This window comes from Mchenga conophoros, linkage group LG19 (assembly GCF_057382185.1).
Source record: "Mchenga conophoros isolate Kocher_MC1m ecotype Shallow Benthic linkage group LG19, M_conophoros_male_GT1.1, whole genome shotgun sequence".
Classification (NCBI taxonomy): domain Eukaryota; kingdom Metazoa; phylum Chordata; class Actinopteri; order Cichliformes; family Cichlidae; genus Mchenga; species Mchenga conophoros.
The window spans coordinates 28,130,845-28,417,269 of NC_140544.1; the positions used below are offsets into that span (position 1 = coordinate 28,130,845).

Sequence of the window (286,425 nt, forward strand, 5' to 3'; positions counted from 1 at the left end):
CTCTTCATCGTGGCACCTGTTAGTGAGTGGGATGTGTTTGGGAAAAAGTGAACATTTTGTCCTCAAAGTTAGAAGCAGGAGAAGTGTTTTGGGCTTTGAGCAAGTTTGAAAAGGCCAAAGTGTGATGGCTAGACTGGGTCAGTGGTAGTGGTAAACAAGTGAAAGGGTGCTGGGCGGCCATGGCTCACTGATCGCTTATGTGGGGAGCAAAGGCTGATCCATGTGGTCTGATCCAGCAGACGAGCTACAGTAGCTCAAAAGTTAATGGTGGTTCAGTTAGGTGTCAAAATACAAAGTTCATTTCGGTTTGTTGCATATGGGGACCAGCTGCTGACTCCTGTCCATTGCTGAAGGCACCAACAAGGGGGATCAGAACTGGACCATGGAGCAGAAGAAGCCGGCCTGGTCTGATGTATCACTTGGACGGCCCTGTGCGGCACTTACTTGGGTAACACCTGACACCGGGATAGAAAGAGGGCAAGCTGACCGAGGCAGTGTGGTGCTTTGGACTATATTCTGCAGAGATCCTGGGTCCTGCCATCCCTGTACATGATTCTTTAACACGTACCAACTACCTAAACATTGCTGCAGGCTGTGTACAGCCTTTCATTGAAACTCTATTCCCTGATGGCTCTAAGTCAACAACGACTTTGAGGTGTTGACATGGTCTCCAAATTTCCCAGATCTCAGTCCAAGCAAGCATCTGTAGGATGTGCTGGACAAACAAGTTCATAGAAGCCCCACTTTTGCAGCTTACAGGACTTAAAGTATATGTGGGTACGGGGGCGACCGTGGCTCAGGGGGTTGGGTCACCGGTTCGATCCCTGGGCTCTCTGTCCTGGTCGTTGTGTCCTTGGGCGAGACACTTACCCTACATCTACTGGTGTTGGCCAGAGGGGCCGATGGCGCGATATGGCAGCCTCGCTTCTGTCAGTCTGCCCCAGGGCAGCTGTGGCTACAACTGTAGCTGCCTCCACCAGTGTGTGAATGTGAGAGTGAATGAATAGTGGCATTGTAAAGCGCTTTTTGTAGCAGATGTGGAGCGTAAAGTCCAAACTGGTCCCAGTGGTAATAGGAGCTGTAACCCCAAAACTGGAAGAGTCTCTCCAGCAGATTCCAGGCAGAACCTCAGAGGCGCAATCCTAGTTAAAAATACAAATGCTAACCTTTCCTACATTTAGCCACTAGGAGCAGTAATGATTATAAGTTAAAACTTTTGCTTATGCAGCAATTATGGTCTAATTTTTCTTTAAATTGGTTCATGACAAAAAATAAGCAGTGTCTTACAATTTGAAGAAAAAAAAATACAATTTGAAGAAAGGCTTCTGATTGGCCAAAAACTTGGCCTACGTCTGTACCTTAATATACTCTCTCTCTCTGATCCAGCTCATGTGGTTCAGTTATGTTTTCTACATAGAAATTGTGATGTTACTGTGATCATAACATCTAGTATTTTTTGACTGTTATGTGTTGTAGGCTGAGTCTTTAGTTTATAAATAGTCCTGTCATTCTTTTGTTAATTTTCATGTTGTAGAGCTGTATTAATGCTGTTGTATTCCCTGTGCTCCCTGGTCACCTGTTCCCAGTGTTTTCTGGAACTTTTGTATTAGATGACTCCTGGTGACTTATGTTTTTGTGGGGACTCTCATCAAATCACTTTGTGTTGATAACATTTCCTGCTCAGCTAAGCATGACAGTGCCAATGACTCCAGTTCCTATTTTACCTCTACTTTAAAATAACAAATAATTTTGATGGGGTTTGACCAGCTTGGATGCTTTTGGATGTGCCTAACTCATGCCCTGAGCACCTCTGTTTGCTTTCTTAAGCTCTAAAATCTGAAACTTATACATTTTTTCCTGTGAGTGCACAGAGTATCCTGCAGCAAAACTGACTTTCAGCCCTTATGCAGATTCATATTGTTGCTGGTTGTAAAAGTTCTATTTTAATAATAATAATAATAATAATGGATTGCATTTATATAGCGCTTTTCGGGACCCCTCAAAGCGCTTATCTGACAAGAGCTTGTGATTACCCTTCAATTTAACATGAAGGCACCCAGAAGCTGCTCTTGTAGTAGTTTAAACATCTAAATCGTACAAATTCTTCACAGGTTGCCTGTTAAAACTTGCGATATAAAGAAAATATTAATTGCATGTATGGTGTTACAAATATTATCTCTTTTAAAGATTCCTTTCAATTAACAAGACTGCTTCCATTTTTACTTTTGGACACTATGTGTCACAATATGTTTTTGATGCCACCACAGACAACTAACCTGTGTTTACAGCTTAATTACCGTGTTAAAAACACATTAACTTCCTCCTAAATGGAAAAGGCTGAACGTTAAATTAAGCTTTTCCATTAACTCCCAATAAGGATAGCATTTCTGTGGCACAACAGGAGGTCAAAGTGAATGAGTCAGTACAGACTAATTAATTAGATCTATAAGTGTGTGTGTGTGTGTCTGTGAGAGTGACATAGAAAGAGGCGGTGTATGGATGTACTTATAAACCCATTAAAACCATCAATACAGAAGTGATCACTTGGAAAAACAGCTTTGCATTAATCATTATCTATTAAACACCATTAGTGTGATGTGACACACACACACACACAACTTCGGCAGCGACAGTGATCAAGTGAGTAGTTGAAGATGTGCAGAATGATCCTGCTTTAGACTGGCATCCAGGTAATGATCAATAACAGGCCCTGTTGTGCGTGTGTGTGCTTGTGTGTGCGTGTGTGTGTTGTTACTGAGTTAGAAGATGTCGAAAGGCACAATCGACTGAGAGAAAACCACTTATGATCAGTTTAAACATTGTGTTAATCTATCCTCTACTTCATGAATTGGGACTTCAGGATTTTGTTTTGTCCCTATTAAAGCTGTCACAGTTCTTTATTAACTGTTGACATCTTTACCTCTGTGTTAGCCCTGTGATGGATTGGCAACCTTTATATAACCTTTATATAACCTACAATAACGAGAAAACCCCAACAATCATACGACCCCCTGTGTGCAAGCACTTGGCAACTGTGGCAGGGAAAAACTTTCTTTTAACAGGAAAAAAACCTCAGGCAGAACCAGGCTCAGGGACAGGAAAGAAAAGAGAGGAGAAGGAGGCAGAACAAAAGAAACACAAGAGCAAGAGTTTAAAATGAATTACCAATCATTAAATGCAATGATGGCGTGGAAAGTGAACTATAAGCTTTATGAAAAAGTAATGTTTTAAGCCCAATCTTAAAAGTAGAGAGGGTGTCTGTCTCCCAACTCCAAACTAGGAGCCGGAAAGCTGAAGGCTCTGCCTCTCTATCTGCTTATGGAAATCACACGTGTCTGTCAGCAACAGACAGTCTGACAGTCTGGCAGCAACATGCCCTATTCGGACAGTACAGAACTGTGAGGTCCTTAAGATAAGATGAGGCCTGATTATTCAAGACCTTGTATGTGAAGAGAAGCATATAAATTAAATTCTGGATTTAAAAGGGAGCCAATGAAGAGAAGTCTCTCTTTCTTGTCCCTCTCCCTAAGCTTGCTGCAGCATTTTAGATCAACTGAAGGCTTTTCAATGAGTTTTTAGGTCATTGTGATAATAATGAATTACAATAAACCAGCCTACAACTATTAGAGTAAATGCATGAAGTACTATTTCAGCATCACTCTGGGACAGGATGTTTCTAAGTTTAGAGATACTGTGCAGAATCAGAATCAGAAAGGGTTTTATTGCCAAATGTTGAGCAGGTTTACAACATTAGGAAATTGCTGCAGTACTTAGTGCAAACATACTGTCAGGCAACGCTTAAATAAACATAAAAATAAAAATTAAAAGTGCTAAGTAGATAGATATATACATGAATGCAGGTGGTGATCAGTGCAAAAATGGAATGATGCAGTGAACACAGCGTAGGGTCATGTGTTAGTGGTGCGAACAGTCATACGGTTATTGTTCATGTGTCCAAAAGCAGAGGGGAAGAAAATGCAACAAGGCAGTCCTACATATTTGTTTAATATGTGCGTCCTGTTCATAAATAACTGACCACACAGTGTAACCGGGAGCCACAGCAATGCCATCTATCTTGTACAAACACTGGTTAGCTGGCTTATGTTTGCATTTAGCTCTAAGGCAGTGAAGAGACACAGCTTATCAATGTTTCAGTGCTTCAGACACCTTAAAGAAATTTCTGGTCACCTCGATTGACATGATGAAAGAAATGATATGTCACACATACACAAACACAACCTTTCTGTATCCACATGCAGCTGTGCAATGCTGCTGCAGCAAAAGGAAAATCTGGTTTTAAAATTCCCTTCTCCATGATCCAGCTATTTAACACTCATGTGGTTTGATGCAGTTTGTTATATGAATTTGCTTTTTGTTTTGGAAGATCTCAAAAAACACAAGCTGAGATTGATATGCTGTACTCCAAACTCATAAATATTTTTGGACAGGAGACACAGAAATAGGTGGTCTCTTCCCCTGCTTCTTCCTCCCCTTTACTCACATCCAGCTGGCAGATCCAGAGCCATATTATTTCTGCTGACCTGAGTGTGTGTGTGTGTGTGTGTGTGTGTGTGTGTGTGTGTGTGTGTGTGTGTGTGTGTGTGTGTGTGTGTGTGTGTGTAGTGCTGTGCTTAAATTCCATATGTGCAGATATCCATGACATTGCTCAGTCACATCATTTTAAACCGTAATGTGGATCTTCTGTTTTTTATTTTTGTTCTTTCGAGGCTGTTTACATGTTGTGGACGGAAACAGAGAACACAGCGGGTGAACAAAAACACTTCTATAAAATGAAAGTGTAAACAGACATGAGGCAGGGAAAGATCACCGGGGATGTCTCCCATAGGCCTGCTTCTTCTCAGAAGCACTGAGCTGAGACTGATCTTGTTGTTGGATTGTAATCCTGTTGTTGTATATTGAATTATTTATCGACTACCACAGCATAAATACTGCTTTGTATGGACTGTATTCCTACGCTTGTTCATGCACTTCCAATTGTGAGTAAAGAGAGAATTTCCTTCTTTTCTCTCTACCACTGTAGTGACACCACTATTTGGTCTGTGTTTTTGCCCATTTGTAGATGGTTACCAGGCAACATGACATCATAATCAATCATGAATCATTCAAGTTTTTGTGGATACAAACAAGATGCTTCTGTTGTGAAATGAAAATAATGCTATGATTTTATAAGGTGATTAAAGCATAGGATAGTGTAGGTCAGAACTTTCAGAACTTAAGATGTGAGATCGAGCTTTCCTCTTACTGTCAGGGTGCTCAAACTGAGGTGTGTGGGCCTCGCTGGTGTCCTATGGGTGCAAAGTGCAACAAGAATGCACTGCTGTACATTTTGTTCATCCACAGGGAAAAGACTACAGTGGCATTTCTCCTCAGTTTCATCTCTTCCATTTCAGCTATCAAAGGACACTAAACCTTTCTAACACAAATGCAGCTGGTTTTATAAAATACACCAACCAACTCAGCAATGGTTACAAAAATATGCATATAAACTTTGATCGAAAAACTATTGCCAACACAAACCACACTAACTAGCATTTTTTTTCCTGTGCGGTGCTCAATCATTGCTTGGCCCCTAAAAATGTCTAACCTGAGAACGCCTCTCAACTAAGACAATCAGGCCAGAAATATTATTTTTCTAGTTCTCTGGTTTATTATTACAAATCTTTTTCATGCCTTGCTTCATATTCCTCAGAATAGTTTAGATAATTTTTCCATATTTTGCAAGTGTTTGTATTTTTCTTTATTCCCTTCTGACCTCAGATTTGCCCTATTATTTCTATAGAAATGTATTGATTTGACTTAAAGCTGACTAAAGATAAAGCCATCTCAGCACAGTACGACATCTTGACAGGGCGACAAATTAATAGCTGTGATCCAAAGATTTGCTGGCTGGAGTTCTCTTCAACAAGAATGCCTAAGACTCACGTTCAGAGATATAAAGATATTATCAATTCTCTCTGAAGACGTGACCCCGAAGTTTGTGCTTTGAGTGCAGGGATGAACCTGAAGGAGAAATACCCTGCGTTTGTTTATCATTCTTATCATCATGTAATTAATAACAATATCTGTCAAGCCCTTACATAAAATACAGCCAAAGGTATTCTCTTAATAAATCCCACTGAGCACCTTTTCCAGAGGAGGGGTGAGATTCTCCCATGTGGGAAAGAAATAGTAAAAACAGGTGGTAAATGTTTATTTGATATATGACTTGGATATATGATATAGCAAAAATAATACCATTCACATTTTTCTCATCCAACATCTTTTCTTGAGCTTCAGGCTGTCTCAGCTATTACTGGTGACTTATTTTGGACATGTTAGCAGTTCATACAGGGCAGACAGAGAGAGAGTAGACCTTCACATCTACAGCCACTTTTGAATCACCAATTGAACCCAACAGACATGTCTTTCTAGTTAGTGAGAACGGTGACAGCCTTCTTACGGTGAGAGGACAGAATTTAAATAGTTAACACTTTTTTTCCCCATATGGATTTGTTTCTTCTTGGCCCAAATTTTTCTTTTTAGCTTCACCAATTTTTTATTCTACTGTGGAGACAATATATACATTTCTCTGGATTTAATTCCTATCTGTGCAAGCAGATGCTGTAAATGTGGTTGGAGAAATCTGTAGAAAACTGACTACAGGCCAGTGTGCGCCTGTTGTTCTTCCTGAAATCTGCTGCATGTGTTCAGCACATATGGAAAGCCCACTGGGAATAGCACAGCTTCTAGTCGCCTCGGCTCAAAGCATCAATTTGCTGTGGAATTTCCACCATTTCCTCTTGAATCAGGAACATGTCCTCATGTGTTGTAGATGTAGCCGTGAAAGCTGCCATTGTGGTTCTGACCTAAGATCTGAGTACATTGTGCATATGTATCAGAGGTGGGACCAAGTCATTGTTTTGCAAGTCTCAAGTAAGTCTCAAGTAATGTCAGGCAAGTCAGAGTCGAGTCTCAAGTCACTGGTGTAAAAGTCCGAGTCAAGTCACAAGTCTGAAACTTTGAATTTCAAGTCCTTTCGAGTCTTTAAAAAAAAAAAACAAACGAAAAAATAATGTTGCAGTTATATGCTAAATGTAAATATTAGACCATGTAATTTTAAAATCTGTGTTTTTCTCAACACATGACAAAATAGTGAACTTAGAAAATATACACAAATTGTGAAATTGCACCTCTTTAAAATGCAGCTCAATTAAACTTAGCTCCAAGAATAATTTTCACCGACAGTTCTGAGATAAGCTGCATGTTATTCTTGGATGCGGTTGTAGGACCAGCTTTAAAATCGCATGACAAAAATATCATACACATTAAAAAAAAACTGTATCACCAACGTAGCCTGGACAACATTTGCTAGTTAGATGAAGTCAGCTATCTCATCTTAGCATATTTATATGCATATTTATAATCATACGGTTCTTGGAGTGAGCGCATACGATCATGAAGTTTAGTAACTTCAGGTCACTGCAACAAGTCCAGGTACAGTTTACCGACGGATGGGTAGTAGTAGTAGTGGGTAGTAGTGGGATGGGTAGTAGTGGAAATAATTTCTGGTACGCGTTACAGAAATGTAGCAGTGACAACAATATTGTATGCTGTAATCGCACTGGGCAATTAGTGATACAAAAAACCTGTTTTATCCTGTGAATAAAAGTATATGTTTTTGTCAGTGTACCATAATAACAGAAGCGAAACACAATATTCTGTCAGGACAATTCACTATTTATGCACAATAAACAAAGGAGCATAGCGCGACAATTTCTGTTCAGCGCCAGACTTGCTTGTAACCTATATCACCAATTATGTTAAGAAAAATGACGCATTAACTACTACAGCAGACTGACCTTTGTGGAAATGCTTGGAGCAGACTAACCTGTGAGCTGGAGGGTTCTGGGACGTTATATTTGGTCTTTGAATGGCTGCAATCCAGTCGCGTCTTTGTTACTTCGGAAACATGGCTCGAACAATTTCTCTTCAACGACGTAATCCGATAACAACCGATCTCTTTACCCGTCGGCTTCCCGTGGCTGTCATTCGACCGGCTATTGCAGTTAATAATACAACAGCTTCTTGACATTTTTGTGTTTCTTTTTATCGCTGTATAACTGATTTTAATTGAAAGCCTGCATGCGCTAGTACCGCTTGCCACGAGTTCCCAGAATCCTTTGCGGTTCTACCCGTGAATGACGTCACATTTTCAATCTCTATATAATATGCATGTTAAATTTTATATTTGGGGTAAAATATCAAGTCTTTTCAAGTAAACCGGTTCAAGTCCAATTCAAGTCCCAAGTCATTGGTGTAAAAGTCCAAGTCAAGTCACAAGTCTTAGAACATTTTTTCAAGTCAAGTCTAAAGTCATAAAATTAATGACTCGAGTCTGACTCGAGTCCAAGTCATGTGACTCGAGTCCACACCTCTGATATGTATTACCAATTAAGTGCATTTCTTTTCCTCTAGTACAGTTTTAAGCAACCCACATCTGAATCGGCAACCTGAACTTCTCTGTAAAGTCAGAAATTAATCAAGCATGCATTCAACCACTAAAGCTAATTTTTCTGCTCAGGAATGCAAGTAAATAACTTTAATTTAGCATCTTAGTCAAAATAATCACAATACTGATTTATGCTTTTTTGTACATCAGGAAATTAAAAAAATCCATGGATAACAGCAATAATTATATTTTAATTAAGAATATCATTTTGATTGAACAGCTTGTGTACTTTGAACCATTACAGTATCCATCTATTTATCGATCGGACGATTTAAGATCATAGCATACAGTGGCTTGCAAAAGTATTCGGCCCCCTTGAACTTTCCCACATTTTGTCACATTACAGCCACAAACATGAATCAATTTTATTGGAATTCCACGTGAAAGACCAACACAAAGTGGTGCACACGTGAGAAGTGGAACGAAAATCATACATGATTCCAAACATTTTTTACAAATAAATAACTGCAAAGTGAGGTGTGCGTAATTATTCAGCCCCCTTTGGTCTGAGTGCAGTCAGTTGCCCATAGACGTTGCCTGATGAGTGCTAATGACTAAATAGAGTGCACCTGTGTGTAATCTAATGTCAGTACAAATACAGCTGCTCTGTGACGACCTCGGAGGTTGTCTAAGAGAATATTGGGAGCAACAACACCATGAAGTCCAAAGAACACACCACACCACACCAGACAGGTCAGGGATAAAGTTCTTGAGAAATTTAAAGCAGGCTTAGGCTACAAAAAGATTTCCCAAGCCTTGAACATCCCACAGAGCACTGTTCAAGCGATCATTCAGAAATGGAAGGAGTATGGCACAACTGTAAACCTACCAAGACAAGGCCGTCCACCTCAACTCACAGGCTGAACAAAATGTTTGGAATCGTGTATGATTTTCGTTCCACTTCTCACGTGTGTGCCACTTTGTGTTGGTCTTTCACGTGGAATTCCAATAAGATTGATTCATGTTTGTGGCTGTAATGTGACAAAATGTGGAAAAGTTCAAGGGGGCCGAATACTTTTGCAAGCCACTGTACGTGCATCACCACCTCACCAGTGCCATGCACCGCTTTTTCTTACAGGAATTGCTGTAATTCTTCGTGGCACAGACTCATCACGATGCTGGAAAACTTCCTCAGAGAATTTGGTTCATATTGACATAACTGCATCACACACTTGAATCAGATTTGTCAGCTGCACATCCATGACGTGAGTCTCTCGTTCCACCACATCCCAGAGGTGCTCTATTGGAGATCCGGTTACTATAGCAGCCACTTGAGTAAGCAAACTAATTGCCGTGTTCAGGAAACCAATTTGAAAAGATTTGAGTTTTGTGACATGGGGAGTTATCCTGCCGGAAGCAACCATCAGAAGATGGGTACACTGTGGTCTGTGGTATTGAAATAATGCTCAGTTGGTCTTAAGGGGCCCAAAGGGTGTCACGAAAATATCCCCCCCACCACCAGCAGCAATGTGAACTCATACAAGGCAGCAAGGAGATCATCCTGGCACCAACAAACCTGCGTAAAATATGTGAACAGAATCAACTGCTGTAAAAAAAGAGAGGTGAAATAAAATAAATCTAGACTATTGAACAGTTTTATAGGCTCTTCATTTCTGCCTCCTCCACTCAGCCAAACATCACACTATCACTGATTCCTTCTTATATAACTCATGGTTATAAGATTATTAATACCTCCTGCCAGCAGCTGATTTTGAGTAAATATTTATTTGGGATTCAAGATTGCTCAAACTTTTGGGGATTAAAATGAACGCTGCACGTACCCAGAATACCTTCAAGTGTTTTGTAGCTGTCAGATTAAAGTGATGGAAAACAAGTAAATGGGTAACCAAAAAGGCAGCAATGGATGAGCAGGCTTCAGAAAAAATGCCCTCATATCTGTTCAGTTAAGAGTATCACTTGACCTCAAATAAATAGATAATTAATTTTTTTAAAAGCGGATGCTTTCTCAAATCAGCCGTGTAAGTTTTAACATATGCGTGTTATACACAAAACATCACGAATGAGAACAAAATCTAAAAAACAGTATTTATACCATTATGCTTTATATTCCCAACATCTTTGGTGAAAGCATCAAAGACCACATCAACTGCAAAAGTTTAGCTGATCACTCAAAACAAAAGAAATTAAAAAGCTAACACACATCTGTCCTGCGTGACATGGTTCATCGGTCAGTTTTTGTGAGGGATTAATTATTCCAGTATCAATGGAGGGAAACAAATCCCATATGACCAAATAAAAACCCTTTTTGTGATGTGTTATTATTTACATACTAAAGGAAAGAAATATTCTCTTTTCCTTTTTAAACCAGCCCACTCGACCTCCAGCATCTGCTGTGGCAACAAATCGCCAGGGTGCCAAAAATTGCAGTTCCTTTAATGGCCACTTGAGGCCTTTTAATACTTGGAAGCTAAGGTGTTAATGAAGTTAAAGAAGAAATGGGTATGTTTGTAGTCTAGTACAAAAATTGTTTGTTTCTTATTGCTATTTTCCACTTTGATATAATTGTAAGATGGCAGTGTATTTTGCTAGAAAAAGGTAGAAAAAAAGGTTCTGTAAGTAAATGAAGTGTGCAAAGGAAGTATGCGAGGAAATACAATAAAGACAAAGACAAACAGATTTTGTACAGTTCTAAAGTCAGTATTTGGTATGATCATTATTTTTGAAACCCAGCCTGATCTCTCTTTGGCAAGTTAATTTCTTTAAGCCTTCAGGAATAGTTCTGTATGTTCTTGAAGGAGAAGAAAGTGTTCTTTGGATGCTGCCTTTTGTACTGTTCTCCGTAAGGATGTTCCCAAAAAGCTTAATCTTGAGATCAGGGCTCCGGGGAGGCCATCGTGTGCTTTTCTGTCCAGGTATGCTTTTACTGTATTGCAAGTGTTTGGGATTGTTGTCATGCTGAAAAATGAAGCTCTTGCCAATCAGATGTTTTCCAGATCCGATCTCTCCTGACCTCCCCTGTACACGCTGACAATGATTTGAACTAACACTTTTGGATTCATCTCTCCACGAGATTGACTGATTTTCAGTCCAGTTCTTGTGTAATTTTATCTCAGCCTTTCTCCCCGTTTCCCTTCATTAAGAATTATTCCTTGAGAGCCACCCTTCCTCTGAGACCTTCTGTGATGAGGGTTTGGCAAACAGTAGATGGAATAACTGTAGCCCCAGATGCATCTCTCAGTCCTCTTTCAGGACTTTTCAGTATTTTCCCCCCAATTTCTCAAGTACACAACTTTTATTTTCTGGTCATCTGCTGTTGATATTTTTGCCACTTTTTCTCCTCTACTTGTCCAGTTTCCTGACCTTTCCTTAAACAGATACTCCACACAACGGCACAATATATCATGGTGTGCCACCGCTTTTGGCTAATAGTTATTTAGGAATCACCTTGTTGGTGCAAAAACACTATTTTATGCTGGACAAACTACTTTATCTTTGGCATTTTATCAAAGATTCCACTATAGACGTGGGAACAAATAATGCATTTTTGTGACAGGCTGCCAAAAACAAATTGCCAAAAGATGCCATTTAAAATCGGTTCTTTGCTAAGTTGTCTGTCGTATGTAGACACTAGCCCATCCCTTGCCTTTTTATGCTCTAATCATTCATAGACCAGTGTGTGGCTTAAGAAGTGGATTAAGTATCAAAACAAAAAAACAAAGAAAAACAAAAAGCATTCCTCTGAAAATGGTCAGGTACAAGGAGTGGACTGAAAATGAGAGAAAAAGCAGCAAATATTCAAAGACTTTGAGACACCTTCTGAGAATTTTTTTTTAACAACAGCTTTGAAACTCTGACTCCTTGCAAGTAAAATATAAAGAAAGGAGGCATCACTCAGGATAATTAAAGTCTAAGAATTGAACCTCTTTTTTAATCTGTGCTTGTGCTCTGAGCATTTGTATTTGACAAAAATGTTACTCTTTGATAAATTGCACATAGATTGCACAGGAAGCTTGTACGCCATACTTTCTGCACTTATTTCCATTTTCATTCTACCCTCTGACTACACTTTACCCTCATAAAAAGGAAACATGCCAAACTTTCCAGACTTCAAAGACAATAAAACAAAAGATAACTTCATAAGAATGCATTTTATATAAGTATCTTCCTTAATCCCCAAACAAGATAAGCCACTATAGCATGAGAAAAAAATACAATACCAAATACGAATGGCTACTCTGTTGATGTCAAAATCTACATAATAGAGAATATGATCACATTTTGGGCCAAACTCAGGTTTGCATTGAATGCTGGAGTATGCACACACACACACACACACACACACACACACACACACACACACACACACACACACACACACACACACAGTAGGGATAGTGTTGACTCAGGAGAATTAGCAGTAGCAGCATCAGCAACGCCTTTGATCACTTAAATGAGATTTTTTGCTGCTTCTCTGTCCAAAAGCCAAATCGTGACGAGTGAGAAGTTTGTGAAGTGCTCACTCATTCATGATTTCATTTCCACCATTATCATCCACATCCCACCTCATGTCTCTGTTCATTGGCTAGAAAAAAATCAGATTCAACACAAATGGTTAAAAGTAGGATATATGACAGCGATAAGAAGATGTGGATGACTTTGGATAGCTGTTTCTCGCTGGTTACAGTTTTTCCTCAAACACTCATTCACTGTCCTCAAGAGAATTTATAAAAACAAAAAAACTATTCCAAGAAAGACAAACAGCTGTGTAGGAAGACTAAAAAGAGGCAAGAATAAAAAATGAGTTAATTATAGATTCATTTCAGATTTCCAGTAATCAGCAGTCTATCACAGCCGGCTCTGTTGTTGATGTTGCGCGCATATAAATTCCCTGTTAATTTTAACAACAGTGGCCTAATTGTAAGCAGATTTTTTTCCCTTTCACTTTGTTTTCAGTCATTAAGTCACATTTTTTGTCTCCACTAATAAATCCTATTTGTTCCCTTCCTTGAGACATTAGGATCACATAGCCCCCGAATTATTATTACTATGATAATTTTTTTTTTGTTTCTTTTCTAGTGATTTTTAATTATCTTTTGGTTGGCATATTAATGCGGCACTACGGAGCCTCGCAGGGGACATGGGAGAAAAAAAAATTAAGTCGGACTTTTGCGTCTTAATTTTTTTTCTCCCATGTCCCCTGCGGGGCTCCGTACGGCACACATTTTATGTTGAAAATGTTAGTGGCCGTTTTGTGACGCATTACGACACTGATGATAAACACACAGCTCTTCTCTAAACATATGGATATTATTGCTTTTTATCACCTCCACATTTTGTCATCGTGGACATATTCCCTTCCGGTGGCTATCCTCCCCCGGCCAGTCAAGTTTTATGTTTATCCATTACGCCCGTTTATAGAAGTCATTGCTCATCCGAGTCAAGGATCGGAGGATAGTAAAGCCGCATGTAGAGATTTTTTATTATTATTATTATTTGTGGTATGGGGATACATTCAATTACAGGAATAGGTTTTAGAGTTTTTTGCAATAACTGATTACTCATGAATTGTGGTCTCATCTTCATCTAAGTCAGGACACAAGTAGTTGTGTTCATATCTATCTAACACTCTGAGTAATGACACACACTGCAGGGAGGGGAAACTTCATTTATCCTGCACACTGCAAGGCGTTCAGGCCCTGGGGTAGCAAAGCAGTTTGATCCCCCCCCCTCCATCAATCTTTATTGTTTCAAAGACAATTCAGTGTTTGCTAATATGTCTGTGAAGGTCTGTGAAGGTATTAGTGTTTGCTAATAGTTTCTTGTTTTCCTACAAACACAATATTTTGTCACAGACCTAAAAAAGTCTGCAAAGAAGGGGAAGTGGGGGAAGCAAGAGGTTCGGAGTGGAGAGCCAGAGGGCAGCGAGGTAATTTCCTGAATTACCTATCAGAGTGTTACAGATTTGATACTGGCACATGAGCAGAGTCTGCACAGAGGAGGAGAGCATAGGTCCACAGGTAAGTATGAGGAACAGGGCACAGGGAGTTAACTGTGAGTCAAAACACTAGGGAGCCTGAATAGTAATATCACGTAAATGGTGGAACGATTTGGCAATGAATGAGCGGAAGGACCGGCTTCTTATTGCAGTGGGTGAGTAATCAGTGCGTGTGTGCGGAAACCAGGAATAGCCTCGCCTCTGGAAATACGGAGCACAAAGCGCACATGCTCACCGAGGAAGAGAAGTAGAGAAAGATGGAGCAAGAAGAGCAGGGAATAAATAGAAAAGGTGAGCTGTCACCGAGGAACCGGAACACCAGGGGCCATGACAATTGTCCCACTAGTACTGTGGAAGGTCCAGCTGGTACTTTGCAAACTGTGTTTTTATCTTAGGATTTCTTTCACCTTTGTTTGTGTTTCACACGGTCCTCTTGAAGGGAGACAAATTTATCTTATCATGGAGTAATAAACACTTGGGTCTTTAGAAATGTTTTTGGAGCCTGCGCATCATTATAATTCTTCTTCTAAGGTTTTATGAAAGTTATTGTAATTGAGGCATGGCTCAGTCCAACCAGTCTTTCTCATGACAAGTAGACATTGTCAGTAACCAGATTTTTTATGTTTTTACACTAGCCTTTGCTCCCAGTCGGAGAGAGAATTATTCAGTGTGTTCAATAGGCAGCACGCTCATACAGTATACCCGCTCCTCTGCTGCTTCTTCATTAACGAATTACCTAAATGAATGAATTACCCTCAATACAAAAAAAATCTGAATAATCTGTAATGTAATAATGTGTTTCAAATTCATCATATGTACTCTCGTGTCTGCCAGAAGATGACACTGATAAAAGAAGAAATTGGAGACAAGAAGCATGTGGTTACCTTGCGTACATTATGTAAGTGGCACCGCTGTTTGAAAATTCACTAACCAAGATCACTGTCTGTAGTTCAGTACTCAGTGAAATGTGAAATAAGGTCACAGTCACCTTTTCTGTACCTTTTTGTTAAAGCTGTGGATAATCAAGATTACGTTGTAACACTGATGGTGATGGCTGATTTATGAATTCTTATGTTCTTTTGCGTCTTGAGTCTTTTGATTTGCACCAAATCATAACAAGTCATTACATGGAAAACAAATGTTTAAACTGAGACATTTACAATTTAATAAAAAATATCAGCTCATTTTGAATTTTACGAACGCAACAAGTCTCAAAAATGTTGGGAGGGGGCATAAAAAGGCTGGCAAAGTAAATGTTACTAAAAAGAAACACTTGGAAGAACCCTTTGCAACAATTTACGTTAAATGGCAACAGAAACGTGAGTGGGTATGAAAAGAGCATCATAGAGAGTTTCAGAATGATGTTTCTCAACAAAAACTTGAAGACTTTAAATATCACGTCATCTGCAGTGAATAACATCAACAGAGAAAATTTCTGAAGAAGCAATGCATTAAACAGTCATGCAGATCTTCAGACTTTTGCTATCTATGAAAACAACCATAACTGTAAAGCACGTTAAAGCTCTATGAAGCAAAGAAGAAACCACATGTCAATGTGAGAAAAGTGGGAAACTATTCTGTGGTCATCCATCCATCCATTCGCTTCCGCTTATCCTTTTCAGGGTCGCGGGGGGCGCTGGAGCCTATCCCACACTGTAAACCCGAACAAGTTGACTGAACTTAAAACTTTTGTGGAAACTGATTACCTCAAAAGATTTAAGTACAAAAACTCATATCTTCTAAGTATGGGGTACTCAAAATTTGTATTTATTGTTAACCTAAAAATTTTAAATTATATTTTATATTTTATTAATTGAGCTTTACTCAAAGACTGTATACTTTAATTTCAATATTTTTGTTTCTTGTAGTTTATTATTTTGATGCAACACAATGCAATTATATTACAACCTAAACTCAAATTATCTGATTATTAATTAAAAGATATTTATGTTGTGAGTGTAGACTACTAAAAAAAAAAAAAAAGTACGGAAATTCAGTTACTTTACATTTTGTTTATTTAACATTTTTTCATGAAAATTTAAAAACATCACAAATGTTTTTATAAAACAACTAACATGGACATCGGCACCATAAAGTGAGCATTATAAATTCTGTGTAGAACATTTATCTTTTTATAAACTCACAAAGGACGACATCAGTCCTAATTGCATCTTTCTCAAAATACACAAAAATGCAAAACAAAAAGTCAAATACTAATCACTTTTTTTTAAATAGAAATGAAAAACAATTTTTTAAAATGGGTACAAAGATGATCAGCTTCCAAATAACCAGATAAGGCAGTCAAGTATAGGAAAATTAGGTAAACTGATGGAGTTAAATCCACCCAAAGCCTGTAGTAAACTTAAAGTGCTTAAAGTGCTTCAAACAAAGTGCTCAGTAACAGAGTGCGTGTCCTAACAAACATTGCCTTATATTCCTTAAGAGCATGTAGGCAGGGGTTTCAGGGGTTTGCCGTCATCAAGCCCCATGAAGATATTTTGGACTAAGGCAAATGTGTGAACCAGCTTCCTGGGGTAGTCTAAATGCAGAGCATAGATCAAGCCAAACAATAAAGCAAATGCATTTGCAAATCTGGGAATATCACCTAGTCGCCTTTCACCAAAACAGCCATGCTTGAGGAAGTAAAATGGACTGGACTGGGAAGCGCCGTCGGTAACCACTGTGAGAAGGGCAACTGGAGTGTCAATGAGGGTCGACTCATCCAATGCGTCCGCCTGGAATAGACACAGTATCAATGGTAAATGGCCTGTATTTGTATAGCGCTTTACACATTCAGTCATTCACACCCATTCACACACTGGTGATGGCAGCTACATTGTAGCCACAGCCACCCTGGGGCGCACTGACAGAGGCGAGGCTGCCGGACACTGGCACCAGCGGGCCCTCTGACCACCACCAGTAGGCAACGGGTGAAGTGTCTTGCCCAAGGACACAACGACCGAGACTGTCGAAGCCAGGGCTCGAACCGGCAACCTTCTGATTACAAGGCGAACTCCCAACTCTTGAGCCACGATCGCCCCAATTAAATAAGTAAGGTTGGTTTGAGAGAATGTGACAAGCATGACCTGTAATCTAGCAAAACATTCAGCAGTGTAGTGGGTTACTTTGTAACGAGTTAGGGTACTCTACTTTTTTTGAAAAATGTACATTAACGTGTTAGCTTCTTGCATTACATAATTTGTATTTTTATTATTTTTCTAAAAAAAAAAGTAATTTTTTATTTCATGACTTTATCTCAAAAAGAAACTAAATCTTGACTTCAGCCTGGTTTTTGGGCCACCTGCAGCATAGCCATAGTGCTGTGATACGCCTGTGCCCTGCTCCTGACCTGTGTGTGTGTGGGTTTTCTACAGAGAGGGTATTTTGTTTGTACAATTTGGTAGCTGCTAGGGTATTAAATTGTATTTAAAAAAATCCATAGCATTTTATCTTACTGGCAGAATTTAAGTAATGCAAAAATACACTTACATTACATGTCTAAAAGAATTCTGGGTCCTCCTCCCGCAGGTATACAGGAAGGGCACGAAGTACTGCAGTGCGTTTCACGTTGATATCAGGCGCCTCCTAAAAAGGGAAAAGAAAAGTTCATTTAACGCAAAGTTTTCAGGTGTCATTCTTTGGGGAGAATACATGTTTATGAAACTGCATGACATCAGACTCTACTAAATTTTGGAGACTTTTCTTTTAAGATACAACCTTTCTGTCTCTTGTGACAGAGAGTATGTTTCTTAATCATTTGACAAAAACCCTACACAGTATTTTAAAATAGTGTTCTCCAGATCAGAGCTGTGATCTATATAGAACATGGGGTTCAAAGCAAGGAAAAATTGTGTGTTTATCAGTGAAACCTTTAATTTGTGTTAATTTTATCATTATCAATATATGAAATCTTCACCTTAAGGGACTTAATGAATGGTTTCTTCAATAGATCTTTCAACTCACCTGTGTTTACTGTCTCCACCTGAAATTAATTGCAGTCTGAATTTTTTTTCCTTCTGTCTTTTTGTCTTTGGCCTTCAGCCTTGGAAGAAAAAATAAAAATATTGAAAACCTTATCAGCACACTAAATATACAACACCTTGCTATATTTCAATTGTTTTAGATAGAAGTTGCCACTGCTAGCTAAGTCACTTTTGAATGATGCTAATGAGAAGAAAAAAAACCAAAAACCTGCCGAACAATGAGGCTGCTGTTGTAAAAACGCCAACTTTCTTGCGTTGGCAAGGGGTCGTTAAAATATCACTAAGACCCTTTCTTTATGTGTGATTCTTCGTAAAACTGTGTTTTAATCGGTTAAAACTGTAAAACTGACGACATAATCTATGTTTGAAAAAGAGCGCGAACAACCGCGAACAACTATTCACCACCTGGGTCTGTGCTTTTTAACACAACAGCGCATTCGAAAACAAGTTATTGGCTGCAACATATTAATATACTTGCTTTTTTACGGAAAAAATAAACATAACGAAGGTTCCGTTTTACTTACAAGTTTCTCCAAATGTGTTCTCCAGTCGCTCGAGAAGGGCAGCCATATTGAACAGAATTTTCTGTCAACGTCGTTCAGGTTAGAGAGAAGACGTCATGACGTCATGATGTCCACATGCGGAGCTCGGAAAAAAACATTTACTCAAAAATCATAATTAAGAAAGCAGTATTTACTCTTAACTTCTAAGCCATGTACAATTATAACTGTTTGAATCGTTAACCGAACAGAAAAGTTTTAAGTTGTTTCAACTTTGTGAGGAATTTTAATTGTTATATCCACAAACTTTATAAGTCAGGTAGACTGTTGGGGTTTACAGTGCAGCTGTCATAGGGCGAGAGGCAGGGTACACCCTGGACAGGTCGCCAGTCTGTCGCAGGGCTAACACATAGGGACAGACAACTATTCGCACTCACATTCACACCCAGTGACAATTTGGATTTTCCAATTAACCTATCCCCACAAGCTGCATGTCTTTGGACGGTGGGAGGAAGCCAGAGTACCCGGAGGGAACCCACGCAAACACGGGGAGAACATGCAAACTCCACACAGAAAGACCCCGGCCTGGTGTTGGAATTGAACTCAGGACCTTCTTGCTGTGCGGCAACAATGCTATCCACCGTGCCACCGTGCTGCCTATTCTGTGGTCAATGATCTGAAATTTGTAACTGTTTTTCAAAAATATGGACCCTGCATTAAAGATCAGTTAAAAAGCCAGCATGTCTCATGGTATGGGGGTGCATTAGTGCCTATGAAACTGGCACTAATGCACCCCCATACCATCAGTGCTGAAGAGGTATATACAGATTTTAGACCAACATATGCTTCCAGCCAGACTATGCAGGGAAGGCCTTCCACATTTCAGCAAGACAATACGAAACCACATGCTGGACCCATTACAACAGCAGAAGAGACTGTGTACTGACCTGGCCATGTCTGCATTCCAAACCTTTCACCAAATGAAAATGTTTGATAGATCATGAAATGAAAATTCTTTTTTTTATATTTTAAACATTTTATGCAAATTTTACACAGCATCCCAGCTTTTTTTGGAATTTGGGTTTTAGTACAAACTGTATCTGACAAATGTAAGGTTGCAGTTACACTATGACTTATCTTTATTTACAACCATCCTACATGCCACATAGCTTGTTTTACACTAATCTTTCATAACACAGATCCTTTATTCTTTTGATAAGTTTGTATGCATTAAAGTTTCCCCTCTCCGAAGTAGAAAAGATTTTTGCCTCGTGTTGCACAGCCAGAGCCCCGCTGGTGTGGTTAAAAGGAACCCCAGAGAAGCTGTGACGCTCCTGCATGGCTTCCAATCGATCCTATAATGGAGTTGTTTGTTGCAAATTGCAGTGGCACTAACAAGTCAGCAGGCTTATTTGACCTGTTTTTAATTATGGCAATTACACCAGATGCTAGCTCTGAATAGCAATGGGGGTCCTCCTGACCATGAAATGCACCATCCATTTTTGAGTCTGGTAAACAGGAGGTGTCTCGGGAGGAACTAAGAGAAAGAAAAAATACCCAATGGGTAAATTTCTATATTTTATTTTAATGACAAAAAAAAAAAGTTTGCAAGTAAAGCAAAGCAGTGATGCACTCTGTCCCACATCCCACGTTTTAAAAATGACTTTTGATGTATTTTACTGAAAACAACAACAACAACAACAACAACAACAATAAAAAGAATCTCTTGTGGTCATGGTTTGGAAAGATTTGATAAGAATGTGATGAAAACCAAACGTTAATCGCAGTAGAAAAGTCTAAAAGTCTTAACCTTTCTTACCTGCTTTATTTGTAAAAGTGTGACCCACAATCCCACCTTTTACAGATGATACTGAAACAAATTTAAAATAATTAAAAGTGTCCTATAAAGAGATTAAACTTGCTGTTTTTCTGCTGCTTTAGCCATGACCATCATTACAATTGGGATTGAATATCCATTGGTTTATGCTGAGAAATTTCTAAGGTAAATGACAGAAACTGCTCGTCCATTACAGAGGAGACTCTCATACTTAGTATTAACAACACACTCAAGTTACACTGCACTCGTCAGTGTGTCTGCGTCACCTCTATCTCTCATTATTTCTTAGCTCCTTCATTATCTCACTGTCGTCTGTCTGCTATATGCGAAGCATGCTGTGTTAAATTGGGCCACAGCTTGAAGTAAAGCTTGGCCTGAGATCAGTGAAGCTGCTGGTTTGGACTCTAGCTGAAGTCAGCATGGCCCTGCCCGGGCCCCTCAGATCAGTTAGACACAGAAACTCTGCTTAATCAACTGGATGACAACTGTGAAGCTCGAGTTTCTCTCCCAGCTGTATCCCCTGCCATTAGCGAGCACTGGAAATGGAAAGAACATCATTTTATGTCTTTTATGGTACCTGAAAGTTGAAGCCTTTACTTACAAACTGTTAGGGATTTAATGGGGATGAAGTTGTTGTTGTAATCATGTGTTTCAGATAACTCAAGAGACTCTTGACATTATCACAGAGAAAAAGAAAATTTTCCTGTTTTGCATGATCTGTAATAAATCATTTATGCAGCTTTTCAGTTAAGCTACTCAGTTTTTGGGCTTCTAGATCACATGTGGTTGAAAAAGTGTCCTTAATGCAAGGAATGTCTTGGACTGTCACCTAAGACTTGAAAATAAAAGTGATTAAAGACAGCCCTGTCATCATGCAATAAAATATGAAGCCATAGTCGAACTTTTTTCCCCGCACACCAGATGTGTCAGGATTTTTCTTCTTGTCATTCGATCTAACAAGATTACAAATTACAGCGTATCTTTGAGCTCAGATGCATCAGAGGCCTGAATTTGCGTCACTTTCACGAGTCAAAACTGCCGGTAACAATTATTTTCATTGTTTATTCATTTGTTGTTTATTTTCTTGATTAATCAAGAGATTGTTTGGTAACAGGACATGTTGTCTATTAAAATAATCCTTTTGTCCTAGAAGATTTTGACATATCAACTGCAAAAGCACATGTGAAAATGATGACATTAGGTATCGCTGCCAAGTATAGTTCGTGCTGGCTCACATTCACATTGTCATGCCTGTGTGACATGTTTGAATAGCACAAAGGTTCGAAAGCTCCACTCATCCGTTCACTAAGCAAATCAGTCATTTGTTGGTACATTTGATTCAATATACACTTTAATACAAAATAATTATGAAGCACAGCAATCTCTAGTACAGGAAATTGTACCCCACTTCAGCTAACTTCATGAATGTCGGCTTTTATGTAATCATCTCATTTAACACAACAAGTTAGGCGCTAATGCTGCCAGATAATGTGACTAGATTACTTTCTGAAAGTGATGCTCAGCAGATGTGTCTTTCAGTGGCTCATGTTCTCTTTTGCCTGAGCCAGAGGTTTTCAGAAAATAATATTAATCCTACTTGAATCACATTTTAGACTTTAGCACTTCAGTCTAAACTGTAAATTCTTTCTTCCTTATCTTCTTCTGCTTTTTCTTTTTCTGCTCTTCGTTCCTTGGTAGCTATCGGTAAATAAACTGCTCCAAACAATGAAGTGAATATCTGATCATTGGTGCTGGGCTGTGAGCAAATGTCCCACTAAAGGATAAAGGACCTCATGCCACCATCATGAACATACACGTCAGTAGCTTGGTGGAGGTTATTTGCAGTCCTCCTCTTGTTCCTCCTTGCACAAAACAGCAGGAGCCTCCTATGGCTCCTTGTATAACTGTCCATCTAATGGCATTTCCTAGTCCTGAGACTACACTAGGAGAAACAGCAAACCTTGTGACGGCATCCTGCAGGATCTGGACTTCCCCGGCTCCCTGAGTGGGCTGCAGATACTGTCTCATTTTACTAGTAGTAACTTGATTTTCTTATGCTAAGTTTGTGATAATATTAATTTCTTGTGTTATTATGTAGTTAGGGTTTAGTTGAGTTTTATTCTAGTTTTTGTTCCGTCAATGTCTCCTGTTTATGAGTCTTTCCTGTTTTATTTTGAAGAGTCCAGTGTTTCCATGTTCAGTGTGTTTTGTTTTACTTCCCCCTGTGGCGTCATGTTCATTTGTGTCAGCTGTGTTTCCACTTCCCTCATTACCCTCCTGTGTATTTAAGTCCTCTGTCTTCCTTTGTTCAGTGTTGGGTTGTCTCGCTTTATGTTGACTCAGATTATGTAAAGGCGTTTCTGCTTCCTACTGTCAGGCTCAGGCTCTTGTTTGGATTATTTCACAGTTACACTTTCGCATGTTCCCATTCAGTTTCATGTTTTCGCCGTAATCATCGCTTTCATAGTCAGTAATAGTTTCCCCTGTTTTAGATCCACTTTTTCGTCTTGCCTTGTTTGTCTGTTTTTGTATCAGCCGTATTAAGGGCTCATTTTTTGTTTGACATCAGTTAGTTTCTCCCGTTTAGACGGATAACTCTGGTGGCTGATTTTTGTTTTCCAACATAGTTTGATGGCAATTCAAAGCGACCTTGTGTACTGCTGCCAGCTGCTGGTGCCAGCAGCCTGGGCAGTTGAGACGAGTGGATTTGGCCATCATTCCCACTGTTTGTGATTGTTGGGTTGCTCTACTTGGAGTAACTGATCTTATATTTTACAATAAGACCAGTTAGTTAATTGATTGACTTAATTTATTCAGTTTGACCACCAAATGCACTGAACAGCATCTTCCACTTACATTAGCTACTTAGGTAGTGTTACTTAGTTAACATTACTGTTAAATTATAAAGGTGGGCATGCTTGTCACTGGGAGATTAATTGCATGCTGGTGTTATTGGGAACAAAATACATTTTCTTCTGCTTATCCAGTTCAGGGTTGCTGGGGGTTCTGAAGCCTATCCCAGCTGCCAAAGAAAGAGGCGGGGTACACCTTTGAGAGGCTGCCAGTCCATCACTGGGCTATAAAAATATTTTCTCTTAATATTTTAATCTGCTTCTAGTAAACATCTTGGTCCTCTGCATACACAGGGAGGCTAGATAAAGTGTGAGCTTGATCTCAGACTGGGGCCTTTGTAAACACTTTGTATTTTCCTTTCAGCTGTTTTCCAGGTTGCAACTGAAAACTCTCCTGGTTGTCTTCCTGATTGTTGAGACATTGTTGTCGGAAAGAGCATTACATCAAATGTAAAGGGACAGCTTACACTCCAATTCACACATTGTGTAGAGAAGTAATGGCAACTTGTTGACTTGCTGCAAATTCTGTTGGTTTAAATTCTGTTGTGTTTAATGAATTTGGCTGCTTTAAATTTAAAAAGTTAACACTGATTCACACTGTCAACAGACAAAGTATGATTATATATTGTAAATGTTGTAATATCCTCCCAGGTTTACACATTTGCTGAACAAGCAAAAGTAGGAGACTCAAATCCATTTGGAATTGCATCGGAAAGGGCATCCAGCATAAAAAGCATCAGCCAAATAAAACAGAACAGAACTACTCACTGTGGTGACCCCTTGTGAATAAGGGAGCAGCTGAAAGTAGCTTTCAATATCCTCCAATAACACCCTCGGGCCTGAAATTTGAATTGCCTTATAAAAAGTTAATGCCACAGAGATAATTTTGAATATCCGGCACATTATTATGTAGCAGGTACAAGCAATAAAATATGTGTTTATTTTCTTTCTGGGTATTCACAGTTATATCCGATCTATGAGTGTCAGAGCAGACTAATCCAAACAGAGCCATATCATTCACTGATTAACAGCTGTGCTTTGATAAGTAAAAGTGTCTCATAGGAAAGGAAAAAAGACCAAAACCGATCTGAAACTGGAGTTTTCTGGTAATGTTTATCACATTTGCTTGCAAAACTGTCAAACAAAGAAGATCGCAGTCCTGGAGTTGATCATCTACCTTCTTCCACTCGGACATATTTTTCGTAAATATAATATTCAGTTCCACTGCTACGCCGATGACACCCAGCTCTATCTCTCTACCAAACCTGACTCTACTCTTCCTCCACCCTCCCTCATCCTCTGTCTAGCTGAACTTAATTCTTGGTTCTCCTCCAACTTTCTTAAACTCAACAGCAATAAATCGGAACTTCTTCTGGTTGGCACTAAACGACTGCTATCCAGAATTAACAATTTCTCTCTCACCATGGTCCCTATCTCTCCCTCTGTGAAAAGCTTGGGTGTCATTCTCGATAGCACATTATCCTTTAACTCACATATCAATAATATTACACGTGCAGCATATTTCCAACTCCGTAACATTAATCGCCTCCGCCCCTTCCTCACACCTCACGCCACTGCCATTCTCATCCATAATCTTGTTATCTCTAGAATTGACTACTGCAACTCATTATTATTTGGCCTTACACAAAAATCTATCAACAAGCTCCAACGTGTCCAGAACTCTGCTGCCCGTATTATTACTAGGACTTCTTCTACCCACCACATCTCCCCAATCCTGAAGCAACTTCACTGGCTCCCGGTCAAATTTCGCATCCATTTTAAAATAATTCTGTATACATTCAAGGCTATTCATTCTCTCTCTCCACCGTACCTCTCTGACTTATTACAGATGAAGCTCCCATCCCGCTGCCTCAGATCTTCATCTTCTCTTTCTCTCTCTGTTCCCTCTGCTCGTCTGATCACAATGGGAGGGAGGGCCTTTAGCTGCTCTGCCCCTCGACTTTGGAATTCCCTACCCCCGGACCTCAGAAATATTAGTTCATTCTCTCTTTTTAAGTCCACCCTCAAAACTCATCTGTTTAAAATTGCCTATTCTTAAATTTCTGTATGTTTTAACTTTTATCTTCTATTTTTATCATTGTGTATATTTCCAGTTTTTATCTGTTGTACAGTGTCCTTGGGTGCTTTGAAAGGCGCTATTTAAATAAAATGTATTATTATTATTATTATTATTAAGAATTCATTGACCAACAAATTTAACGATGACATAAAACTTAAAATCGACTGATGTTAAACAGGTGGTTGTGGTGTTCTCATTCCCAATTGAGTGAGTGACTGTTTCGTTTTTCAGCTTTAATTGTGGCTCATATTGTGATGAGGAAAGGGTTATATTTTTGAAAAGACAAACAGGCTCAGGGCCTGCGGAAGATTACAAAGTGAGAGGTAGAAAAGGAAGGAGTAGTGATTATTGTGAACTGTCAGCAACAACAGCCGAGTATAACATTTCACGATTTATGTGTGCAGAAAGAACTTTAAAAGCTAATTGAAATACAAACTATAGGTCACATAAAATTGTGTGTATGCTTGTTAAATTAAAAAGTCCAGAAAATAGTAATACTAAGAGATTTATAATGCACTCCTTCGTGCTTAGTGATGGATTACTTTATGTAGCCCAGGTTTATGGCCAGACCTCCTCCTGTGAGATCTAATAGCAAAGGAGGGAGCTGAGACTAACATTTGGCAACACAGCAGATAGGAATCTAGCCTCAAATTCTCTAACTGCTCCCTCTGCAAAAACACAAACAGTGGAGTTATGCGATCCACAGAAGAAAATTATTATGTATCTCCTTTTTTCTTTTGCGAATCAGACTTCTGGAAAGGCTTGAAAAAATATTCCCCGCTGAGGTCAAAAATGTCGACCTACACCCTCAAGGAGCTGTGGTTAGTGTGATTAGCAGCGTGGCAGGACTCGTAGCCAGATATAACATCAGCAGAGACCCGATCGCAGTCCTGGAGTTGACCATAAATAAATGAAACACACCCTCGCTTTCCGCCTGCCTGGTTCATCCACAGCTTCCCTCAAAGAAACGCTTATTTAAAGGAATAGTTCAGCATTGGGAACGTGCACTTTTTTAAACTTCTCGTGCAGCTGAATTTAAAGTAATGGAAGGGATTGTGCATTAACCCTGTAAAAGAGCATTTTTGTTGAAAGTACTCATGTCCACACACAGAGCCTAAGCGCTCCATGAGGGAAAGCTGAGGTTTACGTCTGACCCCAGTCTTTGTGCTGAGCTAAACACCTGCTGGCTGGAGTATTCAGGGAGTCACTGCAAGTGTTTAATGAGGCCATGTTAAGATTGGGCCCTGAGCTTCATCACAGCTTTCAGAACCTTTACATTTAACTTTACATAAAAGTCTAATGTGTGGACTAGAGTCATTATTTGCATTATTTGCAATATTTCTATTCTACACATGAGTATTTATAATGTATTATCCCCTCTCTAATCATTAAAACAACAAAAAGATTGGAATGGTTAGTCTGGTAACAATAAAAACACATTTTTTGGACTCATTAACTGTTAAATAAATTATCATTATACATGTTCCTAATTTTACGAAATCAAAAAGTCCATAATAAACTAATAAAAGAAATTTATCAACAAAACAAACGACAGATTTTGGGCTAATGTGATAATAATAACATATTGTTGTTTTGCGCGGCCGTTAGACTTCACAGAGATTTTCTCCCTCGATTACAACATGGAATTTCTCCCTAAGGGCTATTTAAAAGGCCAGTTCATTACAATTACAAAAACTGATTATTTGCTCCAAAACATCTGGGGCTTTGCTATTTCTATCCAGCTGCACCCAAAATAAATTTTCATGATAAATTGCTGTGTTTGAACACGTTGCACAAACTCCAGCCGGCTGGGCGGGGGGACAAAAAATGAGGTTAGTCTTCATGTCTGGATGTACTTAATGCAGGTGAGCAGACAAGACCTGTAATCAAACACAAGGCTGTGTGTGGTGTTCATTTTAGAGAGGAGGGTGATGCGGGATGAAGTTTTGGATAGGATATTAGAGCCAGATGAGGATGATCCATCAGGAGCAGCGGTGAGAGCTGTGGTCTCATTTCCATGGGAAATTCAGCTAACTTGAAAAGCGAACTGTGTGCTGTGTACTTTCTTATGATTGCCCAATTTCATTTAATCTGCTCTTTCTCCACATCCTGTTGGGCACTTTAAAGTGTACTCTGCGCTTTAAGATGTTTTCAACCATGAACTATGTCAGGAGAATCAGGCCCATTGTTGTCACAACAGGAGAACATGTTCTAATTACCCAAAATACTCGTTGGTTTCAATTATGGTTCCTGGGTAGAGCTGGCAGGGTGAAGAGCATTTAATGTTTGATCCAAGCAATTCAAATGTACATAATATTGCCAAAAGTATTCCCTCACCCATCCAAATCACCTATTCAGGTGTTTTTAAAAAATGCATAAAGGTGTCTAAAATCTAGGAGGCAAATTCCTTCTGCAAACATTTATAAAAGAAGCTCAGTGAATTCCAGTGTGGTATCATGATAGGATGCCACCTGTGCAACAAGTCCAGTCATGAAGTCCAAGTGCAGTCACTGCTAAATATTCCACAGTCAGCTGTTAGTGGTATTGTAACAAAGTGGAAGCGACTGGGCCTTCAGATTAGCTCAAGAACAGTGCACAGAGAGCTTCATGGAATAGCCGAGCAGCTGCATCCAAGCCTTACATCACCAAGTGCAATGCAAAGTGGTGTAAAACACACCGCTACTGGACTCGACGGATCACTCTTCTCCTTCTGGCATTTCGATGAACCAGTGTTGGTTTGACGGTTGCCTGGAGAACCTGTTCCTGTGTGACTGCAGTGCATCATGGGTAAAATATGGTCGAGGCTATGTTACCTTTTCCTTTGACACCTGGCAGGAAAGCAATGCAGATTTTGTTAACTTCAGTTATTGGATTAATATTATGTATTTTTAATCTGTCCTCTCTCTGTCAAACTACCCTGATGTCTTGGCCAAGTTGTCCATTTTCTGGCAGTACAAAACTCCTCAATGTTATTTTAGTGCACATTCAGACATTTTTGTTTTTCAAAAGTCTGGTTTCTGCATGATTTTCATGCACATTTTTGGGGTCACTTGCTGTTTGCTCTTTGACAAGCACTTAAAAGGCCTGACATATTTTCTGCCACATTGATGAAGTCCCTTCATTTTTCTTCTCTGATCTGGCTGCACTCAACAATCTTCCTTTGTTTCTCTGTGCTCTCCCATCATCTTTTAGATGCAACCCATTTTCTGTGACTCATCAGTGTGCTGCCACAGTTTCCAAATTCCTCCGCTCTTCTTTCTACCTTTGTTTCAGTACCTTATTTTTTGTTCATTTAGAGGTACGTTCAGGTGAGTTTTATTAGCCTTCTGCATACTCAGTGCTTTTCCTTGATCGTTCATTATATTTCATTACAGTATTAGTTCCTCCTGTCTGCTCAGGAATCTTCCATTTGCGAGCGAATCTCCTCACTGCATTGCGTCAGACATTTTCAAATTTTAATGGTTTACCAGAAGAAAGGAAATTATATCCAGTCTTCTTTACCTCTAATGTCAAAATGAAGCATTGAACAAATTTCCAGACAGAAAACCAACAGCGTTTTCACAACATGTCTGACTTGTACCAAAAAGTTCTAGGTACCTTGTAAAAGTTGTTTTCCTCTCTCACATACACAAACTTTCATGAGCCTAAAAAGGTTTCAATCAGCTGGCCTTGAGCTCAGGTTCACTAAACTAATCACATGAGCTTTATTGCCTTACATGTGGTTCCTCTGCAAACCTACACCGACAAGCTGTGGAATCTGCTCAGCATTAACTGTTCTGTCAACATGTCTGGACCAATGAGGCACTGAAAGAAAGAGAAAAAGAAGAAAGAAGCGATTTGTCTTCTTTTTGTATCATGTATCAGTGATATATTAGGTACTTTTTGTTTTTTACACAGTTGTGTCAGATTTCTGCAGATAAGTTTGCTTCGTATATGTGGGATCAGGGGAGTTGTTTACAGCGACTGGGGGAGGTAAAATGGAGAGATACTTCCTGATGGACCCCGACAAGACTGTTGAACACCCACACGCACACAGTAAAGATGGGGAAAACACATCCTGACAGATGCAGACAGCTTCGCATTTCACTTTTATTAGATTAGCCATCAAGACCAAGTTGTTTCCTGCCGACAGTGGGGGTAAACAATGTTTTCACTGCTGCATGACAACATCTGTCAATACATCTGTCTGTTAACTAAACGAGTTATGAACTAATGAATTTGAAGGGGGCTAACTTGGGGTAAACTTTTAATGAGATTAAATGAGGGACGTGAATGGGAAACACATACATGAATAAATCCTCAATTAATTTAACGACTTAAAGGTCATCTTCATTAGTTTTGCCTTCTGAATTTTGTTTTTTGTTTTTGTGCCATTTTTAGATGCATTATACCAACAACAACTAACAGAAAAACATATTGAGATCGTTTTAAATACACTAATTAAAATGACACGTTGAGGGTTAAAGTGGCAGTAGGAAAAGTCTAGAAAAGGAAGAAAATAGGTGGCGCACTTCCTGCAGCCCTCCCCTCTTATGCTAAGCCCCTCCCATCAGACAAGCGCAGTCATTCATACACCCTAAAATTACATTTGGACTGACCTTTGACTTCACAGGATTAATAGTCACTGATGGGTTTTAGTACTTCTTATTGAAGTTCTGCAGTCATGTGACTGGTAACCACACAAATTTAGACATGCAACACTCACTGTGACAATATAGGTCGCAGTCACGTAGGCTGAGAGAGCTGTCAGCGACCATCTGTGTGACCAACACCAATTGTGAGGGAAAAACCAGTTACCCAACCAGTTTCCGAGTGGTTGTTGGAGGTTGAATGGATAAGCGTGGCAACTCAATGTCTGATATGTTATATTTTTGGTTGCTGTTTTTACCGTCTTGGAGCAACTGTAAACTCATTATTGTTATTCTGATTCTCTGTTTCCAGTCTGCATCACACTTTTTCAGGTTATACTACAGCTTGACTAAGTGTTTGAAGACAAGTTAGCATCTTTTCAATGAAGTTCAGTTTAATTTTATTTATATAGCACCAAATCAGAACAACAGTTGCCTGCAGAGGGAGACGTTTCATTTTAAGTAAACGTGAAAAAATGTCTGTTTAAGCAGGAAAGTGTTTAAACAAAAATTATTACCACATTTCCATGTAAATGGTAAATGGCCTGTATTTATAAAGCGCTTTACTAGTCCCTAAGGACCCCAAAGCGCTTTACATATCCAGTCATCCACCCATTCACACACACATTCACACACTGGCGATGGCAAGCTACATTGTAGCCACAGCTGTCTTGGGGCGCACTGACAGGGGCGAGGCTGCCGGACACTGGCGCCATACATATTACCTAGCTTACCTAGCCGGCAGGTGTGGCAAGGCATCCAGCACCTAACCAACTATAAGATCAATCTCGGAGCTGCGGACGGTGACCTGGAGCTGGCAGAGGAGCTGAATATCTTCTTTGCCCGCTTTGAGACCAGGGTACCGGAGGTATTGGAGCCACAGCAGCAACACGCCACCCATAGCAGCACTACCCTCACCCTGGAAGAGCACGAGGTGAGGCGCATGCTGCAGGCTGTTAACCCAAGGAAGGCGGCGGGTCCTGATGGTGTGCCAGGTCGAATATTGAGGGATTGTGCAGGACAGCTGGCTGGGATCTTCACCAGGATTTTCAACAAATCCCTCGCACAGGCGACTGTCCCACTCTGCCTGAAGTCCTCCACCATAGTCCCCTTGCCTAAGAAGCCCCACATCACCGGCCTGAATGACTACAGACCGGTGGCACTCACCCCAGTGGTAATGAAATGCTTTGAGAAGCTGGTCCGCAGACACATCACAGCAGCCCTGCCCCGCAGCCTGGATCCACACCAGTTTGCCTACAGAGCAAACCGATCCACGGAAGACGCTGTAGCCACAGCACTCCATGCTGCATTAACTCACCTGGAAGAGCATGGTAGCTATGTGCGGATGCTCTTCGTGGATTACTGCTCAGCTTTTAACACCATCCTTCCACACAAACTGGTGGCCAAGCTACAAGACCTGGGGCTTCCATACAGCACCTGCATGTGGATCAATAGCTTCCTCTCGGGCCGTAGACAGAGAGTCAGAGTTGGCCATCACACATCCTCAGCCCTGAGTCTCAGCACTGGCTCACCCCAGGGCTGTGTGCTCAGTCCACTGCTCTACTCTCTCTACACACACGACTGCACTCCTCGCCACCACAGCAACATCTTTGTGAAATTTGGACCTACCTACCTAGCTTAATCATTTCTGGCAATTAAGGACCCTGGAATGTACTTCATACATGTTATTTGCAGATGACACCACAGTGGTGGGGCTCATTTCCAAGGGAGACGAGTCTACGTACAGAGACGAGGTGGAGCAGCTGACGTCATGGTGTAAGGCCAATAACCTCCTCCTCAACACTTCAAAAACCAAAGAACTCATAATAGACTTCAGAAGGAAAAAGGCAGAGATCCAACCACTATTCATAAATGGGGACTGTGTAGAAAGGGTGGCAAGCTTCCGCTTCCTGGGAGTCAATATAGAGGAGAACCTTTCCTGGAGTGTGAACACCTCCGAGCTGCTGAAAAAGGCCCAACAGAGACTGTACTTCCTGAGAATTCTCAGGAGGAATAACATCACACAGAGACTGCTGGTGTCCTTCTACAGAGCCACCATTGAGAGTGTTCTAACTTACTGCATATGCATCTGGTACACTAGCTGCACAGGGGCTCAGAGGAAAGCACTCCAAGGGATCATTAACACCGCCCAAAAGATCACTGGCTGCCCTCTCCCCACACTGGAAGTTCTACACAACGCCCACTGTTTTAAAAAGGCCCAAAACATCATAAAAGACACCTCACATCCTGGCCACTCCCTGTTCGAACTGTTGCCCTCAGGCAGACGGTACAGGGCAATCAGAGCAAGGACTAATAGACTCAAACACAGCTGTTATCCAACTGCAATAACACATCTGAATACTACAAAAAAATGTCCATCACGCCACTCTTGTGTTAATCTATGCACGGTCTGAAGCATGTGTGTGGGAATGTATGTGAATGTTTTACTGTTATATCTTATTAGTATTTTAAGTATTCTATCTATTTTATTTATTGAATTTTATTGTTTTATTTATATTTTGATATTGCTAGGGATGATGCAATGATCGGGGACCATTCTTAATTTCGTTGTTCTCATGACAATGACAATAAAGTTTCTGATTCTGATTCTGATTCTGATTATTTCCCCCTGCTGGTAAGGCAGCTTCTGCATGAGTGTGCATTTCAAGCTTGTGCCTATTACACGCTTTGCCGTGATATTGGGTTGTAAAATCCAACCAATACTTGAGAGGTTTCACTAAAATTTGACCCCAACTCTCATGGACTGGCCATTCTTGTGAGCTGTGGAGGGATGCCAGATGGTTTACACCTTGCCTTCACAGAAACGTATTGGTCTTTCAAAAGGATGAGCTAAAAGTACAGCTTATAGGAGGTGCTGGGATCTGAAGCTCTGTCAGACAACTAGGATTACAATATGACAAAAGATTAATATGGTTTTCTTTGTATAGTAAAGCCAAAAACATGTTACCTACCTGACACTTAAGGTCATAATATATATATATATATATATATATATATATATATATATATATATATATATATATATATATATATATATATATATATATATATATATATATATATATATATATATCATGCAGACAATGAATTCCTTACATTTAAAGAATTTTCAACATTTAACTCTAGCTATGAATTACATAACTGTTGTGGAAAAATTTCAGAAATATCGGATGTCTGAGCAATCTGTGTGATTGGCAGAGTAAGACAAAAACATCTCTGAATGGTTCAAATCAGGTTTAATGTAAGAAGTATGGCAGTGAAATCCACTTGAAGCCACATAAAATTAACCAGATGTGCTGCAGGACAATTTTATTCGACTAATTGACCTCCAATCTAAAGATCAAAAGGTTGAAGTCATTTTTTCTGCAGGCTTCCACTTAAAAGAGATTATTCACATGGATTATACCAGTATCAATGCCAGAACAATCGATCGTGGTCCTGATTCTATCAGTGTGTTTCTTTTCTGGCAAGTGGTCGATTCTTTCAAATGCTCCAAGAGTTTCCACAAAACAAGCTGTGTCTCCAAACCCTTTATCCAAACAATGCTAAATGGAATAATAAGAGAAACACACATCGATGGTCCTAATCAGAAGTGACGCACAGAAAAGTATCAAACCACATGCTTCATTGGCAAATTCTGTCTAAAGCAAACACAGAGACAACAATAAATGAAACAATTCACACTGCAGTCTAATCCAGCAAACAGTGTCTGAATCAACACATTTCTCAGACAGTCACAGGCGCAACTGAATCAAAGAAACTCTATAAAAGTATTTTTAAATACATAAACAATTTTTTTAAACAATTTTTTTTTCAGATATGGAAAACTTTAGCTCGGTCACATTCCTCTAACAAAAAAAAAAGATTAATGGGCTTCTCAAAATGATACTGAGCAGTATTTTATGAAGGTCGGGGGAAATGTGGTGAAAGAGTAACAACAGCTGCCTTAATGCCGGATAAATCCAGTCTGATCAACTTTTGAAGACTAGCTTCAAGATTTTAGAGATATGCACCAATAAACGGCCAGAGTAAAAGCATGAGAGATCTAATACCGATAACCTGAGCAGCATACAGAGCACGAAAAGACCACTAATGAATGTTGGAGACGGGCCATAGAAAACACTGTCATGCCTAAAAAGGTCAAGTGTACAAAAAAAGCTGTCTTGGGGCTGCAAATAATGTCAGGAATAGCAGCAAGATGGAAGGCTAACAGGTAAATCATTAAAGGGACTGTATTTATAGAGGACGCTGATCCTGACCTTCTGATTATCCAACAAACCTCTCTAATCTTCTGAGTGAGCTGAATGACTGTACAAAAAAGAGAGCTGCTGGAAACTGCTTTCATATTACACATAATCAATAATCACCTGTTATACAACAGCATGCATTACAGCTGTAGAGAATAGACATTTTAAATCAACCTCGTTACCACTGACACCTTTTCTTTAGTCCCGAGATCATGTGTTTAGTATCAGTATCAGTCCAAAGTTTACTCAATGCATATTCAAACTCTTGAACAAGGAGATATCATCCTGTTAAGATACTCGCTGTGCTTCAGCTGTTATTTCCTGCTGACGCATCTACTTCATGTCACGCTTGCCTTCCTTCTGTACTCCTGATTCAGCTGGCGATTTTTCAACTTTTCAGAAGCGTATTGAGAGCACGTGGATGTGAAGAGCACCTGGAAAATCATCATGTTGAGATAATGCAGAATTGATGAGGGACGCTTTTGGTGAATTTACGTTACGCCTTTCCAGACACACACACACACACACACACACACACACACACACACACACACACACACATTTTGTTGGTTGAGCTACATGTGTATATATAAATCAAAAAAAGAATTGTGAAAAATGTTTTCAATTTTTGTTGTGAATCCAATTTGGAGGACATTATTTTAATCTGTTAGAAAACCCAAACATATTCTGTGAGTTGTGTTTGGCGTTGGTTGATTGGTTTGAGTCAATGGGGAGACTGTTAACTAAGGAAAAGCTTACTGCATTCCCAGGCCAGTGGTGTCAGAAAACAAAAAACAACACTGTGCACCATGCTGAGACTGACTAAAGTTCCCAGAAGATGGGATATGGTACACTTATGAGAGCACCTTTTCTGACCCGATTGTTCTTGGTGGAAATCTGTTTGGACACAGGTGCAGAGGTGAGGTGTTTGTGCAAGTCTGGCAGGAGCACCATGACCTACATCTGTTTCATCAGAACAACACACACACACACACACACTGCCAGCATAGCCCAGACCTTTCTGTATTAACAGCATTTGCAATATGTCTTCTACTGAACATGCCTGGGCTGAAATGCTAATCAGAGGCAGCCACAACCAAAAACCATTTGCAGAAATGAATTCATCCATGACAGATCCGGAAACATGACTGCTTGCATCAGGTCAAGAGGTGGCCGTACTTCATATGAAGCATCTTGTATATACAGATATTATAGTGTTGTTTAATAAAATGTTTAATAAGTTTTAATAAAAATTTTATCATAAATTTCTAGGTATATAAAGATTCTTCAGCTCTTTGTTTGCGTGATCCAGAAACTTTTAGTGAAAGAACTTACGCAATCATATAGAGTACCACTGAGGTCATGCTGGACTTATAGCAATTTGTTTTTATATGTTTTCAGCGTTGCCATGGAAATAGGGTAAATCTTCCCTACCCGTATTGCACAACGACACTAAAGTGTAGTAACTTGATTCTATAATGTTTCGGGGCTTAATAAAAATAAGCACCCACAGCAGCTCTGTTGTTGATGTAATGGTGCACATATGGTACACGTAATAACAATAATCATTTTCTCTTTACCATGAACGTGACAGTCTGTACTCTGTCTTTTTGATCCTGCCAATGTTGGGATTCTTTGCTTTCGTGATCACTTGTCTCGGATCAAGTGATAGATCAGAGAGAAGTAGAAGAATTTTTTTTTAAATATCTGCACAATTTTAAAAAATGAAAAGGATTCTCGAATCAACACAAAGAACTCAGAAAAAAAAGATCCATCCCTTCAAACCAAAACTAGAAAAAAAGCTTGGCCACTTTGGCTGCAATCACCCGCAGTAATATTAATACCACACTAAGACTGTTTGGCTATCACAGTGAAGCATTTTTATTCCAAAATTACCAAAATTTCCCCTTTATTTTAAATATTAATTTAACAGAAACAGGTAAACAGGGTCCAATGTACGCAAAACGTCTGCATTGTGTTTATTCACATTCTCACCCTAATCCCCCAATTGGTTGTACAATGATATTGTCGATTCCTGTGCAGGGTTCTAATGACTGTCTTCAGTGACACTACAGTTCCCAAATTGGCTAAGATTCAGTTGTGTCTTGGCACTTGTTCTCAAGTCTTTAGACACATATCTCACTAGTTTTCTTTCCAGAGTCTTTGAAATCATTCACTTTCTACCTCTGCCAGGCTTGTTCTGTACTGTGTGACTTTCTTTGAATTTCTTGATGATACTTCTCACACCAGTTCTTGACACCAGGAAATCCTTTGATTACTTTAACTGAATCTCCTGCTTCCTCTGCAATTAGTACCTCCTTTTTTAGTCTAAACTCATTCTTTTTGTTTTTGGCATGATGCTTTCTCAAGTGACAGCTCAAACCCTTGCTGAAGTTTTTATACAGTGTATAAATTGGAAGATAACACTTTGTTTTAACTTGATTTTAGAAGCTTTGAGCGTTACAAAGTTAAAGCACATCACTCCAGTGGTTTGTTCTATGGCTCAATAAAAAGGTCAGTTTGTCAGGGGACTAATCGTGTTTTTTTTCTCAAATAATCCTGTTATTGTGTGCAAATAGAAATTATTTCTTTTCTAAAGAAAACTAGTGTGTTTAGAGACACTATGTGGAAAAACCTTTGCTTAAAAAAAGTACATTGGATACTTTTCAGATAAAAACCCTAAATTTCATACTCCAGACTAGTAATTTTATCCCCAGCTATTCTAAAGGCTTACACTAGGTTGAGCAAAACACTCTGCATTTATTTTAAGGATCTACATATTTAGCAGATGCGTTGGCTTTAAAACACCTCTGCTGACAGTATCATTACAGAGATTCACATTCATGACTGGTTATATTCCTGTCATAAATTTCAGTTTCACTCCCTGAACAAAGACACTCAATCAACAGCTCCAGAGGCTGCTGTTACATTTATGTTTCTACTATACGTTCAGGTCACTTCAGAGCAACCAAACTGAACTGCCTTCACAGAAGCTCAGATCCAGGAAGTAGAAGAAACTTCACATGAAAGCTCCTCCGGGAAAAATGTACTAATTTGCAAGAATTACGAGTAAATGAAAAAACAGTACCTGGCATAAAGCCAGACAAATTGGACAATTGAATAAAGGAATCATGATCATAATGTCATGCGGCGGCTGTGTGAAGGCAAGAGAGGACCCAAATGCACGGCTCTAGACACACGGGGATGAACTCAAAGGCCGGTCTTTATTAACAGGAACATAAGAAGTCATATAAAACTATACTGGGAGCAACTAAAAGCTGAGGCGCTGGGAAGACACGGAAATTGCACACAACCTAGAGGGACGACGCAACACAGAACAAAGGGACACTCTGACATAAATACACAGAAGGTAACGAGGGAAGTGGGAACACACGGGGAACACAGCTGAAGACAATTACTCATGGCCGAGCAGGGAGGACACGAAACTGACGATACTGACACCAAGATGTGGACCTTAAACACAACACAGTACACAGAGATGAGCACGGAGAGAGAGAGGCAGAGAGAGAGGCAGAGAAGAAGGATGAATACGAGGGGATGAGGAGAACACAGAACACATAGGATGGGAACACGGTACCAGAGCAAACACCACAATAAAAACATGGACACAGGGGGAATCCAAATACCAAACCAAACAATCCAATGGACATAAGAAACAAAATACAAAACTACAGAAAAACTAAGAACACTGGGTCAAAATGACCCAGGACCATGACACATAAAGTTCATGCACTCTTTTTTTTTTAAGTGAAACCTAATTCTTTAACATGTTTAAGTTGTGTCCTGCCTCGGTATTTAAAATGCTGTGTATCAGATAAGGGAGGGGGGAAAAAGAAAGACATTTGTGTCATTCAGTCAAATCCAAAAACTGGATAATTGGAATCTCTTTTCTTTTCTCTACCTGAAAATGTTGACGTTCTTTTTTAATTTGGCCTTCGTCAGCAACTTGTGTAATTGTAATGTGTGCATGTTTTACACAGCGGGGATGCAGCTGTAATGATTGCAGCATGCCTTTGCAGTTGTTAAAAATAAATTTGGCATATCATTTCAAGCTGTTTTCCATCTGGAACAAGTAAGAAAAGGAAAACAACATGGGCAGGGTAAAGGCTAATGTTAAGGCTTTGTAAAGCAGTGGTTGGCACGAGGACTATGCTGTCTTTTGTATGGAAATGAATACAACTCTTAAAAGTCTTACAATATAATGATATACAAATCTTTCTCACCACCAAATCTATCCATCCTTCCACTCTGTTCCACTTAAACAATGAAGTCATTTAAATACAAGTCACATTCATCCATTAACAGAGACCATTTGTGCATTTATATGACACACACAGCCATATTTCCCCAGGACACTACATGATTCAAACCAGAGGAGACTGGGATCAAACCACAACATCTAGACCAATGGATGACCTGCTTGTCCTGTAGGCAGTTGCTCCTGTAGTTAGAATTTGCAAATCTGAACATAACATCATGCTGGATAGCAGAGGTGAGACTTTGTGCAACACACTTGTTAAGATAGTTAACATTCCTCTAAAAAAAAAGGTGATGTGTCGCCATAGCAAGAGCACACAAAAAGATTTGGACATGTTGGTTGGTAAAAGACAGGCATGGCATGATAATGTTGGATTCTTCTTTGCAACCACGCGTATAACAAGCACAGTTAAAGGTGATTCACAAGTCATGATTTGCCTAAGGCTTTTGTAGCCAATGTGTTGCAGACCTCTTTGCTCCACATGAAAAAGACACTCAGCTGTGCAAAAAACCACAGTCGCCAAATTATCCTGTGGGAACCCACGTTTTAAATAAATAATGACAGCAGAACTTTCCACAAGTGTTTAGGGGGCCTTTTGCATTTGGGTCGTTTCTGATTCTGTTCTCTATGGAAAATCTGCAAAGAGTCACCTTTTTGCTGTGGGTTGAGGATGCAAGTAAACATGACAGTATTGGTTTTAAGAATTTCTTCCAACACAATCCATATACAGAAAGCATGATGATTGAGAAGACAGAAGCTGTGTTTTTATTAAACGCTTATGTTTGTCAGCCGAGGATGACACCGTTAAATGGGATGAACAGAAAAAAGAGAAGTGTTGGCAGAAGGTCTTGTGGTCTGGTTTATTTCCACCCATAAGTTCTCTATCAGAGCCAGCGTTGGAGCACAATAGTTTTTTTTTTAACTATTATTAATACTGCCATTTTTATAGGGAGAAATACAACATGTGGATTTGTCATGCTGGAAAAAGATTTTATAATCGAGGTAAGGGAAACAAATGTTTTTGATTAAAGCTGAAAATTTTAGAATTCAATTATGTTAAAATATTGTTGTGTTTGTAGCAGTGTTGACCAGAGATTCTTCTTTTCATAGACAGTATAAAACATGGAAGCATTTTGAAGGACACAAAGATAAAAGAGCAAGCTTGGTAAACAGTGTTGGGTGTAACGTGTTACAAATCAACATTATTGTAATGCTGGTGTAATTATATTATATTTTTCAGCAATGCAGTAATGTAACACATCACAGTACTATCAATTATATTAAAATATTAATAACAGAAAATCTGAATTAAAAGGCGTGAGCAGTGTGTGACATGGTTACTGTCGATATCTGTGGAGGATTAAAAATATAAATGAAAAATTAAGTGTGTTAGATTAAGATTAGATGCTAATCTGAAGGTGCTGCTGAGCTTTTACCTAGTTAAATTTCCTTTTTTTGTTCGACCAGACATGGTCAGACCTGCTGTCCCCTCTCCAACAGTGTCATAACTTCCTTGGCGATGAATCAGATTAGTTATTAACAACTTTTTCACGCTCTTGACATCACACATGTTGGCGAAGTTGGTTAGCAAGACGAAACTCATCTGTTACGATGATAAATCACTGAAGCCTGTTCACTTGCTAATGCTAGCTGTTTTCATACAAAGTGCAGGTTGTAACAGATCGCAGAGCAGTGAAAGCAGAGCCAGCAGCAGCTTGCCTTGCATGCTGAACTCTCATCAATTTGCAATCATCACTTTTCTTTGGTACTTTTAATTTATGCCTATTTTTATATAATAATGGATTGCATTTATATAGCGCTTTTCGAGACATATATATATATATACATACATATTTGAATAGCAATGCTGCCTTGCTCGTCCTGACAGAACACCACTGGTGTATTCCACACAGCTTGGTTATTGGCTGCTGGAGGTTGTTGGCTGTCATTTGCACAGTGGTACGCCCACAAACTTGTGATTGATCATGACAACTAGCAGCCATACCAGTCACAATTTGTTTGGTGTCGAACTGCACACCTCTTTGCAACCATTTTCACCCCCAGCAACCACTAACCAACCTGTTGTGGAATGCACACTTTTACCTTGTAACCTGGGGTTGCCAGATCCTCTCTAGACCTCTATGGTTGAGGCCATAACAGGTTGCATTCATAAATGATATGGATCCAACACAGTGACACACATGTGTTGCTAATTTGTGACAAGTAAAGGACTAATAAAATACTCGAATTTCAATCAAAACAGTGAACGATTACAGAACATCCAAGAAGTGAAGCCTTCTTAAATTTTCCATGATTGTTGAATCTGGCAGACTTAGATCAAAACATCTGTCAATCAATACAGACACACTCGTAACTAAATTATCTAAGCAGATGAGCTTTAGAAAAAGTGAACCACAATCACAGTTATTGAGGAGAATAACTGAAAACCCAGCTTTCTTATCCATCATAACCTCCTCTTGTTATTGATGAAACTGGGATCTTTCATCAATAACGTTTTTGTTTTTTTCTTTAACCTTCCATAATAGGTAGCAAAGGTTTTATATGTACACGAGAGAAATGTTGTGAAGGCTGTAAATCCTTCTAAGTTTTACATCAACTATTTTGATCTTGACAGCATTTTCATTACTGGGAAGGAAGCAACACATTGCACAGTATTGATAGAGCCCTTTTCTACATTACAAGAAAAATTCTTTCTATGTGACAAAGTGGCCACTCACCTTGGAGTGGTTGGCTGGTTGCAGGCATGGTAGGCCAAGATTGCCATGATTTGATTGACAGGTGACACAAAATACAAATTTTCAAAACAATTTTAAAAGTTCAAGTACATGCAGACAAATTAAAGAAGCTTGTCTACTTGTAGAGACAGCTCATTGTGATCCGCCTAATCCTTGATGATGTTGCACTTTAATTTTTCCAAAGAACTTTAATCATATTGTTTGGAAACACTGTGCTGTGGAAAAGCCTTGAAATTTTCTGACTTAAATAATTGTTATTATATACAGAGGAGGTGAAGAGAGTTGTACAACAATGAGTGTCTACAGCCATCTGCAAAAAACGATGGACACTATGTCACGGTTCAAGTCCTCATTTTAGCCGGTGGTGTTGGGAATCTTGTCAGTTTGATGGAATTATGAACATGGAAGAGTACCGTCCAAGATGCAATACGATCTGGAAAGCATCTGATAGGCAACGGCTCCATTTTTCAGCATGACTATAGTTGACTATCAAAAATGTCAAAGATAGGTCTAGAAAGTGTCTGATTGGCAGCAGCTTCATTTTGTAGTCAAACACACTGCTAATGCAGTAAAAGCATACTGGTATCAGTCAGTGGATTGGCCTCCCCAGAGCCTGGACTTCAACATTATTGAACCAATGTGGGATCGTCAGCAAATGAAACAAAAGGGAGCCAACATCCAAAGAAGAGCTTTGAATCTCCTTTAAGAAGCTTGGAGAATTATTTGTGAAGACTGTTTAAAGAAATTATTTGAAAGTTTTCCTCAAACTCAGCAGCTAATATTGGCTTTCAAGGTTATTAGTGAATTTAAAGGAAACTTTCTATGTATTTTTAACATGTTTTAATAAATCACAATGTCTTTTTTTTTCATTTTCCAGGCAGATTGTCATGGGCCTGAGTCTGTTGACTCAGGGTTGGGTATTAATTAACATTATCTTATGTTCTTGTTATTCAGGTTATGTATTCTGTTAAGATTTTCCTCGTTCTCAGGTTTTAGTTCTGTGCTCCCTATGTTTAACGTCCCTGCCCGTGTGTTCCCTCTGTTCTCTGTCAGTGTGGTGTCTCTGAGTTCTGTGTGCGTGTATTTCCTGTTTTACTTTGAAGGTCTGTGTCTGATGTCAGTGTATTCAGTTTGCGTTCTCCCTGTCTTGTCATGCTTCTTGGGTTCAGCTGTGTCTCCCTCCTGTGTGCTGTTTCCTTGTTTCCCTTTGTGTATATGAGTGTGTGTTCTCTAGTGTTTGTCGTGGGGTCTTTTGCTCATCATGCCCTGTGTTTCTCCCTGCATGTATGGTTTCGAGTTTGGTTTGTTAGGTTTTTCCCAGTTTAGGTTTTCTTAGTTCGGTCCTTGCCATCCTCGCCACACAGCCAGTGCCTGCATCTTGGGTCCTTCATTCATAACCCCGCACGTCTGCCACCGCAGCCGTGACATGGATTATAAAGAAATGAGAGGTAGCTCAAGACATTTGCAAATCACCTCATGTCAACAGATCTAATACGATTACATTCATCTTGTAACTTAACATAACCCTGATCCTGACCTTCAGGATTATCAGATCTTAAATCAGATTTGATTTAGGGCACTAGCCCCATTAACCTGCAGACCAACCTGCACTTTGGTTGTGTGGTAGTCTGACAGATCTCTAGTGTCGTATGTAATTTAGTGAAGCGTCATTTATCTAGCACATTCTAATGCTAAGTTACAAACAAACAAGCAATGCATTTTAGAAGCTTCTTGAAACAACCTAAAGATTCAGAAACACTGATGAATTTGGGAAGGTGATTGCAGAGGGTTGTTGCCTTTTGCTTTGCACTTGGAGTGGGTGATGGATGAAAGGCAGACATTTGAGGACTGGAGTGATTGAGAAGCAGAAAGAGGAACAACAAGATCAGAAATATAAAAAGCAGTAAGGCTGTGCAGTTCACTTAATCAACCAAATAATGTATTTTATTATCAATTTTAATGGAAACAAGTGTGTGTGTGTGTTTGGGGGGTGGAAGATCAGATGGGCAATAGTTGTAGTTGAGAGGCTACTAGCTGCATTTTGAAGCAACTGTAATCGATTTTGTGCACCTTGATTGAGGTACATACAGAGGGAATTGCAGTCATCCAGATGGGAAAACATGAAAGTATTTTAGGAATGAACAGTTTGACGTCCACAGAAAAGAAGACACATCTGATTTTAATGATATACTACCTCAGATTTGAAGGTAGATGTGCAGAATTATAGCTTAAATCCCGCTTTGTTGTTGGCAAAGTTTAAAAATGAAAGAAAGGTAAGTTTAAAAATCAGCAACTTCCTGGTGCTTACCAGGACTTTAGCTTGGACTGTTGGCCAATGAGCATTAAAATGCCTTTTTGAGGGCTTTTAAAGAAGAGAGCACATGGCATCATTGACAGTAATTTGCATTTCCTGTGTTTATTCTTATCTGTTATTGTGAGCAGCACATTTTTATAGTATGTAATGATTTATAATTATTTTAACAATGGTTATTATTCTCAGTTCATGTATTGTTCCCTATCCTGGAGCTATTTTCCTCCCACTCTAATGCACTTCCTACCTGCAGATCTATAGTGTCAGTGCCTTGAAAAACATTTTCTTCAAACTGACATTGATTGACAGCTTCATAAATGAAGAGAAAGGTACTTTTCACAGGTTTGAAGATGTAACTTGAACAACACAGAGGTTTGACCTTTGAACTGTCATCCTCTGGAGAGAAAGCTACAGTTAGTGCTACATGCTTGACTGACAGAAAGAAAGAAAGACAGAAAACTTAAACAGTGTATAAAGGAGATTTATAACTTGGATTTTGCAAACCCGTCAGTGTGTAAATGTAGGTTATAGATATTGGACTAATTCAAAGAAAAGGTGAAAGAAATTCTCTTTATAAGAGAAAAAAGCACAAAAACAAAGCTAATCATTTTCTTGACAGCCTTTCATTACTCCGGCTTTAATTTTCAACCTGCCTGTGACTTCAGTCGTTTTAGAAGTACGTGCTATCTGCCAATTCTGACTGATGTGGATGGATGGGTGCGTATTTCAAGCTGAATAATTCAGTGATTTACCCTAGCTTATATTTAAAACACAAGTGTCTGTATACAAAAGCCTGGTGTTTGTTCATTAAAGTTAACATCCTCTGCATGTTTGTATCACGTCTATGAGCATTTAATCTTTTTATTAGAAACACCTGATAAATATGCATGACACCTGTACTGTTATATTTAGATCACCAGGAGTAAGGACAGCTGTATTTGTTGTGTTAGCTACGATCTTATAGACAAAATAAATAAATAAATAACAACATATCGTCATCTACTGAAAATTAAAGTTGAATGACACTTTACAATTTCTAGGCTGCAGCCAATAATAATCTCAGCTGCAACTTTATTAAGTATGCTTACCACAACTAATGGAGCCTACTGTTTGACTGTACTGCAATTTGATATTTACAATGGCCTGCCCTTAATGATACAAATTGGAGTGGAGAAAATGACAGGAACACCTTTCTGTGGGATGCAATTCAGTTCAGCAGGGCCATCAGTCTGTGGGCTGACTTTGTCTCTCCACGTGAACTCTTTACTTGCAAACATCTAAGACTGCTCAAATGTGATTTGTCAATAGAACAAAACCTCCTAAAAGTGAAAGTCTTGCTCTTTGACTACAGACTCTCAAAATATTCAGATACACTCACTCACCATGTTGTTAGTTACACCTGTTAAACTACTCATTAACATAAACATTTAATCAGCTAATCACATGGCAGCAACTCAATAAGGCACGTAGACGTGACCTGCCAAACTTCAAACAGAGCGTCAGAATGGAGAAGAAAGCTGATTTAAATTACTTTGAATGTGGCATGGTTGCTGCTGCTTGTATTTCAGAAACTGCTGATCTACTCGAATTTTCCAACATAATGATCTCTAGGCTTTACAGAGAATCGTCTGAAAAAGAGAAAATATTCAACAAGCAGCAGTGTTCTGGGCAAAAAATGCTTTGTTGAGGTCAGAGGAGACTGACCAGACTGCTTCGAACTGTTATGAAGTAACCCAGTAACTTGTTCTAAACAAGGTATACAGAAGAGCTTCTTTGAATGCACAAATAAAATACTCGGGCAGATGGGCTACAACAGCAGAAGAGCACACTGTATGCCACTCCTATTAGCTAAAAATAGGAAAGCAGAAACACAAAACAGGCTGTAATAAAGACCAAAAATAAAACAGTAGCAGATCAGAAAACCATCTAATAAGATGAGTCTCAATTTCTGCTGTGACATTTGATGCTGGGGTCAAAATTTGATGTAACTAATGTGAAGGCATAGATCAACTTACCACGTGTCAACGGTTCGGGTTAGTGGTGGTGGGGTAATGGTGTGGGAGAGGTTTTCTTGGCACACTCTGGGCCCCCTAGTGTCAGCAGAGAATCGTTTAAATGCCACAGTCTACCTTTTTCTATGTCGTTCTGAAGTAAAGCCTTGTCATGCACTGCTGCTTTTTTGGTTACCCACTGACTTGTTTTCCATCACTTTAATCTGACAGGTACAAAACACTTGAAGATATTCTGGGTATATGCATTGTTTATTTTAATCCCCAAAAGTTTGAACAATCTTGAAACCTGAATAAATATTTACTCAAAATCAGCTGCTGGCAGGAGGTATTAATGATCTCATGGAGTAACTGTGAGTTATATAAAAAGGAATCAGTGATAGTGTGATGTTTGGCTGAGGGGTGAATCGCATGGCAGCAACTCACTGCATTTAGGCATGTACACATGGTCAAGACAACCTCCTGAAATTAAAACCAGGCATCAGAATGAGGAAGGAAGGTAGTTTAAGTGACTCTGAATGTGGCACGGTTGTTGGTACCAGACAGGCTGGTCTCAGAAACTGCTCATCTCTATCCTGCCTTGTATCAATACTGCAAGTTGCTTCTGGGGGTGTGGGGGATATCTTCACAACACATTTTAGACCACTCATGATCTACAGACTTTAAGTATTTCTATTGAACATGTGCATCCCTTTATTGCCACAGTGTACCCATCTTTTGATGGTTTCTTCTAGACAGGATAATGCACCAGAGCTCAAATAATCTCAAACTGCTTGCTCAAACATGTCATTGAATTCACTGTACTCAAATGGCCTCCACAGTCACCAGATCTCAGTCCAATAGAGGATTTTTGGGATGTGATGAAATGGGAGATTCTCACCATGGATGTGCAGCCAAAAAAAAAAAAATCTGCTGCAACTGCCACGATGAATTAAACCAGTTCTGAAGGCAAAACGGGGTCCAAACCGATACTAACAAGGTCTAGTAAGTAAAATCTTATATGTGTCTATTTACAACACCATAAACTCCAAACTTCCAAAATAACCATAAAGTTGGAAGGCTTATCTTTATAGCTAGTCTTCATGAATATAAGTAGGCTCTAGTATATGACTATTGCATTCGACTGCATTCATTTTATCTACAGATGTTCCCTTTTTGCTGTTTTTGACACTGTTCAGATAAAACTGAAATATGGAAAAATGTTTAATGATTTTCTGCGATGTTACTTCAATTATGCAATAATGTCCGCTTTATTTATTTTTTATTTGATTTTCTCAGGGTAAGGTTTTTAATCCTGGCGTGAGAAGCTGGTTCACAGAGTCCTTTCCATAAAAGTCTGTCTTGACATATGTGGGCAGAGTGAGCCTGAAAGCTTCTCTTGGACTCGGAGCCCTTTTGACTGGTGACTAACACGCAGTGAAAGGGAGCAGAGGCAGGGGAGGAGGGTTTGGAGGGAGGAGGGTTTGGGGCGGTTGTCGTCATTGGGAGCTGCAGCAGCATCAGCATCACCGGAATGAGTAACAGTGCGCAACTTGAGAAATAACTATAGTGTCTGGAGGAGCGCGCGTGTGACCGTTAATCGTTAACTTCACGAGCTGGGTTTCTCTTCAGCGTATTCATGAAGGCTTAAAAGGTGCCAACAAGGAAACCCCCAACACGGACTCTCTGTGGAGCTGCCGCCGAAGAAAGAGGAGCCATGGACTATATAAAAAACCACAACACTTATCTCCCCTTCTTCATTTTAATAAGTAAGTCACGCACTTTGACTCCAGTGAGTGTTTTGGTAAAACTTTTCCCGTCTTCTGTCTCCTTTTTGCGCTTACTTTGTGTTTTCTTTAAATGGTTGAATGGGCACATTTGGCAACAGTGTGCCACGTTAATTAGCCTTTCTGCAGCGTCGTGCCACTCACAGGGGCCACGGGGGAGAGTTGGTCCAGGGTTTAGACCGAGTCTATTGCAGTTTGATCCGATCATGAATCTTTGGCACAAAAACGCGCCGTCTCGCACACGTCCCAGCGGTGCTTCCACATCCACTCTGAGAAGCGACATCAGGCGAGGTGTCATTTTCTCTGGAGGCAACACTTGACGGAATTTGATTTACATTCATTTACACTGCAGCAGGACGACAAGACTTGGCAAGGAATGGGCTCTCGGAGCAGTTAATGGGGTTACATAATAATTGTATGCTGTTGGTTATACTGCTTATCTTAAATAAACAGAAGAAAATATGACATTTTTCTTTAGGCTTTAAGCAGATTAACCCAGATTTTGTTTTGTTAAACCTAGCTGAAAAAGGCAAATATCATTAAACAAAAAATGCCTGAATTTTTTTCCTTTCCCCCCCTTTTGTAGTATTTAGAAAATAAAAAAATAAAATCCATGAATCATTGTTTACTGGAAGAAAATCATGTTTGTTTGTGCTTCTTGCCTGCCAGATCCAATCAGGCTTAATTTCATATGAATAGAGTGAGTGTTTGTGACCAGCAGAGGCATGTCATGTGGTCAGGGAAATGATGGTGAACTCACTCACAGGGATCCACTAGAGCTGGCTTATTAGCATCACTGTAACTTCCTCTGGCTTTAAATCATCTCATGCAGCACAGTTAGTTCACTTTCTACATGCTAATGCTATTTTGAATGATCTGCTCATGCTTATTGAAAGCCAGATTTGTTATTAGTTCTTTAGAGGGGGGAGTTATTATTAGTACTACTGCTGGTAAGTGCTCATATATTTTGTTATGTTTCACACAGGTTGATGCAGCACCACATGTTTTCTCTTTCTGCTGAATAGCTGTATGTATCATATATGTTTAGCCAATCAACATGTACCTAAAGAGGGCTGTAGATAGCTTACTCCACTTGAAGCAACAACACCTTGTTTTTTTATTTGCAAGAAAAAGCCACATGCAGGAGCCCCTTCCCTTGGCTTTAGCAGCCACTGTGGCTGGATCAGTGTAAGTGGCTCTTACTGCAGTCACTCCAGTGACAGGAATGAGTCCAGGATGAGCTCCGCCAAAACTCACAGTATTATGTCAGATCCCCCTCCTCCCCTCTCTGTGCCTGAGGCACATCTAGCATGCATCCGACTCGTGAGGGATAGTCTTCTCATACCAGCGCGGCCAATATTTGATTTTCGCAACATTATCTATTCGCAGTATTCTCAAACTACATGTGGGGAGTTGGAGAGAGAATCTTTAACCATAATTATAGAAAGCCCATAAAAATTACAATTACACTCAAGTGGAAATGCAAAACAGATCAGCTGATACATATTTGACTGAAAATTGCTTTCTCTGCTGTGGCAAATACTGTGTGATCAAAGGGCGGATGTTATTAACCAGGTTGGTAGCACTGTCCTATTGTGTGCTTAGTGTTGATTAACATGATAAACTGTATAAATGATGGATGTGTGCGCTGTGAGGTCACCCATCGGTTTGTAGACGTCTCACTATTCTGTAAACATGTTTATCTCTTCTCTAAATTGGGGCATTTTATCAGCAGGGTCTAGGAGGCCATTTGAGGCCGGCTCAAGTGGCCGCTCAGTGAACTGTTTCTCATACTCCTGCATTGGTGTCTTTTCATCATATGTGTATTATTAAGATCCTATCATTATGTTATTTTTTTTAAACATCACTGTTAGAAAGTTATCTCTGGGATGCTGGGATGATAGCTCCCTCAGGACTTAAACTCCGGTCAGAGAGTGCGGCACAGAGAGTGATGTCCAGATATACTTTAGTGGAAGTTAACAGCAGCTCAACAGTACAGCAGTAGGCATACTTAACAAGTGTGGGAGGGGCGGACACACGTGTGATTCTGAATAACAAGAAACAAGGAGAAACAATTATCACATGTAAATATAACAATTATCACTTCCCAACATCACACCAATATAACGAACTGTAACACAAATAATGCCCGGAGGTGAATGCTATGACACAAGAAAGTCCCACAATCCCATTTGAACAGGCAGGAAACAAGAAGACCTGCATATCTCAGGCAACAGACAAGACCTAATGCCCCAAAATTAGGAAAAGTTGACAATTACATGGTCTTCAGTGCCCTCTAGTGGCTAAATAACCTAACTGCAGTGCACAGATCCAACCCGCAACAAAGGCTACGGTGGTAAGTCACATGCCTCTACCAATCTCGATAAATATCCTAGCCTAAACCCCCTGTAATTATCATCAAAGTACAAGTGGAAATGGACTCGTAGAATTGGAAGGATTTCGACTCACATTTGCACAGGAACGCACACGGCTGGAGATCGCTATTCACCCACACTCATGGAGAAAAGCATGCCTAGTGCTCCCCGGACTCGTGATACGGCAGGACCGTTGTAAAAGCATGTGACGTCATCACCGTAGCAAACAGTAAGAACAAAGTGGAACTTATCGGCAGACATTACCAGTGCACTTATAACTATGCAACTGAAATATAAGGAGACACAGCCGCCCCCAAATTTAAGTAGTAAATTTGCTCTTCAACCAAAAGTCTAAGCATCATTGGGTTTACAGTCCTCCTCATCCTCCCAGGCTGAGAGTCTGACTAATCTGGCAACAGGTTGAAGATATGTCTGTCCCTTGATTGTCACCTCAGCCGCTCTCACCTGACCATCTGGCCCTGGACAGGCCTTGACCACCTTTCCAATAGGCCACTGCGCTCGTGGTAGTTGTGAGTCAACCACCATAACCACTTGACCTGTGGTTAAGTTGTCAGTATCACCCTGCCATCTTTGTCTCCTCTGAAAATCAGGCAGATGGTGACGCAGGAAGTTGGAACAAAAATGGTCTGCCAGAATCTGACTATGGCGCCATCGCCATCTTCCCAGCATCTCACTCGAAGCATAAATCACCTGGGGGAGTGATGCATCTCGTCGCCCCATTAGCAATAAGTTGGGTGTGACTGGATCCGGATCCGCTACATCCGAAGAGACATAGCCGAGAGGCTTTGCATTAATGATCCCTTCCACCTCGACGAGCACAGTTTGCAAAACTGCCTCTGTGACCGTATTGCCTCCCAGCACCACTTGAAGAGCTGCCTTCACAGATCTTATCTCCCGTTCCCAAGTACCTCCAAAATGGGGGGAACCTGGTGGATTAAACCGGAACTCAATCCTCTGCTCCACCAGCTACTCTTTAATGGGGGCTTCAAGAGCTGAGAAACTAGACCACAGTTCGATCTCTCCTCCCCTGAAGTTGAACATTCAGATAGGATCTCATATGGCTTGCCCCGGCGTGCAATAAACAGACGCAGAGCCATGAGAAAGGCATCAGTATCTATGCTGTCCAACAGGTCAAGATGCACACAGCTCGTAGTCACGCATTTGAATATGATACCCCAACGCTTTTCGGTGCGCCGTCCTACTTTGATGTTGTAAGGACCGAAGCAGTCGACTCCAGTGGACCAAAAGTGGTTTGTATAGGCGCAGCCTCGCGGGGGGTAGATCTGCCATCCGAGGAATATTAGGACGGGCTCGACACCTTCAACACTCACCACAGCTGTGCTGGTGCCACTTGATTGCCTCCCTTCCTTGGAGAATCCAATATTTTCTCCTTATCTCCCCGAAGACTCGTTCTGGCCCAGGGTGCAACAGCTGCTCATCATATTCTCTGATCAGCAGTTTAGTCACCGGATGCTGCGGGTCAAGGACTATGGGGTGCATGGCATCCAAGTCCAAACCTTCTGCTCTTCTTAGTCTGCCCCCAACTCTTATCAGCCCAATAGCCGGGTCATCCTCCGGAGCGAGTGTTAGCAGGCGACTCTGCTTATGAATTGCCTTACCAGCAGCCAGGGCCTGTAATTCCTCAGGGAAGCTATCATTTTGAGCTTGTTTCAGGAGATGCAGCTCAGCAGCTGATGCATCTGTAGCAGTCATGACATGGTTTTCATGATCAGCAGCCTTAACCACTGCACTCCATTTGCCAAAATTGGAAATTGGCACCGTTAGCTGTGGACTGCATGTGGTGGTGGTTCCACAGAATGCTGTTGCTCTCAGCTCCCCATTGTCTTCTTGACCTTCACCTTCACGGAGAGTTGGCCAGGTATCAGGGTTCGTTAAAAGGAAAGGTGGGCCCTGAGTCCAACGGTTTGGTTGATTCAGCTCGAGAAGGGTTTTCCCTCGCGTGAGGTCACCAGCCGGATTGTCCTTGATGTTGACATATCTCCAACTTGACACCTCAGTAAGACCTTGTATTTCGGCAATCCTGGTACCAACAAAGACCTTATAGCGGCATGAATCGGATTGGATCCAGGTCAAAACTGTTGTTGAGTCACTCCATAGGGTGATGTCACTGGGTTGAAATGCCAGCTCGGTCTCGAGTACTCTAGCCAGTTGGGTTCCGGCAAGAGCTGCACATAACTCCAAACGTGGCATAGAAATCTGTTTCCGGGGGCTTACTCTTGACCTCGCCATCATGAATGCCACGTGGACGTCGCCTTGGGAGTCCTGTGTTCATAGATAGGCGGCGCTCCATAGGCTCTTTCGGAGGCATCACAAAATATGTGAGCCCCTCCACCTGGTCTCCCGGTGTCTGCTCTTGGTGGCACATAACATCTTGGTAATTCCACCTGTGGCAAGTACACTAGTTCCTTCTCCCACTGTGTCCATCTGTCTAGTAGGGCCGTAGAATGGATTTGTTTATCCCATCCAACTCCTGCCTTCCAAAGATCCTGAATTAAAACCTTCGCTCGAGTTGAGAAGGGTATGAGGTAGCCCAGAGGATCATACTGCGATGCCATCACCCGATAAACATTTCTCAGTGTGGGCAGAGAGTACTCCACAAATCGATGCCTGTATCCAAGGCGGTCAGTGAGACAGTTCCAACAAAGGACCAGAGCTGGTTCTTCTGGGTCTTGGCTGTGCTGGCCAAAGCTCTGTGCTGGCTGCTTTGACTTCCACTGGCAGGTGCTCCAACACCGATGAAACGTTACTGGCCCATTGCCTAATCTCGAATCCCCCTTTGGCAAGTAACTCCCGCATCCGATCTATGAGTGTCTTAGCCTCCTCTGCAGATTGGAGACTATGCAAACAGTTATCGACGTAGAAGGCCCTCTCCACCGTCATCTTCATTACATTGGCTGTTGTCCCTGACATGTCTTTGGAGGGCATAGGTGGCACAACAAGGACTGCATGTTGTACCAAAAGGCAGAACCTGCCACTCGTACACGCTTGGCTCCTCATCCTTCCTCATAGATCTCCATAGGAAGCGGAGCAGAGGTTTGTCCTCAGGCAGCAACTGAATTTGGTAGAACATTGCCTTGATGTCACCACTTATGGCCACAGTATGCTCCCTGAAGCGGAGGAGGACCCCAAGCAGTGAAGGTCCCAGAATTGGACCTGGAAGCAACTGGCTGTTGAGGCTTAGCCCATTATATTGATACGAGCAGTTGAATACAAGTCTAGCCTTGTTGTTGTGGTGAACTACATGGTGGGGTAGATACCATGACTCGCTCGAACAATCCACCTTCTCAGGTGATAGTTTCTCAACATAGCCTACCACCTCCAGTTTATGTACTTCCTGACAATAGGTTTCAGCCTGCCCTGGGTCTCTCGCTATCCGACGTTCAGTACTCCGTAACTTTTGTAGCAAGGCCAGCCTGGGTGCATAGAGGTGACGAATGTCTTTGCGACGGAGGAGGGGCGTTGCATGTCACTCCCTCCACCTGTACTCTGGTAGTGCGCTGCTCAAGAGCTTCAAGTGCTTTCTGATCTTCCTTAGAACGTGTCGCAGTCTTCACATTTGTGTATGGGAGTACATCCGCCTTCCACAATCGTTCTGCATGTTGAAGGAGATCATTGCTTGGGGACCCAGTAAAGAGACACTGTTGCTCTTCCACAGCGAACTGGGCTAAGTTAGCTGGACCCTGCAGAGCCCATCCAAGGCGGGTACAGACTGCCAATGGACCCCCAGGAGGGCCAGACCGTATAGGGTTCATTGGGATAAGCAGATGAGGGAAGTCTGAGCCAATAAGGACTAAAGGCTGCACCCTGTCGATAGGGGAAAGTGGGAGTCCCCGCAGGTGCGCATATTTTTGCATGAGTGCCTGGATAAGGTCGTCGGACAGGGTCGTCTGGGGCCCCCGTACTGCAGACGACCCTGTTCGACACACAGCCCTGAGTCCTCACATACCGACCACAGTATGTGAGGACTCAGGGCTGTGTGTCGGACAGGGTCGTCTGCAGTACGGGGGCCCCACAGGGAACGGTTCTGGCTCCGTTCCTCTTCACCATCTACACTGCAGACTTCTCCCACAATTCCACCCAGTGCTTCCTGCAGAAGTTCTCTGATGACTCTGCAATAGTCGGCCTCATCACTGATGGGGACGACAAGGAGTACAGAGGTCTGACCCAAGACTTTGTGGACTGGTGCCAGCTGAACTACCTCCAGATCAACGCCAGTAAAACCAAGGAACTGGTGGTAGACTTCCGCAGGCACAAGCATTCTCCACTGCAACCACTGAACATCCAAGGTATGGACATTGAGGCTGTGGACAGCTACAGGTACCTTGGTGTTCATCTGAACAATAGACTGGACTGGACTCATAACTCAGACGCCCTCTACAGGAAAGGGCAGAGCAGGCTGTACCTGCTGCGGAGACTCAGGTCGTTTGGAGTGGAGGGCCCACTCCTGAAGACCTTCTATGACTCTGTTGTGGCTTCTGCTATCTTTTATGGCGTGGTCTGCTGGGGCGGCAGCATCTCTGCTGGGGACAGGAAGAGACTGAACAGGGTGATCCGAAGGGCCAGCTCTGTTCTAGGATGCCCTCTGGACCCAGTGGAGGTGGTGAGTGACAGGAGAACGGCGGCTAAGCTGTCATCCCTGATGGACAACATCTCCCACCCCATGCAGCAGACTGTGACAGCACTGAGCAGCTCCTTCAGTGGGAGACTGCGGCACCCACGGTGTGGGACGGAGAGATTTCGCAGGTCTTTCCTCCCCACTGCTGTCAGACTCCATAATAAAGACTTTAACTGATCAAGCACACACATCCATACATATGCAATAATACTAAGTGCAATAATCCTTTCTGTCATCGTTGTATTTTTACTCAGTTGTATATAGTATTTGTATTTGTATTCTATTTTTATCTTATTGTATATTTATTTTATTTTATTCTACTGTATATAGTATTTTATTTTATTCTATTCTGTACAGTTGTGTACTGTATTTATTCTTATTGTATTCTAATTTTTGCCTCATAACTTTTGCACTGTCCACTTCCTGCTGTGACAAAACAAATTTCCCAAGTGTGGGACTAATAAAGGTTATCTTATCTTATCTTATCTTATCTTATCTTATCTTATCTTATCTTATCTTATCTTATCTTATCTTATCTTATCTTATCTTATCTTATAACTGGATAACTGTGCTCAGAGAGGCCCAGTTTGTCAGCAGTGAAGGCATGATGGATGTGGTATCTCACTTTAGGATTATGGGTAGGGGAAATCTCAAAGGAGACCGAGGCCCCTTGGAGGTGAATCACATCCTGACGAACAGTTCTTAATGGAAGTGTCTCGGCTTCCTTCCCTAGATTGAGGTGCTGCACAGCTGGTGGTAGGATGATGGATCGTTCAGAACAGTCATCTAGTACAGCAAAGGTCTCTAATGAATACTCAGCATTGTACAGATACACCTTCACAACCTTTAGCAGGACCTTATGAGCACGGTTTGGGTGATCAATGTGGATGGTGGACGTATCTGGGGCAGTGCCAACCATCAGGACTTTCCTGGGCTCCTGTTGGCAAATTTCATGCAGCACTGTAAGCACTATTGGGCCCAGTAGGCCGAAGGAAAAGATTGGATTCTTTTTGCAACACTCATAAAAACACATTTTCAGTGCAGTCTTTTTAAAAGAGGCTTATCTTTGTCAATTTCTTTTAATTAATACTGTTAATTAAATTCCTATTATTTAAAAGATGTATACGGTAATATGTACAAAAGTCTTGAGCCGCTCATCAAATCAAATTATATTTTGCTTCCATCAGTCATTCTTGACATTTTCTGAAAAGTGGTCTTGAGCAAAAGTTCTCCAGGTTTTCTGAAGGTCCTTCTTAGTACTTTTTCACTCATTTTCAGTTGAGTCTGGTACCAGATCAACTTCAGAGATTTTATCTCCCTGTTTGTTAAGCCACTTAACACTGACCTATGAATCAATTGCATTTAAAAAGAAAGCAACTAACTTAAATAATGAGTTCATGTTTGTCCCTTTTTCACAAGCTTGTCACAAAATTACATATCATGTTCTCGTTTCTTTAGTTGAGTCTCTCAAAAAAGCCAAAGATAGATCTGGAAAGCACCTGATTGGCCAGTGCCAACACCGCCAATGCAGTAAAAGCATACCTGGGTAGAAAACACCCAGTCATAGATTGGCCTCCCCAGAGTCTGGATCTCAAAATTGTTTAACCCAATGATTTTGACAGAGAACAGAACAAAAGGCAGCCAACATCCAAAGAAGAGCTTTGGGATGTCCTTCAAGAAGCCTGGAAGACTTTTCCTGTAGACTCCATAAAGAAATTATAAGAAAGTTTAATAGAGTTCAGGCTGTGTTAAAGAATAAAGATGGTCATACTAAATATTGAGTTTTAAACTTGTTGAGAGTCTTATCTCTTTTTGCCTTATATACTGTGTTTCCATCTAAGTTTGCACAGGGTTCAGTAAATCACCTGTTTATCTTGTTCCTTGCAAATCAGATACAAGGTGTCTCGAGACTTTAGCGCAGTACCGTATATATGTTTATCCTCGGCCCTCTGATAAACCCAGCCTCTCGCCCTGCGACTGCTTGGATAGGCTCTTGTCCCTGCATGACAATGAAGTGGATAAGTGGTAAAGAAGAAAGATGGACAGATGAAATTTCTCCTTCACCCCACAGAAAGATTTAAACACACAGACTTTGCTTTAACACAGTGGAACGTGAAAATATATAAAGGAGATGGCTTTAAAATAGGATTGTACAACAGAAACAGTTACTGTTATCCAAGTTTCATAATCTTACCTTCTCCTCATGTCTAAGAGTTGTGCCAAAATTGCATTTTTCGAAATGGCACAGGAAGAAGCAGAGACAAAAGCCAACTATCCCTTTAGTATTAGGAGAAAGTGATTCTTGTCACACTGATTCAATCAATCACTTCTTTTTATCAATTAACCGAATGCCACTGGGGATTTCCTGAAAAAATGTGAATTGGCAAGAATGCGTTTTATCATGAAAGAATTTAAAATATGCAAAAATATAAAGTACAAAGAGTCAAATTCCGATCGTGCTTTCTTTCTGCCGTATGACCATTTTGAGTAGTTTACCCTGTTTCTGCTTCCAGTAACAGAGGCCAAATTGACTGTATCCTCAGATTTCAGCTTGTGCTTTGATCACACTTTAGCTTTTATAGTTATTCACGATATCTGCTAATTAAAACTAAATGGGATTGCTTATGCATACTATTCTATTGGGACTCTAAGGTAAATACAATGGAAGTGTGACTGCAGTGAATGCGTGAAGCTTCCTGACTCAATATGTGGTTAACTGCTGGATCTGATTTTGATTGTGAATTTCAAACAGTGCTAACACGCAGTCTGTGTGTGTGTGTGTGTGTGTGTGTGTGTGTGTGTGTGTGTGTGTGTGTGTGTGTGTGTGTGTGTGTGTGTGTGTGTGTGTGAGGCTTTAATGATAGTTCCAATCACCTGTGTTTATTTTATGCGTCTCGGTCCCCATGTGTCTCTGTGAATGTTAAAAGACGACCGATCTGATCTGCACTTAATCAACAAAGTTTGAATGCAATTGCACGCAATGTTCCCTTCGCTCGTTCACATACAAAGCATGTCAGTTCAACATTGGAGTGACTATTATTATATATAGAAAAACCAAACTCACCTCCAGAATTTACCTGCTGTTTAATGTGGCATTAATGGTAAAGAAGACAACTTTTTTGGCGAGATCAAATTTAAAAAAATGAAAGGTTGACCCAAGATGAGCAAATTTAAGGCATAAACTGGTAAGTCCAAGTTTTAAACTTGCTGAGGAGCTATGTGTTTATATTTCAGGAACTTGGTGTGAGGATTTGTTGTATTTATATGATCACTCTGTTCACTCTGTTTTAAGAAGTGCAAACTGTATCATTTGCATATGCAAGTTGTTCTCACTTTCCTCTTCAAAACATCTCATTTCCTCAGTCTTTCTCCTTTCTGAAGTTGTCTGGCAGGCTTTGGCATCGACCTCATGTTTTAGAACTCCATCTGTCTTTTTATCTTGGATGCTCTGTGTCCTTGTAGTGAAGTTGCTGGTCTAATGTCTATTGCTCAGGTGTAGTTCGAGGGTAATGATCTTTTTCCACTGCTGGCAAAAAGAGGAAGGGATAGAGGATCAAAGCTGACCTCGGGGGCTTCCCTCTTCTGGCTGGCTAACAGATAGATGAGTAGCCAGCTGTGTGTCGCCCATGTTCAAGGGCGACTTTGGGTTGGGACAAAGCCAAACCCTTTTTTCCATAAAAAAAGTTTTTTTTAAAGAAGGTTGTTAAAATAGTCCAGAGATACAATTAGGCAGAAACATGATATGAAACTGACCTTTGGCAAGATATTCAAAATGAGTGAGATTTTAGACTTGGCAAACATTTCAAGCGTCTAAGTTAGGTTTTTTGTTTTCTTGCTTAATACTGTAATTCAGAGCCTCAGATAAATGAAAATGATTAATAGCCTGCAACTAACTGTTTTTTTCATGATTTATGACTGTGACCCACAATGACCCAATGTGACAAGTTCTAAAGTAGGAAAAGAGGAAAAAACAAGTTAGACAGCATAAATATTTTTTTTATCAGCCAAAATAACATGTTTTGCATTTGTAATGCGAAAACCGGTGCTAACCTTTGATTTCAGCTCATTTTTTTTCAGTGAATAGCACCAATTGCGGGTGTTTATGGGTTTCCTTACGTGAACTGTTCACTTCAGGTAACTGAGCAGTGTTTTTGTTGGACTAAGTTCAGGGATGCAACAATCCAGCGTTTGTAATAGTAGGTGAAATACCCCCAAGCTGCCCCTATTAGCATTGGGTGACCATATTTTGATCTCCAAAAAAGAGGACACTTGGTCCAGTCATGAAGAACTTTAATAATACTGTTTGCTTAAAGAAAATTTTAACATATTTAAACAATGCCTTCTCTGTGCGGTTAATGAATGGTGAAACAAAAATGTCATATAGGCTTTTACAAGTCAACAAGGGCAAAAAATAACTTAAAAACCTAATACTGGTACAGAGATAAGGCCTCATCTGTATAAGAAAAATTACCACTACTGGGACGGTACGAGGGACGTACATCACACATATGGGTCCTCTGTAGGAAAACCCGGACATTTTCATCAATCTCGAAAATCCACCCGGATGCCCCGGACAGAACGTGAAAAGTGGACATGTCCAGGGAAAAGAGGACGGTTGGTCACCCTATATTAGCATCCCTCATGCTACGTTAGCTCTTCTGCTAGCAAGTGCTACATGTTGTAAGCAATATAAAACTGAATTAAAGTGGATGAGTCATGTTACCAGTCTTGCTTTTCAAATGAGGATTTAGCAGATACACTAGGAAATATTGTATCAGTGCATTCATAGTTAAGGCCACTCCAAAAACATTGTCTTTATTCTTTGCTAGGGTTAGTGTCAGTGTTCAGGGCTACTGTCACTGCATGAGCCACTGTCCTCTGGGACATTGATGGGTGTTTTTTTAGAATTCACTCATTGTTTTTATAATTCCAAATTGCTTCATGAATGAATATTTATAGGACCGACAGCGATACTGATATTTGATACTTTATATACTTCCAGAGAACTCTCCTTGTTCGTGCCATTACACACTTCCGTGAACATGTGTCCTAATTAGCAGTCTTTGATAAATCCTTGTTCTTTAAATAAAAACAGACCACTCTCTCAGGCCCTTATTTTCATCCCAGTGATTGAAAACACCTTCTCATACTTTTCCTACCATATCGTATTATTTTCCTCAATAAATAACGACTGAGTATAATTTGTTTCATTACTGTTTTTATGACTTCAACTCAGTGGAAATCATAGGTCATATTTATGCAGAGTTGGAGAAAATCCCTAAGGGCTAATAAGTTGTTCCTGCAATTGTAAACCATCAAAAAAGAACTGATAAGTACCCGTGTCAGTTTCTGAGATCTCCAGAGATGTCCTGTATGTCAACAGCAGCCCGATACTCAAAGAGGGTTCAGAAATATTTTATTACAATGGAAATCTTTAGTATCCCAGAGGTGAAGGGTAATAAGTTTTGAAGTCTGACACACTGCAATTTTATTTTATTTTAAATAAAAAATAAACTTAGAATAAACAGATTCTCTTGAGTTCTACAAATATTGTCACATTTGACCTCTAGGGAGCGCCTACTCAACTGCTGTCTGCAAATAGAGTGGGTCGTCTCAAAGTCAAGGCTTTTCACCTTTTCCTCTCAGTTGAAGCTGGCAGCACAGTGAATTTCATTGAAAAGTTTAACAATTTTTCACAGGCCACAACTTTTTCAGTCTTTACCAGAACTTACACCGATAGGCTAAAGATAATATCTGCTGATATTTTTGAAGGTTATAAAAAGAAGAACACACATAAATAAATCACACCCAAACGATGAGAAGTTTCTCTTGTTATGATTTATGAGTATGTGTTTAAAAAAATGTAAATATGCAGATGGTCATAAACAATCTGACAAAAATGAGCGAAGTTTAAATATATTCACTTCTCACTCCTCATAAAGCAAGGCACCTAATAAATCCTGTGGGTGTTTACTTCTGGAAGAAGTGTTGAGTTTTCCAAATTAAACTTTTTGCTCTTAAAGCCCAAATAGCGTGTTCCAGACGCTGGTGGATCATAATTAGCTCTAAAAACTCTGGAACTCTAAAAAAAAAAAAAAAAGGATAAAACTGCAACAAGATGGGAAGGTGAATACTCTCATTGCAAGACTATTTTGTGTCAATCTGAAATTGAATGATGAGTTGTGGTTTTTAAGAATGTAACTGATGGCACGTCAGTTTTTTGCACTTTAGTCAGCAACAAACTCTAAGATGATCTGTGTGTCTGAAGATGAAGTCTGCAAAAATGATTGAGGAAAACAAGGCATTATGCCAGAGAACATACTTGCATCCATAAGTAGCCCTTAGTATTAGGCCCTTAAAATATTTTCCAGAAATATTTATGAGGACTCAGACATCTATTAAATGCATATAGCATTTTATAGAGACATTTGTTAAGTATTTCTATATATCTTTTAACTGTAAATTGGGGTAGGCAAAAAAAGGCAAAAAAAACAATATTAAAAGAATTAATGTCCATGACAACAACGACCATTTCCCACAATAACCGTGGCTCAAAAGTTGGCTGTTCGCCTTGTAATCGGAAGGTTGCCGGTTCGAGCCCCGGCTCGGACAGTCTCGGTCGTTGTGTCCTTGGGCAAGACACTGCACCTACTGGTGATGGCCAGAGGGGCCAATAGCGATATGGCAGCCTTGCTTCTGTCAGTCTGCCCCAGGGCAGCTGTGGCTACAACTGTAGCTTACCTCCACCAGTGTGTGTGAATGACTAGTGGAGTTGGAAAGGGCTTCGAAAAGCGCTATATATATATGCAATCCATTATTGTTACTAATCCAGCCATCTATCCATCCATGCATTCATTCTCTTCTGCTCCTCCAATTCAGGGTTGTGAAGGGGTTAGACCCCATCCCAGCTGCCATAGGGCAGAATAATCCCCAGAATAAATTAATCAATATTGTGGACCACTTTAAGGGGGATCACAGCAGGAACTCTAGTTATAATCAATCCTTCGAAACAATCTCCTCAGCAGCCTCCTGCAGCTTATCAGGTGGGACACCGAGTCATGCCCAAGCCAGCCGAAAAACAATCTCTTCAGTGTGTGTTAGGTTGGCCCAAGGTCCGCTCCCAGTAGGACATGCCTCACCTAAGAGGCATTCAGGAGGCACCCTAGTCAGATGCCTGAACCAAGTCAGCTGTCTCCATTCAATGTGGAGGCGTAGCGACTTTATTCTGAGTCCTTCCCCAATGATTGAGCCATTCACCCTATCTCTAAGGTTGAGGACAGACACGTGATGCTGTTTGTGTGCACAGTCTCATTCTTTGGGTCACTCCCCACACCCTGTTGCCATAGATGAAGGAAAGAATAGGAATAATCTGTGTAATAAGATTCCTGAACGCTTTGGAGCAGCAACTCATTTCCAACCTGGAAATGAGATGGACACATCATCCTTTTTTGACTGAGGTTTTCAGACTTGGGGATTCTAATTATCATCCCAGCTGCTTTACACTTACCCTCACACTGCCTTCATTTGATGAAGCCTGTAGAATTACATCACCTGCAATTGTTCATCTGTACCTAGAAATTCTATCTATAAAAATTATGAACAGAATCAACAACAACTGACAACCCTGGTGGAGTCCAACATGCTCTGCAAACCAGTCTGATATACTACTAACAGTGTGAAGCAGGCTCTTTCTACAGGGACAGAGCCTGCAAAAACAGGTCTGATAACCAAACTCCCAAAGCTTCCCTAACAGGACACTCCTTGAGGTGTGGTAAGCACTCCTTCTACAGGTCCACAAAACACATGTGGAGTAGTTGGATAAATTCCCACGCACTCCCAGATGTCTACAAGAGAATGGAGAGCTGTTCAAGTCTTCCAGAACCAGGACAAAACCGCACATCCATCAATAACATATATTTGTGTTGGTGCCGTGCTTCATTAATGCCTTTGTTGTATTCATTTTGCAACATCTAAGCACAGCTTTGTGTTTCTTCACTAATATGACTCAGAGTTCACCCCAGTTTGGCTTCAGGCATTTAAATGTTTCACATTTCCTCAAAGACACACAGGAGAAGGTCGGCATTTAATAAGGATATTAATATGTCAGAAAGGGTTTTGATGTCTGTTCTGCAGAATGATTGGGTAGCAGCTGAGATCCAGACTGCCTTTATTCTCTTTTTCTGTATATACTAACAGAGTTATTGTGGTTTTCTGGTTTTTCTGGTGCTCATTTAGGAGCAAACAACAAACAACACATTCTTACAGGAAACCCTAAATGCATTTAGCCTTGTGCAATAGGAAGAAATGTCGCTTCAACAAACTGTCAGACGGAATCAGTCTTAAATCACTGGGCAGCAGATATTCAGGTTCGCTAAAGCAAAGTGATTCAGTGAGTCATACAGTGATTTTTTTCTTTTAAAAAAAGGGTCTAATTTATGCCTTTAATGCTGAACTGAGACACTGCTGTTTGATCTCAGGGAAGAAATGTCAGCTTACTGGCCCATTCAGACTGGGTGGGAGTTGAACTTTGTGGTTTGAGATGAGAAGGTCCTGCTTCAGTCCCCTCGGACCCCCCGGGGTTTTATCCTGACAGATGTCGAAGCGACCAGTTCGGACACTGTCAGCTGCTCACGTGTTCTTGGTGCTGATCTGTGTATTAAACCTTCCGAATAAACATATGCATGTTTTTTTATCGGATGTGTTTCTGCGTTAGTTGTGAAAGCATTTCAAAAGGTGCAGCTTTGCTTTGAAGGCAGACGGTCTCTGTTTGTAGTTTGTGCCACACTCTTCAGTTTCATTAACTCACTAATTAGCGAGGAGTTGGTGAGGAACTTGCAAAACAAGTCAGTGTCTTCCATACAAACTACCTCTGACCTCTGCAACCATAAGGAGGTTTCCAGTGAAACGCGGTATACTTCTTTCCAGACAATTTCTAAGAGCGACAGCAAGCAACCTCCTACGCCCACTTGCATTTGATCGGGGACTTTTCCCTAGTGACTGGTGGTTATCAGAGGGTTACTGACCATCGTCTAGGTGTGCATGACAGGAGAATAAAGATTAAATGAGATAAAATAAGTAACAATATCTAGTGTTTGTTGCTGGCCAGCTGGGACACACGAGGTCTATGAGAGATTTTATCTCATATCAGCTAATTGTGAAGTAAAAAAGTATATAGGCTACATATAGGCTAAAGGGAACGTAGTGTGTAGAGTTCAAAAATGGTAATCTTCTGAAAAAAAAAAAACTGTGTCAGTAATTGTTTACACAACTGAAACTACTAAGTCAAGGCTAGAGAACTTCACCTCGTTTTTGCTATCATAGCTTAATGCCACCCCCACCAAGCTAAAGCCAGATAAATGTCTATTTTCTTGAGACCACCTTGTGGCTTAATGTATTTGGATAAGTCAGCAGTGTGAATAAATAACCCACCAGTCCATTTGAAACTAACGCAATAAACCAGATTTTGGTTTGGATTGTGCAGTTTTTATTTAATTTGCGTGATGAATTGTGTATTGCGGGCTACAAAAATGTATAGATGGCATATTTTTCTTCTTCTATATGAACACCGTTTGAGATGTATGTAAAGAAGAAGGGCTTTTGGCATACTCTGACAAGAATGAAAATGTATTTGCGAAAACATAACTCGTGTTAACGTAGTGAGAGCTTTTTACTGTCCCCATCATCAAGCTTTTATTCAGTTGATTTTCCGTCAAACTCCCATGTCCTTTTCCCACCTCAGCTAAACTGTGCCAAGCCACCTTGAATTGAAATTCTTATTAGCTTGTGTCTATGCTGCTTTTAAGCTTTGTATTCATAATCGGGAAGGAAAAAACAGAAAATTGCATGTTGCGTTAAAATCTCTGTTTTGTTGAAAAGGGACTTTCTGGGAAGAAGCTGCATATCTCACACGATAGGCCAGTTAAATGAAGTCATGCTGCAGCCAATTAAATCATAAATTGAGTTATGGGTCTTAACTCCTAAATGCCAAAGGCTGATTCACTGCACATGAATGGGTCCTCAGAAGTCTGTGTGGATGCTGGCAAGACGTTCAAGCTCAGCAAAGGTGTGCATATTTTGACTTGGACATGTACAATCATCCATCTGTCTAGTTTTTATAAAAAATAAATATATATATATAATAGAGGCTCTATTATATTATATAATGGAGACGACCTCTCCATTTGCTGAGACACAGAGGTAGAGTTGAATCCAGAAGGTCTTTGGTTGCGATTTCCATCGACACAAATGCAGTCCTGATCATTAAAGCCTGCTGGGTGAACATGGGTTAAGGTACTGGTGTGTATATATATTTTAAAAAAGAGAAAGAAGATATTTCCATTTTTTATTCACTTCAAGTGACTAATAATTTTCCCCAGACCCATAAATTCATAACTGTTTAATTGCATTAAGGTGAAATTTTGGGTAAATGTGTTTTTTTTTTCTTTCTCTTTGTTCTGACCTGAGAAAGCCCCTTACTTTAAGTCTTCATTGTCTAAAAGCAAAAAGGTGTTTGGAGAACAAACAGTGTTTTGTAATGTTCAGTATGAAGATGAATTTTCTTTTTAAGCCAGGGACAGCATAACTTGATTTTCTAGTGTGTTCTTTCAGGGAGCTGCCTCATTTGTCAGTTTTTTCTCATAACCTTGCCAGTGAATACTTTTTTCCCATGTTTTTTTTTGGTATCTCCACCTCTGAAGTCTTTCGGCTTTTTAAAGTTGCTTCTTGTGCAAGATCCAGACGAACTGTCACAAGACTTTGCTTTTTTTTCTAAAGTTTTACACCTTGAGAGAGTGGAAATAAGCAGAAGTGACATCAGAAGTGCTGAATCCAAATTTTCTTGATAAAAAGTTGCTGAGTTTTGTCATTGGATACTTAATGCTTTCCTTATTTAAACAAATAAGATTCAGTTTGTTTTTGTACATCTCTCGTTTTCATCTGATAATTTGCGTCTCTAATATGAGGGTAAAATCAGGTCTGCATGTACCATTTTGACATAATCACACGAAAACTATCAATTCGCCTTCAGTTCAGTTCAGTTTTATTTATATAGTGGAAAGAATCAAAACAGCGGTCTTCTCAACCTGTTTGGTAAAGACCCTACAATAACACAAAGAAAAGCCCAATAATCCCAAGACCTCCCATGAACAAGCACTTCTACAGGCACTTAAAAAGCAAATCACAGGTATAAATAGTAAAATCAACTGGAAGCACTCAGAGAGCGCAAACCTCCACAAAAGCAGCTCACTCTCTTGTGGTATTTACTTTTAAGGGAATAGTATTGTATTTTGTATATACTCATTTTATTTTCTTTGATCTTTTTAAACATACCGTAAGAAGTTTGTAGTGCTGTAATACTCAGATAAGGGTTAGCCTGACAGGTGTTTACTTTGATTACGCAAACATTATGTAGACGTAGGTAATGGGTAACAGATTTGTCAACAACTGGATACAAATAACTTGAGCTTATTATGTAATATTGAACTAGAGCATATTTCTAACTAACCAAGCAGCTCATTCTCTTTCTCTTAACAATACTTTTTTAAATGATCGATGACTTTATTGGGGTCAATTTTAAAGAAAGGTCAGAGGTCAAACGTGACATGATATTTGAATGCAAACTATAATGTCAAATGTAGTATCCCCATATACCAGTATCATTTGCTAAATGTTGCTAATACAAATAAAGGGAGGAGAATTTTGAACATAGTTTTAAAGATAAAAGACATTTTATGAAAGTTTGACTTTATTTGACCTTAAAGAAGAGGTCAGAGGTCCAAAGTAATGGGATACTTAGAATCACTACCTACATCCCTAAATGTTCTCAATACAAACAATGGCAGTAAATATCTCTATATAGCATTATAATCACTTTGACCTTCTGTTCAGTCTGTTGACCTTAAAGAAGAGGAGGTCAGAGATCAAATGTCACATGTTATTTCAGATCTTTATCTTTATATGATACTTGTATGTTGACAATACCCACCACGCTTGTAAGTTATAGGACTTTTTGACAATTTTTGACAAATAAACCATTAAGTTGACTTTGAAGACCTTGGTGGGTGCAAGCCCATTTTTGATGGATTGTCAACACGACCCCACTCTGCACCCCTACAAAGTTTTATTCGGATACATTCAAAACTTTTCGAGCTCTTGCATTTACAGACAGAATGACACGCAGGCAAACCCTACCAAAAATATACCTGCCTTTGTGGAGGTAATGATGAGCTGCTTTGGGTTCAGTATCGTGGTGTCATTTGTATGCAGTCTCACTCACGAGGTTTCCACCCTAGTGTTGTTAAAATTTTAAAAATAAAATTCCAGGAAAAAAAACTGCAACAGAAAAATTAAGGAAGATGATTTTTTTTTAAATCCAGTGACTCTCAGTTACTCTGCAAACAAGAGTAAGTTTCCCATTTAAAACATTATTGTTGCTTCTATTGCTGCCACCTGTGCAAACATTAAAAGATATCTATCTGCTTTCCATATGAGCAAAGGGGAAACAAAGTCCACAGTCGCTGTTGTGGACAAAACTGGATTCCTCAGTTCATACGAAACTAATGTGATTCTTTGGATTGCCCTTTTTATTTGGCTAACTTGACAGCTGAAGTCTCTTATCCTATCAGATACACTTGTCAAATAAAAATTTGCACACAAAAAAATGAGACCTGTGGATTTCTTCCATACTGAAAGTGCAATAAGACCAGATATTTCCCTGCTTCATATTTTGGATAGTCACCGTCTCACATTTTCTGACATATTACCACAGCAATGCATATCATTTAGACACAAGCAGAACCAAAGCTTGACAGGCCTGTCATGCATAGCAAGCAAACACTTTTTAGAGAAAGGGAACACTGTGGGAATATTTTCTGGTGGATTCTGACATGCTTTCGGTTAATATTCTTAAATCAGCAAACGCTGCGTTGACACATTTCCAACCTTAGAGTTTCAACAGGGAATTTACTGGCAAACGGTTGAGCTGAAACCTACAATGAAAAGATTTAAAACAAAATGACTTGAGTAAGAAAATGTGCAGGTTTGGGTACAGAACTGTGCAAAAGTCTTGAGCCGCAACCTATTTCTCTATATTTTGCTAGGAAAATGCAAAATGTGAATCCATTTCATGTTTAAAAGCTGGAATATTCATGTTGTACTGTATGCATTTAAAAAAAACACATTACACCGTATTGTACACAGTAGCACTGTATTTTTTTCTGATGCTTCAATATTCACCTGACTATTCAATAAATGGGAGCACAACCCTGAATGAAAGCCAGCAATTTGCTTCAATTTCCAGTAGTGATGACGGCTGTCCGCAGCTGTTCCCCATATGTCTACTTTTTTATTTGGATACACGAAACCTAAAGACATTAAGAACAATTTCAGGGCCCTGAGTGAATTTTAATTTGCCTCTGCATGTCTAATACCTCTTCTTTCTAATGGCTTTGTGGATGACTGACATAAAATTAAAGTAGATTTATGGTTCAGGATCGTGCTGGTATGTACAAATGGTTTCCAAATATGTGTTTGTGTGTGTGCATGGAGCTAAATAGATGAGGTTTTGGGAGGAGATAGCAGCATTTTGCTTCTTTTGGACAAGCTTCCAAGAACAGTCTGTAAGGGGCAAAGAAAAGATCCGAGAAATCTTTTTCTTGGTAACTTGATGGTTAATGACATTCGACGCATTAAGTGGTAAGTGGCGACCTGGCATCAGACGGGAAGACAAAGTAAATTTTTATAGACTCAATTTTGATTTCTGTTGCTTTGTTCATTTCCTGTAACTTCTAATTAGGGCCACAGTCGCATCATAAGCCAGATATTGCATGAGTAACGCGCTCTGTGATAGTTTCATTAAATTGAGTTGCTTGTCTGTAAGGAAGAAATTAAAGCACTGATAGCCGGAGGTGGTAGATTAAAGAAATGGATGGGGAAAACAACATTAACCATTCGTGTCTGTTTGTTTTTTTGTGGGGGTTTTTTTTGTTGTTTTTTTTTAAAGAATTTAAACTTGAACCTTTCTGGTTTATGATGAAATATGTCATGTGGTTTGTTTGTAGCATCTGGTTAAGCAAGGGAAAACTTGGGGGATGTTTTGAAGCAATGTTAGCAAAAGTACGCCAAAGTTTAAGTTGCGAAAGTGGTGATGGCTTCCACCGAGTGGGGTTAAGAACATTTCATGTTGTTCTTTGTCACACGTGAAAGAAAACTAAATAGCGATTTAGACTCTAGGTATGATTAGAGCAGCACTTTAAAGCTTTTTTCAACCATTCATACACAATATAATCAGAAGGGAGAGCATGCTCTGCCAAGGTAAATGGACTGCATTCAAACAGCGCTCTTCTAGACTTATTGACCACCCAGAGCGCTTTACGCTGCAAGCCACATGCACCCACTCAAACACAGGCATGCAACACTTTTAACTGGGCTATACAATGCTTTTCCTGTCATCGACACACAGACAAACACACTGACATGCACACACATCAATGGATGCATGTTTGGGAGAGGTTTGGTATCAGGCCTGAGGACACAAGCCCCACTGAAGCAGCTGGGGATCAAACTACTGACTTTCCAATTAGTGTGTGACCTGCTCTCCCTACTGAGGCACAGTTGCCCCAAAAAAACACATTTTGCACTTTTGATTCCCATTGCACCAAAACGTACTTACTTCTCTTGTTGAAGATGAAGAAGACGACCTTTTCTCCAAGTTCCATGACATTCAGCTTCCTCCTGACTACCGACACAGAGCGTGGCCTCGGCAGAAGAGTTATCTCAGGAGAAAAGCATGATGCAGATGGACATTAGTTTTAGCTCCATGACAACAGAAGTAACTGACATTAAAGAAAATGTGACAAATCGCCGTGATATCGGAATAACAAGGACGCTTTCAGGAGCCATGTGTGGGAAGAGTTTTCCATGAGGGGTATTGACCAGACATGCTCTCTATATTTTAACTCAAACCACAATCTTGCCCTTAACCTAACCAATTACTGTTTAGCTGAATCTAGGCAAGTGGTGACTGAAAACTGAATACAACAAAAGGAAAGAAAGCTTTCTGCCGAACAGCCTTTAGAGCTGCAAGCCCTGAAGCCGGATTTCTCCCAGCGCTCTCCAATTCTAAATAAGTGCTTTTTCCTGTATAATCTGCGTCTAAGTCCCGTATTGTAGATCAGAGGAGAGGGTAATGGCTCCATTTGGTAGATCTGAGGGAGGAATACAAAACTCATGGAAAACTCCTTTGCCCCTTTTCTGTCTTCAATACGCTTTAACACACAGCAGATTTATTTGATGGCTGGAGCCTTTGTCTGTGGAGTGTGCATGTTCTCCCTTTGCCTGTGTCCATTTTGTCTGGGTGCTCTGGCCTCCTCATACAGTCCAATTAACTTGACATGCAGGTCAGGTTAATTGGCACGGATGTAAGGGCGAGTCTCTGTGTTAGCTCTGTGATGGACTGGTGAGCAGTCCAGGGTGCACACCGAATCTAATCCAGTGGTAGCCGGGATCGGCTCCAGTGCCCCCACAAACCCGTCTGAACAAGTGGGCAAGAGCGGATGGATGGTTGGATTTATTTTATGTTTTTGTCTGAAACATTGAAACTATGAAGGTTGTTCATCTAAAGAGATGACTTCTATTTTAACACCAGCTTGCAGTATTTCTATCAAGCACTATGAACCATTTCTTTGAACCGACAAACCTTTTTTTTTTTTTTGGTAAAACATACAGTAAGTGTAATTTCTTAAGTTGAACTATCCAGACATTTCCTCATAAACATGATAGTAAATTGGGTTTCTTTTTTTTTATTTCTACTCTCTGCCAGTAGACCTTTGGGAAAACCCTTTAGCATCAAACAGGATCGTTGTGCCCTTCTTTAATATTCTGCAAAACTGTAGCTGCGTCAAGCTTAATGCAGGACTGAAGAAAAGAGTTGTTTGTCACTGTCCTGCTCTTTTCCTGACCATCTCTGCTGCAACTATTCAATAAAGGGCAAAGTGCCAAAAAGTGAAATGCAGAAATAACACAGCACTGTCTTTTCTCTTTCTTCTCACACACTCTAATTAGTTAGCTCCCCTTGCAGTCTTAAGCTGACACATCCTTCTACTTATTCATTTATTTCCTGTGTAGTTTCGTTCCATTTTCTCTTTCCTCTCCCCTAAGGTCGATGCAGATTTCTTTACCTGAAATTTAATATAAACTAAAGCCCATGTTAGGTTTTAAATATCTTTGAGCCGTTCAGCTTTTAGATTTTTATTAATGGCAGTAAAAGTGATTAAAAGAGAAACCGGCACATTACGTTTTTTAACCTTTACCTTTACCATGCGCTTACCTGCTGCTCTCTGGCAGGTAGCTCCATGCCCTCCTGGGTTTTAAATGCACCTTAGAACACACATGCATCAACACTACAATGAGCGGGTGGAGGGAGGTTTGGAGTCTTCTCTCACCCCCGTTCTCTGCGACCTGCTGGAGCGGGGGGGCTAGGAGGAGGAGTTGGCCGTCCGACTGCGGTCTGGAGTGTGGAGCCTTCCTGCTGCTGCGGAGTCGGGGCGGTCTGCCTCCCCCCACCGCAGGGAAAATGGAAACACCACCTGGGTCTGGGTGCAGTTCCCCCCTCCAGGGGCGGGGGCACCTAGACCCGGTTTGTAGGGTACGCTTGGGGAGTGTGATCGTGTGTACAACGTCTCTTTATGTCTGTCTCCACGTTGGTTGAGTGTGGAGTGAGTGCATATGAGAGCATGAGGGTGGGAATGGATGTTTGTATCTGTGTGTGCCTGTATGTCTGTGTCTATATGTCAGGTTGGGTGTCAGGCACCACCTCTCTGGGGACATCTCAGGCCCTCCAAGGTTTGGAGGCCTATCTCTCCCTACCACCACTTCCCCTGCCAGTGGCGGACCCCCTCAGACATCGGTGCGTTGGTGGTTCTTTGTGTCCGGGGATGGGCGTCCAGGTACACACCGGCTCACTCCTTGGCGGCCGCTTATCGGGGCCTGGAGCCTGGGGCTCGCTCGGGCCACTTCGGAGGTGGGGTGCCCCCGGCCTCTCGGCCTGGGGCTCGGTCACTCAGGCGCAGCTGGCTGCCGGCGGAGCTCACGGGCGCGTCACTGCAACTCCCCCTGGCTTCTGCTCCGCGGCTGCTGAGTGAGCCCTCATCTGGGACTCTCCTCAGCTCTTTCTGGGACAGTGGCGCGGCTGCCCCTCTGATGGTCTTCCTTGGTCTCTTGTGTTCTGGGGGCCTCTGGATGTCTGGAGTTTTGATCTCCTCCATACCTGCTTCATGCCCTGGAGGACGGGGCTGTGGCCCCCCCACACCCTCTAGCAGATTATTACATGAAGGAACCTTTTAAAAAACAAAAAACAAGCGCGTCCATGCTCACAGGTGTACACACGGGTGATCACACCCACAAACTACACCCTTTTTGACTCCTACCTCAAAGCACACTGTGTTCTGTTGATCTTATGTGCTGCACAATAATGTTTAACATTTAGTATTTACTGTCATATTCCCATATATCATTGTGATGTTGTTTATTCTATTACTCTTGTTCTCTTCTGCTTGTTTTCTTTTTTCTTTCTCAGCAGGTGATCCAGGTGATTGATATATGCATTTTTTTCTCTGCCCGCTCTGTTGGTTTTTGTCTTTTGCCCTTCTCCCCCGTCCCTCTTCTCAGCTGTTTCTCTTTCCCTCTTTCTTTCTCCCCTTCTTTCCCCCAGTCAAGTCTGTCCCGTATTCAGTAAGTGAAAATAAAATAAACAATAAAAGGTAAATCAAATGGACCATTACGGCAAGGCTGGGATGGTCAGTTTGGTAAAGTAAATCCGTTGGGTATCTTTCTTTGCCTTTAGACAACAATTCTGATGCAAAAGAGCCAAACGGGACAGGCCAAAAAAAAAACAAAAAAAAAAACCTTTACCTTTTTTTTATAACCTTGTATCAGAGTCCAGGAATCATCAACCTCCTCTTTTTCCCAAAATGTCAGACTATTTTTTCTCCTGCCAAAGCCTATTCCTGTTGTTTTGTACTTTGTATTGTTTTGATAGCTGTTCTGAGTTCGCTCAAACTCATTTATGACATTTTCCTTTTACTTTTCTCTCCTTTTCTGATACTTTTCTGACAAAGCGCCAGCCAAAAGAACCCCACTCCAAAACGATATCATCTCGACTGCACCATGAGTCATAACTAATTAAAAGTAATGTACTGTATGGACGTACACCAATCAGCGGCAACATTAAAACCACCTGCTTGAAATTGCCCTGGATCATTCAAGATATGGACTGTCTGAGGCCTCCGAGTGTCCCCTGTGAGGTCACGCACCAAAACGTTTGCAGCAGATCCTCTAAGTTTTGAAACGAGGCCTCGATGATAAGATTTGTTTCCACAGCACATCCCAAAAATGCTCGATTTCATTGAGATCTGGGGAAATTGGAGGCCCAGTCAATATCTTGAATACTTCCTGAGCTTTTTCTTTTTGAGCGAGCCAGTAAAGGGAATTGACTTGTATTCACCCAGACATCCAAATGGCGACAGGGCACTTTCTTCTATCTCTCCGTGGTGTAGTTCTGAAGCTCTGCTTTTTAAATATGTAATAAACTGTGTGTTTTGTTGCTTTTTATCATATACAGCATTTTGGTTTTCACCACTCTGTGCCGCCATAGCTCTTACACGGGTTCCAGTCACATGTGCCAGCCTTTGCCATTCACATGCACCAATTAGCCTTGACTGACCATGCGCTTTACACTTTTCCATTTTACGTTCCACCAACAATAATAACCCAGAGAACAGACTATAAATTGCTCCAGTAAAATCAATTGGAAATGAGTCACTGCACGTGAAAGCATAACATCCCCCCACTCACACGTGTATGTACTCTGCTAAATGACTTCCATGAATCCAGTCTCTAACTAATGATGTAATTTTACAGTCAGTTTTACGTCACTTTACTGTCACTGTTTCATCATTAGTCTCCCAGAAATGTTGCCCCCATCCCCAGTTAAGTAAGAAGGATCTCCAGCCACTTCATTGATTTTATTTTTTCTTCGCACACTTCTGCTTCTGGTTTTGTGATTTAATCGTACTTCTTAACTTGAAAGGAAGCACTACAAGAATAGGCAATGTGGTTTTGTTTTATTACAGTGTATTTGGTTCATTTTCCCCCCTTTCTTTGACATCCTCATAAATAAAATGCATAGTTCTGAGACCACTTTGCTCAAAACTGCACACTTGAAAGCAATTACAATGGTTAAAATGCACATGATAGTGATGCTAACAAGGACAGGGGTAAACTTGAGGAATTTTATTATGTGAATTTCATGTGAGGCATTACCTTTGAAGTTCTCTCTTTATCGTCCATATAGAAAATGAATAGAATAATATATGGCCTATGGTCAATTTTAATTTTGTTCTCATCTCATTATGAAATGAATTCCTCATGTAAGTGGCCTGTTTTGAAACTGAAAAAAAAAATGAAATATGCATCAAGTAACATTTTGTGTGAGAAAAATGCAAAAGCATGGTTCACTTTGGTGAATAAATTGTAGTGTGGGACATAAAATCCTAATAAGGCAAAACATTAAGATCTAGTATTGTTTTTTCTGGGGGTGGGGAGGTGGGGCTTGTATTTTTTCCATATCAGAACAATATTAGTTCCATATTTTATTCCTTTTTGATTAATCTCCTTCTAAACCACCATCTGTCTTCACTTCTGAACTTCTGAAATGCTGAACTTTCATTTCAATTATAGATCGTGGCTCTGTCTATAGCCAGTTCAGCTGTCATGTATCTTGGGAATGAAGGATAAAGGCCTGGTAGCGAATAAGAGATTTGAGAGGTTAAGGACTTTATTAGGCGAGTGTGGAGAGATGAAGCTTCTTCCTACAAAGGACGATTCTGCATAATGCGCAAGGAGATAAATTGTAGGTACTTAATGTTTCCACACTCATTTTTTTATTTTTACCAGGTGTGAGAGCTGTGCAGAACTGTGTCATGTCCCACTGAGCTCTAGTGCTGTTTTAAAGGAGGTATAAATCCACCTAATCAGGTGTTACTTAAATAGTACACATATCTGTTTAAGAATATCTGTAGGAACTACTGGATGGCTTACAATAAAACTTTAAGCTGATATTATTCTTTCCACTTTTGTTCCCTTTATTGGTTTTCTCAGATATATAGATCGTAAAAAAACACACACATCTGGGCTGTCACCCATTACTGCATTACTGTTGTTGCTACGTTGAGTTATTGGAGCTAGATTTATTGAATGAGAAGTGGGAATACTAAGTTATCAGCTAACTACAATGGGGTTTGATAGCAAAGTGTAGCCATTAGCGCAAACCCACAAATAAATATCCGAATTTCACTCACCAGATTTAGAAAACTTCCTCACATTGGCTCTTAAGCCCATTAAGTGCACTAGCTACATATCATTTGACATGTAATTACATTGTTTGTTTTTTTAAAAAATGCTCCTCAAATGCTCAAATTAGCTAAAGTGATGCCTAGTAGACAAGTCTGGCAGGCACCAACCACAGACAAAATAGAAAGTGGTCGTAGCTACTGTGACATCAGCCACTGGTTTCTGAAGTCCTGTTTTGAAGCCTCAGCATGAGTGTTAATGCCATCGCCATCTTGGCTGCAATAAAACAGAGGCGACAAAGAGGGCGAGTATGACCATGAAACCATGCACCCACTGGCTAACAACTTAAGATTGCGACCGCTGCTTTAGACCACAGCTATCGCCATCTGGTGGCCTTCAGGTAGAATGCAGGTTCAAGGTACTTGTACACTGGCATGATTTTTCTGACCTGGAAACTACGTCCATGTTTTATACCATTATGGCACCAACCTGTAACTCAAAACGTCCACAGCCGTAATAATGCAAACTTTATTTTCAGCATTATTTGTGAGTTAAGTGAAAATGACCAGTAGACCCTAATCATGGTGAAAACGGAAGGTGGCATCTAAATAACACCAAAAGTGAAAAAAATACCTTTTCAACATAATTGATTGATGATTAATTTGTTGGTCTGGAAGCAAAATTTGCAGCAAAACTACAAAACTCATTAGAGAGAGTGAGAAATGCCCTCAGTCAGGTGATATGATGATTTAGGCACAGGTAGAGAAAGAGAATCCAGGAGCGAGCGTGTAAATAGCATCAGGCAGTGCTCTGGTTGTACCCTTGCTTAGCTTAATTTAGCTCAGGCATTTACAGCATGCCACTTTCATGAGCACATGGAGAGCGAATGTGTTTATCCAATGTAACAAATAGCTTTCAGCACTCAGAAACTAGCCTTGAAGATAAAAACTGTATAATTCATGGTCTGCTCATTAGAAAATTGCTCCGAGTCCTTCTGAAGCTGCAATTTTGGAGTTTTATTGACTTGACAAGCAGCCAATATTCACACGTACATTTAAAAAAAAAAAGCTTTCTAGGCACGCCCAGATGTTGTTGTTGTTGTTGTTGTCATACATTTCCTGGTAGTGCAAAGCAAATCCTCTGAGAGGCCAGCGTATGCGATGGATGACAGAGCAGGAGATAGGTAAGGAGATGGAGGCCAGGTTATCCACCTTATCATCAGGCCGCTGCTCTGTGGCCTGATGATAAGTTCCTTTGATTCTGGCTGATCTTGCTTTTAAACAAAAGCTCACTCTTAATGGTTTCACTTCTGCTGAGTGACGGAGAGACAGCAAACTGGTGGCAAAGAGGCCCCTACTAGTTTGCTGCCTTTTCTATTGAGCTGTTCAGATCTGCAACAAAGCCCCGTCCTTGAACTTAGCTAAACTACAACGCACAGCAGTTTTCTGACTCCACAGTACCTTGATAGAGAAACTAACAAGGGCAGGCTTTGCTTTCAACTGAGCTGACAGCTTTTAAAAGTTACACTCTCCTCAAAGGCCTTGGTGCAGTAACAGTGTAGTCGGGGTCCTGGATTGTCATCAAAGAAACTCGCTGCCGGCTGATGATGATGCAGATAGTTCAGTAATTCTTTCATTTCCTTTCTAGCTTAAAAGAGAGTGTTTGGGTGTTTTTTTTTAAATTTGTATTTCTTTTGTTCTTTATCTTTTAAATCCATACTGGACAAGATAAGAAAGGAGTTGGAGGGAGTAAAATAAAAAGTTTGGATTCTTGGGGGATTCCCAAGCTTATGTTAATAATAGCGGGTTAATTTTTTTTTCTTCTTTTGGCTGAATCCTTTTCTTTTTTCCTACAGTTTAATTTTTCCCGTTTCCGTGCTCGGAACTATCCATAGCAGCTGTTATTCCATAATTATCAATAAATAGCAAGGCTGCCATTCATAGGCACGACCCCTCACCTCCTCATCATTAGCATCACTAACCGCTTTCAGTAAACAGCAATTTCAGCTATTGAATTTGTCCTGCTTGGCTTTTTTGACTTTGCCCTGCAGGCATCAGATAACAGTAACGCCACTGTTCAGGGGCCATTGCAACATTTGAGTTGTGACCCTCTAAGATATTATCATCTCCCTCATTGTCCACTCGTCATGCTAGTTAATACGTTGAATGTGACTTTTTCTTTCAGCTTGCGTCTCCAAAATAAGAGCATGTCTGTTGATTGTTGCTGCGAAGCAGTGAATGCTATTTCTGTATGTATATTTCCATTCATGTAGGAGTTTATCTACGAGGAGAAAAAGATAAAAAATATTATATTTTGGTGGTTGTGTGAGCATTTAAGCCTCAAGGCAAGCTGTCTTTGAAAGGGATGGAATTAAACGGGGGACAGTAAAAACATTTTGACTCAGCTACATCTAATAGACTGAGAGGTTGGTTTCAGAATGAGCTGCAGAAAGTGCCACATGCTGGAAGAATTTCCAGTGTGTGGAGTTTCTTGCATAGCAGAAATTACTGCTGTTTTTTTCATGGATTCAAGGCTTGTGTATCTAAAAGCGTTGGTTTACTGTTAAAGTTACTGTATCGCAGCAATTTTATTCCTTTCCATGACTCTTGCTTGTATGTGAAGTGCTGCCAGAACCCCACTTTGTTTTATTAAAGGTCTCAGACAGATGCCAAAAAAATAAGGAATCAAATAAAATAAAAGTTAAGCTGGGAAAGGGCCAGTTGGTAATTGCTTTCGTTTTTCGTCTTGACATGTAAAGTCCTCTAATTCATGTGAAACTTCATGCTAACAATATGTTTTCACACCTGAAAATTCCGGTGTTAGTTTTGTAGCACTTTTGTTGCGGCGCTAACGAGGCAGCAGTGGAAACTCAGGGCAATTATGCATCATATTAGTTTTTAGGTTTCCACAGCCTGGATTCAGACGACCACTTTGATGTTTTTCTTAACAGTGTTACACTTTGTTTCGTCTTGTTTGCAGCAGCAAACAAGACGAAAATCTACAGCAGCTGCGAGATGTTATCGTGTCAATATGGACCAAACTCTCTGAGGACTGTTTCCAACACCTTGTTGAATTTTTGCCATGAAGAGTTAAAGCGGTTCTGATGGCTGCAGTTTACTAGAGTGACTGAAGACAGTGAAATGCTTGTATGACATCTCGAACTAATAAAACCTGTTTGTCTCTGTCATTAGTGAGCAGTACCTGCCACGCCCTTTTTGACCGATTTCTGGACGAAGACTTCCCAGATGAGTTTCTTCCTCATCCCCTGGACAATGACAGCCACTGTGAGTTTGTATCTAGAATACTGATGTGTTGATGGTAAATGGCCTGTATTTATATAGCGCTTTACTAGTCCCTAAGGACCCCAAAGCGCTTTACATATCCAGTCATCCACCCATTCACACACTGGTGATGGCAAGCTACATTGTAGCCACAGCCACCCTGGGGCGCACTGACAGAGGCGAGGCTGCCGGACACTGGCGCCACCAGGCCCTCTGACCACCACCAGTAGGCAATAGGTGAAGTGTCTTGCCCAAGGACACAACGACCGAGACTGTCCAAGCTGGGGCTCGAACCGGCAACCTTCCGATTACAAGGCGAACTCCCAACTCTTGAGCCACGATCGCCCCTTTGATGATTTGACACAAATTGAAAATCTGTATTCCAGTTATCACCTGGGTTGTTTTTATTGCTTTTCTTATACTCATTGCATGCATCTACATGAATATTTCTTTGACTGGAAAGCATGGTTAAATTAAGAACCTGAGTAGTTTGTCGTGCAGGCAGAGGATCAAAAAGACTGGCATCTGTCAAAGATGACTACATTGGGAATTATCCCTGAAAAACTGGATTTTTGAGACAAAACTACCCATTTTGAATTTCAAGTGCAAGCATCACTCGAGCTGTAACAACACTCCCCTGTTAGATTGCCAGGAGCACAAGTAGCATGTTGATGCCTGTGAAAAAGCAACATTTTTATATCATTTGTGATCAGAGGAAGGCTACTCTTTTATCTGGTTTAAAGAAATGAATGTGGGTTAATATGAAATAATTAGTTAATAATTCTGTGCTTTATCCCAGGAGGGATTCCTAATTCCCCTGGCTTGCTGCCATATTAGTGGTTAAGGCAGTTTCCTCTCCAGTTGTCACATGATGTCTTGAACGTCTCCTCCGTCCCCTTCCTGTTCATCGACCCCCACACAGACAGACACAAAATCAGTCAAAGGCTCTGTCTGTTTGACTTTTAAACAGATTTTGGATTTAAATTTGATTTAGTGGAACTAAAGGCCTTGAGCTGACATTTTATAAAAAAAAATGTAAAATGTTGTGGCTTTTTTAAAATATATATCCTTCATAGCTTTTCATTTTCTCAGGCACAGTTTTTCCTGTCTAGTTTTATCTATCCTTTATGTGTTTGGAATTTGCGTTTTATTAGTTTTTTATATTAAAGAGAGATATTTTCAGAGAGAAGCATCACTGGAGGAGTTGCATCCTAACTTTTTTCTTTAGTTCTGTTGGGATTTTTCTGGTCTCGAGATAATAAAGAAACACATTTCTCATATTTCCACTCACCACCGCCACCCCCCCCAAAAAAAGCCTAAAAAACATATGGTGTTACTCATCCCCACTCAGGCATTCATATAAATGAGTTTGGAGGCTTTTTTTGTGAAATCGCAGATGCTGTTTATTTACTGTGAAGTTTTGCGGACAAGTTGTTTTTTTCTTTAATACAGTATCAGTTCGTTTCAAGATTTTATACATAGTGGGATAAAGATAACGTGAGAAATATACACTTTTTCAGTTCTTAGATTTGGGGCTGTTTTGCATGTGTGTATAAATATGATTATTTCAGGCTAGTGGGGAAAAAAATGCCATTAAGACGTATTTTATGTTTATATTTCAGTATATTTGTTAGCTTGGAGCTGTAATCAAATCAGTGCATTTTTAAATCGATACAGTAATTACACATTCAGACAAAAACATTAAAAAAACAACAACAAATAATCTACATAATTTGATGGACTCTTTTTTTAAAAATTGAGTTTTCATCTTTGTTGTTTCATGTGTTGCAGTTCCCTCCTGTGATTTTGAGTCACCGTGTCTCTGGACTTTATCGAACAGCAGCCGAAGTGACTGGTTATTGGTGTCGCCACAGCAACCACAGAGTACAAAGGCTGGGATGATGCCTGCAACTGACAACTCAGAGGGAAGGTCTGATGGTAAGAGTGCAGAGACTCACAGAGGAGCAGCTAAATCAGTGTGCTCTGATACACAGTGTTCCTCTTTCTTCTGTCAAATATGTTTAGAAGAGTCTTTGAGCTACTGTGTGAAAACGTTGCTTCTCACTTGACATTTTCTTTCAGTCTGTGCTTCATATATTCAAATATACCCTAATCCAGAATTTGTCATAACGCTAAAGCATTAGACAGTGTTATGAGGCTGCTATAAAATAGTCAACCATGAATTTTCCACTTTGTTTTATTACCTTAGGACACTTCCTTCTTTTAACCCCGTCACCTGAAGCTGAGGCCTCTGGGAAATGTGACTACCACTTAATGAGCCCAGTATTGCCAAAAAGCAGCATGGACTGCCTGCTTCAGGTGGCTGTGTATGAGGCCGGCCCCGTGGTGGGGAACCTCACACTGCTGATCAAGCCTGCTCAACCAGATTCAGACGTTCGCTCGGAGATGCTGCACCACAGGGGACGAGACGACCGCAGGTCAGCGAACACACTCACCTTTTGTTATTGTGCAACACAACCAGTCCTCTTCACTGAAAAAAAAAACAGAAGGCACACTTCTGTCCCACTAAAGTTATGTAAGAAAAATGTTTCCTGCCTACCATCTAAGGCAAACTGTAGAATTGTGACTGCGTGTTGTTTGGGAAACACGGACAGATATTTCCTATTGATCTAATGCTGAAGCACAACTATCTTTAGAACAGCTAAAAGCATTCCTGAGACTAGAAACAGGCTGGAAATGAAGTTACATATAATTGGTTAGGACAGAGGAGGATGGATTGGCATATGCAATAAGTTTGTACATTGGGTTTGTTAGTGGCTGCGCAGTAATGGGCTGTGCAATTCCATTATGAGTCACAAGCACACACACTCACACACAGTGACTTTATTTATTAAGCTGGCTATTCATCCAACAAAATCTGCAGATACAATGTCTGGACACACTCTTCATTTAAAGCACAGTTACCATCCAACAGGCTTCATCTTTCAGTGAAGTAGTTCAGTGTGTGTTGTGCGTTGTGTGGGATGTCATGCGTATTGACATATGGCGCAATTTTGTTAAGTGCATAATAGAGACTGAATGGTCACAGGAGTTGACATCGGGCTGTATGAGGTGTTGTCAAAAAGTTTTGTGTACTTGGGACAGACAAATAAGCAAAAAAAAAACCCGTACCACTTAGAATTAGGCTAATCTCTCTTTCAAAACCACTTTGATCGCTGCTGCCATTTTTAATCACTCGCAGTGTGCGGTCTGTGATTTTCCTATTCACCTTGAACGTCCGCAGGCCTGGATTTCGTGTGGAGAAACAATCCTCGTGATGAGAACTTGACGTAGTCCAAAGTTTCCTAGACTCAAGGTGGTGCGTCGTGTGAGGAGCAAACTGGTGACCAGGTGGTGTGAATGCGTTAACAGGAGTTAGACTTGTCGACACAGCGTCCTACTTAATCACCATTTGCCACCGTGTGTGTTGGAAACATTGCAACTTCTTCTGATCACATCAGTACAAACTTTGCTCACCACCTCCTGCTTTCTCTGAATGAATACATAGATGAGGGATCACTGCTTTGTCACACCAGAGGAGATCAGGCAGCACTGCAGAGGCAAAAGTTTCAATGGTCAAACATAATTTCCGGGCACTGATCTCTAAACAGCTTTCGTGGTGAAAATAGTCTAGTTTGCATATACGATAGGGTTGCGCAGTTGGCGCTACGTAGCATGGACGTATTTTTAGAAATGGAGAGCAGGATTTGTGACGTGTGAGGTAAATCTTGGGTGCTGTCACATATCCCAGGTAGCAGGATTTGCTTTGCTTTATTACGCCACCTATAATCACACAGCTGTGGGCCAGCTTTGTGAAAACACAATCAGGTTGGACTTATGACAAGGTGACAGATGGATTATGCTGAATAATAGCGACATGTTTGGTGCTTTTGTTACGTGGAACACATGCTCATGGAGGAGTGCGGTTCCCATGGTTGATAATGGCAGCAGTAGTGGAAATGTGCCAATAAATGACAGATGGAATAAGGCTCAAACATTATTTAGTAAAACACTATGGTGAGAAATGAGAAGAGGGTGCAGGTGAAGGATTTTAATATTCAGCTTCAGTTTTCATACATTACAAAGTTTCTTTATTTCAGAGAATGCAGAGGGCTTTAGCAGAACATATAACAAATGCAAACTTGACTGTAGAAACTGCAGTGCAGGCTTTTATACAAAATAAATCATCTTGGCAGTAATGTTGCATAAAGAAGGCAAGAAAGTGAAGATACTCTTGTTTTAACCTTTACTTGTTTTACTTTTAATGCACTTCTTTTTAATGTAACTATAAAAGCCAAAAATTAGAGTTAGAAAAAAAAGATACACATGTAGCTGTTTTCACATGTGAACTTTGGAAGACGTGGGGGAGAGTCAAGTCAGGACGTGGTCCGCAGTTGTCTTCAAATGTAGCGCACAGCAGGAAACAGTTTTCACTTCACTAATGGAAAGAGTCTTTTTGGTTTAGGTGAAGATGATGTCTGAGAAGAGCATGCTGGAGGCAGGTCACAGCGAGATCACCACTAGCTATGAATGCACCAGTCTATTACCTGCACTTTCTCCCATCATTACAAATCACTGCAGCTGGATAATACGTGTAGTTTGCACTGGTGAGCTGACATTTTGATGTGAGCTCTAACTGTGTGAGATCTTTGGTTCTCACGTGCACCTTCGTCAGGTAAGGTCCACAAAAGTTCAGAAGTGTGTACTTTGAATGAACTTCAGGGTTAGCACGGAGGTTATTGTATTATGAAGGTGGTTCATTTCTTCCTGGGGTAAATCACCATGGTGACTTACAGGTTATACTCCAAGTAAGAGATTATCAGGTATAAATGAATCACCTAAATCGTGTCACCACTCCTCAAACCTCTGCACGTCGAAAGTAAGAGGGGCTGATGGTTTTGCGTTTCACTGATGAGCATCGGTCTGTATTATGAGTCCAACCTCTTTAAATTCTTGTAATCTTATACTTTCTGGATCCTTTGTAAACTCAGCCCCTCTGCTGCCAGTATACTTATTGGCTGTTGCCAAAGCAACTACTTTCATGTGAACCCAGAGGGGAAAACCAGAGTTTGCTGATGCTACCCAAATTGCTGATGCTAGGGCAAGTGAATCTAGATATTGGAGAGATACCCTGGGTATGTTGAGTTCGCTTCATAGTACATGGCCCAGGGCTGCTGCTTATGTGAGAAATTCGATTGATTTTGTTTCTGTGTGATTGCTTAATGCAGGCTTGAGTGGCAGATTTTTGGAGTTCCGATTGGCTGGGTGGCTGGACCCTTTCAGGTGACCCTGCTCTACACTTCGTGTGAGAGAGAAGCCACTGTGGCTCTGGACTCGCTGGAGTTCATAAACTGTGAATCAGGTGAGTTTATCAGGTCGTTAAGAGCTTTCAAACCAGATGCTCTTGGTCATTTCCTGTGATAAGCACCTACAACCGTACAGACCAGATAAAAGGAACCAGCTGTAAACTTTATTTTAAAACCTGAGGTACTTTCACAGTAGCACATACTCGTGTTTTAACGTTTCCACAGCTGCTACAGGAGAACTTTTCTCTCTACAGATTACAGTTAAGGTTGCTTATGAAAACTGATTCACTCAAAATGTGTTTAGGTTTACTTTTTTTGTCTCATGCATGTTTTGCAAGTGAATGTCAGCACACAAAAATGCTCTGGTGTCAGGAAAATTTAAAAGCTCATGATTTGCGGTCAATTTGCAAACAGGCAAAAGATACCTGGTCTGTTTTGCAGATTTCTTGAACCTTTTTTCTCAGTGGTTTCACATTTTTCAAGTCTCTACGGTATAGAGCAGCGAGTCAAGAAAAGCCCCTCCGCAGAATCAACCGACCTTCGTGTAAAAGCTGCCTCGTCGCTCATCCTAACTCACCGGGCCTCTAAATCTGCTTTGTACCTTGTTACAGTTGTTGTGTGGTTGTCTCCATTGCAGAACACCATTTCGGTGAAATGAGTCCCATTTGTGAGGAATCTTTCCACTGCAACCACTCAGGAGAGTGCATCGCCACGAGCCAAGTGTGTAACTTCCACACGGACTGTCCTTATGGAGAAGACGAGGGCTTCATCTGTGGTGAGATTTTGTTTTTGTTGTTTTTTTAAAATAAAATCACACAGAGTGCAGCAGAGCTTTTATGATGATGTATTTGATTCGATTTCATCTGCACCATCTGACCGATTCTTATAGCGACAGCATTATGAGCAGGAAAACACGTGTGAATGCTTCAGTTTGTGCACATCGGGAGTTATATCAGGCCAGCGTACTGTTGCGCAGTCCTGAAGCAGTCAGCGAGCTATTGGCAAGCTGTAATCCATTTGCATTAGCTGTATAAAATTTAAGTCCATGATAAATTGTTAATCCTTTCACCAAAGGCACAAGATTATTCCATGCCAAGGGCCTTTACACAATAAATTTAAAGTGTAGAGAATAAGTATTATGTGGGGTGAGTGCAGATTCTCTTCCTCGGATAATTTGCATTAAAACGCTTTCACCGCCTAGTGTGTTTTTTCCTAATTAGCAGTAAAATGTAGTGTCAGGAATCCAATAGGCTGTTCTCTTTTCAAAGCTCTCTTCTCTGTCTACATCAAAGATTTCAGATAATATGATAAACCCTTTGCAGATTTATTATCCTATTGAAAAAAACATGCACAAAAAAGCATCAGTCATTACCTTTCAGTTCCTCTCACATCACAATCTAACAAGTTACCTCTTTCTCTTTTTTATAACATCAATCACTGTGTGCAAAGAAAAAACTCTCCGAGACACTGAAAAGGCAAAACGCTTCAGTCAGTAAAATCGATATAGTCAGGGTTATTTAAAGCACTTGAGCTGTGAAACGCTGGGGGGAAAGGCCACAGCGGAGATGTAATTTCTTCAACGAGCACACGGGTGTCTTAACCACTTTCATGTGCAAACATCGGTATCAATTTAATCTCTGTGGGTTCTATAGAGAGGTGGCTTACATGTTTTGTCTATTTTAGCACAAAAACTGGAAACAGCTCTATCTGTATTCTGGCTTCTTTCACAATTAAATACATGCTTAGAGTGAGAGGAGAAGAATTACACCGATCTCCCGTCTGCATCAAGGACAAAGGTGGAGTCGGGGAAGCTTCCATAGCATAAACATAGCCTTATCACAAGGTACCTAAAAAGCTCAAAGATATGCCTACACATATGTTTTACATTGATTATTTGACCTCATACTTCTTGGTGGTTAAACCTATCAAAGGATAGTCTGCATGTGTGCTGTGCATTTTATGCAACAAGTGATTCATGTCCTAGCTTTTCAGCAAAATACATTACCTCAGATATGAAGGAACGCCAGTTCAACTCCTGAGATATTGATCTGGTCAGTTAGGCAGCAGGGGGGATCGTTAATCAGTTTCAGCTCCTCTGGTATTAATGAAATTAACAACAGGCAACAAAACAGGAATGGTTTTACGGGTGGAGGTCACTGGCATTTTTCCCTCCTCATCTTTTCTGATTGTTTTTCCATTTGGCCAGGGTCAGTGTCACTACTGGTAGCATGAGGCAATACCTGGACCCTACAGAGGTTGCACAGGTAGGGTATCTCCAAGAGCATTGAGGTATCCTAGGAGACAGACAGTTATTCTAGGAGAGCAGGAGGGGGTCGTACAAAGACTTTAATCCACCAGGACAACCAGTATCTGCTCCACAGGATGAGAAGATTATTGGTGTGAATGCTTCTGACCAAACAATCAGAAACAGACTTCATGATGGTGGTCTGAAGGCCATTGCTGCCCTGTGCTTTTCATAGATGAGAGCAGGTTGACCTGTGGAGAACATTAAGTTGCTTTTAACATCATTCAGCACAAGCAGTTTGGTGGTGGGTCAGTGATGGTTTGGGGAAACGTATCCATGGAGGGAGACACAGACCTCAGATCGGTTAGGCAACAGCACCTTCTGTCAGATCCTGTGCTGTTGCAGTGGATTCCTACTAGTTCATGGTGCACCTCAGACTGTTCCAGCAACTCAGTGATGCCCTGGTCCAGATCTGATGGGAGATCCCCCAGGACACCATGAGTCGTCTCATTAGGATGTCAGTCATGCACACAAGCACCTGTAGGCCATACAAATTACTAAGTAATATCTTGAGTTGCAGCAATGGAATATCAGGAAAATGGACAAGCCTGCTGCATCATTTTTTAATCTAGATGTTCAGGGTTTCTGTTATTTCAACCCTCTGTAAGATAAGAATTTTCATTTCAAACAATGTGGCATCTTCTCAAAGAAGTAATTTTTTTGAGCAGTATATGTTGACCCAGTGAAGTATTTGCAAGCCCCCAAAACTGATAAGAGTCACTATGTTTTGGAGTTGTTGGACAACATTTTCACTTTGAAGGTGAAACTGAAAAAAACATCCTAAAAGGTCTGGGAGTAATCGCAGTGCTCTGATCTGAAATGTGTCGCAGTACACGTGTAGTGCAAAGTGTGGAGAGTGACAGAAGAAAACACACACACACACACACGCGACTTTCACGTGAAGAAAAACATCCTCCGTATAATTTGTGCTCGGATGATTTCTTTCAAAATATAATTCTTGTCTGAAAGACGAGGAATCCGGGGTAGGAGATGGACTTTTTAGCAGCTGTGGTTTCTGTCTTTTTGAAGTATGATGATAATCTGCTTCCTTCCCAGATGCTCTCCCCTTTGGCTCATACTGTTCGTTTGACGGGGATTCATGTGGTTGGTCTATGTCCAACCAGCACTCGGGCTGGAGGAGAGTTGCAGGAGATGAGCTCATGAAGAGAAAAGACATGCAGGGTTTCGCTCTGCAGCGCACACAAGGTTTGTGTCTGCATGTGTGTGTGAATGTGTGTGCGTGTGTGTGCACAGCACATGTGAATTATGCCCTAATTTAATTACTCTTCCTCTGGTGAATCTCCTCCAGCTCCGATGAATTATTGCAGTGTGGAGTGATGGGAAAATACCCTCATTTGTTTTTGAAGCTCACATTTCCTTGTGTCAAAACTTCTTAATTTTCCTTTGTTGCAAACAGGATTTTTGCATTTACTCTTTTTTAATACACAGCCAATGACGAGAATGCTTGTTTTGATGTTCAGTAAGTAAAAACAATAAAACCGCTATTGCTGCATTGTCTGAGAAGCATTGTCAGGTCATTTCTAGTTCGCAGTGTAACTTTAAAGCATATGTATGCTTGTCAGAAAGACCTGACGGGTGCTACTCCTTATTCACGAGGGCTTGCCGCAGCAGGTAGTGCCACGTGTTTGATCTGGCAACATTTTTACGCTGGATGCTCTTGAAGCAACCCCAAGGGGTGTAAGTTTCTTCCCAGGATTGAACTGTGGAGCTTTCGTTTGTCAGGCAAATGTAAAACACTGCAGGAGGTTTTTTTGCATGTCGAAAGAGGATGAAATCAGGATTGCCAGCAGAAGATGAAATAAAAGATGTAATTGTAACTGGTAGTTAATATGCTCTATTCAGGTTGACTGAAATGTCAGCTGACCATCTTGTGGCTGTACACAAGTCATTTAGCAAGCAAATTAGTGTCCGGCATTCATTGAGACTAGCAGAGCATTGCATTACATTTACAGCTCTGTTAACCTCAATGCGCTTTAGTCTACAAGTCACATTTTAACCCCACATTCATACAGCACTTTATTCTTTTAGCTTTAAGTACTTTATCTGCCTCGCGTCTATGGCCAATTTGCGTCTCCATAAAAGTCATTACTTTTATAAGCTGCTGGTTTATGTTGATCAATAAGAAAGATTGATGTGGGTTTGGCTCAAAAATCTAACTAACTAACTAGCTAAATCACATAACCTGGTAAATGTGTTACATTTATTGTCTTCCCCTAGGGCACTTCTTGTTTCTCCCTGTCAGAGAGAGTAATTCACTTAAAGAAGCGTTCGTTCAGAGCTCTGCATTCCCTCGTCCAGTCTCTTCTGTTGCTTGCCAGGTCAGTTACTCGCCTGACGTAGTAGTTGAATTATTCAATTTAAGCATGTTTGATTGTCTTGTCTGTGTCTGTGTGGGGGAGTTCAAATCATACTAAATATCTCACCAAAAATCTTAATGATCTTCATCTCTGTTTGTGTAGATGCATTTCTCTCTGTACCTGCGTGGTCATTTTAATGGCTCGTTGCAAGTGGCTATAGAGGAAAACGGGACAGTCGCCGCGGTACCGGTCTGGGAGAGGAATGGTCAAGCCGAAGATAACTGGGAACCGGTTGCCCTGGAACTGACTGACCTTCATCACGGGTACATAAGAGGAAAACAAACAGGGGGAGGAATGAAAGAATAAAGGCTGATCTCTCGTGTGTTAAAGGGATGATGTGTCGTTGAGGTTTACTCACCTCTTTTTCCCATGGAGCTCCATAAAGTTTCATTTTCTCCTTTGTTTTCCCCTGTCAGAGATAGTGGAGCTTAGGGATGAGTACATGCTTTAGGTCAGTGATAAGAAAAGGAAAATTGCTCCTTTCATCTAAAGAATGTGTAATCAGATTTAGTGCTCATAATAAAAGAGATTTCACTCCTACTTTTAAGTACACTCGCTGGGATTGAAATCCTGCTGCTTTTTCATAAGAAAAGACAACTGTAATTCTCTGATTGCTCCAGGTTTCGTGTTAAAGTGACAGCTGTGTGGGGACAAGGCTCCAATGCTGACGTTGCTCTAGATGACATTGCACTTGGAGCAGCCTGCTTCCAGTCAGGTAAGCTAAGATCACACAACCATTAAGTAAAGCCAATACAGATTTCTTTAAAAGTTCTCAAGGGCTAAAACACACATTTGTCTTGCTTTACCGCATATTTAGTCTTTGCTTTCATAATGATCGGTGCACTTTATGAAATCAAACTGCGGCTGAGCTTGGGAGGAGCACAGAGAGACCTCCCCAACTGCTGTGTTTTGTTCAGCACCACAGCGGCCCTCAGCTATTCATTTGATGCCCCGTTTAGTTGATTGGCTGAGACATGTGGGTAACCGACGTTTCATGATTTGCTGCAAATGTAGCGCCGCAGTACGACAGCAGTGTGTGCCAACATTCCTGCTCCCGTGTTGTTGCACTTCAGCTTTTAATTCTCAAAGTAGAGAGCAGACTTTTACAAGCCACTATGGTGCTACGCTACTAACAAAGACATGAAAAGGTCTGTTTTTGTTTCGGCGGGATTTAGGAGAAATATGGTTTGAAGCCTCCAGGGAGGCGCAGTTGTCTGTTGCGCTTCTGCAGTTGGGCGAGGACGGAACATTTTCTAACTGACTTCGGCTTTAAATCAGGTTTCTAGAGTAAATTTAGAAAGCAATAATTCAGAATAATGAGTCTGCCCATCACATTTATGATCTCACTCTATGCGGGGATCTTGTTGTGTTCGAGAGGGTTATAAGACCTTAACGGCTCTTGTTATGGTAAATGGTAAATGGCCTGTATTTATATAGCGCTTTACTAGTCCCTAAGGACCCCAAAGCGCTTTACATATCCAGTCATCCACCCATTCACACACACATTCACACACTGGTGATGGCAAGCTACATTGTAGCCACAGCCACCCTGGGGCGCACTGACAGAGGCGAGGCTGCCGGACATTGTACGCTCCTCATTGCCTAAGGGCTTGGCAATGAGGAGCGTACAACCTTTACCACCAATAAACGGACAAAAATCCCGTGTCTGTACGCTCCACAGTGGGTAAACACTGCCAAGATAGAAAGGTTTTCATGGTGTAGCCCTGTTCTCAGGAAATCTGTGCCACTTTCATTCTAAATATAGTTCATAATCAGGTGAAATCTAGATGAGTGACTGTGACTCCTCTCTTTTTTTTTCTTCCCCTGCCTTTACCTTTACTTTGGCTTCCCCTCCCCTCCATCAGATCTCAACTTTCTGCTGCCCGCGACCGACTTTGAAGATTTCTTAAGCCCCCTTCCAGAGCCTTTGGCCTCAGGTAGTGCACAGCTCCAGCAGTTATCTTGTATAGCGTGTGAATTTCTGAAGTGTCCCAGTCTACTGTGTCATCTTTAATCCATTCTGTTTGCACAATTTGCACACCAGGTGGTCAATTGTTTACTCATCACAGCTAACCAGAAGCTTTTAATCCAGCCTGTGTTCGGCAATTACATGCCAGCTCCTTAATGCAATTACCTGTGACTCTTATAGATGTGCCATATGTATGCATCTGTTCTTTACTGTGTATCTTATCTCAGCTGTTTACTGATTTTCATGCTTTTGGTACTTTCCCCCCCTCCACATAACAATGTGAAAATGGTTATAGTTTTTGCAGCTTATTAAACAACTAAAAGCAGTATTTTTTCCCCCTCTATTGCCTTTTGTAGAGGTTTCTCTGATGACTTGGTGGTTTACATCATGCGGTGCCAGTGGACCACAGGGCCCAACCCAAGCCCAGTGTGACAGCACTTACAGGAACAAAAATATCAACGTTACCGTGGGGAAGGAGGGACACTTGAAAGGAATTCAGATGTGGAAGGTGCCTGCTACTAACAGATACCTGTAAGTGGTTGGTGATACCGAGCCAGGGAACATGTACCGGTTTTTGTAAAAAGTGGACTTTGGTAGTTAAATTATACACACATGTAATTCCTAGCCACATTAACACGATGTGAGTTCATAATAAGGAATTATTAGGATCACTGGTAACTATTTCATAATCCACATTTTACAACAGACATCTGCAGCCATTTGCTCAGTGTAATGAGGTATTTGCTATCCATTACGGTATACAGTGCGTGGCTAAGCCTAAAAGCACTTCATTTAAGACCAAGGATTAAATCTCCTTCTGTTGCAATGATCCCCCCTCAGGATCTCTGCTTATGGGGCTGCAGGAGGAAAAGGAGCCAAAAACCACAACAAACGCAACCATGGGGTCTTTATTTCTGCCATCTTTCCTCTGGAAAAAGGAGATATGCTTTACATCTTGGTGGGACACCAGGGAGAAGACGCATGCCCAGGGGTGAGTATAGTGAGGGTAAGAACAGGCTGGAAGGATTTGTTGATGTGGGATGAGTGGGATGTCTTAAAGAGGAGAGACGAGACGGCGTCCCAAATTCTGATTTTCCTTTTTTAATGCCAAGTTCATGTTTCTGCAACTTTTCTTTTTCTTTTTTTTTTTTAAATCTTGTGGAGCTTGATTTTCCATCTTCCACATGTTTTAGAGAAATCCTCACACCCAAAAGATCTGCCTCGGAGAGTCATCTGTGATTGAAGACAACCTCAAGCTGCAGGCTGGTGTAGAGTGGGCTGGAGGAGGAGGCGGAGGAGGGGGAGCAACGTACGTCTTTAAGGTAGCAGAAGACACTTTGAGTTGTTTCAGAACTGTGTGCATTTTCTCTGGGTTTGTGTGCATAGCATTGTTAAGATACAGCACTGTGGCACATAAGCATTTGAAATGATTCAGCAGTGTTTCATTCTTTAATCCATAGATTTAAATATAGATCGATTATATCTGCATGCAGCATGGAACTTTAGCACGAGGTTCACTTTTTTATGATCGCTCTTATCTATTGTACCATTGGGACTTCTAAAGTTGTTGTGTAGCTTATATAAAGTGTTCATCATCATTTAAATAAATTAAATTGAAAGATTTACTCGTGCGTGGTCTTTTCAGAAGGAGGATGGAGAGCTGGTTCCCTTGCTGATCGCAGCTGGTGGAGGAGGAAATGCCTACCTGGAGGACCCTGAGTCCAGTCTGGACAACATACCACTGGAGCAGTATGAAAACAGCACCGAAGCTCCCAGTAGCAATGGCCAAACTGGTGCAGCAGGTAGTGTAATATAAGCTCTTTGTTGCTAGCGTCCTGTTGCAAAAACTGCTATTTTAGTTTAATGTATAAAAAATGCCAAAAGTACCCCTCTGTTGAGTCATCTACCGTTCACTGAAGGCTCATCAGAAATGGTCTCAGTGGAAGGCTGGCTATCAAGAAGCCATTCTTAAGGAAGGGAAAGACGGAGAAACAGCTGAGGTATGTGACATTAAACAAGAACTGGACTGAAAGTCAATGGCAAAACGTCAAATGGAATAATGAATCCGAATTTTACATTTTTGGCTCGAACCATTGAGTGAGGTACAACATTAACTTTCTACAGCCATCTGTGAAACACAGTGGAGGTTTTGGCAGAATTAGAAACATAGGAAAGTACCATCACATCTTGATCATCCAATACCATCTGGAAAGCATCTGATTGGCAGTGGCTTCATTTTTTAACATGACATTGATCCAAAATACCCTGCAAATTCAGTAAAAGCATATGGAGGTAGAAAAACACACAATCGATAACTATAAGTGATGGATTCGTCCCCCCAGAGCTGAGACCTCAACATTATTGAAGCAGTGTGGGCTCATCTTGACAGTGAATGCAACAAAAAGCATCCAACATCCAAAGAAGAGCTTTGAATGTCCTTCAAAGAGCCCAGGGAAATTACAAGAAAGCAGCCCGAAAGAGTTCTGTGTCAACGAATAAAGGTGGTTGTACCAAACATTTGCCTTCAAACTCATTATAATTGAACTATTTGCTCTATAATGTGTTTCCAATGAACAACTACAAATATTTTGTTATTTTCCTAGCAAAAACGAAATTAATAAGGGGTGAGTCTTTGTTCAATACAGGCCACAAAGGTCACTCCTCACTAAATAACTTCACTTTGATGTTGTCACGGTCTGACTGGGGCAGACCGTATGTGTTGCAGAGGAGGACTCAAACGCAGACCAAAACGTGGTGTGGATTAACAAAACAAGCCGTTTATTGAGGTTAGCAACGAGGGTACAAAATAATAGGGCATCGGTGAAAACTAAACAATAACCTAAACTGGGTGAACTAATAACAAAACATGAAAAACCTTAACCATAGTGAACTGACATGGGTACCTGGAGATGAGACATGGATGAGCAGACGACCTGACAATGGCATGCAGAAAACAAAGGGCTTAAATACATACATGAGGTGATCAGGGGAAGTGGAGACACATGGGGGAAACAGCTGACAGACATAAACCTAATGACAGGACCAGGAGAGGAAAGCTAAATACAATAAACAAAGAACACATGACATTGTCAGAATAAAACAGGAAATACTAAAACTAAAACATGACAACACAACTTAACAGACCTAATATGTGATGAATAAATACAAAACCCCAAAACATAGAAAACCCAGGAATAATAACTGCCTAAACTAAAGGCAGATAGGAAATAACACAAACTAAATCACATAACAAAATGAGACAAATACAAACATGAACTCAGAGCGCTGGGTCAGAGACCCAGCCTGTGACAGATGTGTTCAAATCTTGAGATGTCTGACTTTAAGATGACTCCGTCCACCCTTGCATAACTGAGGAAAATGAAGTTACTGTTATTGTGCCCACAGTATTAAATATTCTATTCAATTATGTAAAAGAATGAAACGGCTTTCCAGAATCAGTGTTCCTGGCATTTTTCCCTATTAAAAACTAGATTCAATAGAATTAGTTAGATGGAATGCTATTGTTTGTTGCATAACAGGGTTTTTTTTTACTTAGCAGCACACACAAAAATGTATTACAGAAAGCAGCGTATGAAATTTAATATAAAGTTGGATCCATAGATTTCTGGGGCAATGACATTTCTTTTGTAAGTGTGCAAAAGGAAAGGAACTTCATCCAAGTATTGAAAACAGTCCTCATAAGTAAACTTGTCTTAGTTTGTCCTTTTATGTTTTCCTAGTCAATGCAGCACTTTTGTTAAACCCCTTCATTTAAAGCTGAAAGTCTGCACTTCAATTACATCTTGATTGTTTGATTCAGAATCCACTGTGGAGGTGTACAAAAGCAAAATTACAAAAATTGTTTCATTGTCCAGATACTTTCTTCCCTAACTTTAAAAGCTGCAATTGTGGGTATTTTTTCTTTTTGGTTACAAATTACCCTTTACACTTTATGTTCAAAGAAAAGTTTCATTTTCTTATAAAGGACGTGCTGTAAACTTTGGATGAGAAGACGTTGTTCTGACTGAATTCAGTGTCATCTGATACCAAAGCACGCATTTCATTTGTCCAAAAGGTAGCCGGAGATATGAGAGGATTTATTTGTTCTGTATTCTCACACACACAGGGTGGCGCAGGTTGGCATGCATGTGTTTGGCCTGTGGATAATGGGATGTATCTGGAATTCACTTCTTTCGCTGGAACATTCTCAGTAAATCCCTTCTGACCAGCCGAGACTCAACGAGAACCGTTTATCAACTCATCTTATTGAAACCTCTGAGAGACTGTTTAGATAAAGATCTGCGTGTCAGGGCAAGTTTGCAGCTCGAAGTACTGAGCAGATGAGGTCTTTCTGTTTACGTGCGTTTGCATGTGTGCTGATGTTTAAAGTGCCACCACATGAGACAAGCCCTATATATACAGTATATTATCACTGATCAAAGACCTCTGAAGGGCAGAGGAACATCTTTCAGTGAAGCTTGTCTTCCTTTGATATGTTGTTTGTATGAAACCTGCTTATATCTGCCCGTCTTTGTAGATTAGAGATGATGGTTGAACCCGTTAACTCTTTTTATTCATTGCGAGGCGTCTCTGTATTCATCAGTTCACTTTGGTGCAGTCAAAGGTTAAATTCATGCCCAAAACAAAGCTGCAGTATAGCTACATTGTTGCTGTATAAGTGGATGGGCGGAAAGTCTCCTTTCAGTTTTAACATTTTTTATGGCGACCGAATAGCTGACGCTTTACTCTTGACCCTTTGTCCACCCACCAGCTGCCTGCGAATGGAAACAAAGAAACACAACAACAGAACAAAAAACAGCCGGAAAAATCAAAAGCCCTGTGCTAAAACTTCTCCCTCATTTCTATATTTGATACGCTCCACATCCGAGTGGATTTGCTCTGACCTTCTCAATTATAGTCTAAACAAGACTGAACTTATTTGTCTTTAAAGTGTGCCTTCTGGCTTAACAGACAGACAGCTCTCTCACTGATTGCCTCCACCGCTGACTCAATATGCTGAATCACCAGTCGAAAGTAGGGCCTAATTTGTGACAGCGGAGACAAGCTCACAACAGACACTACACACATTGGTGGCTGTAGATACTCCATAAAACCTCACTGATGACTGTGTCTGTGCTTATATCCAGACTGCAAAGAATCTCAGTGTAACCCGAGCAGAACATAAAAACATTCATTTAGTAGTCATGAAGTGTGAAAATAGTTACTCTTTAGAGACCCTTGTCAAGTCTGAAAAAGCTGCCTAAAAGATATCAGCCATACAACCTGATTTGGGTTTGGTAAATGCAAAGTTATGACAGAGAGCCTGTTTTTGGATCTTGATCCACACCGGGGCCTAAAAGTCAGGATACTTTGGCCTGCGTATAATTTCGAAATCTCCCGAGTACCCTTTTAAAATCAAAGCTGGCTCGCTCACATTACAGCAACAGTGTAAGCCTTCAGGTTATTTTATGAACCCTTATTAAACTAATTTTTAATGGCAACTCATTTTTTCGTTGTTCTCAGTCGGTGAGTTTTTTCACTGCAGCAAACATCAAACACACGAACCGTGTTTTACAACCTTGTGCAATGCTCCCAAAGTAGCTCTTGTAACAGTGAATGACTTTGTTTTGTTTCCCTTAAAGGTGGAGGTGGCGGCTGGAAAGATAGTTCAAGTTCTCACCTGATGGCTGGCAGATCCCTGGTGGAAGGTGCCGAGGGGGGATCTTCATGCCCCCTGGCGCTGTCTAAGCTCAGCTGGTCGACCTTCGGAGGGTTTGGAGGAGGAGGCGGTGCGTGCACAGCTGGAGGAGGTGGAGGAGGATACAGAGGTAACCGTATTTTGTCATCATATTGTTATTTCAACCCAGACTAAATTTTTAGTCAGCTACTTGGCACTACTACCCTACTCCTGTACTTCTTTTTCTTCTTCAGACTCCATTTAGTGGTCACCACAAAGGACTTGTTGCATCTATCTCACTTTGTCCCCTTAGCTTTGTTCTCTCTCGCACCAACCCTCTGCATGTGCTCCTTCGCTACATCCATGAATCTACTCTATGGACTTCTTCTTCTCTCCTCTTCTTCCTGGCAGCTCATCTTCATTGTCCTTTGTATAGTACTCTACTCTGCAGATTAACATTTATAACTCAGAGCTGACAGGGCTTCAGAGGGACATGCAAGAGAGTAAAAACTGTTGGAAGGCTAAAGCAAATGCATTCAGTCATCGAACCTCTTTGTGAGGTTCGATGACTGAATGCATAGAGGAGTATCAGCTGATTGTGGGTTATTTTGACTGCAGTCTGCTGAAAATACTGCTCAGCTTGATTCATTACTTCTGTGCCAGCAATCTGTTCTTCATTTTTAGTGTAACATTCATGTACAATTTCCACTGTTGCAAGCAGTGTTAAGAACTAGATTTGAGTTAGGATTAAGGTATTTTTTTTGCCTTGATAATCATATTTTACATCAAAAGAAAACTGTCGTTTAGACAAGAGTTAAAGTTATTACTATTATTTTTGTTGGTTTGTTTTTGACAGGAGGCGATGCTGCATTGACAGATGACATCACAGCTGATGGTCAGAATGGAATTTCATTTATTCACCCAATGGGAGAGATTTTTCTGCAGCCTCTGGCAGGTGAGACTGAGCGTGGCACCCTACTCCTGCATCTTTATATCGAGAGGTTTTAAGAGATTAGCGGAGGATACAGGACGCAAAAGAGCAAATACCATTCCCAGATGGAAACCTTGAGATGCTACTGAATATTTTTCAGAAGGTTATAACTGGATGATTCGCTAAAACGTTTTGTACAAGTCTTTGTACAAGATCAGATTTGAGTGCTTATTCAAGTACTAAATAGAGTAAAGCAAGAAAGACCAAGTGCTTCATACTTTATCAGCTAATAAAGCCAATGAGATGCAGCTGAAAGCATGTAGCACCTTGGCATAGGTTTAAAATTGTGTGATCATGCTAGAGTTAAGAGGAAGACTCCAGCAAAGTAGAATGGAAAACAGCAGAGCTAAAGTAAAAGTTTGCTAGTAACAGGAAATTCCCACTCTCATGAGTTCATCGTTAAACGGTTTAATAATATCTATGTAAGGCCAAACCAACAGCGACTCGCTGTGCTCGCTCGGCCCCCGGGCGACACTGTATTAAAAACAGACACAACTCTGTAATGAAAATCTCTGCGTGCGCTCAGATATTTACCAAAAATGTCATCAGCGAACAGTATGGGTTCAAATTGTGGTCATAAATATTTTGTACGTGTAAATCAGGATTTGTATGCGTAAAAAGAATTTGTGTGTTTGTAAAAAAGATTTGTGTGTGGACAAAAATACGTGAGAAAGTCTGCACTCAAGTTTCAAGTACGAATTTTGACCCTATTTTTCTTCCTTTCATCTGATTGGCCAATGTCATGTCAATCACAAATTTAACTATCCAATCAGAGAACAGATGGGTTTGGCTGTTGGCGGGGTGCTTTTTTGAACTGCAGGTTCTTGAAGGGAATAAATGCCCTTTTTCATGCCAGCCCAGCGTTTTCCTTCATCACCACGAAGGAAAACAGTCTGTGGTGGTCTGAGTTTGGTGATTTTTGTGTCACAGGTTTACGTGCTTAATACAGGGACCTCCTGAACCTTTTCAACAGCGCTGCGAACCTCCGTGAGCGGGAGGGGGGGGCAGTGTTGTGGAAATGACAGTCTTCACTAGTGGGGATACTTACAAAGCTTTCTTCGTTATGAATTATCATACATGTTTTTATTGAACATTTGAAGAACCAGCAAAAAAAACAGAAACTCTTGTAGAGGACAAAGTCAGAGATAGAAACGACAAGGAGCAGGTGCATCTAGTACAGGTAGAGCTGCTGCAAAAGCCCACAGAGCTCAGCAGCCAGCGCAACAAATTCTGGATCCTTTGCTTTTAGTTAGCAGTTAGCATTAGCAGCACATGCTGCGCACTGTGACTCACAGCAATGGTTCCGGGTCAGCCCTGACTTTGTGTTAAACTAATCCTAAAGTAATATTGGTATTTCTAACCACTGACATACCACAACTTTATCATTTCAACATCTGCTGAAAGTAAGGGGACCTAGCTTCTTGCAAAACAAACTCAGGATCTCGCAAAACTTTTGCGAAATCTCGCAAAAGTTTCATACATCTCCGAAAACGTCGGAGCACTTTTGCAAATATGTGATGTCTTGTAAACCGAGCAGAAATCTGACGTTTACACAACTACATTCACGCCTCAAAATATCTTAAAAGTGTATTTTGTGACCCAGAAAGAGTAATATTACAACTAAGTAGCTGTTGTTGTTGGAATTCAACTTTTGCGAGATCTCGCAAAACAAACTTGGGATCTCACAAAAGGTTTGCGAGATCTCGCAAAAGTCTTAATTTTTTTTTCTCCCATGTCCCCTGCGGGGCTCCGTACAAACCTGATTTACAAGTACAAAATATTTATGACCACAATTTGAGCCCATAGAACAGAGGTCATTGCCTGATTAGTGTGTGATTAATGTTTAATGCCATAAATAAGGCTACAAACTGCAGGCTCAGTATGTGTTGGTCTAAGATAGCACCATGCATTGTGTTTTTGTGACAGCAATGTGAATCTCAAATGACGAATCCTCAGGTTCATGTAATACTTCTAACAGCTAAACCAGTCAATGTCTCTCGGTGTGCTTTTGTCTAAGTTTGCTTTGAACTATATTTGTGGGGTCACAAATCCAGGAGACCACAGTACATGCAGGGTTCAGCAGCTTTGTGAGGACCAAAAATGCTGGATCCCACAAGCAGAAGTGGCTGTTTGGGTTAGGGTTGGGCAATCAGTTGTGATGAGATGGTTTAGTTTAGACTAGGGGATTAACTAGGGAATGCACTACCTGTATATCAAGGACAAGTCCTCAGAAAGGTGTGCAAGGATATGTGTTTGTGTGTTAATTGCTTTTCTATCTGTTTGTATGAACATTTAGGAGTATATTCTCATGAATATATGGGCTTATTTTTTCCTATTTTTGTTGAAACTAACAGCCCATCTGATTCTCATTATTCAGTGGGAGGAAGAGGAAAGTGGCTAATTCACAGCGTCATGCAGCCTGTTGCCTTCGGCGCCAACAGACAGGCCTCCATTCTCGTGTGAAAGACTTTGTTGTTTATGCAGTGTGCCATGCCACTTTAAAACACAATGTCGGGGTCTGCAACATGAAACACATTCAAAGCATGATCAGGGGGGAAAAAGAGAGAGAGAGAGACATTATTATAATAATTAAATTTCAAGGCAAATGCATTTTTCTCTGTGATGTAGTTAAATGATCTCTCGCTTTAATTGAAGGATGAGTTTAATAAATCGAGGACACATGGAGAAGCCCTATTCTTCTTCCTGTTAGAAAACTGCATCATTAAAACAGCGAGGCTCTTCCTACGTCACAATATAGTTTATCAATTAAACTAATTATAGAAAGAACATTAAAAAAATGCAGCTCTGCTGTACTGTATGCATAAATTTGCAGTAATTGTTTTCCAATAATTAAAATCCTTTATTAGTTTCAAATTATATATATATATATATATATAATATTTAACTTAATATAACATATTAATGCCAGCAACACACTTCAGCAGCAGTGGGACACACTTTTACCAACGTTTGTCTGACTTTTGTAGGCAGCCTTAGCACCTGTTTACCAGGAGATTTTCATCAGATTTTCAGATGTGTAACATCATGTCATTTTCATATCCACCATATATGTAGATGGTGTAGTGTACACATGCACTGATAATGTAAAAATATGTGTTTAAAACAAAACAGAAAACCTGAATGTATTACAATCATTTTCTGTAAAAGGAACACACATGTGGCAGAGAGTGGACTGAACGCAGGGTTCAACAGACAGAAATAAACTCAAAATCCGTTTTATTTAGCTGATAACAGGCAAGGTAAACAGAAAGAAAAACAGGAGCAGGATAAGCATAAACTAACAAGAGGCAAATGAAACTCACACACTAAGAGGGAGAGCACAACAAAGAACAGAGGGAGATGCAGATGTTATAGACACAAGAGGAGAGTGGACACACCTGGAAGCACAGCTGAACAGAATCTAACAAGACAGGGGAAGAAAAACTGTACATGACGTACACAACACGACAATCAAAATAAAATAGGAACTAACTCACATACTGAGAACCAGACTAAGACATGTTAACTTGACACAAGGACCAGACGTCCAGCCATGTCACAATGGGGACCCAAAAAGACGAAACACAAAGATTAGTGATGATTACGGGAACTCGACCAGACAACCACAGAGACAGGCCAAAGAGAGACACGACTAGGAAAGACACAAAAAGGGATCTAACATAATTGAACAAGAACCAAGAAGAAGAAATATAAATAACAAAATTCAAGGGCACCAATGAATACTAAAGTCAAGAGTCATTAATCAAGAACTAGAACATGAAAATCTTCTAGTTCCAAAGAAACAGATAATAAGTCCAACACAAATTCAAGATAACTGGTTGGAGAGCCAGGACCATGGGCTATAACTCACCAAGGCAACCCATCAGATGTTGAGAAATTGTCTTCTTTTTGTTTTTATTTTATGTGCTCATTTTGAATTTGAGGCCAGCAACACGTTTACCACTTTGTTGCATCATCTCATCATTTAACACTCTTTAAACACTCTGTAAAAGCTTGGGAACCAAGAAGACCCACTGCTGTAGTTGCAGAATTTTATAGAGTGTCCCACTTCTTTTGGAAAGGGAGAGAGGTGGGGGTTATGAATGTATTAAAAAGCTATTTGATCACAAGCACAAGATGTTCTTGACATGTGATGTGTTAGGACAATAACAAGTCTGATTTTATAGTGTCATGGAAAGATCAAAGTACTATCTGGGTCATCTCCATCTACTTATTCTTTAATTTGTCATAATTGTGCTTTCATTTAAAAAAAACACAGTTTTATGTACTCTGTTTTGTGGGAGTTTTTGTTTAAGGATTACCTTTTAGTTTGGTGGTCTAGTTGGAATTTACTGGGCAACAAAGGAGCAGTGTGGCTTTCATTTTATAGCCAAAACCTGCTATACTAAAGCTTGTTTCTCTGTGCTACAGATGTCTTTTTCCCTCTATGGCACAGATGAATAGGCTGCAGAGCTAAATGTGTGTTGGTTTCATCCCCTCACTCTCTAACAAATAATTTTCCTTTTGATGTTTGTGTTTATTTCCTGTCTTCTTTCTAGCAATGGAAAGTCACGGTGAGTGTGAGATCAAGGTGCAGCTGAACTGCAGCCACTGTCAGACGCAGAGCTGCAAACGAGAAGCAGATACTCACCTCATCCTCTGCCTCTGTGATGATGATGATGAAGTCCTGGACACTGACAACGTTACATGTTCTAGGCCTCCAAGTATGTCTGTAAAACCCAGCAAACGGTCTTGCTTTTACTTGTGAGCCATGATATGTCAGACGTTTTGTTTTAATGTTAGTTTTAATGACACGTTTAATCCCTCACAATTCTTTCCCATCTAAGCAGCTAACAAACACTAATTGACCATCTCTGCTCCACCCCTCCAGCGACTCAAAGCCCGACTCCACCGGTCCCAATGCCGACATCCCTGATCCTGGCTGTTGTGGTCTCCACCGTCGCCAGCGGCTTTGCACTGGTCTGCGCCGGCGTCATCCTCAGTAAGAGACTCCTCCAGTTCTGTGCGCAGTCTGTGCCCTCCACCTTCCACCGGCTGTGAGCACAGCTGGGACACGCAGATGCTTCCAGATGTTACTAATAACAGAAACAGAAACAACTTTGATAAATGTTGGTTTAAATGCCCTTCGCTGGCTGTGCGGAAGATGACTAAAGGAGCGATGGCAAAGATATGGTTGTGAATTATTAGACGCTGACAGTGAGCACAGTATGAACACTCATTACAAGCACTCATTCCAGGTAACGCTCTCTTTTCTCTGGCTGTATGTATATACAGTATAAATAGGTGAAACTAGACTATTTTGCTGATGAGAGGCGATAAAGAGGTGACTGTTAAATACCGTATTGTTTATATGCTGTATTCAGTGCCTGCAGTGGAACGATTGCTCTCGTGGAAGCATGAACCATTTTCGAGACGTGCTGTAAGTGTCTCGCTGCATGAATTCATTCTAAAAAAAATGCTGATTATAAAAAAAGCACAAGCAGAAAGAGTTGACATTTAAGTTTCTTTCAGTATGAGTGGGTTTCTGTAGCGGTAAATGTCAGCTGTTATAATTTATTGTCTGTAAAAAACTAAAAAACAAACACAGAAGTGATTATACAGACATGAAGATTACAACAGTATTTGAAAATGAAGAACTGTGATAAGAGATTAGCCTTTTTTGTCATTTTGAGAAGCGCGCAGCGACAAGCGTGAGTTGAGCTGAACCCACGGGCATCGACTCCGTGATAAGAGGATAGAGCAGAAATTGTTCCTCTTTAAAAGTGTTAAATGCTATCCACACAAAGTGCTATGATATGGAGTATTAGAATAAGTAGGTGCTTGTTTGCTGAGCGACAAGGTTACCAGAGTTTCTCTTGTAGGCTGCGGGTTTGAGACAATCAGATGGTCAGGCAGGCTGTAAAATGCTAAAATAGGAGTAATTAGGGAATTAACCATTACATTTGTATAGCTTTAATTTAACTACTCTGTAGCAACCACACTTAAAACAGGAAGCTCAAGAAAGAAGAGAGGGATTCTGAGACAACCACATTTTGACAATGAACATGGTCTCAAAGGCTGCTATGCAAAATATACTGTTAAGTGCCTTCTTTTGTATACCAAATCTCGTTTGATTAACTCCAGACACTTTATACAAATACAGTTTTAACAACACGTGGAGTCATTTTCCAGTAATGTAGGACAGTGAGGGATTATACAGCTAATAACACTCGGAGCACCTTTGTCACCTTTTGTGACAACTGTGTGCTGCAGACTTTATGAGAAGGGAATCCTCTAACAAGAGCTTTGTAAAGGTGTGCGTGTATAGCAGGTTCTCTTTCTCTCTCTCTCTGTTGTCCTTTTCATGACCTCACTGAAAACTCAAATATTAAGCAAAGCTCAGCTATTTTCCCACAGCGCGAATTGATGAGAGTAAACTTTGTGTCAGAGCCTCTGGAGGAATCGGCGCTGCGCTGACTTCCTGCAGAATAACAGCTACACTCCCAGCTCCCCGGGGGTTTAAAGCAGCCTGACAAGAAAACCAGGCATGACCAAACAGTTGGGACTTTTTAATGAAGTAATGCATGTAAAAACCTCCTGTAAGGAAAGCGATATGGAGTAACTCTTACAGATTTAAGAGTAATGTGGACATTTCACCTCCTGGCAATGAAATCCGAGCAGAATAATGGCCGTTTTCCAGCCGAGCCTGAAGCAGAAGGTATTTGAAAATTTATGTGGTGACCTCCACCTTCACACTCCCCCCTCAAATTTCCGTTTCGCCACAAGCTTTATTCTGAATCCCTTATATCTCATGATAGCTTAGCATGAAACGTTTAACCTCCCATTTTAAATGACACCCTTAACGCACACAGTGCAGTGAAACAGTGCTCTGATGGAGTCGAGTGTTTCTATTTTTTTGTTATCAGTAAGTGCTAATGGCTGACCATTAAAAGATGGCGATTTATGTTGGATGTGGTTGGTTTTCTGTCAGCAGAAGTGAGAGAATATGTCGATAAAGTGCGGCGGACTTGGTGAAAAGCGACGTGTGAGAGCTGGAAGAGGCGAGTTATTCATCAGATAAATGTCCTTTTAGGATAAAAGACTGCAGTCTGCATTTCTGCTGTGAAGTTCTTCCTTAAGAAAGTTTGAGCTCGGTGTAATTAAACATAAATACAACCCCGCAATCAGCTTATCAGAGTGTAATCTGACAGACGATAATTGCAGATACGGCGGTGCTACTAGTGGTGCGTACTGGGCCACTATATGCAAAATGGAACACTAACTGCATTGTGTGTAAATGTGTGCACTTGCTCTTAAATAAATCAGTTCCTAAACAAAGGCTGATGACATTCATTTTTATAACATCTGCTTTAAAAAAATACATATTTGGGGAGGATGGGGTGTTTTTACTGGAGCGTGTTTAATCTTTTAAAAAAGGCAATGAACGTACACACACGCTTCAGGTTAATGGTGTCTCCTTACCTGAGCTCTCCCCCATGCAGGGAGGTAGTCTGTTCCCTGGGCGCCCCATGTCCTTCACCCCCACCTCTTCCTCCTCCTCCTTCTCCTGCTTCTCCTCCTTAAAACTCCCCTTATCCCAACTCCTGAGTCCCTAGCATCTGCACCGGGCGATGGCTCGACGGCACCTCTTACCTGCACGCAACGCCCCCCCTCCCTGGCAGACTACCAACCTGCATCGGGGACATGGGCTGCCTCCATGGCGGGTGAGTCCAAACTCACTGGCACAGACAGTATAGGAGCAGTAACCAAGGAGAGGCCATCCCACATGCATGTCAGTTAGGTTAGTGGCTTTAGAAAGAAGCCAGCTCACTTGACTTCTGAAGGCAGCTCATCGTCTCTGCTTGAGGCTTCAATAACTGCTACTAACATAACATAACGTGTGAATTACAGATCCATACTGAGGGTGGTGTTTGAAGAGGTAGAACTCCAGTGTTGGAGAAGTGCTATGCAGAATTGGTGGAGTATTCTTTAAGAACAAAAATGAAGCCCTTTTTGCCATATTTTTATAGCTTTATTCCCACTAAGAATGTTGTTTTAGGATTGGAAAAAGTTATTGAGATGTGGCTTGATCCCTCCTTGTGTTGCCGCTCCTACATTCAGACAGATGGTCAGGAAGATCCTTCTGCCACTTACATGCACTTGTAGGGTCCTGATTAAAGTTTGCTGATAATTTTTGTCAAGGGTTTGTCGACTCTTTAATATAACAAGCTTGTTCGTCCCTCTGCCTCGTCTTTTTCTGCAGTGTGGTACCGCAAAAAGAACGACCTGCATGCAGTGAGGGGGCGTCTTCAGAGTCCCGAGTATAAGCTGAGCAAAATCCGTTCCTCCACCATCATGACGGACTACAACCCAAACTACTTTTTCACCGGCAAAGCCGCTTCGTTCAGTGAGCTGAAGGAAGTGCCACGCAAGAACATCACCCTACTGAGGTATGACACAAGCGGACTCAATGTTAGAGTGCCAGTTTAAGCTTCTGCTCTCCACCAAACGTGTGCCTTCGTTTCATTCGTTGTGTTTTCTCTCCTCTTTAGGGCCCTTGGTCACGGAGCCTTCGGTGAAGTCTATGAAGGTCAAGTTCTGGGGATGAGTGGTGATGGCAGTGCTATGCAGGTGGCCATAAAGGTCAGCCACTCATATTTTCTTAAATATTTGCACTTAAATGTTTAACAATGACACCTCGCATGTATGTTCAGTACTTATAATCCCATAAGTGGTGCTTCTGCTTCTCAGAGCTAAAGGTCATGGAGATGCTTTCACTTACAAAATGATTGTTGGCTTTTCTTATGTTGTGCAAAGACTGCAGCACAAAATGACTAAAAAAGAAGAATGCAGATTTGCTCAGCGTCCCTGGATAAGATGCTTTAAAAGGCACACAGTTTAAAAAGGGAAAAGCAAAAAAGCAGAGAGAGCACCGCATGGGGTTACCTGCTTACAATGCTCTGCTGATTAGGTCTGAAAATTTATATTTCCCCTTAAAAGTAGCACACACTCAAATTCTCTTTCTATTCTGCAGACTCTACCAGAAATCTGCTCCGAGCAGGATGAAATGGATTTCCTGATGGAGGCTCTGATTATGAGGTGCACGAGACAGCAACCATACACTTCCTTTGTGCATTACACACACACACACACACACACACACACACACACACACACACACACACACACACACACACACACACACAAGAATTGTCCCTCAAAGACAATCGTGTCTGCAGGGGTAAATTTTGAGCTCAGGAAAATGTGTGACGTTAATTGGTTTCTAGCGGGGGTTGCTCGGGCCTGGGTGGCTCAGTCGGTAGAGCATCAGACTTTTAATCTGAGGGTCCAGGGTTCAAGTCCCTGTTCAGGCGTGCTTAGTTTACCTAATTTCCTTAGGTGTTAATAAAGTATTATGATTTCCCGTCTGATTTTGTTAAAGTCTACTCTATTTACAGGTCCATCCCTCAGTCAGCAAGTGACAGTTTTAAATACTTGTATTCTGGCTGATTGAAAATTGAGACTTTTTTGTAGTTGTATAATAAGTTTATCATTAATGAGATTTAAAAAAATAAACACTAAAAAAGAGGCAAGATATGACAATATGACAGTGTGATTATTTATTTAACAAAATTTAAGCCAAAATGCAGAAGCAGCGTGTGAAAAATTAAGTCGCAAACTTCTGCCAATCTTCCCAGGAGTGGACATCTGTCATGGTCCTGGGTCGTGCGACCCAGTGTTTTGTGTTTAGTCTATTTTGATGTTTATTGATTGTTTAGGTTCTTTAAGGTAGTCCAGTCCTTTTGTAGTTATGTTACCCTTGTATCAAGCCTCCCTTGCCCTTCGTGTGTTTATGTCTGTGTGTCTTGTATTGTCAAGTTCATGCTGTCGCGTCTGTCACCTCCCCCTGTACTACGTCTCCCCGGTTCATGTCCCATGTTTCCTGTTTTACTTTGAAGGCCTGCATTCACTGTCAGTGTATTCAGTTTCACTCCTCCTGTCCTGTCGTTAAGTTCATGTATATCAGCTGCGTTCCCATGTGTGGCCACTTCCCCTGATCATCCCTCATGTGTATTTAGTCTCTGTGTTTCTTACAGTCTGTGTCGCGTCGTCTGTGTTCCCACCCTCCATGTTTCCATTCCCGGTCTGTTGTATTCATAGCCTTACCTTAGTTCATTCCCAGTTTAGGTTTCTGTTTAGTTATTGCTTTTGAGCTGCCCTTATTCTTGTTTGTTTCTCTTGCGTTACCAGCCACAATAAAAGGCTCGCTTTTGTTTAAAGTTTACTCCCGTGTCACTCGTGTCTGCACCTGAGTCCTCCACGCACTCTCCACACGGTCTGTCACAGCGGACCGTGACAGACATCCCAGTAAATTCAACCCAAGCTCAGACCCTCCAGCGCTCAGAATAACGGCAAAAAATCCAAGAGCTACACTTTAGTTACATTTTGTAGACTAAGACTAAAGAAAGGTTTGGAAAGGTTTTGTTTTGCGGTCACAGGACCTCGGCACCTTGCGGTCATTCAAAGGAGTTGACCGTGAACTCCTTTATATAGCTAAACTAAGATTTACAGATGTGTCACAAGAGTCACAAGCACATGCTCTAATCCACACACAAATAAGCAGCAATTTTACCACACGTACAAATGCGTGCATCCATACCTTCGCTGTATGATGTAAACAAGTTTGACATCCAGAGTGTAAAGGAAAGAATTCCTCCACAACAATTGGAGAGTCGAATCATGGGGTGCGCTTGATTTTTCACACTCTGCTTCTTCATTCTGGCTTAGTTTTTGTTAAATACATAACGACTGCATTAACATGTGTTGTTCTGATGGTTTTTGAGGTTGTATTTAAATTATTTTTTAGACCTCATGAGGACCAGATTGTTTTTATTATTTATTAAATCTTAAAACCTTACAATTGTACTTTCTTGTTACCATCAATGTATATTTAAGGACGTCAAAGTCATCTTAAGCCTTCTAAACAAAACACCCTGTTGTTAACTGTCCATGCAGCAAGTTCAGCCATGAGAACATCGTGCGCTGCATTGGCGTCAGTCTGAACATCCTGCCGCGCTTCATCCTGCTGGAGCTGATGACCGGAGGAGACATGAAGAGCTTTTTGAGAAGAAACAGGCCACGAGCGGTGCGTCTGTACTACACCTTTACATGTGTGTTTGTGCCTGCAAGCTCTGTGTGTTTACGTCGCACACTAAACTGATCTGTGCTATGTCCAGGGCCAGACCTCGTCTCTCACCATGCGGGATCTGCTGCGCATGGCCAGAGATATCGCCTGTGGATGTCGCTATCTGGAGGAGAACCACTTCATACACAGGTTCGGATTCGCACCCAGTTTTCGCAGCTTAGAGCTCATAAAAGTGCAAACTCAAAGCGGTTTTTCAGCCACGGCAAAAAGGAAATGTGTTAGCAGAGCTACGCTGTGGTGAAATCTGCATAAAAATGATTCATTAGACATTCTGTAACGCTGCATATGTTGCTTTAAACGAAACCTCTTGCAATGCGACAAAAAACACATCAACAACTATTATTTCATTTTGACTGCAGTTTGAGTTTGTCTTTGAGCAATTTGCTTCTCTTAATTTGAAAAATGTGTACAATCATTTGCAAGCACGATCAATCATGCATTTGAAGGTTTTTCAAAGGCCTTCGTTTCTTCATTGCAAACCACAGTTCTGAACATTTTCTGCGGCAACAAATTTGACAAAGTAACAACAAGCTTCTCTGTTTCGTGTCATCGCACAGATAAATCATGTAAAGGATTTTGTGTTTTTCAGAGACATCGCTGCCAGAAATTGCCTCCTTACCTGCCCTGGGTCGGACAGAGTGGCTAAGATTGGAGACTTTGGCATGGCACGAGATATTTACAGGTTCATATACGCTACTCTAAATCTGCAGTGGCGCCCTATCCACCCATAATTTAAGATGGATTGATGTGGTTATTGGAGTGTGGCTAAATAGATTTTTCATTTCCCTCCACAGGGCCACGTAATTTACTTACATTTCAGTTCGTGGCCTTTTAGCATTTACCATTTGTTCTTAACTCAGCCTAAATGTACCCTGCCTTTCTTTCTTTGTTTTCCAGAGCCAGCTATTACAGGAAGGGCGGCCGGGCCATGCTGCCAGTTAAGTGGATGCCACCAGAGGCCTTCATGGAGGGGATCTTCACCTGCAAAACTGACACATGGTATAAAGTCTACCACTAAATACCAGTAGACAAAGAAAATCACAAGACAGCTGTTGTTAATTTTGAACTGTATACACTTTGCTTTTGTCTCGACACTGGGACACCATGTTCGGAAATATATCATTTAGAAGTGCCACACATTTGTAGGTCTTTGGAAATATCATGCGGTCATGCTAACTGTTCTAACACTACAGTGATTATTCAGACGTCTGAAAAATTTTCTGGACAATAAAACAACTAATACCAGATGGCGAACTTATTGTAATCGAAAACAGACGCTGGCAATGAAAGAAATTTACTTTGCAGCGGTGTCAAAATGCAAAAAAACAAAACAAAACAACAACAGAAAAAAAAAATTCTCACGAGGCATGAAAAGTATTCGCCAGCGAAACTGAATTCGATTTTATTAAAAGCCTATATGTGGTCAGTACGATGCCCTGCAGGGAGGTTTCCACAAACCAAACATGTCTACTCCTAGTAGACAAAGCTAGGGTGCGTTACATCAAGTGAACATCTTTTCAAAACCAGGACAGCATTTGTATTCAAGACACTGAGCCAGCCAAACAAAGAGCACTCTATTGTTGTTAGGAAAGCGCAGTGGCTGTAATGGTAGAGGAGCGGCGTCCAAACCGCTTCTCCTGTGACAGTGCAAGTCAAATATTTAGTTTGGGGCAAACCATTTCAAAACCTCTATTTGGTAGAGTGAAAGAGAGGGTTGTTTGCAGATCAGAAAGTTAGACCCTTATAGAGGAGAGACCGCAGCATAATCGATTTGACCAGCAGTCTATTAAAATCCGAGGATATTGATGGAAACGTGCACAGAGGCAGCTACAGTTGCACCGCAGTTCGTCCCTTCAAAGCTGTTTAGACGGGGAATCATTCATCGGCAAGATATCTCCTCTGAACAAATGAAGGAAAAACAAAAAAAACACACGAGTGTTGCAGCTGCTGCGGCTTTCCAGTCATGTATGAATGTGAGAGTGAATGAATAGTGGAATTGTAAAGCGCTTTGAGGGGTCCCGAAAAGCGCTATATAAATGCAATCCATTATTATTATTATTATTGGTTAGCAAAACTCAACGCCAGTGATCTACTGCCCCAGGGGTGTCAAACATAAGGCCGGGAGGCCTGAATTGGCACAGCAAAGACCCCAATCCGGCCCACTGGACGGCTTTGGAAAATGTGAAGCAGTGCGTTGATTTTTGAACTTTTAGTTGTGTTTCATAGATTTTAAAGCTTTTCCTATTAATCAAGACCCCCCCCCCTCCCCCTCCTCCCCCATTGGCATTCATATTAGAACAAAGTGATTAACTAACAGATTATGTGACAGGAAAAATCCCTGTTTTCACACTGTCTGCTATGGAAATGTCTGTTTTTCTGTGAATGAACCAACACTTTATGATTAGAATTACAGAGCAGTCTGGAAAAATGAACTACAAGAACAATTTTATTCATTTAACCTGTAGTTTTACTGGGCCAGCCCACTTAAACTGAGCTGTATGTGGCCCACAATGTGAAATGAGTTTGACATCCCTATACTGCACTGTTCGGTGTAGCAACCTGTAACTGGATGTTGTTGGTAAGGTTAGAGTGTTTTTTGCTCAAATGCAAAAATGATGCTTTACAAGAAAGCCAAAGAAATTAATAAAACCAGAGGTGGTTACTAACACTGTTCCACTAGAATACTAATTTAGAAGAAGAAAATAATACCCTGCCCAAAACAAAGTAAACCACAGCAGGAGTCTCACTCCTAATGTCACTAACAATGAATAATCTTTGATCCTTTGTCTAGTGAAAGTCAAGTTTGTGGAAATGGGAGAGCTAAACCTTAGTAAAACCACCTACTATGGTAAATGGCCTGTATTTATATAGCGCTTTACTAGTCCCTAAGGACCCCAAAGCGCTTTACACAACCAGTCATCCACCCATTCACACACACATTCACACACTGGTGATGGCAAGCTACATTGTAGCCACAGCCACCCTGGGGCGCACTGACAGAGGCGCACTGTAGATACACTTTAGAGTAGCTGTACTGGGAGATTCACTGGGTTTTTTTATATATTTGTTCTGGTTGGGTAACACCTCCATGGTCATTGCCAGGTGTTGAACAGTGTTGGACATGGTTATCAAGGTGTAAAAGATGTTACACAACATTTTCAGGGTCTCTTGGGGACTCTTATCAGTTAGAGTCGGGAGCAGGAAGCAGAGTGATTGAGATCTGGGTCACAGGGGGTCATGACAAGCACACAACTGAGAAAACAGAGAGCTAGAAAAACAAAAACAAGGAGATTTCTACACGAATACTTAAACTCGCTGCACTCTTAATTCAGCAGGGGAAAGAAAAGGGCAATTACAAGCATTTATTTTGTCAAAAGAAACAAAAGAATCACCCTGAATGGTGTCAACTTCTATTCAGGAAAAAATTTTTGGTTTTGTGTTTGTTCGTGTTGTTTGCATTTGTTGTTCCTTGTCTGAGGAACATTACAGTAGAATAAATTTAGCACTCAAAGACAACTTCATCCACTCAGTTATTGATCGATGTCTCCCTCTTCAGGTCATTTGGAGTTCTGCTCTGGGAGATCCTCTCGCTGGGTTACATGCCATATCCTTGTAAAACCAACCAGGAGGTCCTGGAGTTTGTCACCAGCGGAGGCAGGATGGATCCTCCCAAAGCCTGCCCAGGGCCTGTGTGAGTACTGACTCAAGTTGCGGTTTCTGTGGGCTTTTTTTCTTGGTATTTTTTTAAAGACATAATAATGTTTGCTTCATCTTCCACCTTTGATGTGATGTTGATTAAACCTGCTTCTTTTGTCTACTCAGTGAGTGATAAACGGGAATTAAGGAGAAATTCAGAATTTCAACAGTTGTTCATTTGCTGGTTGTTTCTCTGCTTCTGTCGATTACTGTTTAGCTATCGGATCATGACCCAGTGTTGGCAGCACTGTCCTGAGCATCGGCCCAACTTCTCGACTATCCTGGAGAGAATCAACTACTGTACTCAGGCATGCATCTTCTCTAGATATTTAAGACTGCTAAGGTTGCTTTTTTGTGTCTTTTAAATGTTTTTTCTCTGATTATCATTTAATCCTCACTCTTCTTTTTCTCTCTCAGGATCCAGATGTGATCAACACGCCTCTACCTGTGGAATATGGCCCCAACACGGATGATGACGGAGGCACTGTAATCCGTCCTACTGACCCGACATCTACCTGCCTCACTCCACTTCTAGTCTCACACCCTCCCTCCCAGGATTGTCCCTCCCAGCTGGGTTTCTCAGCCATGGGCCTGGGTCCCACCCCTCTTCCCTTGCAGCCTACAAAGCCCCGTCTGCTCCTGCAGAGGACCCAACCTGTCCACCATGAAGTCACATCATGTCGCGAGGTTTTGGAGCCATGCTGGGCTGAGCCCGTTCCTGCCCCTGGTTTGTCAGCGGTCTCCAACTGGCTCCACCCTGAGCCTCCTCATCACCGACCCTACTCCAGAAACAGCTCTTCCTCAGAGAACCAGAGGCTGAAGAACAAGACTAAGAACCTCTGGAACCCCACATATGGATCCTGGGTCTTGGATAACTTAAGGGGGAAGAAGGCACTCACTCACACCCAGTCCATGCCACTCTCGAGCTCCACCTCCAAAACGCAGACCCACAGCCCAGCTTCAGAAAACCACGAGGCTGGCAGTGACGGCACCAGCAGCACCTACTTCAGCCCTAAAAGCCTCTGCACTTCCTCGACTTCATCTTCTTCTTGCCAGGCTCAGGCTGCCTCTAGCACGTCCTCCCATAAGACACCAGCAGGCGGTGGCACAAAATCTATGGACCTTGCTAAGCTCCAGAGTTTCCCATGTGGCAACGTCAACTATGCCTACGACGAGCAAAGCTATGAGGCAGAAAGCCTGCCGTTGGTTGTGCCCAAAGCCCCAGAAGATGTGAAAAACACCAGCTCTGCTACCAGTGTCTCATCAGGGAGTAGCCTGGGACTAGCATTAGGCCTCCATACCCCCTCATCCTGCATGCCCAAGCTGCTGCTGCTGAAGCGCCATGCCAGCTACGGGCATGAGGATGTGAGGAGACACACCAAAGCTGAGAAACCCACACGTGACAGAGACTCTGGCTTTTCTCTGTCTGAAGACCTCAGTGTTACTCCTATCTAAGAAAAGGATTCAAATGTCACCTGAATCCGTTTCTCAGAAACTGAGACTTTAGCTCTGGAATTTTTAGAATAAAAAGCATGACCATGAAGGCTCCTTCATTGTCAAGTGCCACAGTGTCTGATTTTTACAGCTCGTAGAATGCTGGAAAACACAACTGAACATTCCCGTCCACACAAACACTCTGTAATACAGAGAGCCAACACTGGAGCCCTGTCAAAGGCTTCTGATACCATAGTAGCTGAACACTGATGCTGAAACACTGGGAGACTGGCGGCCCTGCACTTCCTCAGTGTCCACACTGTGGGTGAGGGCTGCCAAAACGTACTGCTGTTGATGGACTCCTTTTATACCTGTTATTTTTTCTTTTTGCTGTATTTTATTCATGAAAGCTTTGCTGGCAGTATATGTGAATTTGTAGTATTTAGTGTATGACCATAAAAGACTAAAAGAATATTGAGTCATTGGGAGGAGAACCTCCAAGACGTTTTAATTTCATAGGTATAAATTTTTTGAAAAGTAATTCCACTCTTTTGATGCTGATGGGCAGAATTACAGCTCTATATACACTTTAGGACCTTATACTACTTGTTGGTACTCTAATATAATTGGTTTCATCCCATACAATGTGAAAACACTTCCTCTGGCAATAACGTGTATTTTCTGACTTGGTAGGTGAAGCACGAGCCTGTTTCCAGCCTTGTTCTCAGCTAACTGGATACTGGTCTATAAATTTAAAGTTTGGGGGGTTTAAACTCTTTTTGACTCTGGATCAGTGGTTCTCAAACTGGGGAGGGGCCCCACCCAGTGGAGCAAAGAGCCACTGCAGGAGTGGTGTTAGGAATCAGGGTACACTCAACAAAGCGTTGAGCTGCTTGCTATTGCAAACATCTCATCAGCCAATCAGGTGGCAGCAACTTGATTTAGGCATTTAGGCATGGTCAAGGCGACCCGCTGAAGCAAGCATCAGAATGGGGAAGGAAGGTGATTTATGACCACGCTGTACCCATCTTCTGATCCAATAGAGCAACTTTTGGGATGTGGTGGAAAAAGGGATTCACATCCTGGATGTTGGAACTTTGTGATGCAGTCATGACAGTATGGACCAAAATCTCTGAGGAATGTTTCCAGCACCTTGTTGAATCTATACTATGAAGAACTGAGGTAGTTCTGAGGGTACATGGGGTCTACCCCTGCATTAGTAAGGTGTATCTAAATCTAATGAGGTGTAAATATAACTTTATGTATGCTAATGCTTTCGTGTTGAATTGCATCTTTTTCACAGTGCGCTAAAAATTGTGGGATGGGGGTCGTGAGCTTGAGTGTACCAGAAACAGTCTGAGAACCACCGCTCCAGATTGAAATAATGGATGTTAGCTTCTGAAGAAGCCGGCCCACCAAATTAGACACATTTGCTTTCTTTGAGGGTTTTATTTTTGTGGATGAGGTCTCGTTCCCCTTGTCCCAATATTTACTTGGCTTTAGAGATGTTTGAAGAGTCCGAGTTTGATGACGACCTTGCAGCTAAGAAAACAGGAAAGCTATTTTTGTACTTGCTCCTACTTGCTTACACTGGACTAACATTACATTTGTAGCTGTTTGTTGTTGATGTTTTGTTTTTGCATTTGCATTCATTCATGTTAATGATGAATCTGTAATCGATCACTGCCATTCGATACGTACTGCTACACTGCCTCTATAGATGTAGTGCTGGTAGTACTTACGTTTACTCAACAGGGGGAGGTATTCAACTCTGAAATACCAAACAAGTTGCTGTATTTATGCTTTCAGGTTATTCTTATTTAATCAAGTTTATAGTTGTACTTGGTGTGTGACATTATTTTGAGCCTGAACATGGCAATATTATATTTTTTGATATGTTGTTACATTTATGTAAGAGTTCTGTAGGCTTACTGTGTGTTATAAGATAAGACCTGCTGATATTTGTGTCTTTATCTGCTGTTTATCTCTTTAAGAAAAAAAACGTTTGTGCCATATAGCAATACTGATTACTGTGGATTGTTTTTTTTCTCATTTTCTTAAAGAAGAAAAAAAAAAGACCCTCATCTTACTCATAGTTTATATTTCTTATGTCCCGGTAGATTTTATTTCACACTCATTTCAGTTTTTATTCCTGTATTTTTGTAGCTGAGGATGCCTCAAACAAAAGTGCAAAGACATTCTATGCAATATACCGTCTTTACTTTCATCTCACCTAACTGTGCCCCAAATAAATCAACATATATCAACCTCACTTGTGTGAGTATGATCAGTCACACACATTTATATCCCTGCAAAAGGCCGTCAACTCTGTCCAGACTAACACGCGTAACACATATAGTGTGAAATAGTGTTCAACCACTAAAGATAGAAGAAAAACGTTGTTCCCATTTTAATTTCATTTACATTTGATGACGTCCATCACCGGAAATAAAAACGATTACAAGTTTGATCACAGGAATGAACTTGATTAAAGAGAAATAATCTGCTATACAATGAAAGACAGTTCACCAGAGACTAACACACATAATACACTCCAGTCATTACGCAGTAGACTGTGCTATACTGGGAATGTGCTATATTTTGTAGTTATAACTGTGAGGTCTGTGAGCCAAACAGTTACATACTGAACATACGCCCCAACCTTTAATAATACACTGAAGGCTGATGGTTACAGTAAGTGGTGTAACGTGAGAATGAGTCTGTAACTTGTGCTCGTTCGCTCTCTTCTTGAGACAATGAACAGGCACATTTTCACTTGTAACATCCTGAAAGTGAAATGCACAATGCCTGCACTTCTACTTCTGTTCATCATGTAGGAGGCTGAATTAGTGTCGGTGCATTTTCTCAATCATTTTCTTTATAGTGACAAAACTTCCTGCTTCCCTCTGTTCAGCATCCGTCGCACAGCGTCGTTTTTTTTTGTCGGTGTCGATGCTAAATGTGGTCACATTACATTTAAAACGGTGAAAACCTGAGCCTCGGATCTACGTTTGATGCCCGTCATGTTCTTGTTTTCATTTTTAGTATTCTGTGCTTTAAAAAAAGTAACCCCGACCAATCAATCATATCTGAAACCATCCCGCAGTGTCCATCAATATAGTTGCTGTTCCTTAAACCCGTTGAATCAAAGGTCACTGGCTGTGTGTTTCTGTATTTTGGCTGTTTTCTTTGGTAACCGAGCTACCGGTTTCTGCGCCGGCAGCACTGCTCACAGACTCCAGTGTGTGGATGAGGTTTTCCAAACCCCACAGGTAACCATCCTCCCGGTTTCCCTCCTGCCAGGGAATGTCATGACTTAATGTCTGGCCCTCTGGTAATGCCGTGGTCTTGCCAAAGTCAATAATCCAGACTTGCGCGTTGCCCGTATGGTCATGGATAAAGAGGAGGGAGCTGCCAATGACCTGATAAAACAAAAAGCTGTTAGTATTAGCTTTTGATTCTTCATCTTCTGCTTTTAATAACCACTCTTGCATCAATACAGATGGGCGACATATTAAAAAAAACCCTGCAGCAGTACTTTTTCTTTTTAATCCAACACATCGTTAGCTGTTACATGACGTACAACTGGCCAGAAATAATGTGATAATTCAGCCACGGTTCAGTGTAAGCAGTACGGATACACGGCCGCGTATCTATGTAAACTTTAACAGTCCCGTTTCATGTTGAAATATTTTTTATGCAAGTAATATTATTATGTAACACTCAGTACCCGGTGTGTGTTTGATGGCGATCTCAAGCCTATCATTAAAAAAAAGAAATAAGTAAGATAATATTTTCTAAGAAAAAAAAGAAAAACTCTTTGTTCCCCTGAGTGGAGCTTTGGAGGAAGTGCCAGGTGCAAAAATATTATTTGGCTGCTTTGTTTGCTTCCCTTTAATTTGCCACACATCTTTACTGTACGCAGAGGAGCTCTCACCTCGTGTCGCTTGAAGAAATCTGATGTCTTCAGGGCTTGTTGGATCTCTGTCAGTTTGCTCAAATATGACTTCTGTGGTTGAAAAACAAAATTAAAATATTTCATATATTAGATAGCTGGTATTAGATAGCTGGAACACAACAGGATGTAGGCAGAGTGTATATTTGAGAACCTCCTCCCTAATAGAAAACTCAAACAGCATCACAGTGCGAATATTTGCTCTGTGGTTTACTCCCGTAGATCGCTTCGAGGCTGTTTTTGTTTGCCTTTAGAGCTTTTTTCAAATGTAAAGGCAGAGCCTACAAACAATTTCTATCTGTTCAAACACTGAACGCGGATGTGGGAGCCTATTCGGCTGCTGCATTCGTAGCTGATGAGCCGTTTCAGGTTAACGCCTGCACCGCTGCACTGTGTGTCTACTCCCGAGTCCTTACACGGATGAATAAAAATGTGCGTGAAGAGGATAACTGACTGCCACGTACCACGATGTTGACGTTTCCACCGACAAAGTCCTTGAAGACTTGGATGACATCCCGCTTCGATCTTGTTTTCTTGAAGTCAGTTCGACATGTGCCGTCACTTTTCTAAAGAAAAAAGAGAGAGAGCCAACCGTTCACACCTATGGGCAATTTAGATGCACCGAGTAGCCTAATCCCACTAACTGCATGTCTTTGGACGGGGAGAACATGCAAACTCCACACAGGAATGGTGGATTCGAACCCAAGACGTTCTTGCTGTGAGGCCACAATTCTAATCACAGTGTGGCACCATGCCTCAAGATAATTATCTGGTGTGTCAGCTGGAATTTAAGGTTGTGTAGCACAGGAAGAGTAACTAGGAGGCCACATGACTCAGATGTTAAACTCAGATTTAAAACTGCAATTAATAAACAATTTTTGGCTGCAGACTCAATATATATGAAGCCACGCTATCATTCACTTTCACTTTCTTTCAGTCTCCATCAGCACCACTGCTAAGTGCCTAACTACATTCGGTGCCTATTGCTGTCTCTGTTTTGCTGTTGTTTGATGTTGCGTAGCTGCAGTAAGCTTATCAAAGATCTTTAACAAAAAGGGGATGCTTGGTGTAGCCAATAGTGACTGATCAGAGTAGTGAGAATGAAAAAAAGAGTAACATTGAAGGCAACTAAAAGAGCAACCTTGAATAAGCTAAAAAAGATCCAAAGAGCAGAGAAGTTCAGTCTGAGTTCATTGTCAGTGAGAAAGCCTTCATGTTACAGGCAGTTATTTCCCCAGTTGTTGTCCAAATACTGGTGTAAGGAAATTCAAATATTAAATATTATATGCTTTACCTTACAGTGCCTGATATGACTTATATACACATGGATTCTGATCCTTTGTGTAAGTTTATTTTTTCCTTCCTTTACACTAAAAATATCCCACATCATTCCTTTTACCTTGATTCCCTCTATCCTGAAGCCCAGGGTGTTAGTGGAGCTCATGGACTCCCTCCACTGCATGTAACGAGGCTTGGTTACCCCCCGCTGGGAATGCTCGTGAGGAGTTGGCCCCTCGCTGTCTACCTCCACCATTTTGTTATAGAGGTCTTCTCTCGGCTTGGGCCGTTCCCTCGCTCTCACAAGCTCCTCCTCCAGGTAGGTCCTTCAACAAGAATGGAGCAAAGGATTTTCAGGTGCTGAATTTAGGCTATTGGCATTTGAAGTGAGAAGTTTAAAGGCACAGAAATGTCAGTGGACTTTCAGGGTTTGTCTGGCTTTAATCACTTATCTTGAGTAATTAAGATGAAAGATAAGTAAGATTAGTCAATACTTGCCTACTCCTTTTTCATGCTCAACTTTACAGAGCAATTTTTCTTAAGTTGTGCTAAAAGCCAAAGAGATCTACACCCTTCTAGCAAATGTTAGAAGAGCTTATCAGTGCACAGAAGAGGGGGGGAAAGAAAACCTGCAACTCTAAAAGCCTTTATTTCTGTTTATGAACATTCCAGCAGCACACTCACAGTTGGCATAAAGTTATGTGCAAACAGATGCTAATTTCATTTTCAGTTTGCGAGCCACACTTCCTCTGTGCTGAAGAGGGAAGCTAAGAGGAGACTCCAGTGTGCAGCATTTAGCTGAGTGAAAGCGTGAGTGTGTGTTTGTGCAACTTAGCGGTTTTGCAACTGTGTGGTTGAGAGTGTTTTTGACAAAGGGGAGTCTCCAGGGACACCCTGAGTGTGTGAAACTCTGTGTATGCATACGAATAGTTTAGAAATAAAGACACGCAAACACCAAACAGGCAATGAAACGCTATGCTGGGTGTTTCTGTAAGTGTAGTGTGTGTAACTCTTCTGCGTGTGTGTTTTTGTGAGTCAGTGTCTCTAAGTCCGTGTGCGTATGTGCGTCTGCGTATTTTTTTTGCTGAACCGGAAACAAAACCCTCAGAGGGGTGAGTGTCAGTACCTGCATGCCTCTGCATGCACTAACATATGCATGTATACGCTCATGTGTGCATTCAAGCATATATGTATGCCATTGTGTGTTTGTATGCGCGTGTGCGTGCGCATGTGTGTGTTTGCCTATTTGTGCACATGATACACTGAGACACCCCACCCGCTGTGGCAGGAAGCCAAGCATATAGCCTGCAGTTAGAACAGGTGTTCCCTTGTAGAGCAAAACCACTTTAAGCTGTATGTACCATCACTCGCCTGCACTTTCCTATTAATTCATTAAAAAAAACACTAGCAACTAACAACTAGCCGAATAGTGTGGTAGTGATAATATATATATATATACATACATATATATACATATTACTGCAGTTACATGTATTACGTGAATGTATGGCTCTATTATCAAAAAATACATGTGCAGAAAAAATAAAAACAGTGCATAAAAATTAATTACATGTAAATAAGACAGTGAAGACATAACTTTCATACCTTACTCCCATTTTGCAGTCCATAACATTAGGAAGGTCAAAGTTTGCCAGTAAATCAGTCATATGAAGGAAAGACTCTCCGTCTTTTTCCACAACACCGTGGTATCCAGGCACAAACGGGAGCAATGCGTCATTCCTCAGCTTCTCGAAACACTGCATCTCGTTCTCTGAGAACTTTTTCAGAATGGTGCCCTCATCTGCTGCTTTGAAGTTGCCTGAGATTAGATGAAGACAGGAATGAACAACGGCCTGATTTTGCCAGTGTGAGGTAAATATACCTGCATGTGAAGACTTGGGAGATACTGGGAAATTAAAGTGTCCTTCAATGTAAATTCATTGTCTGTGACAAGTAGGTACTCTAATGTAATGTTACATTTTCTTTTAAATTAAATTAAATGACTCGTAACCAAGCAAAGACTTCTGTGGATGAAAAACAAGGATGTACCTAAAGTTGCTGCAGTTCTTTGATCGGTCACTTGAGGCAGGTTCCAAAAGAACCGCCCTCTGACCCTCATGTAACAAATACCAAATTCAGTCATGCTTAAAAATGGCTTTAGTCTTTCCCATTTCTTTGCCTCTTCTTGACAACAAAACAGGGCTGAAATTGTATTAAGACGCAATAAAAGCCTTGATATAGGCTATTTTAAACGAATAATAGGATAATAGCGGCTATCAGTCAAATATGCCATGCCACTAACTTTGATCCTTACTACACACAGACTGAAATCCTATAGAAAGTTCAGTGTGTGACATCTTTGAATGGCAGGTGGCTTCTTTTACTAGGTTCAACTCCTTTCATCTACCTAATTTAGCCATAGAACTTTGTGCTTTGACTGTATTTGTTTTCTGGAGCACTTTAATACAATTATCTGACAAACAACATTAGGAATGGACTGTCCAAAATGTATATTTGTTGCATAACAATCTACTGTTTTAATAGTATGATAGTTACTTAGTACTAATTAGCAGGCATTGTGTCACCCACACAGTCGCTAACCAGGACTGCTAGAGTTAGCGTGTAACGCAGCCTACCAGCCTCTTGTCTGAATATGTTCACATCAGGTTCCAAAAAAGCAACCTGAAGCTTCAGAAAGAGCTTTCAAAAACTAGTCCTAGCTACGTCCATCTTTTATATACAGTCTATAGCTGGGGTGCAATTGTAATGGATTTTTCTTGCCAAATTGTTTTTTAGTTACTGTCAGCTTTTACCAGGCGATGTTGGGAGAATTTGGTACTTTCATACAACAGCAGATTTTCAGGAAATGCTTTGGTTTAGTCGGGGGGCAGCACCTGGAGAGGATGAGTAGGCACCATAAGACATGACTCCCTTGCTACGTGTTCTTCTCTACTGGGCATCACAAACCTCTGTAATACAGAGGTGGCAGTTCAATGACTAATGTCTGGTCTGACATGATTAATGTATAGCAAAGTTCAGGGCAGCAATAAATATGGGGAAACAACTTCAGTATTTACTTCCACTAAACTGGTGGACAAATATTATGTAATTTGTCCGAGTCAAGTGTGGTTTATGTGAATAGATCACACCTTTATGCCCGGCTAACTGGACCCAGTTTATTCTTTTCCTCTGGGACACACTGAACGGCCAGTGGACGAACGTCTTTAGCTTCCACCACGGTGGTTTGCTCTGGTGAAGTCATGCAAGAGAACAAAGAGAAAGGAAATTAATTCATGTAGAGTTAAAAGAAATACAACATTTCAAAACCTGCTAAAGTTAAGAATTATTTTAAGCACTTGGGTCTAACTGTGGGCTCTTTATTGGTCTGATAGCAGGAAGGAGTGGCGTTAACGGGCCTTCGTCCACTCCACTTTGTTCACTGAGTAGTTATCTGATCACACGGAAACTCTGCCCAGTGAGGCTGATGCCAGGTTTTTGGTTTTCCTCTGCATGAAACCCCCTATCTAGGTCAGTTAAATGCCATTTCAGTGGAAACTCTTATCTCATTCAGCATCTCTATTCAGCATCTCCAACGCGGCGTGGTGATTTGCTGACAACTTTGATTCACAGTGAGAGAATCTAAGTCTCCAAAACCTCCTGCTGAAAAACCAGGAGCCTGTTTGCAGCTTAATTCATTTCCTGGTTGCAGTGGAAAAATCTGGAATGCACCTTTAAGTAGGATTTGTCATCTTAGCTAATAAAAATTTAGGAGATAAAAATAAAATGACATGACTCAGGAGTATTCCATGTTTTCTTGGTGAATCTGTTTTGTTTTTTATGGATTGCTTTTACCATCATCCCCAACTTCTTCTTCTTTCTCTTTCTCTGTCTCCCACCACGCTCAGAACAAACACATTAACAGCTTGCATTTTTACAGAAACACAAAAATGCTTCACACTTACGTGGAACTGCCTGTTTATCTTTCCTCCAAGAAAACTTACCACATCTTAAATAAAACACTAAGATTTTTGTGCTTCTTCAGATCATCTCAAAACTAATTAGAAGTGCAACTAAAGCAAAATAAGTGCATTCCCACTTTTGGGATAGAAAGACCAGTGTATGTCCTTGGAGTTTAGGTTTTAGCCTTGGGAGGTCATTACATTCTGTGTGCTCTGATCGAAAGAGGAAACGAAACAGGGGCTCTTCTCTCAGTGAAACCCTCAGCTCATGCTTGAGTATCTCACAGTTTACCATCCTCGCTAATAGCAGAAGTCTTCAGGGGCCAGCCGGGGCTCTCTTAAATGTCAGGTGATATGCTTCACTTGATTTTACTCTTACTTGTTTGCTGATAAGACTGCACTGTGAAGACTTCCACAAGCAAGCAGATTTAATTTCAGATGCTTTTCTTGATTTATCAGTTAATGTGAGTACTTTAAGTGCACACATTTTCAGCACATTAGTGAGGAAAAAAACGCGAGAAAAGCTCGAGTGGCTACTGGCTGAAATTCAGTGGAATCTTAGTATTTAGGAATAATTTGCTGTCATCCACAAGCAAGAGGAACCAGAGGCTTAGATCTGAATTCTGCGCTTTATCGTAAACATAACGACCCTGCAGCTCTTAGGCCATTATTTAGATTTTAAACACAGTCTGACATTGAAACTTCACATCGTTCACCCTGCGCTGCACTGACCTTGATGACGGAAGAGTTTGGACTGATAACACTGGATATTATACTGGTTTCACTCGCATGTTGGAACCTGCTTACAGTGCGTTTTTGCTAGAGAAAGAATAGCAGCTCAAAACATGCCTCGGCAAAGGTGATGGAAAAAAGAAAAGCACTTAAGAGTTTTACTTAGGAAGAAAAAAGCACCAATGGCGCAACAGTGAAAAAATGCGTTTGCAAGTAAAGTGCCAGCATTCTGAGCTCTGCTTATCTAATATTAGCAAAGTCTAATGAAGAGTTATTCTGTGGTAAGCTGACATCTGTGACCTATACCTATTATTATGCATGACATTATGAGGTTGTTGGCAACGATGCATGTTTCCATGACTGATTATGTTACTCTGATTTTGTCTAAAGGAGATCAGCCTCCACAGACACAGAGACTCATGTTAAATTAGATGACTAACTCGGTTCAATACAGAGATATTCACAGGTCATAAAACCATATCAGAGCTTAAAAGAACATATGTTAAATTTTAAAAAGCATGGAATTTTTTTTTAATGATAAAAAGTATAGTTTAGATCTTAAAACAAAAATGCAACCCAAAAGTGAAGATGAGAAAAACTTGAAAAACTGTGCAGAAGAAAGCTTTTCTCTTTCTCCATCATCTGAGTAATTGCATAGAGATCTAATAAGAGCAGGATACCAAAAAGATTTTTTTTTTAAACAGTGGCTGAATCCTTAACAGTGTCTTGCATTTTAGTTGCTTTTTGCAGCAAAGTGCTTTAAAGTTAGGTAGTTATCAAATAATGTCTCATAATTATTCACCAGCTGTGGAATAATGCGTGTTTGCTCTTTCAAATTAAAAGGAATCCAGCTCCAGGACTAGTGTAATGTTTGCTTAAAGGTCACCCTTCAACAATGTTTTTCTGCTCCGTCAGGCGCACCTTTCTTTGTAACACCGTACTGTGTGAGTGAGACACTGACTCAACAGGCTGATCTGAACAAAGGAGTCAAAAACAACACTCCAAAAAGAAAAGCTCTTACTCACACACACACATAGCTGAAATCAGACTTCATGTGACTCAGTCAGGTTCTGCTAAACCAGCCACGATAACTCATGCCTTCCACGTGAAGCCACCTTGACGTGGTAATTGAATGCAAAGCACTGCGAGATTGGCAAATGAACGCGTCCACCTGCTGTTTAGTCGACTAAAAACATCTCGTCTGCCCTGAAATGTAAACAAGTAAAAGCTACTGATACGTGAGTGTATTTGACTTCCTGAGGCGCTTCTTTGTTAAATGTCAAAGGCCAAATCTAAAATTGGGTACTGACCACAAAAACTTTATTACACAATGACAAGTTAGCCTATGCTACTCTGTGTGTGGGCGTCCTTGTGTGGGCTGGAGTGTGGGTTGATGGGAGAGGAGCATAACAGTAGCTTTTATCAGCGTTGACACAAGTGACATTTTCTTTCCATTTTAAGTTACGAAAACGACCTTTTATTTAGGAAGGAATCTAACAGACTGGACACCGTGACGTTCAGCGAGATCGTCCTCTGGGTCACACGGGCCATGTGTGTTCAGTCTGTTTAAAAGAAAGTGACAGATCCGGACCTTGTATGGAAAAGCAAAGAGAAACGGTCAGCTTTTCAGGCGCACGCTAGCCAAGAGAAAGTCTGAATCTAAGAGTGGTGACAATGAAGACAAAAAGCAGATTATGCTTTCAGAGTGAAGAAACACAGATGTGACTCACTGTGATCGCACTCAACTTCCCAGCAGCTCATGTGAAGCGACAGCTATCGAGCTCCAGAACTGCAAAAACATTCTGTTCGGATGTAATTGTACAATAATCAGAGAGATCATGTGATTTGATAGACAGCTCAGTTTTAATGCCCACGCAAGCATGTCCCCTGACACTTGCCAGCCACAAGAATGTGAAATACAAACAAATTTCCACCCACAGTGAGGGTGAAAGGCCAGTCCTTCAACACAAGCCTGTGTGCTTAAGGAGGGAAAAGGCCGAGACTTAAAGTATCAAAATATATCAAGCTTGACGTTCAACAGGTCCGTTTTTGACATTAATAATTTGCATTACTTGAGCTGTGCACAATCTTTTGTGCAAAACATCCCATTGAAAAAAAGGTTGTATTTTTCTCTCAAGGAGTTTCATGTGGCCTTGAAGATAAAAACCAGTAAATAAGATGATACATAACTCTGACATCAGTCATCCAACACATTCCATGCAACAAAGGCTAACCAGCTTTTAGCAGCATTTTCATGTCAGTTTCTTTACTTACAGCCTGGTCATTAATAGAATGGGAAAGGCTCTAACGACCAATTAAAAATAAGGAGTGATAACATCACTTAAATGGGTGAGAGTCACCCAGAGTTTCACAATGCTCCTGTGCTTTCTGCCAATGCTATTGAAAGACCTCAAAGCATCTTCATACATATGTATTTGTATAGAGAGCAAGAGACACCTGTCAGACCAGTATAACTCATAACTGAAATTTCCCAGAACACACTTCCATGACCAAAACAAGAGATGCAAGATAGCTTGAAATGTAGACGTGACTGGTTTCCCAGGGGGATGTGTTTCTGGAGAAATCAGACTGTGTGTTTATGTCGTTTGAAAACTAAACTAAACAATATAAAATGAAAGGATGCTGTTATCACTCTGTAATTGCCTGTTCTCTGCAGTAAAACAGTCCCCGTGGGTCTTTCGTTAGGAAGTAGCTTGCTGTTTAAGTGCTGTTTATTTTATTGCTTTGCCCTCTTCTTCTTCTTTTTTAACCCTCAGCTCTTCACGGTGTAATAGCACATTTGCAAAGGCACACAGATGGGAGTCAGGATTGCAGTTTGAAAAGAAATAAATAAAAAAAACCCAGAGTGGTATTTCTCCACCTTTACTGTTGTTAGCTGTGCATTCGGTTATTTTTCACTGTTTAAGAGAAAATGAACCGTCGTGGCGACCTTGCACCGACCATTAGATCGCTATCTCTTTGCAGTTTACTCACTTCTCCGGGCTCCACCAGATGCTCTAAAGTGACGATGCCTTTGCTTTTGCTCTCGTTGTCACTCAGTAGATCATCCTCGGACTCCACGGCGGAGGATCCCGTGGAGGAGATCGAGGAGTTGGACAGTTTCCTGCGCAGCGTACCGTCCACCGCCCGATCCCAGTCCTCCTGCTGCATCTCCCGGGAGCAGCCGCCCCCCTCCGGGGTGATGGTGACCTGCGGTACCCGGGGCGCATCCATCACAATCGGCGGTCCGGACGACGGAGCGATCTGAGCGGCTGTCTCAATGAGCTCATCGCAAATCTGCGAAGACTTGGCAGCCACTCTTCGCTCTAAACGAGACGCCTCATTTATTCCACTCACCGAGAACCCGAAGTCCTTGGAGCTCTTTCTCCTGCACTCCTTGGGCATTGGCGAGCTGAATTCGTCGTGAGAGCGCACGACTACAGGCGCAAAGACGCGTCACTCTAACCTTCAAATCTGGTCATTTCACTTTGAGAAAAGTTCAAACGCGACGGAGACCAAAAGGAGCGCGTATCCACTCGGTGCTCTGCAGCTCTCCGTCGCTGCTGTCCAAGCGTAAACGCATTTAAAAAGAAGAAAAAGAAGCCCGAGCCAGGCTCGCTGCTCTGCACCCTTCGCCGACTGTAAGGTAAAGGGAACCCCTCTTTGGTGGCTCGCGCTTCTACTCGGTTTACTCACGCGCGCGCGCCACTGTGCGCGCACCCACACACAACTGCACGGCGTTTATTATCTTCCGCATTGTCTTTCTTGCTTCCTGACTGAAACGTTAAACCAGCTGACACGTTAAGTTTTTTTAAGGTTTGCAGACTTCCTTCTGACTTGCTTCTCTAGACAAACCTGAGCCGAAACATCAGCGGACACCTTCAAATCGATCTTTATCAATCGGACACATTGAGCGGAAAAAATGCTAAATCTAAAGAAACAGAAACGCACGCGCTCACATCCACAGAAGGGGGCATCTGTCATAACTGCGTGAAAACTTCGAAATATTTTTTTTCTAAGTTTTCTTATCAAAGGATGTACACGCGCGCGCGCGCACGGACACACACACACACACACACACACAAAGTAGTAGAATGCATAAGATGTTGATTCGTGACTATTTCTAGCTCAGTAATCAAATGTAAGCAAATATATAATGTGTTAACTCCTTCGCTCAAGCAGCGCGGAGATGATACTCGTGTAAGCGAGTCTGCTTGCAGCTCCTGTTCATCTATTATAAATATGAACTCCAGCATTGTTCACAAGTCACACTGCGATGAGAGGAAACCCTGTATCAGCACTGGTTCAAAGAGGGGCTTTCTCACTATCATCTCATAATCACGATGACAGAAGGACTGCATGGGGCAGTGCATGGGCTTCTAGAAGAGCAGCAAGCTTTCTTCACCAGAGTAAAGCACCTTCATCGCAGATGCAGCATTTGCAATAAAAAGAAATGAAAACTTCAAATGAGACTAAAGCGAAAAATCAAAATGAGGTGATAAGATTTCTAAAAGGAGAAAAGGAAAGGAATCGCTCATGATTATTTGTCAAACACAGCGCAGGGAATGTTATGGCATGGAAGACGTAGCCAGTGTGGAGTGTACAGGGCTGTACTTTCTGCTAAGATTCAGACAAATGCTCTAAAATTGACTGGACGCAACTCCACAGTATTCTGAAAAAGCAATCCAAGTGTTTCTCAAGGCAAAGAAATGTTCTTAGTGGCCATGTTAGTCACCTGATTTAAAGAGCATGCTTTTCAGTTACTGAAGACAAAACTGAGGGTAGAGACCCACAAACAAGCAGGATCTGAAGGCGACTGCAATAAAGGCTGAGTATTAAAAACTGTTTTATGTTTCAAATTCTGTGAGTTCATCCAGTTACTCTGGAAATGTGTCAGTGTGCATGCAATTCCTAAACAGTTATTTTAGTACTTTTATAAAATGACTTAAGTTTTAAGGATTAAGGCTGACCTGCACTTCAGTCACTCCTACTGTGCTGGTGTACAAAGGCACAACTATAACACAAATAGTGTCATTAAAACTTATGGATGCAAGTGTGAGAATGTTTGTCTATTGGTTTGATTGGTTGGTTGTTTGATTTTGGTAGCTCTGTAGTTTAGTGGTATACACACATGCCTGATGTGCAAAAGCTCCCTAGTTCAATGCTGGATACAACAGTCCTTTTGGGCTTGTTTCAGGAAGGACATCTGGAGTAAAACTCAAACATGTGGGGTTGTGGTGTCCCCTTGTGAGTAAGGGTTGCTGTTTTTGTTTTATTGAGTATTACTGTCTGACTACATTTGGTTTTATTTGAAAAGGAAAGAAAAACAACTCAAATGATACTGTATTTTATAAATAATGAGCATGTTGGGGTTATTTTAAAATGAGACAAATTATACTTGTGAGGAGGCCTTCCTTTCATTTCCACTTTTTTCATTTTCCAAAGCCATCCATTGGTCAGGATTGACCACTTGGCGGCTCAACTCTGGCCACCTTTAATAATCCTACATACCGAAATGTTGCTGTAAGAAATTCTGAATTATGTTAGCGAAAACTGTACTGTGCATTTTGTCTGCACTGCCTTCTGCTGTTGTGCAACATATTCAGCCTCTGGGCCTTGGTGGTTCTGCTTCAGTCGATTTACAAGCAGCCCTGATGTGGACCTCTTTACCACACCCCTATGCCACATCGGAGGCCACCTCCACTTTACTGTAGCCCTAGAAATAATTAATACTTTGATGGTCTCTGGACATGGCTCTATGATCTTGTTGGATGAACCACACCTGTGTGCTAGTCTGAAGGAGAAAGTCTTTGCTCATCATCACATTGGAAGTTGATACATACCTCAGGACATGAGGTTAGGGGTTAAATTAGTGTTTTTTCTAAAGTTAAGGGGGGATTAAAGATACAGTTTGGAAAATCAGCTCATTCATGCACACGAAAAAATCTTCATCACAAAAAACCTGCATGTGCTTAGTAATAAAATCTCAGTGTTTTACTCTCATAAACAGTGATTACAGTAGTTTACTTGCACTCATTGTCAAGGTGGTGTTGAGCTGATGTTGGTGTGCATTGCCACAGCAGGTAGTTCCACATGTTTGATTTGGCAGATTTTCTTGCCAGATGCCCTTCCTGACACAGCCCCCAAGGAATTTGTGTCTCGGAGTTCTCTTACTTATTAGGCAAATGAGTAAAACACTACATTATAGCAACAGAAGGCTATGGAGGCTATGCTAATACTGAATAAAATAGATAAATGAATATAAGTCCTTAATCAGTGTAGTTTGTTTGCTTGTTTGTTTTAAATTCTGTCAACGTAATTCTGGAAAAGTATGGCAAAACAGGCTGAATGGAACATTTGGGGACCCCAAGCAGATTAACCCAGAAATCTTTTATTTTTATATTAAATTATTTTATTATAAATTATTATTTCCTATCTTATTCATAGCCTTTTCCTTTTTTGTTTTCTTTAGGTCACGAGCAGTTGTCCAAGCATTTCACTACATATCGTACTGTGTATGACTGTGTACGTGACAAATAAAATTTGAATTTGGATAAAATTTGAATTTAAATTCTATCCAGCAGGCGGCGCTAATGCACCAATAAGTCGGTTGGTAAAGCAAGAACAAAGAAGAAGAAAAAACAAGAAAGAATTCCAGTTATGTAAAGAAGAATTATTTTAATCATGTCGGTATTTACTGATGGATCTAAAAATGGAGGGAGTAGTCATGAGGGAGTGTGTGTATATACTAGTTAATCTGCTGTTCTGTGGGATTCCTTGCCGATGATGGTGTGGAAGGCAGCCTTAAGCTAAAGTTTATAAAGGTAATGAGGAAACTGTTGAAAAGTTTATGGTAAGTTGTTGGTAAGAAAGACAGCGAAGGATTTGTGGCAAAAGATATGGACACTTGAATCAAGAGGCGATACTGCTACAGCACACAGAAATCGACCAGAGTCATGACTTCAAATGGAAAATACAGAAAGGAAAAGGAAGACCTGAGAACACTGCATTAAATCAAGCCTTTATTTAACTGCTAAATATAAATAACAGAGGATCTTCGTTCCTGACACAAGAGGAGGATGGACATTGCAATGGATTTTGGGAATGCTGCAAGGACGTCTTCATAAAGACAAAGGAGTGGAAGCTTAATTCAAGAGTGAAAGGGACACTCTTGAATTAAGTGACACCTGTGGTAGTGACACCTGCTCTGATATGTAGTTTGGATACAGTGGCACCGACAAAAAGACAGGCAGCTGAGATGTCAATGTTGTCACTGGAAGCAGTGGCAGTCCTAGCCTATTTGGCGCCCTGGGCGAACACTCCCTCTGCCCCCCCCCCCCACACACACACAGATAAAACATATTAAGGATTGTACATTAACATAAAGCTGTTGTACACACACACACACATATATATGAAGTGAGAGAGAGAGTATGCATGGTACGCAAACGGCTACCAAACAGCCATCATAATTCGTCATACAATGAGAACAGGACAAATCAACAATTGACACTGACTAATTAATATTAAAATCTGTAACATAATGTATTGTTTGGAGTTTAGTCCGTTACTGTTACTATTTTTACCATTTCTTCTTGGAGCAACTGTAATGCACATAATTTCCTTAGGGATTAATAAAGTATTCTGATTCTGATTGTTTCAGGATGTCCTGCCATTATCCAATCACACATCTGCTTACCTGTATCTTTTGCTCGTTTCTCCTCCTCTTCTTTTCTCTTTTTTCTAAACTGAGGACCTGATGGCTTTGAACTTTTCTTGTCCATCTTCCATTGGTTTTAATTTTGCACTGCAGTATGAACACCCATCCCTCAACCCAAGGATCACCACAACATGATCTAACACACCGACACCTTAGTTCACAGATTCACTTTGTCTAAGGTGTATTTCTGGGATTTCACACAACCCAGGATTCAAATCATGACTACATAACGGGCTTGGATTTACATCATTATGAATGAAATGCGCTCTATTTGGAAGCAGCCGGCCCCCCTCCCCTTTCGACGGGGTGAGACTTTAAATCATCAAACTGTAAATTTTAAATTGTTATTGATCCCTTTATCCCGAGTCCTAAAGTGTACATTTATTTTCTTACTCTTCTTATATATGTTGTTTGTTTACTTGCACTGCTGTAACTGGAGCTTCGTCGTCTCGTCTCTATATACTGGACTGTAGCGGAGATGACAATAAAGTTTACTTTGACTTCAGCAGCAAGCAGGCGCACCGAGGGCTCTCGCGCTCACTTTTCGTGTATAGAATTTCGAAAAAACATTGGTAAGTCTGTATTATAATGTCTGGTGTTTTCGTGTTTGTTGGTTTGTGTTTATTTTGTTTTATTTTGCGAGTTGGTTATTAGATGCTGCTCCAGCCGGTCAGAGAATCCCCCGCCGCCCCGCCCTCTTCTCTCTGCGCCGCAAGCAGCAGGTGCACCTCACAAACGAAGGGCGCCCTTACTCCCAGCAAATGGGCGATAGAAAACCGATCGGTGCCTATGCCATTCCCAATATGCGCTGGCTGACGTCGGGGCAGCATGAGTACGAGCAATTTTTTTTTTTTTAACCGATGCCCGTGATGCCGTCCCGGGCAACCGCCCGTATCTAAAACCGCTACTAAACGTAGCTATCGAACTGTGCTAGCATTTTGTGCGGCTAGCTAGCTTGCCTACTTGCTAGCTAGCACGCTGGCTGACACGGCGCAGAGAAGCGTAGTTACGGACCAGCAAGCTGACGGGTAGTTTCCTGGCTGTGCGGTGACATTTATTTTATTTAGACGACGGGAACGATCTGACGCACACCTTCTTCAACCCCGACAGGGAAGGCTGGCTCTTAAAGCTCGGTATGTATGGGGCGCCTCAGAGGTGTAAAATTAACCTTCACCATGGTGGTTCATGTTAGTTGCAAACGTGTGCTGTATTTTTGTTAATAGATTAACATAAATTTGTGATAGACATCACATAGTGAGGTGCCACAAAAAACTACAAAAATGGTGCCTATGACCAACGAATGACGTTTGCCTGTTACCGCTGTCGCATGCGAGCATGCAAGAATAAATGTTAAGCACCTAGGGTAGACTGACTCGATTAAATATTTCACCAGATTCACTCCAGAATAATTAAAACCTTGGAGAAGCAAAATAATAGCAAATGTAGAGGGCTGGGGTTGATCGTGCTGAAGGTGGAAGCATGATGGTGCGAGACAGATTTGCGGGCAGCATGAGCTTCAAACACAGGGGAGACTTGGTTGTCAGGCAAGTGAGATCACAAGGAAACAAAGAGCTAGGCAAAACTAAGTTGGCCTTGGCAAAAGGTTTCAAAGGAAATTTGTGGTGCACCTGCAGCATGTCTGTTTTTGTCTTCATCCATCAGCTTGTGACCTCTCCTCTTTGTTTTGTCTACTATTCTCTTCTCATTTTATAGTAATCTCTGCATTTTCTCTCTTCATCTTCCTGCCATGGTGTTTTTTATCTCTCTTTTTTTTCCTCCCATGTTTTGGTTCCTCCCTCCCTCTCTCTGACCTCTGTTTCACTCTTCGTTCTGCTATTCCATTTTGCTCTGTGATGGCTGCGCCCTCTTTAAATCTCTGTATTAGGAGGAAGGTAACACTTTGTCTTCATTCCTCCGCTCAATTCATCACCGAGCGCCCTCGTTCTGACACTGGCTGCCATTATCTCCTTAGCACAACAGGCCCTTGAACATGCTGACCTGCTCATATAATTGTGTTGTTGTATCATAGCTGTAAATGGGAAAATAAGTGTATAAGCAATGTGATGTGATGGATTATCTTATTCGAAGTTAAGTCAGAGGTCAATGATCTGGCTCATTCTGCGTGGGGATTGGCTGTATTATTCCTCTTGTGGCTACTGAGAAGGCACAAAGGACACAGCTAAGCTCGTTCTTACGAGAGCCCTTTTCCATACCAAAAAAAGCTGTATAAGCTGGCCCAATATCAGCTGTAGCATTAGCTTCAAAACCTGCACACAACCATTGGAATCCTTTCTGCAACTTCACTGAAAGGAAGCATAAAATTATATAACAGCCATGAAAATATCAGCAAGTCACCCAAAAGGTTAGGCCAAATTACTCGTCAATAGAACGTCAATTGTTTGTAGATGCCAGGAATCATCGTGATTCATACCGATTAGCTGAACGGGTCATCTCATGCTCTCTACCTCTTCCCTGCACGGGAAGGACAATTTGTGAACTGATGACAGCTGTCTGCTGCTTTCAGAGGAAACTTGAAGTGTTCAAAGAAGACCTGCAAGGAGACTATGCACACTTCCCAACGGTGAAGGAACAGGTTCAGGGACAGAGAGATGTGTCCTCTTTTGTTGACTTTGTTGATAAGCTGATTGAAAACTTCAGCAAACGTTTTGATAGCTTCAGCTTTGGACAGCAGCTCACAATGTTCATAAAGAACCCATTTGCCATCACTGATGTCAGAGGGTTCTCAAAGGAAGTCACACAGCACTTCAAGTGGGCAAATGCTGGGCCTCTTCAAATGCAACTGATTGATCTCCAAGCAGATGTGGCCCTGAAAGAGCAGTTTGGAAGAACTGAACCTGCCACTTTCTGGCCCCAAATGGTCTCTGAGACAGCTTTCCCAAATCTGAGGAAAGTAGCCCTGTACATCTTGACCATGTTTGGCTCCACATACAGCTGTGAGGCAGCTTTCTCCACAATGAACATAATAAAAACTAAATATCGTTCCAGGCTCACCAATGAGCACCTACACATGTGTATGAGAATGGCCCTGACACCATTCCAGCCCAGATTTAAAATCCTAGTAGAGCAAACTAAAGCTCAATTCTCTCACTGAACAACAGAAAGTGGGGACGTGGAATATAAGGGGGTGAAAGAAAGAGAAACTGTAAAATTGTTAAAATGTTTTGATGTTATCTGTTGAAAATGTATTGAGACTGTTAAGTCGAGATGTAAAATGTAAAGAAAAAGGGAAACTTTTTTTTCTGAAATTAAGCACTTTGTTTTAAGATGCACAATTTAGCCAGTTTATTTATTTTCTCTAATTCATTTTAAACAGCAGCCCTATATCTAATGTAGGCCTACTGTGTGTTTCAGTGTTAACAATAAATTTTGTTGAAATGTTTTTAACTTGTATTTTCATTGATTTGAAAGTCTATTGTTCAAAAGTTCAGATATAAATTAAAAAAAAAAAAAAGGTTGCTTCTCTATCACAATCATAACGTAAGTTAGACATTATGATGTCCCGGACCTCTGCTTGAGAAGATTTTCTCCAACTGGACCTCCTCAAATGTTAGTTTAATACCCCTGGTCTAGGCCATCTGGCCGAGGCCTTTGTGTGTGTGTGTGTGTGTGTGTGTGTGTGTGTGTGTGTGTGTGTGTCTGTCTGTCTCTTTGGACATGCAAGTGGGTTAGGTTAATACTAAATTTCCTATTGTTGTCAATGTGTGCAAACAGTTGTCTGTCTCTCTGTGTTAGCTCTGCGACAGGCTGGCGATCTGTCCAGGTTGTACCTGCCTCGTGCCCTATGGCAGCTGGGATTGGCTCCAGCCCATCCATTCATCCACCAACTCAAACTCTTAAAGTTTACTCATAGCAACAAATTTTCATAAAAACTACATTTATTTGAGCTTTCTGTAAACAAAACAAACTGATGATAGCTCTGTATATTAAGTGTACATGTGGTTCCCTGGACTGCAGCAGAGTAAAACTTCTATTTCGTTAACTAGTCCAATAAATCATACTGGGTGTTAGGATGATAATCTGAGTCACATAAGCATTACGTTATTTATTTACATCAGTGACAGCTGCTTTGTGCACATTTCATCCAGTCAGCAAACAAGTTATTATGAAGATTATATGTTGACATAAGTCCCATTAAGTTTTTATTTTTTGATTACATAGATAAATTGTTTATCATGTTCCCAATAATCCATTTTTTCTTCAATGACACAGCTAGATGGACAGATTGTGGGGAATTCCTTATATTTTGCATTAATGCATTAAAATGTCACCCTATGACAGCTGGGATAGGCTCCAGCGCTCCCCCGCGACCCTGAAAAGGACAAGCGCAAGCAGATGGATGCATTAAAATGTTTCCAAGACTGTCACTGCAACAATCACAGGCCATTATTTATTTTTTTCCTGCTGCTTTCTATTTAAAAAGTGTCAGGCTTTTCTCAAATCGGGTCAGGGCGCTGCTTCTCTTAGCTGTCGCATGTATGTGTTCGTATGTGTCTGTGATTCCTCCTGGAGGAGAAACACCTTCATTCCCCTCCAGACCATTGCCCTTGCAGGCATAGGTCCCAAGGGATTGAGGGATAAGGGTCTGATTCGGTCTTATAATGCTGGGAAATGTTGATTAGAACCAGATGTGGAATGTGGAACAAAGCAGGTTAGCTTCCACATACACGAACAGATTCACCTTTTCAGTTTACCGTCATACGCTGTTTGTTTCTCCCTCGCAGGTGGCCGAGTGAAGACGTGGAAGAGGAGGTGGTTTATTCTGACTGACAACTGCCTCTATTACTTTGAATACACAACAGTAAGTAGGCAATTTGGTGTGTGCACGTGTGTGTGTGTCAGGACAGAATTTGACCATTTCATGGTGCACAATGGTGAAGGTGTGCTTTTCTTCTATTTGATCTCAAAAAGCTCCTAAAACAGTCAGTGATCACTGTTGACCTCCCTCGGCTTTTATTACCGCTAATCATTTATTTAAGCTCAGTTTTTAAAACCTTAGGATGTAACTACAGCCCAGCCCATGCAGCAGTATATGAATGACTAACCTCGTATTGTGGATGGATTATCTCAGTTGTTCTCTGGCTGAAGTTTGGTCCTTTTACAGCATCCTGCCTTGCGATTACATTTGTTCCTGACCACCGAGAACACTCACGTTAACTTTTATCCAGTGGGAAAATAGTTAGCTTGTTTATATTATCCTAACATAGCTGTGTCGCTAGCGGTCACGTAGCACATCATTATATACCAGCTAGCCAAACTTCAGTAACCCTACAAACGTCACTGCTTTTTAGTTTTCTGTCTTTATTTATGTTGGAAGTGATAGCAGAGCTGTACGTTTGAATTTGTTTCCAAAACCCTGCAGTCAGGACATGCTATATTGTATTTAGATAGAAGCTAGCGAGCTAACTTCCTGCTAACTTCTAACTCCGTTAAATGTCATAAATTCCGTTTTCATGGATGCCTGGATGCTAAACTCAATTGTTACACCTGGTAGAGCAGAACGCTGATCATTTTATTAAAGATGAAAGACTTTAGACAGTTTTTCAACTCTCAGTAATGCCATAGTGATCGTTTGATATATGGACCTGCAGCGGAGTTTAGGTCCAGACACGGCTAGTGACGTCAGACTTAACGACCGGATAAGCCAAGTGTCTCCCTCAAGCCCACGACCATGAATCCCTCAGCACATACAAACGCCTTCTGTGGTGGGGGGCATACGCAGAGCCAGCTGTGAGCAGCTCTCCCAGGACATTTCCTCCCCCCCACGCTTTGCCACCTTATTAGAAGGAAGATGACAAGCAGGACATGGGGCTGTTCCTCAAGAGCTCTCACAACACACACACACACACATCTGGCCCCGCAGACACAATGGGGGGATGGAGAGAGTCGGGTTACATCTCCTTTGGGTGACCAGGATGAATTAAAAACCTTCAAAGTGCTTTAATCGAACCTTGATTTTTACTTAGATGCATTCAGACTTAACATAAAGGTTAAAAATGGCAACTAAATAGCAAATGTGTTGCATCAAAAACTCTGGGAAATTTTTGTGACACACATATTTTTGAGGTCTTGTTATTTGAAACTGTAAAACTCCACGCTAGAAAACAAAAAATACTAAATGTCTTCAATATTACCAGTGATGATAAAAGTGTGAAGGTTGTTTGCAATTACGTTTTTTACAAATTCTTGTTTGTTTGTTTTTTAATGAATCATATTCTGTCCCACCAACAAACAAGACAGCCAGCATAGCCTGTATATGAAAGATGGATAATTAAAAAAAAATAAAAATCACATTTTGGTTTTTGTCATTTTTGGGAGGATCTGGCTCAGAAACACTCGTCCAGAAGCATCTTGTCAATCACATCTCATCATGCCCTGCTTTATCATCTATTTTACCATGATGGTTCCATAATTTATAGAATAACATCATATTATATCAATCATACCTGAAACATGCAACTGAGACCATAAACTCACCGGAACGGTGTTTATTGAATTCATAAATCAGGTTAGCAAATAGTTAGTTTCTGTCCAGACTACTTTTTAAAAATTGGAGGCTACATCCATCTTTTATATACAGTCTGTGACTGGGTCATGGCAGCCATGCTAGCTGCTACAGCATAAGGCTAAAGGTGTCACAGGTGATGTGACAATGATCCAGGCGGATCTTTTGTCACTGTGACTTCATTTGCACATAGATATGATTATTGTCTTCATTTTATGTGGTGGTAAAATGATGTGCATGCAAATGAATAAGTGATACTGAGGACTGTTTTTCTGTGTCTCTTCAGGATAAAGAGCCTCGTGGATGAGCCGAGAAAACCTGTAAGAAACACCTCCTGTCCCTGCGAATAAATCCTCCTCTCATTTAAATTTAAATACCTTTGCACTGCCAAAAAAATCCAAAACACACAAACAATGTGTTCTCGGATTCTTTCATCATGTAAATCAACAGTTTCATGATTTTTCTTTAGAACTGCTTTGAGCTCTACAACCCCAACCATAAAGGTCAGGTAATCAAGGCCTGCAAAACGGAGGCGGATGGACGCGTCGTCGAGGGAAACCACGTAGTGTACAGGATATCTGCCCCCACCCCGGAGGAGAAAGAAGAGTGGATCAAATCCATCAAGTAAGAGACGCTGCGTTAGTGTGGATCCATTTACACTGAGAGGGCACTTAGCCAACGCCTGCCTGCTCCCATGTGGGACTTTCTCATGTCTGACCTTGACTGTGAGAAGCCCAAACGCGCACACACATACACGGAGCTGCGAGCTTAATCATAACTATGCTTGAGGCTTGAGTACACACACACACACAGGCTGGTGACTAACTGACTCATTTTCTCACACTTCCATGCAGATAACACTCGGTGATGTCTGCTCTGCTGGATAAGCACACTTGCCTTTGATTAGCGCGCAACAAGAAAGGGGGGGGGGAACACACACACACCTGCTCAGACTCGGTGCACTGCTGTACACTTAAAAACATAATGACAGTTTTAATGCATTCCCATCCAAACACTTGTTAAACACAGAGAGGAGTGGAGGTGCTGCTGCAAATTGGACCCACTGGGTAACTTTCGAGCATGCTGGTTATGATCGGCTCTGTTTCAGTGCGATCAATATCAGGCGAAAAATTGTACTGCTGAATCTTCCCCGTGCCCTGATGAGATTTAAAAGCCCTTGGTGTGGAGAGATGTTTGATGAAAGTGGGGAAGGTTTAAGGGTGAGTTACTGGAATCTTATTTTGGTGAGCATGGCCTGGGGTATGGTTAAATAGACTGAAAACTGCTAATTTTCTTGGTTTAGAAAATTTCACATGGGGGGGGGGACTGCTGGCTTGTCGTGGCTGCACATCATGAAGTCTCCTCCTGTCACTTTGGCAGTGGAATGATTACACATTAGACTCAGTGGGGCAGAGCTGTGCTGCCGCAACCACACTCCGGGGCAGCAGACTGTCCTGTGGTCAGCAGATTTCACACAAGCACGCGACTATACACACACACACACACACACACACACACACACACACACACACACACTGTCCGGCCCTGATTCAACCTGCAAGGCTGGAAACTGCTGTTGTAGAAACTGTTCTGCACTTGCACACGTCAGCCGTCATGGTGGTGGGAAAGCGGCTAATTACTCAGCGTTATTCCCATCAGCGATCTGTGACTCCGCTATAGAAGTCCAAGTTAAATACGCCGTGGTTGACGAGCAGCTGCGTTAATGGAAAAACTTGAAGTTGTAATTTTTACAATTTTATGGCAGCTCCGTATCACATGTGCGAGGTGAAAGATGCTCATTGTGACAAACCCACATGATTCGCACTTTCACCCACAGTACCACTTTGCTTCGTGACGTGTTGGAGCTTTTTTTAGCTTGTGTTGACTTTACAGCCCGCAGCTCATTTTGGTTCAGTCTCTCACCTTCACAGCACAGCAGTGCTTAATGCACGCAAAGTTAGCAACTACCTCACTGAAATATTGGAGAAGAAAAAATGCACATCAACTTAAAAGCTCATGAGCTTGCAGCATGTCTGCTCCATCCTAAAATTCTGTTACTCAATATTTGACTTCCACTGAACTAAGATACACAATTATCAGTCGCACAGATTTCTAGCTCAGCGAGTGTGTGTGTGTGTGAAGAACAGCGTTCAGTGTAAGTGCCAGATTTTGGTGCTGATGAACTTGTAGATGGGTGATTTATTTCAACTATACAGACAAAACAGGATGGATAGGATAGAGATATCCAGTTCAAGGTGATGGGAGGGGGTGTAGCCTTCCCCAGCTGTCATGGGGTGAGAGGCAGGGTACATCCCGGAAAAACCATCAGCCTGTCGCAGGGCTGACACAGACAGACTAGATAGAAGCAGTTTTGCTGATATTAAAAATAGGTGTTGTCGTTGTTAAATCTGTTCCTTCCTGTCCTCCACAGAGCAAGCATCATCAGGGATCCTTTCTACGACATGCTGGCCACCAGGAAGAGGAGGATAGCCAACAAGAAATGATGATGACTCCCCCTCACTTACGTCAAGTGTCAGCAGCATTTCTGTCATCAGAGGAATCCTTGTGTGTATGTGTGTGTGTTTAAGAGTCTCAAAGGCGTCCGATTCATACGTTCTCCGTCAGCCCTGCGGGACATGCAGTAAAACATATGGGACTGACGTGGATCATCCCTATTTCTGCCTGAAGATTTGTCTGCACCTCAGTTCTTGGCTGTTGGGAATTAAAGATTCAAATTCAGTCTGCTACAGGCAAAAAATATAATTAAAAAAAGAAGGTAAATTCTCACCACACTAGACGACGATGGAGAACAGCATGAGGACTTCATGTAACTGGAGATGGCCAAAGCTGTAATCATTAGTCTTTTCGTCATGCCCTAATGTGAGACTACCCCCTGCTGGACACATAAGGTGCTGCAACACATTGGGAGGATTTGAAAGCTGAATGTTCAGCTCCCAGCCACTCAGACCAACTTGTCTGGTCTCAGCGTTTTATTACCTTCACCTCCTTCGACAACTGCCAACAATATTTTGTAGATAATTCGCAACTACAGAAAGCCTCAAGCTCATCAGTCAGCTGGTCTGATTAATGTAGCCTTTAAGTGACTGTACCTGTATATGCAAACATACTCAACATGGGCTCGTACACGTCCATTTACGATATTTCCTTTTTAAAGGCAAACCAAGTCGTGTGTAACAAAGCCTGCCAGCAGTAACGCATCATATTAACTCACATAGTGAAGATCCACCTCTGCGATCGTTTCTTTTGTATTTATTTTCTCATCTTTTCACAAAAAAGCAGCCCTCCCCCCCGACTCACATTATGCATGTATAGTATATAATTTACATACTGTTTTGTTTTTTCTGTATTGTGTTCACGTAGTGTGGAAATCATAATGGCTGTAGCCTTTACCTGTTCATTTTTTTTTCTTCTCATTTTTAGTTTGACAGCTAACAAGTTTACAATAGTGGAAGAGGGTCATTGTGCAGCTTCCCCTCACACTGTTATTACTGAGGTTTAGATAGTATATGTAATATGAAAGAGAATTAGGACAAACCCTTTCAAAGTAAGATACTGGAATTTGCTGGAATACGTGTGAATGCTCTAACTGGAATCTTGAGGACCGTTTTCCCCAGACAGATCAAACCGCCCCACAAAGCCAAAACTTTCCTCACGGGCGCAGCTTTCAACTCTAAGCACGGTTTGGCGTTTGTGCAGGAAAATTCATTTGTGCCCTAGTTTAGCTCATCTAGTTTATTTTGAGATTGCTGTTTAGTCCTTTGTTCCTTAGTTGTTTATGTCATCTTCCCCTGTACTAAGTCTCCCTGGTTCATGCGTCACGTCTGCGTGGTTATGTTTAGTTCATGTCATGTCTAATCTCCATGTTTCCTGTTTTACTTTGAAAGTCTGTATTCAATGTCAGGGTATTTAGTTTCACTTCTCCTGTCGTTAGGTTCATGTGTGTCAGCTGTGCTCCCATGTGTGGCCAGTTCCCCTGATCATCCCTCATGTATATTTAGTCTCTGTGTTTCATACAGTCTGTGTCGCGTCGTCTGTGTTCCCACCCTCCATGTTTTCACAGCCAGTCTTTGTATTCATAGTTATGGTTTTCTGTGTCTTCATAGTTTATCATAGCATCAGTTTCCCAGTTTGGTTATAGTTTAGTTTTGTCTTGTCACTGCGCTTCTGCCTTGTTTGCACTCCGTATCATCAGCCACAATAAAGGCTCGCTTTTCGTTCAAACTGAGTTTTGTGTCCTCGCCTGTGTCTGCACCTGAGTCCTCCACACACTCTCCACACGGTCTGCCACAGCGGACCGTGACACATTCCCTTTGTTTCGTTCCTCTTCGAAGCAGGTGGATTTCTGTGATTGATGTTAACACGTTTTTTTTCCAAGTCCTGAGTTCCACTGAGCAGCAGTTGAGATGTTTAAGCTCCAGGCTTTGTGTTCATACAAGTATATATTAATATTCTTCATCATAAATGTTCAACAGGTTTCTTTTTAGCCGATAGCTAGGAGAAATTACAGCAAATAAGCCCATTTGAGAAAACAAAAGAAAGAAAAAGAAAGGGGGATAGTTTAAATTTTAAAACACTTTATTCCTAATGAAGAAGCACCACGTCAATAAAGTTGATGTCATTCCTCTGCTGTTGTTAAAATTCGGTTGATGGATCTGAAATGACAAAGATGAGGTCTTAGTGAAGAGAAAGTATTAGTAGCTATTAGAGTCATTGTTTCAGGTCACTGGGAAATCCACTGCCGCTGATTTGGCTGTAACCTACAAAACAGGGTTTGATGGTTTAAAATTGGACTAGCTCATCAGCACCATTTAATTCAGCATTCCTGTGATTTTGGAGACTAAATATAAATACCTGGTTGTCCATTGAGATGGCCGTAACTTGAACAGTTTGCCGGTGTGGTATGATTGGAAGGTAGTAGATGGCCACCGCTGCCGTTAGCGTAGTCTGTGCAGCGACGTTTTTCCGGTGGAAAGCCATTGTCATGTTCAAAGTCTCTGTCAGAGTGGTGTCGCTTGCGGCTCTCCCTTTCCTCGCTGCTTCTGTTTCTGTGGCTCAGAGCACTGGGCTGTGCAGTTCGGGATCGCTGTCCCGATGGCTCTTCTTTTTCTTTTTCTTCTTCATTTCCGCAGCTCTGTCTGAATCTCCGTCAGAACTTCTACGGGATGACAGAGAACCAATCACATTGTTTAACAAAACCAAGATCTCAAGCTTTACGGCCAGCCTAAGACAGAAAAAGTGACCCATTATCAATAAAATGATGAAAATTCTTTCCGTTTTTAAGAAAATATTAATACTGATAGTGAGCTTTAACCCCATATTATTTTCAAAAAAAATCTAGCTTAAAACAAACAAATACATTTCCTTCTGTTTTCATTAAAGGATGGAGAGAAAGATGGCCGCACCCACTCTCATGGTGTCTGTCTTTATCCTTTGATTTCTTCTTTTTCTACTCTTTTTGTGTTTTTTAGTGTGGCGGGCCTCAGAGCTGTCGTCCCTGCACTGTAAAAAATCAAACTTGCAATTGCTGAGCTTACAGTCATTTCTTTCACAATTCAACAATAAAAGCTGAGTTGCCCCATAAACTCAAATACATTAAGGGTTTCAACTAATCATTTAACGTTTTGGAGCAAAAGTTGGTCTCAGCTGAAATTTATTGCTGGCAAAATGAATGAATTCAAGTTTTACATGAGTTGAAGCTGTTGGCGCCTTTCTGTGCATCTCATATTTTTGGATACTACGGGGTCTACTTGCACTTTTGCAAGGACTGAAAGCCACCTTGCCGTCTGCTTTAACGCGAACACGAGGCTTTTTACACCAGGAGCTGGATGCGGCTAAGGTCGTTCTTCTCAACTTTCTTAAGGCAAGTAATGTTTCTTTTATTGTGTATTTATATGTGTTTACTACATCATTTAACATTCCCCCTAGACTGTTTTACTCAATCGTGCTGCTTGAATGCCCTCGTGAGCAACTTGAATGTTTTCCATCATAAAATAGTGCTTTAAAGTTTTCGTATAAAAATCGCCATGTCACAAAACAATGAAAATCCGACAAGCATCCCTACCAAACAGGCGCGCTCATGTCTGACAAGCCTCCGCGACACCCCCTACGTGTATTTCATTAAGTGCGGCTTGTGGCCGACATACCACCGAACGAAAAACCCCCACAAAATAGGCTAGCTCGCTCATGGCTGACGACCAACGGCGGCCCCGCCCGCCCGCCGCTCCGCCGCTTTTTATTAAAAAAAAATAATTTCGGGGCGCACGCTGCCATGTCGTTTAATTTGTTAAAAGCATATTTAGCCAATAAAATGTGGTTTAGTTTCTGTGTAAACGTGTGGTGGAGTCCTCGCAGCCAGCGAGCTCCACCAAACACACAAACAGGAGGGAGAGGAAGATCGGAGACGCAGCTACAGAGCACAAGCAGCAGAGCAGTAAATATGGGGGTATTTTAAATACGAAGGCAGACTAGAGTCTGCAAGAGTCATATCAAACAGACTTTAACTCTCTGGGGGCACGTCAAAATCACATGACCAATTTAAGACGATGCAGCAACTCAGTCTCTATTTCAACTTGGGTCGAAAGTGCGGACTTCAAACTATACACCAGTTTTTGAATTGTGTCGATAGGCCACGTAAAACCAGAGTTATGATTAAAAAATACACGCGATGTGTTTTTTAACAAAACAGTGGTGTTTACAGCGAGAAGAACGGAAAAAACTGCGTTTTCTACGACCGCGCTAGCAAACACTCTACTTACGAGTAAAAAAAAAAAAAGCGAAACAAAAAACACCCCTTCCCTATTGGTGTTAGAGTTTACCATGTCAGCCAATCAAAAATGATATGGCAACATGTGGCACTTGGTTGTTTAGGAAGAAGGGGCCGTTTTAGGAGTGACACCCGCGACGGAAAGCGGGCGAACAAAAGAAAGAGAGCGCGAGTTTTCATATGTGAGACATTAGTGACGTTTAGCATGTTTGGAGGCTGTAGTTAGTGTGTTGTGTAGTTATTGTTTTGTATTGTGTGTCAGTTATACTGCTCAATGTCACATTTGCTTCAAAAAAAGCCATCAAAAGCAGATTCCATTGTAAACGCTGTTCCCACATGGAAAACAGGACTGATACACCTGTTGCCAGACCTGCAGGGTTTAGGCCTTTGGTGTTCTCCTGTCTTATACTGAACACAAACTATTTTATTTTTTATTTTATTTTATTTTTGGACTGGCACAAATAATTTGTGTGCCTTCTTATTTGATGCAGAACACCTGATTGTTTTGTAAATAGATTTAAATGGTTATATAAAAAACGCCTGAGGCCTTGGCTGCATTTTTAGGTAAATAGTACCATATAACTTTGTTTGCAAAACTTGTGCATGAAGTTCCCAAATTGATATAAAATTAGTTTTCAAAAAGTGTGTCCTCCTGAATGGGGATTATAAGCTAACAAGCAGCGTTGTGTGTTTGGCAGATGGCAGGTCATGACGGAGAGTTCAACTCTCATTCCACTTTTTGTTATAAATGCATTCAAAAAATGTTGTCATAAGTGTGCTACATTGGTTGTGCATCAAAATTACTTTAAAAACACTGACAAAACCATGAGCAATTATCTGGAATAACTAATTTTAACATCTTATTTTATAAGGCTGTATTTTTAGCAACAACACTTAATGTGTTTTAAAAACAAAATGGTAGGTTTATAAATGAGTCTGAGTCTTATTTGATTTCCTTGTTTTAGGTCTCAAACATAGTCCAGCATCAACGAACCATCAGTTTGGAAGGGTTACTGATATTTGTTCGCGACGACGAGACCAAACTCTTCTTAACATGTCTGGTGAGTATGCAAATCTACTCAATCTTCAGTTTTAGTTTACAGAGACTTATATGTACTGTTGTTAATTTTGCATAGGATACAGATCCAGTTGAGAGGGCAACCTGAGGTGTTACGGTGGGCATCCTCACTGTTCTGGAGGACTACGTGGGACCCAACTCGCAGTCCACAGGGGTCAACACTGCCATTGTTTTGGAAGAGAACATTATTCTTGATGATCTGCCAGACCTTCCCACTGCCTTTGCCTACCTGGCCTACTTTATGGACTCAACATGGAGTTTCCCAAAGAACTCAAGTACACATTTGTTTGCTGTATGGAAACCAGATAGAAGAGTTCACATCCTGCCATCTGATGTTTTGAATCTGTTTGTTAGTGACTATCAATCAAGATAGGTTTGATATTCTGTCTGACAATACCACACCTTTAAAATTGTAACATTTATTACAAAAATTTGACCTTTTTTTTTTTCTTTTTTCTTTTTTTTTTTTTCTTTGGGAAAAGGACTTTATTTGTGGCTGAATGTTGTCAGTATGTTAAAAATGGCTCATCTCAAAACATTGTCAGTGGTGCAGTTGTGTTTGAATACAATAAAGTTATTTGAAAATCAACATTGTGTAAACATTCATTAATACAACAGGGAAACTATAAAGGATACTTTTTCTAGACTTTAGGAAATTGATTGGCAAAACAAAATGTTGCGTAAACTAAAACTAATACCTTGTGTAAACTTTAGGAAATACATTGCTTAAAACAATAAAATATGAGAAGAAAAAGCAGTTATTAATCTTGTAAACACAAAAACATTAGTTGAAGCAACTTTTCTCCTAAACTTGAAATTATAAGTGATCCATCAGAACCTAAAAACGTAAATGCAGTGGGTTGCCTTGAGTTAAGTTTCTGCAACTTTGTTTAAAAAAAAAAAAGTCTTTGCTGAGAGTCCTCTTGCGATTTTGATCCTCTTTGTCTGGAGAGGAAAGGTGAGCCCGTGGCGGGGAGCCCTTGAACTTATAAAAATAAAGACAAGATTTACCTTGTCAGGGCCTCTGTGTCCATTCACTTTGTGATGACCATTGTGGTGCCCATTTTGGCTGGATTTGAAGTCTCCATACGCTTGTCCATTTAATCCATTGCCGTGATGGTGCACTCCTGACTCCCCATTGGCGGTTTTGGGAGAATTATCAAAGACATTTCCTGTGTCTTTATTTTCATTAGGATGAGACTTGGATGAACTGCCGTTATCCAGAGTGTCACAGTTCTCTTGGTCTGATTCCTCTTGGCTAGCCGGCACCAGGAAGGACGCCCCGTTTCCTACAGGGTTCTGATCCCCATTACTGAAAGGCATGCCGCTGACTTGGTTTAGTGGACGCGGAATAAAACGAACGTCTGGTTGGATGTCTGAGGTAGACTGTGAGGAGGACAAAGAGCTGGAGGAGGAGGAGCTGCTGGCGGAGGACGGCTGGCAGTAAGAGGAGGAAGAAGCAGATGGGCGGTTCGGTTTGCTTTGCCCAATTGAAAATGAAAGCTTCTGTTGTTTGTCGCTGTCTAGAATCATTGTGGGCTGGCTTACTGAGTGGGAGATGGAAGCAGAAGAAGCTAGTCCATGGTTTGGTTTCCCCACCGTGCTGGGCTTGGAGCTTGTGGGATAGTCCCTCAGAGATCCATTAACATGAAGAGAACTCTAAAGGAACAAGAAGTCACAACAACAGGTTTTTAGAAGAGAAACACTGGGTTTAACAAAAACAACATTATCAGTACCCTCAGGTGAGGAAGTACCTTGTTCATGTGTGGTGGCAGCTGGGGACCTATGAAGCCAACACTGTTCTGATGCATGGTGGCGATGGTGCGTGGGATCACCACCGGCCGGGGAGATGACTGACCAGATATGCCAGCGTTATGGTTCAAGTGGCTGTAGTCCCCAGTTTTTTTCACATCTGTGCACCTGATGACATGGAAAGAATATTAACCATGACAAAGCATCAACATTATAACATTAGGTTATAATAATACATTTTCTACAAGAAAAGTGGGAATAAACATGTCTACATTATTAAATAATGATGGGAAAAGTTCTACTGAAGGAATAAGCCTAGAATGTTTAAAAATACCGATGTTTACTCACTTGATGTAGAAGAGGACATATGCCTGCTGGTTGAGAACGGTCCTAATGTCACTGACTGACACGGACGAGTCATTCATCTGAAACCACTGCAAATTGCTGGCCTGTGAGACAGAATGAGAGAGATGTGACACAGCAGATTCAGTTTCTGAATTGAATTTGAGCTAAAAAGAAGAATCTTATGGTTATATAGGGGTCTTTTTTCTTTTTCTTTCTTTCAATGCATACAAAGTATTTTTCTCTGTTTGCATTCAGTTTTCTGCTTAAATGTGTTGTTTATGGTGTGTGTTTGTTTGTACTAAGCAACAGCAGCATTCAAACAGATTCGGGCACAGCCAGTACCTTAATATAGCAGAAATAGTGTCCAGCATGACAACTCAATCCAGAGTGAACCAGCACAGCATACAGCCTGTAGAGCTGGGGCTCCCCGTGGGACTGAGACATGAAGGGCCGCAGATCCAGATGCTCCAAATACTTCACATCCTGATGACCACCACACAAAGAATTTCAAACATTACATGCAAATATCCTGTTTTATAATAAAACAAAGCATCTGTCATGTATCTTTATGACTTAAGCAGACACTATTGGCCATTTGACTTTGTGATTTTGCCTCCACTGAAGTCTGCAAAGCGTTTGAGTGAGAGGGTGAGCACATTGGCGCTGCGATGGATTGTGAATCTTTTTGAGGCCGTTACCATTTTTTTGCACCTGAAGGAAACAAACATTCATCATGGTTTGGCATCTCTTTGACTTACTTGGTGCATTTGTAAGCATTTTCGCCATCCAGCTGTTCTGGCTTGACAAACTGCTTCAGAGCTTTGGAGACATTTGGAGCAGTCTATATGAACAGAGAGAGAGAGGAAAAACCTCACACTCCATAATGCAGAGAATACATAGTAGCAACGTCACTTTGAATGTTGTCCAATTACTTTAATTTCCAGAGTGATATCCAGAAAAGGGTCAAATGTATCTGAGACAGCTTTGCAGTTTAAACGTTTAACAGAAACAGAAATCAGTGCTATGAGTATCACACAAGCTGTAAGACATAAAAAGACAAATAAAAGAAAAATAAATCAAACCTTAAAAAACAGTGACTTACCTCTGGATCTTAGGTACCCGCCAAACACTTGATGGATGAAAGAGGTTGTACGTGCTTTGTCTCTAGGGGCCACCGTACATCAGTCACATGATCACATTTAACCAATGATCGCCCTTGACGGCAGAACGCGCTGGTTACGAGCCGGGAACGAGCTCACAAAGAGCACGCGCATTTTTTGCGGTCCGGAGCTGTAGGAGAAACACAAGTTAACTCAGAGACACAGACTTACTATATTTCTTCCATACAGACTGATGCCACAAAACCAGTAAGTAGGTGTACAGCGTACACTGTAGTGTGTAGCACCCAGGAGTATTATCTTATTACTAGTATTTTAGTATTTTTAGTATTTATTTATTTATTGTCATTGTCAAGAACAATGAAATTGCGTTTGGGGCTTCCATACAACCCCAAAAAAAGAAGAAAATAATAAATACCCCTTAAAACCCAAGTGTACATATTTAACCCAGTGTGACTCCAATGCAATAAGACAATCCTTAGCAATAATGTTCGTAGAAATTCAGACAAAGACCTGAGAAACATGACAAAATACAACAATGCAACCCATTCAATATTATTGTACTGTGAGATATGATATCAGATATGATAGTTATCTATTTAAGAAAGAGGGGGGGGGGGGGCAGGAGGGGGAAGAGAATAAAGATATGATGCACCAATGCAGACCAGTTCATTGCTATTAAGAAGTTGGATATGGTTATTGTCCGTGAGAGGGGGGCAGAGAGTTCAGGAGCCTCACAGCCTGTGGATACAGGCTGTTGGCCAGTCTGGATGTTCTGGCCTGTATAGACCTGTACCTTCTCCCTGAGGGCAGCAGATGGAAAAGGTGGCGCGCAGGGTGATGTTGGTCCCGCAGGTTACCAACGTACACGTTGGTAAGCTGTCTTGTTGCAACTGACAAACGAGCGTGCTGTGTGTGCAACAGCGCGACAAACATTACCTGTCCTTTTATTAACTGCACAAGTAGTGCTGGTCATAGCTGCTGGCTACCTGTGTAAGGCTGTCATGGGTCTGTAGCTCTGTCACCGTTTTAGGGAACATATTTAGTTTTAAAGTATTTAGAACATATTTAGTTTTAAAGTAAGTTTCCGGGCTTTTCCTGCCTTTCTGGAGGGATTATATTTCACTAAAAAACGATCTAATATTCATGTCCACATAATAATTATTATAATTATAATATATTAAAAAACACACGCTGTATTTTAAAGAACATACATTAAGAAGCAGATTATATTAGATTTATATTTTAAATAAGACAAAAGTTGGATTTTACAGCAGTAAAATGATTGTATCTCTATAGTTTAAAAATGTAATAAGCTTTGCCCTGCACAGAGTGGATAGTGAAACAAATGGAATCATCATAAATACATTATTTCATATTTATTACTCCCCCTCCTCTTTGCTTTATTATTGTAGCTCTAGTAATAAATAATAATGTAAGGATTCTGGATCAGCACCATGATGCCCATAGTATATACAGTATTCTGAAGAAGGTCTAAAATGTCACTTTGTGTGTGTGCATGTGTGTGTTTTATTTAGATGGATTTTTAAAAAAAATATTACTCATGATATAACATTGTGCAGACATGCCTGGTAAGGACATGAGGAGGAAACAGAGCTGTGTGAGGCTACTAAAGGCAGTGCTATAACATTTTTCTCTCATCATTTTATTGTAGATTAAGTGCTGGAGTTGTTAGGTGTGGATGATTAAATTATAGTTTATTGCAATAGCAAGTTGTGCCTTGTTCTCACATAGCAAGTGGAGAGTGATATATGAAAAGATGGGATGGAAGGAAGAAGAGAAGCAAAGAGTGATTCACAGGCAGAGCCTAAGCGCTGTCACCAATCTTTGCATTTAGTTATTATCTCATGACACTTGTTTAATCAGCTACCATCTCTCCTATGGACTTTTTAATGTCTACAGTCTCAGATCAACACAGCCCTGCCCTCCAGCACTATCCACAGCAACCCCTCAACAGCAACATTGTACCCATCAGGTAAAACATCGGCTACGTTTGCTTTGCCTTGTTGCCCATATTAGATTCTTGATGAATGTGTGTTGTTGTTATTCAGCCTGGCTCAATGTGCCCCTTTTTAGCTTTAAGCACCCGCCCCTTTAAACCTCTCTGCACTGGGCTGTGCAGTTCGGGATCGCTGTCCCGATGTCTCTTCTTTTTCTTTTTCTTCTTCATTTCCGCAGCTCTGTCTGAATCTCCGTCAGAACTTCTACGGGATGACAGAGAACCAATCACATTGTTTAACAAAACCAAGATCTCAAGCTTTACGGCCAGCCTAAGACAGAAAAAGTGACCCATTATCAATAAAATGATGAAAATTCTTTCCGTTTTTAAGAAAATATTAATACTGATAGTGAGCTTTAACCCCATATTATTTTCAAAAAAAAATCTAGCTTAAAACAAACAAACACATTTCCTTCTGTTTTCATTAAAGGATCGAGAGAAAGATGGCAATACTCACCCACTCTCACGGTGTCTGTCTTTATCCTTTGATTTCTTCTTTTTCTTACTCTTTTTGTGTTTTTTAGTGTGGCGGGCCTCAGAGCTGTCGTCCCTGTCTTTGCTGAGAGTCCTCTTGCGATTTTGAACCTCTTTGTCTGGAGAGGAAAGGCGAGCCCTTGAACTTGTTTGTTTCTGGTGCTGTAGAAGGTGAGAAATTTCCTTCCTTTGAGGAGTAATCGTCGCTTTCTCGTTCGTGACTCCTATCCCTGTAGTGTTTTTCTCTATCTCTGCCAGAGCTAGAGTACAGTCTTTTCCTGTCTCGGGAAGATCGTTTTTCATTGCAACTAGAACTAGGCTTGGACTGATACTTGGACTGATACTGCTCCTTTAGTATTTAGTCCTTCAGTCCCTGTTGTTGCACATTTTGCGACAACACTGCCTTTTTGTCCAGCTTCTTTCTCTGTCTGGAATATGAGCATAGGCAACACAACCAAATACTTTCATATGGCTAATGTCTGGGGTTTTTTTCATACCATCTCTGATAGGGTGTTTCGTTCTTTAAAGCAGATGTTGGGAGCTTATTCTGTATGTAAGCTGCAGTAGCAACAGCTTCTGCCCAGAATGTGTTTGGCAACTTTGCATGTGACAGCATGCTTCTAGCTGATTCCACTAGAGTTCTGTTTTTTCTCTCTGCAACACCATTTTGCTGTGGTGTGTGTGGTACAGTCATTTCATGGTGGATGCCTTGAGCTTTCAAATATTCTTGAAACTCTTTAGATGTGTATTCCCCACCATTGTCAGTTCTGAGTCTTATTACTCCCTGTCCACATTCATTTGAGAAGGTTCTTTCAAGCTCTTTGAACTTGCTCAGGACTTCTGTTTTTTCTCTTATGAAATACACTTTACAACATCTGGAGTAGTCATCAATGAAAGTCACAAAGTACTTTTTTCCTCCTACCCAGATAGCAAGGAAACATTGAAACAATGTTGAGTCAATATCAGGTGATGTCATTGAATCAACGTTGAAGTGTGACGTTGACCTAACGTCACTCTTGCACCCTTTTTTAACGTTGAAACGTCAGGTTTTGATGTTGAATCAATGTTGAAACCTGACATTGATTCAACGTTATATTTTCTAATACTGTTGACATTGAAACAATGTCAGATTCTGATATTGAAACACTGTTGAGCTATGGTGTTGATTTTCCACCTCTTTCGCACAGTTGCTTTTTATTAAAACAACAGTTAAATCATGACTGGAAATCTACCTCTCTTTATAGGTATTTTAACCAATACTAAACTACTGCATGTTTCCATCAATACTTAAACCACCTAAACACATAATTGTACTTATTCCTCAAATTGGACACCCTTTAAAAAAAAACAAAAAAAAACAAATGTCTCACAATGTATCATGTCAATATTAATATCCTAAAATAAGAAAGCATTGCATGTGATGTAACAGAGAAAAAACTAAACAAAAAAAGGTCAATAGGCATGTTTCGTTTGCTAAATACTTTATTAAAAGACAGTTTCCTATTTACATTTATATGTTTCACAGAAGTTTGTAATTTTTTACTCTGGGATGGGGATGCATGATGTGCGTCCTGCACCACCCAAACGATCTGGGGCGTATCGGAGCCATTTCTGCACTGCTTGTGCAAAGACAAACTCGGACATAGAGTTTGCCCCTAACTGCTGCGTCAGGCCATCTAGGACAAAAATACACACACACACACACACACACACACACACACACACACACACACACACACACAAACAAAAAAAAGTGAATTAGAGCATATGAATAAGCTCTTGTTAACTGTCTTTAAAACAAAATAAACATGGGGTCCTCGGGCTGTACAAACTACAACCCGAGGACTAAACAAGCCAAAGACCAAAGACTCCATCTCCAGATTAACCGGACATGAAAGTCTTGTTATTAAGAAGGACAAAGTAATATAGCAAAAAAACAGTAAAACTTACCAAATATGCATTTGCAGAGCGCTGTATCTTTAAATGCCCTTTTTTGCTTTGTCTGGTCCTTGGTTTTTTTCCCTGCCCAGTTTAGTACCGAGGCCAGCTCGTTTGTAATGGCATAAGCCATTACACGGCGGACTCGCACCTCCAGTGTGGTCCCTCCAATCAAGGTAAAGCGTCTCACCTATAGACACATTTTAAGAGATGGAATTAGCGTGTCTCATGTCTTTAATGTGTATGCAAGTGCTTGTGTGTTTAATCAACAGGCCGTTGTTATGTATTTAAATCACATCTGACAGCTATTACACTTTATAGTTACAAAGTGTACATAACCTTTATATACTTACCATTGCCTTATTTGCCTCTTGTGATTGAAGAGGTGCCTCTGCATTGTTTAGCTCCTCAATGTTGTGCAAGGGCAAATCCAGAGGCAGTACCCCAGCATCTACCGATTCATTGCAGCCGGTATTGCGGATGGCTCTGACCTCCTCACGGAGTTCGTTAACAGCTCTTGTCAGGTCTGACAGAAAAAGATAATTTTTTTTAAGTATTTAAGAATACAGACAACTTGTCAAAAGTTTCCTTGTGTCACACACAGATATGTACAAAGACACCAGACAGTATTTTATTACCTGGTATTGTCACTCGAGGCGCCTGGGGAAACAGTTTTTTTGTGGGCTGCTCATCCTCTGAGTCACTATATGTGTACAGGGGATTTGGTCTAAAGAAAAAAAGTTGAAAACAGTCATAAGTAATTACAAATGTGCTTTTGGAATATTAATTCCTAAAGTTACAGTTTGATTTATAACAACACACACAGGAAACGGAGATGTGCAAGAAGGTACAGTATACAAGGAATTTTTGAAGTGCACAAGTGTACATGGCTTTGCATCTATAAAAAGTTTACAAGCTTCCACTTTTTGGACTATATTATGTGGTGATATTGCAGTAAGGAAGCACCACAGATATGTATAAAAGACAAGATCATAAATTCTTAGCAATCAAAGATATGTTTGTGAAATAAAAAAAGTTTTACTTGTGCTTTCTTTTATGACTGGTCTGAGTTTCAGCTTCGGACTGAAGGTCAGACGTATCACAGTGTTCACTTAGATATTTCTGAAGACTGCGTTCTGCTTCGTGAAATGTGTCTGGAAGTACAAACACAATGTATGGCCAGACATAAATTAGGACACAAAAAACTTGTTATTGTTACATTTATACAACACCAATCCAGATGATACCCAACATGGCTTATTAGAAGTCGGACTGGTGCATAGGTGAGCCATGTTGCACCAGGATGAACTCTCCTCTTTACTGTGGCGTGGATCCTGAATGTGTCTCACGGAGGATATGGAGGCCATGACAATTTCTCCCCATTTATCCATGAACTAGGGACTATTTCTGTACCACCAGTGCTGAACTGCACAATGCACCAGTCTTTCATTTTTATCTTTTTTTAAAATTTGGAGTCCTTTTTTGCCCTGTCTAGGATAAACAGGAAACAGATAATTACAATATATTTCATAGTCACTACAAAACTTGATCTATTGATTGAACCAAATAATAAATAATAGCTTAAAATGTATATAGGCAACAATTACAAGCAAACCCGATAAAACAAACTCTTTTTTTTTTTTTTTTTTTTAAACATACAACTGCGTGTGTATATGTAAGTATTTAAACACTGAAGATAATAAAATTAACAGTATTTTGTCTAAGTCTGCCATTGTAGGAATTCATGGCACCGAGACAAAAACTTGGCGCACAGTGTGGCATCAAAATAGGCGCACACCTTTGACGCTGCGTTTTCTCCGTCTTCCTTTGTCCACACGTAAATGCTAAAACGGAGTTTTCGAAAATATCCGCCCTGGCAGGCGTCTTTAAACACTTAGACCCCCGGAGAGCAGTCATTTTGGGTTTCTACCTTAGACCCCCGCGGAGTCATCATTTTGCGTTTCTACCTTTAAAAGCCGGAGAGCAGTCAGTCAAATGCTGGAAGTGGAAGCTAAATTGGCTAGTCATTCATATGTATATTAGGTTGTTACCTAGGAATTCTGGAGGGAGGGGAGTGGGGGTGAGTGATTGAGGGGGTGGGGGAGTGGAGTGTTTCAGTTTGCCATCTTAGGGAGAAATCAACACACATGGGTGTAGGTCCTTTGTTGCTGAGATTTATTGATGAAAACAGTACAAAAAACCAACCATTTGTACACATATGTACAAATAATAATAAAAAGTGAGTGAGTACATTTCAACATTTTCAGCAATCACTCACAATCCTGGCACTGCCATGGTATCTGTCGTCTGCATTTACCACATGTGTATCTGTAGCAGTGAACACATCGCATAGTGGCCTGATTTTTCTTGCATTTGTGTTTGACCTGACACGTGGCTCTTTTTCCAGGGCTCGGTGTGGAGGGTTGTGTCCGAAGCAACTGTTCTTTTCTTGCCTTCTTCGCAGCTACATGAGAGCGAGCCAACTCTGTTGCAAGCGCCACCAGGAAGTCCACCCGTCTTTCCTTCGTCCCGGTGCATGCTTGATACAGCACATGTGCATTCAGTACTGCCATGTCAATCATGTTATAAAACACGGCAACTGGCCAGCGCCGTGTTCCTCTGCGGACAGTGTACTCCCGAACCATCTGGTCCATCACATCCACGCCACACTTTGTTTTGTTGTAAAGGGTGACAGTGTTTGGCTTCCTTTTGGTAGTGTTATCAGTCTGAACCACGCTGTGCATGCTGCTAAGAATATAGACTGTCCTCTTCCGTTTGGCCGCATACGCCGTCAGCGTGGCAGCAGAGGTTGAAAACACCTAAGAAATAAGATAAATTGTTATTTCCATAGCCCTTTTACACACAATGAAACACATAAACATAGAACCACAAAAGACCTGCAACATACCTGAGTGGTGAATTCATTGCGATCTGTCTGTCTAGTGGATTGAGGAATTTCCCTGCGAATCTTGTTGACTGTGCCGAGGATGGTGGTTTTCCGTCTAAGAAGTTTTTGCGCAAGTGAAAGCGATGTGAAGAAATTGTCCGTGGTAACATTTCTGCCCTTGTCTAGGAATGGTTCCATCAGCCTCATCACTACATCTTCAGACAGTCTCTCCCCACTGGGACGATTGGGGTCCTTGCCAAGATATGGGAAGACATTGCAAATGTACTTGGATTTTAGGTCGCAAGCCACCCAAAACTTGATCCCAAACTTGTCAGGTTTACTTGCAATATACTGCAGGAAACAGCACTGAGTCTTTGATGGGAAAAGCTGTTCATCAACGGTGATATGTAGACCAGGGTTGTAGCACGTGATGCAGTTGGTGACAAATGATCCCCACAAACTGGAAATTGCAGCGAACTTATCAGTCTTTGCTCGATCACTGCGGGTGGACTTGTCATCAAAGCGTAAGTGTTGCATGATGTCTTGGAAGCGGTTTCGTGCCATAGTTCCAATTATCTGTGGGTTTCCCAGGTTTGCTGACCAGCAGTCATTTACAGATGGAACCCTGGTAACCCCCCGCAAGATGACAATTGCAATAAATGCCATTAGTTCAGGGAGGTCCATGAACCAATGAACATGCTCCGTTTGCCGTGCATGTTGAATAGTCCATTCTTGAATGCTACGAAGCATGTCAAGAGTGATGAAACACAGGAAGCTCTGAAGGCGACTCGAGATACTTCTCCTGGCCTTAGCCGTTGGCTCTCCATCTGCAGCGTACGCTTCTATTGGGGTGAAAGGGAGACAGGTCCCCACCTGTTCTTCGCGCCACACTGTGCCATCTTTCGCTGTCTCAGTCCCCAAACAAGCTCTCTTTTTAGGTGGAGAAGCAGTCTCCTCATCTGCAGTGTGAACAAATTCAAATTGTGAGCAATGGGAAGGTCAAAAAAAAAAAATCACAAATGCATGCATAGATACTAATTATAATTCCAGTATCTCCTCATCTGTATCAGAATAATGTCTGAAATATCTTACTTACTACATCCATTTACTTGTTTGAAATGAAATAGGAAATGATATGAAATGTCTTCCTAAATAAAAAGAAACAACTAGAGTTAGGGTTACTAGCTAACCCTAATCCTGCTCTGCTTTTTTAGTATTTTTCACTTGTTTGAAATGAAATAGGAAATAATATGAAATGAAACCTAACCTGAAGACTGATCAGACAGCTCCGAGTCCGAATCCGGCTGAAGTTGTAGGTCTTCTCCATCCGAGTCACAAGGGTTGACTTCACTCAGGATCATTTCCAAGGCCTGCTGCATTTTCTTTCCTTGGAGAGGAGGTTCGTACACCACAGGATTCTTCAGGGCAATGAAGGATTAGGCTAAATGCAGTGAGATTATATCCACCTCAACACAAAAGGAAGTCCCACCCCCCACCCCCCATACACACACACACACACACACACACACACACACACACACACAAAGAGGCAGTTGGCAGTTAGACATCAGCAATCATTCACACACACCCACTCCCCTCCAGAATTCTCAGGTAACGACCTAATTTACATATGACATTATGCACTCCACACTGTATATAAATGCCACTTGTTTTGCACATATTCAACTCTGTATATTTTATATATTTTATTATTATTATTATTTTATTTTATTTTTTTACTATTTAATTTGTAAAAATGTGTATACACACACACACACACACACACACACACACACACGTAGGAAAATATTTAGTATACACATCCAGAAATGCATACACTATTATATATTGTACATATATTTATTAGTTTCAGGTTGGCCATTCTTGTATTTTGCTCGTTTGTGTTGTTGTGTTTGCACATCTCTGTTGCTTGTGGGGCTCGCACACAAGAATTTCACTCGCATGTGCTGTGCCAGTGTGCCTGCACATGTGATGTGACAATAAAAAGTGATTTGATTTGATTTGAATTGATGCTAAAAGACTAGCAAAGTTCGCTTCCACTTGGCTAACAGAGGGTTAGAAAAGTCTGGGACTTCTACTGTTAAAAATCTCAGTTTTCAGTTGATGAAAACGCAGTTTACGTGTGGACAAAAGGTGCAAACGCAAGGTAGGTGAGCGTGCAGCGTAGAGTTTGAATTGAGTGCGAATCGAAGTGGGTGCTCTCCAATCATTAAAAGTAACAAAGTCATTGAACACATTTATACAGTTACTTTTACGTTTATCAATCATATATCACAGATTTACAATTTTTTGTAGTACTATGCTAAAAAGCAACTACAGAGCGAAAGTCTGGGTCAAGCGCCGAGGCGACGGCAAGAACAAAGGAACCCTCGAAGCGTTAAAGCTAGCTTTGTAAGGGAATATAACGGAAAAGTATGAAACGAAAATGTTTTCTTTGTTGATAGACTTTGTTTGCAGTGCAATTTATTTGTTGCCGGATTGTAAGATGAAAGTAGACAAAATTTCGGGCTCCCACATTTTATCCGAAACTTTACATTAACAAGTTTGTTTGTTTTTTTTTTTACTGTTATTCAAATGCAACCATGGAAATAACGACTAGAACAAAAGTCATTCATTCTTACCTTATACTAATCGTGGTGCAGGCCAGTGCAGTGCATGAACTGATGCCTTCTCCGGTCAATTCCGCTGAGAGTAAATCTAATGTCCCGCTCTACTGTACAAGACAATGGTTACCTGGAGGGACGTACCAATGTGATAGGGGTGCTGCGGAATAGTCCAAGTGGTAGCAGCTTTAATTTCCCGCTCAACCATAAATTGATGATTTTTCAACGTGATTGTTGTCACCTTGTCAACTATAAATAGATCAACAATCAACGATGACAGAACAACAGTGAATCAATGTTATTTCAATGTCAGTGTCAGGTTTCATCAGTATTTCAAATCAAATCAAATCAAATCACTTTTATTGTCACATCACATGTGCAGGCACACTGGCACAGCACATGCGAGTGAAATTCTTGTGTGCGAGCCCCACAAGCAACAGAGATGTGCAAACACAACAACACAAACGAGCAAAATACAAGAATGGCCAACCTGAAACTAATAAATATATGTACAATATATAATAGTGTATGCATTTCTGGATGTGTATACTAAATATTTTCCTACGTGTGTGTGTATACACATTTTTACAAATTAAATAGTAAAAAAATAAAAAATAAAATATATAAAATATACAGAGGTTTGTAGTTGGATATTGTGCAAAACAAGTGGCATTTATATACAGTATGTAGTGCATAATGTTGAAGTTCCAGTAGTGAAGCTGAGGTGTCTATGAAGTGTTCAGCAGTCTGATGGCCTGGTGGAAAAAGCTGTCTCTCAGTCTGCTGGTACGGCACCGGATGCTGCAGAACCTCCTTCCTGATGGAAGCAGTCTGAACAGTTTATGGCTGGGGTGACTGGAGTCCTTGATGATCCTCCCCGCTTTCCTCAGGCAGCGCTTCCTGTAGATGTCTTGGAGGGAGGGAAGCTCACCTCCAATTATCCGTTCAGAGCACCGCACTACTCGCTGGAGAGCTTTGCAGTTGTAGGCGGTGCTGTTGCCATACCAGGTGGTGATGCATCCAGTGAGGATGCTCTCAATGGCACAGTGATAGAAGGTCCTGAGGATGCGGGGGCTCATGCCGAATCTTTTCAGTCTCCTGAGAAAGAAGAGGCGCTGCTGCGCCTTCTTCACTGTTTTGTTTATGTGTACTGACCACGTAAGATCCTCAGCCAGATGTACTCCAAGGAACCAGAAGCTGCTCACTCTCTCCACAGCAGCGCCGTTGATGGTGATGGGGGTGTGTACTTCTCTGCACCTCCGGAAGTCCACTATCAACTCCTTTGTCTTTGCGACGTTGAGGGTGAGATGGTTGTCTTGACACCAGTGGGTCAGGGCGCTGACCTCCTCCCTGTAAGCCGTCTCATCACCGTTGGTGATAAGACCCACCACTGTAGTGTCATCCGCAAACTTCACAATGATGTTGGAGTTGCTAGTGGCTGTGCAGTCGTAGGTGTAGAGTGAGTACAGGAGAGGGCTCAGTACACACCCCTGTGGAGCACCAGTGTTCAGTGTGATGGGGGATGAGGTGATGCTGCCCAGTCTGACCACCTGGCGTCTGTCAGACAGGAAGCTAAGGATCCAGCTGCAGAGGGAGCTGCTCAGTCCTAGATCCTGCCGTTTCCTGTCCAGCTTCGAGGGAACGATGGTATTGAATGCTGAGCTGTAATCTACAAACAGCATCCTCACATACGTGTCTCTCTTCTCCAGGTGTGACAGGGCAGTATGTAGTGTCAGGGCTATGGCATCATCAGTGGACCTGTTGTGGCGGTATGCGAACTGTAGAGGGTCCAGTGAGTCGGGTAGTGCAGAGCAGATGAAGTCCCTGACCAGCTTCTCGAAGCATTTGCTCACGATGGGGGTCAGGGCTACAGGTCGCCAGTCGTTCAATGAGGAGATGGTGGAGGATTTGGGTACAGGGACGATGGTGGCCATTTTGAAGCAGGCTGGGACTACAGACAGAGAGAGGGAAAGGTTGAAGATGTGTGTGAACACTCCAGCCAGCTGAGCCGCGCATGACTTGAGGACGCGGCCGGGAATCCCGTCTGGACCAGTAGCTTTGCGCGCGTTCACCTTCCTGAAGCACTTCCGCACATCCTCCTCAGACACAGTGTGCACACTGACGTCATCCGCGGTGCGCACACTGTCCGGTCTCATGGTGTTCGCTGTGTCGAATCTAGCGTAGAATACGTTTTCAATGTTGACCTAGGCGCTGATGCCACATACTTGCTGGAACTGAAGCAGTTGACGCTCCATGACAGGTTGTGCAGTTTCCCTCAATATCCAGCTGATACAAGCCGTCAGATCTTTGTGTTCCCATTCTATGGAGAGCTCCATTCTTTCCTCTTATGTAGCAATGAGTCCTTTTGAACTTCACTGTGTTTCCCTTCTTGGCAGCAGCTCCCACTGAGAAAAGGTTCATTGATAACTTGGGAACATACAGCACATCATACATTGTGGCATCTTTTCCATTACTAACTCTGAATGACATTTTCATTGTTATGTTGCCCAGACCTAAAGCCTCAACTACTCTGCCATCACTGAGTTTTACTGTTTGTGGTTCTGAAAACTCTTGGTAGTTCTGTAGAGCTTCTTTATTCCATGTCATGTGTTTTGACACTCCTGAATCAATTAACCATTCTTCTTGTTGTGCATCACTTTTACATGACTCATTTACAACAAAAGCTCCCTCAAATGCGTCCTCTTTGTCCTTATACACCACGCTTTTAGCCTTGTGGGCCTTGTATTTCTTTTTAATGCTTGGACAATCACGCTTGATATGTCCTTCCTTCCCATATTTGTAACATCTCCATGAGTCGGAGCTGTTTGCTCCCACTGTTTTTGATCCACTCTGTTCATTTCTATGCATCTGAGATGACATCGCTGATACACTACTGGACACAGTGGTGTTGTCAGTAAGCACTCGCTTTTGTTCCTCATTTATCAAGGCTTGTTGAACAAACTGTAGTGTCAGACTGTCCATCTTTGTCTCCAAAGCAGTAACAACAGTTGCATAGCTGGGTGGCAAACTACCTAGAAGGGTGACAATTAGGGCTGGCAAAAAATACGTCGACGTAAAAAAATCTGCGTCGATGCGTCGTCACTTTCAAAAAAAGACATGGCGGCAGCGAGTAGCGGAATCATGAGTGAGGCAGTTGCAGTCAACTTAAATCACTCCACTCGAACACGCAGTTCTACAGTATGGGGATATTTTAACAGAAAAGGAAGTGATTCAGTCGTTTGCCGGCTTTGTGAGGTGGAAATGGCCTATCATAAAAGCACGACGGCTATGCACCAGCACCTCAAACGACGGCATCCAGGAGCAGCTTCTGCAAAGGACAAACCACCGTAAGTTTTCAACTTTTTTACTAACACTAGTTTTTACCCGTTAATTCATCCAGACCGCCCCCCCCCCCCCACGTAGACGTACACTCACTCATAGACACAGATAAACACCCAACCTCCGTAAATGCAAAACTCATTTAAGCTGCTGAGCAGTAACATATAGCAGCTGCTGTTGTTATTGTTTTTTTTTTTGTGGCCCATGCTGGCAAAATGAGTCTGAATGCACGCAGGCTGATTATCAGAATCGGCGAAAGACAAAAATGTGAGACAGCGAATTGGCCGCAGGAGAAATGTTAACAAGGATAATGCACCACCTGCTAAACGTAGCCGTCGTGGACACTGTTACAACATTGTTAAAGTGCTTGCAAAAGCAAAATGACAATGAACTCTTGATTTGTCAAATTTAATGTGTTTCATCCTATTTGAACACTGTTTTTATACATTATGCTTCTCCAGCTTGATCTTATAAGTCAAAGTTATGCCATCTAATGACTAGAAAGCAGTGCACCAGTAAAGGTGCCATCAGCTATGGCTGTTTAAACATTATCTTTTCCAGCCATCATGATTACTGCATATCATATGTTCAACATTGGGGATTATTATTAACCTCTTACTGTTATGCTATGAAAGCACATGGCATAACAGTGTGTGTGTATCTATCTATCTAGCTCAACCAGATCCTTATCAAATTATTTTGATATTATGCTTTCCATATAATTATTTTGTAATTATTCGAATTCATCTGTGTGCTGTGTGTGATTTATGATTTCAGGAATAAACAGAAAAGTCTGGAGGACTACTGTCAGAGAAGAAGTACACCATGCACCCCCCAGGAGGTGGCTGTACTTACTGAGAGCGTCTTAGCTATGATTTTAAAAGACAAGAGACCACTTGCTGTGGGTGAGGGATTCAAAGAAATGCTGACCACTTTCCAACCAGGTTACACTCTGCCGTCTAGGCGTCATTTTACAAGCATGATGGAGAGAAAGTATGAAACTTCAGTGGAGAAACTAAGGAATGAACTAAAAAAAGCCACATCCAAAATCTCCCTTACCACTGATGCTTGGACAAGTCTGGTCACAGAGTCCTACTTAGGGGAAACTTGTCATTTCATTATTTGTTCAAAGACGCCATTGCTGCTGTTTGTATATTATTAATTTTTTGCTATGATTTCCTTTGTTATATTTGTTTTGCAAAACATTTAATTTTTTGTTAAAAACAGAAGATTGTAGTACAATGTTATTGTGGATTTTGTTTTGTGAAGGAAGAGCACTTTTTGGCAGAAAGCAAAGTGAATATTACATTTTGTTTGTTTAAAGACACCATTGTTGCTATTTATTTGAAATGTTTTGTTAACTTTTCCTTAATTTTATATATGTTTGCACATTTCATTTCTTGTTAAATGCTATCTCTATTGTATTGATTGTACGACCTCTACAACTTTATTTTGCAATTTTTTTATTTTTTATTAAAAGGTCTTCAAATGAATAGATTTGTGTTTTTCATTTATATACATAAATTAATAAATGTGAAATTGCTATACAAGTCAAATAATGGGGAAAAAATCGTTAATCGAATCGAATCGAAATCGAATCGGATTGAAAAATGAATCGTTAGATTAATCGATGCATCGAAAAATTAATCGCTAGATTCATCGATTAGGAAAATAATCGTTTTGCCCAGCCCTAGTGACAATTTGATCTTCCTCTTCAATTACAGAACCTATTGCCCCTAGCTGATCAGTAAGTTCCTTCATCCTCTTTAAATGATCATTGAGATGTTCTCCTTCCTTCATTTCACACCGGAAGTACTTCTTCAGAAATAGCTTGTTAGCAACAGTATCTCTTTCAAACTGTGCTTTTAGCATCTCCCATGCTTCTTTGGGGGTCTTACAGTTTGTTATCAAGTACAATTGGGGTGTGAATGAAGGGCCGCAGATCCAGATGCTCCAAATACTTCACATCCTGATGACCACCACACAAAGAATTTCAAACATTACATGCAAATATCCTGTTTTATAATAAAACAAAGCATCTGTCATGTATCTTTATGACTTAAGCAGACACTATTGGCCATTTGACTTTGTGATTTTGCCTCCACTGAAGTCTGCAAAGCGTTTGAGTGAGAGGGTGAGCACATTGGCGCTGCGATGGATTGTGAATCTTTTTGAGGCCGTTACCATTTTTTTGCACCTGAAGGAAACAAACATTCATCATGGTTTGGCATCTCTTTGACTTACTTGGTGCATTTGTAAGCATTTTCGCCATCCAGCTGTTCTGGCTTGACAAACTGCTTCAGAGCTTTGGAGACATTTGGAGCAGTCTATATGAACAGAGAGAGAGAGGAAAAACCTCACACTCCATAATGCAGAGAATACATAGTAGCAACGTCACTTTGAATGTTGTCCAATTACCTTAATTTCCAGAGTGATATCCAGAAAAGGGTCAAATGTATCTGAGACAGCTTTGCAGTTTAAACGTTTAACAGAAACAGAAATCAGTGCTATGAGTATCACACAAGCTGTAAGACATAAAAAGACAAATAAAAGAAAAATAAATCAAACCTTAAAAAACAGTGACTTACCTCTGGATCTTAGGTACCCGCCAAACACTTGATGGATGAAAGAGGTTGCCTGCGTTTGCCTGTCCAATCTATAATAAAAAGATAAAGCACAAAAGTTAACTAATAAGGACAGTGCAACAATTAACTGATTGACCATTTATTTTTTAGCATTTTGGAACCAGACGATCACTTTACAGTATTCAAGTAGCAGAAAAGACAATAGGAGGAATTGGAGCACGATTAATTACTTAAGAGGCCATCTGCTGCTACACGGGAAGAATTGATTTGATGAGAATTGACACTTTAGGTTCTTAAAAAAATAAATTAATTAATAAATTATTTTTAGGAGTCTAACAAGAAGCACAACACTCAGCCCAGTGCATCTGTTAAACGTGTAGTTTTGGTTAAATGTGCACATAGACTTCGAAGCTCTATAGTAACACATAGAAAAACCTGGATTTTCTGAATTTTGCTGCTGCAATAATAGCACGAATGCCATTAGGGTGAATAAGAGATGACCTGAGGGGTTGAGTGCTCCTGCTCAAACTGCTTACCCTGTTGGCTCAGAAGAAATCTATCTGATTGTTAAGTGATGACGTGACGAATCCTACTTCCGGGCCTAAAGTAGTCTGCGTTTAATATGGCTTTTGTGTTGTTAACATGTTTAATGTTTTGTATTTTCTTCTATTTGATCTCAAAAAGCTCCTAAAACAGTCAGTGATCCCCGTTGACCTCCCTCGGCTTTTATTACCGCTAATCATTTATTTAAGCTCAGTTTTTAAAACCTTAGGATGTAACTACAGCCCAGCCCATGCAGCAGTATATGAATGACTAACCTCGTATTGTGGATGGATTATCTCAGTTGTTCTCCTGGCTGAAGTTTGGTCCTTTTACAGCATCCTGCCATGCGATTACATTTGTTCCTGACCACCGAGAACACTCACGTTAACTTTTATCGAGTGGAAAAAAAGTTAGCTTGTTTATATTATGCTAACATGGCTGTGTCGCTAGCGGTCACGTAGCACATCATTATATACCAGCTAGCCCAACTTCAGTAACCCTACAAACGTCACTGCTGTTTAGTTTTCTGTCTTCATTTATGTTGGAAGTGATAGCAGAGCTGTACGTTTTAATTTGTTTCCAAAACCCCGCAGTCAGGACATGCTATATTGTAACTTTCTGCAGCCATTAACAAACACCAGAATAAACACCCCGAGGCTGCTTTTATTGTTGCTGGCGACTTCAACCACACCAACTTAAAGACAGTCCTCCCCAGATTCCACCAACATGTCTCCTGCCACACCAGAGGAGACAAGACTTTAGACCATGTGTATTCCAACCTGGCTGGAGCCTACAAAGCCACACCCCTCCCCCACATTGGACAATCGGACCATCTCTCCCTGTTCCTCACACCTCGGTATTCACCACTCATCCAACGTGTGAAACCTGCTGTGAGGACAATTAAAGTGTGGCCAGAGGGGACAGACGCAGTGCTCCAGGACAGATTTAAAAACACAGACTGGAATATGTTCACCCACACAGACCTGGACCAGTACGCCTCATCTGTACTGGATTACATCTCCAAAACCACAGACAGTGTCACCACCCAGAAACGGATCACCATGTACCCCAACCAGAAGCCTTGGATGAACCGGGATGTTCGTCTCCTCCTGAAGGCCCGCAACACTGCCTTTAGGTCAGGAGATGCACACGCCTACAGTACAGCCAGGGCTAATCCAAAGAAGGGCATCAAAAAAGCCAAACACCATTACAAAAAGAAGGTAGAAGAACACTTCTCCAACTCCAACCCCCGACGCATGTGACAAGGACTCCAGACCATCACAGACTACAGGACCACCAAACCCTCCCCCGCATCCTCTGATGTCTCCTTCCTCAACGAGCTCAACAACTTTTATGCTCGTTTTGAGCGAGGGAACCCCACAACCACAACCAAAGCAGACATGACGCCAGACCACCAACCTATGACTCTCTCCCCCACCGATGTAGGAGCGGTGCTGAGCAGGATCAATGTCCACAAGGCTGCAGGCCCTGATGGCATCCCCGGGCGTGTTCTCAGAGCGTGTTCTGGGGAGCTTGCAGGAGTGCTCACAGACATATTCAATCTGTCCTTGGCCCACGCTGTGGTACCGGCCTGCTTCAAATCCACCTCCATCGTCCCGATACCCAAAAACTCCAACCCATCTTGCCTCAATGATTACCGCCCAGTAGCACTCACCCCCATCATCACTAAGTGCTTAGAGCGACTGGTCCTAGCACACTTCAAATCCTGTCTCCCCCCCACCCTGGACCCCCACCAATTCGCATACCGCCGGAACAGGAGCACAGAGGATGCAGTCTCCATCGCAATGCACTCTGTCCTCTCACACCTGGACAACAACAACACCTACGCCAGAATGCTGTTTATAGACTTCAGTTCAGCATTCAATACAATCCACCCCTCACAACTCATCAGGAAACTGACAGACCTGGGTATCAGTTCCCTCATCTGCAAATGGTTACTGGACTTCCTGACCAACCGCCCCCAACATGTCCGGCTGGATAACCGCTGCTCATCTACCATCACAATGAACACCGGTGTACCACAAGGCTGTGTGATGAGCCCTTTCCTCTACTCCCTCTTCACCCACGACTGCAGACCTGCTGATGGTTCCAACACCATCATTAAGTTTGCAGATGACACCACGGTGATTGGCCTCATCAGTGACAACGATGAGGCCGCCTACAGGGAGGAGGTGGATCGTCTGGCTGAGTGGTGCGACAGAAACAACCTGCTGCTTAACACCGAGAAGACCAAGGAGCTCATCGTGGACTACAGGAGGAATGCTGACCCACATCCACCCATCCACATTAAGGGGACGGCTGTGGAGCGTGTGAGCAGCTTCAAGTTCCTGGGAGTCCACATCTCCGAGGATCTCACCTGGACGACCAACTGCTCCAAGCTGGTCAAGAAGGCTCACCAGCGCCTCTTCTTCTTGAGGACTCTGAGGAAGAACCACCTGTCCTCAGACATCCTGGTGAACTTCTATCGCTGCACCATCGAGAGCATCCTGACCAACTGTATAACAGTCTGGTACGGGAACTGCTCTGCCTCGGACCGGAAGGCGTTGCAGAGGGTCGTGAAAACTGCCCAGCGCATCGCCGGAGCACCACTTCCTGCCATAAAAGACATCTACAGGAAGCGGTGTCTGAAAAGGGCTGGGAAAATCATCAAAGACCCCAGTCACCCATCACATGGACTCTTCACCCTCCTGCCCTCTGGGAGGCGCCACAGGAGCCTCCGGACTAAGACCACCAGGTACCGGAACAGCTTCTTCCCCACAGCTGTCAGACTCCTGAACTCTGCCTCCTGACATCTGACCCACGTTAAACTCATGGACTGAACATACACACACCCACAATGGACAACTGTACCCTCAAACACAATAATAACATGGACTGAACCACCACTCACAACCACTAGCACTTTATATAGCCTCTGTAGAAATTATCCACATATCTCACTTATCTTAACTGCACTACTGTATAGCTCTGTAAATAATCATTCTGTACATTCGATAATCTTTAATCCTACAACTGTTTACAACTTGCATAGTTCCCATTTCTGTATAGCTGTATATCCCAGATTCTGTAAAGTTATTTATTTCATATTCTGTATAGTTTTTCATATTTATATCCTGTTCATAGCCTGTACATAGCTTGTACTCACTACAGCCTGTACATACTTATAGTTATAGAATATTCACAACATACTTCATACCGTGTACATTATAACATACCATAATAGACCCATTTCTGTAATATACTCACATATCTATATTATTGCTAATATATATTGTAATATATCTATATCACTAAAGCACTTCTGGATGGATGCAAACTGCATTTCGTTGCCCTGTACCTGTGCATGTGCAATGACAATAAAGTTGAATTCTATTCTATTCTATTTAGATAGAAGCTAGCGAGCTAACTCCCTGCTAACTTCTAACTCCGTTAAATGTCATAAATTCCGTTTTCATGGATGCCTGGATGTTAAACTCAATTGTTACACTTGGTAGAGCAGAACGCTGATCATTTTATTAAAGATGAAAGACTTTAGACAGTTTTTCAACTCTCAGTAATGCCACAGTGATCGTTTGATATATGGACCTGCAGCGGAGTTTAGGCCCAGACACGGCTAGTGACGTCAGACTGAACAACCGGATACTAGACACTAATGCTGGGCAGACACTGTGCGATTTTTTCAGTCGCGCGATTCAGCTCCTGCTCAAACTGTACGATTGACTCGCAGGGGTTAGAAGTTCATAGGTCACGATGCAGGGTCTCACACTATACGGCCTGATGCTCTGATGCGACCTGAGTGCTCACACTGTGCGTACATAAAACGAAGGTTATAATAGAAATTCTGTCGCTCGCTCTCCCTCTCTGTCTTTCACTCACACAGACACACCACCACGGATGAGCTTTCCAAAGTTCTACAAGTTGTCGCTCCGTCGCTTGTGTCCAGATCACACGCTGCACTGCCGTGCTGCGCCGTCTTTTTCGCTGACATTTGTGTTTGCGCGTGCGCAGTGTGACAAACTGCGGTGACACCCTCACGACGGTCGCGTGAGGTGTCAATCGCTTCTCGTTACCCCACGTATACTATACGACGGTCGCACGACTCAAAAATCGGCTCAAAATGGGCCAAAAATCGCACAGTGTAAGCCCAGAATAAGCCCAGCATTATGCGTTTTGGCGATCGGCCCGATTTTGGCCTTCATCGTGCGTCATGCATCGTATAGTATACGTGGGGTAACGAGAAGCGATTGACACCTCACGACGAGCGACTGAAAAAAATCGCACAGTGTCTGCCCAGCATAAGTCTGGCAGCTCTCCCCCATAATCCCAGACACCTGTTTTACTACACGTTTAAGCTGCTTCTGATCTTTTCAAGCCCTGTTACCAAAACAAGCTACCACACCCACACTGGGTTGATATAATACCTCATTATTATATCAAGTTTTTTAATGAACTTGAGTGCTCCAACACTTTCTGTGCAGAGACAGAGACAAAATACTGAGTGAGTAAGGAGTGATACAATGTGAGAATCAGCGCAGGACTGCGTAACACCACTGTTGGTGAAATAACGTACATGTTTTGGAGTGCTCCCGCGTCAGCATGTAGTTTGCTAAAGGAGGGGTGTAGCTGAGACACTGCAGGGCTGAGTTGAGGAAGCAGGTGTTCCCCATGTTCTGGAGGCCTGCACCAATGCGGTGAACCTCGGCCCACTTTAGGCTGAGCCGATCTGGTGAGAACAGCACCTTCTGGGGCAAGTCAATTCCATCGCTACTGCTCATCACTGACACACAGAGCCACAATTATTACTAAAAATCTGTTTCAATACATTTTAAAAAGGACATAATTTAATGCTACCTTACTTATACAACCACACACTGGCACATGGCAAAGTCATGTCAGGACATCACAGTAATAGCTACAACTATTAACAGTTATATAATGTGATTCTGGCCACTGTGAACAACTCCTAAACAGGCTCAGGAAGAAAGACAGGACAGTTTGCCTTCTCCTTTGTTTCTGCTAAACAAGTTGGACTGCCGGTCTTTATATAAAAACAGCAATTGCATCACAAGCTGAAGTGACTGATCATGCAAAGCTGGATGCATTACATAACTGGATGAATGAATGGAGAAGGGAAGCAGCAACACAACACCCACAAAAGCAGTTGTCAAACTTGTGTGAAAGCAGAAGCAAAAAGATTAGCTGTATGTTACTAAAACCAATTCTGACAAATATGGGTAAATAATGGCTAAAAAGTGTGGTTCCATATTTGCTAAAACAGGTTGGAAAACTATTCTGTCTGACAATAAAAATCTTCAAACAGCTTAAAAAGACATTTTGAAAAAAAGCCAGGCTTTGCTCTGACCTTGGTCCTTGGGCCGGTCCACAGAGGAGGGTGTACTGTTGTACACAGCAGCTCCAGGAGTGGGGGCCAGGCAGCCTACTGGAGAGTCTGGAGAGTCACTGGGTACAGTGGGGCCCACTGCCCAGCTGCTGGAACAACTGCCGTCCATCCCCACGTCTCCACTGGTGAAGGAGGATCGGTTACATCCGGCTGACTCGTGGTCAGACTTTTCTGAAGATCTGTCAACTATGGTCATTGTTCATAGCTGCATTAGGAACAAAGACACATACGTTTATGAACTGAAAACAAAAAACAAACAAAAACAAAACAAAGTCGTTGCTAGGTTTGAATTTTCTCATTGTTAATTTGGAAAAAGGGAAAGGGAAAGAAAACTTAAATACTACATCAATTCTACACTGGTTAGGTAGCAGTACAGTGAGTTTGGACAACAACAACTAAATACAAAAGCCACATTAACAGATTATACCCAATTTCGCTGTGCAAGAAACTGCACAATGACAATAAAAAGCTCTAAGTCTCTTATAGCTTATAGTTAAATAACGCTATATTAAACATTGCCCTCATACCATCGACTAAACTTTCAGCAAACAAGTATCTGAAATTGTGTTAGATTGGATGATTTGTTTACATTCAAAAACAGACTAGCATAAGTGAGGACCAAATATTTGTTTTTGACCCTTTGTTTTTATTTGAATCATCTTGTCAGATTCCTTTTAAATAACAAACACCAGGAGACAAGAGTAACTTTCGACATCTAATTTAACTCTGTCCAACTAACAAGCTTAAAATATCGACAAAAATTAGTGTTTAGAAAACTCAAGAGGGGAAATGCCAGATAACCCACTCGACCGAGGAAATTTCCAAGTCGGAAGCACGTTTACAACAGAATAGTGATGGGTCGTTCGCGAACGAAATGGCTCTTAGAGCCGACTCTTTGACGTGAACGACGCGAGCCGGCTCCTTATCGCGAGCCGTCACGTGGTTTTTTTTTTTTTTTTCTCTCAGCCTCTCTCTCGCACTTTTTTTCCGCTTCACTCTGCACGCGAGCCTTGTGCTTTACGCTGGGCAGAGGGGGGAGAGGCGGTAGTTACACTCAGTAGCACAGGAACAGAGCCAGAGAGAGAGAAAGAGAGGCAGGGACAACAACATTAGAAAGGTATAGTAATCATCCACAACTATTTTCGGTTGCAGATGATAAAGGATTGAGAAAGTTTATTCATGCAGGTCCATATGACAGAGAATGTGCATGTTCTTTTAGTTTTCATATTATAATTTATATTTAATTGTGTTGTGGTTTGCAGTGTTTTGTGTTCTTTTCACTTTAAATTTGTGAAAGGAAAAAGCTGAAAATTTAAATAGTTAAAACTTGAAATGTGAATAGTTGATTTTTATATTATATGATTTATTTATTACATTTTATGTGGAGTGAATAAATAAAAGTATATTTACGGTGGCCCCTAGAGACAAAGCACATACAAACTTCAAATCACGTACGAACTCTGAAGCATGTACAAACTCCAAAACATGTAAAAACACGTACAAACTCCAAAACACGTAAAAACACGTACAAACTCCGAAGCACGTAAAAACTCAGAAGCATATAAAAACTCAGAAGCACATAAAAACTCAAAACACGTACAAAAGACAACAGAAGTGCTCCAGGATGCTGGGCGCAGTGTTGAGCCTTTGTTATCTTGTGGCTACACAAGCCAGCAAGTACCAACGACCGGATTTGGTGTGTCGTAGTAACAGGTAAATGAACTTTTTTTTAAATTATTTGAATATATATATGAGTGCCTGTGTATAAATACACAAACAATACACACATGCTTTCAATTGTGTAATTTAAGTGATCTAGTAGCTCTGCTTTGGAAGTTCAGTTCATGCTAGAAATGTGTTTTGGAGTTTGTACGTGTTTTGTCTCTAGGGGCCACCGCATATATTTATATATAAACATATATAAATAAAACCACTTGTTTTTATGTTAGTAATTCCTTTTGTGCATAATTTTATATTATTGTTAATAATAAATTAATTAAAGCAACAAAACAACCTGAAGAGCCGGTGCGGAGACGAAAGAGCCGGCTCTTTTTAGTGAGTCGAACCGAAAGAGCCGGATCTCTAAAAAAAGCCGGAAATCCCATCACTACAACAGAAGCAGCTGTTCCCTCCCACCTGCTCTTACAGAGTGGCTCACATTGGCTAAATGACGGCTGCTAGGCCTTTAACACGCAGCGTCGCAAAACCTCAAGAAAACACACAAAAAACCCTGATCATATCAGACGGAGAGCAAGTTGAGAGCTTACCAGTCTTGTCGAATTCCGAGATGTAATGACGTGCACTTAAAGAAGATGCAAAAACCATCGAAACGCCAAACGCAACGTAGCCAGTGGTTTGGCGCCCCCCCCCCCCCCCCCCCCACACACACACACACAGACACACAGACACACAGATAAAACATAAGGATTGTACATTAACACAAAGCTGTTGTACAGCCCGTATCTAAATGCAATATTGCCGTGCAAAATATCACAATACTATGCTGGAAACAATAAATGAAAAGCTGAAAGATGCGTTTTTGTGTTAACTAATTATTGTTAAAAGGAAATATCACAGTGATTTAGTGGCCATTAAATTTGCAAATTAATGATGATTCATTTCAGAAATTGTGAGTTTCCTCCCCTACAGTTTGTAAGTTATAGGTATCGTTATCGATGGTCCTGTATTTACTGGATATCTGATCGATACCAAAATTTGCAGTATCGCACTAGAAGAAGACGAAGTGGAAGATATGATGTGGTTTTATTTTTCACCGGTTCAGGGGGCGGCGGGGTACTTAAGCGCACTCCTGTGCCTGCGCGACCCTTCAGGTAAGAAGAACGACAGCGTGGACTACTTTTGTAGGACTAGGAAATATTGGCGGAGTGAGACCTCTTCCCTTTTATCTGCTACAAGACAGCCAGGCAGGAGACCTCAGACGTTCATCCGTGGTCTAACCTTCATCCTTGTTATTTTGCAAGCAGCACCATGTTTGCTGTCAGAAATGCACTTCGCCTCGGCTCCAGGTTATTCATCCCTGCGGTGACAAGAAGAGGCTGTGCCGGAGCTGCCATCCCCATAGACGACGTAGTGAACGGACTCACAGAGGAGCAGATACAGGTTAGCCACACTAGCTAGCTAATGCTAGCAAAACAAAGTGCACACTTGTGTCTGTGCGTGTCAACCGCAGGCATTAAAACAATCACATACTCTCAGAGACCAACATTTTTAGTGTGTTGTATAGTTTTGTGAATTTTAAGGGCAATAAAAGAAGACAGTTTTGCGAGGACACCGTCCCCCGTTACGTGATGACATAAGTTAGCTAACAGCTACAAATTAAATGAAAAAAATCAAAAGCTACCGACTAATACTCGATTAATTTATCTAATTACATTTATCTAATTAGAAAATGGTCTATTTAACTAATTTTACTAGTTACATTATTAAACAATTTTATTAAATTTCCACGTATGACTTTACAAAGTAGGTTGTGGTAATAAATGGTAGTAATGGAGTGACTGATGCCGACATTGGTTTACAGTCGATATTAAATCAAATCAAAGGTGACTGCAGGCCGGGTATATTTTTGCGCAAAGTGAAGGAGACTGGACCCGAGGCTGCAAGGAGAGCAGGGGGTGGGTGGGGTTCATATACAGGATTTGATTGGATGGAAGGAGTTGTCTCAGATCCCAGACCTTTTATAAAGTCAAATATACATGCAATGCCAGTTAAAACATTTCAGTATGATTGGGCAAACAACACGTCCACCTGTAAATCAAACAACACACTTACCTCCATCTCCAGGCAGGTGAAAAGCTTTCTCAAGCCGTCACTTTATGATCTTCATCCTCCCAGCACAGTCATTACAGGTATGGTTTTTGCTAAGTAATTGTTTTACGTCCTTTCCACAGCTGAGGCAAACAGTTCGCAAATTCTTTGTAGAAAAACTTGCACCTCATGCCGACGAGATCGATAAGAAGAACGAGTTCCCAGGAATGCGGGTGAGTTGAAATGCACAAGTGACAAAATTCAGAAAGTTGTAGCTGATGTACCAAGTAGTAATGGAACTTGGGGACAGTACTTCTAGGTGGTAAAAGAAAACAACACATTGTTGATACATCTGTTGACATTCCTTACTTGCTGTATCCTGCACCACCACTTCTGAGTATCGTAAGCAATCCAGTGAGCTCAGCTGGCTTTTCTAAAGGAATCGGCATTGCTTTTTGAGCACGGGGCGATCGTGGCTCAAGAGTTGGGAGTTCGCCTTGTAATCGGAAGGTTGCCAGTTCGAGCCCCGGCTTGGACAGTCTTGGTCGTTGTGTCCTTGGGCAAGACACTTCACCCGTTGCCTACTGGTGGTGGTCAGAGGGCCCGGTGGCGCCAGTGTCCGGCAGCCTCGCCTCTGTCAGTGCGCCCCAGGGTGGCTGTGGCTACAATGTAGCTGCCATCACCAGTGTGTGAATGTGTGCGTGAATGGGTGGATGACTGGATATGTAAAGCGCTTTGGGGTCCTTAGGGACTAGTAAAGCGCTATATAAATACAGGCCATTTACCATTTAAAAAAGCACTTTTATATCTAATCATATCGGAAAATGTGGTTGTCAAAAGCTTACTGTACTTTCAACGATTTCTTTAAGCTGTTCTTTTTCTAGGGTGGAGCGATTGTAAAGCATACATCTTTAATAACTTTAAAAAACAAGAATTTGGCTCACAAGTTTGAATTTATTTTGGATTTTCTCTAATCCACACAGGCTCAAAAGTACATGTATAGGCTCAAATATATACATAAACCACTGCTAAAACTTGGTTTGGAGCAGGGGCTTCTTTTCAGGGGATTCCAGTTCAGGCTTGAGCTTTGGTGGTTTCTGGGTTGTTCCTGAACCTCCTAACTAGTTTCCTCTCATCTTGGGTGACAGTTTGGGTCTTCTTCCAGAACTTGGCAAAGTTGTGACACATCCAATTTACTTCTACCTGCATGCAACTGTGTGAACTGACGAATCTGCAATTACTTACAAGTCATTTCTGAGCATTGGTCAAGCCAATGAGTGGAGAATCAAACAAATCCTCTTTGTGCTGCCACAGGAAAACAACCACTTGTATTTTTTAAGTCTCTAAAGATGCTGTACAAGCATTCCTGGAAAGAGAACAGTTCAAAGAAATCATTAAAAGACCAAATTTGTCGTGACGTTCATGCCCATGATGACTGTATGTAAACATCTGACCACAGCTGCATGACACCAATATATGTATATATAGCTAATATCGGCTGTTACTATTGGTTGAGCTCTAGTAGATATGCATGTTCAACTGTACCTCCAGTGTATTGTTTCTACTAACTTTCTGCTTTCCCTCTTAAACAGGATTTTTGGATAGAAATGGGGACGATGGGACTTCTTGGCGTCACTGCTCCAGGTGTGACAGCTGTGATTTTTATGTAGCAGGCAGTTCATACAGTTACAGTTATGTCTAACACATATTTTATGGTTCATATCAAGGCATAAAGGTTTCTATTTTTTTTTTTTTTAGCTGTTATTAGGCGAGTTTACACTCAGCTCACACTGTATATCCCTTTCAGTGGAATGTGGAGGCACAGGATTGGGCTATCTAGATCATATAATTGTGATGGAGGAGCTGTCACGAGTGTCAGCAGCCGTCGGTCTCAGTTATGGCGCCCACTCTAACCTTTGCGTTAACCAGCTGGTACGCCACGCCAATGAAAAGCAGAAGGAGAAGTATATGACGAAGGTCAGGATCAAACAATTCATGTTTAAATATTATCGAAAAACATTGAACGTAATGAGCTCGTTTACTTATTTCATTAATCGTGTTATTTCCTTTGCCAGTTACTGACAGGAGAACATGTTGGAGCCCTGGCAATGAGTGAGCCCAATGCTGGCTCTGATGTTGTGTCAATGAAACTCAGAGCAAAGAAAGAAGGTAAGACGCCCAAACTGTGACTCACTTCTCTGTGGTAATGATAAATGTTCAGCTTAATCATACATCCAGTATGTGGAGCACATAAATAAGATCTGCTATTAGCTTTCTTGGTCTTACAGATCTGTGTGTTTGTTTTGTGTTTGTTTTTTGTACTCTTGGTCCGCTTTGCCAGTGTCACGTAGCTTTATTTGTGTGTTTATTGAGTGCTATTAATATCAAGGACTTTACAAGAAGAAGGATTAATTATTCTATTATTTTGTTCACCTCAAAATCATTAATATCTGAATGCATTATTACATAAGAACATCTTCTGAAAGCTATTATCATGGTATGTTAATAGATATGTGTTGGACACTCTCTTGATGGGGGGGGGGGAGAGAGTTTTCAGGGCTTTATTAGCTCAGGGTTTGACAGAAATGCTATTGGCATTTACCACACTGAAAATGTACAAATGAGTCAGACTCAGCAAGGTGTCGTGTGTGTGCTGCATGGCCAGATTGTGAGTATGAGCTGCTTATAGAGGCATAAAATTTGACTGTGTTGTTTATCTGAAAACATTATTTTGATAGTTAATAAGATGTGACAGCAGCAACAAAAAGTCGGGCTTTTTTAAAATGGAGTTTGTGAGGTTATAGACTGTATTATGTAAGTATTGAAGTTAAAAGCTTTTTTTTTTTTTGCGTATGTCATAAACAAGTTATGAATAGAACTATTTGAGCTGCTGTTTTCGCAGCCTTGTTAGCACCATCAGCTCACAGGAAGACAGTTTTGTACCTGCATCAGATTTCTACCTGGTACTTCCTGCCACAGTGCTTGTTAGTTTAGCTGCTGATTCTAAATTGGCAATAGGTGAATGTGTTGTTCAGTTTCACTGATTCAGCCTCCTGATGGAGTGATAACCTGTACAGATTGCACCCCACTGCTTGCTCAGGGACTGCTGGGGTGGGTTCAAGCTGTGGTGAAGAACATGGATGAATTACTTTTGCTGCCTGGTGCGACATTCGGGGATGGGGAGAAAATTTTCACTGCTGTGAAGCAAAGTTCTCACATGTCTTTGATAGGTTTGTCTCCTTGCAGTGGATGCAGGCAGTGTTTTTTTTTTTTTTGTTTTTTGTTTTTATACATAGACTGTATATAAAAGATCAACATAGCTACCATGAGGTCACTCATTGGTGAAGTGATGAGGCAGTGGTGGATCTGATCAAGACCCTGAGGGAAACATGCACACTAACCCTCATCCTAAAGCATACCCTGTGTTATCTTCCTTCTGGACACAAATGGGGAAGATTATTTGTAAAATGTATCGTATTTTATTCATTAAGACTTGAAACTACAAACTAAGAGCATAAACTCATTATAAAACATTGATAATGAAGTCATGGATCAAGGGAGCCGAAGCACTGTACTCCAATGGGCCTCTGTACAGTCAAAGTCGCTGTCTGCTTGCCATTTGAAATAATGCAGGTTTGAGGCACTTCACTTTTCAAACTCAAATGCCATGTCCATCTTTTATATACAGTCTATTGTGTATATTTGGCTGAATGACGAGCAGTTTTTCCACTTCAAACTTCAACATAAATAGAAATATTAGAGGTTGTGTGCATAAAAGTTTTAGGACTGTCCATGAAGAGCTTGGCATAAGCCAAAGGCATCAACAAGACCAAAATGCCAAGCACCTATACTGCCCAAGGCCGGTGAAAACAAATGCAAATATATACAAACATGAATTCCAGCAGGAAAATGTGATGCCTTAACAGCAAAAAGATGTGAAGAGACAGATAGTATCTACTGGCAGGCCTAAGAGAACCAAAATAGTATCAGTGCCTTTTGTTTTTTTTAATTTTTTAAAAATTTTTTATGACAATATCAAATGTCAAATCCTCAAAATTACCAGCTGCACAGCTCTCTAGTGCTTCCACACATGCGCCACTTGGTGAAAGAATCATTGCCATCAGGTGTAAGCCATGAGGTTTGGAGGCAGCATTCATGCTTTGTAAGTACTGCCTTTCAAGCTGTGGGTGATTGTCAGTATTTTGACAAAGCCCAGAGAGAATTTTTAAGTTGTTGGAAAATGCAGTGCCCTGAAATTGTTATATTACAAAGTAACTACTATATGAACAAAATCTTTTCACAGGAGACTATTACGTTCTGAATGGAAACAAGTTCTGGATCACGAATGGCCCGGATGCCGATGTGCTTATTGTGTATGCCAAAACGGATCCCGAGGCCTATCAAAAAGGCATCACAGCTTTCATTGTTGAAAAGGTAAATTCAGTAAAAGAAGGTGTACTAATAATAAACAAGTGTCTTTATTTGTGCATTTATATATACGCTTTGTGTAGGGAACACCGGGATTCTCGACCGCACAGAAGCTCGACAAACTCGGCATGAGAGGCTCAAGCACCTGTGAGCTCATCTTTGAAGACTGCAAAATCCCAGGTGTGCCTCACTATGCATTGTTACTTTATGTCATCCTAATGCAAACTGATTGTCTTTTATCAGCGTGGAATTTATTTTGTTTTCGTTTCTCCTGTCTTTTATAGCGGAGAACATCCTGGGTCCATTAAACAAAGGCGTGTATGTGATGATGAGCGGCTTAGATCTGGAGCGACTGGTGCTTGCATCTGGACCTATTGGGTAAGGTTCACCAGAAGAGGTTGGCTGGTTGGTTTACACTGATGTCAAGTTATATCTAATCACATATACATGTTGATTTAATTAGAAATGACCAAGTATTTTAGTACATAAATGCTGTATCCAGTGATTCTGTGAGTGTGTGCTTCAGCTTTGAAAGTTACTGGACTTGGTGTGCGAGAAGTTGGTTTATGTGTTGTTCATTAGCATGCTGAGCCTGGACTGACACAGCCATTTTCCACTATTACCTGCTCAGGTTGGCTCAGCTCCACTTGGTTTTTAGGGTTTTCCATTAAGTGGTAGCACCTGGTACTAGCCACCTTTTTAGTACCCACTTGGCTGAGATTCCAAGTGATCTGAGGCAATCCAAAAATGTGACTTCAACTGACTGCATGCCACCGATTGGCTAGTCAGTGGCATCACGTGATGCGGCCGTTTTTAAAGCCCAGTAAGAAAGAAAATGGCTGCACAAAACGCAACACTGTGGCCCGCGAGTTGGACGAAAAGCTATACACCGAGCAGCAGGTATATACCGCTGCCTCAACGCCCTCCTTTGTTGTGGTGTTCATGTCGCACACATGACGTCACCGGACTTTTGCCCGTGTTGCCGTAACGACTCCATGCACATTAGGTGTTTGCCCATGCTGACTTTGATGAAGTGATATTTTGTGCCGTTTCAAAGCTGAAATCTCACGTCTCTGTATAGTGGTTAATTTAAGTTCATTTGATTTGCAGTATTTGATTGGCTAATGCAGGAACTCCTTTTATATCATGGGCCACATACAGCTCACCTTAATCTTAAGTGGCCCAGACCAATGAAACTACATGATAAACATGTACAATTACAGAAAAGTTCTGGTAGTTCATTGGCCAGACTGTCCTGTAATTTAAATTTAGTTAAACATGTTTAACATATATTTTTTGAATGTTGTCCTATAACCTTAGAGATGTGACACATTTCATTTAATGTGACATCCTCATATTGTGTTTCAGCATCATGCAGGCGGTTCTGGATGCTGCTATTCCCTATCTGCATGTCAGAGAGGCTTTCGGACAGAAGATCGGACACTTTCAGGTTTTGCCTTCATTTTTCACTTTCCTCAGAGAATAAAAATTCAAATATTTTGACGGCCATTGTGTTTAATGATTTGTTTAATTCACGTTTACTCAAGTCAGACTGACCTGATGTTCATCTGTTTGACAGCTGATGCAAGGGAAGATGGCTGACATGTACACCAGGCTGAGCGCCTGTCGGCAGTATTTGTACAGTGTTGCACGTGCTTGTGACAGAGGACACTTCAGCGCAAAGGTGAGAAGATTTGTAATCACGTCTGCTTCTGCAGCACTCAGTCAGTCACTTTAGCCAAGAAGTTTCCTAAATTCATATCCTGTATAATGATAGAAAATGTTGTAATATATAATCTTTTGTTGGATCCTAAAGGTTCTCATTTTCAAGTCTGCATCCAGTTACTTGTTTTTTTTCTTTCCGTAGAGACTTTCTTGTCTAACTCAGTGACTGTGATGCTTTGTGTGTTTGCAGGATTGTGCTGGAGTGATCCTGTATTGTGCTGAGAATGCCACTCAGGTTGCTTTGGATGGGATTCAATGTTTGGGTGAGTGCCAAGAACCAGAGCTGAAATGAAATGAGAGTAGATTCTTAAACTGAGGAAATTGTCATGATTTAATCAATGTACAAACAACATATTTCAGGTTGCAACCAACACACAGCTGTTAGGAAGATCTAGTTAACAGAAAGAAAGTTCATAGTAAAATGAGGGATTTCCCCTAAAGCCAGTTTCACACGTAGACTATAGCTGAGCTTTTCTCGGCTTCACCCAGCAAAACTGCACAAAACAAAGATGTCTGTAGCAGTCAGATTATTCATTAAATGAGTGTAACCTTGTTAGTTTACTTGAAAAAGAGTCGAGTGTAGGTCACATGTCTGACTTCTTGCAAATTATTTGCAGACCCTGTTAAACCAGCTGGAGGATTTCTAGTACTGAGAATGTGCCTGAAACACATATTTTTCCTGTTGTGAGAGGGCAGCACTGTGATCTGTTACCAGCTTAGTTCGCCCGACAATTTGTGGAGTTCATGTGTAAAAACCTCTTACTAATTAGTTGATGTGATAACCCCTTATCCATTACACTGATTCTTTCCTAATAAACCGCAACAACAGTCTGACTTGTTTTAATCTGTTCTGCTCTGACAGTCACTGGCTGCTGGAGCTGACGTAGATCTATAGAATTTATTTGCTGAGGTGCCTATATGAAGTCACTTTTTCATTCATTTTGTTTTGGGGACATAGATATCTGATATTCCAACATGGTTTTTGTTGATTAACAGATGGCCACCCTTGAGCTCTGTTACTACTCGGTAACTTTGCACTAACATCTTTATGTCCTTTGTCAGGTGGCAATGGCTACATCAATGACTACCCACTGGGGCGATTTCTGCGTGACGCAAAGCTGTATGAAATTGGTGCCGGGACAAGTGAAGTTCGCAGACTCATCATTGGACGAGCCTTCAACTCCTTGTTCAAATAAAGCTGAGGGGGTGATCACCAAAAGACTGCGAGTGGTTTGCTGTGGATGATAAAAGTTATTCACACACACAAGGCCTTACTCTACAAAAGAACTTGTCACCAAGGATTTTGATTAGTTTCAGTCAAAACAGATCATTATGAAATTGTGATATTAGAACTCGACATAATGAAAAGCAATTTTAACTACATTAAGTGGCCTTTATGTGACTTTTTTTAGCTACAGTACAAAAATGTTCGTATTCTCCAACCAGGTAGCAAGAAGTTGCTGTGAAATCTGTTGATAAAGGCCCAATCATTTTGGTGATTGGTCACTGAAATGTGTATTCCTTGTGTGGTTGCTGGAGGTTACTGGCAGTCGCTGGTCACAGAGAGGTATACACTAAAAACCCTTCAGCCAACATGTTTCAAATTGTGCAACTTTTACACTCACTGGCTGCATTGAAGAACCGTGTATCATATAGGGGCTCAGTGTTACCTCACTTATTATCACTACAGTTTAAAAAAACAAGTCTGATGACGTTGCCGCCATCATTGTCTGAATTTTCTTGATTTGTAAGTGTGAAATCGAATCTAACTGTAGTTCAGATCTTCAGAAACATGATTTCAAAGCAAACTGAAATATGTGAAAAGGGCAAATGTCTGTCAGCGCTCTGCTAGCATTTGTTTCTTTTTGGGAGCATATGTCACTGTTTGTATACAATAAAAATCAGTCTGTAGAAATCTCTCAGATTTGTCTTCCTTTCTGCAAAGAATTATGTAGTTTTACATTGTGAATGTGTATGAAATGAAATCTTATAAAATAAAAATTGTAATTTTCTATTTCTGTCTGTGTTTATTGCACACATTTATGAAAGATTTGTAATCCACGTTCCATGAACTTTTTTTCTCCTTGCGTTTTGCACTGATTGAGAATTACAGCTGCTGTGAATTATGAGATTAGTCAGGTTTATATGGGTGGGAGAAATATTGCAGGGAAAATAAATCTGCTGTCGAGCTCCATACCTCAATCCATGAAGCCCGGATTAATTTGGTTTAATTCCATTTTATTTCAATTTTTCGGGAGAATTATTGTGATATATCTCCTGTGACGCTGGAACAGCATCCTGTCTGTAAAATGCAAAACCTCCAGTTTGCACTGCATAACCTGTGATATGTGTTTAAACCCCCTGTCCTACATGTTAGAGTAGCCTTAAAACAACCAAGATGAATATTGGTTTAGGGATGATTTACATGCCCTAAATTAAAATATAAGTTATAAAAGTCAAATTCATAATCGAGGCTATCAAATGTTAAACTATGAGGACAACGTGTTAGCATAGTTTTGCATTTTTTTTACATTTTAATAGTTTGAGGGGGAACTCGTTTATAACAGCCTATTATATCTGAACACATGAGGTACTCCTGACAGTCACTTTGTTGAAGTTAAATGTGTAATTATACATCTGAACTTTAGAAGCATATAAAACAGCAATAAAAAAATTAACCTCTATTTCCGGGTCATCTTACTAAATCTTTAATGATTTCTCTGTGATCCCTGTGGCTTTACAATCCCTCTCAGTAACTTGTGGCTGAAACTTCTCCATCACCTGTTAACATGATATCATATCTGCCGTGTATGAGTCAGGTTGACTAATGTGCAGAAGATAGGGAGGTTGGATTTATTTCTGTGAACTAGAAGAGCATTTGTGCATTGTTTGTATCTTGGAATAAAAAAGAGGTCTGGTAAAAGCATGTCTCTATAGTTCCTCTGTATCCACTGAACACAGGGAAAAGCCAAAGAGGAGCCAGTAGCTCGAGCTATAATTGAAGGGAATTAAACATGGATGGGAGCTGCGTTACTGGGTGGATTTTCACCCATTTCCAGAGAGAGAGAGACATATTTGGATTCAACAAGGTGCAAACATGAACAGTACTTATGAAGACTGTGACATTTAAACTGTGCTCAAGGGTGCTAGGGGGCTCAAGGTATCCCAAGAAAGGATCTCCCACACTCCACATTGATATTGAGTTCTGACCATCTGAATATCACAGCAGAAATAAACTACATGTGGTCTTGAGCTACTCCTCATTGCCTTGTAATTCTGTAGAAAATATGAGACTTAATGGAAACATAAATGGAAATACAGTATTTATGGGAAAAATCACTTGTACAATTGAGGCCATTTCTGACAAGGCTTTGGAGAAAATTAGATGCTTCAGCTCATGGTTGAATGCATCTCTGAGGTGCTGTGCCTTTTTAATACTATATAAGCACAAATGATGCATTTTTATGACAAGCTGTTGCTAATAACGTGCCTAAAGCAGGGGTGTCCAACTCCAGGCCTCAAGGGCCGGGAACATCAAGACATGTTGAGGAGGTGATTTAGCCATTTAAATTAGCTGTGTTGGATCAAGGACACATCTAAAACCTGCAGGACACCGGCCCTTGAGGCCTGAGTTGGACACCCCTGGCCTAAAGATACAATTTAAAATGGATTCTTTTCCAAGTTGTCGTCTGTCTGTAAACGTGACATTTTTTTATGGTTAAGTGAATCATAGTTAAAGTAGATCAAAAGCATTCCTCTGAAAATGGTCAGGTACAAGGACTGGACTGAAAATGAGTAAAAGCAGCCAATGTCTGAGGAAAAACTTTAAAAGATCTTCAGAAAACCTGGAGAACTATTGCTCCAGACATTTTGCCTCAAGACTTTTGTACGGTACTGTACCCGGACCAGCCCATCTGGCACCAACAACAATGCCAAAGTTCCTTAAACTACGTTTCTTCCTAGTTCGGATGCTTGGTTTGTAATTTCATAGTTTTCAGTTAAATAATTCTGCAACTGAGGCGGCAACACTGGGACTGTTTGTTTATTCCTGGCAGAACAAGCAAAATTTATGGTCGAAACCACATACTAAACCATTTGAGGAAAAAAAATGCTAAATTCAATCCACAAAACTAGAAATATTGGCAGTTAAATGGATACGCTCATTAGCATCAAGCAGGATATAAATTCACACATTCGCCATGTGTATCTGTCCACCCACTCCAATAACTTTGATACTGGGCTAGTAAGTCAGGCAAAAAGATAAAAGATTTTTAGGAAGTGTTTGATACTTTGATGTAGCCCTCTTAGCAGGTTGACCACATCCACTTCAAATGAGGTCAGAAGAACTGTCACACTTCCGTGCTGCTTTCGTGTGAATGCGCCGAGTTTTCAGTTTGGCGACATGATAAATCACCTCTGACACGAGGTTGTTGTTGAGGGACTAGGGATGCTTGAACATCTATGACACCTAGCGCACACCTCGTACATGGTAATACGTTTCATATTGCATGTAGTTGTTGCAAAACGTCTTTTTTTGTCTTCAGTTGCTTTTGCAGTTTTCAGCCATTGTACTTTAAGTCACCCAGAAAAATGTACTGGATTTTTTTTTTTTTTACCAGAATTGTTCTTCATAATGCTAAATTATGAGGCTTTTTCTGATAAAGAGCACATCTGGGGGAGCACGTGAGTTGTTTCGCTATGGCACACGAAGTTGTTATAACTCAAATAGCCCAAGAATTCACAGCCTTTACAAGTATTCAAGTCTGCAGACATTTACATGGCAGACGTGAGTGGGAAGTGAGCTTTGTGCGTTCTAATCATGATATACTACATCAACATGGTGTTTAATTTACAGGTGTTCTCTAACCACATAGTTAGTGCAAGAATTTACACGTTAACTCTGTGTACATCAGTTAATAACAGTCGAGGCCTTAGGAAGTCCACATGTCTGTACAAAACACAGTGCCCTCAACCAAACAGGAAATCCGTGATTTTCCACTTTACAGATTTCATCATTTTCAGGCTTTCTATCTTAATGACATCCTCCATATTTGGTCAGTTTAGTCTAAAGACCTCGGGGAAGCTAAATTGCGAGTTTCTGAGTTTTCATTGAAAGGCGTGTCGATGGAACAGTGGTGAATTATGGTGTTTTGTCACGAAACCTTAACGTGTAATTAACCAGACTTGTAGCATGGAATTAAAACTTCTAGCATGAGGCCACACTCAAAAAAACAAAACAAAAAAACATCCCTGACCCTCGGTAAACATGAAGCAATATTTTAAAAAAGGCGACTGAAATATGAAATGAAAGATTTATTTTTTCAAATAATTGATCACTAAGGAAAATGTGCTTGGTGTAAACTGAATGTGCACCTGTCAAGTGAATTTCAAATAACCAGATTCCATTAAATGCAACATTTTATATTGTACTTATGAAACAATATTACACACATTTTTTTTAGCGCATATGGATGTGTGGATTTCGATTCAGACCCTCCTCTGTACTGGTGACTAAAACCTACAGATCATGATGATGCAAACGTTTTTCATGCTATGTTTAATAGCATCGCCATCATGTGTCATTACGTACAATACAACTTGAAGATCACAGTGATCCTCATGCCCGAAACACATTTATTACAATTTTCCAAATTTAAGGACTAGCATGGTTGTGTGTTGTTCCTACACAGAAAACACTGAGTCATAATAGACAAAGACCTTCTTTGTAATGAAGTTACACTGTGTGCTTCTCAGGCATAGTGTCATCACCACAGGGCTATGGGTGGTTGGTATTTTTTGGTGGACCGCATGCAAGTATATGTCGTAAGTATGATATAAGCAGTCTGAAGCCATTTAGTTTTGATCATTAGTTCACCCATTGTGACATTTTAGCTCTTTATGGAGAAGAACCAAAATGCAGACACAACCTAAATGACATAAATAACAAAGTACATAAACAAAAATAACCCTTTAATGACTGATTTCCCCCTAAAAAGAAAAGAAAAAATAGGAGAGGATAACAAATAGAAGTAAACACGGAAGATAAAAGGAATGTGTTAAGACAAGGAAGGATTGGATCAGATCAGGGAACTCCTCCTTAGTTTGAATGCTGGTCTCAGCTGTGTCTTCAAAGTTATACACAAAAATGCAAAATTAGCAAATATATGTTGACACTATTACTGTCTATATCGTTACAATGGTAGTCAGTTATGTCTGTAATGTTATTAGTTGCTATAAACACAGTGGTTTTGTTAAACGGTGCTCAGGTAGACTCCTTAAAAAGCCTAATCTAGATCCATCCCTACTCTCTAACTATAGGCCCATTTCCAACCTCCCTTTTCTGTCTAAAGTACTGGAACGAGCCGCCCTCACGCAGCTCCAGCTATTTCTTGACAATAACAATCTCTATGAGAAGTTCCAGTCTGGTTTTAGAGCTCGGCATAGCACAGAAACCGCCCTTCTGAGAGTTTTTAATGATTTGCTTTTAACTGTTGACTCTGGTTGTGCTGCTGTCTTAGTAACCCTGGACCTGACAGCAGCCTTCGACACTGTTGATCACAACATACTGCTATCCCGCCTTCAACATTGTGTCGGTTTAAAGGGCACTGTCTTAAAGTTTTTCCAGTCCTATTTGAATAATAGGAGTTTTTCTGTTCACCTTGGTGAACTGTCATCTCCCAGAGCTCCTTTAACCTGTGGCGTACCTCAGGGGTCCATACTAGGCCCCCTGTTGTTTATTCTGTACTTGCTCCCTCTGGGCGATGTGCTCCGTAAACATAATTTGTCCTTCCACATCTTTGCCGATGATATTCAGATCTACCTCCCTCTGAGGTTGAACTGCAATGTTTCTTTGCAGCCGCTACTCTCCTGCTTGTCTGACATTAAGACTTGGATGACTCTTAACTTCTTACACCTTAATGAAAGCAAAACTGAAGTCATTGTGTTTGGGCTTCCTAAAGATCCCAACTTCTCTCTTGACTTTTTGGGACCCCTAACCTCCGATTGCACTTCTTCCATTAAGAGTCTTGGTGTTATTTTTGACAATGCTTTTAAACTTGATAAACAAATTAGCTCTGTAGTTAAGGGATCTTTTTATCATTTGCGGATTTTAGCCAAAGTCAAGTCTTACCTTTGCAGGAACGATCTAGAAAGAGTGGTCCATGCTTTTATTACTTCACGGCTAGACTACTGCAATTCCCTCTATGCTGGCCTAGATCGTTCCTGTCTACATCGCCTTCAACTGGTGCAGAACGCTGCCGCTCGCCTGTTGACCGGTTCAAAAAAAAGAGACCACATCACTCCGGTTCTCTGCTCTCTCCACTGGCTCCCAGTTGCCTTTAGGATTGATTTTAAAATCTTATTGCTGGCTTTTAAGGTTTTAAATGGCACTGCACCTTCTTACCTGTCAGAACTCCTTAGTACTTATCGCCCCAGGAGATCTTTGAGGTCAGCCGACCTGATGCTTTTAGATATTCCCAGGTATAAATTAAAGACAAAGGGAGAGAGGGCGTTTGCTGTGGCTGCACCCAGACTGTGGAACAGTTTACCTCCTCACGTCAGACTCTCCAAAAGCCTAGAAACTTTTAAAACCGCTCTTAAAACTCACCTCTTTTCATTGGCTTTTAGAAAGGTTTAATTTATTTGTTTTATATATTTTTATTTTATTTTTATCAGCGAGGTGTTATTACGAAATTGTGTTCTATTGTATTTTTATCTGTATTTACTGTACAGCACTTTGGTCAGCCTTGGTTGTTTTTAAATGTGCTCTATAAATAAACTTGACTTGACTTGACTTGACTATAAGCTGACACAGTGAACTACCTGACATAGACAAATTTCTCTATCTTTAGACCTTTTCACTATTTCTTATGTTATTGTATGCAGGGATAGAAAATATTGTTTGATCAGCAAAGTTTCACAGGAAACATGGACAATGAGCCAAAATATTTGGGGAAATCAACCCACAGGTTTCTGGGAGGAAACAAGTGAGAGCTGATGGAGCTCCATTTAACTGATGTGTAGCCAGCGGCGGTGAGTTCGGAGTACAGGTAACCCCGGGATTCCAGAATACCCCAGAAAGGAGCGCCTTGAGAACGCCACGGTTTCTAGGGGAACGATGCAGAACGAGCTCATGAGATACTTGTTTTCTCTCGTGAGGGAGGACGTCATCAGCCCAGAGCAGAGCAGGGCTGTTGTGTCAGTCCAGACAGATGAGATCATGGATATTGCCACACAGTACCTGCTTGTGCTTGCGCTGTGTTATGTTGATTGTGAAGGGGAGAATTTTGAGCTCATCCCTCTGTAGTCACCTACAGCTGATTCCATTGCTACAGTGCTAACGGGCTCCATACCGCCATCCTTCTGAGAATAAGACCAATGTGCTCACCTGTGTACCTACAAGGACACTGAGAATTCTGCAGAAATTATTGAAATGTATTTTCCTTAAGCCTTTGAATTAAAACAGAAAGACATTGTCTTTTAGATATACTTATTATATTATTCAATCTTTAATTTTATTTCAGCAGACAGCTAAAATGCAAAGACATTTCCAAACAACCTACTGCAGTAAACACACTCACCGTCGTGCCCAAAGCTTGCTGACACATGCAGAACTTCAAGCTGCTGGACAGCATTGTCTCGTTTCTTCTTTCCTATTGGGCAGCTCCCTTTGGATGAGGGTAAGCCTCTGTTTAGCAGCACGTCTCAGGCATACCTGCTCGACAAGGACCTCACGTTGACCTGAAAGCACCTGCCATTGTAGTAGGGTTGCCAACCGTCCCTTAAAATACGGAATCGTCCCGTATTTAGAAACAAAAGTACACGTCCCGTATTGAGCTAATAAGGGACGCACTTTGTCCCGTAATACAGTGAGAATCAAAAGTAGTCTATAAATGTTTATGGAATTAACGCTTTGTTTGAAAACATAATTCCCAGCCCCTCTCCTGCTTTGTGACCAATGAGCTGACAGCACACTTATGACAATTCGAGTATGACAATTCAGATTACCGCTCATCTCATTGGTCGAGGAAAGGTCGCTTACGGAGAAAATACCGGAAGACAACAGATGACCACAACAAGAAGCATGGCCAACAGGGGAACAAACGCCGTCACTGCGGTGCAAGTCTCGGACGACAGTACACCTAAAGCTGGGCAAACACTGTGCGATTTTTTCAGTCACGTTATTCAGCTCCTGCTCAAACTGCACGATTGACTCGCAGGGGTTAGAAGTTGGTAGGTCACGATGCAGGTCTCACACTATACGGCCCGATGCTCTGATGCGACCTGAGTGCTCACACTGTGCGTCCATAAAATGAAGGTTAAAACAGAAAATCTGTCGCTCGCTCTCTCTCTGTCTCTCACTCACACAGACACACCACCACCATCAACTTTGCTAAATTGCTAATGAAAAACATGATCAGGCAGCTGTGATTGAGCAGCGATGTAGATCCAACTATTTTCACGGTTGTTGTGGTCGTGATAATTTTGTGAGGCCACATCGAAAAGGCTCGGATGAGCTTTTCAAAGTTCTACAAGTTGTGCCTCCATCGCTTGTGTCCAGATCACACGCTGCACAGCCGTGCTGCTCCATCTTTTACACCAACGTTTACGTGTTTGCGCGCGAGCAGTGTGAGCGGCTCGCGAGCGATTGATGATCGGGAGCTGGTCGTGAGGTGTTAATCACTTCTCGTTACCCCACGTATACTACACGACGCACGATGAAGGCCAAAATCGGTCCGATCACTCAAAAATCGGCTCAAAATGGGCCTAAAACCGCACAGTGTGAGCCCAGCGTTAGAGCAGCAATGTTTGTTCCCCTCAGAGAAAGGGAAGAATGGGAAAAGGAAAACACCTGGCTGGAAAAAGTTAATATGGGCATGTGCAGTGAATATCAGCGCTATGTGGCCAGAAGTGTGATAATATAATTTATTTTGTGTAATAAACGACTGCAAGGATAGATGATTACAACAAATAGATGACTAATACATAAAAGTAATACATAGATGAATAATGATGATGAGTTAAGATGCGTAATCATGGGAACAAGCGGGTTTTCAAACGGGAGCAGCTGATTAGCATTAGAAAAGCTGAAATAATACCTCAGCTGAAGCCAATTGTACTAAATGCACTAAATGTGCACTGTTACAAGAATGTTTTTCTTTCTATTGTTTTCTATTATTTTAAGTTAAGCAGGACAGAGTTCTTTTAAAGAAAGATTTACTTATATTCTCAAAAGTTAAGCATGACAGGCTTCTGTTTAAGAAAGAGACCTGTTTTACTGTGTTAATGTTGTCATTTTGAGCTACAAAAAAATGGCTAAATGATCATTTGTTTCACATGTGTTCATATCACAAAGAATACACATCTACTTAAATCAAATTCAAGTCAAAGGGTTAAAAAAAATAATTTCACACACAAAAAAAGAGCTAGAAAATTCACCACACTGGGAAGGGTGAAGACAACTGGGTCGCCCGGCCCTGGCCACGAGGTGTCCCTTATTTATTTTTCAGGGAGTTGGCAACCCTACATTGTAGAGACACGTGACAAAGCAATTCAGCAACTGTGCCCAAGTTTAAAAGGTCTTTTTTTTTCCTTTTTGGATATTCTGAAGTATTACTAATATGAAGCATTTAACACTATGTCCCAAATTTTGTTAAAACTATCACAAATAAATAGAAATGAATTTCTATTTAACACATTTGATATCAAAAAGCAGTAAAATGGTCAGGGATGGCCTGATCACATCACTGGTGTTATTGGACAAGAGTACTGGACAGGTCACCAGCCTATCACAGGGTAACTAAAGCTTAGTTAAAAACCTACTGTCTTGACTCGGAGTGATTGCAGTCATCTCCATCTTAACATCGCAAAAACCAATGAGATGGTTTTAGACTTCAGGTGAGGTTGGAGGAGGACCCAACCAACACCTATAACCACCATTAATGTGGTGTTCAGCCACAGATACCTTGATGTGCAGTTGCACATTAAGTTGGACTGGAAGAGCCATATGGAAGCAGTGTACACTGAGGGACAAAGACGATTTAATTTCCTAAGGAGGTTAACATCTGTCAACCTTTGCTCCACAGTGTCAACCACATGGTGGTGATTTGTTTGATGCTGTGGCCTGCTGGGGAGAAAGGGGTCCACACAGCACACAGGAACAGAGTAAACAAACTTATCAAGCAGGTCGGCTCTGTGCTCGGGTCTGAACTTGAGAAAGTCCAGCAGGTGGCAGAGAGAAGGATGCTCTCGAAGCTGAAAGCAGTTACCATCAACCCTGCCCACCCTCTTCATGCTCCGGAGGTTATCGACAGTAGCATCTTCACTCAAACACTGATTGCACCAAAGTGCAAGCCTGAGCATCTCAGGAGGTCCTTTTTACCCGCTGCTACAGGACTGTTTAATGCACAGTAATGATAAGATGATCTGCATGTTTGCATATTTGCACATTGGTTATTGGCCAATTTAATTATTTTTATGTTATTAACTGTATTTGGAATTGATATTGTTTAGCTGTTTGGGATGCGTCGACTGTATTAAAGCTGCAGTGGCAATGCAATTTCCTGTGTGAGCACCAGGTTTTATCTCCCAAATAAAATAAATTCCACATGTTATACTACCATTGAGGTCTGGATTGAAAATTGAAAAATATGCCATTCTCTTGAAATAGCGCTGCACAACGCACATTAAATCAGTTTACACAACAATACAAAGAACAAAAAACAAAACATGAGCAAGTCTATCAGCAGTAGGCAGTTTAAATGTTAGTGCAGGTGTGTCAAGGAAGCGAAAACATAAACTACAGAATTATTTTTTGGCTTAAAATTGTAGAAATTACTTTTTAAATGTTAGCCAAAGGCCACAATATAATGCCTGTTTTATTAAGTCAAAGCACTGTGAAGCAGACGTTTAATTAAATTGAATCCATTCATAAATTTTAGAACTGAGCTAACCTTTTTCTCTTCTCTCTCACATTTGCTGAAAGCAAAGAGATTTGAGGGGCATTGCTTTTTACACCAAATGAAATGAGCGTCTCGTTAAAAAGCAGTCACTGCTGCTGTAAAGTGAGGTGAAACGGGAGATGAATTGACAAAAGTGTCTGGTTACAAAGGATTCAGTAGCTTAAGTCAAGTCAGAAGGGATTTTGAGTCCATCCCAGGTCACTCTGTTCACACAAAACACTAGAAATGAGCTGCCAACGGTGGCTGGGCTTTCCCTAAGACACAAGAAGAGGAGCTTGGTCATTCGTGCGCCGGGGGCTCGGGGGGTGTCAGAGTAGAGCCACTACTCCTTCCACATCAAAAGGAGCTAGTTGAGATGGCTCAGACATGTGACTGGGAATGGATGATGGATATTTTGACTACATGATTAATTTGGCTGAAAGAATGAACTTTTATTATATTACCTGTATTTTAGTGTAACTCAACAAAAGCAGTTTAAAAGAGCAATTACACATTTTCTGGTTAATTCATGTGATATTAACATATTTCATTTTTAAATATCTTTAGTATACAGGTGGAATTATTTCTCAGATTTTGTTTTAATAATTGACAGCTGATATTTAACATTATTGTTCTTTTCCAAATTAATGCCAATTCTTTGATAATCATGTAGCTCGTGATATCAAGTGGCCTGGGATGAATTATCGTTTCACTCCCTACGTTGATTTTATTTATGAGCTTTCAGAAATTAATGAGTCAAAGCATATAGCCTCTGTTGCTCTACACAAATAATTTCCCCAACAAGTGACCAAAATAATTTTTAAAAATCTATTATCAGTGCTTAAAAACTCATGAAATTTTGCACATCTATCTGAAGTGGTGACAGTTTAATTACTGATCTTGCATGTTGGTATGGCGATGTGGTTCTAACGATGCAATTTTGAGGGATGCTTTTGCCATTTTCAGGTGTTGTATTGTATTTTAATGAACTCTTTCTAGGGCTTATTCTTTTGGAGTTTCTTGATCCACTGGCAATCTGCTATCCTGCCTTTTGAGTTATGATAGCTGGGATAGGCCCCAGCTACCCTGCAACCCTGAATTGTATAAGCAGAAGAAAATCATTGGCTGAATGGATGGATGGGTTTCCTTGATGTCATTGTGTTATTGTAGATCTGCAGGGTTAGCAGCAACGTGAGGTATAATTAGTGGGTATTCCCCTGATACCTAGTGGGGCTAAAAAGCCATATTGGTGCACCAATCAATAAGAGTCTAGGGCTAAAAACACACCCACATGAAAACCCACAACCACAGCACGTGATTACACATTGCAGATTTTCAAATGTAGTTTACTTGCTGCAAGGTTTTGCTCATTTCTTACAACTTTTTTTTTTTTTTTTTTAAATAGAAGCTTAATTTTACTTTAGAAATTACTCGTTTGTTTAGCTTAAGTCAGTTCATCTAAATTAATCATAACCTTTGTTATTGTTTCCGCGATCACATTCAAATGCTAAAATACTACCCGACGACCAATTTCTGCAAACAAGCCATTTTAAATATCATCGCAAACAAAAGCACAATACAAAAAAAGGGAGACCATAAACTCCATAAATTCTTCACTCAGTGTTCAGCAGCAGAGCCCGACCCTCTCCCCTCAATCCCCCCGCCAGGGTTAGGTTAATACACCCGTCAAAAGGAAAGGGCTTAAATACATTAACTGGGTGAAACCCATCTGTCAGCCACAGCGGGGGCTGCTGGGGACGGTGACATGTGGACGATGCGTCCGTGGCCCTTTAAGAAACTCCATGTTTTCTCTAGGCTACATGATGCGTCAACACAAAAAGCGGATGATGCTGTTATGTAAAAACATGCCAAAGTGAGCCGTAGTTTGCAGGATTTCTGCGGAGTGCCGAGTGCGCCTCGCTCCGTCTTATTGACCTCTGCTTTAGTTCTAAGTTTACCGAGTGGCGATTTTTACGCGTAGAGCGTGGAGCGGCGCAGATCGGAGCAGGAGAGAGGAGAAGAAGAAAAAAGGCTTCAGCCGATCAACTCAACATGAGTCGCCCTCCGCACGGTTTTCCTCCTTCACTTGCGGGAAGCGTACACCTGACGCATCACTCTCTCTTGCCGTGGAACTGATCTTCCTCTCCAACATACCGACTCCCGCTGGGTTATTTTCCACTTTGCGAAACGGTAAGACGCGAAAGCGTTTCAACTCTTATCGCATTCGAGGCAAAACTGAAAGTGTCAGGCAGGACAGGATCGAGAGAGAGGAGGCAGCTCGGGTTGGAATAATCTGTCAGCTATTGACAGATAGCAGATCCTTCTTGTTGCCGGGGATCTGTAAAACCCTCGGAGGTAACTTTCGGAGACATCTGTTGTCAGTGGTGTCACTTGTGCAGGTGGCAAAGCTGCCTCTTTTTTTAATCGGCCAAACACTGGGTAGCAAGGCTCGATCGGCTGAGACTCCCAGCTCGTGATCGCAGAAAATGTCACGCAAGCAGCTTCTGTTAGAGTCAAGTTTGAGGCTCGGCTCTGTGTTGGAGTTTGTATTTGTGGGTTTGTAAGAGCAGGGGGAACGTGGAGATCCTCTTGGAACATGTAAGGGGTTGTTTTTTTTTTTGTTTTTCTAAAGACACGGCTAAAGCATGCCGATTAGTCGAATCTGAGGGGTTTATTAATCTTTTATACACTTTCAAGCTAATGATGCCACCAAAGTAGTAGTGGTAGTAGTGGCGTTTTGGACGGTTTAAACGTTGATTTACTCAGAAAGATAAACAAACTGATGTTAGAGTTTTACGTGGTTTAATCCATCTGCTCCAAACAGTTGAAAGTTCTCTGCAGGTTACTTATTTAACAGCTGTAGTTTCTATAGAAGATTATTAATGCTTTGTTCGCCTACTTGTGTGCCTTTTCACTGCGGTTTTGGCACTTTTACTCAGGTAAAACATCTGAATACGTCTTGCATTACCGCTGGTTTGACAGAATAAGCAATCTGAAGGTTTAACTTGGACTGTTTTGCACTTTTCCCTGACATTTCATAGACTAAACAATCAGTAAGTCAAGGAAATGAAATGCCATAATCTGGGAAGAATCATCTCCTGCTGTTAAAGGCCACTGGAAAGTGCAGGCTTTTCATATGACATGAGCTTTATAACACAAGTTGCCTGGTGAGTTCCTGGGCATAATAGTGTTTGTAAAGGCTCTTGTGAGCAGAAGAGCCTGACAATAGAACGCCAGCTTTGGAGGTCGTGGTAGATTTGTGTCTGGTCGGTTCTCCAGCATTACCTTGACAGGCTTGCCATAGCAGCATGTTGAATAGCGTTGCGCTGCCCACACGTGAGCCATAAAGCTGGATATCAATCCAGGACTTAATCCCATTATTGCTGAAGAACTGCCCTGATGTGGCCACGGAGGAAAGACGCACTGACCTCCCAGATGTCCCAGAGGAGACGAATACCTCCAGCCTGCAGTCGGGACACATGTGGTCAGAAGAAGAAGGAGGAGGAGGAGGAGGAGAGGGCAGAAATGAAAAGAATAGCTGTTAGCAGACTAACTGAAACAGTGGCTGTGTTGTCGCCCTGTTATCATCTTTAAAAATATATTTCACTTGTTGAAAAGATCATCTGAAAGTGAAACAATTTCCGCCTACAGCTGCGTAGGAAAAGCACACTGACAAGTCCCAATTTTCCAAAACATCACTGTGTGGTTGTCATCACACTGTAATTCCCCACAGAGTGATGTTAAATATTGTCTAATAGAAACACCACTTTGGGCTGTTTTTTGGGGTTTTTTTGTAACAGTTTAGTTTTTTAATTTGCTTTTTAATCTAATATCTGTTGTTACATTTTCAAGATTTGTTTTCTAGCAGAGAAACTTGTATTTCTAAAGAATTTTTTAGGGAGAACATTAGAGAAATCCATTTCCTATATGTACTTACTTATTCACTAAGTGAAGAACACAAGTCGTTTCTTCATGATCACAGTGCTGTCCAAACCAGCTGAGTTTAAAGAGCACTTTATGTTAAAAATAATCATCTTATCTAAGTTGCCTTCATGCGCTGAGCTCAGTAAGTGAGCTTTTTTGTTTCTAATACCAAACTTACTTCTTATAAAGCCCTAAAATTAACTTTACATAAAGCAAGAACCAGATATGTTTTCATATAATACATCTAAAGGAACCAGCTGACACACAGAGCTACCTGGGAGCTTTATCCTTAAACCCTGACCCAGCAAAGTTACGAAACCTCAGAGCAGGTGCCCACTGTCCTCTGCAGGTAACCCAGCCTCAGCTGAGATGTGGGTGTATGATGGGATTCCAAAGAAATGCACGTGGAACAGAAAGTAACATCATTATTTTATTTTGTACAAAGCCACAGGTTAGTTGGCCTTATTGGGAAGAAAATAGGGCAAATAGTGAAGTTTAACCCCCAACCACAGCGCTGCACATAGCCAGGCTGACCTGTAATTATGTCTTTATTGACATTATAATGAGGTCAATTGCTGCGATCGTAGATTTCAGCTGTTACTTGACTAAATGCCATCATAACCACAAAAGAAGTGCTTGTTACAGGTTAACATACAATTTACAGAACTTTGCACCTTTTTTTTTTAAATGTTTTCCAATGCTAATGAGTTTCCTTCTTATCCCTGTTCACTGGTATGAATATTTCTCTGTACTGAATGAGCAGCGAACCTCGGGATTAGCAAAGCTGCTCTGTAGCCCTTAGTTGTCTAAAAGCCATTAGCCAGCCCATACTGCTCTGCGCTCTCTTTCCCCGACTCACGCTGGCTCAGTTCCAAGACACAGCTGTGAAAATTACAGGCCTGCTTCATGGAAACATAGAAGAAGAGGAGGCAGGGCTGGTGTGGACGGGAGGAGAAGTGGAGCAGAGATCCACAGACTGCTGTCAGCTGTCCACTGGTCCACAGCTGCAGTGGAGATTTTAGAGATGGGGTCTCACTCACTTCTACTTCTGACACACACTGGGATTGTTTACATGTGTGTGTGTGTGTGTGTGTGTGTGGGTTTTGATGGAGGCATTACAGTAAATCCTGTTTGGCCGCGACTAAACAGAACAGAAGTCCTCCCTGTGACTGACAAACGTCAGGCTCCTTCAGCGAAAAGCACATGGCACCAAGCGTCCTTCAGTTTGGCAGATGCTAAAAGCATGACTGAGACCCTGGCAGGTGGGCAGGCGGGCACCCCCACCCCCTCCTCACTCACTCCTCAGCTCCTCAGGCCTCCTCTATCAGAGAGTCATTGTTCATGATGATGATGACAATCTCTCACTGTCTCCATTCACCGTGCTATCTCAATCCATCACTCTCTTGTCTCTTGCCTCCTCCCTCCATCGCTGTCTCACACACATTCTCTTAAATATCCCCCCCCCCTCTTGTTTTCCCCTGCTCTCTCACAAAGTCTGTGTCAAACGCCTGTATCTCTGAAGAGCTGTCAGGCAAAGAAAAACAGGAAGCTGAATGTGAAAGGAAAAAAAGCCTCTCTGACTTCTACTGAGTTTGACTTTTCTTCTGCTCAGTGAGATGTAAGAGGTGAGATTCTCTCCTCTCCTCTCCTCTCCTCTCCTCTCCTCTCCTCTCCTCTCCTCTCCTCTCCTCTCCTCTCCTCTCTGTTGCTTCACTTCGATCTTCATCAGTATCTCTCCATCTACTTCTCTTTTTTTCCCCTCTCTCCTCCCCTTTTGCTAGTCAGGCAGCCTGGCATCTTGCCCCGTCTCTTTGAAGCAGAACAGTAGAAGCAGATAATTACACTTCCTGTCCTGTATCTGCTCTGTGTTGCTCAACTGTCATCTTTACATCGGTAGGCTACATGTTGAAGACGATAAACAGCTTACAACCAGTTTTGCGCTCGAAGCGCTGCTCTGTGTGCATGACACATTCTCTTTTGAAGCTGCGTTTTGCCTCTGCACGTGTGCAATTAAGATGATTTTTGTCTATCATGTTTATCAGTTTCTTGGCTGTTTTTAAAAAGCTTCATTGACTGCTCCGTGTATCCCCCCCGCCTGCGTCAGACTGAATTGTGCACCCTGTCTTCCTATTTCTAACAGAAATGGTCAGATTAAGTTAAAATTGAGTTTAAGATTAGACTTTAAAATCTTTCCTAACACATGCAAACTCAATCACATGATAACCAGCTATTTGTCACATTGCTGCTATCAGCCAAGACTGACACAAACACTTCTCTCGCACACACGCTCCCTTTAGAAAGCCCCTGGTAAACAAACAGTCTGCAGCCAAACAATGACAGGTTGTTAAAGTGGTTAGAGAGATATGCCCTGCTGAAAAAGTCCATTTTGTTTTAATGACAGGAGACTGGTGTACACGGCACTTCCTCTTCTGTTCTTAGACTGACTCTTCCCATTCATTAGCACTGCTGGTACTTTTTTATTTTAATCTCTAGGGTGTCACCCAGCTGTTTTATGTGGAGCTTTGTGCGGTTGTATGTGATTTTCATTACATCATTGTTGCATTCAGGCTTTGCTGGTGTGTGTAACAGTCACATTATCTGCTGTGGGTATCACTGTCAGGCTCAGAGCTGCTGTGCAGCCAAAACACTGTAGGGAAAATGACAAACTGACCATTAGTCTCAAATCAGCCACTTGTAGCTAGCCTGAGAGTGAGGACACCTCGGCTAAGAGTCATAAGAGCTGCAGCGAATAATACCACAAGCAGGTTTTGAGCAACAGTAGAAACTGTATTTGCATCAGCTCCACTGGTACACGATGTTTCAGTCAGTTTGAGCAGGCAAAGCGAGTTGTGGACACAAAACCAGCATTGCGTAGTCAGGCAGCTGGGCAAAGGGCACATGACCGATCTGAATCAAATGCCCCCCCACGGACTGTGTTGAACCCATGTGGTGACATAATAGGTTGAGTGCATAGTTCAACTCAAAAGGCCTAAATCGTACATTTCTGTATCCTGTTTTTTTGCTGCAAGTTTATTCTTAAAGATCTGACCTGAAGGTATTATTTGTGCCTGTGTCACTGTTGTTAGGCAGTGCATTCACATCTAAGTGTGGCTTCCTAACTGCGCTGGCCTTGCCTTGCCAGTCCGCCACAGCAAAGCTTGAAATGTGAAAATCTTCCACAGCCCACCCAAACCTTTAGTCACAACCAACTCAAGTGATTTTATTTTTAAATTCCCAAAGTATTTGATCATATAGAATTTATAACTTAAAACTTTTAATTATGATTAAATATTCAGTTAAGAGTTTTCTAACTGAATGTTTTAGTGTGTTGTGTGTGTTTATGAGAAATGACCTCTCAGCCCACCTGCAGTACCTTCGCTGCATGATGTCTCATCAGGGCTTTACTCCCTGAACATATTGATGCCTGTCACAAATATTTAGTCTCCTGGTGTAGTGATGTTTTAGTTTGGGGATTTAAAAAAAAAAAAAAAATCACATTTGGGTTGCTTCACACTGGTTATATAAAAATATGGCTGTAGGACTGAAGGTGTTGGCTCACAGTTAGTGGGACATGATTGAAAATCTCATAACAATTATTCCAGTCATTAACTAGCTCTTTAGAGCAGCCATAATTAATATTTTTGTTGTAACAACAACAAGTGGCTCAAATGACTGTGTGCAGCCTAACTGCACTGGGACATTATTCTTAGTTTCTAGTATTTATCTGCTAGAAAATGACTCCTCTGAGGACTTGTTGGAGACCAGAAAAGAACAAATAAATGATTTTTTTGTTTGTTTCAGGCCAGTTTTTTTTTTAGAACTGACTAAAAACTCATCTCCAGTGAATGAGTGCTCTGTAAGTACTTTGTGTCTGCTGAGGGTATAAATAAAAATTTGGCATGAAAAAAAAAAACCCCAGTTTGAATTCCAAACTCTTCTTTAAAGAGTTGCTTCAGTTCATTGAGGTTTGTTGGCATTGGTATATCTTTGTTGTCATTTGGCATTATATAAGTACAATTGAACTGATTCATACGCAGCTCTATTAAGATCCTGTCAAAGCATTTCAGTTGGGCTGAAGTTTGGACTTTCATTGGGCCATTGCAACATCTTGATTATTTAAAGGAGCCGGTCTACAAGAGAATGGCTGTTGGCCTCACATTTGACTCTGTAAATACTTTGGTATACGGAACCATTCAAGGTCAATTCAAAGACTGCGAGATAACCAAGTCCTGCGACTGCAAAACGAGCCTAAACCATCACCACTCCACCACCACCATAGTTTTATGAGGTGTTCGTGCTGATATGCTGCGTTAGGTTTTCATCAAACGTGCTGTGCAATCTTCCGCTTACTGGCAAATGCCTTTAATGTTTTCTACTTGTGAATAATCTTTTGTTTCACTTCAAATTGTTTGTAAATGGTTTTACATCCATTCCCAGATTAACTTTAGATCATCAATCGATCAACGTCTTAACGAGGAGACATTAGCCTTTCCAATCTTAGTGAAGCTGACTGACTTTCTGTTGCTGAAAGCACCAGACCTGCAAACTGCCAGAACATCTGCTTTCATAGAGTTGTTCACTTGCTGATGATCAGTTAAATAAGTGCATTTGATTAAGAGTCTGGATGCTACTTATCCAATAATTCCTACAAAAGCAGGAAGGGTGTACTTAGTTTCCACAAACTGCTTCTTCTTCATTTTGCTAAATAAGTAATGACACGGTGTAGTATGTCATGTTGTGGTTCATCTGAGGTTGAGTTTACATCATTTCAGATCCTGCTAAGGACCAAATGATTTTTTTTTTTTTAATTATCTCCTAATATATAAAAGCCTTGTAGTGGAAAAGGACGTACTTCCTCTTTCACATTACAAACGTCTCTTCTGGTAAAATGTTTTGGTGGGTTTGTTTTGTTTTGCTTCTCCTGAAATGATTGAGATGTTTGCTGTATGTCTATAGATCAGCACTGAGCGGGTAAGTGAGTGCATCCTGCATGTAGGAAGCATTTAGCCCTCTAAGTTGTTGCCCTGCACCTCTCCGCAGTGTGTTGCAGCGTGTTTATTGCAGCGCAGGTCACCTCTCAGCAGTCCATTCTCCCTCAGCTCCCCCCGGTGCTCACGCCTCATTAGCTCAACACACTCAGGTCCTTTGCAGCTGTTAATTACACACTGTAAAGCTGATATCAGCGAGGACAGCATTTATCCCAGTTAAGCTTGATTCTGACTTGTCAGTAACTTGACAACATGGTGGCTTTCCAATCAGGCTGTTGTGGAAAAACAAAATTGAACCGTCCGTTAAGCTTTTCTTTAACTTGAACGCCCACTGAGTGAGTCCAGCAGCCGTCAGTGATAGTCCGTAATTTGTGTGTATCGCAACGGGCCGATCTTATCTGTGTTAAGAGGTAATAAATGATGAGCAGCAAATGATCAGTCATGTTTAGATTGAATGTCTCATTCAGAGCAGAGGATACAGTAAATTAGCCTAATTAAGAGGGATACATGCTTCTATTTTTTTGATGTTATTCATGAGAAAAACATTACTAACCTACTACATTAGGCATTAACATGATGAATTTATAGCTCATTGCATATTCGTCATTACATAATATATCGTATTATTTAGTGTTTTTCCTGGGGCTCTATGTAAATGTTATCAATGTTGATTAAAATGTCTCTTCTTCTCTAACGAGATCTGTTCAGATGACTTATTTTGTCAACACATGGATGGAAGTTGTGAAGCTTTTACTTAAATGAATACAGTTTAACATGAATGCATTTAATGCAATTCATCTTTGTGCTTCTTTACAGATAAACTGTGCTTCATATAAAGTCACAGCCACTTTATTAGGCACATCTTGCTCTTGCTGGGTTTTGCATTTTGAACTGCTTTAATTCTTTGTGGTACAGATTGAACAAGGTGCTGGAAACATTCCTGAGAGATTTGGGTCCATATTGTTGCTGTAGATTTGTCGGCTACATATCCAGGACGCGAATTTCCTGTTTCCCCCACATCTCAAAGGTGCTCTATTAGACGGAGAGCTGCTGGTTTTGAAGGCCGCTTGAATACAGTGAACTCATTGTTATATTCATATATTCACATTTGTGACATGGTGTGTCATCCTGCTGGAAGTGGCAAACAGACGATGGGTACACTGTGGTCATAAAGGGATGGGCATGGCCATCAACGATACTGCTCGCTGTGGTGTTAGTACCAACTGATGGTCAGTTGGTACTGAGGGGCCCAAAGTGTAACAGGAAAATGTCCCCTACATCATTACACCACCAGCATCGGCCTAAGTTTTGAAACAAGGCAGGATGAAGCCATGCTTTTATGTTATTTACTTCTAATTCGACCTTAACATTTTAATGAAAGAGAAATCAAGACTCATGAGACAGGAAACATATTTCCGGTCTTCTGCTGTCTAATTTTGACATTTCCTGTTCTTAGCTGACAGGAGTGGCACCTGGTGTGGTCTTCTGCTGCTGTAGCCCACTTGCTTCAAGGCTGGACACGTGATGCGTTCAGAGATGTTTGTCTGCACACTTTGGTTGTATTATAAATGATTTGAGTTAGAATCAGATTCATCTTCATTTGGTTAAGTTTGTTTACACAAACAAAGTTCTTTGCTCTCTGCATAAGAAAATAAATATTTTAAAAACAGACATTTTTTAATAAGCAGATATAATAAGCATTTTCACCCAGAGAACTGCTACTCACTGAATGTTTTCTCTTTTCCTGAAGTTCTCTCTAAACTCTAGAGATGGTTACGTGAGAAAATCCCAGGAGATGAACAGTTTTGTGAAATACTTAAACCAGACAACCAACAACCATTCCACACTCAGACTGACTTAAATCACTTTTATTCCCCATTCTAAAGCTTGGCTAGAAGTTTGTCATCTTCAGGTCATCTCAAACAAATCTGTATGACTAAACACGGTGAGTTGCTGCCATGTGATTGGCTGATTCGATATTTGCATTAACAAGCAGTTGAACTGAATGTATCCCTATTTTATTATTAAAAGAAAACCAGAACACAATCCAACCTATAGCAGGGCTGCATGTTAGAATATTCCTATGCCTTTTGCACCCAAGAAAGTTTTAGTTACTGTAGTTTTATTTTGTTTTATACGCAATGAGTTGTTAAAGCTATTGTAATAAGCATTCTTCTGTATTTGAACAAAGGCTTGTTAAAAATTCAATGAATAGTACCTATTGGCATTATGTGCCTGTATAGAAGCTGTGGGAACATTAAGATGAAACATTTAGATGGACGTATACTTGTATTTTCAGCTGGTTTTAAAACAATTATTCAAATAGTCGTTTGAAACTTGAAATCCTTTATATAGTAAACTACACAAAGGATTTAGTTTGTAGTTGAATTGGGTGATGATATGGTCTTTATGGCTAGAATATTTTAATATTCCACATCTTTTATTCATGCCCACTTGCTTTTATTATGTTTAACTTGCGCTTTTTGTGGATGTGCGGCTTCAAGTTGACCATCTAATGGCTGAAAGTCAGTCAGGTTTCAGTACATTCACTCTTGCTTTGCAGCCAATGAGGCAGAGGGAAAACTTACTTATCAATAACTCTATTTATTTATTTTTGGGACATAAAACAGAGCTGGTTTCATTTGGTACAAATGCATCATAAAACAGACCGACGTTTGGGAAATGGGGAAATTGCACTTGTCTTTGGCGCATATGCACAGAAGATTTAAAGAATTAAAAAGCAAAGAAAAACCACGAGGAAGTGTGGAAAAAACTGTCACGATGACACCGTTTAGTCCCTGTAGGAATATTACAGTAACGTGACCGTGATTTTACACGGGGATGTCCCGGTGCAACGGCGAATGCGAATGCAGGCAGCGCATGAATATTATCTCCAGCTTGCCACTTCGGAAGTAGGTCACCGCTCACCGATTTGTTCACCATGTCTCCAGCTACTGTGGGCTGTTTGGTCCACGGATCGCTCCCCGGGTCCGCAGCTCTACCGAGTAGAAACTGATCATCGGGAAAAGAAACAAACATCACGGACGGGAGATTTATTTTTTTATTATTTTATTTAATTTTTTTCAAATTGAGTGGGTGATTATTTCCAACGGGACACGCGAGGTAATGGTGAATCGCTGCTGTGTTTCAGTCACAGTTGGAGATGACAGGGTCGGTGGTTAGGCTGCTTCTAACAACTCGGCTGTAATACGAGCCTCCTAATGATACTGATATTAACTAGCAGCTCCGAAAAAGCCCGATTGAGTGAGGATGGTCGGGTGTTTTCCACTCGTTTCCCCGCTGAGGATCTCTCCTTTTATTTCCTACTTCTCATATCGCAGCCTGCACTCCTGCTACGGCATGCTGTCAGATTAACACTGTCCACCACCACCGTGGCCAACTACGATCTTCAAGAGGCGAGTCATTTGTATGTATTTTCTTTATTTTGTTGAACAGTGTGATTATAACGTTAATCGTTTTTTCCTACCCAATATATTCGCGAAACAGTAGTGGATGTGGGTGTTTGTGTAACTGCTGGAGCCCGAACCTGCGTGTAGGAGAAGCGAGGGGTTGGTGTTGGTGGTGGTGGAGGATGGTTAGCGTTTGTTTGGTGGTGTAAGACTGTGGAACTGCTGATTTGCTCCAGGAAAGTGGACTTGGTTATATGCACTATCTGAAGCACAGCAGCTTAGGTCCCCGAGAGCTCCAGCCTCGGGGCTGTTTCCCTCATGATGACAGCGCTACATCATGTCCTTCTTCTGAATGAGCCTGTGAGACAGCCAGGCAGAGCCGCCTCCTCCTCCTCCTAATCCTGTATCTATCGGACTTCTGATGTAGATGAAACTACAGTCTCTTAATGTGCCATCGGCAGGGAGAGAGTCAAATCAATAGCAAGTAGGTCTGATGTGTGAACTATGCTCCATTTACTTTAAAATGCGTAAGATTCACACAGCAGAGCTGCACTGGCATTTGATCATCTGCCGACTAATCTCAGGGTCAAAAGGGAGTCTCAAGATATTTAAAAGGATTTAAAAGGAAAAAAATGACTATATTTTTACTCACTTTTGCTTTATGTTTTCTTTTTCTTGATATTTCTTCACTGCATCAACCAAAGTACTTGATGAAGTACTTGAATAATTCAGTTTTAGTACTTTACATTTAAATATTGAGCTTTTTCCTTTCCTACATTTATTTGGTTGGCGATTTGTGTGCAAATTAAGGTTTTTCTACACAGTAATACTAACAGCTTCTATTGTGTGACGTGTTCCTGCAGGACAAACTGCCTAAAAGCAGATAAATGTGTTGAATCCCAGCAGCAGGTAAATGCAGCTTAGATGTTGGAAGATTAGTAGTAAAACACAGCACTAAACAATATGATATTATGAATGCACCCTTTTACTTTTGAAACTTCATACTGCAAGATACTAGTTTTAATAGTGTTACTTATGTAACACTTGGAAAGAAGGACTTTAAAATGAATAAATGTTAACATTGCAGCATTTTCAGCTTTTTTAATACTATAAAAATGAAATAGCGTATACCGTATATTCACACTGACACTGTATTCTATAGGTTTGCACATTGAAAATAGTCACCGCCAAAAAAAGGATTACTTAAAATCATCAAATCCTCCTTTTTTGGGCTAAGGAGTCCTTAAAAAAGCATTATAACTGTATAAGAATATAACAGTGTAATACAATATAGCAGTGTATCACATTAAGGAGGTTTTAAAAGATGAAATATTTTTGTAAATGCAGTATGTCGTGGAAAGAGCCTTTAATTCTCAGCTATGGGATACATTTATTTAAAAAACGACAACAAAGGTAATGAGAAAAGCAAAGAAGGCAAAAATGGATTTCCGCCTTTAGTCACTCGATGGCCTTTGACCTCTTTGGATTCATCTGTTAAATCCTTGACCTTTCAAAGTAAACAGATTTAGTCACAGAGATTTGTACTCGGCATGTCTACTGTTGTCTTAAAGTCAGATAGTGGAGAAAAAGGTTTCCTGTGTAAAATAAAGATAAACAGGGTTTAAACATCCTTCACTGTATATTAAGACTCAGTGTTCTCTGTGAATGGGTTACATGGACACGGGGGATGTTAGAAAAAAAACATAAACTGTTGCTAACAGGGATTTTCAAGACTTATGTTTAATGTTCCCTCAAAGAGTCGTAATACAAATGTTAATATTTTCAAACTGTGTGTGTATGTGTGTGTGGGTGGCTTTATGCAGCCTACTGGCATTGCTGCTGTGCATAAGGCGGTGTGAGCAAAGCTCATCTAAACTGGCAACGTGTTTTAGTTAGATTTTCGCAACAGCACGAAAGAAAAGTGACCGTAATACTCTGGCATTAATTCCCTCTGCTGAAAGGCCGCGTTCTTTGTTGTGGTCAGCGTGGCGATGCTTTAGCCAGGGGAAACGATGATGCTCTTCAATGAGCTCCTGTCCTTCCACTGTGCACGCTTGTCTTATTCAAATGAAGTAACTTGATTTGATATCCACAGACAGAAACTCAATGTGAGGCTCCCTCTGTCCTCTTGTTATCTGAAAATTAAATTTCTCCCTCATGGATTGCATTTCACGGTTCACCGACTCATCCGCCAATAAGGGCCGTAAGACCGAGCTATGAGATGGTTTCAAAAACGTCCGGGCGGAGTTGTCCGCTCCGGATCTAAGTGGGTTTACAGTGGTTCGCCTGGTTAAGCCCGAGTATGTTCCGTGTCGTTATTCATTTTAATGCACTGTGGCTTATAAAAAATTGTACTCAGGTTTTAGCGCAGAAAGTCTTGCACATATTTTATATTAGCAGACGGGGGGAAAATGACTGGAAAAGCAGAATAAAACTATTCACACTATAATTAAAGAACTCCAAAAGGAGCTACACAAGGTTTTGGTTTAATCAACCTTTCATTAAGTGGGACCTGAGAGCAAGCTGACATAGTAAAAAATGCACTTTGTTGCACACTTGCTGATAAGGTCAACTCGTGTAAATACTAGAGTGCCTTATGGTTTTTTAAAATATTATTTTACACCATTTATTGTGGGCAATACAGCCTTAAAATGATATTAAAATATTTCAAGATGATGTGCAATGATATTTCTCATGACATAGAAAAAATAGCAAGCTACATTTCAGTGATCCTTGCAGTCAGTGTAAGTAAATAGGGGGATTTTCCTTTTTTTCCAGTGAGCTGCTGTCACTGATGGCACACCTTCTAAATCAAAGTGTGAATCTACTGAAACAAGGTGCCAGCAGAAGCAGCATCAGCAGTATAGTGTGATAGTAGTGGCACAGCAGTATATCCAGTGACATGGCAGAAGTCAAATGTAAGCACAAAAGTGTCCCAGCTAGCTTTTGCCTGGAATTTTTAAGTAAAAATATAGAATAACTGCTTAAAACTTTAGTATATTAAGTTAACCTTAACTTTTTAACCAGCTGCTTAAAGCACTGATTTTCCACCGTGTAACCACATCAGTAATTTCCATCCACCGTTTGCTCTTCCTGCCATATGGAGTGCAACTAGCAGCCGGCGATGCTTGGTTTGAGTCATTTGTTTACTTTTGGGTTGCACATCACCAGCTGCTAGTATCTACTCCTTTGTAGCCCGGTTATAGTTGATGATGTTTTCAGCCTCGAGTGGAAAACTAGTTTGTTGTTTCCACCTTCGGCAGGAACAGTGTTCTTGTTTATTTTGCAAAGCATCGTGCTTTGTTGGAGGTTGCTAAAGTAGCTCGCCTTTTTTAGGTGCATGCCCGGGTTTGTCTCATTATTATGCGCACTAAGAACGTGTGGCGTTGCTATAACAGCAATATCACAATGTCGTGGACGATGTTATACGGCACAGCCCTATATGTAGTTTTTTTTTTTTAGACTTGCGCTGCCTAATTGTAAAATTTTAAAAATTTAAATCCATAATTAAAGGTGAATTTCAAAGAGACAGCTCATAGCGTGCAGTGTATGAGATCCTTGTTTTGTTTCTCATAACCCTCTCCGGCGCACACACGCATACACTCTCCTTGAATGCCCCCATCGCAGCCATTAAAGCCCTGTTGGAACTCCTAAGTGGTTCACTTTAAAAACAGGACAACGGGCAAAAAAGATTACAGCATGATGTGATGCGCTTTGATTTATAGAAAGCCAACATGAGTACAGATAATAAACATCACTTACTGTGGGCTTGTAAGAGCGTCTCACAATACCATCAGCTCCAATCAGTTGTTGTCAATTGTAGCCTTTAGAAAGATGGCAGGCGGTTGTTGCTCGGTGTTCAAAGTGTGAAAGGTTTTTTGTTTTTTCTGGTGATTTATAGGATTTTTTTTTTCATTAAAGTAAATGAGATAATATGCATATTTCAAATTATTATTAATGTCTCAACAGGGGTATTCTGGACGTAAAAATCCCACTCATATTCTCCATAGAGAGTTTGATGATGAGCCATAATGTTTTAACCATCTAAAGCAGACTTACTGCGACCCAAGACATTGTTAAACGATGGCATGTGCTCCTATCCGGTCGTTAAGTGATGACGTGACGAATCCTACTTCCGGGCCTAAAGTAGTCTGCGTTTAATATGGCTTTTGTGTTGTTAACATGTTTAATGTTTTGTATTTTCTTCTATTTGATCTCAAAAAGCTCCTAAAACAGTCAGTGATCACTGTTGAGCTCCCTCGGCTTTTATTACCGCTAATCATTTATTTAAGCTCAGTTTTTAAAACCTTAGGATGTAACTACAGCCCAGCCCATGCAGCAGTATATGAATGACTAACCTCGTATTGTGGCTGCATTATCTCAGTTGTTCTCTGGCTGAAGTTTGGTCCTTTTACAGCATCCTGCCATGCGATTACATTTGTTCCTGACCACCGAGAACACTCACGTTAACTTTTATCGAGTGGAAAAAAAGTTAGCTTGTTTATATTATGCTAACATAGCTGTGTCGCTAGCGGTCACGTAGCACATCATTATATACCAGCTAGCCCAACTTCAGTAACCCTACAAACGTCACTGCTGTTTAGTTTTCTGTCTTCATTTATGCTGGAAGTGATAGCAGAGCTGTACGTTTTAATTTGTTTCCAAAACCCCGCAGTCAGGACATGCTATATTGTATTTAGATAGAAGCTAGCGAGCTAACTCCCTGCTAACTTCTAACTCCGTTAAATGTCATAAATTCCGTTTTCATGGATGCCTGGATGTTAAACTCAATTGTTACACCTGGTAGAGCAGAACGCTGATCATTTTATTAAAGATGAAAGACTTTAGACAGTTTTTCAACTCTCAGTAATGCCATAGTGATCGTTTGATATATGGACCTGCAGCGGAGTTTAGGTCCAGACACGGCTAGTGACGTCAGACTTAACGACCGGATAGAAACCATCAGTCTACATGATATTAACCTTTTTTAACAAGAATACATTTGTTCATGTAAAGAACTACTCTACCTACAACCCTTAATTTAAATGACCTGTGAAAATGTTTCGACCCACTAATGTTAAGACATTCGAGGTGTGAATAATTATACATGCACAGTACAAAATAATTTATTTAAATAACTATTAACATACAACACTGTTAATAACCATATAAATACTACAGTAAAAATTCAAAGCATTACATTTGAGAAGAAGAAAGGAAGTTGCGAAGTCGCTGTGGAATCTGGGATTTGTAGTTGTGTATGACATGAGTAGCTCCTTCAACATTAAAAGTAATTGTGCACATTTTTTGTCATTTTCCTTTATTTCTTTTGCCCATATGTCTGTGCCTAAGATCGTAAAAAACAACTTATGCCACATTTACTCTATTTATATGTATATACCCTAAATCTGAAACCTAGCAGTGTTTTGAAGTGAAGAGTTTTTTAGACTCACATTAAATACTGAACAGACCTTTACTAGTGTGTAAATGAAATAGGCTTCCATGATTGGCTGAAATATAGTGATTGAAATGTAGTATCGTTAGCCTCTTAACTCATATCATACACTTACACTGAATCTATTAATAAGAAGCGTGCTCAGAACTTGATCATTTGTGTATGTTTGTGAAAGCTCAGGGATTTTCTCACTGGAGAGTCACTTATAATAAAAGGACCCATGTTGACTTACTCCTTGGAGGTCAAGTAGCATAATTGTGTTCCACGGCTGCAGCAAGAAGCACGATCCATCTCCTTCTGCTGCACACACGAGTGTCATTACATAAAGGTCGCCGGAGTTGAGTCATCAGGATATCTAAAGGCTTTTCCTAAGTGAGGTGTTTTTTCCCGTTGAGGGAGCAGAAAGCCGTGAGTTACGGAGGGCCGTAAGTCTTGTTATGCATCGTTTGTTCTAAAGTTGCTGGAGCTGCTTTGGTATCAGCCTGTTGACATGGAAACTGAAGAGGCTATTGTGTGACAAGTGTTTCTGCCACCAGTTTTTTTCCCTTTCTTTTCTTTTTTTTTGTAGAATCGGGATCGATTCATGAGTCATTTGTTCGTGGTACTGTTTGTTTTGTGCCTCTAAGTGTCAGACAATCATTGCTTAATTTCATATCTTACAGTGAATTGAAAGAGTTTGTTGTGTCGTTGACACTATAAATGAGAATATGAGAAGCGAGTGTCTGAGCATCCATCGTATCAAATATTAAATGCATCACTCAAATGCCTCACCTTTTTCTGGTTTTTGGCTTCTGTGTCTTAGCAGTGAGTGGGTGCTTGCAACCCAACAGGCTCTCAGTGACTTGCTTGAGTCATTAATCTGCTTCAATGTGACTTCAAGGCAAAATGGTCTTTTAATACGAAGGATCAAAAGCCAACAGTTCTCTTTTAAAACTCGAATCAAAATAAAAACCGAAACGTGGAAGCTACAGCACATTAAACTAAACATACACTGATCAGCTACAACATTAAAAGAACTTGTGGAATATTGTGCAAGCCTCCCTCGTGCGGCTAAAACAGCTCAGACCCATCAGGGCATGGACACACGGGTCCTCTGGGAGCATCCAGTGCATTCTCATCCCAGGGCATCAAATGCTGCCATTCAGTTAGATGCAGTGGGGCCACAGTGATACGAACAAGGTGCCCTTTAGCACTGGTGCCTGAACACAACAGCCACAGCAGTATTGGATCCAGAGAGATAACGGCCTTCCTTTAAACAGTCCAGATCAGATCAGAATGCTGGAGGGGGAGGCAGTGGAAGAAGAAGGCACTGGTTTGTCTGCCAAGAGACCGCAGTTCAAATCATATTTGTGAGCTTTGTGTTTTGCACAGCTTGCTGCTTGTTTAGGTTAAGCAAAAACGGCTTTTACTGCACTGCGGCTCAGAGGTTAGCCACAGTGCTTGCCTAACAGCAACAGGATCCTGGGTTCAAACCAGGACAAACACTTATGTGTGGAGTTTTTTTTTTTCTTCCTGTGCTTCTGCAGGTTTTCTACAGGCGCTCTGGTTTCTCCTGCCATATAACATGCTAGGCTAATGCTGCCTATCTTGGCCCAGGATACTCCTGTAAATGTAAATGGAAAGAGTTTCACTTCCTGTTTTGTTTTGTTTTTTAAAAAAAAAGGAAATTTGGGTCAGTTTGGCAAATGGACTGGTTTTTAAACAGGGCATTTCTATGTTAACCGAGTTCTCAAAACACTTTACACTTCCTCCCTCATTTATACAAACAGTTCTTTTTCAATGCTTATGTGTTTTCTGTGTAACATTCACATTGTGATGGATGCATCAGGGAGCAGCTTAGGGTTCGGATCTTGCCCAAGGATATTTGGCATGCAGGCAGGAGCAGCCAGGGATCAAACCACAAACCTTCCGATTTGTAGATGATCTGCTCTACCTCCTGAGCTACAACCACCTCTTGTCCTTTTTGTGCATCTTATTTAGGACAAGATGGTGGGTTAGGTCAAAATTCAGCCCTTCTCAATATTAAACCTAAACGTTAAAGTGCCAGCTCAGGAGGCAAAGCAGGTCATCTACTGATCAGAAGATCTACAGTTCAATTCCAGGAGGCTCCAGTCCTCATTGCAATCTGTGCTTTGGCCAAGGAACTGAACTCCATGGATGGATGGATGTACGCCAGGCATAGAATAAAATGCTGTGTGAGAGTAAAAAAATTTAAAAGGCACTAAGTAAGTATGTGTGCATTTACTACAAAGGACTCTGATTTATCTATATGAGCATTTTATGTGAAGAGTTGGCTGTGTGCCCTTTCTCACTATTGTCATGATCATGTCACAGATACCACAGTGACCGCTTTTGCAGCATTTTTGTTGTGTTCCTGTTTTTTGTGGGGGGGCTGGCCGCATTGTTCAGCCAGAGGAAAACCACTGCTGTCGAGGTGTGTTGTTCCCATACTACAGGTGTGATGGCAACAGCACACCTGTTGCTCTGGAACAATAAGTTAACAATCAAGAACAGGTTTAGGTAGGCGGTAGGTGTCAAAGTAAGATTCACATGAATGGCTAGACCCAAAGTTTCTCAGCTTAACAGTGTATTAATTAATGATACTTAATTTTAGTGGTCTTAATGTTGTGGTTATCAGCGTGTTGTGATCAAGATAGTGTAAAAGGAGAAAAATTAAATCTAAAATGCATCTAAAAGAAAAAGGGAGAGCAGTCTGAATGCATAATGTGCGTGCAGCGTGTGATGTGCTTTTGGTGTCTGATCCTCTGTCTTGAGCATGAAGCGTATTTGCATGTTAAGGAGAGGGGTTTCCTAAGTGCTCCTATTCTCTGTGGATGTGGAAAATTGACAGCAAACGGAGTAAAACTGGTTGCTACATAATGCATCAGAAGATCCTGTCTGTTACATTAAGTCACTTTCAGGTTCTGCATGAGTAACATCTGTGTGTGGCTTAAGCTTTAATGTTGAATGTCTGATCTGTGTCTTCTCAGAGAGCCATATGGACCCAGATGATGATCCATGATGATATCCACTGAAAGCCCAGTCTGAGCTGAAACCCTCCACCAATCAGAAACCCGTGGATGAAGACAGTTTAGTGAATCTGCTCCCAGACGCTGAGAATATGGTGAAAGCTCAGCGGTGCCAGACGGCGAAATGCGGAAAGCCCAAGAAGGAGAGGGGAAGTAAGGAAAAGCAGGATGGTGTGAAGAAAGGGAGAGGGGGGGTGATTGAGCTGAAGAGGAAGAAAAAGAGGGACAAGAAAGACTTGCACCGAAATAAAAAGAAGAAACTAGCCGTGAGTGATGGAGATGCGTTGGACTGTTGCGTGTTGCTCACCCGTCTGGAGGAGAAGGCAGCTGCTGGTAAAGAGAAGAATGCACTAAAAGCTGGGAAGAAAAGGAGTGTAAAAGTTAAAAAGAAGCAACACTCCATCCAAAGAGGGACCAAACATAGACTCAAGAAAACCTCTGTCGCCAATCAGCAAGCACTGGAACCAAAAAACAACCAATCTGACGCCTTACTCATGATGCCCTCAGCTATGTTTGAGCCCCGCAGAAGGAGAATGGCTTCGCTTAACGCTGAGGCTGTCAACAGCTTGCTGCTCTACAAAGGCGACTCACTCATGGCGAATAACGCAAAGAAATGTCAGCCATCCAACGAAGAGCCAGCAAAAGAGCTCACTAAAACTGAACACGGAGATCAGAAAACCAAAAAAGGTTCTTTGGAAGGGAAAGCAGTCCAAAAAGAGAGACCGAAAAAACAAAAGCGTTCCACAGCTGAGGCTCAGAACATCGACTGGTTGAGTTTGCTTGCACCGACACCTCGGCGTCAAGCAGGCCTCACCGCTGCAACGCTGCTCAAACTCACCAGTGCCCCATATGGGGCCAAACGGCAAAGGAAGGTGGAGTCCAAGCCAGGGAGTAGAAGTGAAGCTGCAGCTACGACTCAGGATGGAATGAGTGGTAAGCCTGTGTGCAAAGGAACAACACACACCAAACGAAGAACACATCCCAAACATGAGGGGCAACTAAAGCACAGAAAACAGGGCACAGAAGATCCAGTCCATTCCCAGGTGAGCCCCACCATCCAGGAATGCTGCAGTTTGTGTAAGACGGAGACTTTGGATCCGGAGTGGAAGGGTGCCACAGGGGGGCAGGAGTGTGTCAAGCATCCTCTCCACTGTGGCTCTTCTCTGGGATTCTCCTTAAAAACAATCAAAGAGGAGCAGGTGGAGACGGAGGTGTCTTCCTGTTACTGCTGCTCCCAGGAGAGATGTGTTGAGTACTTTCACAGGCTAGCCCTCTTCCTGGATGACAAAACCTTCAAGGAACCAGAGGACGGCTCACTGTCTGAGGTGTTCCACCACCACCATCATCATCACCACCACCATCACCACCACCATTCTGTCGGCCACCCGGCAGCCATAACCATCAGCCCGCACACGTACACCTGTTTCCCAGGCTACTACGTCCATTTCAGCCACCCGGACAACTCCGCCTCCACCATATCACCCCTCGCTTTATGCCCAAGCGGCAGCAAGAGGCCGAAGCTGCTCCCCAGCACGGGTCCCCAACCCTCAGGGATTAGCCATCCAGTGTACTGCTGCACCTCAGTGAAACCGTGCTACGGAGAGCCCTGCAGGATCAACGGCTACTCTGCTTATACCAGTGTGATTCCAGCAATTAACAGAGGAGCGTGCTCCTCTGGCCCCACAGACTGCATCAAATGTAACCACAGCGTAAAAAGAGGTAAGCGGAGATCACACGGTTTAATTTGCAAGAATTCATTTAGTAGAAATTCCAAGTTAATGAGTTACTTATGGCATTTGTGCAACCAAAATTACATTTTCCTGTCAAAGTTTGCATCAGTATTCTGTTTCCAAATACAAACTGAGATCAGATTTCTTTTAGGCTTCAGAAAGTGCCCTCAAGATTCATAAATGACATTAAAACAGCTGTTTTCACAAGTGGAGTCGTATTTCTGTGACGGGCTCCTTTTATCTAAGTAAGCGTTTTGAAGAAGTATTAAATGTTCATCAGCACAGTATGGGTATATTATTTTGCATGCAGAGCCCCGCTCATCCAGCTGCCAAAGGAGTACAATGTGCTGAGAATAGCTATTATATGAGCCATTTATATTCTCCCACTTTGGCATGTCACTTGAGTGGGAAGTTGGAAAAAAAAAAAATCAGATAAAGGGCAAGACCCCTTTTGTCTCCGTTTGAATAAAAGTCATTGGACGGTGAACACGAGGCCTGTGCGGCTGAATACAATTGAGCTGTACGGGCTCGAGTGTCTGCTGTGAGTTTCTGTGTTCAAAGTGAGCGATGTGAGCCTGAACAGGAAAGCACGCTGGGGTTAAACAGTGTCTGAATATGTGGGGGTATGGTTAGAAACACCTGAATGCGATCTCAAAATAACACTAGTTTCACACACGCACTCTCTCTCTGCCACTCTTTGGTCTCTAGCAGTCACAACCAGGTCACGCTGTCTGTGAGGACTTACGCTTTTATCTGCTAGAGAACCAAGTTTAATCTCAGTGGAAATGTTAACTTGGAAAAGAACAGACGTACATAATAGAATAAATAATGGCTGAATTTCATTTGGCTGCTTACTTACTGGCTGCTGGTATTGTGTGTGGGGTGTGTTTGTGTCATACTGTCATGGCTTACTAGGAGACCTAAATAGCACAGACCCATTGTTAATGTCATTAGTACACTTGTGCTTTTCCTGTTGTGACAAGTATGCTGTCAAAGAGGTCTGTGGTCCACCCACACAGGTGTTGCCACTTTTCTGCCTGAACAGACCTCATTACTGTTTGGGTGTATACACCTCCGGTTTTATTGACAGCTTCCTCGCTCTCTTGCTCATTTTGTGGCATCTTTCGAGGTGTGTACAGCTTAAGCTGCATTTCATTTGGCTAATGGGCCCTCTCGCTTCCCTCACTCGTCTCTTCCTCGAATCTCGGCTTCGCCCAGCGGGGGATGCGAGGAAGGAAATGAGGAAGAAGTGCAAGGATGGAGGAAATGCACGTCTCGAAGTGCTCATTCACCCAAGCATCAGTTTTTAAGAAAAGATGGCAATACCTCATGATTCAGAGTCTCAGCAAATGTGCAGGAGGACCTGCTGTTCATCACATAATGCATGAAAAATACAGATGTCTTATCACTATTATAAATAATACAGACATAAATGTATGTAAGTGCAAGAAAAAGGGCTGGTTGGATGTTTGAACGTCTGAAAATTTTACCTTCTTACTATAAAAAATGAATCAGGATTAGTAATTTGGGACACAACCAGTGTTGGTCAAGTTACTTGAAAAAAGTAATCAGTAACTAATTACTGATTACTTCCCCCAAAAAGTAATCCTGTTACTTTACTGATTACTTATTTTCAAAAGTAATTAATTACTTAGTTACTTAGTTACTTTTTAAAAACAGGATTTACAACCTGAATAGGTGATAAAGCGATAGATCTTTCAGCCCAATTCTACTTGTTCTGCATAATCCATCATACAAAATGTAATCAAATGGAAAAGTCTCTTTTTAAAACTTGTTTTATTAGTTTTAATCTTTTAACTTTATGCATCAAGCAAAAATGTAATTATATGCAACATTCTCTGACTGGAAGAAATTTGTTTAATATTTAAACCTATTTTCTGCACATTCCAGCACATAAAATAAAATATTTTTTGTGTTTACACTCAGTCTTTCTATGGAAGCCTGTTTCCGCCACAAAAAAAAAAAAGGATCCATAACTCAAAATTTCGAGTTATTTTCTCGAAATTTCGAGTTATTGCCTCGAAATTTCGAGTTATTATCTCGAAATTTCGACATATTAACTCAAAATTTTGAGAAAAGCAACTCGAAATTTCGAGTTAGCGCTGCCAATCAGTAATCTACGTGAATGACGTCATTTCCATGTTACCCGGAAGCTGAAGCCCTCAGCTACAAATGCTACAGCTAAGCTACCGGTATTACATCCAGTCGTGAATGCACAGATTGCTGAGTGTTTTCAGCCTGGCTTCACAAATGATGAAATCCCTGTGTTATTAGCTGAATCACATGGTGTTACTATCAGCAAACATACTTTAATTTGTTGGGATCCGTTTTTGAGTGCGCGGTCCTGCGCCATATGCTTCCGGGTAACAAGAAAGCGACCTCATTCACGTATATTTTTGATTGGCAGAGCTAACTCGAAATTTCGAGTTATGGATACTAGCTTTTTTTTTTTTTTTAGTGGCGGAAACGGGCTTCCATAGTCTTTCAAATAGATGCAAGTGAAACACAGCAGAAAATAAATAAAGTCAAAGACTCAGCGGTCCTGTTGCTCTATTTTCACCTGTAAAGCAGGATTGCGGTAGGCGGAGGTTTACCCTGGTGCAGGTGTGCCGCGGTCAGTTGAAGAATCCGCGAGTTTCTCTGTGAGTTTCCCATTACGTTGTTGCGCACTTGGTGCTTGCTTGGAAGTTTAGGGGTTTTTTTCGCTGTAAAAAGAAGTTTTCTTCCCACGCACGATGGACGCTAATGTTTTTGTCACTTTTTATGGAATCAAACTCAAAGTAAGGTCAGTACTTCCATGCTTTAAACGCTGCACGCTCATACTCTCTCCCACAATCGATATATAATCCATTGTTGATCTGCACACAGCTGTTGTCACGAACGTCGCACTCGCTTACGTCACTGTCATGAGACATTCTGGCAAAAATTCACGGTTTTAGTAACGCAGTAACGCAGCGTTCATACGGGAAAGTAACGGTAATAGTTTTTGCAATAGTAATCCCTTACTTTACTCGTTAGCTGAAAAAAGTTACTGCCCATCTCTGGACACAACGTTAAATCTTTTTATTGGCTGGTGAAAATATGATAAATAAATTCAAGCAGTCTTTGTAAAGTCCCATTCTTGAGCACACAATAAAACTCATCAGATTGCAGAGGACAGCTTGTGACAATTACTGATTGGTATACAGTTGTATTTCACAATAACGTAAAACGTGTAGAATACTAGTTGGATCACAAAAACAGTATATATGAGTAGTAGTTTAATCTGAATGGAACAAAATGATGGACTTTCCAGTAAAAACTCAGGCAAGCAGGATCAGGCAATCTTTGTCTGAAATTTTACTGGGTAGAATTATTAGGACAGCAAAAAAAAAAGTGTTAATGTACTCTCAGGGATTCGATGAATGCAGCAGATGAGCTTCAGATTCAGAAAGCCAACAAATAGGTCGGTCAGCAGAGATTTTGACTTGCCATAGCAGGAAAAGCACAGGTGTAATTGACAACATTAAAAATGACTGGATTCTATTTAGGTGAGCGAGCTTGAAGGATCCTGGTAATCTAATCCTCAGCTGTGGCTTCCTGCCTGGGACAGGGACTGCAGCTGAGCCACTGTTAAGAATATTTCCTGCTATGACAAGTGCACAAATCTGCTGTGAAATGGGTTCATTGATCATCACTTCACCTTAATGTCACCACTGCAGCTGTGTCATGGGAGTGTGCACAACCCCCCTCTCACACAGCAGAATGCTTGTCTTGTTTTTCAGTGCCACTGTAGGAGAAACGTCTAGTTTGTGTGCATGGTAAAGACTATAATTGATCTTAATTGAGGCTCTGCCTGTTTGGTTTTTTTGCTACTTCAGCATAAATATTAAGAAACGAAGTATTTGTTGTGCCTCTCGTATCAGAGTTCAAAGTTCTAGGTAACACCTTATGATACGGCTCGCAATTAAGGGCGCAATTCCCGGTAATCAAATGGAATTTCTGTGGGTTTTATTTGAAATGATAATGTAATTATATTTATCTACAAATACTTAAAGGTAGGTACACTTGAATGAGGGGATAACAATTCAGGATTTTATAGGAAACAAAGAAATAATTATACTGCAAGTAAATTTCAGTAAATAGTTTTAGGTAGTGTCTTAGGTCATAAGTACACTGTGTTTTTCAAGGCCGTATTATGGAGTGGATTAAGCTTGCCTTTTGGGATCCTTTTTCAATATTCATCATGTTGATGTGCACGATTGATGTTCTCTTATTCAGCTGTTATTTTATTTGATCTAAATGAGAACTGCTCCCCCTCAGCAATTTATAAGAGAAAAAAAAAAATACTGTCAAAAATTTGCCTGTGACCTCATCATGATGGACCGAAATCTAACTTAATTTATTTTCTTTTTTTTCACAATCACTGTTCAAACATCTTTCAGAGTGAGTGTAAAGGAATAAGTGTCCTTGGTGTCTCCTTTCCCATGAAATACCTGTAAAGTACCTGGAAGTTAGACAAGGTTAAGTCACTCCATAATACAGCACGCACCCCAAAAGGTACAGCATACTTACAGTGAAATGATCAGTTACGGCGCCATCAGAAAAGTAGGGCTACCATCTCGCAATGTGACAAATAAACAAAATAAACTAGATTAGGTTGAAGTAAAATAGCTAAAGAAAATTTTTGCCATTCCAGCCAAGCAGAAACTCTGCTTATGTTGCAGCTGAAGCTTGGTTGCGTGATGTTTCCTGCAGATGTTCATCAGCCACGTGAAAGAGGGCGTAGCATGAAAACAAATGGCGAAGAATAAACTGTGTGTCTTGGCTGCGATTCAATAGCTGTTATTGCTCTGAAATCTGCATGCAGGGCTCGTTTCAGTACTCTGTATTCATTTCACATTATCGTACCTTTTCTGTTCTTTCCTCAGATGACTACCCAGCAACCATCAATGACCACCACAGCCCCTCCTCTATCCCCATTTGTCCCAGCCCTCGAATCCTTACTGGCTGCCCCGTTCCCACTGTGCCTCCAGCCGGCCAATCAGTGCCCCACATCCAGACTCCGCTGTCTGACCCCAGCCAACCGCAGCCTCCGCTGAAGGTGGCAAAGGAGTGTCCACAGAGTGCCAAGCAGCCCAGCGGGTCAAGGTCTGGCGCGCGCAGCACCGGCAGCATCAGCTCGGCTGTCTGCCCTCTCAACAGAAACAAGAAACAGAAGCTCAGCTGTGCCAGTGACGGAGGGCAAACGGTTGCCAAGCAGCCGAAGAATGGCCGCCAAAAATCCACCAACGGCTGGAGGCCATTTGGCCTGTCCTTTGAGAAGGAGGTTTTCTCTGTGGTATGTAGAGAAAGTCATTTTGGTGCTTTTTGACACAGCCACAATGGCACCACTTTTAATTAGAGCTGATGTAATTTTACTGAAGTGTCCTGAGAGAGTATGGGGGGTGATTCATAACACCTGTTTCACTGTTGGATCAGGGCTTATTCACTATTTTTTACTACATTTTATCCAGCAACCCCGACAACCAAGGCGCAGAAGCCATTCAATACAAATCACATCCTGCAGCTTTTTACTCCACAGCCTCTCAAAGCTTATCAGTTTCTGACTGCTAGAGGAGTCAGTATTTCCTGCTGCTGTGTTCCCAGGGAGAGGACACTTTGGTGCTGAGGAAGTGCTTTGAGGGAGTCCACAGGGACGGGGAGCTGATTAGAGTCAGAGACACTGTTCTGCTGAAATCTGGACCTAGAAAAAAGTCTCTGCCTTACGTGGCTAAGGTCTCAGCTCTGTGGGAAGAGCCAGAGTCAGGTAGTATGCTCGCTGTACGCAGCATTTACTCAGACCACACGAGAAGACGCATTTATGTGGTAATAACTGGTTTGAGAAGTGAAGTTAAAGACGTGCTATGTTTTACTTTTTTTCTTTCCTTCAGGAGAGCTGATGATGAGTTTGCTTTGGTACTACCGTCCAGAACACACACAGGGAGGACGCAACCCCAGCGTACATTGTGAGGTGAGAAGGCTGACGTGTGTTTCTGAAATGCTTTTTTTTTTAACCACAGCTTTCTAATAACTGTCAGGGGTAATTATAGACCAGCAAATCTAAAATATAGCTTGTGTCAACTGCAGCATATTCAGCGCCTGTAATCATGGCTATTAGTGATGCACAGGTCGAGCCAGTTCACGTACGTTTAATAGAAAGCATCACCGGTTCTGGCGGGAGGAGTTAAATAACTCACAGAAACACTATGTGCAATATGCCAGGCTCTGATTACTACCTTCGTGTCTCCTTTATCTGCATATCTCTCCTTCTCTGAGACATACACTGAAAGGCTCAAGTCCTCCTATGGCCTAACAAAGCTATAAAGTAGCCCAAATGTCTATTAAGATGGGAGAACAAGAGGATCAAAGAGACTCTCTGATACCTTAAGTGCTCATATAATATCCTTTTAATGCTGCTATGATCATTCAGCGCTGCTGAAATTGCACCAGAGGCCAATCCGCTGCCTCTATAACAAAGTATTTTAGGGGAAACTTGACTTTAGGTCCACATTTTACTGTTTGGTGAAACACACTCTACTCAGAAGCTACAGCGATATATAATTCGAGGTCATGTAACTTTAAACGGCCTTGCTTTGTAGTGCACTGCGAGGAAGTTTGGAAAATCCTGCCTGCTGCATGATCCATAATAATCTGCATAATTATTTAAACTGCATAATTTCCATGTAATTTTTACTCGCCTCTTTGATGCAGTTCTAGTAGCTGGATCAAATGGAATTGTAAAATTAGTGTTGGCGCGGTTAAGATTACGGCACGGTTCAAGGTGGATCCAGGTGTTTGACTGACACATATTATTGTGGGTTTCCACACTCTCACAACAAGCAGGTTGAGTGCTGTGATTTTAAAAAAAGGGGAAAAAATTGTAATCCATGCTTAACTAATGGCTGTAATGTGTGCTTCGTGCTGGCTTTCTAAACCAGAAGAGATTTTAGATACTATTAATGAATATAATGACTCTTATTATAGTGTTAAATGTGTTTTCTATTGTCAACAACACATGTTATGTAAACTTTAAAACACAGAAAGAAAGGGAACACGCTAAAATGCTTCTCTAATTATCCAAAACCTGATGATGTAGTTTATTTTAAATCCTGCTGATTTAATATTTAAAAAATGCACTAAATGTGTATTAATCCAGGGCTGCAGATTGTTCCCAAAAAGTATGCTGTCTACTTCTGTTAAACCACCAGCTGCTTACAAAGTACAGTGAACGGTGTTTTAGGAAAAATTCAGCAGTGTATTTATAGCAGGCTGTAAGCTGTTTCTCACTCAAATACCAGTGTAAGGTGTTCACCTTCACTCTCATTGGCTCATTGTCTTGCCCAAGGACATTAAGTATATTTCTTTGTATTGGGACACCTTGAACTGTGTTACAGAATAAGAATAACCATTGTATCAAAGCAATGAATGCACAGTTGTACAGTACAGTGCAAAAGTCTTAAATCATCACTATTTTTTGTAAAATTTTGCTATGAAATTATTTATCACTGCAAAGATTTCTTATGCAAACTTACATGGAAATACAACATATAAGGAAAAAATATAGTTTGGATAATTTTAACAAGCTTTAAAGTCAATATTTGGAACTCTCTTATCCAAGCTTTCCTGTCATTTCTTTAAGCGGTCTTTAGGAATAGTTCTCCAGGCGTCTTGAAGAACATTCAAAGCTCTTTTTTGTATGTTTGCTGCCTTTTGTTCCGTTACAGATGGCTCTTTTTCTCTTTTGGCCTTTTCCTTCTGTTTCCCCTTCTTAAGACTGGCTTCTTGACAGCCACCGTTCCCCTGAGACTATTTCTGTTGAGGCTTCAGTGAACAGTAAAGCAACTATGGGGCCAGATTAATCTCTGAGGTCCTGGGTCAGGTCCTTGCTTTTTTCCTTTTTCTTAAGGACTTTCAGAGACTGTTCACCTCCTACCACTTTTTCCTTTGTCCTCCCATTGTGCAATTTACTCAGATTTTTTTAAGGACACATTGCACTGCACCGAGCAGAGGCACATCAAGTTTTTGGCTAATAGCTCTTTGGAAATCACCTTGTTGGTGCAGAAGTACTATTTTTATACCTGTCAGTGTAGGTTATTCTTGGCTTTTTTCAAATCTTCAACTAAGAAAATTGGAACAAATTATATGTTTTTGCAATAAGCAGATAGTAACAAAGTGACTGAAGATAACATTTAAAGCGGGTCTTTGTTAACTTTCTGTTATGTGTAAACACAACAATGGTGTATCTCTTGAGTTAGAAGTCTTTTTATTGCAGTGTTAAGTAACTCATCAAACAACAACAACAAAAATTCCTCTGTAAATGGTCAAGTGAAAAAGCAGTTGATGTACAAAGAAAAACTTTGGAAGACCTTCCTAAAGCCTGGAAAACCTTTGCTGAAGATAAATCTGACTCCTTAGAAGCAAAAGATAAAGAAATGAAAGGTGGCTTAACACTTTTGCACAGCACTGTACGCTCGCGGACGGAACGCGTCTCTATTGTGTTCACGTCCTGATGTCAGTAATCTCCCAGAGGAACGAGTTCAATTCACTGTCTAGAAACATTAAACCACATGAAGTCTGTCGACTCTCAGCGTGCGCTGACAGACAACAAACACATCAGAGCAGCAGTGTGAGAATGGGAACACGGCTTTGTCACAGAGGATGACGTAAAGCATCTTTCTCTGCAAATCTGGAAGTGAGGGTGAGGCAGGAGGGATTGTTTAAAATTTAGAAGAGAGATTTAGTTTTTAAAGTCCCACCCGCTACTTTTTTCTTTTTCTTTCTACATGTAAGAGGATATCATGATGGGGTTTGTTTGTTTGGGCTTTTTTGTATGGATCTAACCCGAGTGTCTTTCTCTAGAATGAGGTCTTTGCATCCCGTCACCAGGATGTGAACAGTGTGGCCTGTATTGAGGACAAATGCTATGTCCTAACATTGGCACAGTATTGTCGGTAAGCAGGAAAGCATTTTTACTTTCTGTCGTGTTCTTAATTTCAGGTAGTTTTGAGCCATTAGGGGTGTTTTTGAGGTTAGTTTCTCATGTTGTGTTTGTTTCCTGTCCAGATTTTGTGCCTTGGTAAAACGCCGTAGAGAAGGCGTCAGCGACAGCGCCGCCTCCCTTGTAGTGCCCCCTGTTGTTGGAAACGCCATGCCCACCCACCACTGTGTGCCCGATGACACTGACCCAGAGCTGGTGTTTTTCTGTCGACACGTCTACGACTTCCGCTACGGACGCCTCCTCAAGAACCTGCAGTAGTATCTGACGAGGCATGACATCACATTACACCCCGGTTTCATCTGCCACAGATTCTCACTGGCTGCCTCCGTGAGAGAGGAACTGGAGTTTCGGACGACGGCTTGACAGCTTATTTTCTTTTCAGTCTCTCATTCATGCTTACATGTCACGCATTTATTAAGTAAACTAATGGTTTGACGTAATATATAAGAGTTGCTATGGCAGTGTAAATCTTTTTCTTTTATCATACATGGCTCTCTGGTGTTGTAGCAGCTGTGTGAAGAACCTGGAACGTACTCTGCTGTAGAAAAAGCTACTGTAGCTCTTAGAAATGTGAAATTTGATTAGATTGCCGAGAACTCGATGTTTCATGTGAATAATGCTACTATCTGCCTGACAGACAACAGATAACACAAAGTATCTTGATATGCCATAGATAATGAAAATATGTGGCATATTGTGCCACACCGGATGGTGCAGCTGAAGACTTAATCACATCTTTTTTTCACTCAGTTTATTTCTGCTGCTTTGAGCTGCACTGAGTCCATTTGATAGTGAAAACATGGCGTTTTCTACTGACACGGCATATAGAAATCTTACTGTAATGCAGCTGTGTTCATGCTGTTCTGAGAAATAGTGATAGTCTGGGAAATGTGCTTGCTTGTGATAAATAAGAAGGAATCAGTTTCATGTCTGTTTAATCAAAATGAAATAATCACCAGCAGCTGGTTAGTATAGCTTAGCATAAAGTCTAAGTCTGACTCTCGGGGCAATGGTCGGATACTATATATGTAATTAGCAGCTGTCAAGGGCAAGAACACCTGTTCTGTCAGAGGTTTATCGACTGCATGCGACTACAGATCAGTTTTAAAGAAGCTAGGTGTGTTTCAGTAAATCAGCAATCCCTATTTTTCCCCCTCTAAATGCATGCAGTCGAAGCATGCTCAAACATGATTGGTTGATAGAACGTGGGCTACAAGCAGACTACGAATATCTGCATACATATCTTTTTGGAGCGATTGTGCTAAGCTTAATTAGCTGCTGGCTCCAGCTGTGTGCTTACAACGTATACAGAGAGTGTTCTCATCCAAATCTCAGCAAGCAAGCATGTGAGGAAATTTCCCAAATATTGAAATTGACATTTTTGTCTAATGGTGATTGATTTTGGAGAGCTTTGCAGCGCGCCCCAAAGATAGCCATGAAAGACATTCTCAGTCAAACGGTTTGATTGAATCTAATTAGCAGTGAAAAAGTATAACAAGAGTGAGCAATTAAAGGTTTTTTGGCTTCTTCTCTACTTAAGTTTTGAGAGAGATGCAGGTTTTATTCCGTATCTGTATCTGTAGTGAAGACACGGGCATGCTAACCGCTAAAAGACAGCGAGAGTTTAGTTTGCTTGCTTTCACATTGCGAGGATCAGCCGAGCATTAAAGGGGATTTTTGTTATGCCAATGCCGAGGAATATTTAACTTTTTCAAAGCTGTTTACCAGAGGTGTGATTTGACTCCGGTGTCAGCGTACTGTATATTTGCATTTAAATATCTGGATGGGTGTCTGTTAGTGGCAGATGGCATCAGTTAGTCACGTATATTCTTGTTTCTTCACTGATGAGCTGGTGAATAATGTAGTCAGTGTAGCATTTAGATCTGTGATGATGATTCGTTCCTATGTTTGAGAAAAGATATGTATTTATGTCTGTACTGAGAAAATCTATAATTTATTTTCAAAAGATCATTTTAAAGAGTTTTAGATGAGTGGCTTGCATTCCTGATTAGAAAGGAGGCTGACGATGTCTCTCCGTAGCTGCACTGTATAAGTGTGAGAGTCTTTGCAGCAGTATTTCTGTGTTTCAGCTCGCTTACCCAATACAAGCTCGTGCAATTTTGCTTTGAGACACTGAAGTAGGCAATAGGCAGATTTGAGGACACATATGGAGTATTTGGAAGGATCTCAGATGCGGTTTGAAGGACATGCGCTAACATGTGACCAGAGATGCTAAACCTTGCAGGACCAAAATGTACCCTGGCCTTTTCCAGCTTCCTGTCATCCTCCTTTTCATTTCCCCTGAGATGGTGAAGCTTTGCCTCTTCATCTTTAAATGCCGATTGCTTCACTGATTTTAACTTACCATTAGCCTGTGCCCTGGATCTTTGCTGCCTTATAGAACATTCCCAGCCTTTTATTTAGTAACGTGTATTGATCACAGTCTGGAGTTATGAAGCTAGTAAGTGCGCTGATCTTGATTCCTAGATGCTTGACATGTATTTCAGTGTTACCTGTGATCTTATGTGACCTGAAAGTCCATCTTAATCAAAATTTTTATTGAGAGTGATGTTTGGTATCAAACTACTTAACTAGTTGAGAGTAGATGAGGATTTTTTTTTTCTTTTTTTGGAGAAACTAACTTTTTACAGAGTGTGGTATGACAATACTGACAATTCTTTCATATCAGTACTTTAAATATAAAGCAGAAGCTAGTTAGCTTAGCGATCTATAACGCTTGGAAGTGGGAGCGGGCGGTAGAAAGCCAGATGCACCCTTATCATCTGTGAGCATAATAGGTAACATTATGTATGTAATTTGTTTAGTCTGTATAAATCAAAGTGTTATAACAAATTTCTTGTTAGCAAATTTTGTGTTGTTTTTGGTTTTATGCTAGGCTAAGCTAAGCTAACCAGCTGGTTACGGATTCATTTCTTACATGCAGACCTTAGAGCATTCTGCCATTGAGGGAAAAAAAATGTTTTTTTGCCATCCATAAGTCACAATTTGGGGTTATTATGCCATTCAATTCAATTCAAGTTAAGAATCTTAACATTTTAATTTATTAATTCAAAAAATATCAGAAAATAACTCAAAATACTTATAAAAAACACCTTCAAACTTGAAGTTAGGTCAAAACTTTGAGATAATAATCCACTTTTTTTTTTTTACTTATGGATAGCCAAAAACATATATTTTTAAGTGGCATAAACAAGCTTGCATACTGTTTTTTTTTTTGTTTGTTTGTTTGTTTGTTTGTTTGTTTGTTTGTTTTTTGGTAACTCTCCACAAGAAAGCTTTGTTCACAAAATGTCAATCACCTGGGGCCAAGCAGCAATGCAAAATTTGGCACATTGATTGGTGTCACTGATTGTTTTATTCTTTTCATATCACAGCCCATTATTGACTATTTGTGCATTATATTATATATACCTGTTTTTGTTTGTTTGTTTGTTTGTTTTTTTAGATTTATGGTCTTTATGAAAAGCCAAGCAGGATATCTTACCATAACTTTGATTTATCCATGCAAAGATCAGTATGTGGATTTGGGACCCCATTTGAAGGAAACATTAAAAAAAAACTTGCCCATTGATCATTGGAAGCATTCTAATAAATAAATTCTTCTTTCTCTTGCAAGTCCCAAAGCTAACCACTTTACTGGAATTTTTCCCAGGTACAAATTCTTTGCAATCCTAACCAAAATTGTCAATCTTCAGACCGAATATCAAAAGATTTACCAGATGGATTTTCAATTTCTCAAACTGCTTTTCTGACAGAAAGTGGAATCTCATCTCAGCTACTGTTTCATATAATGACACAAAATTTCATTTGGGGACTTTTCATGATTTTTGCTACAATAAGAAAAAGAAAAAAGCCACGTTTTATACTCATATCAAGAGGTTGTTGTGACTTTGTCCTGCTAAACCGCTTGGCTCCCTCCTCACTGCTTTAACTTGGTAGTTTAAGCCTTCCTGAAAAACATAATAGTTAGCTTGATTTGTATCATTTCTTATAAACATTAATTGATGCAAGTCATCATGGTGAATAAACTGTGTCAAAATGTCCAGAGAAGCTTCCCTAAACCACGTTATCATAATAAACCTCTCAGTGTATGTTTAATAAGTTCCATAAATACAGATAAAAAGACATTCAGACAAACATACTCACACTCAACACGATAACACAAGGACATATGAGCTGACTACAGCTGCTGATCTACATGAAGGAGGCGTTACACCTGACCTACAAGCACAGTAGTATTTGATAGTCAAAATTTTAGGTGGGGTATCACTTTAAAATGCTCACATCCCGCCTACATCTCCTTTGCTCCTTATCCTCTGTAAGTGGCATAGACATTTTTTGTTTGTTTGAATTCAGAAATAATTTAAATAGATGTCTCATATTCATTTATTTCTGTTTATTTCAATTCATCTGAATTTAAAACTATTCCATGCTATTTTAATATGTCCCGATGACTTAAATATTATCATGTCTTTATTCAACAAACGTTTTAAAAAAAATCCTGAATATTGCTTGATGGTGTATGAAGTATAGCCAACTTGAATCAGGTGAAAATATTTGGTTTGATTTGGTTCAACAACTTAAATCCAGAATTAGAAAACCACACCACGCACATTTTATGGCCTTAGGAATCACTCAGCAAACTAATTATGTTTAATCAAGATGTGTGATGCTTGTGTCTTAATTGGTCCTCTGTGCCTGTTCCCATTATCCTGTATTACATGTATTCCAAGAATTTTCCACAAAGAAAAGTACAAATAGTCACTGTAGTTTTTGCGTACCTTTCAAATGCCTTTCACTTTTCATCAGATGACACAGTTCTTGGTATTGAGCTTGAATCACCACAAAGAAATGCTTTCACCAAAAAGACTAAGACTAAAAGAGGGCAGGGGATTAAACCATGAATTGAACTTCATTCCCAGGTGTACTTCTTATGTGAATTTGTTTGTTTCTTTGCATGGCTTTTTTTTTTGGAAATATCTTGGAAATATTAATCACAGCACAGATTATTTGTATGGTTTCAAATGGACCTGTAATATAAGAAAAATATTTAATTGTAATAAATAATATATGAGTTTGAACAAGCTTCTGAGTTTTTATTACCTACACATATGTTATTATGGATGCAGTAATGCTTCTTGCCCACATGGTGGCCCACTTGGACAATTTTTTTTTTTAAATATCTGATTTGTTTTTCAATAAATTAAAAAGTCATTGCAATAATCAAAGCACAGACTTACTAAAAGGTTTCAGAGATAAATATTAATGTGTAACATGCATATGTGGAAAAAGGTAAACACACAAACCTACATAATCATGGCTGATCTCGTCTCTTTCAGTCTTTTTTTTTTTTCTTTACATCAGTTTTTATTGCATATTTGATTTGATTTGATTGGAAATCACAAGTAAAATATTTTTTACCATGCATAAAAATAATTTAGCCTCAAATCTTTCTCTTTTGTTTGTGCTTTTTGTTTCATTCAATCCCCTTTTTCAACTGAACTGGATACAAGCCCTTTTGTCTGTTGTGCTGCATAGATCATGATGGAAAAGACAAGAGAGGCAGCATCTCGAAAGGAGCAATGAGGAGATATCAGTCATCTAACTTCGATAATTAGGCTTGTGATGAATATGCATGATGCCTCTGGCACAGCTAAATTTGGTTCTGAGATTTTAAATGGCATGAGCAGGTAAGTGATTTGCATCTGTAACAGCAAGCATGTGTGAGTCAGAAAGCTCATCTGCTTCAGCTCACACACTGGGCTATTTAGTGTGATTACATGTCTGTGTGAATGGCATTTATATAGTCATCAGTCTGTATATGATGTGAATTCTCAGTGGTTGTGCAGCAAATTCCTGTTATGACTATGTTACTTTCTTTACTGAATATCTGGACTGACTGTCAGTACAAGATTTATGGTTCCCAAATAAGGCTTAATGCAGTTAGGGAGAGAAATCAGTGGATCTGAAGCAGTTAAATATTAGGAATAAATAGTTTTAGTTTCAAATACACACACAGAGTCAGAAAGGTTTGAAAGGTAATGGATAGACACTTATTGGGTTAAAGCAGCTACAAGTACTAAATTACCAGTTAAATTGCTTTGCAAATAGCACTAGAAATGATTTGTTAGTCAAATGCGAAGCAGTCGAAACAAAAGGGATAAATATAGCTGAACAATTATATGGTGAAAATGTCTAAAATTGACACATTACCAGTTAAAATAGAAGTAGAAAAGGCACTAATTAAATAGGAATGAGAAAATCTGTGGACTCATGGGTCTCTTTCAAGAAACAACTAAAAACCCATCTTTGTAGACTAGCATTTAGTTAACTCTTTTTTTCTCTTTTTTACTGCTCTGGCATTTTGTTGTGAAGCACTTTGTGATCTTTGACTTGAAAGGTGCTATACAAATAAAATTTTACTTTGTGTTAGCTCCCGCTGAGATATCGTATCACTTCATGTTCCTATTACAGCTCACAGTGGTGTTTTATGTAGCCTGTTTAATTAAAAAAAACAACCTTTAGATAACAACATAGTGTCATATCCAGGTGCTTTGTCTAGAGCACACTCTGCTGAATCACCTGCTATTTATATTCACAGTATTCTGTCTGTAAGAATTCGATAGCTTAGCTTAGCTTGTAGCTGAGTCACTAGCAACATGGTTTTTTCACCTGTCCCTTACACACTTTCCTGTTTAGTAGCAGCTGTTAAGCTTATTGTTGTTGTTAAGCTTCCTTATTACAAGCATCATGTTAGTTATAAATGTAGCCTGTTTACCGTTCTGGAGGACAGGCTCTGTACTCTGGAAAATTCTGAAGCTAGCCACCAACGATAGCAGATTGTCTGGGCCTGGTAGATTTCTTTAAATAACAATTTACGTTAGGGTATTGACACCCAGTTACGTCCGTCGGAGGTCACTAAAATTCATAGTGAACAGGTGTGTAGTTTTGCCAGAACAATGTCTCTCGGACTGTAGTTTTCTCTGGCCTTCTCTGGTGTCCAAGAAAACACTTTAGAGATAACTGAAAGATTTTCTGGGAAAAAACAGGTCATGTTATGAGAGATGTCCGCCATAACATTTTGGATGCAGCACTCATTTGTAGAAATCTGACTAAATTTGATGACCCCCAAAAAACATGACTATCCAGAGTTGGGACCAGAAAGCAGAGTTGATCCAAAATGCTGCAGCAAGAGTACTGACAGGGACTAGAAGGAGAGAGCATAATCTCCCAGTTGGCTTTTCTTCATTGGCTCCCTGTTAAATCCACTCAAATTTCAAATCCTCTTCTTCACATACAAGGTCTTGAATAATCATAACAATAACAATAATAATTTGGCATTTAATCATTAGTAATTATTCATCTCTGGTTGTCTTATGTCTTTTGTCCTGTCTTTCTCATAGTGGACATTTATTTGTTGGGGTATTCTCTGTATTATTATAGGGTCCTGAAATACAGTATAAAGCACCTTGAGGCGACTGTTGTTGTGATTTGGCGCTATATAAGTAAAATTTAACTGAACTGAAAGAAAGTGAAAATTGGAAGGGCAAAAAGTTGAAAGAGTCAAACACATGTTGGCAGTATTTAATTTATAGAAGCTGACAAAACTCCGTAATAAAAGGTTGTGTGTTAAAACAGTTTTTTGGGGTTTTTTTGGGTTTTTTTGTGTCCCGTTTGGATCTTTAGCCATCAGAATTGTTGTCTTAAGGCCAAGAAAGATGCCAAGCGGATTTATTTTACCAAGTGGATCATCATGGCCTTGCCATATTGGTCCATTTGATTGACCTTTATTATAATTATGAATTTATTTTATTTTCGGTTGCTACAAACGGGACAGACATGACTGGGGGATAGGACAGGGAAAAAGAATGAAAGAAAGAGAGGGAGAGAAAGAAAATCAAAGGGGAGAAGATGTGTTAAAACAGTTTAATCATAATGGATCGAGTACCATGCAAAAGTCTTGATCTGCCTATATTCTGCTAGGACAATAAAAAATAGGCACATGATTTATTGAAACATGTAAAAACATACATAGAAATGCAATATATAGACAAAAACTGAGTTTGTACAGCTCTACTGAGTTTGAACTTTAGTGTGACCATCTTTATTCTTCAACACAGCCTGAACACCTTTATGTAAGTTTTCTTGTCATTTCTTCAATGGTCTTCAGGAATAGTTATCTGGGACTTCCAAGCTCTTCTTTGGAAGTTGGTTTGTTCCTTTCTCTGTCTGATCCCACAGCACTTCAAAAACATTGACATCTGGGCCCCAGGTGAAGTTAGTCCAAGAATGATACTACTCCACTGTGTATTTTTCTATTCAGGTGTCCTTGCACTGCACTGGCAGTGTGTCTGCGTTCATTGTCATGCTGAAAAATGAAGCTATTGTCAACCAGGCGCTTTCCATGTGGTATTGCATGGTGAGTCAAAATCTGACAAAGACAATGGATAAAATTGTTCTCCAATAATTTTAAATTTTTTGCTTAAAAATCATCACATTAAACTAATTTACTATGCTTAAATGTCTTTTTCCTCCCCGGCTATTTGAATCACAAAAAAATTTTAAAAACTAAATCTTAGTGAGTAGTTGAAATTGTTCAAAATGTACAGTTGAACTTGATATTTTGCCAAAGTAGCTGTAAGTTAGTACAAATGTAAACTTTACAAACCCAGTCTAATTATTTAAATGAAAAAAAGGACTTGAGTATAGGTATAAATTAGTACGTAGATGAATCAAAGCTTGGTACAGCCTGACCTAGTCACACCTTTTACGATAACAGGCTGTAGTCAATCACAAAAATGACCATTTAAGGAACAAGATCAAAGTAAAAAATGCTTTTTTCTCTAAATTTTCTCCAACAAAAGATTTCCCCTCGTCCCAAAACTGTCCAGAAAGGTGAAGCAATTGCCTCAAATGGGATTTCCTTACTATATATCTTGTCAGATAGCTGCAAGAAATGTGGTAAGAGCAAGTGGATTTTGCTCGAGGTCCTGAGGTGTTTAAATTACACACCTGTAAGGCTTTCCGCTGCCTGACTCAATCCAATTTTGCACTGCTGTCGTGTCTTTTGAACCTTTGTAGTGTTCTACACTCTGATGTACTGACTCACAGGCACAGGGGCTTCATCTTCTGGAAAGTTCCAGATTATTGTGGCAATTGGTCTTGAGTTGATTCTGCTGAGGGGCAGATTCTCCCAGAATTTATTCAAAGCCTGTTTTTCCTGCTGCTGTTATATCTCTGCAAAATCCTCTTCTAATGGTTGCAGAAGCTGCTACTTCTCTGCTCTTCAGCATTTTCTTGCTCCCTTAAAATGCTCAGTGATTCTTTTTTTAAAAACTACTCTCAACATTGCACCCTCCAGGTAAGGATTGTTTTGTTTTGTTTTTTCTCTCTCTCTTTTTACTAAGAGTCTTGTAAGTCTAGAGAGAGAAAAAAGCACAATACAGTAGTGAAAGCCTGTAAATTGTTTTCTTCAGTTTAAAATGCCCCGAAAGGTTATTTCAGAGTTGTGTCATTTGTTGTATGCTGCTTTTTTCTTTCTTTCAGTGAGAGCAGACATCAAAACCATATCCTAAAGTCTTTTATAAACCAATTTCTGTTTTCTCTGCATTATTATAGGTCTCAGGATGCAGCTGCTTCATTTTTATTCTGAATATTTTAAATGTATAGAGTTCATTGTAACAATCTTCAGATCTTAAGCATGAAAGGGGACCCGGAAATTATAAACACAGTCGATCAATGTCAACAACATGACAAAGATGATTGTAAGGGCAGCACACATTTACATTCAGATGAAGGTCGTCCTTGACACTTCAAGGCTAAGCAGGAAGCACAAAGTTGCAGTGTGCTGCATGTGGACAGTTGTTGCCATTAGCAGAGATGACCACTGTTGTGTTTCTGTGATAAGATGAAAAGCTGTCTCCTCTTTATCTTCACTTGTCAACTCATATATTCACACAGCAGTCTGCTTTTGACATCAGCTGCTAAAATATACACTTTGTGCTCTGCAAATTGCTCTTGAAAAGCACTGTGTAAAGTGTCTAATCAGCCGCTGCACCACCATGAATTGCAAGGCGCTTTTCTGTGTGAGATAAAATCTGAGAAAGTGATCTCAAGAAAAGAAGCCATTTAGTTAGTTTCAAATGAGACGCATTAGATGGTTTTCCTTCAATAATCTTGTTTTCAAAAAATCTTTTTAGCTTGGTAAAAGAATATGTGGAAACAAAGAAACTATGTTTGATTAACTTTTCCTTTTGCAGATACCAGTCTGGATAATTGACTGTGCTATTTTCTGATATAATTTCACATTAAAGGCGTTAGACACCAGACACAGTCACAAACACTGCTAATGCTTTTCAGTTGTGTGAGGTTTTTTTTTAAACAGAAATGTCTTTGTGATGAGACAAAAATCCTTTCTCAAACAATCTGTCAAAAACACGATTTATATTTAATGGCGTTGCTCTTTTTATGAAACCTATTTGTTTCATAAACAGTAACTTGGGTGATGAGTAGCAGTTTTATTATTTTTAATCTAAATAAAAACTCTGTTTCTTTGCTTGATAGGTGATCTCAAAAGCTGTTTGAGAGAAAAGTAAATCAATATTTACCCAATAATGAATTTGGAGCTTCATTTGTGCCAACATTCACACTTTTTATAAGCGGACATCTCTTAAGTAGTCGAGGTGGCAAAAGGCAGTCAACAAACAAGGTCGGAAAATGCAAACACGTTTATTTTAGGCGGGATTTCCAAACTTCCTGTTCTATAGTTATCTATGGAAGGTCTCTGTTGTGTCTTTATTGCAGTTGTGTAATGACCAGCACACATTATGCCTTTTCTCGCTACCTTTCTCTCTGACTCTCTCGCTCATCGGTTCGGCTTTGACATTTAAAAGTGCTGCAGATCTCGCGCACACGTAGTGTTTGCCAAATGCCACAGCTATAGTTGAACATTTGAAAAGCGCTCAACGATTCAAGGCCAGAAATGAATGATGGAAATACGGTATTATTTATTTCAGAACCGCTTCGTGTTCCTTAACAAAATGGAAATGAATGAATGAGGAAAAGATGGTTTGAATTACCCTCTTTACTGAGCAAAATCCAACAAAGCATATTTAGTACTACACGTGAAGTATGCACAGAAATAACCTAATGCACAGTCTTTCAAGGTGGAGGTGAATAAACATTTACATTAGTTCAACACATTGTTAAATGGCTTGCGTAAAGATCCTGTAAGGTTGGTGTTAAAATGCACAAGAATCTAATTATGGAGAACCATTACACAAAACACTTGCAACAACAAAAGCAAAGTCAAAGCTAAAAGTGGCTTTTTAAGCAAACAGTAGCATATTATTCAGGTTAATAAGCATCATCTACACTTGAATCCCCCGATAGCCAGCGGCACAGCAGTGTGGCTGTTGTATGTGAAAGCCTTACACCCCCATGTTGTGGGTTTTGGTGTTTTAACAATGACTTATCGTTTTACTGCTTTTGTCTGTCAGCATGAACGCTGACAAGATTAAATCTGAAGTGCAGAAGAAGATTGTCTGGATCACATCTGGCTTCTTTGGCCTCATACATTCGACTGAGCTTCATATCATTCTTGTGCCCGTTTGTCCACAAAGTCACTTATGTGTAGTTTTCTTGAGGATCGGCATTATTTGCAACAACACCCGGCAAATCTGCCGCAATGGTGGAGGTGTAAAGGCGCGGCATTCTGTGAGACACCGTCAGGACGCTTGACCCTTGTCGCCTGTCTTTCGCTTTTCCTTTTCTCCAGGGCAGGAAGTGGAGACACAGGTAAGAGAGGAATTTGTTATGCAGCGAAGCATAAATGAATGGGTTGTAGCAAGCGGAGCTCATGGCAAAGAGGTGACTGGACACCTGGATGACGTTGATATAGTTCTTCCCCAGGATGGAGAAGTCTGTGTCCAGGTCACGGATCAGGTTCACCACCTGTGGAGTAAACATCGGTATCCAAAACATTAATTCAAGCGACAATTGCCATTTTTCTACTGCCAACAGATAGTCTAGCAAAGAAATACAAACTAGAAAAAGTAAAATTGCTAAATTGGCACAAAAAAAAACAAAAGAAAAGAAAAGAAAAGAAAATGCCAATTTCTTCACCATATAAAGAGTCTTTCCTGGCTGACTTGAAAACTCTAAACATCAAGTCACTGTACCCAATTGAACTGTCAGTTTGTGTGCAGACTGAGATGTGTTTATTGCTGAGGCAGAGTGTGTTTCCTCTGGACAAAGGCAGGCTGGCTGTTTCTCCCTGTTTTATCCCTCCCTCAAAGTTAAGATGACCTGCTAAGATCTGATTCATAAGGTGGAACTTCTCCTAATTTAGATTCCCATATATTTGCATATTCTTCAAACCAGCAATCTCATGTTTTGTTCACCTGTAAAGGAAGCCAGGAGAAGGCAAAGCAGAGAACGGACACCAGCAGCAGGCAGAAGGTCTTCTTCCTCCGTCTGCTCCAGGTGGCCCGTGCAGATCTCAGCTCCGTGCATGCTGTCAAGCTCGAAGTCATCCTGTGTTTCAGCTGATAGGAAATGGCACAGTAGGAAATGGAGACAGCAACCAGTGGGACAAAGTAGGAGAAGAAGAGAATGAAACAGGAGTAAATGAGGCGACCCTGCTCCTGGCCATCCCAGAACTCCTCACACACAGCCATCTGCAGGCCTGCCGCCTGGAGGTCCAGGTAGACCGTGTGCAGTGCCGTAGGCGTGGATAAAGCCAGAGAGGAGAGCCAGATCAGAACTACAAGAACCCAGCAGAAGCGGTAGCTGGCTCTCTTTCGGATGGGATAAGCCACAACTACGTAACGATCCACCGCAATGGCCATGAGGGAGAGGACGGCCGCGTAAACAGCTGTGGATTGCATGACGGTGACAAAGTGGCACATGTGGGATCCAAACACCCATCCGCGCTTATCAAATGCATAGGACGCGGTCAAAGGGACGCAGAAGACGCACATCACCAGGTCGACGAGTGCCAGGTTGCTGATGAGAAAATTGGTCGTGTTGTGTCTTTTCTTATTGTGCCAGATGAGGAAGAGCAGGAGGAGGTTGCCAGAGCACGCAACCAGGACCACAGCAGAGTAGAGAGGGATGAAGATGAGCTTCAGGTTAAACAGGAGGTCGAGCCCAGAGAAAGAGGGGGCTGAGAACTGGGAGGCTGAGAAGATGGAGCGAGAAGAGTTGCAGCAGGAAGAGGAGGAGGACGAGGAGTCAGGCAAGAGCGAAGATGAAGAGGAGGCTGGAGTAGAAAAGTTCACCTTGGTTCGATTCAGTGATCTTTCCCAGTCCATAGCTGCGGAAATAACAAGCATATTTTGCATGACTCAATTAATATTTCTGTGTAATTTATTAATCAACATTTTGATTGAAGTCAGTATGGCAGCGTCTGGGTGTTTGAACATTTTAAAAGGCTAATTGAAGCTCATCTTCAAAACTCTCAGCACACATTTCTCTCTTTACTTCTCCAAAAGCCTTTCCAATTATCTTTGATCCATTATCTAAAGTATTGAAAAAAGGAAGAAAGCTCACATTGACTGGACGGATGATTTCTGGTTATGAAAAGCAGAAATCAGCCTCGAAATCATAGTAACTTCTCAGAGGCGGTCATCCCACACATCTGATGGAACATCTGCACTTATTAATCTAGGCTGACGTCAGTGATTTTTATTGTCACTCAGAAATAAGAAATATTCATCAACTGGCATCACACAATCAGATGTTATGCAAGAGTGTGAAAATGGGCATGAATGCAGATTCGTTTCACATTCTGTGACTGCTGAATGAGAGACTTGGCTGTGAGAGAAGAAAAGAAAAAAATCACTGAATAAAATGAGAGTGAAACCACAGAAAATTGTAAGATCAGAGGAGGAGTCTATGAATAACACCTGTAGTCAAAAGTGGGCTGAATGGTGTAATTTTGGCATGAGCACTGGCTACAGTTTCAACTTTCATTGACATGAAAAAACGGCTACAAATATTGTTTCATCTAAAAAACTCATACAACCAAGAAAAGAAGATATTTATGCCCAAAATTCAGACTTTAAGTCATTTAATAACATGTACATTTTTCATGTAATTTTGTTACAATTTAATGTCTTTGATTTGGTATACATTAAGTTTATACCCAACACATTTTCCTTATTTTGTTTTGTTTTGCATTTTTATATATTAAGCTGCTGTTTTAATTTAAAAATATTGCATATTGCATATTGCATTACATTAAGCAAATAATAGTAATAATAAAAATAATAATTAATGGGCCGACTGCCTCATTATGCGTTCATCATACTGAATGTGAACAATCATAAAAGTGTAATTTCCCAAGGAAGCTAATTAAATCATGATGAGAGCAGATATTCTTCCCTTACTGACTCAACCAAGTTCCTTACTGACCTTTTCTGATCAGGCCGCTCAGAATGATTCATGCAACCACATCTTCTCTAAGATACAAAAGGGATCCAAAATCATTCATAAACATGAATAGGATCAACCTATTTTTAACCTGAAGTGGTCGACCTCGGATTGAAAATTTATTTCCTCAAAAGGAAGAAGATCTGAGTCAAATTTCGCAATCAGCCACTTGGCAATTTTTCTGAAGTGCAGAGTAAATGAAAAAGTACCTGTTGGAGATATCAGATGCACCTGTTTGAGTCCTTTTCCTGCAGGGAGTCCCGCTGTTGTGCAGCCGCACTCATTTGCTGCAGCTTGCTCTGCTTCAGAATAAAGAGGTGCGCTCTTTCTCTCTCTCTCTCGCGCTCTCTCTCCCTCCAACAAGGGATACAGTAAAGGCTGAAGTGAGTGAGTGAGTCACCTCCAGTAAAATCATTCTAATCTCCTATAATGTTTCTCTTGGGGAGTGCATCTCAGCTAGAAAATGACAAATTTATGATGACCTTGAGCCTCTTTATGGTTTAATATCGCTCATGACATCATTATCATTTTTCTAGTGGGACTTACATTATGTCTGAGATTTTATATACTCAAATTATGCCCTTTATGTTAACATTCCTACAGCATTCTCACTCGTGTTATCCCAAGTTTGGTCAGAAACAGGCATTGGGATGGAAACACCAAAGAGGTCCAAAATTATTATTTTGAATATGTTGTGCACCCCCGCCCTCCACGGAGCGCCATGAATGAAGGATCCTGCCGTGAGGTTCTCCACAAAGCGGACACTTTCTAGACAAAGCATTTAGGAAACAGAATACAAATTGAACAATTAAGATGTTTCTCCAGCAGTTCGCATTCATTATTCATAATCTCAAAACTAATTTGAAAAAAAATTGTGAGTCTCAGTCAAAACCAGCATGATCGAATGATTCATCAAGGGTAATACCGAATGGCATTCATTGCTTGACTGTTTCGCTGCTTGAAGGGAGCACAGATCTCATTGTGAAGATAATTAAGATGCCCAAAAGTTCCAGTTAATCATATTCATGTGCAGAAACCACGTAGTCTCCAGATTTTCATCAAATTCAGAGCAGAAAGTGTGGCCACTATTTTAAAGTACTTGTTAGTATGAACTTCTTACGATGACATTTTAAGGCTCGAAATCTTCTAACATAAAGGTACGATATCATTAGTGTTTCAATTTCAATGGAGCTCTGGTAAGTGTTGCTTTGAAATGCTGCTTTTAACTAATACCGATATTTCCATGGCATTCACATTTTAATATTGATTGCTACAACATGGTAAACGATGAGGACATGGCCATTTTTCCTCCCTTTAAGAGTAAATTTAGCACTATTGGGAGAAGCTTAAAATCTGGCTTGTTTGGAGAGAAGACTCAAAGCACTGAACATACAGCCACTGTAATGGTTTTCTGTCTGTTGCTCATTTTTCTGTGTGATGTTTACTGTTAGGACACATCAGAACAGTTTAAAATAACACAGACTGGTCTGCTTTAGAGCACACAGCCTCTCCTTCCACAGACCACTTTTTCCCACTTTGATTTAACTGGACACTGATGTAGACAGGGCTGTCGAGCTGACCTTTCTTCAGTCTGATAAGTTCCTGTGGTGAAGGTAACAGTTTGTTCTAGCAGCATCCACGAAGTAATCAAATGGTGTACCACCTCAGAGTCTTTCTTTACGGTGACCACTCTAGTTCTGAATCACTTGTACATGTCATGTATACTATGTCCAAGTGTGGGAGACGTGACAGCTACAGGTGTTTAGCTATTTTCGGCTAATTGCTCTCTTTTTTTCACTGTGCCACCAGAAAGCACACAGCAAAACCTCACGTGTGTCAGAAAAAGCAAGCGGCCCCATTACGTGTCCTCCTGATGGAGCCTTTGTGGTGGGCTTATTTTCAGGTCCTAGACAGGGGTTCTGCTTGTTTGATGACTGAGTGCCAATTTAGGGAGACAGCATTCAGCTGAGGGCTGCAGAAGAAAAATGCACCCATCAAACAAACTAAGTGCAAATGTAATAATTCATGTATTAAATACTGAGCAGCCAGAAGTCTGTTCAGATTTGATATTTTAGGTCATTTTGGAAATGTGTTGGTTGAAAGGATGGTGGTGGGTTATGGTGGTTTCGTCACACCAGTCATCACCAGTTGTATTTGGAAATACTTTTTTTTAAACAGTTCATCTAGTTTGCACTGGATTAAATGTGCAGTAGTTCCTGCTGTCATTAGGTCTGTACAGAATGCTACTGAAGGCCACACTCTGACATTGAATACATTAAATACACAAGCAAACCACTGCTCCCCAGCGGGACACGGGAAACATACATACATGGATAAATATACATATTTGCTACAATTTAATCTGACGTCCCTTTCAGCGCTTGAGTGACTGTCAAATGTACAAATTTATACAATTAATATTTTATTCTGTAAATATTGAAGATATTGGCACAGTTTCTTGTGCAACATTTCATCAAGATCTGTCCACTAATCTAGGAAAAGATCGGAAACATACAATCATTTATAGATAAAATACGATCATTACAGTATGGTGATGATGTTCAGTTCCCACATATCCACGCTTTACTGTGGAACTTACCAAATCATAAGCTAGTCCACCTCAGAGAAAGTTGCACTGAAGATATATCCCCCCAAAATGACAAACTTGCTTGTGTTGATATTAACAAAGAGATGCTTTTTTTCCTTCAGAGATTTTCTTTCTTCACCACATCCTGTTTATAGGAGCTCCACTAAGATGTAGCTGCTGCTACTGGGATTTAGTTCATTAACAAGGGACCTTGCTGGGAGGAATTTACTTCAGCTGTCTCAGTGTTGGGACTGTGACCATAGATCCCAATGCAGATTGTACTGAGGGTCTGCAGATTTGGATATGTAAGTTATATGCGACTAGGAATGGGTTTATAGTTGAGAGAGCCTCTGCTATATGCTGAGGTAGAGTGGGAGGCATCCAACTGAGAAGCTGCAGCAGATAAAATGAGAGCAATGTAAATTAAAAATTAAATTATAAAGTATTCATTTTTGTACTTTCTGTGCAAGGGAATCAATCCATGGGCTCTCATTTGAAGCATTTCATTGAAAGTTGTGACAGATATTTTTGGAACATAATATATAATATATAATAATTAATAAACAAAGACATGAAAGATCAAGTTTTTTTTGGGTTAGCTATTTTTTAGCTATTTTTATTTTTAACGGACTGATCTTTGGGGCTAAATGGCTTTCTGAAACTCTCTTTCTATGTGGACATCAAAGTAGATTTCATTATTAACATACTCCAGTGATGAAAATGTCATTTTAATTACTGCTGAGCCCGAGCCAGATTTTAGTTTCTTCCCACTCAGAGCTTCATAGTGTCTATTATCCCAGTCCAACCTATTACCACAAACCATGTCTCTGTGAGACCGCTACAGCTGGTCCCTAAGTATTATTAATAATGGTAAGGATGTTCTAGAAAAAGCTAAATAAAGTCTACTTTATTAAATCAAGGTAACTGTCAGAATATGTTCTCCACTTGAATGAGAAATGAGGACAAAGACTGTTTTGTTGAGATGCTTTTTCTGATCTCACTCTCTCAGCCGTTTAGATCCAAGAGTAATCTAATTCAAGGGACATCCAAAGGTTTTCATGTCAAGGACCCCCCCAATTGAATTAAGTCCTATTAAATAATGATGCCATGGCTGCTGTTACTCAAATGAACACAATTTGATTCAGTTTATTTAATTCAGAATTACACTTGGATGCCAATCAATAAATCATCTGTACGCTTTAATACATATTACCTTTAAGAAGTTTATAATGCCCTTTTTCGAGCTGTACCACTTTAAAGAGTTGTTGTAACTTTGGTTATTTTGTAGGGATTCATTTGTAGCTCCGAGAGGAATCACTAGAATTTTCTACATATAAACTGAATATATACAATATAACCATCCAATGAATAGCTTTCAATGAGGACAATGAAATAGTCTCACAGAATTGACAAATGAAATAAAAACAACAGCCAATACTGACCAATACTGCCTTCGAGTTCCTAGCTTCCACGCACAAAAAGCCTTAACAACTTGTAATTTGAGCAGCCCTGCCTAATTAAAGCCCACAGCTTCCACTTGTCCTTTCACAACTTGCAGTCTTCGAGTTCAAGCAGAGATACCAGTGTGATATCATGAGTCATTTCCTTTCAAGAGTTAAAGAGCTCTTCTCTCGAAAATGTGTTTTTCTTGCTCCTACTTGATTCAAATGTGTGACCTTCATTGTGGAGAATGATGCATGTTCAAAATTTAACGCTAGAATTTGCTGAAGGAGGCCAACTTTCTCTCTGTGCTGCTTTGATTTCAGCTACCCTGAAATTTTGAAATGAAGATATTTACATTTTCATCCATTTTTTTTTAGGATATGTGTGTTTCAAAACATGTTCACTGTGCACCATTTCAGACACAAATTATTATTCCAAACCAAGCGGAGCATTTTATCATGTCTGGTGGTCTTTGCTTTATGTCATTCAGAGCCACGAGGGACTTTGTAAAACAGGCTGTGGACTCGCTGTGACTGCTAAAGTCGCTGGCTTGTAAAATGGTGAATGAATCAAACTCGGTTCTTTGCTGCCTTCCATAGGTATTAAGAGGCCAAATAGTTGCCGTGTACTGCTAATCAAATGCACTTGATTATTTGATCTTCAGTAAGTGTGAGCATTTGGGTTTTATCACAAAGCCAATAAGAAAAGACAACAGCATTGATCTTCAGGAAGCAATTGTTGCTCCCTATCAATCTGGGAAGAGTTTTCAGGCCATTTCCAAACAGTTTGAAGTCCATCATTCTACAACAAGAAGGACTGTTCAGAAGTGGAAGACAGTTAAGGGAGTTACCAGTCTTCCCAGGAGTGGATGTCCCAGCCAATTCAGACCATGGTCAGACCATGTAATGTTCAGAGAAACTGCAAAAAAACGAAAACAAAACAGGGATGCATCTCAAACTCTACAGGCCTCAGTTGGCATGTTAAAATTTAAAGTTCTTAACAGGGTGATCATTTTGGCTTGCTTTACAGCCACAGGACAAGAGCACCTTGCTGTCACAGAGTCACCATAAACTCCTTTGTAAAAAGTATTCTAGAGTAATGTGAAGCTATCTGAGAGCTTAAGAATATGGGTCAACCAACAGGACAATGATCCCTAGTACAGCAGCAACTTTACATCAAAGTCCAGACCTCAACCTGATTGAACCTTAAGAGAGCTGCACATAAAGAATGCCTGCAAATCTCACTGAAGCAACACTTTATCAGTCTCTCGTGTCCTGGAGAGAATGATAAAGTAATTCAAAAAAAAAAAAATATTTTTGTACCACTAAAGATGATTCTGCAAGCTACTGAATAATGTGGTGTACTTCACACACACATTTTGCCATAGCTTGGTTTAAAAAGTAATTAAAAAGTCTCATATGTTGTGTGCTGTTGCTCATTTAAATGATTTAACTTGGTTAGGATCAGATGATTTTTTTGTGTCCTGGTTTAAAATCTCTGAACTGAAAGAGAGTGCACTTAATTTGTCACCATATTGCACGTCTAAGCCCTAAAATACCCCCTTGATGACACGCCATATTGTACCAGACCCAACGTTGTCACTCCCAAAATCTAAAGCAATTCAACAACACTGTCCTTGGAGTTACAAGCAGACAAATGAACACAATACCATTTACCATTTTTTTAAATATTTTATTGAAACATCGTTAAAAACTTCTACATGAAATTAATAAAATGTTACACAGTATGTTACAATATTTTTCTGGACTGAATCACAGCCATTCTAATTTATGATGTCAGCCTTTTAATGACAGAAAAATAACATTTTGACAAATTAATGCATTGTTAACATCACTTCTCATGTGACGCTACATATGGTCCTCAATGAATATCTGTATATGTAGTTAAGAGCCATTCTCGTAAACATAGTAGGAGACACGGATTACAGCTAGAGGACAAAAAGGTATCATTTCACGTTCTTTATTAGGTGTTCTCAAGGTGCAGTGTCATTGAATAGAGAGGACAAAATGCATGTGAGTTAATAAGTGTTTAACACTCAGTTGCTGGGGATACAGACAGTGATGAGAGGCTATAATCACTGATAACAAAGGCTATAGCCAAAACACTGCAATGACACAATATGAGAGCAGGAAGTCACGTTTACCGACTATATAGGAAGTAAGTTCTTCTTTCCATGTTACCATTTTAATTCACTCATTTCTCTGGCTGGTGAGCGTCATCTTCATCCGGTTTCTGCATCTCTGCGTCCTCTCCGTTTTGCATTTGGTCCGACTCTGCTGATTCCTTATTCTGAGAGGGCCTCAGGAGATATTCCAGCTCTTCTGCACTGATGGCCACCTTCTCTGGAATCAACCACCTCTTGAAGTGTTCGAGAGCACTGCAAAGGGATGAAGGGCACGAATAGTTTAGGGTGTTAACCTCTTAAGCCCCAACGCTCCCTGATGCGGGGGCAAAGGGCAGGAGATCAGTTAGGCTTGGGGCTTAAGAGGTTACAATAAGAAGCAGGCCATCTCCAGATAACTACTCGACACTTTGAAAGATAAAGATTAAAGTAATTTTGTATTGGGATGAGTAAATGCCACATAAGTCTCTTGAATTTAAGGAAAAGTGGAAACAGTGAGATGATGAGTTATTGCTGTAATATGTTAAGTTAGAAAGACATAGGAAAGAAATGCAAAAATAATACAATCACATCTAAAGATGCAATGACTATTTAAAAATAAAAATAAAAATCCTCCTCCAACAGGATGATTTTTCACATCATGTCCATGTCCTACCTCTCATCCATGTCGCCCCCTTGGAAGAGCTCTGAGGTCTGGGTATCGTGTAGGAACCTATCCCAGCATTCCTTCTTGGCTTGAGACAAGGAGTGCAGCATGTCCCTGGAGGTCACATCACTGGACTGGCCCTTTATCTTCTTCAGGCGGTTTTCTGGAGCAAAATGTAGCCAAAAAATGTCAGTTTTATAGCTTTGATCAAAGTTCCGACATATTTTGAATTAAGAATCAAAGAAGAGTGTGAGTTTTGGTACAATGTGTCATAAAAGGCCAGCAAAGATCGCAGATATGCAAAATAACCATTTAGAGGTTAAAGGACTGGTTAGGTTGTAACGGATGTAATGAATTTATTTAAGATGAAAATTAAAAACACCTACTGAACAAATAAAACATTTAACTCATGAGAAATAAATAAGTGCTGATCTTTCTTTGATTAGGAAAAAACACCTTCTGCAGCAATCTTGTCTTTTTTAATCATGTGTGAGTACATACTGTCAAGTGTTTTGTAACAACGTTATAGTTTTGTATTTTTATTGGTTGTCATTTTTTAAATTTTTGTTTCTGGTTCAGTTTTTTTTTTTTCCCCCCCATGAAGTTTTATTTCTATCGCTTTAAGGTACACAGAGGGACTATCGAGAGCGTCCTGAGCAGCTGCATCACTGTCTGGTATGGTAACTGCACCGTATCGGAGCGCAATACACTACAACAGATAGTGAGAACAGCTGAGAAGACCATTGGAGCCTCTCCTCCCTTCATCACAGACACCACTAGTATTGTGGAGGACCCCATACACCCCTCACACACACTCTTCACCCTGCTGCATTTGGCAAGAGGTAACAGGCCCTCACTGGAAGAGTGAAACAGTTCCATCCACCCAGACGTCAGACTCCTGAACACTGGCTGACACACTACCACACACACCTCGCTGTCATTGTTGCGCTTTTCTATTGCATTGTTGTGTCTGCACCGTCTTGTGCCTGTATCGTTCTGTTCTGTCTGGTGTTGCACTGTCTTTGTTTAGTTTTTTGCAGTTTTTGCACACTTGCACTTTATGTAGTCCTGTATTGATTGTCTTTTATATGTTATACGTAGCACCATGGTATGGGGCAGAACATTAAACAGTGGAAGGGTGTAATAAAATAATTGACAGATGACACATGCCAAATTTTTGGAACGCCCTTATTCACAAAAGGTCACCACAGGATATTTGATCAGCAGTTTTTACACCGGATGCCCTTCCTGGCCCAACCCCAGAGGGATCTGTGTCTCCTTCTGGGATCAAACCAGGGATCAGTCACTTGTTAGGCAAATGTGTCAGCCACTACAAAAACATGGAGAATAAATAGGCAATTCAAGCCAGCTATGCTGAAGAAAACTATCTGGTTTCATTTTGCGGGAATTTAGCATCTTATCATTTCCATGCCTCTTGCTGACAGACAGCGAGGAGACAGGAAGTCTGTAGTCTTGAAAAGCTTTTAAAAAAAGGAAATACCTAGAGTGGCTATGTAAATCTCAGAATCCTCCATGGGTTCCCATTTGGCACTAGATGGACTGGTATCTGTCCCATTTGCTTGTCCATTAACCTGCACAGGCGGGTGAAATGAGTCTTTGAAGTCTGTGCTGCTCTCCGGGGTCGCCTCAGTCTGCACCTCCGGCAGGCTGGAGCAGATCTCGGACCAAAGCTCCCCGCTGGACCGAACCTCCTGTTTCTCGAAGTCGTCTATCATTCTGGTGCAGCCAGTGGGTAAAAGAGATGTCGACATCACGGTTTAAAACACACACACAATGTTACTCTGTTTTTGGACTAAGACCCTTTTCTTTCAGTGACACTTGCGTCAGATGTTTGGAAGGTACATACAATTAAGACAAATCAGAAAGCTGATGGTAAGGTTTACATTTACGGCTAAGCTGGTTGCTGACCAACTACATGGATAATTACTGTGCATTTAAACGTTTTTCGAGCAGTTTGTTACCATAAAGAATAGAAACATAACTTACCTGTGTGGGAAAAACCTCAAAAGGCTAGAAATTAATAACGCAGATATATTATTTTAATGATTAAAGTTTAGCGTTGCTAGCTAAACATATCCATGATCTACAACCTTAAACGACCGACAGCCCACTTCCTCTTTTAGATATATTTGATTAGACGCTGTATCCGCCCGTCAAGCAATTTTGAGAGCTGATTGGTTAGTTTGGGCTTCACATATAAAATGTTAGTTTCTCATTGGGCTGTGGTTTGCTGAGGAGGGGATTAGGAAATGTGTCTCAGCTGGAAGTGACCGCGGCTGAGCTACCGAGGTAAACAAGGGCTACCGACCTCTACGGAATTTGTTTATATGGGGGTATTTACTATTTTAAAAAGTGCAATAATCATTTGCAACGGTATAATGATAGTATCCGCTTATAGTGTAACGTAAACTTGCTGTTATAGCCGTTACATGTGCTGCTGTACCGCTCGCTGTCTGTCTGTCAAGTTTACTGTAATTAGTGAATTTGCACTGCCACATTTGGACATCTTACAAATGACCTAAACTGCCCTCTCGATTACCACACGGAGAATACAGCCAGGCCGTTGAATGCATTTTACAGTAATCTGTGTGTCGTGTACTCAGGGTTACAAGCGCTGATCGTCGCGTCCCTGCAGAGAGATTCGGTGTAGGAGATGCGAGCGGCGCTGCGCCTGGCAGTAGTGGCAGTCCCCATGGGTGTGCTGCTGTCCCGGACAATGGCGTGGATGTCCAGCGGCAAAACAAATCCAGAGCTTATCAGCAGGCTAAGGGGTAAAGGGTTTGAACTTTGATATCTTTGTTGTTGTTTGTGACCTTTCTTGACCTTTCTAAACGAGGGTTGGGACTGTAGTTACATGTTGCACAGGTTGGTTTGGAATCATCATCTCCATTCATTCAACTCAGTATCAATACCTCTTTTTTTCTTCTTTTTCTGCCAGACCATGGCGTGATCCAGAGTGACAGAGTGTTCAATGCCATGCTGGCTACTGACAGAGGACTCTACTCGAGAGACTATCCATATGCAGACTCTCCCCAATCCATAGGTATTTATTTCAGAAGCACTTTCTAAACACATAAATGCATGTTACTGTCAATGCAATAACAAGAGCCTGGGTTTTTTCATCACATTGCATTGTTGAATAATAGCTGTTTTATAGAGAAAGATCTGCTACAACTTTGTTATTAAACGTTGTAATTACAGGCTACAGGGCAACCATCAGTGCACCACACATGGTGAGTAACAAACACTGAACAGTGCTGGGAGGACTAAATGGTTAAACAAAACTTAACAGAAGTTTTCCTGCTGGCTTTACTCGACAGCATGCTCATGCTTTGGAGCTACTAAGTGACAAACTAACTGAAGGAGCGTCGGCACTGGATGTAGGCTCAGGAAGTGGATATCTCACCGCCTGCTTTGCAAGAATGGTGAATTCTGTTAAAAATTTGAGAAGTTTCTTTCTAAATCTTACCACTAGCTAGATGGTTTCACCCATGTATCATGTAACAGAGGTTAAACAGCTGCTTTTTACCATCATATGCAGACAGGGCCCACGGGTAGAGTGGTTGGCATTGAACACATCGACGAACTGGTTCAGATGTCAATCAAAAATGTTCAAGCTGACGACCCGGAGCTGCTGTCCTCTGGACGCATCAAACTAGTTGGTGAGTCAGGAGATGTCAAACTTAAAGTCATGCCACTTTTATCTATTGAGATTTAAAGCACATGGCTGCAAAAAAAATACAATTCATATCTGGGTATGCCCACAGTGGGAGATGGAAGACTCGGCTACCCAGATGGAGCGCCGTATGATGCCATTCATGTTGGTGCAGCAGCAGCCACTGTTCCTAAGGCTGTAAGGACACAGGCTCTTGTCAGAATAAAATGCAATAAAAATAGGCATAAGGCACTCATTCAGCTATAACTGAAGCCTGCAAACAAGGCACAGAAGGCTGTGGTGTATCTACAGCTATATTAAAGTCATTATAACCCAATCAGTTGTCTCTAAAATAACTTTATCAAGTATGTTAAGCTTCGAAGGTACTTGAAATGCATTCTAAAGACAGACTGCGCTGAATTAATGCCATGAATAAAGTGAAAAAGTATGAAACCCTTTTTAAAAATCCTGTCTTTCCTTATGGAAGCTCTTGGAGCAGCTGAAACCAGGTGGGCGGTTGGTTCTCCCAGTGGGCCCTGATGGTGGCAGTCAGGTGCTAGAGCAGTATGATCGGCAGAGTGATGGGAGCTTCCTCAAGAAAGCTTTGATGGGAGTGGTTTATGTCCCCTTGACTGACAAGAGGCACCAGTGGCCTGGGTAAGAAAAGAAAAAAGCCTTAAACCCCTTGAACTCTTACACAAAAAATGAGGAAGTCACCTGTGCCTGCTATCCTTCCTTCTCTCCCCAGAGGTGAGCTCTGACTGCAGTGTGGTTGCCCTTGCAGGAGGTGGCGTTGGTGCTGCGTCTCCGGGGCCCTGTAACACCTCTTATAGTTCAACTGAGCTTCTGTCTTAAGGACCACCTGCTCTGCTAGGTTGTCACCTAGCAACATGAAAGGAGGATATCGCTCTGTTTGCCTGGCCAGATTGTCTTCCAAGGGCGATAAAACAATGAGTGACTAAATAAGTCTTCAGCGGTCTACTGATTAGCCTCTTCCCAGAATCCTGTGATTCATTTAGAGTGATGCAAGTACAGTAGATCGGGGGGGGGGGGGGGGGGGGGGGGGGGGAGAGGGCTGTACGCAGTATTATTTCTGGGGAAGTTTGTGAAGTGTAATAATGGGTTTGTTGAGATCACAGCATGAAAAGCTCTAAGATATGTGAATGCTTGTGCTGATTTCAGATGGATGGTAAAATTGTGTGTGTGGGGGGGGAATTATTTGGATACATATGCAGTAATACTTGCAAAAGTTCAAACCTGGGAATTTTAATAAACGTTTAGCAAATTGACAAAGTAATATATTTTTGTGGGAAGAATGCTTCTTACTCATTTAACAATATGTGTGTGCAGAATAAATCACATGTGACACTGTAAATATAGAGCAGGGTTAGGAAGTTGTGCCAAAACATAATAATCTGATACATTTTTGGAATCATATAAGTAACGTAATCATATGTAAATATTGGATTTAATAATAAAACCAAGTAAATGAATATTTTAGTGACTGCTGTTATTCCAAAAAGACTGAAAATAAACACATAACTGGGGTAAACAAGCCTTTTTTGAGATGCTGTGCCATAAAGTGATTTCCTGTATTTAAACCATTTTAAATGTCTTTTAGGCCTATAATCTGTCATGAATTATACATTAATTGAGCCAAGAAAACCATTTGAAGGGTAAAAACGAACTCATATCACTATAATGTAGGTGCAGTAACACAGAGTTTTAAAGACACTTGCAAAACAGGTAATTTCTTTATTTTATATATAACTTCATAAATCTATTTAATTACAGTCTATTAAATATAGGCAAACATTATGAAACGCATCAAAAATCACTTTGTGGCACAAAGAAGTATTAAGGGAATTGGTATCGTGAGAAGCTACAAGGACTAGAGCATAGAAACATGATCATGAACAAACACAAACACACTGTCATTTATATTTCGTGTGAATAGAACTTAATTTATAACAAAAATACATTTCATGACAAAAATAATACATTAAAACACATAAATAACAAACTGTCTACTTTTAATGGTTAAGTGCAAAATGGGATGCAGGATTGGGTTTGATAGTTTGGTTTAAACTTCAGGGAGCGCCGATTGGACTACAAACGTCATCACGGCGCGCGCGTGTGGCGAGAAGGACCTCTAGCTAACGAGCGATGCACGTGAGGGTGCCGTTTGGAAGCTTATTATCTTTCTTTCTGAGTCAGTGTGACGTTCATTGTCGCGGAGTTTATTTTGTTTCTGCCTGCGAGAAAGCGAATCGGTTTCTGAGTTTTCTTAATTCTCCACAGTGTAGAAAGAGCAGCTGGGCTATGGAGCGGGCGGGTATTGAGTCGGGAACACCGGGAAATGTAAACACGCCGGTGCCCTTGGAGCAAACTACAGCGGTAGAGGCGTCAGAAACTGGCAAACGCAAAAACGACGACACGGACGACAAAGAGACAAGCGGCAGAGGTAAGAGACGGAGAGGAGCCGGTGGGAAGAAGCTCCGTCCGGGGGAGAGATATATCCCCCCACCGCAGAAACGCAACCCAGGTGTGAGCTTTAGCCAAGAGCATTTCAACGAGACGTCATACTACTTCGAGGCTGGGCTTCGTAAAGTCTATCCGTATTACTTTGACTTTAAGACCTACTGCAAAGGTCGGTGGATTGGAACGAGCCTTTTGGATGTGTTTAAGAATGAGTTCAGAGCTGAGTCCATTGAGTATTATCAGAAGGCCGCTAAAGAGGGTCGCATCCGCCTCAACGAGACACCTGTGGAGGATCTATCTGTGGTGCTCAGGGTAAGTCTCATAAGTCCATAGTATAACCTATGTAGGGGAGGTAAACGGGATCTAGTTAGCACTGACAGTTGCCCCTGTCAGTGCGCCCCAGGACAGCTGTGGCTACAATGTAGCTGCCATCACCAGTGTGTGAATGTGTGTGTGAATGGGTGTATGACTGAAAGTGTAAAGCGCTTTGGGGTCCTTAGGGACTAGTAAAGCGCTACAAATACAGGCCATTTACCATTTGTGGGATACTAATACAAGGTATTGACTTTATGCCATGGCTACATTATTCGCCAAATTCATGTTGCCAAATGATCAGTCAGTAAAATCTGATTACTTTTGTTCAATATTGTAGCTTGCATTGAAAGGATCAAATATTTGACATGTGGTAGCTGTAAAGAACAACCCTTCATGTCATTAAATTGGTAGCTATCCAAATCTTGATACTCTGATTTCTAAAAATTCACCTGATTGTATTGGATGGCCTTGTTTGAGGTGAGCAAACACTTAAATTTTCCCTCACCATGCACAGAATAATGATCACTTGAGGAACACTGTACACCGCCACGAGCCCCCTGTAGTTGGCAGACCACTGGAGATTCTGGTAGATGATGGCGAAGTGCTTGTGGTCGATAAGCCTGCCTCCATCCCTGTGCACCCTTGTGGCCGATTCCGCCACAACACGGTGATTTTCATTCTGGGGAAGGAGTTTGGCATCTCTGAGCTGCATACAGTCCACAGGCTGGACAGGCTCACCTCTGGAGTCTTGCTGTTTGCCAGGACGCTTGAGACCTCTAAGAAACTGGACCAGATGGTGAGAGACAGACAGGTATGTTGAGCATGTTTTGCACTTTTGTGCGAGTCGGTTTTCAAAACGTCTCCACAGGTTTCTTACATCTTCTGTCTCTTTCAGCTTGAAAAGGAGTATGTCTGCCGAGTGGAGGGGGAGTTTCCACAGGATGAGGTGATCTGTGAAGAACCCATCCTGGTTGTTTCTTTCAAAATCGGCCTCTGTCGTGTTGACCCAAAAGGAAAGGAGTGCCGGACCGTCTTCCAGAGGCTTAGCTTTAACGGAAAAACAAGTGTGGTCCGCTGTTTACCCCTTACTGGTCGGACACACCAGATCAGGGTCCACCTTCAGTACCTGGGTTTTCCCATCCTTAATGATCCCGTCTATGGGTCATCAGCCTGGGGTCCTCACAGAGGGAAGGGGGGACTTGTGGGGAAGAGTGATGAAGAGCTTCTGCAGGCGCTGGTAGAAGAACATCGCTCTCAGGAAAATTTTAACATGCTGGATATTGCAGATGACTGCATTGGCATTGCACACAAGGCAGACAAAAATAAAGCCTCTGAGAAAATGGACAAATCAGCTGGAACCGCTGAATCTGACAAAAGCGGAGAAAGTTGTCCAGTACAGGTAGATGCTTGTGGCAGTGACAAGAAGTTAGATTGCATCGAGGCAGTAAATGACAACAACACCGTTAAAGACTGTCAGAACCCTCAACCAGTCAAATCACATGGAAATGAAACTGGGGCAAATGATTCTAGTCAGAAAACTCCCCCAGACCACCTATGTAGTGAATGTAAACTAGTGCGGCCAGACCCCACAGAGAAGGAACTCATCATGTATCTTCACGCTTTACGCTACAAAGGACCTGACTTCGAATATTCCACACAATTACCTGACTGGGCAAAAGAGGACTGGGTGGAGGCAGATTAGAACAGACCAGATGAACGCTGCTGACGGCTTTGACATTTAATCTTCAGACAATCATTAATCCTCAAGGAGATTTTGGTTTTTAATTTTTTTGATTTAGAACCAAAAACAAAAATGTTTTGCTGCTTTGAAAGCAAATATGAGTTAAGATTGGAGTGGTTCTCATTTCACCTTGAGGTCTATTTTAATTTAACATTATCCACAAAGTCTGTAATCTGTCTTGTACCACAGCGAACATTTGAAATAAATCGAAAGCCAGTCTGCAGGAAAATAAAATGTTTTATTTCATTTTTGTGAAAAATCAACATTGACAGCTATAAATAAGAGTGGTGGTGACCTTTATCTTTTTGTTTATAGAAAGCCTGTGATTGATTACCTTTGTCTATAAGGCAAGGTTATTCTGCTGAGTGACCCAAAGTGAAGGCTGGTTAAAGATGTTTGATTATACAGTCAAGATAACACCTCTGCAATGAAAAGTCTTGAAAATAACCTCGCTCATAGGCACATTTTATGGCAAATCTTTCTTCTTAAGGTCCTCGCTGAATCACAGCCACTGCACCTTCAATACTTCTTTGTTTTATACATATAAAGGACCATAAACATATAAAATTTTACTCTTAGGACACTTTTTTTTTTTTTTTTGCACATCACAAAATTTCAGCTGCTTTGAAACAACCGTTTGAAAGACATTTGACACATGCTGTTCATGTCATAAATACTGTTAAATGCTTTGCAGTGTGGATAAAGGTCGCCTGTCAGGAGTTTCTCTTAACACTGCAGCCAGATCTGTATGGGAAATTGACTGTTGATGCAGCTGCTTGTGATGGTACAATTACTGCATTTAAAACAGAAATTCAAGCTCCTCCTAATTCTGCTAAGGCTTACTGACATCTGTGGATCCTGAATAGTATGCACCTTAAGTGTATAAACCTTAGTGTTAAGTCTGTTAGACACCACTTTGCCCCTTGGAAATCAGCATGAGTGAACATTACATTGTTTTGGCACTGACACTAGAATAAACAGCATGACCGTTAATTTGAAAGTGAAACATTAAAAGCAAGCCAAGACACCACACATGATACACACTGCGAACTGTAGGTTAGTGATTCTCTACATTATCATCACAAAAGACATACTGTACATGTTATCCCCACAGAGTGCAGAACCCACTGACAGTTGTCTGCTTCTCTAAACGTGATAATGATTGAGTCATGCTCATAAACTGTTTGCGGCTTTGCGCGCAGGCACACCCCACGCAGCTCTGTCTCTTTATATCTCACATTTAAATCTATGAGTGCATATGGCTCATAGGGGTCAATCCCAGCTTGGAGAAACCCAGTCTGTGCAGAGCGTCCAGGTTCAGAAGTTAAAAAGTTCCAGGCACAAAGTAAGTTCTGCAGGCAGCAGGTGCAGCACTCGGATAGTTTCTGTGTCGATGACGAGCTGCAGTTAATATTCAAATGTGGCATTTGTTTAAAACTGTGGCTGGATAGAAAGCTTCATCTTTTGCTGTCATGCTTTCAGTTTTAACCTTTAGCTGAAGACACGCTCATGCTCTGACCTCATTTGTAACAAACGATGAAACAAGACTGGACAAACATGCTGTCGTGTTACATTTGCAGTTGGCTTGTATTTCCTTTGTGTAATATACAAATGTAACAATGTATGCTCCTTTTTCATCAACTGTGATTGTATAAGTTCAGTTGTTTTGGTTTTAATTTTTTTATATGTATAAATTAAGAGTCAGATCCACAGTGTTTTCAAGATTTTCTCCAGCTTTCTTTAACAAGTATCTTCCCGCTGTCCGTCTCTCTTTATCCAAACATCTGGTAAGTCTGGCTTACTGTTGGGTAAAATCACCACTTCCTCGCTGTGGCTGGTGCGACGCTTGCCACAAGTCTCATAAACGATTTCTTTCAGTGAGAGACGAAGTGCATCTCTCCTCCCATTAAGGTGTCCTGGCTGTAAGTGGACCTCCGCCTCTCCTTCTTGCTGCTGTGTGTTCGAAGATCCTGGTTCGATGTCACTGAGGCACGTTTCGCAGGACTCCTCCAGACCCTCACAGGAGCTCTGAGACAGGGAGAGGTGACGTCCTTTATGTGAGCGATGAGGGTGACAGCAACTCTCCCCTAAGGTATTTTCATCCTTGCAGAGTGATGACTGGTCAGTAGTCTCCAGTGTATGGCTGATGATGGTCTCCTCCATGCTTGATGATGAGGATGATGTATTGCTCCAGTGTTTCACCCTGACAGACTGACTCCTGCAGGTTTTACACAGCAACTTGTCCTTAGCTACATCTTCTTCAGCCAGGCCTGGTGGGCATAGAGTGTTTTCTTTGTAAGGAGATGAGGTCTGGACGGCTGGTGGTGGTTGGCAGATTTTCTGTTGATGGCTACATGTCTCCTCACTCTCCCCATCCATGGTATTCCTTGCCACATCTCCCTCACAGTACTCAATCTCATCAGAAAGCACAGAGGGCCGGTTTGACAGTTTACTGGTGCAGGTGCTGTTCTCAAAGCTGTCACTCAGGCGATAGGCCAATGGCTGCAGCTCGTACTGCTCGGGCCCTCGATTCCCGCAGCCACTTCCTGCAGTCTGTTTCTGCCTGTGCTGACGATGGTTGGGATAGAGATAACCGCCTGCTTCTTTGTCATAACTCCTCCTCACTCTAGATTTACCAAATGCCCCGTTAGCCGCAGAAGTCGACAAAGAGCCAGGATCAGAACAAGAAGAAAGCATACCGTCCGTTTGGTCGGAAAAACACGGCAGCGTGATCATTCCACAGTTTTTCTGGGGTCCACAAAAACAGCACAGGGACTGGAAAAAGAAGGTTGCAAATCCACACGCTACACATTTGACCAAAAACAGAAAAATCCCAAGCTTTCTGAAGAACAAGGCCGTGGCAGGTAACATGATGATCCCTATGAAGAAAAAAGCACCAGAAACTATTGCTACAGGACATCCCATCCTTTTAGTGGCATGTGCTACTTTCCCAATTTTATCTGAATGTGGAGCTAAGCTGTAGGATATGCAATAGTTGGCAATAAAATCGACTGACAGCCCTGCGGCAGATGATATAAACAGAGCCTCTGTGCCACACAGCTGCCATTCAAGAAGAACAAGGAGGCCGACAGTGACAAACACACTGCCTCCTACGGCTATTGTTCCATATATGCTCAGTGGAATATTCCATGTGGTTAAAAGAAGCAAAGCACATGTGAGTGCTACTGAAAAGCCAGCTACTACTAGAGTCTCTGAGCTTAAAGACTGCTGCAGGTCAAAAAGAGACAGCTGACTGATGAACCAGCCGTTCTCCAGCCCTTGTGGTGCTCCTGATATCTCTCTGTTAAACCATGTCAGGATTTCTCTGTAAAAAACACTGGTTCTGCTAAAGTTGAAGCTGTAGAAGTATGTAGTTTTGAATGCCAGCACGAGGGCAGCAACCCTGCCATCTGGCTGGAAGTACACCCCTCCGCTGTGTGCCAGATGGCCCTCGGCATACCTCTCTGCCAGCATCATGCTTAGGCAGTTCTCAAAAACGCTGGGAGGGTAGGGGAATGGGATGTCATTACAGCAGAAATGAAGGGCGTCATCGCTCTCTGAGCACCTCCTGACAGATATCCAGTGTATTAGCTGCTCTACGAGGCAGATATTATCTGTCATTGCATCTTTATCTTCAGGTGATGAAGGAGAGTGAAAGCTTTGGTTCTGAACCCGTCCACACAGCTCCCGCAACCAAACCTGAGCATCAGGTCGGCTCATGTTAAAGTCAGGGTCAAGAACTAAAGAGCCATTGCTTCTTGGGTTAAAGTGGTCTCCGTTGTCAGTCGGTTTGATGCCCCAAACAAGCATCAACGTAACAGGCTTATCCTCTCCATTTCTCTGCCTCTCAAACATGAACATGTGATGGTACTCTGCGTCATATCGCTCAAATGGGTGACTGGAGCGGAACAGTTGGGTGACCCTGCTCTCAAGAGCTGGCAGCTTCATGCCCGGGTCTATGCATGACATGTACATGCCTCCAGCAGCGAGCACTGCAAACCAGCAAACCCAAATGTATCTAAACTTTACAACTCCACAGGGCAGGATTTTCAGAAATAATAAATTGGAGGTGTCAGTGAGACCACGATTTAATTCTCTCAGCTTCTGCCCAAGGCTGAAGAGGCATCTCTTGCGTGAACTCGTGTCCCAAAAGCCACCAGTGCTTTTGGAGCAGCAGGGGTTCCATCCTTGCGCTGCCGCAGATGCAGAAGACATTTTTGTGTAGCGCTCACGCAGAATGAACGAACACGGCAGCCACACCAATGCCAAGAGGGAGCTGATTACAGAGGCAGTTCCGAGATAAATGGAGAAGCATCTGATTGCTGTGATGCTGCTGAGATAACCAGAGAAAAAAGCTGCACTGGAGGTCAGCCCTGATGCTAAAATCAAATAGCCTACTTCCTGCAAAGCTCTGTTTACTCTCTTTTCCAGGGAAGCTGAAGGATTTTGGGATAGCTGCAGATTCCAAAAGTCAGTAAAGATGAAAACCTGATTGGAGCAGCTTCCCAAGAGAATAAGAGCTGCTGACAGGTTGACCAGAGGAAAGAAAGTCAGACGAAATGCTACTTTGTAGAAAAAATAGGATGTTAGAAGGGAGCCGGTGATTGCTATTACAGATAGCGCTACTATGAAGAGCGAGTGGAGGTATAGAGCCATAGTGAACAGAAGTGATACAACAGCTAGGAAAGGGTAAACTGAATCTCTTGTCAGGTAATACTCAAACAGAGCCTGCTTAATGCCAAAGTCTATGCCAGTAATAGTCGTATTATTGTAGGTTAGATCCCTGCCTTCAAGGCTATTCATGTATATCTCCATCATATGTTCTCCTTTGTCTACAGGTAGGAAAAGAAGACTGTACTTCAGTGTGGGAATTTGGTATTCAACAGTCTGCGGTCCAAGAAAGTCTTTGTCAACCAGAAAGTGCAGGATTTGAAACACCACGCGGGATTGTTTGCAGCGGGAGGGAACCGAGGAACAGCTGCCATGTTTGGGTCTCTGGGCACAGGCTTCAACTAGATGTCCTTCATGATAGTATGGCGCACATTTCCGCAGAAGGTTCAGAGACTCAGAAACCTGGTATGAGAGAAAGACAATGGAAAATAAAACCACAAGATAACACAACAGAACTGTGGTATAATTAAGTGCTTACTGAGTTTGCATTGCTCACACATATCCATGCTCCTTTAACCTTTTGTAAAATAAGCACATTTTATTTCTGAAAGAAAATTAAATGCCACGTCACAGGGATATCTGCATAATGCTTTACCAGTCGACTGACCAACTACACTCACTACAGACGAACAGCAGCCAGAGTTGTTTGCCCTGCAGTGGCCTCCGTAGCTACAATTATGCACTTGATTGGAATCTACTGACATCTAAAGGTGAGATTTCACACACAGTATATTTAAACTGAACGTGGTTTAATTTGATTTTTGCTCATTATGACTGGAGGTGCAGTTAAAAGCTTGTAATGGTCAACTTTCTGCTTGGGTTACTTTACCAAACAACTCTGAGGACAAGATCAGGTTTTCAAATGTCTTCTTGAACGTGACAAGACATCCACCTACAAAGTACAATTTACAAAATAAAAAGGACTGGTCTGATGAGCTGATATCCCTTTGCCTGTTTTATTTTGTTTTGTTTTATAATTTTGAAAATGAGAAGAAAGCTTCAGTACTTGCTGTGAGGTGAGGCTGAGGCAGCGGGAGGCATTAGTAAGGACTGCCAAGTAATTCCCCAGAGACCAGCTTGGACAACAGCCGCTCTTGGACATTCCCTCAGCCTTCACCCTCACATGCTGCTGGCACAGGTCCTGGAACTGGGCCTGGGAGCGAATCTGTTTCAAAGGAGGCAAAGGTTTTTTTGAATGCATGCCCAGATTTAAAGCTATTTCATAAAAAAAAAAGAACTAATTTCACACAAGATGATGTAGAGTGATTTTTATTGGAGGAGATGGATTAAAATGTGGAACACAGCCACTGTATTAAACTGAAAAAGTGAGAGAGAGAGAGGAGACGATGACTAAATGTTTCAGCAAAGTTGACAGAGAGGAGTGAGTAGAACATGACGAACCCTGGATTGTTCCATCTCACACATGGCGTGGATCGCCTTCAGACTCCAGAGACTGGCTGAGTTTTCTGATCGAAACACCAGCTGGGCAAAACGCTCGCCTGTGTGGAGAGAGACAGATGGAGTCTCCATACAGGAACAAGATGACCAGCCGTGATTCCTCAGTTCACAGGGGTGGTCAGAAATGCTCAGAATGTTTGCAGACCCTTGTCAAGGGCTCTGAGGTATGAATCCTTAGGGATGAAAGCAAGCAAACTACATATTTTGTGTGTTTTATCCTGGCGTCAGTGTTGGATGTGAATAGAAATTAGCCAACTTCAATAAAATGCAAACCTAGGGCTTGGGATTGCTAATAAATCTATTTAGGGAGCTTTCCGTATTTTAAAAAGAAGTCTTTGATCTAACAGAAAACTATATCAAAGCAGAGCTTAAAGAAGAAAATCAGGAATACCATTCCCAAAGAATAGCTCTCAAAAAACTTCTTTGATCTGCAACTTTTCTTTGTGAACTTGTATTTAAGTGGTCACTTTTATGTTGTTTATGTCTTTCATTCTAAGTTTGCAGAGACCACTAATGACTCTTTACTAAGCTCCAGTGTTTTTCCCAACATTCACAGTTTTTAAATACAGTTTATAGAGGTGGATTAAATTGAAATGAATCGGCTGCATTCACATATGCATAGTTATCTCCTTTTAATTTTCTAATGTTTAGTTTGTCATGGCCAGCATAGATACATATTACTCTTAACCCTTGTAGATCTACAGTGTGAAAACAACGAGATTTCATTCGTTTAAGTTTTAAAAACATAAAAGTTTATTTTACTGAAAAGCTTAAACTGATCAGGGTTTTCTCACCTGGAGAATCGCAGAGGAAGGTGTCTAGAGTGGAGTCCCTGGCCAGCATCCTTTTCATTCGAGCTTTGGAGGTGTCGTGGCCACTGCTACTTTCTCTGCTGATAGTTCCTCCAAATCTAACACATATAAAACCAGACAGATGCCCTTTTTAGCATTTTGATTTTAACATTTTTTAATTTGCAATATTTTTTTTAGCACTTGGGATAAGCACAATAGACACTAGCTGTTTGTTTTTCCATTATTATTCATGCTGCTTATTTATAAACTCTGTGGGAATACTGCAAAGTTAGGATTCAGTTAAAGTCCAACATTCAGTCTTCCTCTGTCTTGGATTTCTCTTCCATAAACTTCCATAAGAGGTAGATGTGAGAGTGTGAATGGTTGTCTACCACTCTGTGTTAGCCCTGTGTTACACACTGTTCAGGTTGTGCTCTGCCTTAAGGATCCAACACAACTTAGTAAGGCCCAAATTAATTATTGTTTTATTATTTCCCAATACAGAAACCAGAACTTGAAAGAGGGTGTGCATTCTTTTTGTAATGACTGTGTGTAGTGTGTCTGCATACAGTCACTATTGCCAAAGCTTTTACTGCAAGTAATTATAATAATGTGTTATCAGTCTTCAGGTTGCTCAAATCCATTTCTACAGCAGCACATCTGTGCGTCTGTCAGTGGTGCAGTCTGTGCTTCACTCCACTAAAACCTTCTGCTGACCTTTTACTGAGCTGCTGTGGTAAAAGAGACAGTTTTTTCCCAGGGCCAGTGTTCTCCTGCAGCTTGGACAAGCTCGACATGCGAACTCCGATGTATGTTCCTCGTGGCTGAAAGCCCTGTAGAAAGAGAGCACTTTCAAACACAAGCAGACATCACAGTGAAAGGCAGTACAGATGCTGTTACCATTTAACACAATGCATCCACTGATATAATCAGCATCAAGCAAATTAAATGCTGTCTAATAAACATGTATATACGCAGCCTGTATTTGCTTATATTTTTACTGAGTGGTGTTTATAAAAAGAAAGCAGCACTCTTATCATTGGCATAATCGTACTTCTTTTCTTATGTAAATCATTTTTAGCTTTGCCGTTCATGATTCATTGTTGTGAGTCGCTTGTTGAGACTTGAGAATGATTTCTTAATCAGTGTTTATCCTGTAAACATGCATCTCAAAGGTGAGAAGGTGTATTTAATTAAGATGACAGCAAGTGTGATCTAATTCAGAGCGGCTCATTGAATCTGAGATTAGACTGAACTAAAAGGATATGGCTGAAATCATGAGTCATTAGCAGAACAGTAATTAACCACACTCAGCCTAAGGTGGTGAAGGATGTTTGTGTTGTTGATTTAACAGAACCTGACAGTAGAGATACATGTGCTGCAGCAAGAAAATTAGGATTAAAATTTGAAGATTGCTTGTGTGTACAGGCTTGAGTGTTCTTGTTTTCATGGCCCAGTGGGGACTTTAAACCAATTGTAAAGCAAACCATGGGGGCCTTCTCTGACTAAATTTTGACATAAAGGATGTACACTCTGGAAGAAACTACTAGCAATGGGGAAGGCATAGATCATGAAGTCACAGTTGGAGCTAGGGAATGCATTTAATGAATATTAAAATTTGTGAGTGTGCACATGTATTTGAGACTAACCAGTAATGGGTCAGAGAAGTCTGGCAGTGGGCCAATCAAGAATGCAGCCAGTGAGCATCCCAGCAACAGCACAGCACAACCAATCAGAACCGCCAACGGGTAGTCCACTATCACCTGGGAATAACTGTTAAATAAAATACCGCAAAAGAATCAGGCTGTGTCGCTGAAGAAAAGAGAATCATCATGATGAAATTAAGAGAGACCTGCAGTACTTTTGGGCTTTTAAGATAAAAAAGGGTTTTCACACTTACTTTCTAAGGATACAGTACAGTCCCCCATCCCTGTTCACAAAAAACTGTTATCAGTAACAAAAAAAATAATTATTATCATTATAATGACTCTGTGCACATGTGGGAAAAAACAAGCAAATTTGTTGATTCATTTTCTTCTATAAGAGCTCTGACCTCATCTAACCAGCAGCTCTTACACAAGCCTAAAACCAGATTAAAACAGAGAGGTGATCGAGCTTTTGCAGAATCAGCAACACATCAATGGGATAATCTACCTATCTTCATATCCACACAGCTCCGGCGGTACACATTTAAATCTTTATTATAAACACATTTATTCTCCTTGGCAGTGTGACATCCACTTAAAGGATTGCATTTTATGGTCTGTTTTTATTTTGATTTCATTTTATTGTTATCTTATTTTATTTATTGTCCTTTAATGTTATGTATTGCTTTCAATTTTTTCTGGATTTCAGTGTAGTTTTCTTGGGGCAATATGCTTTTAATGTACAGTGCTTTGGTCAACTCTATTGTTTTAAATGTGTCATATAAATAAATGTGACTTTTGACCTCTTCCCACAAGGTAGTTGAGACATGTATTAAGTATGAAGCTATGGCCAAGCACAAGTAAACCGAAAAGGAACGAAACAGCAGATTTGTCTCTCTTTTTTTTTTTCTTTAATGTAATCAAATCCGACTGTCGGCACCACTGAAGCTCTTTAATTCTCCAGTTTGTTGAATACACACACAAAAAATTGAAATGCAGACAATGACTTTTGAACTATCTACTTTCAGGTAAAACAGCCAAAAAAAAGCCAAAGTATATTTTCCAAAACACACCTTACTGTCACCACATGTTGCTGCTTTGGTTTCTGTGTCCCGCCTTCATTTGACCCGTGCAGCCAGTGACATCTCACCGGTCCATGGCAGGATGACTGATGGGCAGAACCACAGCTGTGTCCCACTTTTACAACAATTCCTCCTTCATCATTAGGAACGCTGGTGTTTGAATGACAGCTGTGGCAGGCATTTGATTTGATTGGCCCACAGTGACTGCAGTGTGGACATTTTAGAAGCTGGGGACTCTGGGGAACCTAAAGGAGGAAGGAAGATAACAATATGACTGTTGATGTCACTGCCTTCCAAATCCACCACCTTATTTAATGCATCCCTATATATGCTAAGGTATACTTGGTGATAGAGCTGAAAGGAAGAAGAGGGTCTGCCAAGGCTGCTGCAGCTGTCACATAGCTCCCCTTCAGGCTGGATGACAGTCAACTGGGCCTCAGCAGAGCTGTCAGGGGGGCACAGAGAAACTGTCGGGATCTCACTAAGGAGAGACGTCGGATGGGGAGAAGAGGAAGACAATGAAAATATAAAAATATGGAAATATATTAACAGGAGAGAGGATATGATTGACAGTGGTAGCAGTGAAAGAAGCAGCAGCTCTTTTCAAATGAAGGTGCAAAAGTTCAGCTTGTAAACAGTGACTGACAACTCAGTTTCTTGAATGCACTTCTTGCCTTACTTCATCTGATTTTCAACGGCGAATTGAGCAGCCCAGCTGAGCTAATGAGGTAAGGAATGGATTTCTGGATAACATGCTGTAGCCACTGGAAGGAAGAAGGGCCAATTAAAACAGAAGGTAGGAGGAAGGAGAAGGAATCGAGAATGAGCGAGAGAGTGAGACTTTTTTCACTTCATGTCACCATCATTGGGGTAGGTGGTTATTTAGGATGGCACACAAGACAAGACTGAGGGATGGTTCGTGGCTAACGGCAGCATTCAGTAGTTGTTTTTATATTTTTCTCATTTTGCAGTGCTTGTGAAAACTGTCTGTCTTTGGTCATGTTAAAAGCATTCTTCTGTGGATAGCTGTGTCGGTTTATTGCATTCACCACTTTAGCCCACACAGTTATGGAAAGGCTCACATGTCCGCTTGTTTAGTTCCCTGAAGATGAGTCCTACTGACTTCCGTGATCCTTTGAGTTTTTTTCAATGACATTCACTTAAGCCACTTTTTTTTTTCTTTTCTTTCCATTTCTATTTTTATTGGGCATCATGGTTCTAATCTGGGACCTCCCCAGCAGCAAGGCCTGACTACAAAGCAAAGCAGAACAGAGCAGGCTGTAATGACAATGGACAATGACAGAGATGATAGGGATTAACTTAGACTCATGAAAAAAAAGGAGTAGCTAGGAAAAAAGTGGGTTGCAAAGCGTCTTGTAATGGGATTCTTGGCTGTGCTTGACCTTATAGCCTGCCTGCACTAATGCTCTGTGTTATTCTATGGATTGTCATGAAATATAAAGACAGTGTTCACAAAAAACAACAACTAAACTAATTACACAGTGTGGCTGTAGACTCTTGTTTTATATTCCATTCCTCCTCTATCACATGTCCTTAAAATCATTCATTCATTTAGTTTTATTTCACTTTCTACCCCCAAAATTACGTTACATAAAAACAACAGAAAATAAAGAGACCTAACAGGATAGCTGCGTATTCCTTTGGCTGTAGCTCAGGAAAGTGGGCATGAGCTCCTTAAAGTCAACCACATGCTTGTTTTTCCACGCAAGACTGGATGCAACCGCACTTCCTGCCTAGTCACCATGGCGACAGAGTAAGTCAACAGAGCTTAATTGACCTCACAAGGTTTTATTTGCATCTCATAATAAGGAGAACAAATGATGATGAGCAGTCTGCTGAATTGGTAAACATAAGCAGAGGGATTATGGAGTTTATTAGTGGAGCCAAGTGAAGAAGAAAACCTCAGAGTTTTGTCTTCATGTTACAAAATTGTGTTATGACCTAAATAATAAATACCCCGCAAAGTCCTCAGAAGCTCTTAATCGCAAAGCATTTGTTCATCTACTAGTTTGACCTATTTAGACGCTGACGTGAGTGAATAAACAAACAAAATGAAGCTACTTCAGAGTGTAAATACTTTATTTTCACTGTAATCACAAGAAACTCAGTCCATCCAGTGTTTCACTACAGCTTAGAATTGATGCAGGAATATAATTAAAGATACTAGGAGACACTGCCTGGCTGCCTCTTGACCACAGGGTGTGGGATATCAGTGTTTGACCCTGAGTTTTCATCTTAATGGTTTCCACAGAGCTGGCCAACCCAGGCAAACACACTAACAAAGGAACTCAATTCTGGAGCTTATCAATAATTCAGCGGACGAATACAAAAATACATCCAAAAAGGTGTCACCAAGCTACTCCCGACACCTAGGACAAAAATGGGAAACTGGCAGCGTGCCCTGAAATCAAAATGACCTCATAAATCAGAGTTTACATCAGAACAGCAGAGTGCACAGCTGAAACAAAAGCTGCTCGTTTTTCACCGTGCACACACTCTGTTGCCAGATTATTAGTCCTCTTAAAATAATGAAGTCTCATATAACAACTATAAATAATCAGTGATGCTAGACCATGTCATTAATTATTAGAAACCCCTCTTATTATTACATCTCAGACTCATCGGAAAATACAGCCAGCACCAAGCAGTTTCGGCAAAAACTGATAACTGTGACTTGAGGAAGGTGCTGGGTATTTCTGGGCTGTTATTAGACTTCCATTACAATGACATACGAATGAATAGTTTAAATTAGAGTTTATTAATTTTTCAAGCTTCAAATTTATCATGTTAATTTTTTTAAAAACGTAGAGTTGAAATTGTAATGTTTCGCCCTCTGAATGAAGTGGAAAAGAAGCACAAATCAGGTTTGCGCTTCTGTACAGTCCTTCATATGACTGCTGAGTGTGTGATATTGAGTTGGAAACTGAGTGTATAAAATCACCTTAAAGTTGTTCAAAGGTGGCCCCGGGAGGAACCAGAATATCTCTAAGGCTTAAAGGCTGTCAGCTGTACTTTCTGTCTCTCTCTCCAAACATTTCCCTTTAGATCTTTGTCTGTTTTCTTGTCTACAGCATGCTTCGTGCATCAACTGTCTGGATGTCAGTCAATGTCATGTCTCTCAAAATTTCCTAACCTGACAATCACGCATATAGACACGCTGAAGAACTGTGCAAAAGCACACTCTGTATGCAGAGTGCTGACTGTTAACCTTTAAAAGCCTGAGGTATCATTAGAGTAAAAATGTGATGCTCTGTCTCTGCATATAGGTGACAAAACCAAGTGAGGAGTGTTCATGGAGAGAGAAATAATAATAATAATAATACTAATAATGTGGCCTGTTGCTGAGCTGAAGGGTGACAGGTCTCAGCTGTTTCCAGCCCTGCTTTCATGTTTGAAGCCTCTTATCCATTAGATTTTTTTACAAGCTGAGAACAAAGTGAGTGACAGGGTGACATCAGTGACCCAAAGAAGCAGTTTGACTAAAGCAGCAGGATGACACTGAACAGATCGCAAAGAGCTCCAGCCAACTATTTATGAGCTGCTCACTGAATCCTGCAAATCTGTCAGAAGCAGAAAGGGAACGGTCTTTTGTATGGTGGTAAATTAAAGTAGGCACTCAGGGTACTAGCTCTGAGTATCATAAAGCACTTATATGGAGTGTGCTATCACTGAAAACGCAGTGATTCAATATAAATTCTTAAAACTAAGACAGCAGCATATATGTTGTTGCAGTAATGTTGAAACACAAGAACAACAACAGCAGCAGCAGGAATCCTGTCGTGTACTGTTCCCACTGTCTACAGCAGAAACAGCTGGGTTCAGTAACCCACCATTCAGCGAAACTAGCAGCAGCCAGGGGGGTAAAAAACACACACACACCTTGATGTCTGCTTTTAACATCCATTCATTTTCGCTACTGATCAAGTTACACAGTAAGCTTTTGGACGTTTCCACAAACCAGAAAGAAAAAACAACAACCCACCTTTTACAAGCCTCCCGAATTTCCTTTTCATCTACAGGAGAATCAACCATTACTATCGCGTCCGTGCTTTCTCCTATTATTGAGCAAGCATCCATCCTCCTCCCGATCCGCCTTTTTCTTTCTGATTATTTAAAAAAAATATAGAAATCCCTTCTAATATCAGATCGGGTTAACTAAACGGTTAATTTTCTATCTGCCAGGACTGAGTCCACGAGGATCAAATGCTTGTTTCTGGGGCTTCTACTACAGAGCAGCACTAGGGCTGTTTGGGTTAATCTGCCCCGAGCTGCGCTCTGATTGGCGGAGCCCCGGTGATGCTGAGGAGGCTGTATGGTCGCTGTCCAACTGGCCGCGGTGCTGGAGCACCGACCGAGTGAAGGGTGGTGAGCCTCGGTGGCTGATTAAGCGGCTCAGACAGGAGCTACAGCTGCTCATTATGAAGGTGCACAGGCAGAGATGCTGCACTCAATTAAAACAATAGCTAACTGCTGCTGATCACAGCAAAGCTGAGCATAAATCACCGCCGGGTGAAATACTCTCCTCCTTAACGATTTAAAAAGAAGGGACTAAGACAATCAGTACATTATTCATTAATTTTAAATAATGACGTGCTTTAGTTAGAGGAAAACACTTAAATGCATGTTTTTACTAGAAATGTAAGTGGAAATTGCACCAGTCAGTTAGAATGTATAAAAAAGATTTAAGCCCTGTCCCTTCATTGTCTTTGCTGCATTACAGTAATCAAGGATGCTTTCATAAATTATGTATGAAGAGGTTTGCAACCAGCGGTTACATTAATACCATTTGGGAGAGTGATGATTCATAGATCAGTAATTAGCCGTTAATAACAGCACCTTTCATTCTTGCCAGATTTTGTGAAATCTCTTTTAGTGGTTTGATACCAATGCTAACTTGATGTATCAAATTGCTCCAAATAATGAATTATTAAAACATCCAGATGTTTATGCCTCATCGGAATGAAAGAAAAGCGTTGTGGCATAACGTATGCAATCATTATCACTGAAATTAAAAAGAAATAAATACATGTGAATAATATTCCTAAAGATTAGGCTTATCTCCTACTTTTAGGTTCGGTTTAAATAAACCTGTGACTCTGTCTGTCCTTTAAATTATCTTCATATCAGTCTCGTGGAGTCTTTCAAATACCTGGAAGGTATTTTGCTTGATACCTGACTCTCTTTTAAGATTCAGTTTCAGCATCTGGCCCAAAAGTTAAAAATGAAATTAGGATTTTTGTTCAGAATAGCAGGAAAATGTCTGTCTTCCTTTGTCTTTGACAATAACAATTCAACACTATGATACTGCTCTAAAGACGTTTACCAGTTGAACCCTATTTACTTCCTTAAAGTTAAGAAGAAACATCCATCTAGAGCTCCTCTTTCACAACTCTCAATTAAGTCTTATAACAACAATTCAAGACAATAGCTCAATTTATAGGTCTGGTTTTTGACCTGGTGTTCTTTTAATTATCTGTGTTGTTGCCCGTAAAGGACTCACCGGCTTTGCTCTATCATCATTACACACTGTTAGCAGAATAACCTGCACCAGGTCATCCTGATTAGTGTGCCATAAAATCCTGAAGACTTTTGCAAATGAAGACTTCCTAAATAAGAATAATCATAGCTGAGTAAGTAGGAAGTGCAGCTATATACGTTGTGTAGAATGTAAAAATCATTATTTGGTGTGGATTTTACATACCTCAGTCTGTGGAGCTGTTATTGATTAGAGAGAAGAGAAGAGAAGAGAAGAGAAGAGAAGAGAAGAGAAGAGAAGAGAAGAGAAGAGAAGAGAAGAGAAGAGAAGAGAAGAGAAGAGAAGAGAAGAGAAGAGAAGAGAAGAGAACTAGCCAAAGCACAGCAGACTAAAAAGAAAGGAGTGACTGTGACACAGCAGACCTGTGTGAAAGTGTGCTAATGAGGCGGCCGCTGGTCTGGATCTGGTTATAAATATGAATCATGGCAGTGGGTGCTTGTCTGTGAGAGGCCACAACTGAGAGGGGAGAAGGGAATAATTTATTGAAAGAAAGCCAAAGATCAAGAAAAGGAGGCTGTGAGAAAGTTTTGTAGGAGAGATGAAAAGTCTCGTTTTACGGCTTTAAATCTGAAAGCGTGGCCCAATTTATGTCTGTTATAAGTGATTCATGATGGTCAGCACTGATTCATACTAGGTTAAACAAACTGTGAAAGTCATAGATGAGGGGTGTGGCTGTTTAAATCTGATCTGACTTAAGATCTGTCTTTAAAAACTTAGTGTTCAGGTTTGTGTTTGTGAATCGCTGGCCTCACATTGAACAAAAGCCCGCTGGCGTGGAGTTTTCTGATCCACCTGTGTGGCAGCTGACATTGCTAATGCCTTGTTGACTTCAGGCACTGATTAACTTACTGTTTAACTGCTCAGCATGCCACAAAAACACACACACACACACAGACACACACACACACACAAATACCCACATAATGCAGAGCCTGACAGACTTGTACTGGATACCAGACACACATGTATAATGAGAGGGTTTGGCTTGAGGCTGGTACTGAGGTGACAGCCATGGTAATTTCCTGTGGCAGATTTCTGCCAGTGAACGGGGACGGGAAGGGAAACGCTTCATTAAAGCTTCAGTGCTGTTTCGAGATCTGTTGCCCAAACACATTCGGCTCAAAACAGAGATGCAAGCAGAAATATGGCTTAAAATATGGCGTGGAAACAAAGAGCGAAGAAGAAAATAGTGCGTGTCTGTTTATTTTCATCATCGAGTTGATATTAACACGTTGTTGTTTCTGTGAGTAGGAACACAAAGGTGTTTTGCTGCCACCTATTGGGCAGATTGTGTAAGTGGTTGAATTGTTTTTACCATTATAATGAAAATCAATCAATCAATAAATAAGCCTATAGTACCCTACGCGTTGTCTGTTTATTTGAGGTATATGCAGTAGTGCCATTCCATACATAAAATCTACGCGTTTCAATACTCTATACTCTCAACTTGTTTTCTTTTCTTGTGTCTTTTAAGTAAATATTTTCATTACTTTTCATGACTTTCTTCAGATTAACTCCATGACTGCTGCTGTAAAACCAGTCACACTGTGTGACAACGCGAGGTCGAGCTCTCCTGCAAAGCTGTCCGGCGGGTGTAAAGTTACGAGCCGGCAGGACACACCTCTAGAGGGAGTTCCCGGGGAGGTGGAAACAAGGAGCCGATCGTTCCTTCCTGCAGAAAGTCAGGAGCCCTTTCACTTGAGAGGGCGATTACCTCCGCCGGCGGCTGTGCGTCTTGGCAGCTGTAGCCGTGCCTCAGAGTGAAAATGCCCGGGATGGGCAACTCTTTACGCGCGGCTGCCCTCCTGGCTTTCGTGGTTCTTTCAGTTCTGGTGACGCTCCTGATCAGCAGCGTGCAGCAGTTTGGAGCAAGAATCTCGCACTTTTCCACCGCACCTTCTGGTGATGACGAGGAGTTAGCCTCGCTCCGCGAGGCGCTGATTCACCAGCTCAACGAGAGGCGAAAAGAAATTATTCCGCTGCTTTCACCTGGTGTTGGTGATGATGATGAAAACGGACTGTTAGGAGAAAGTTTTTCCCAGCGTGACTCGACTTTGGATTACAGTCTGTGGAATGAGATCACAGTTGGCTCCGGGAAAACGCATCTGGATGAAATGGGTTGTGATTCCCTAGCCGACATGCAGGCGGTGGAGATCCTCGGATCGGGATACACCAAGCTGGTTGTCAAAGTGAATCTAGCCGGGGAATCTGAGCCGGTGGCGCTGAAACTCGTCAACGAGCAGGGCATAGACATGGGGAAGTGCGTGGAGGACTTTAAAGATCCTCGGGGATGTCGCGAACTCGTTTCATTCAAGCTGAGGAAAGAAATGGTCCTTCTCCAAAGACTCCAGCATCCGAACGTCATTAAGGTAAAGTTTCCTCTCCCTCTGCTTTGAGGGTTTGTTTTTTAATCAGTTTAAATTGTTAAGTTGCGAGTTCAAATGCTAAAACAGCGTTTAGTCTGCGTCTTTCTCGGTGTTTATTTAAGGGCCATGAAGTTTCAGAGGCTACTGTTGACTTCTGAGCGTTCCAGCTGGGGAAACTGGATAAAGTGAAGATTTTCCATAATCCTCGTACTACAGCTCACATTTTCCTTTGTTTCACACGCACTGAGCTGCGTGAAAGGTTGCTGCAGGGCCTTCCCATCTAATTAAATTAAATTCGGTGACCCTCCTCTGACCTTTGGGTCCAGTTTAGCGAGAGCAGACAATGTGACTCTGTCCTCCTCTACTATCCATGGTTGCATCTGAAACCCCCTGGCGCTTATTCACTCAAACCATTACAGCCCAATTTAGAAGAAGTTTGAGCTAAACCCAGGGGTTTCTTTCTCGTGTCCTGCAGTCGTGTGACAGCCCAGTTGATTCATTTCAGAGATGTGCTGGATTCTCTTGGCTATAATGTAATTTTTCACATTTTTATCACAAGTCATAACTGCTAGAGCGAGCTTGATGACACATTGTATGCAATCTTTGCTCAAAACCTTAAAGAGACTTTAACCTGTTGCTTTCTCTGAATTAAAATGTAAAAAACAAACAGTAGCATGATCTACCCTGCTTTTCTTTATTGTACTGTGGCTTAACCTAGTTATTTTCCACTCTGCAGCTGAAGGGTCACTGTGCTGGGGGCCCAGGAGGAAGAGAAGGCGAGGCCGAAAGAGTCACAGTCATTCTGGAGCAGGGGAACCCTCTCCAGATGATCCAGCTGCTCCAGAGCTCCTGGGAGGACAGATTCAGAGTAAGCACCACGGCGTGTTTTGTCATTTATCTCATACACTGCAGACGCACTGGGAAGTTAGAGGTATCTGTTTCACACTTACTGTGCACAGAGCATGTGCAGGCCATTGTTCAAGTCTGCAGAAAAGGTGAAGGTTGAAAAATGACAGAGGCCGATGTTGGAAACTCCTGGAGGTCGGGCATCTGTCCCTCGGTACATTTGATAAGGCCGAGGTTTTGAGTCGTGATGGGCCCTGGAGTTAATCCACTTATGACTGGGAATGTCATTTCATCCCAGACACACACTCTTAGATGCACACATACAGCTTTAGCGCAACCCCCCTCCGATCACAGGTATGCTCCACAGTGGAAGCCAACAAAGGCTGAATTTACACTCCAGGGATTCAGATATGCTCGCCTTCGCGCATGGATGTGTTTGAAAAGGAGAGTGGTTGGAAAGGGGGGGGGGGGAATGCCTGAGCATGCATGTTTTGTTTTTGGACTGGCAAAAAGTACTTTGGCATTCTGCACGTATCATCTCAACAGTGGGCAACTTTTTGCTGCATCACCAAAATAGCAGTTCATAATAACCCTCCCCTTGAGCTGCTTGGCCACTTTCAGCTACATCGCATCTGTGCAAGCTTCAGTAATCCAGGGGTGTTTGGTTTCAGCCAGCCCCGTTTTTGCCATGCCCCCGATTCCACCAAGCGACGTCCAAGAGACTCGGAGCATTACCTAACACTGCAGCTATGTTTGTAGTGTGACAGAAGCATTTCATGCACTTTTAGCACATGGCTAATGCTTTAATTTTGCTTTTGGTAGCCTTACTTATTCCCTCTCTCTCTGTTTTTATTATAGGATTTAAAGAGTACTATAAAAACAGTGTCAGGAAATGGTTTGCAAATGTGGTTGGTGAGCCGTCTTTAAAGGAAAGGCTTTTGCATGGCTTCCAGTTTTAACCATTTTTAGCCATTTAATTAAACCTAATTAAATTGTCCAATGTTCTGAGTTTTTAGAGGATAAAACAAGTCAGTTTTTAACTTGAAAACAAGTCAAATAATAATATTTTTAACAGGTTTTTGTTGGCCAAATGACATTTTTCACTAACAAGATAATTACTTATGATTATGATTATTTTTTTTTATATTATAAATTATGGTTGAAAAAATAAAATGAGAGAGAGAGAGAATGGAAATAAATTTAAAGTCATTGTTAAAAAACTTTTAGGTTCTGCAAAAAAAAAAAATCTAGTATTTTTCTTTTATTGTACAAAATGTAGTATTTTTGGATTTTGTTGGTATGACACAACAATCACTCTGAACACTGCAGCCTGGTTTTTCATCAGTTTCAGACCAAACCATGTGCAACACGCCTAAAAATGATATATGAAAATCAAGAAAAAGCTTTGACGCCTGTAATTATATTTGTATTTGATACATTTTTTAAAAACATTTCTTGACATTTGATCACAAATATTAACATTAAAGAAAAAATAAGCATATTCTCACGTCAGACAGCTGAGTACATACTTGATGAATGACTTCAACGGTTATCTGGTTATAAACCGTAACTGGCTTCAGTGACAATGCATTTAGCGCTTCAAGGCCAACGTGAAATATTCCTGAGCAATATTTCACCACTGTCACGAGTCCAGCTGATCAGACTTTGTTGTTTCTAATCTCCAGGTGTGTCTGGACCTGGTCCGGCTCCTCCACTTCCTCTCTCAGTCGCCTCTGGGCTCCGTGGCCCTGTTGGACTTCCAGCCTCGGCAGTTTGTCACAGTGTCCGGCTCGCTGAAGCTCACGGACCTGGATGATGCCAGCGCGGAGGAGACCACCTGTCACACAGACGCAGACTGCACTCTCCAGTTTCCACACAGAAACTTCACTCTGCCCTGCTCAGCTCGGGGTGTGTGTGAGGGGCTAAACGAGAAGAGGAACATTTACAACGCCTACAGGTAAAAAAAAAAGTGACAGTTTTACTGCGTGATAGATAGGAGGAGCATCGGCTACACGGATAACTGCATAAATATAGAACAAGCTGACACCTAAAGTGTTGACAGTGGAGACGTGCAGCTGGAAATTTGCAGTTTGATGGGGAAAGTGTAATGAATGCATTGTTAGTTTCAGTGGGGGGGGGAAAAAGAGCAATTTCCTTTTAAAAATGGTTCCGATTTTTTTGACAGCTTTACGATCTTTACGTGTGAGACGGAGCGAGACGGCTATGCGATAGGGCTTGCCCAACTTTCTCTCTCTCTGAATGAGTGTCTTTGCCTGACCTTAGGTATTTTTTCACCTACCTGCTGCCTCACCAGGCCCCGCCCAGCCTCACACACCTGGTAGACCGCATCATGAACGCCACAGGTGAGGATGAGAGTCGTCCCGACATGACGGGGGACGCTCGCTACTAAAGATCAGAAGGCAAATCTTTCCATTACGGCAGTCGTGTAATGACATGCCTCTGCCTAAGTGCTTCTTTTAATGAGCAAGACAAGATGCTTCATGACATGTAACGCAGTAATGAATACAAGTAGTTATTTGTTGAGATCACACAACTGGGAGTAGACAGCATAGTGTAAAAAAAAAAACATCCATAATGCCTGACTTTATGCCTGTAGTCACTTAAATCTTTAACCAGATTGAATTCATTGTGCGTGCGTGTGTGTCCAGGGGAGCTGAAAGCTGACATCAATCAGACGCTGGAGGCCTTTGAACACATCCTCCACCTCTATAAGTCTGGCCTACACCTGGAGAACCTGCCTCCATCAATAATCAGAGGTAAGCGCTCGTGGAATGAAGGCTGCTTTATATAAAAGCACACTGGGCTCTCTTGTGGACCTGTTTCCTTTTTTTTGTGAGCATGAAGAGAATGCTTGGCTTTTTTTAATCTACTTGTAGAGAAAAGCAGACAGTCTACACCTGTGTTTTCATTTTCTACTTAAGAAGGGAAAAAACTGAAAAAGAAGGGGCTGTTTTGACAGGTTTATTAGGCAGCTGGAATGAGGGGACGAGACTAACAAAGTGAGATTAATCTCGTATGTCTTTTGTTTAGAGAGTGCAGTTGGCGTTCATTTTAAAAAGAAGTGTTTTTTTACTTCATTACATTTAAAATTCCTCGCTTTTTGCTGTGCAGAACGGCCACGTAAACAGTTTTTCAAAATCTTTGTCCTACTTGTTTCTGTGTTCGCCCAGCCTAAGCGCTGAACGTCCTTCACTTTTCTTCTCTCCAACTCGCTTCCACCACGCCCCCCCTCCTGCCCCGCTCCTCTCAGCCGTATGAAATATTAATAACAGAATGACTGGCTGCGTTCCTGTGGTGAGATTTTCCGTCCCCCCAGATGCTGGACTGTTTATATAGCAGCACTTTGTGAATTTAATCACAGATTCAGGGTAAAGAGGCCCTGGTGCCGAGGCTGACACCGGGAGGGAATGTTTCAGCTTAACAAGGAGGTGCCAGGAGACTGCTGCTGCTGCTGCTGAGTGTGTGTGATAAGACTGTGGGGGGAAAAAATGCGTGTGTTTATTAATTCAGCATATTAGCTGAAGCAGAGGTATTTGTGGGTGGAGGAAAAGCCTGTGCTCAGCACCAGCTTGGCTTATCCGTTTCACATATTGGGGGAAATAAAGCTCGTGGCTCAATCATGTTGAGAATTCAACTCCATCCAGTAAATTACCAGCATCTGGTTAGCCTAATTTCCTATATTGGGGAAATGGCCAGCTTTATCGAAGCTTAAAAAATCTCCTTGTTTAAAGTCGGTCCTGATTGCTTGCACACTTCAGATTTTACACAGATTTAACAAAAAGGGAGATGAGTAGTAAGCATATGAAGGGCTGGTGGGCATATTTTTCCACATTTCCCTTATTCCAGATGCTAAGCTAAGGTGGTTAGCTGCATGCTCACTGCACTAACATGAAAAAGGTATTAAACTTCTCGTCCAGTTCTCACCAAATTAGTCATTTTTACAAACTGGAAAAAAAGCTGCATTTTTGTCGCACACATGTAACATGCCGCACTCTCCTCACATTATATACCAAGCACGCCCTCCCCGGTTTGAGGCAGGGGCAGTAGTTAAGCTGCAAAATTTCTACCATCACCCTCTCACATATGTCAGTGCCCTTAATGCTTCAACCCTGCTCCACCTCCCCAGCACACTCACCTGCACACTCCAAGGGGCGATATTTACTCATCGCTAACCAATTTTATATGGAACACGTTTTAGCTCAGAGCACAGAAACCAAACTCTGTTCGGCTGCTGTAATAAATCATTTCCAATGTGACTTATCTGACAGAACTGTCTTTTTAAATGATTAAACAGCCTGAGGGGGGAAAAAACTGAGTAATTGTGGGATTGTATATTAAAAGCCACATGAATTAAAAGGTTTTCCCTCAAAGGAAATTTAAAAAAAGAGAGAGAAAACATAACTGCAGCCAAAGTCCCAACTTATCTTTATAAAAGAAGCCAAATGGCAACAGAGCTAAAGCTTGTGTAATAGTGTGTGTGTGAGAGAGAGAGAGGGAGGGAGACTCATCAGGTCCAGAGTCTTAATTTGAAATTGTTGACAGATGCAGATTCATAGGTAATGTGGATGTAAGCTGTCCGCAGCTGAGATCATCTCTGATGTGATGGAGGGAAACCTGATGAAGATATACTGTAGTTTCCTAAAAACTGCTGCAACTATAAATCCACCTGTGTACAGAACTGTAGAGACCGCATAGGCCGGGCCGTAAATTCACCGTTAAATGATATTCTATATATTAAAAGAAAACGAGGTCCTTTCTCCCATTCTTCATCTTAAACACTGAGACTTGTATGTCTTTGTCTCTTTAACAGCTGAGGTCTGCCACCCCAACAGGCCTCATTTTTTTTCTCCCCAGAGAAGGATCCTCCAAACACTCCTTCTCCTTGTTCCCTTTTCTCAGAGCCAGAAGGCAGATCCTCGTGTCTTTTTCCTCGTAACAATACTCCCCCACACACACCGCCTCCTGCCATTTAGGAAGGTTAACAGTTTGTAACAGTGAGCCTCCTCCGTACGGGCTCACAGACGAGGCTTTTGTCCATTTCTTGTGTGTGTGTAAGTGTGTGTGTGCAGGCATATGTGAGCATGGGTTCCTCTCATGGCTCCTGCTAATGTGTAGCAGATGATTTAAGGCCAGATCCACAAGACGTCTGACAGGAAGAATTATAATGATGAATGTACGGCAAATGTTTGGAAAGTGGACGATGAGGTCGATTGAGAGTGTGTGTGTGTGTGTGTGTGTGTGTGTGTGTGTGTGTGTGTGTGTGTGTGTGTGTGTGTGTGTGTGTGTGTGTGTGTGTGTGTGTGTGTGTGTGTGTGTGTGTGCGTGCAAAAAATCTCTGGTGTCAAATGAAACGTTTGACACATAATTAGAGACGATGACAGACGCAGAAGGTCCTGCTTTGGCATTTCGAACAAAAACATTGCTGAAAACAATTTGTCGCCTAATAAGTTAGTTGAGTAAAATAAGAAATCATTTTTCAAGCGAAAAGCATTTTGTGATTCCTGCTTGGCAGCTCTGTTCTTTGATCCCATGTTTAAAAAAATAAATAAAAAGAAATGAAGACATTGGCTTGTATTTTTTAAAAGTATTTCATAGTATTTTACTGACTAAATTATTGTTTTCATTTAAGAAAAATATTGCAAATTAATTAATAATTTAAAGTAATACTTTACCGCTGGCTAGTTTATTATAAATAATACATAATAATGTATGTCAGCACTTTGAGGTAATTCCAGACCATCGGCACATTTTAAATCCTGTTCTGCCAGCAGTAGATTTACATTTTCACACTAACATTTTTGTGTCCTTTTATCATAAGAATATCTGTTCTTTAAATATCTCCCAACCAAAACCAGAGTCTGTGTTTCTATGAGACGTAGTCTTACATTTAGGGATCCCTTATTTTATTTTCATTAGCATTCTTTTCTTTCAGTGCTCCAGCGTGTTTGTTTTCCCTCCAGGGATTACTAAACTTCCGTGTTTATGCCTGGAGAGCATTTCAGAATCTTTCAGCAGCCTCACGTACTGAAGTGGCGTCTCTTCTTCTGTGGTTAGATTACACTGTGATGCGAGGGATGGGCACTTCTGGGAACGTGGAGTACCGCTGCTGGCCATCCTACAGCCAGCAGGGCTGCGTGCTGTCAGTCCACAGTGCCCGAGAGGCAGCGTACACCTGTAACTCCCACTCTCAGTGCAACAGCTTCACTCTGACGGGGCAGAAGACTTGGACAGGTTAGTAAAGCCTCCTCTACTGGTTCTACTGGTACATAGTTCCCCATCTCCCATTATCAAGTAGACATGGAAAAGCACTAGTTGTATGACTTTCCACAAAACCACACCTGCCACATGACTAGAAGTGCTAAGCATACAATTGCTGCTCCTTTTAATCTTCCAGTGTAGCTTTTTTAAAGTTTAAATACACAGTTTAAATTTTCGAGTCAGGACTTGTCACTTTCTTGATGTTGCCAGTTTGTTTAACGTGGATCTGCTTTTCTGTCTCTCTCTTTGTTTTCTACTCTGTAGGCCGCCTCCTAGCCTCTTTCAGGAGTGGCTTCAGTCACTTGGTGCCTGATGGGACGTCAGAAGTTTATGTAAAGAAGACAAAAGTTGTCGAAAAATCAAGCGCCTGACGTCCGAGCGAGTTTCTGTCAAAATGGGAGTTACCAAGAGATGGCACACAGCGGGGCGATGGGAACTGATGCAAGACGTGGCACTCGAGAACCGCGTCCTCCTGTTTAACAAGTCAAACGCAGCATGGCTCTGTGGATCTGCAGGAGCAGCGTGGAGACCAGGCTGACGAGGAGGCGTTTGAAGCCAGCAACTGAATGTGATGTATTTATGGGGCTTCTTGCTCTGTGACTGTTTGATCTGCCTGCCAGCTCACTCCCCTCTGCCAGCTACTATTTAAAGGGATTTCCCTTCAGGTACAATTAAGCAGGGAGAGCCTCATGCCCTTGACATTTTTTTTTCTTTTTACCTTTCCTTTATTTGCCGTGTGCGTCAGCTTTCACTGTGAGGTCGAGTCCCTGTTGCTAGATTTTTTTTATTTATTTTTTTTAAACCAAAGAGGTAAGAAGTATAGTCGCTGAGCATTTGGAGCCCGAGGATGAGAAAGGAAAACAAGCTCTTATACAAATACACTTTGATGTTAATGCGCAGAGGTTGTGGCTGTATTTTCGTGGTTCCCTGGCTTAGCTGCACCGCCGCATGAGACGGCAACAACCATGTAAGCGTTTACACATCAACAATGAGCAAAGATGATCAAAACCATTCCAGAGCAGTCTTTTTTGTTTGCTTTAGATACTTTTGTGCACTTAGTTATAGTGTTTCATTCCTAAATATTTATATGATTAAATGGACTGTAATTGTTCTTACATGTTTGTGCATTACAGCTTTCATGCACCTTGTGGGTGATACTTTTATTTTCAATGAAAAATTATTCATTTGTTTTTTTTTTTTGTTTTTGTTTTTTTAATACTTCCCGTGTTGTTACTGTGCAGTTTTTTTTTAGTTTGTACAGATATATAAATATAATGTTTCTACTGTTTTTTTTTAAGTTGTGTTCATTTGCATTTTTATTGTATTCAGTGTAACTGCAACTAACAGCCTGTTTACTTCTCATTAACACCTTCGTGTGTGTTTCAGTGGGGGGAGGGGGGCCTAGAATGTGTGTGCTGACCTGGTTTTCTGTGTGTTTTTTAAGCCCTTTATCTTCTCGCATGCCCCCACATCCACTATCTGCAGCCCATCTGAATGGCTCAGAGGAAAGGAGCTCCACAGAGTTTGCATAATACCAGAAGAATGCATTCTAATGCCCCACCACGCTGAGCTCATTATGAGCCTTAATTAATACATGTAAATTGGCTTACGTGCCAGCCCTTTCTCATGGTGAGAGAGGGTGCATTACTGTAAGACAAAGGCAGACATCAGGACAATCAGAGCTCAGTTTGTGGTTAGCACACGAATGGGCTGCCATCTGTGCCTGCCAGAAGTAACCTGGCGAGGTTGAGATAAGGGCAGGTCTGCAGGGTGGAGGGATTTGTAAAGTCAGATTCAGAAACTACTGAGTTTATGCTAGGAGAGGGTTAAACAAATACCTGGTGTGATACGAACAGGAGATCTCTGCCACATGCCATCAACGGCTCTTCATCTATTATCTTCTGAGGTAAAACGTGAATGTTGATGCACACACACAGTTTAAGAAGCGATAAAAATCTGTTTAATTTCTCAAGAAGGCACGCCTACGTCACGCCGGAAAACGCCACTCAAACAAAAATGGAAGCAGCAAATTCCAGATAGCTCTGCGGTGAGTCTTTACCGTTCAGCCATACCAGTGCCACTGACTTGAAAGGGCATGTCCCTGTCTACAAATAATTGTCTTTGCCTTAGGTTGGCCCCTTGTTGTCTGGACAAAGCCGGCTGATTAGAGTCCAGATGATAAAGATAAGGAGTCTGACTCAGATTAGATAAGGCAAAACCAAAAGCCACGTTAACTAGAAGGACTGGTTTCCTGGTGGGAAAATTTTCCCAACACATAACATGACTTATAGTCAGAGAAGAGCAGAAGAAAAATGATCACAGTTTGATTTGTGTGCTGTTTTGTAAAAGGTTTTATTTATTCACACAAAAAAACCATGGGAAATTTACACATAATCAAATAATTCAAAGCCAGCATTTTGGGCATAAATATATAGGGTAAAAATTAAACACAACAGCTTAGCTTAGCCTGGAAAATATGTCACAGTACAGAAAAGCTATATGCTATATGACACATAGCTTCCCTATACTACACAAGTCCTTTTCATACCATTTTAAAACACGTCTTCCCCATTATTAATATTTACAGGCTATCCAAGTTTGTGTCCATTTTGTTCTTTGATGAGGTAATTATAAACTAGCATGCATTATACCAATCAAGCTAGCTAGTGCTAGCTATCAGCTAGATCCATACATAGTCACTTTGGGTGGTGTTGTATGGTTTCAAACACTATTTAAGAAGGTAGTTTGTTACTCCTTGTCATGAAATGGTGTGACAGGACATTCCCTTCTAGAAAAAAGAGCCATTTATACATCTGAGTATACATTTAATAGCAGTAGGGTAGCTTTTTCTAAGGTTTGTGCTAAGCTAACTGGCCTAGCTTTGAAGTGGCAGTTTCCTAGTCTTCATTCCAACATGCCTGTGGTATTCTCATTAATCGATTGGTGTCCTATAAATACACACACATGCAGGTCGGGACACACAAATCACATCTCAGGAATTTGGAGAGGCACCAACAACGAATTGCTGTCTCTGTAAGCTCATCGCAGGATTTATCCTGAGATGAGGTCTTTACCTCGATAATGCAGTGAAACAATCCCTCAAGTGATAAGCTGTAATTTAGTGAAATGTACAGCTGTGGTTCATCCTTCTCCACATCAGCTCAAAGAGGAAAACTTCTGGCGTCACATTGGGTTTGTCTTGGCAGTCTTTTTGACAGAGCTAATGGATGTTTTGGCCTCGCGCAAAGGTTGCACATGTTGTTTTATGCTTAAATGTTTTGAAATACATTAAAAATGCAGAATGTTGATAGATTAATTAGGTTATTCAGTTGGATGCAGCGAAGGAACAACAATGAGTCTTTCTTTATGCTCAGGATTTGCTGGAGAGCCTAGGGGGTGGGGGGTTAGTGAACCCCCGAGTAGATCTTCACAGCATGTTCAGTGAGTCTAAAAATAATCGCTTTTCCCCTTAACTCTGTTTTTGGCTGAAACCAAGGACAGAGTTTTGAAGATTGAGGGTTTTTTTTCCCATAAGTTGTTTTTGTTTACGGATGTTTTCACTGTAGTGAAACATTTCAAACACAGCGTTCCCGTCCATGTGTTCCTGTGTGGCACACTGTTCCTCTGTTTTTTAAGGCGTGTAATTGACAAGTCGGTCTTTTTGAAAGGCTCGGGGAATGAGCGGGGGAGGAGAATGATTGTTTTTTTTTACCCAGCTCCATACCCCTCCATTTTTGTTTTTTCAAGTTTCCAGTTTCACCGACTTGTTTCCGTCAGGTTTTATTCATGACCTCCATCTGGAAATAATATAACTTCATGAAAACACGCCATCAGCAATTTTTTTCGAGAACACTAGTGCGTGCATGTGCGTGCATATGTGCAGGGAAGGCGACATTAGGGCTTCTTCTGCTGGGTTCAGGCTCTACTGATGCGACGGTGTTAGTTCAGTGAAAAACACGTCTGTGACTAAGCTAAGAACCAAAGCCTCCATCATCCCCACTTAAAATCCTAGCGCGATGCATTTGTGGTCTGGCCAAAAGTCTTTGATTCAAATGCAAAGTTAGTCATCAAATGTCAGAAACCACAGCTGCTGGGAGAAATTACGTGTCAGGAAAGGTCTCTGGTGAAATGTTTGACCTTGGCTCAGACTAAAAATATGCATTAACTGAGTGAAAGCCTGCATAGTTCTGCAGGAAAGAAGATCTGGCTTGTGTTTGAGTTGCTCGCCGGCGCATATGCTTGCCCGTGACTGGAAAGATAGAGTGGATATTCACTCGACTCCGGGCTCACAGAAACGCCTCTGTGTCTGTCTGCCATTTTGGCCGTGGTACACACAAGACTGGCCGGTCACACCTGAGAGCCTCTGAAGAGCAGCCAGACATTTAGTCGGCCTGTCCCGAGCACAGAGGCGTCTTAGTTTGCAGGCATATCTAACTGTCGAGCTAACTATTTGTCTGTCTGCCTGGAGCCGATATGATCTCTTTTAGAGCCATAATGGCTTTAGCAGGCCCTAAAGGAGAGAGAGCAAGTAGGTGTGTGTGAGGAGAGGTTTTCATTTCTGCCTGTCTGCATTGGAAGGGGGGTGTGGCTGGATCATGTTTTAAAAGCCCCGAAGTTAACCCCAGTCAAAAGGTTTATGCCTACCACTAAAGCCACAGAGACATCTTGAAAGCTCTAATAGCTTCGTGTTGTATCCAGTGACATCTCCACAGACCTGCTGCACAGCTTTCTGGAGCGTAGCAGAAGTGCTGGATTTGTTTGTTTCACGATGGGTAGCTGACTTTAATCAGCGTCTGTCCATATTTATTTAAGGTCTCCGAATGTTTGCATCAGTGTGGTGCTATCACAAAACCCTGCTTCATTATGAGAACCCCACATGTTTCCCTGCCCTGCATTCCCTCCTGCTATATCACAGCAGCAGTCTGGGTCATTTTTCTTTTGAACTCCCCCACACCCACACCCTCCTCTCTTCCTCACCAGTCCATCCATCATACAGAGTCTGTGGAGCCTCCTTCCACTCCACCCGTCCCCCTTTTCTGTTGCTGCCTCTGCTTTCTCTCTTTCTCTCTTGTGTTTGAAACGCTCCTTCGGGCCACAACCTCCACAGCTTTGCTATTAATTTAGGCCTCCGCCGCTGTTGTTAAATTGTTCCACTTCATAGCCAACATAACTCCAACCCTGCATCAGTGTCCTCCTCCTGCCAGTCTTCCACGGCAACCGTCTTCTACCAAGTCGCAGCCCACAACTGCTGCGAAGCATCTGGAGTTTCTGCCGCCTTTCAGCCTGGCTGGAACCTGAGGGCAGGGCTGCTCAGGATCAGGAACTGTGGTTTGTGTATATGTGTGTGTGTTTCTGACTACCACTGCTGTTCAAATCAAAGTGTCTGCCTTTTGTTACTTGCTCTGGAATCCCCTCCGTCACACCTCGGCTGCCCCCAGGCAGAGGAAGACTTCCTTCTCCTCAGTTAATCTTCCACCACAAATACACTGTGGACCCCCTCTGAGTCACAGGATTATAGACAAATTCAATTAATTAGCACATTCAGGACTTTTAATTTGTGTTTTGTTTTTCTTGTAAACTACAAACAAGGTTAGCCACTGACATGTCTCCATCTGAGATGCGAGGAATAGGGTTTAAAAGATGAAGATAAAATATTAAAAGTAGCACTCTTTCTATCTAACTGTTGTGGGATTAATTTTTATGTGTTTTTGTTGCATAAATAAACATATATATAAGTGATGTCTTTCATTTAGCTTTGTATGTGTCTTGGATTCTTTAGGATGTGTCACAATGGTTCGGAGACAAAACCGGAAAGTAATTAAAATGCATTTTTACAGAAATACGCTATGAAATGAATCAATTATAAATTAAAATTATGATGGGAAATAGAAGTGATTGTTCTCTGTGTTCAGCGCCGTGGAGAACAGGTTTTGTTTCCGAGTGCAGGTCGTTAAGAGAGCTGTGAATCCACAAGTCCCCAATTAGGGTTCTGCCCACACGGCCATAAAACAGTTAGTGGAATCATTTGGAGGCTGTTAGATTTAACACTATTAAGAGTTCATTAGTACCTGCACTCACAGCTACTGTAGCTATTGAAGCATCATTAACAGAGACACATTAAAGTAGGCTAGAGGGCCTTTTCGCTCAGGCCACCTTTTATCGACACCTGCGATAGTTCAAAAATGCCATTTATTGTGAGATACAGTCGCAGTTTATTTTACTCTAACGTGCTGTTTTTAAACATACACTTACAGTGTGGTGTATTATAACACACATACTAAAGGGTTAAATATCAGAAGTCACAATTAATAAGCAGTTCAGCAAGTAAAAAATGTAATTGTTTAATTTTTTAAGTCTTAAATGAACATTAGCAAACAGTGAATCTTAGAACATGTGGTGTGTGAATGATGCACGAAAAATCATCTGCACACAAAACATAAAAAAATAGGGAGCTTTTCCATTTATGATGTAAAACAGTATTAATATTAAAGTGTTAGAGAATATTAATTAATATTTCTATTATTATAAATTTGGCAATAAAAGATTATGATCACGTCTGGTGAAGGAAAAAGAGTATCAAATACGGCTTACAGACAAAAAATCTGCAGTACAGTTACTGAAGATGGATTTACCTAAAAGTTCACATCGAATTCATTATTTTTAAAATAATTCACATGGTTCAGAGTACCTACTGCTATCAGCATTCAACATTTTGCTGGCTGGCTCGATTAAAAAAGGTCTTGGCAGAAAATCAACATAAAGGATCTGATTGCTTTAACGGCCACGCCTTAAAGTTTACTTGTCTGATACGTGAGAAGGTCAAATCTCATTAATAATCATCTGAAAGAATGAAACGTTATACGTCTGAGGCTCGCCGTGATACAAAGACCCCCGGGCCACGAGACGTTTTACTGTCGAGCCTTTAAATGAATATTTAGTTACCCATTGCTGCTTCTCCATGCTTGCCGGTTGCTCCTGATTGTTTGTTTTACTGTCACTGCCTTTTTATTCCAGCAGTTTACATTACATCCTGTTATTTTCCTAGTTTGTGCCCCAATTACTGTCACCATTACTAAAATAACACAGCTGAAAATCACCGCTGGTGTGTGTTTTCCTGGATTTAAATGAAGTTAAAATCTGGGTTTTTCGGACTGTTGACATTTGTTGCTTGCAAAGAGAGTGCGTGCTTCATCAAACAGGTGGCCTGTCATCATTGTTCTCACTGTAATTTAGTCGTAATTATCAAGTAAAAGCAAGCCTCTAACTGTACGGTAATGCAGGTTTTATAGTTACCAGGCTATTGTAGGGGTCACACATCTTTTAAATGTCCTGCTTCTCCCAGTAACCTGGTTTCTTGTGTATATGTGCCGTTGCCATGCAGTTAATACGAGATGCAGGCTGAAAACTTGTATTAAACTGCTTTACAGTGTAATTAAACACAATCTGGGCATCGGTCTGACATTACCTCAGCCACAGTTATTACATGCGAGTAAAACTGCGCTGCGGTGGCTGGTTCACTTTCTGTTTGCCAGATCTCACGGGGGTTCAAGAGGTCTCTATGGGGTGAAGGTTTAGGTTGTGTTTACAAAAAGGCCTTCAAGCTCCTCTGCAAACAAGAGCTGGAGATCAAACAGCTAAGCTGGTCCCAGTGTGAATGCTGGGCTGCTGGGCTGTGGGGAGGGCGGAGGGGTTACTGACAGGTCTGGTGGACAGATAACAGAGCAGGAAGCCCTCTAACATCTCATCCCCTGTGTTCTCTCAAATTCTCAAGATAACCCCGGTCCCCTGGCACTTAATCCTAACCTTTCTGACACTGGTTTTGCTGGAAAAGTCTTCCATCTGAACCACACTTAATCACATGCTGAACTTTTCCCTCTTGTTAATCCTCCCAGTCAAGTGACAAAGGGTCAGCTGAGTAAGCCGAGAAGTAATTCAGAGCTAAAAGTGTGGAAAGGCTGGCAACGAATTCAATAAAAGCTGCAGGCAAGTAGGCCGGTAATTCGTGCAGCATTATGAAGTGTCTGGCAAGCACTTTTCTTTGTCTCCTCCATCACAAAAGGATTTAAAACAAAGGGTGAAAGCTGACGTGGATGATCAGTAGCCCAGCTTTTACTTTCCTCTTGTCTAGTTTGTCTCTTCACGTCTTGTCTGGCCACAAAAGAGAGAACTAGTTTTCTGCTTCCTGTCTGCTTGTATTTAGTAAAAACAGAGTAAATGGAATTACTCATAAACATTGTCTCTGACTTATTTATAGGAAACAATACGCAGCACTGACCGAGTTTATGTTTAGCTGTCAAAAATGCAGTCTTGACGAGTCATTTGATCCTGGAATTTTCTTGGTATCTAAGCTGCTTGAGGACCTGGGAGCAACACAAG

At 41.0% G+C, this 286,425-nt stretch overlaps 12 protein-coding genes, 2 long non-coding RNA genes and 1 other non-coding gene across 21 annotated transcripts; 8 read left to right on the forward strand and 7 right to left on the reverse strand.

The window, feature by feature from the left end:
* Positions 1-17,065: 17,065 nt before the first annotated feature.
* LOC146552485 (uncharacterized) lies at positions 17,066-18,477 on the reverse strand. Its single transcript, XR_014889951.1, has 3 exons — positions 18,429-18,477; positions 17,955-18,050; positions 17,066-17,200 (listed from the first exon to the last, which is right to left on the reverse strand). It is a non-coding gene; the product is annotated as an uncharacterized LOC146552485 (long non-coding RNA).
* A 29,026-nt stretch (positions 18,478-47,503) lies between these two features.
* Positions 47,504-115,376, forward strand: ltk (leukocyte receptor tyrosine kinase). Its single transcript, XM_085256721.1, has 29 exons — positions 47,504-47,716; positions 78,304-78,396; positions 80,185-80,331; positions 80,603-80,831; positions 83,622-83,755; positions 84,337-84,474; positions 87,061-87,210; positions 88,243-88,343; positions 88,485-88,645; positions 89,003-89,097; positions 90,248-90,319; positions 90,708-90,882; positions 91,192-91,342; positions 91,545-91,673; positions 91,997-92,153; positions 95,994-96,179; positions 96,885-96,983; positions 101,579-101,743; positions 101,911-102,021; positions 105,283-105,469; positions 105,572-105,662; positions 106,054-106,118; positions 108,036-108,165; positions 108,257-108,354; positions 108,815-108,907; positions 109,123-109,224; positions 111,782-111,916; positions 112,139-112,229; positions 112,339-115,376. Exons 1-29 carry the CDS (start codon positions 47,665-47,667, stop codon positions 113,374-113,376), a joined length of 4,575 nt encoding a protein of 1,524 aa, XP_085112847.1. The 5' UTR covers positions 47,504-47,664; the 3' UTR covers positions 113,377-115,376.
* On the forward strand, positions 106,321-106,393 carry trnak-uuu (transfer RNA lysine (anticodon UUU)). Its single transcript has one exon. It is a non-coding gene; the product is annotated as a tRNA-Lys (tRNA).
* A 374-nt stretch (positions 115,377-115,750) lies between the features above and the next one.
* On the reverse strand, positions 115,751-126,986 carry itpka (inositol-trisphosphate 3-kinase A). The gene is made up of 7 exons (XM_085256722.1): positions 126,274-126,986; positions 121,738-121,837; positions 120,194-120,407; positions 118,710-118,914; positions 117,775-117,876; positions 117,293-117,364; positions 115,751-116,777 (listed from the first exon to the last, which is right to left on the reverse strand). Exons 1-7 carry the CDS (start codon positions 126,682-126,684, stop codon positions 116,508-116,510), a joined length of 1,374 nt encoding a protein of 457 aa, XP_085112848.1. The 5' UTR covers positions 126,685-126,986; the 3' UTR covers positions 115,751-116,507.
* A 16,317-nt stretch (positions 126,987-143,303) lies between these two features.
* Positions 143,304-146,259, forward strand: LOC146552489 (uncharacterized). The gene is made up of 3 exons (XR_014889875.1): positions 143,304-143,403; positions 145,272-145,367; positions 145,443-146,259. It is a non-coding gene; the product is annotated as an uncharacterized LOC146552489 (long non-coding RNA).
* Positions 146,260-147,977: 1,718 nt separating this feature from the next.
* Positions 147,978-151,396, reverse strand: LOC146552490 (uncharacterized). The gene is made up of 3 exons (XM_085256348.1): positions 151,077-151,396; positions 148,240-150,824; positions 147,978-148,192 (listed from the first exon to the last, which is right to left on the reverse strand). Exons 1-2 carry the CDS (start codon positions 151,394-151,396, stop codon positions 150,668-150,670), a joined length of 477 nt encoding a protein of 158 aa, XP_085112474.1. The 3' UTR covers positions 147,978-148,192; positions 148,240-150,667.
* A 763-nt stretch (positions 151,397-152,159) lies between these two features.
* LOC146552491 (uncharacterized) lies at positions 152,160-154,422 on the reverse strand. Its single transcript, XM_085258202.1, has 6 exons — positions 154,284-154,422; positions 154,074-154,185; positions 153,670-153,758; positions 153,385-153,557; positions 153,044-153,221; positions 152,160-152,769 (listed from the first exon to the last, which is right to left on the reverse strand). Exons 1-6 carry the CDS (start codon positions 154,420-154,422, stop codon positions 152,633-152,635), a joined length of 828 nt encoding a protein of 275 aa, XP_085114328.1. The 3' UTR covers positions 152,160-152,632.
* An 18,856-nt stretch (positions 154,423-173,278) lies between these two features.
* On the forward strand, positions 173,279-182,364 carry ivd (isovaleryl-CoA dehydrogenase). The gene is made up of 12 exons (XM_085257601.1): positions 173,279-173,551; positions 174,343-174,432; positions 175,792-175,843; positions 176,007-176,176; positions 176,275-176,368; positions 178,503-178,633; positions 178,711-178,807; positions 178,912-179,005; positions 179,996-180,077; positions 180,207-180,311; positions 180,543-180,615; positions 181,415-182,364. Exons 1-12 carry the CDS (start codon positions 173,420-173,422, stop codon positions 181,546-181,548), a joined length of 1,254 nt encoding a protein of 417 aa, XP_085113727.1. The 5' UTR covers positions 173,279-173,419; the 3' UTR covers positions 181,549-182,364.
* An 11,763-nt stretch (positions 182,365-194,127) lies between these two features.
* bahd1 (bromo adjacent homology domain containing 1) lies at positions 194,128-228,972 on the forward strand. 3 transcript variants are annotated; one of them, XM_085257060.1, is made up of 7 exons: positions 194,128-194,481; positions 213,059-214,816; positions 219,759-220,168; positions 220,477-220,636; positions 220,761-220,840; positions 223,729-223,820; positions 223,933-228,972. In XM_085257060.1, the coding sequence occupies exons 2-7, from the start codon at positions 213,190-213,192 to the stop codon at positions 224,123-224,125; spliced, it is 2,562 nt and encodes an 853-aa protein (XP_085113186.1). In that variant the 5' UTR covers positions 194,128-194,481; positions 213,059-213,189; the 3' UTR covers positions 224,126-228,972. The 3 variants fall into 3 exon arrangements, with proteins under 3 accessions (XP_085113186.1, XP_085113187.1, XP_085113188.1); XM_085257061.1 differs by lacking the exon at positions 194,128-194,481 and adding an exon at positions 204,149-204,630; XM_085257062.1 differs by lacking the exon at positions 194,128-194,481 and adding an exon at positions 204,149-204,619.
* Positions 228,973-235,513: 6,541 nt separating this feature from the next.
* Positions 235,514-238,612, reverse strand: prlh2r (prolactin releasing hormone 2 receptor). 2 transcript variants are annotated; one of them, XM_085257483.1, is made up of 3 exons: positions 238,531-238,612; positions 236,290-237,203; positions 235,514-235,840 (listed from the first exon to the last, which is right to left on the reverse strand). In XM_085257483.1, the coding sequence occupies exons 2-3, from the start codon at positions 237,199-237,201 to the stop codon at positions 235,514-235,516; spliced, it is 1,239 nt and encodes a 412-aa protein (XP_085113609.1). In that variant the 5' UTR covers positions 237,202-237,203; positions 238,531-238,612. The 2 variants fall into 2 exon arrangements, with proteins under 2 accessions (XP_085113609.1, XP_085113608.1); XM_085257482.1 differs by lacking the exon at positions 238,531-238,612 and having other exon boundaries at positions 236,290-237,231.
* Positions 238,613-244,022: 5,410 nt separating this feature from the next.
* ccdc32 (coiled-coil domain containing 32) lies at positions 244,023-247,427 on the reverse strand. Its single transcript, XM_085256269.1, has 4 exons — positions 247,148-247,427; positions 246,642-246,877; positions 245,150-245,303; positions 244,023-244,749 (listed from the first exon to the last, which is right to left on the reverse strand). Exons 2-4 carry the CDS (start codon positions 246,874-246,876, stop codon positions 244,566-244,568), a joined length of 573 nt encoding a protein of 190 aa, XP_085112395.1. The 5' UTR covers position 246,877; positions 247,148-247,427; the 3' UTR covers positions 244,023-244,565.
* pcmtl (l-isoaspartyl protein carboxyl methyltransferase, like) lies at positions 246,900-249,872 on the forward strand. Of its 4 annotated transcripts, none has more exons than XM_085256267.1 (9): positions 246,900-247,033; positions 247,765-247,932; positions 248,100-248,204; positions 248,363-248,394; positions 248,482-248,586; positions 248,703-248,823; positions 248,929-249,014; positions 249,304-249,473; positions 249,601-249,872. In XM_085256267.1, the coding sequence occupies exons 2-9, from the start codon at positions 247,815-247,817 to the stop codon at positions 249,635-249,637; spliced, it is 774 nt and encodes a 257-aa protein (XP_085112393.1). In that variant the 5' UTR covers positions 246,900-247,033; positions 247,765-247,814; the 3' UTR covers positions 249,638-249,872. The 4 variants fall into 4 exon arrangements, with proteins under 4 accessions (XP_085112393.1, XP_085112394.1, XP_085112391.1 ...); XM_085256268.1 differs by lacking the exon at positions 246,900-247,033 and adding an exon at positions 247,331-247,450 and having other exon boundaries at positions 249,565-249,872; XM_085256265.1 differs by lacking the exon at positions 246,900-247,033 and adding an exon at positions 247,331-247,450.
* A 1,068-nt stretch (positions 249,873-250,940) lies between these two features.
* Positions 250,941-253,585, forward strand: rpusd2 (RNA pseudouridine synthase domain containing 2). Its single transcript, XM_085256272.1, has 3 exons — positions 250,941-251,609; positions 252,127-252,423; positions 252,508-253,585. The coding sequence occupies exons 1-3, from the start codon at positions 250,983-250,985 to the stop codon at positions 253,312-253,314; spliced, it is 1,731 nt and encodes a 576-aa protein (XP_085112398.1). The 5' UTR covers positions 250,941-250,982; the 3' UTR covers positions 253,315-253,585.
* disp2 (dispatched RND transporter family member 2) lies at positions 253,573-267,295 on the reverse strand. The gene is made up of 10 exons (XM_085256270.1): positions 267,005-267,295; positions 263,344-263,482; positions 262,993-263,246; positions 262,174-262,203; positions 261,923-262,046; positions 260,991-261,106; positions 260,277-260,392; positions 259,426-259,523; positions 259,031-259,189; positions 253,573-258,426 (listed from the first exon to the last, which is right to left on the reverse strand). The coding sequence occupies exons 1-10, from the start codon at positions 267,097-267,099 to the stop codon at positions 255,094-255,096; spliced, it is 4,464 nt and encodes a 1,487-aa protein (XP_085112396.1). The 5' UTR covers positions 267,100-267,295; the 3' UTR covers positions 253,573-255,093.
* A 2,927-nt stretch (positions 267,296-270,222) lies between these two features.
* pkdccb (protein kinase domain containing, cytoplasmic b) lies at positions 270,223-280,636 on the forward strand. Its single transcript, XM_085257918.1, has 7 exons — positions 270,223-270,927; positions 271,661-271,792; positions 273,456-273,727; positions 274,054-274,133; positions 274,440-274,547; positions 277,846-278,022; positions 278,314-280,636. The coding sequence occupies exons 1-7, from the start codon at positions 270,325-270,327 to the stop codon at positions 278,418-278,420; spliced, it is 1,479 nt and encodes a 492-aa protein (XP_085114044.1). The 5' UTR covers positions 270,223-270,324; the 3' UTR covers positions 278,421-280,636.
* The last annotated feature ends 5,789 nt before the right edge of the window (positions 280,637-286,425 follow it).

Excerpts from the sequence above, each read along its gene's own strand:
- ltk (XM_085256721.1), top strand. The coding sequence starts at position 47,665 with ATGGACTATATAAAAAACCACAACACTTATCTCCCCTTCTTCATTTTA. Across the intron at positions 92,154-95,993 it reads TGGCCAAACTGGTGCAGCAG|GTGGAGGTGGCGGCTGGAAA; the intron begins GTAGTGTAATAT and ends TTTCCCTTAAAG. Across the intron at positions 105,470-105,571 it reads AAGAACATCACCCTACTGAG|GGCCCTTGGTCACGGAGCCT; the intron begins GTATGACACAAG and ends TCTCCTCTTTAG.
- itpka (XM_085256722.1), bottom strand. The coding sequence starts at position 126,684 with ATGCCCAAGGAGTGCAGGAGAAAGAGCTCCAAGGACTTCGGGTTCTCG. Across the intron at positions 120,408-121,737 it reads CCAGTTAGCCGGGCATAAAG|GCAACTTCAAAGCAGCAGAT; the intron begins GTGTGATCTATT and ends ATCTAATCTCAG. Across the intron at positions 116,778-117,292 it reads ATTTCTTCAAGCGACACGAG|GTCATTGGCAGCTCCCTCCT; the intron begins GTGAGAGCTCCT and ends TTGTTTTATCAG.
- LOC146552490 (XM_085256348.1), bottom strand. The coding sequence starts at position 151,396 with ATGAAAAACGATCTTCCCGAGACAGGAAAAGACTGTACTCTAGCTCTG. Across the intron at positions 150,825-151,076 it reads GACAGACACCGTGAGAGTGG|AAGTTCTGACGGAGATTCAG; the intron begins GTGAGTATTGCC and ends GTCATCCCGTAG.
- LOC146552491 (XM_085258202.1), bottom strand. The coding sequence starts at position 154,422 with ATGGATAAATGGGGAGAAATTGTCATGGCCTCCATATCCTCCGTGAGA. Across the intron at positions 153,759-154,073 it reads AGTCATAAAAGAAAGCACAA|ACCAAATCCCCTGTACACAT; the intron begins GTAAAACTTTTT and ends TTTTTTCTTTAG. Across the intron at positions 153,222-153,384 it reads AAGAGGCAAATAAGGCAATG|GTGAGACGCTTTACCTTGAT; the intron begins GTAAGTATATAA and ends ATGTGTCTATAG.
- ivd (XM_085257601.1), top strand. The coding sequence starts at position 173,420 with ATGTTTGCTGTCAGAAATGCACTTCGCCTCGGCTCCAGGTTATTCATC. Across the intron at positions 173,552-174,342 it reads TCACAGAGGAGCAGATACAG|CTGAGGCAAACAGTTCGCAA; the intron begins GTTAGCCACACT and ends TCCTTTCCACAG. Across the intron at positions 180,312-180,542 it reads GAGGACACTTCAGCGCAAAG|GATTGTGCTGGAGTGATCCT; the intron begins GTGAGAAGATTT and ends GTGTGTTTGCAG.
- bahd1 (XM_085257060.1), top strand. The coding sequence starts at position 213,190 with ATGGTGAAAGCTCAGCGGTGCCAGACGGCGAAATGCGGAAAGCCCAAG. Across the intron at positions 220,169-220,476 it reads AGAAGGAGGTTTTCTCTGTG|GGAGAGGACACTTTGGTGCT; the intron begins GTATGTAGAGAA and ends CTGTGTTCCCAG. Across the intron at positions 223,821-223,932 it reads ACATTGGCACAGTATTGTCG|ATTTTGTGCCTTGGTAAAAC; the intron begins GTAAGCAGGAAA and ends TTTCCTGTCCAG.
- prlh2r (XM_085257482.1), bottom strand. The coding sequence starts at position 237,231 with ATGCAAAATATGCTTGTTATTTCCGCAGCTATGGACTGGGAAAGATCA. Across the intron at positions 235,841-236,289 it reads TCTCCTGGCTTCCTTTACAG|GTGGTGAACCTGATCCGTGA; the intron begins GTGAACAAAACA and ends TTTACTCCACAG.
- ccdc32 (XM_085256269.1), bottom strand. The coding sequence starts at position 246,876 with ATGATAGACGACTTCGAGAAACAGGAGGTTCGGTCCAGCGGGGAGCTT. Across the intron at positions 245,304-246,641 it reads GATTTACATAGCCACTCTAG|AAAACCGCCTGAAGAAGATA; the intron begins GTATTTCCTTTT and ends ATTTTGCTCCAG. Across the intron at positions 244,750-245,149 it reads GGGGGCGACATGGATGAGAG|TGCTCTCGAACACTTCAAGA; the intron begins GTAGGACATGGA and ends ATCCCTTTGCAG.
- pcmtl (XM_085256267.1), top strand. The coding sequence starts at position 247,815 with ATGCGAGCGGCGCTGCGCCTGGCAGTAGTGGCAGTCCCCATGGGTGTG. Across the intron at positions 248,587-248,702 it reads CCGCCTGCTTTGCAAGAATG|ACAGGGCCCACGGGTAGAGT; the intron begins GTGAATTCTGTT and ends CATCATATGCAG. Across the intron at positions 249,474-249,600 it reads AAGAGGCACCAGTGGCCTGG|GAGGTGGCGTTGGTGCTGCG; the intron begins GTAAGAAAAGAA and ends TTGCCCTTGCAG.
- rpusd2 (XM_085256272.1), top strand. The coding sequence starts at position 250,983 with ATGCACGTGAGGGTGCCGTTTGGAAGCTTATTATCTTTCTTTCTGAGT. Across the intron at positions 251,610-252,126 it reads ATCTATCTGTGGTGCTCAGG|AATAATGATCACTTGAGGAA; the intron begins GTAAGTCTCATA and ends CACCATGCACAG. Across the intron at positions 252,424-252,507 it reads AGATGGTGAGAGACAGACAG|CTTGAAAAGGAGTATGTCTG; the intron begins GTATGTTGAGCA and ends TGTCTCTTTCAG.
- disp2 (XM_085256270.1), bottom strand. The coding sequence starts at position 267,099 with ATGGATGCTTGCTCAATAATAGGAGAAAGCACGGACGCGATAGTAATG. Across the intron at positions 261,107-261,922 it reads ACTTCTCTGACCCATTACTG|GGCTTTCAGCCACGAGGAAC; the intron begins GTTAGTCTCAAA and ends CTCTTTCTACAG. Across the intron at positions 260,393-260,990 it reads CCACAGCAGCTCAGTAAAAG|ATTTGGAGGAACTATCAGCA; the intron begins GTCAGCAGAAGG and ends TATATGTGTTAG.
- pkdccb (XM_085257918.1), top strand. The coding sequence starts at position 270,325 with ATGCCCGGGATGGGCAACTCTTTACGCGCGGCTGCCCTCCTGGCTTTC. Across the intron at positions 273,728-274,053 it reads AACATTTACAACGCCTACAG|GTATTTTTTCACCTACCTGC; the intron begins GTAAAAAAAAAA and ends GCCTGACCTTAG. Across the intron at positions 274,134-274,439 it reads CCGCATCATGAACGCCACAG|GGGAGCTGAAAGCTGACATC; the intron begins GTGAGGATGAGA and ends GTGTGTGTCCAG.